The sequence below is a fragment of the Cavia porcellus genome, unplaced genomic scaffold, assembly GCF_034190915.1.
Source record: "Cavia porcellus strain 051 isolate PalLab524CR breed Dunkin Hartley unplaced genomic scaffold, mCavPor4.1 scaffold_21, whole genome shotgun sequence".
NCBI lineage: Eukaryota > Metazoa > Chordata > Mammalia > Rodentia > Caviidae > Cavia > Cavia porcellus.
Genome location: NW_026947504.1, coordinates 60,534,969 through 60,823,326, shown reverse-complemented (window position 1 = coordinate 60,823,326; position 288,358 = coordinate 60,534,969). Strand labels below are relative to the sequence as shown.

The following is a 288,358-nucleotide window of genomic DNA, read 5'->3' as shown; positions in this document are numbered from 1 at the left end:
ATAGCAGTGCCAACATTTGAAGTGGAGCCTTATATATTTCATCACCTACAATGGAAGTAGTTAACCATGGACGAGATTACCAAAAGAATAAAAAGACTTAACTCAGTTGGAAGTAAAGTATTGTCTGAGTTTATTTAATATAGATCAAGTAAAACCAGGTCTGGAATGGATGTCAGACCCTGGTTAATCAGAATGGGGGTTAGTAAACAGGCCTGTCTGCTGCCTCTGCAACAAAGGTGGTTATAGTTTAAAATGGCTGGGGAAGGGGATCAGAAGAGTGCTTGTGACATGCAATTTGAATTTGTTCAGTTTGTGGGAACATTACCATGTGCATTAACTATAATTTTACTGACTTTTTGCATTGCAAGAATGTGTGACAGGCCTACAAATCCTAAAACAACCTTGGAACCTTTTGTGCAGATTATCCGTGCTTTAAAAGATAAAGATGCAATGTAGGGTAGCTGTTAGAAGAAAAAAGTTTCATGTTATCAAAAAAGGCCATGCAAGTACTATGTAGAGTATACACTTGGCAGCCTGGAGCAGTTACCTGTTCAGGTGCTGTTAAGGTCTCCAGGTAGAAGAAAAGTGGCTGCCACTTCTGATTGTGGCAGCCAGGATTGAATAGAGGGATACATGTCTAGCAAATATGTATAGTACTGGGGCTTAAATCCAAGGCCTCATGTGTACCTGGCAAGTATATTACTGAATGAGCCACACTCATTTTTGTTTAGTTTGGATGTGTGATTGGCAGTCAAATTTGCCATGGTAGGGGCCAGGGATATAGCTTAGTGTCACAGCACCTTCCTGGCAGGTGCAAGGTCATGACCTTGGTCCCTAGTATCCAAAAACAATTTGCCCTGATGCCTTCAAAATGCATAGTAAGAGTTCAGGTAGCTGTTAGGTTAATAGCGCCCTCTGCTGAATAGTGAAAGAAAATAGGTAGAAATTTCTTAAACAACATTGTGATTTGTGACTGAAGGAAAGTGTAGCTTGATCTAGGAGGCAGCTTCATGGTTCAAACATGCCAGCATGTTTGTCAGTGTCATAACTGGAACAGCCTGATACTCGGGAAAGCCTTGAAATAATGTAAGTTGAAACCCAGACAATAAGCCACCCTTAAAGATTTTCAAATCTATAAATCCCTATTTTCCTGGCAGTATGCAGTGTTTTGTTTTCGAGACAGGCTTGCTATCTGTGTTGTGGTCTTGAACTGACGCTGCAGCTGTCCCATGTCATGGGGTTCCATGCATGTATCACCAGGGCTCTTTACACCCCATCCAGATCAGTGTAGGTTTGTACATTGCATTGTTTTGTGTGTAGTCTATTCCAAAAATGGCCATTATAATTTATGAAAAGAGCTTGAGAAATTCAGGTAGTTGCCTTAAAGACTGCCTGTGTTTTGGATCTTTTTCTGGTTACACCAGAGTCAGGTGATGCGTGTTTTATTGTACATAGCAGAATTACATGTCATTTTGACTTGGTAGAAAGTTTGATACCAGTGTGGGCTACAGTAGACTATGGGCCCTGGACTTGTAGCATGTGTGGAGAACAGAGTAGGAAAAAAAACCTTGGACAGTGTTGTCTGAGAAGGCTTCTGTGCATGCCATTTGGATACAAATGGGAAGGTAGGGAAGTAGACCATGTGATACCTTGTGCAGACCATTCCGGGCCAGGAGAAAACAGCTGGGAACAAGGTGGCCACTGTGCTGACCCAAGAATACAAAAGAGGCAGAGAAATATTGCACTGGGAAAAAGCTGAAGTTACATGATTGCATTTTTCAAAGGATCACTGGTTACTGTGTAGCAGTAAAAAGCATGGAGACATTATATACAAGTATGCATTGTATGTGTAATTACTTATAGATGAAAAGTAGTTGGAAATAAAGATGTACTCATGGGTTAGATGAAAGGGGAGACAATGGATTGAAGTGTCAAGCCAAGTATTTTGGCCCGAGCATCTAAAAAGGAGCTAATGTGGAGATGAAAAGACTGAAGATACTTTCAGTTGGATTTTAGGCTGTATCTGACATGCTGATCTTAGTGGCAAAATCTCAGTAGATGCTGTGTGAAGCCACAACACTGGGTAGCTTCACTGAGGAAAGACAAGAGTGCACATGACGAATCAACAAAAGTGATTTTAAGAGCCAAGGAAGGGCTGCTAAAGGTCAGAGGAGAGCATACTTTGGGCAGGCAGGAGCAGTCCAACAAGGTTACCTGATGCAAACTGGTTTCGCAGGAAGAGGGCTGAGTGGAAAACCAGATAACTCAAATTTCAGTAGAATCTTTCAGTGGGTAGAAAGCCTAATTAAAATGGACTCAACAGCACATTCATAGGCAGCAGTGGCCCTTGAAATGTACAAATACATGCTTTTCTGTTGTTACATTGTATCCGCTTAAGCAAAAGGTGTGTAAGTGATTCATATTTGAGTCATTAGGAATTTTTCTTAAAAGTTACATCACTAGGTTGGTGTTGCTGTAACTTCTATTATTCCAAACTCAAGTTAGGCAATAACTCACCATAAAGTAACTGTTGGTGATGGCAGTTACTGTAAAAATACAAAAAGGGTAACACAAACCTCAACCAACTTGAAAAAATGTAGCAAACCATCCTTTGCAGTTATGCTACAGATAATATCTAGATGTTCCCCAAAGCCTTATGTGCTAATAGGGAGGGCTTTTCAGAGGTGGCTGCCTCTAGGGGGTAGGAAGATGGATTAAAGGTGTGAAATAACTAAATTAGTCCACTAATTTGCTTCAGCATAGTTCTAGGGATGGATAATGGGAATCCCACCCTGGGTGTGAGTAGCACCAACCAATAGGCTCATTCCCTGAATAGAATAAAAGGGAAAGGGAGGCCGGACGCTGATGCTTGCTGCTTTTTGCCTGGCTTGTCATGAACTGTTTCTCCTCTGCTATGTCCTTTTACCATCCTGTCCTGCCTTGGAGGTGGCCACTATGGAATGGAACCTCTACAGGCTGTAAGCAGAAATAACCTTTTCTTCTTTAACTTATGAGGGCTGGGGTTTTTATACTCAGCAATGAAGAAAATAAGACAGGCTACATGAGTGCACCCACATATGGTGTGGAGCAACTTTAGTTGATAGAATACTCGGTAAAGTGGAACTAAACCCAGAAGAATTTGCATGATTGGATACCATTGTTAGTGATGGGTGTTATAATTAGTAGGTCACTACTACACACATAACTCTTGATCCTAAGGTAAGCAGCCCTGACTTTGTGGCAATTAGTGTATGTTTTTAGAGAGTTTGGCCATATGAACTGGGGGTGCAACTTGGTATTTTGGCAACATTCTATCATTAGAGTGAAAAATCTTTGAAGTGTCCACATATACAAGAAAAAAATGTGTTAGATTCTTTAAACTTGGAGTTTGCAAATATGTTAAAAAGCATAATGTTGATAGTTACTATTTAATCCATAGCCTTGGCAGCAATGATACACATTAACTGCAGTATACATTAGCAGCCGAAAATAGGTCTTCGCTGTTGTGGAATATATTTTTACCTACTAGAATAGTCACATTTATTTTTCAAGGGCCTGTGGGTTGTGAACTGCTATCATTTGTTTTTTTATATGACTGAGTTTAGAGATCAGCATCTATGATCCCTCCATACACGGGATCATAAAACCTTCTGGTATTGATACAGTTTTAGCTGGGGTCAGTATATTTTTGAGGCAAAAAAGTATGAGCCTAGGGGCTGGAGATTTAGCTCAGCAGCATAAGCGCCTGCCTTGCTAGCAGGCAGTCGTGAGTTTGATCCCTGGTACCGAAAAAGACAAAAAAAAAAAAAAAAAAAAAGCATGAGCCTAGTTGAGGATTCTCCTCAAAAGAACTTGTTCATTGATTATTTCCTCAATTACTGCCTTTTTTCCTCCTGGAATATACTTGGCTTCTCTTTTATCTATTCATTGTCCTCTTCTGAGCCTACATACAGCAGAGAGCACCAATGTACAGAGGGCACTATGTACAGTTTTCACTTAGGTGAGTCATAAATTACAAAAATGGAAATTGAGACATTGGGTGGCTCTCAGGAGGGGGTCCTCTTAGAGAGAGAAGACACATGGACCATAAGTGTTAGTCAACAGTGAAAGTTCAGGGGTTTTTGGTTTGCATTTCGATTTTTTTTTTTTTCTGTGCAGGGAATTGAACCCAGGGCCTCACACATGCTAAGCAAGTACCATTCTCACCCCTAAGCCCAGTATTTTTATAACAGTACTGTGGAGAGGCCTCATTCAGTCTTGTATTCCGAACTTTCATTTAGATTCTAGAAATCTAATCATGTACGTGGTGACTTTCTTCACGTGTAAAGGTGGCAGGTAACTTCTAATTCACTATCAAACGTGGCTTGCACGTGGCTTCATTTAAGTCCAGGGTTATAAAATTATTCTAACAGTTGCAAAGTCTCCCGTTGCCTAAGCAGTTCACAGAGATATGCCAAATTGTTTTCTGGACATTTACTCAAAACCAAGCTCTACATGTAACTAACATTTCTTTGAGTACATTAATTTGAGAGTTTTCCTTAAGAACAATCAATTCATCATGTAAGTGAAGGCCCAAATATTCAACCTGGGAATAAAAGTGGCCAGTGAAAGAGGAAAATCATTGTGCATGAAATTAACAAAAATGAATGACTTAACTATCTCACAGCGGGGGAATAATGTGCATCAACAGATGGTGAGTATAAAATGAGAAGCTAAGTCAGCCCCAGCCCTGGTATGCTGCATCTTAATCTTCTCCAGCGTGTTCCTAGCGCATCCCCTTCCTAAGCTACCTTCGTTGTACAAACAGGAGGGGAATTCACAGGGGTGGGTTTTGCCAGGTGGAACACAGGCTGGGTGACTGCCATAAAGTGGGCATGACTGTAACACCAATTGCCAGCGTCTATTAAAAGTGAAAGTGACTAAGCTCTGAAATGTGGTTAAGTAATGTGCAACCTGTTCTGCTCTGCCCCAGACATAAGCGGAGGGGAGGACGGGGCTCTGTGTGAGGGCAGCAGCGCCTGTGGTTCAGGCAGGAAAGGCGTCTTTCCACACCATCACCAGGTTTCGCCGTGGCCCCTCCATCAGAAGACGAATTAACAAGGAAAAAATGCACATTTGAAAAAGAAAACCTTTTTGTGACATGGGGCATGTCACGAGAATAACAAGGATCCAAAGAAACAGGTAAACTTGTGTATATTTTACTTAGAATTCCGCCCCCCCCCCAATATACTTCATGCTTCGGTTTGGTGAAGCACGTGCAGGAGTCTGACTGGACAAAACTGTGATCTTACAGGGGCAAACTGAGGGAATGCAGTAAGGTCTGTGTATTCAGATTCTGGTCATGGCTCCGTGTCTCAGAGATAAGGACGCTCCTCTCCTCTGTAAACAGAAGGTGCCTCTCATATCAAAGTATCATGAACTGTGTCAGAGGAGAAGAGTGAAAAAATAAGAATGGGCTTCCCGCTGTTTTTGCTTTCTCAAATGCCAACAACCTGACATCCTTTGGGGCCTGAATCCCCTCATTCACATCCCAAAAGCAATGTGGAGGCTTCTTTTTCCAAGGCATTCACAAAGTCCTATGTGGATAGTATGCAAAACTCCTTCCAGCTACTGCTTCCCACATCAAAGGCCTATGACAATTTTGCTGAATATTCTTCACTTCCAGTTGGCCTGTTCTGTCTCAAGCCATTTCCTTCTCCCCCTATTATTGTTTGTATCTGGATGTCCCCCCAAATCCTCATGCATTCATAGGGCAGGCTTCTAGAATTTGTGATTCTTTCCTGGTTCAATTCTGGGAGTATGGGTGTGGGCACTCTAAGGTGAGCAGCCTACATACATCATAAGGGACAGAAAAGTCTTCTCAGCACTCTCCTCCCATTGTACTCCTGCTGCTTTTGCTGTCTTCCACCACCATGACCTGTTGCCTCTGCCATGAGCCACCCTGCCTTGTACCCAGCACATTATGGACTGAAACCTCCACAAACTGTGATCGAAATAGACCTTTCCTTCCCTAATCTTGAATGTTGAATATTTTGTCTCACCGAGAGAAAAGTGATCAATACTCTCATACACACACAGCCTCTGACCTGTGTTCACTTGACCTTCTTCATCCATGTGCCCAAACAACTCACCCCTCCCCATGTTCCTGATTAACAGCATATGCAGGGCCACTTCCTAAGCATACAGTCTGCGTGGTTGCCCCCTCTCAGGCCTGTGCGATGGGTTTAATGCTCCACTTTCACTGTCCTGAATCTTATTTATTTATTTTTGAAATGGGGTTTTATGGTTTATGTCAGATGCACCTCCCACCCCCACCAAGTCTCATGCAACCATGGGTGTGGCTGAATCTAGCATTTGTGATTGGTTCGGGGTCTAACGCTCAGATTGATGGTGTGACACCTGCCCAGGGTTGGAGCCAACATACATTATAAGGATGGAAAGAAGGTGTGTCTTTCTCTTTTGCCTAGTTTGAGCTTTGCTGCAGGGGATGGGCATGAACTGCTGCCCCTCAACCATGTCAGTTTGTTTTGGAGCCAACCGAGTATGGACTGAAACCTCCAACCAGGAAGAAATAAACTTCTGGGGCTGGGGATTTAGCTCAGCGGCATAAGCACCTGCCTTGCAAGCAGGCAATCTTGAGTTTGATTCCTGATACCGATAAAAAAAAAAAAAAAACCAAAAAACCAAAACAAAAAAAACCTTCCCTTTCCTAACTTTGGGCATCAGGTATTTTGTCTCACCATGAGAGAGAAAAGTAACTAAGAAATGATGTTTTGCTAAATCTCTAGTTTGCCCTGGGAGGGGAAGGTTTGAATTTGTAACCCGCCCACATCAGCCTCTCAGAGTGCTGGGATTACAGGTGTGCAACACCACATCTGGCTGAATTTGTTCTCTTCATTGGATAACAAGAAATTGGCCAATATATAATTTGTTTTGGAGACAGGATCTGGCCTTGAACTCACTATGTAGCCCAGGCTGGCCTCCAACTTGAGGCATTCTCCTGCCTTAGCCTCCTGAATGCTGGGATTATAGGGGTGCACTGCCATACTAAAAATGAAGATAAAACTATGAACATATAGATTTTAATATTGAACTCTTCTCCAGGAGAGTAATAGAATAACTGAGCTCACTCTGGCAAGACTTTACCATCCTAGAGTTTTTTCTAAATCATAGCTAAGGCTCCTGAGCACGTGGCTCAGGGATGGTTCATTGGATGGAATGTCCATGGCAATAGGAGTGGTGTTATCTACTTTGTAGCTGTTATAGAACTTGGGGAGAGACAAATGGGAAGCTTTTTTTTTTTTTTTTTTTTTTAAGGAACTGTTTCCTTCCATATACATGCACAATGAACTCTACTCAGACCCTTTCATACCTGGGCTATTTGTCTCCTGTTCAGCTTTACGTGCTCTCTCTTCCTCTGTCCCACCCTATGCTACAAGGTATAACATAGATACCCTGACCCTGTCTCTGGAAAAGCCTCCACTAATCCTCCAACAATTTTTTCCCTTCTTCTTTTTGTGTGCTTGGTGGGAGTGCACAGTCTTGTTGAGTTGCTAAATTGCTTGGGTTGGGCTCAGATTTGCAGTATGCCTGCCTCAGCCTCCCAGAGGGCTAGGATTACAGGCCTGTGCCACTACACCTGACCTCTACTTCATTTTATCTTGGAGGAGTTTGCAGATTCCTCTAAGCATTCATATGTGAGTGAGGTAAGCCCTCTTCTCCATCACAGAAATATGAGTTTCCTGTTTTGGGCACTGTTATTCCAGAAACAAGGGACACCAATGCAGTCTAGCAGGTATTCAGCAAGGAATCTCCAGGGGGCAATGGTGAGCCTTCTGTGCTCCCTGAAATGCTTCAGGCCTGTCTTTCTTCCTAGGTTGCGCTTGTTCTGTTCAGTGGCAATCACTAAATGAGGAGAAAGGAGATAAGTATGCAGATGAGGAACCAAGTGCTGCGCCAGCCCTTGGTTCTGATGACACCAGCGGAGTTGGGTTAGGACTCTCCATCTCAGAGTGCTGCGAGCTGCTTCTCCTCTATCTTAATTACACATGAATTTTTTCAAAGTACTTAACGTCTGTGAATGTTTAGCTTTACTCTCAGCATCTAAAGTTAACTGTAAACTTTTCAACTATATATTATGATTTATTTGTTTGTTTGTTTTTGTCATACTCCACGTCCCAGAGTTAGGCTCAGTATGTGACTCTGTAGTGGGGACTCCATGAGGCGTTTTACTGAATCTGGAAAGACCTAGCACCCTGGTCTCATCTCCAGCCACACTTCAGAACTCACTGACATTTTCTAAAAAGGTACAGATGGAATTCTTTGTAATCCACATTACAGAACCTGAGGTGAGTCTAAGATTTTATGCTATTTGCAAGCCAGCCCGGGAAGCTGGAGTTGCAGGTTCCAGCCCTGAGGTTAGAGCTCCCAGTGGTAAAGGGCTTTCTCTCCCCCAGTGCCTTGCACTCCTGCTTGGCAGTGCGTTCTGCACCATCCCCGAAAGCCGTGGAGGAGGGCGGGCCAGGTAACAGCGAGGTGCACTGCTGGGCACAAAGCTGGGACTCCGCCACCTGCCCCACAGCGGAGTTCTCACGTGGTGACATTTCCTGCAGCATCTTGTTCCGTTAGACTCTGCTTTTCTTTTTTGGTTTCTTTAAAGCATTTTCCCTATGGATAATGATTGCTTACAAAATCTGGAAGTGGCTCTTGTTCTAGGTTACAGCAGGTTAGCAAAAGAAGAAAGCTTCAATCTTCCTTCCACTGCTCTGTCCCTCTTTATTTCAGGGCACTCTAGCTGCATGGGAATGTAGTGCGTGGTTCTGGAGCGAGGCAGGAGTCTGAACCCGTGGTGCTGCCATTACACCCTCACTGGACCAGGTCACTCCCCCAGGCTGCCAGCTCTTTCCACGTTTCCACCCTTGGACAAACCTCAAGGTTCTTAATAGTCAATGTTTCTTTCATGCACTGAGCTACATCCACAGCCCCTTTTTTTGTTTTGAGTCAGTCTCTCACTGAGCTGCACTATTTCCCACGTTCCTGTCTCAGCCTCCCTGAGTGCAGGGATTGTAAGCGCATGCCGCCAAGACCGACCTTAGACCTGAATTCCATGATTGATTATCTATTTCTAAGTGCTATCAATGATTAATAATACCGCAAAAAAGACAGACAACAAGGTATTCATCGCATACCTCCCGCTGTGGGGCACGGAGGCCATGATGGTCTTGCCAAAGAAAATATCTAACCTGAATCTGATCCTCATCCAAATGTCAATTTACAGCAGCCACTCTGATGACAGCATCACAGTTTTTTTTTTTTTTTTTTTATTGGTACCAGGGATTGAACTCATGACACGCAAGGCAGGCACTTATGCCGCTGAGCTAAATTCCTAGCCCCAGCATCACAGTTTTAAATCTGAGAATTGCAGAGGACAAACGACTTGGTTTTGTTTTTTAACAAATAAACAGAGAAAAAAGAAAGAGGAAAGGTACAGATTAAAAAAGACTTAACCAATTGGTTAACCAATTGCAATGTATGGGTTTTATTTAGATCCTGATTGAAACAAACTGTACAAAAGTTATGACACTGGTGATATTATGGAGGTTCTTTCTTTTTTAATAGTCTTGATCTTTCAGAGAACATCATTTTGGAGGTTTTTTGGGGGGATGGCTGGCAATTGGACTTAAGACCTTGTGCTTGCCAGGCAGACGCTGTGGCACTTAGCTATACCACCAGCCCAGAGAGTTGTTTTAAAACAATACAGGCTCCCCTCCCTGGTAAGTGGCGGCAGTGTGGCAGACTGCGGCCCTTCCAGGGGGAGAACCACCAGTTTCTCCTGAGATCCACACCATTTTGGAACTTAGGACCCTGGGAAACCAAGCAACCAGCCTGTCTGCTAAGCAATAGTGAACCTACTGGTGCAGGGCCTAGAGTCAAACATCCCACTTCCCTTACCCCGCTTCTCCTGTCCCCCCCCCCCCCCGTTAGCAAATGGGAACCAGAAATCTGGGCATCTTCTGGGAGGTTGACCATAGCAAATAAGGGGGACTTCCTTCTACCATCTCTTTGAAGATAAATATTTTTATTACTGTTTTGCTCTATTCTGATTAATGGTACTGCTCTATTCAATATTCTGTTTTGATAAGTTCTATAATGTTCTGTTTTTCATTTTATTTTGATATATGTGATTGAAAGAACAATTATTATAAAGATAGCAAAATATACTCTGATACCTATTACTGTTATCCCGGTAACCTGCTGTGAAGTTCTGTACCAATTTCACTACATGGTCTCAGTTGGCTTTATTCTGTCTTGTTCTGTTGTATTTTACTACTTTCAAAATAATTTAAAAAAATAAAAAAAAAAACAATACAGAAAAGGGGGAAGTGAATGGTGACATGGGTGAAGCCAGATTAGGTCTACACTGATAATTAGTAAGCTAGAGGAGGGGACATAAATACATTCTATTATTGAAATTGTCCATAGTTAGAAAGTAAAAGCGGTCAGATATTGTACTACATCCCTGGAGTCCCAACACTGTAGGAGGCTGAGGCAAGAAGATGCTAAATTTGAGCTCAGTGACTCAGTGAGATCCTCTTTCCAAATAAAAAATGAAAAGGGGCTGAGGCTGTGGCTCAGTGTGAAGACTCGGGGTTCAGCTGCCAGCACCACAAAACAGCAACTGCAAAACAAAACCAACCAACCAACCAAACAAACGGAAATGACCCAAGCCTGTGGCTGCGAACCTTAGCCTAAAAGTTCTGGGTTAAATCTCCAGTACCTCCCACCACACCCACAAAATACACGAACTAGAACAAAACAAAATAAATATAAAAGAGATGGCGGCTCTTCAGCTACATCCTCTGGCTCCAAAAGACATCTTAAAAAACGTTAGCGCTCCCAGCGGCTCACATACTAACAAATGATTAACCCTTAACACTCTGTTTCCTGCTGGTGTCCACGGGCAACCGTCCACCTTCCTGCGGTCACCACCTCGGACCCCCGGCCAGGGACGTTGCCAGGAGCCAGGGCTGCTGCACCACGGAGCCCCCGCAGTGCCAACCTTCACCTCGGCAAGGACTCAAAGATCCTCCTGCCTCAGCCCTCTGAGTTCTGGGATTAAAGGCATGTACCACATTGCCCAGCTTTGCCTAGCATTTGCGAGATCCTGAGTTTGAATCCCAAATCCCAAGCGTGCACGCGCTCACACACACACACACACACACACACACACTTCCAGCCAATTATTTGTTTTAATATTCAGATCTTTGATCCATTTTTAGTTTAGTACATGATAAGAGATAAAGGTATAGGTTCAATCTTCTGCAAGTGTTTCTCCCAGCACCATTTGTTAAAGAGGCTTGCTTTCCTCCAAAGTATGTTTTTGGCTTCTTTTTGTCAAAAATAAGATAGCTGAATGGGCCTGGGGTGGTTCCTGCATCTTCTGTTCTGTTGCAGTGATTCACATGTCTGTGTTTGTGCTATATATATATATATATATTTTTTTTTAAATCATTTTAGCTTTGTAATATAGCTTGAAACCCAAGATTCCCATCTCACGAGGGAACCAAACTGCCTCTTCTGTGATGATGGCTCTCCTTGCACCTTATCAACCAGCCCCCGACTTGCCAGGATTAAGCGCACCGACAGCCAGGCAAACCCCCAGCGCTTGCTGTGCTCTTCATAAAATCCCATCGCTTCTGTCAGCACCCGCAAAACACATCTTGGCGCCCTTTGTCTGTGCTTTCCAGCACGGCCGTGCTGACTCAAGCTCCTTCCGGCCCTTTACCTCTGCTCTTCTCCTTGAGTAGTGCTGGGGGTTGGTGGCTGGTCTGTTACGATCCACACCCCACCAACTCTGGCAACGCTATGTATCATTTTCCTTTTGTATCGGGTGGCACTAAAGTGCCTACAAGAATTGCTGGTGGCCGGCTACAAGTCAGTTAAACTGGGGTGCATTTCATTTGTGCTTACTGGGGTATGAGTGACTTCCGGAAGTCTGCCTCCACCAGAATGACTGCTTGTGACGTCAGAGGTCAGAGGTCAGAGGTCATGTCGTGCTACACCAGTGTCCTTCCAGTGCCCACGGCAGGAGGTTTCTAGGTGATGGAGGGGAAACAAGTGGAAGCCAGCGCACAGAGACGCTGACTACATTGTGCTATAATCGGATCACATGATACTGGGACGAGGCCCAGCACTGCCAGATCCTTTGGATTTTCCAGGGAAGCTGGAACCCCTCGTGCACAGCCCATATGTTTTTGTAAATATCTGTAGAATAAAGAGGTAGCCAAGCAGTTTGCAATGAAAAGCTACGGGAAAATATTGAGATGTGGCAGACAATTCATGAAAATATTTTGCTATTTTTCTGGATATCCGTCAGCTTTTTAAAATTTGGACTTTTTTGTGTGATTTATTCTCATTTAAATCGATGGGTTTTAACTCTTCTTTTGCTGTAGACCTTTTCGGCAGTCTGGTGAAAGCTGGAAATCTTTTCTCAAGAGAATGTTTCATGTTTTATTTTGTCTTGTTTGTAGTACTGGGGATGGAGCCCAGGGCCTGTGCTCAGGACTACATCCCCCCACTGTATTGTTATTTTTATTATTTTGAAACAGGGTCTTAGTAAGTTGCTGAGGTACAGCTCAAACTTACAATTCTCCTGGCTCAGCCTTCCGAATGGCTGGGGTTAGAGCTGAGCTCTATTATGTTTCTAAATGTTTCTAAAGGTATAAAGTAAAGTACATATGACTGCAAAAGATACCAGTTAAGTTAAAATATGGTTACCATAACATTAAAGACAGTTACAGGTCTGGGGATTTAATTCAGCGGCATAAGTGCCTGCCTTTCAAGTGCATGGTCTTGAGTTCGATTCCCGGTACTGATTTAAGAAAAAAAAAAAAAAAAAAAAAAAGACAGTTACGGCGTACAAGTGCCTTCGATTCTCAGTGCATTACATGGGAGGGTCCTCGACAGGCCCAACAAACCCGGGAGAGCTGAGGAGGTGAGGAGAGCTAATGATACCCTGAGATATTTGTACAGTTACATCGTATGTGACCCCCGCTGGGGACAAAGTCACAGGGACTGCTGCTGCTGTGGTGTGTTGCTTATGTTCATGTGGAAATTAATGCTCAGGGTCTGTTTGAGGAAATGAACATAAAGATGCACCTTCCTACTGAGGAGCCTCCTCCTGATTTTACCTGTAAGAGGTGGGAAGGGAGGCCAGGGGTCCCAGGTGAAGATTTCCTTGGATTCACAGTTTATACTACATTTGTATTAAACAGGGCTTCCCAGATTATATCCGATTGTGGCCCTATGAAACCTGCATCTGTCTTCAAAATAGGCCCTGGCGGCGACTGCCTGTTGTTACCTTCACTGCTGGTATGGTTTAGGTCTAAAGTGTCTCCCCAAAGTCTTGTGTTCAGGGGTGGGATTTGGGGAGGTGACTGGATTGTGGGTTCATGGGTGGACTCATCCACTAATGAGGTGACAGCGCGTGGACTGCGCCCTGTTAGAAGGCGGGGTGCAGGCACGGGCCCCGCAGGGCTGTATTCTTGTCTTGTTGCTTCCGAGCCACCCCAGGCTGGGCGGCCGTCCTCTGCCAGCCCTCCATCTCGCTAGTTTCTGCCTTGGAGCCAGGTCACTGTGGACTGAACCTCCGAAACCGAGAGCTAAAATAAAATTCTCTTTTGCGTCGTAGGTGCTGGGTGTCCTGTCCTGCCAGAGAGAAAGCCGACTGATGCAACTGCTAAGCCGTGGTCGTTTTTCACCTGGACCGAGTGCCTGCCTCGGTACTTGGGCTCGGTACCTGGGCTCGCTTCCCGGAGCTGTGCTCTGCGCTCTGCGCTCTGCGCTCTGCAGGCAGGGGGAGCCCCGTTCCGTCCTGCGCTCCTCCCGCTGTTTCCCAGCTCCCCTCCTGCCAGACCCAGCGCGCTCTGGTGCCCTCTTCTTCCCGCTCATTTCCTCTCATAGGCTCTTTCCTGGGCCAGAGTACGCAGGCTCTTTTGATTCTTCTTCGCGATGAGTCAGTTTCCACCCGGTCAGGCCTCCTTAGCCCAATTTGGGAAAAAGTCAATTGAGCCAGGACCCAACCCTCACCCACATATCTGATCAGTACTCCCCGAGACATCTGATGATCCTGCAGCCAGTTAGCAGAACACCCTGCTTTGCCCTCGCAGTGGTTTGGAAGCGCCCCCTACGGTGACGTTGTATTAAAGGCTGGATCTCCGCCCTTACACTACTGGCAGCTGTGGAAGCTTCAGGAGGTGGCGCTAGTGAAGATTATAGGGGGGTCTGCCCTGGGTCCCCATCATCTCCTCTCCTCTCTTTGCTTTCTGGCCACCATTTTGTTCCACCATGTGCTCCCACCACAATGAGCTGCCACACCCATGCCTGGCTGCAATGGGTTCACCAGCTATGGACTGAAGCCTCACAGCTGTGAGCCAAAAATAAACCTTCCTTCCTTTTTTGTGAATTTACCACTTAAGGTATTGTGTCACAGCAACAGGAAGCTCAAACGTCCCTGCCATTTCTTCTGTATCTTCTTTTATAGACTGACCCCCAACCAGCCCCTTGACCATGCACTCCGATATCTTTTTGTGTTTGGGCCTGAGTTCAGTTTTTCCCTGCAGCTGTAACAGGGCAGTCCCTGTTCTCATAACAGCTAGAATAGAGGTGGATATCGTTACAAATTTAACAGCGGAGAGACGGAAGTGTTATGGGTGATGACAAGGTCTGGCAGGCATCCATGCGCACAAAAGGAAAAAAGTCACAGGAACATAAGTTAAAAACTGTCATGCCAGGGTGATGGATGACCATGCACGGGAACCTCAAAGTCATCCTCAATGGTATCCCAATGAGGGCTAAATAATTTTTGCACAAATTTTCCATCTGCAACAAATGAGGAAATAGAGTGAATTTGACAAATGTGTTTGAAAATTCAGCAAATAGGCAAGAGTACAAAAATCATTTGTGTGACAGAAATAGAAGCAATGAAAAGAGAAAGGTGTGACATGTGAGCTCAGCAGCTGGGCCAAATTGAAATCAAGGGCTAAGTGGAGAAAAGAGGGAAAAATTAAAAAGTAAACAAAAATTAAAAAAAATATATAATATAAAGGGTGAGGGAAGACTTGAAACATCCAAAGAAACAATGTTTGACACTTCTGACTGAGAAGGCAGGCAGAGCTGAGCCCTAAGCTGAGCCCTGGCTCTGTTCCGTGCTTACCTGAGTGGTCTGAGATGTATTTATCTCACTGGAGCCTCATGCCAATTGGCACACCAGATTGTCACACATTAGTAACCGCAGTTCCTGAAGAAACTGAGGCCAGATGGGAAAGTGATTTTCCCGTGATCCCTAAATCACTCACTGAGGCTGAGCCAGGTGGAGACCTAGAACCCATGTGTCCTGGCTTAGCCCTGCATAAGTGCTGGGGCCACAGAGAGGAAAGCAGTGCAGAGCAGGGATGGCAGAGGCAGAGCTGAGCCCGAAGCAGCAGCACTCAGCCCCACACTAGGACCCACGTGCTAGACCAGCAGCTTTGCTCCATGGGGATGGGAGCGGGAGGGACTCCTCCCTCCCCATCCTCTTGGTCCCTTAATAGCCTAATTGCAAAATGACGTTGTTAATGCTGATTCCACAGCCTGGATGAGCCACTCAGTTAAGGGTCTTCCTGCCCCATAGCAGTCTCCCTCAGCAGCCTTTTTGGGCCAGGGAGTTGGAAAGCAACCTGCTTGTCAGTTGTCATGTCTGACACCTGTACTCAGGATCAATTCCAGAGAACAGAGGTCAGAAGATTGGGTACATAATGAGGGCCATGCATCCCTGGGTGACAGAAGGGAGCCCTAGGGGCCTTCTGAGAGGTGAGTTTTCTGGAAAGATGGAATAGATCAGAGGCAAACTTCAGCTTCTCTGCTTTGTGAGCAGAGGCTCTGTGTGGGGCCTTCCCTAGGCAGGCCGCTTGCTGATGTTTCCTTATCTCTGACAGCTAGTAACAGCCTGTCCTCTAAGTCTACTGAGCACGTGGCACTGCTGCCACCCTGTGCCTACCATCAGCCAGGGCTGTGGGGATGTTGATTTCTGATGAACACCACCTGAGTGCCAGAGCAAATCGGTTCTTGCTCTTATTTCTGCCCTGTGTATTCTGCCTGGGCTCCTCATCTGGTCTCATGGGAGTCATCACTGAGCCCATAGGAGGCCCCAGGTATCCCAGAGAAGACAGTAACTATGTGTGCCTCAGGTCTCTGAAGGCAAACGTTGAGGAGAAGGACAGTGACCAGGCCGGTATCTCTAAGTCAGGCCAGCATGTGCGGAGCCCAGAAGCAGCTTTGGCCTATGACAAGGCCTGAGATTAGTTGACACATGCTTCACACCCACTTGACACATGCTTTGCTACTCATGCTGTGTTTTGGCTCTGTACATCCTCAGAGTTCATTTTGCACTAGTAGCCCTTCCAGCAGTCTTTCCTGAGGACTCTAAGGTTGCACACAAGAGTGACTTCACAGGGTTCTTCCTATTCATAATTGGGCTCTTCACTGCTCTCTATTGTCTCAGCAAACAAGATGACCTAGCAAATTTGGGTACTACTCCTAATTCCCCATCTCATCCACAACTTCCCCTCCTCCCAGCCCATAGCTTCTGTGTTACCAAACATGGTTGCGTAGCTGGCTACATCCACACCATTATTGCTCAGGCCAGTCGGACTTGAGGACCCTCAATGCTTAACATCTCTTGCAGTGTCCTGGCTCCTAAAGGTACCCATCCTGGACAACCCGTATATGCAGTCACTGCTCCCTGATTGTACCGCGGCCCTCAAAATCCTAACTAATATGTGCCATGTTTTGGCCATTCCAGGTTTCACTGCCCCTACGGGAGTGGTGAATCTTCCATTTGATGGAAGTAGTAATCTTCCATTTTGAAACAATCATGATGATTACATTTACACAAACATAACCACCACAGGTGCAGGACATATTGGAAATGGGTCTGTCGTGTTTCCATAAAAAAGCAGAAATTTTCACACTACTTCCATGCCATTGAATTGGGGATTTCAAATATAGATTGTCTTCTCTCAAAAAAAAAAATCTGTAACACTTCACCAATCACTTCTCTCTACCATACGGCCTATCACAGACACTCTCTTATCTTGCTCCTCACCCACCAGACTCGCTTCTGTACCTCTAGCCAGGCCTCACCTCTCAACAACACTTACCAGTTTGTAAGATAAGCACTCCAGCTGTCGGAGAATGATGCTCATCTCTCTGATTGTTGGCTATGTCTTCCTTTACTACAAGATCTATATCGTTTTTACCTGCTCCCAATGGACCAATCCACATTTGAAACACATCCACTGGCTACAATTGCTGGACCCCTCCCAGTAGAACCTGGACAACTCTGGCCTACAAATCTGATCTGTGTACACCATGACAATGACTCCAAGGCCACTTCACATATAGGTACTTTATCTTCCTGCACTCACTCTCAAAATGTGTCTCATAAGTCATGAGCAATATGTTCAGATCCTGGACAATTCTTTGTCTGTGGGATTGGAGCATATACCTGCCTCCTGTCTGTCTGATAGGGTTTTTCTACAGTAGAAATAGTGGCTCCACAAGTAACACTCCATCAAAAACACAAATCATGCAGGGACAACAAACTTCTTCCTCAACATCCCTCATACACTAACATGCAGAGCTGCAATAGCTCCTATCTGAACAGGAATGGGCATCTTTTCAGCGATAGGAATGGGGGCAGGAGGAATTGGAATGAATGTCCATTGTTGTAGTCAGTTCTCATATGATGTAAGATTCTCTATTGATGCAGTCTCTAAATGTGTTGACTCTCAGCAGAAGCAAATGAGTTCCTTGGCTGCAGCTGTGCTCCAGCAGGGCCATGGGCTTGATGTATTTATAGCTGAAAAAAAGCTGGGTGGGGGGACTGTGCAATGTTTTTGGAAGAATGTCGTTGTTTTGTACACCAATCAGATATTATAAAAGGACAGGTAAAGAGACTCAGAGAACTTGCAGCAAAACTGGGAAAGAGATACACAGCCTCCAGTTCTACTCTGGTCTTCCTTGTGGCCCCAATTAGATTCATGGGGCACTATCCCACTTTCCATCTTAAGCCCCCCTCATCACTATTATCCTATTTTTGCTCATGGCAGCGTGTCTTTAAACATGATTTGACATTCATTTAATCTAAGATTCATGAATTTAATGCTCAAGATGCAGGCCCTAAGGGACATCTATGCCATGCAAGCTTGCTAGAGGCCTACTTGTCACCCTGTGAGCCATCCCAACCCCAAATATGATGCCTCTGTTGAGAAGGAAGTAGCTAGAGAGACATGTCATGCCCTAACATTCAAAAGTTGAGTCTGGCAGGTTTTTTATAAGCCAGCTCCCTTTGATCCTGGACAGCGCCCCCTTGTGTCCTTTTCACACAGATACAAGTCAAACCTGCTCTTGGCTCATGTGCACAGGCTCCTCTCAGCTGTCAATATGTCATGCACCAGCCCCTTCAGCTCAGTCCCTGGTAAATTCCAAATAAACAGACTGGGGGTTTTCCTGAAGCTTCGGAAGGGTGCCGGCCTCTCTTCAGCAGCCCTCCTGTGCCCTGAAGAAACACCTGTTTCTTTTTCTCCTGTTATCTCTGTCACTTTTCTCCCTCACACTAAGGAAAACAAACAATAATGGCAAAAATACAGAGAAGCTAGAGTAAGTGGAAGTTGTTTTCACCGCCTGCAATGCAACACGAGGGCCTGGGGCACAGGAGACTTCATCTCATAGCTTCTCTTCCTGTTCTCTGCTCCTCTCTCCACCCGGTCTGTTCCCACCCTTGGCCAAGCTACCCATGGCTCCAGTGTGCCTCTTTCCTGCTCTGAATAACAGAGAAAAGGAGGCATTGAAAAACAAATGGTGTGCATCCTGCCACCTAGAGGCCATAGTTGGGGTCTGCAGGCAGCTCCTGGGATCTTGAAGCCAAGGTGAAAACAAGCAATACAGATGTGTTCAGTGTTGCCTGGAGGACTTGACCAGATTATCTGCCAGTGCTGTGAGCACCCAGAGGGACAGAAATTGCTCTATGGTTGTAGTTAACAATCCCATGGCTACCATGTAGCCTCCTGTTTGGTGCAAAGGCCGTAGAGTCCCACTTCCCGAATTCAAATCCTGACTCTACCTGTGAGTTTAGTCAAACAATTGTATCTGTCAATTGTTTCCAACTTTTTCATCGAAAAAAAAAGAATGATCTTCAAATGGAAATTGAAATATTTCTACTGCAATTTAGGTTGTGTCTGAAGTTCTACAATTCTGGAAGGACATTGTCACTGCGAGAAACTAAGCAAACACTAACTGACGTAGAGCTCCTTGGTATTATCTATGTAATTTTTTAAAGGCCTCAAATTTCACAATAGACAGTTTAAAGTAAAAATCCACAAGAATACATGAAAGTACTCTCACATTAGTAGAGAAGATACTGCACGTTTCCTGAGCAGTAGAGCGTAGTGCTCTGCTGGAAGGCTCTAGCGTCCAGTACTGGCGTCTACGATCATCAACACTGTCAACACTTCTCTTTTTTGTATTTCACACTGGGGTTGCAGTGACAGCACTCATCACCCAGGGCTAGACCAGGCTATAAGCAGGTGCATGTGAAGTCTGGAAGGAATCCCATGATCTGGGAAGCCCTCAGTCGAATGAATGCTGTAGGACTCTACAGCCACACCACAAAGTAGGCAGTGAGCAAACTCTTCCCTCAATAAGACAGCACCCCAGAGGTTCAGCCAGAATGCTGGTTACCCCAGGGTGGGGTGTTCCTGGAAGGGCACAGCGGAGGCTTCAGGGAGGTTGAAGTTCCTGTAGCTTGATCTGGAGGGTAGTTACCCTGGTACCACATGGGGCTGTTCACAGTAAATCTCTGGGCTCCTTAATGGATTATACTGGAATCTTAAATAATCAAGTATAAGTGAATATTGAGATCGTTGATCATTTATATTTGTAAAAATTCTGGAAACTAAAGGAGTGGGTCTCTCACACCAAAATTAAATTTAATCATAACTAGGAAAACTATTGTTGGGTAGTTATCCATTGTGGGGCGGATATAGACAACATGAAGGGAAAACACTAATAATGAAACAACATCTGCTTGAACAAATACAAACAGCAAATAAATTTGGGAAAAATCTTCAGCATCACACTTCACTCAAGAAATGCAAATTACAGCAACAGTAAATTCCTCCTGACCCAAGGAAGAATGCCTAGTATCAAGAAATCAACCAACAATGAAAGTTGGAGAGACTGTGGGGAAAAAGGAGCCCTTCTCCCTGCTTTTGGGAATGCAGACTGGTGCAAGCACAGTGGAAATCAGTGTGGAGATTCCTCAAAAACTAGGACTGGGGTCCCATTCAGCCCAGATGTTCCCCTGGGTATCTTCCCAAAAGAATTAAGGACATCATGCCACAGTGATACATGTGCACTCATGTCTATAGCAGTACAGCTTATAGTAGTCAAATCTTGGAAATAATCTAAATTCCCATCAACTGAGGAATGGATAAAACAGATGCCGTATTTTATGCAAGAGAGCACTTCTCAGCCGTATAGAATGATAGGTAAATGGATGCACCTGGAGAACACCTTCATTAGGGAAATGAATAAGACACACTTCGGTTATCATCTTATTGTTTCATTAGTGTGACAAGCTGAAGGGAAAAAATTCTGTGTGTATATATATTTGTATAAAATACAATTAAGAGAGTTTTCCTACTGATTTTCTGTGTCTGCCAAAGAGAAAAGATTTGGACAATTGAATGCAGAGGTCTTGTACTCTGGGTGAATGATTTGTGGATGGCAATGCACGATGTCTGTAGCACTGGTGCTCCTGATTGACAAGCTTTGAAATTCTGTTGTAGCTTTTTCTCTACTTTTTTATTTTTGATTAAAATGGATTTTAAAAAAGGAACAACATCTGTGATAGCCAAGAAAAAGCATAAAAGCCAAAAGCGCTCTTCTTCTACCAAGGACTATGTGGCATAGTCAGCATATTTAGTCATATGCAGTAGTTCCCCTCTTATAGTGTCCCTCCTGGGCCTCCCTAACCTCTCTCTAGTGCTTGTAAAAAACTAGTTAGGAAGCTGTGCAGAGTGGCTCACTCCTCTAGTCCCAGCACTTGGGAGGTTGGGACAGGAGAATCCTTTGCAAGTTCCAGACCAGCCTGGGCTACAAAGTGAGCTCAAGGACAGCCTGAACTGCATAGCAAAACCCGGTCTCAAAAAGACAAAAAAATAGATGTAGTCAACTCCAAACTGTATGTCATGCATTTTCCTATGCACACCTAGAGGATAAAGTTTTATTTATAAATTAGGACAGTCAGATGTTTACAAAAGCAACTAGCAGTAGAACAACTAGAAGTAATATACTGTATTGTAATAAGGTTACATAATCTACCTCTCAATATCTTATTATATTTACTCCTCCTGCTTCCTGTGATAATGTGACATGAGCTGAAGTGAAACGTGACATAGCATTAGGCTACATCGTAACAGTTACCTGAACACAAGCCTTCTGATACAGGAGAACCATGGCACTACCACACGGCCACCACGTGACTAACAAGCAAGTAGCCCATACAGTGTAGCACTGCTGTACAAAAGGATGATTCCCAGAGCAGGCGGGATGAAGCAGGACTGCATGGGATCTCACCAGCTACACAGGATGGCACAGACTTTAACACTTAGGAACTGTTGATTTTTGGAATTCTCCACACAGTGTGTTAGAACTATCGTTGAACATGTGTAAGGAAAGGACAGGAAATGAAGTGGCAGACAACGAGAGACTTCTGTAAGGAGCCACTCTCCAAAACGTTGCCATTTATATAAAGTCATGCTTGTTTAAATGGGACATCACATAATTAAGTACAGGGAAATATAGCTCATGCTATACCTTCAGTGGATGGTGTAGGGAATAAAAGATGTAAAAAGCAATTAGTGTCATTTTGAATTTGAGAAAGAGATGGAAGCTGCACAGCACCAGATTTGCTCGCATGATTGCAGCTTCTGCCCAATGCAAACAGAGCCTAGGAAAAGATAACATGGACTTTCTGCCTCCTGCAATCCTAACACATCACTCTGCTCCGTAACATCTCTGGGTCTCTGAAATGAGCCTTGGAGGGCCCGGCAGAGGCCCCAAGTCCCACATACTCAGTAGGTTAAGATAAGAGGCTGACTTAAATCCAGAGTTCAAAAGCAGCCTATCATCTCCGAAATAAAGAAAAGGGGTGGAGGAATTAAACAGTTTTGGGAAAAGACAGGAATGTAATAAACAGTATGATTGTCATAATGTAAAAAACAGCAATTGGTAAGAGCACAAGCATGGTCCCAAAACAACAAACAAAAGAAAACAAAGTCTTAGAATTCGCTGTTCATTGCCTGCTGGAAAAAAAGGAAATTGAGATTATTTGATTTAACAGACTTAAGTTACCAACAAACCAGGATTCTAATTATTTACTGAATTAAAGTTAACTTTCCAGACATGATTCTATAATTGTCCCCAGATCACTACAAAATTTTAGAGATTAATTACAAAATACCTTACCCTCTGTGAAGAATTCAGATTGACCGTGTGAGTGAGGAAAAGCTCAAGTGTCAAGGATGGCTCATTCAGAAATCCAGGCGTAAGATCCATCCGTGAGTCACGATCTTGGTCTCAGATGATACTTTCCAATGAATCGGCTATAAGGTAAAGGGAAAAAAAATATCAATTATATTAACTGCTACTTCAAGGGCCCAGTATTTAGCTCAGTGGCATAAGCGCCTGCCTGGCAAGCCTGAAGTTGTGAGTTCAATCTGTGGTACCAAAAAACATCCCCCCCAAAAAAGCCAGAAAAAAACCCCAAAATAACTGCTTTGGATAAAAAGTTTAATTATGCTAATTTGGATAAGTCACTGCACTGATTTTGTAAACCTTCGGTAAAGAATCAGGTACCAATGTTTTAGATTTTGACAACCATATAGATCTCTGTTGCACATTATCTTTGTATTTTATTTATGATCCTTTAAACATTTTAAAGTCATTCTTGGCTGAATTGGGCAGGGATGTTATAGTTCGCTGGCCTCTTCTCCAGACAAAAACTAAAGTACCATCTGATCCCACACGAGGAATGTAATACGAGCCAGCTGTCAAAGTCTGAATTACCTTTGGTATATATTCCGTCATGGAACACTGTGCAAAGTGGATCTCAGGACACTCAAATCTATGGACAATGTAGCTTCTTAGAAGAAGGTATAATCTGGTTGGAGTCAAGCACACAGAATGAAAAACAAAACAGAAACCCAGGGGAGCACAAATACTGCACCAGCAAACAGGAGAAGATGCGAGGGAGTGGGGAACAGCAGGCACAGTGGAAGGGTCACAGCAGGACAGAAACCAAGAGCCAGCTGTAGGGAGTGCGGTGCAAGGTGCAGGCTCTGGCTCTGGGCAGCGTGCTCCTCACGGGAACTGCTGCAATCAGGCTGGGAAACCGCAGTGCTGACAGGAAGGCAAAGAGCTGCCGCTGACCCAGAGCACAGAACGGCAGAGAAGGGAAAGGTGAGGGTCTAAGCACAAAGGAGAGGAAGCTGTGAGGATTTCCAGCCTCGGCATGAAACAGCACAAGTGGAAAACAGCATCTCATCCTACAGTGACGGCAGGAAAGAAGGTGTTATTTTTGATCTACTGCCTGATAGGTGTAAAGGAACAGGCTTAATGTACAAAAAGGAAAGTTTTGATAAATAAACTGTAAGCTAAGAAGTCTGGCTCACTCCTGAGCCCTAGTCCTGGACGGCCCTCTTTTCCAGGTTACTCAAGGCTTTTACTCAGTGTCAGAACTTCAGCCATTCACCATCCTGAGATCCCTCTAGCTACAGGCTTCTGTAAGGCTCCTCATAAAGGCTCTCACATAGGAACAGGGAGGTCAATGTGGTCACTCAGAATGTGTGAAAGAAATAAAAGAAACGTGTAAACCAAGGTGTCTACACATGGCTCAAATTAGATGAAAGAAAGGCACAAACTGGGTTGCAGTGGGACTCTACTATTTAGATTACTGAGGATCCGTCGGTGTCCTTTGCAGCAGAAAGTTATGAGAAGGTAGTATCTTTTGCTTCTATTATCATGTAATAATTATAATGCTTTAGAAACTGGAGAGCACCTCGTAGAGGGCAACAATACCACACAAGCTTGTGAATACAGAAACAGGTCCTGTAGGGCACCATGGGAAAAATAAAGCCCAAACCTCTTACTCTAGGACTCCACAGGAGAAGGAAGCAAAAGACAATTTCTTCTTTTATCCACTTAAAACACCAGCCCCAGATCCTTCGGAGGATGCTCCTTCATCTAGGAACAAGAGACACTGAATGGTGCTTCCACCAGAGGGAAAACAGATGTTACTGCTCTGTGATATTCTATCTGGTAAATAAATACTAAATACTAAATAATATAAGAAAGGTTTCCAACAAGAACCAGTACATTTGAAAGAATTCAATGTTTACTAAATATTTATACTAACTTTAAATCATCAAACTCTTAATCCCATAGCTTCTGAAACTATAACAAACTACTTCCCTTGGCAGGGCCTGAAACTTACTAGTGTGAGGCCGAGGAAGGGAGCAGCCCTTCTGGAGCAGGTAAATCACAAACAGGAAGACCATCACGGTCCTGAAATAGATGGGCAGGGTATGGGGGGGAAACTGGGTGCAGGTTTTCTGTCCTTGGTGTCTCTCTGCTAATGCCCAGCTCTGCTTCTGCTCCACCTTCCCCATGGGGCAGTGATGTAATATGAAAACAGACAGGCAGGTCGAACGTGCACTCTAAGCTAGCAAGACTGAATTAAAAGAAGCAATCCCTGAGAGCCGGATAGTTCTCAACTGAAAGGTACACAATGGCCTCGCAATGATACACAAAGGCCAATAATTTTTTTTTCAGTACCTGGGATACACCTCATGACCATGTGCTTGCCAAGCAAGCGCTTATGCCGCTGAGCTAAATCCGATAAAGGCCAATAACTTGACAAAAGGCTGGACCCAAGTCATGAACAAAGAGTTCTCAGAAAAACAGGAAATGACCCTTGCTCTTCATCATAATTAAAAGAAAAATTTTCTACCTGATGATATTAGAAGATTCTTAGTGCTAGGAAAGTTACAGCAAACAAATTAGGACCACAGGTGAGCAAACTTTTTCTGTAAGGCCACATAGTAACCACTATGCTCTGTGGACCATCTACTCACTGCCACAACTACTTAACTCTGGAGGATGAACGCTGCCATAGTACATAAATGAGAGCATGGCTGAGTATTAATAACATTGTGCTTTTAAAAAAAGGAAGGGGATGAGGTACAGTTTATAGATTCTGGGCAAAGACTATCTTTGCAGTGGACACTACAGTTCCTGCACTGATACCCACTCTGCCTGCCCCTACTCTGGATCAGGCCTGCAGTGTCAGTGGGATTGATCCAAAATAGTAGCTCTTCCTTGTCTGCATCTCGCCAGCAATGTCTTTTCTGGGAAAGTACTGGAGAATTCTAACCACTGTGCAAACTGAGGAATTGGGAAGCAAAGGAATTCTGAAACTCAGCTAATCTCTAGTGTTCAGGCTATTGTGAGGTCTACATGAAAGCTCAGCTCAGTAGATGAAGAGAAGATGTCTAGAAAAATATACAAACTAGTAAGTGACGCACTACTGTGAGGACTGGCACTACATGAAGACTTTCTCTTTATATATCTTTGTTTGCTTTTTAAAACAACACTAACAGTTTTAGTACAAGGAGAAAAATTATGCGCAACAAAACCCACAGCCACTGTGAGGGTTCCCTTGCTCAGACCCTTACTGTCACTGCACCTGTTCATGGACCAACTGGTGGAAACTTGACCCATCCAACCAGGGTGTCTGCCAACATCTTCAGACCAACCTAGGGAGACGATATTTCTAGACAATGTGGCTGAACAGTTTTGGAAGGCTCCACAGCCTTCAAATTCTGAACTACAACCCAATCATTAGCTATTGTGAAAGAAATGCAAGGACATGCTCAAATAAATCTCCTTAAAAATCAGCTTACAGATCAAGTCCCAGGTTCAAAATAAATTTGGCACTGTAATGCAGATACACGTGGACTAGCAAGACCTTGGGCAGGTTCTTCACCTGTCACAGTTTCTTCCACTTGTGATGGGGTTAACTGGGATGCGTGTAATGATTAAATGAGATCATGTTAAGTAAAGCCCTGAGATCCCTTCTTATTTTACTCTTCCCTTCTTATTGAAAAAAAAAAAAGCATACTGAGCCAGACACACTTAAGAAATAACAAACAAAAGACACACTGTACATCCTTAAAAAGTTGATCCTGGCTAATGAGAAATATTGCCTACAAATGTGTTTTCTCAATTACAAATCTAGGCAAATGCTATTAAAGTGCAAAATCATTACAAGTGTAAAAAGAGGTCGTGATTGTTGTTTTATAAAAATAATAATAACTTCAAGTTTCATTTTTTTTTTTTGTTCTGAGTAATAGTACAGATAGGGAAAAAAGAAAAAAGAGGGTAAACAAATCTTTTACTTAGTCCACAGGAATGCAGCATTCCATGAAAAGTAAAATGACCAGAAGATCTTTAGTAAGTACCAAGTATAATGCCTGTGTTTTTTCTGGCATTAGAAAGGAGGGTCCCTCATTCTGATACAGTGGCTGGCATCTAGGGGTGAGTTTTCCCTCTAGGGAGTCTTCTGGCAATGTCTGGAGACATCTTTGGTTATAACTGGTGGAACAATCCTAGCATCTAGTAGTAGAGGCCAAAGCTGATGCCGAATGTTCTAAATTCCCCAGGACAGCACCCACAACAAAAAATTATCTTGCCCAAGACAGCAATAGTGCTGCTGTTGAAATACAAAATTTTCAAGGAAAAGAGGCCATTCCTGTTTAAAAAAAAATGCAAAAGGAGGTATCTATCAGAGACAACCAAAACCATCTGGGGAATTTCCTAAAGATAAGATTCCCTTGGCTTTTTCCAAACCTCTGTGAAAATCAGCAAAACCAAGATGATGACCTCATTATTTCTACCCCTCCCCCACTCAAGTGACTGTGATGCAGCCAGTTCCCAGAGCATCCAGCTAATACTAATGTACATCCATGACCACCCAGAGGCCAGTGAAAGTAAAAATATGTCGTTATACAGATTGCTCCTCCGTCTACTGAGCACCACTGCTAGGTTCACCTCTTTAACACAGAACTAGTCTTCTTAAAAGCCTACTTATTTGGTTCATCCATAGCGTATCACATGACACTGTAAAGAGAGTCAAGAAACTGATCTGAAAGCCAGTTTGGGTTTCTGCAGTTAGTTGTTCTATCTGGAAAGTGTTTTTTTGTTATTCTTTTTGGGCCTGGGGATTGAACTCATGACCTTGTGCTTGCCAGGCACACACTTGTGCTGCTGAGATAAGCCCTCAGGCCCTAGAAACTCTTAAATAGTTTCTGAAAAGTCAGTCAAAAAGTAGTGAGTCAAGTTCAACTTGCAAGCCACTGGCTGGCAACTACAAATTAATTCCCTGGAGAAGAGGCAAGGACTCATCCATTCTCAAGGAAGCCTCTAAGAATCCTAAGTTTCCTCATTATCCCCAGCCTTAGAAACCTGAGAAACTGAACTGATTTAGGAACTCGCCCAACAGTCTGCATCTTCCATGAGGAGTGAGAAAAATGGTCTGACTTCCATGTGACCAATGCATTATATTTCCTTCACAACAGATCTCAGCCCTTGTAATCACACCAGTTTAATTGATGTTCTTCTAAAAAACAAGCAGACAAAAAACTAGTGTGGGCCATGGATTTATCCCAGCAGCATAAGCATCTGCTTGGCAAGCATGACGTTGTAAGTTTGATTCCCCCTGCAAAACCAACCAATCAACCAACAAACGAACAAAAATCTAATCTTCTTGACGCTTCTGTGTTTCCTTTTAATTTGTCACCAGTCTACCTTCTCAATGTTCTCATGCAACTCTCTTATACCTCTGAAGAATTTACACATTATTTCTGAGGAACAGTCTGGTTGTGCCTTTTTTCACTGTGATCGATGCATACTTCAAATACTGCTTCATTGTCTTTTCTCCCAGAAAAATTCTTACAGTCAGGTCATGTTTTCCTGTTATGACCGTGATATGCCTTAATAACCCTGCTAGCATATTTTATAAGGGGTGCTCATTTAATGCTCTGTTTTCCTCTCCTGGTAGTAGTCCTAGATGGCTAGAAGCTTTGTGTATCTTGTTTGTCTCTGTAACCCTGGGAAAATTACTGAACCACTAACATCAAATGAGATTTTTTTTCAAAAAAGAAATACTTCTTTTTTAGCAGTTCACCAGTACATAATTTGAAATAGTACTTCTCAGGAAAACATTTTGTGCTAGCAAACCTCTAAAGGTGTGCTAATTTGATCAGTGAATGGTCTTGGGTTATTCCAAGGTCATACAGTCAGAGTACCCTACCATAGTTACAGGGCCCTAACCTAACATACCTGAATAGTATATTTTTACAAACCTGCCTTTGGTCCCTCCTAATCACAGCTGGTAACTGTCTATTCCACATTCAACTATTCATTTCCAGCAGAATCTTCTAAATCACCTCCTTCAGTCTTCCATTCTCACCTCTATTTTTCTTTATCCTACGGTGTCTTCTGTTACATACATCCAACTATGTTATACACTGTCGTCTGTTTTTCTCCTTAACTCAGGTATTATCTTCCCCGCTGCACACTGCGCATGCCTCACTGAAGCGCTGTGCTGGTGAGATGAATCCGTGCACAGGCAGCTCCTCAAGGGAAGCCTGTTGCTCCCTTGTGTATCCCAGCAGGCTCCTTCCCGGGAAGGACATTCAGGAGATGTTCACAGTGCTGTTCTGTTCTTCTTGAAAAATCAAGCCTAGCTTTCACTTTTGTGGTGAAGCTTCTGTATTGTTTTCCTTTGTTTGAATTCTGTATTTACTTTCATCTTATGAATATGAATTCCTTAAGGGAAAAAAAGACATATACCATAAATCTTCACTAAACCACACCCTTAAGAGTCAAGACTAGGACTCCTAAGTGTCATAATTTTAATTAATTTGCTGAGCTGTTTCTTTCAGAAAGTAAACATCAAGTGGAAAATATTCATTTCTTATGAAGAACAATACTTTTATGAACAATCTTGAAGACAAATACAGCAAAATCGTCCCCCCCCCCCAAAAAGCCCTTACTCTGGGTTTTTTTTTTAAGACCTGGGTTCATACAGAAAATAAAAACGGTCAAAAAGATGGAGATGCAGGAACGGAGAATGGAGGAAGTACTGAGAACTGAACCCAGGCCTTCACACACATCCCCAGGCCTTCATTCATTTTTATCTTTGATACAAGGTCTCACTAAACAGATTATGCACTTTAACTCCAAGGCTGGACATTGACTAGTGATCCTCCTGCCTTTCCTTCCCAGTTTATAACCTTGCACCACAGTGACCAGTCCTAAAAACATCTGAAATCATCTGGGACCTAATTTTAAGAGCTGTATCTGAAATTTCCACTCCAATCCTCAACTCCCTTCCTGTACTAGCTGAGCCTCTGCTTTACCATCACTGAAAGGCACTCAAGCCTCCTCCTACTTTTCCATGCCCTCAGTATCCTTCTGCTTCCCAACTAAGCTAAACCCACCCAAACCTACCATCTTAATGTCCTCTGCTTAGGCACATACAGTGGCTGTGTTGAGCTTTAAACTCCCAAATTCCTGACCCTGTCAAACTCTACACCACTCCAATTCTTTATTTATGCTCTCAGATGCCAGAGCCTTGAAGTGAGTACAGAGAGCTACGTAACCTGACCACACATATGCTGCTTGGCCTTGTCTGGGTGGCCTGGCAAGTTAGAACTATTGCTGATCCTTGTGTTTATTGTTAGAACTGAGCCCAAAATTTACACAAGGTTTTTCAGTTTCTTTTCTTTGCAATCAAATGTCTCTGAACCTTTACCTACTCTCTCAATGATATTGTCTTATCAGAAATATCTACTTTCTAGATAAAATCACTTTGACTCTTGATTCTGCTGCCTTTATTAGTGATAATTCCCTTAGTGTTAGCTGTTCTCTCTCCACTAGGGTCTTCTGTCCAACCTATAAGCATTTAATATTTGTTCCATCTTTGCATGTAAAAGAGAAAAGGAAATCTATGCTTGTCTTTCCTCAGTGAGCCTGTTTCCTAATGCTTTCTCTCTCTTGCCCTTCACAGCTAGTGGGGTACCTAGACACACTTCTCACTCACATACATCACTACCTAACCCCTGAGGCTCAGCCCCCCACTTTGCACTCCTTTGAACCTGCTCTCAAAGCTCAGCTGTCATTCATCTTCAGATCTAGAGCCCTTTCTTACTGCTCCTTATTCCAGATCTCTCCAGCATTTGAGAGTAGAGTTCTCCATTCCTGCCTTGTGCTCTCATAATCTGACCTACCTTGATCAAATTTCTCAAATTTCTCTCTCAGAGACAAATTTATTTATTCTAAACATCTAAATTAATCTAAAGCCAAATCAATTTTCCCATCTTCCCAAACCTGTGTCTTTCCTGGTAACTGTATGTCTACAAAGAGTCCCAACATTTCTTTGTTACTCAAGATCGAAATCTAAAATTTCTTAGCTGTTTTCTCCCTTGTCAACCCAGGACTACCCGGAACTACCTCTACAACACGCTGTATTCAACTTCATTTTCAGTGATGCAGTCATTCCTTTCTCCTGCTCAGCTGTCACATGCTCTCTGAATTTGTCTCCCTGCTAAATTTCTCCATCCTACAGTCTAATCGTGTCATCACACTACTGAGACCTACCATGCAAAACCCAGGCAGCCAGTGACCTTGTCTCTCAGCAGAGAGGCCCAGTTCCACAGTCAGTCACAATGTACACTCAGTTTGCTGCAAGTTCTTTCCATACATTGAAAGCAATGCCTTGAGCACAGACATCATTTAAGAATGTTTGTACTCATTTTCCTTAACAACAACTTAAAAAATTTATCTTACTTCTTCCGTGACAGTTTCATGCAAATCCGGAATGCTCAGATGTGCTTTCACAACAGGAATTCTGTCTCTCTCTTCTGAAATGGCCCGTGTTTCACAGTGTATTTAAATCCAAAAGCATTCTTAACATCCAACAACCTTGTCCAAAAGGACAAGGTTCAGGAACAAAAAGCTTTTAAAATAGTACAAATCACATTCTATTTATTACATAACGCTCAATGCCCAGTGGTAATGACATGTATTTCCCTAGTCTGCTTTGATGCCCATGTTTCCCTAACATTACATATAAAACTGAGTCAGAACCTACAGTGCTACTGCACATGTTAAGTCAGGCAGTCCGTATACTTGGGTGCTTAATTTTATCTTTAAAAAAGTATCCATTAACTTTTAGATTCCATGATTGATGAATGAGTTTAGGAACACTACTGCTCAGCCTGAATGTCCCTTATTCAGGGCTCATCTCATGGATGAGGCAATTCAGAGTTTTAAGAGTTAAACTTGTATTTCTTTGACAGGTCTGGAATCATTCCATACAATATAGCACAAGTTCAGATGTAGTCCTTAAAAAGTCAGTTCAATTTTGGAACCTTGGGTGGCTTAACTAACAAAGGCACAGGTACCAAACTAGGTCCTCATGATTCCAAAGCGCTACTTTCATGTGTATCTGGTGCAAACTAAATCATCCATAAGTTTTAGTTCCTTTCCTTTCCCTATGAGGAGTCAACAATAACTTGGAGTTTTCAGAGCTGTAAAAATGTGATAGAAAGCTGTGGTGGTAGCACAGTTCTGTAATCCCAGCACTCAGGAGGCTAAAGCAAGATGATTGTTGCAAGTCCAAGACCAGCCTTGGCTACAAAGTGAGCCCGAGGCCACCCTAAACTGCATAGCAAGAACCTGTCTCAAAAAGATTTAAAAAAAAAAATAATATAGGATATATATATAACAGATATCACACCACCAAAATACTCGTGTTACTGAAAGTTATTTTGAGTGGCATATGAGAGCATACACATGTAATCCCAGCCCTCCATCAAGCTGAGGCAGAAACATCACATGTTTGAGGCCAGCCTTGGCAAATTAACAACTTAATGAGACTCCGACACAAAAACAAAGACAGAGTGTGGAATACACATTCGACACGTATTATTCAACCATAAAAGCTAATGAAATTCTAACAAATCCTACAATAGAAATAAAACACAAACATTTTATTAGGTGAAACACTCAGCCACAAGAAATTTCAAGTACTGTATTACCCCATTTATGTAAAATGTCTAGAATGGGTAGCTGGATCTCTATAAAACGCAGGCTGTCAGTGGCTGAGATGGGAAGGAGGGGCAAAGAAGCACTGCTTAACGGGTACAGAGTTCTCATTTTGAGGTGGGGAAAACACTTTGGACTGACAGTTGATGTTTGCACAGAAATGCTGCCATGTTACTCATTTTCAAGTTATTGATTTTGAGCCAGGGAGAGTAGTGCATGCCTGTAATCCAGGCCATCAGATCACTGATGCAGAAGGATTGCAGCTTTGAGATCAGCCTTGACAACTTAGCAAGTTCAAGGCTACGCTGGACAACATGGTGAAACTCTGATTCAACATACATACATAAATAAACAAACAAACAAGGGATATCAAATGGTTAATTTTACATTATATGTGTCCAACTTGAAGGGAGGGATGGAGGCAAGAAATTCAAGAGATCGTTCAGCTCTAAGGTTGCACAGAAATGAAATGATACATGGGAAAGAAATCTGAACTGCCCATTTTCAATTATCTCAGGTAATGGAAGACAGTCATCACATGAAATCCCAACTAGCATGCTTGAGAACAACTATTCTATATAAAACCAACATCTTCAGGGAACACGGTGTGCAGTGCGGAATTAGGGGGCATCTCCTTCTGAAGGCGGTGGCCACTGCTACTTCCCTGTTATCTTGTTTTGGAGTCCTCCATCATTTATCATTACTTTGCTTGGTTCGTTCAGTAAAAACTTAAAACCAACATGTACCCTACTATGTTCAATTAAATAGCAAGAATTATGTTCTGTGTAATTACACAGCAAAAATATTCATACTCTTTGGACCTATTGTTACTTAATTTTTTAAACAATTGAGACAGAGTCGTACTATGTAACCGAGCCTGGCCTGTGCTCACAAGGTACTCTAGGATGGCCATAAGCTCATTATCCTGTTCTTTTTTTCTCTTTTATTGGTACCAGGGATTGAACTCACAACCACCAGCTTGCAAGGCAGGTGCTTATGCTGCTGAGCTAAATCTGTAGCCCTATTCTCTCCTCTTTCCAAGGGCTGATTGTTCTGTTCTCACCTGGGTTGTCATGTCCTCATTTATTTTAATCTTTATTTAAAATAAAAAAAAAAGTTTACAGCATTGGGTCAACACACTCAGTTGAATCTGTTTGCAAAAATAACAAACAAGTCACTTTGTATAATTTCACTTGGAAACTTAATGTTGCACAATTTGATATAAACTGAGAAACCCAACTCTGCAATTCCTAACCTAAGGAGTCAAAACATACAGAATGAACAGCCATGGTGCAAAGCTGTTGGGGTAAAATATAAGGGCCGCCCTCCTCACCAATGCCAGGCCAGAGAGAGCTCTAGAGCTGCCACTGATATGCTCAGGTCTTGCTGCCACACGGAGTTGAGTCTTGGGGTGACAAAATGAATGCTGCGAATCAGGAGCCCAGCAGCCGAATCTGCATTAAGAGCTAGGATAGAGCCCACATGCCACATCCCACAGGGAGGGAAGATAACTAAGCACTGGTCACAAGAGGCGCAGCATTCACGCACCCACGCACAGACCACAGCAGCCACAGTGAGCACACTGGGCACCCACACAGGGCCACGCTCCCTGCCACTGGCCTGAACCTCAGCCAGGACTGACTGCCAGAGTTCAGGGCGCCCTCTGCAGGCCAAGGCACCTTCTAGCTCCTGCCCACATGGTTTCCCACAGACAACCACAGGCCTGGGCAGCTTCAGCAGCATTCTTGTAATGCTGCACAACTTAAAGCCTCTAAATTAACAGCTCACACAGAGTTACATTTTAAACCTTAACTATAAAGAAAGGGTGCTACTGGGTCTCATTTGCCACTATTTAAAAAGCTCCAGCCCAGAACCTTTTGGGATTCTTTACCAGACTTCAATAGGTCCTTAAGAAAACACCCTTCTTACCAACTAAGAAGTTTCAGAATAGGACTATAACCTTAAAAGAAAACCACAACTTTCAAATGTAGTTATACACTAACACAAAACAAAATATGATGATTAATGTAAATTCTTAATTGACTAGAACTAATAAATTGGTTAAAAAATAATTTTGCTCATTTTTTCCACAGAGGTACCGTTTGTTATATTGCCACCAGTCAGTTATTGTTAGCTATCTTCTGGACACATATGTAGTTGCCTTATCAATACCCTAATTATTCATTCTATTTCTACTCAACACATCCTTTAATTAATTGCCCTATGCCCCAGCCTTTCTTCTAAGAATAAAAACACACATTTTGATGCAAAGCAAAGGGCATTGGATGTCTCTGGGAAGTTTTATCTATTTAGAAGCCTTAGTGTTTTGAGGGACATGAAAACCCTTTCATCTTAGGGGTTAGAAAGAGATCCTTGACCGTACAGGCATCATTAGAGATCCTCTGAGTTATGGAGTAAACGATTTGTTTAGATTATTCAAGTTAGTTCATCACCATAGCAAGACACATAGATGCTGTCTAAAAATAAAGACAGGCCTTAGCTGGAATTTCTGTCATGCAAAACCTCTCAGGGATCTGAGGCACAGCTAATAAGGCATTGATACATTAAATAAAATCTCAGAACAGGTATTGTTAAAAAGTGTCCTTCTCCTGAGTATTGTGGCACATGCCTGCTCTCTCAGCACTCAGAAAGCTGAGGCAAGACAATTGCCATGAGTCCAATGTCAGCCTGGGCTACAGCATGAGTTCAAGTCCAGCCTGCACTAGCCAGTCTTTAAAAAATGAAAAAAGAAAGGGAAAACAAAAGGTTGATTTGTATGAATAAGATGGGTTTTTAAAAAAGTCTTTAAAAGTCCCAAGGGCAGGGCCAGAGATTCAGCTCAGAAGCACCTGCCTGGCAAGTGCAAGCTATGAGCCTGGCTCTGGCACCACAAAAAATAAAATCATCTGGACAGCTACTAAAATGATTTAGACAAATCATAAGTTTACAGTCTCTGACAGATTACATATTAACATCTCCTTACCATCTCCATTTGGCAACCAATGGCTTCTAAAAGTGCAGAATCTTGAACAATGTTAACACTGGCCCCACAGCAGCAAAAAGGAAAAACAATGCAATCTAAAGATGGGCAGGTAGCTGGTAACAAACGCTGAATTCCGAGGATGGATCTAGGCTGGAGGACACATGGATCTATGATATTTCAAGTGATGGCACTGATGAGAATACCTAGAATAAGAGATCCAAGAAGAGCACTTAAAGCCTTCCAACATGTACCAGCTTGGTAGGACAAGAGAAGGGAGCAAAGGAGATCGAAGGGCAGCCAGTGAGATCAAATGAAAATCAGGTTAGCGCGGGACAATGCAGGACTCCAGCAAAATATGGTAAGGAGATGGGGCAGGCAGGCCAAGTGCTACAAGGCCAAGTGAGATGCTGACCACAGCTTGCTCAGTTCTGCACGAGGGAGACCACTGGATACCCTGATGTGAGTTCACCCGGTGGTATGATAGGGACAAAAATGGTATCCAAAAAGAGAATGAGAGGCAAAGAAAAGCAGTGGAAAATTGAAAGTGTGTTTATTTTCAGGGTAGAAGAGAATGGGGACCACAGCTAGAGAAGCTAAGGCCTCCCGAAAGTTGTATTCTGGAGCAGCAACTGGACATAGTTCTAGACGAGCATAAATAATCAGGTCAGGAAGGAGAAAGTGATCAGATAGGAAGGGAGGCCCTTGAGAAGGCAGTGAGAGCCGGCCAAGTGGGGCAGCCTGGGAACAAGCTGCGCTGCCTCTGTCTCCATCTCCTGCGGGCTCCACCTCTGCTCTCTGCATTTCGCCCACACTGACATCCTCCCCTTGCTCCAAAACACTGCTTCCGGTACTTTGCCACAGCTATTCCCTCTGGCACAGCCTTAACTCCAGGATCTGCACGGCTTCCTCCTTCACTTTCTCAGCATGATCTGACATGGTGCTCTCTTTAAAATTGAACGCTCCTGCCCTCTACTCCATTGCAGACCGCCCACCCCCATCTCCTTTGCTTGATCCATTGTCTCCCCCACAGAAAACACTCTTACGTACTCCTTGATCTACTTAGGTCTTCAAATAATAATTGGTGTCTTGACTAAATCCTGACAAAAAACAAAGTCAAAAGCAAATAGCGCCACTAAGCCAGTCTTGAATTCTTGACACACAGAAACTATCAAAGAGGATTTTAAGATATAGCTCAACGCCACAAAACCTGCCAGGTAAACTGCACGTTAGAAGTTCGATTTGCAATATTAAACAACAACCAGAAAAAAAATTATCAGAGTTAATACATGTTTATTGTTCTTTTCAGTTGCCATTTTGGCATAATTTTTAAAATAATTAAAGCGTTTCACTTCTATTGTATTAGATAGCCAGTGATTGCTTCATTATAAAGAAAAAGGTGGGTCACAGGGTTTTCTTAGCAGAGAAACGATTTTCTGCTAAGCAGGATTCCAGGTGTGGAATCCTGAGACCTGACCTCACTTCCTTGGCAACACATCCAAACGGAACTTGGGAGCCTGCCTCAAGGCTCCCACCGAAGTAAGAGCCTTGTCTTGATCTGCTGCTCCTGAGAAGGTAAAAAGCTAGCATGCTGAGCTGCATCCCCACTCGGCGAGGCCGAGGTCGAGACCATGACCGTGGACGAAGGAGCCTGGGCAGGGAGAGTCTGTGTGAAAGGCTCAGGAGGCGCTTGGCTCCAGCTAGTCGCTGCAGGCCGCTATGGGAGAGACACTGCTCCCTCTCAGACACCCCTGGGACGGTGGCCTCAGGACTACCTTCCCGAGAAACCTCAGGTTACCTGGCTGACATCTCCTCAAGCCAAAGTAGCAAGGGCAACATAAAGCCAGAAGTTCCAGTGCGAGTCTCACCTGGCCAAGAAAATCCCAGGAACTCTGGCCAGGACTCCCCACATCCAGGAACACAGCCCCCAGAGATGCTAACCGGTCTGAGGTGTGAGACCCCAGTCACAGCCACCGGGCCCAGAGCCACCCTGAAAGACCCAGTGTCCATCCACACTGGCCTGACCGATGCTGGAGACTACTTTCCAGGGGGCCGTGAAGAAATCAGGGTGCTTTCTTCAGGGCGGTTGCTCAGGCCACGCTTCCTCCCTGAGCCCTCCCTGCCCAACTTCCTGAACGGGGAACCCTACTTTGGGCCCATCTTCCCCAACACCTCCGTGACCCTCACCTCTCCCCAACAGGCTCTGAAGCTGGGGGAAAGGGTCACCACACCACCTTTGGGGACCTCAAGCCCCTTGCCGGCCTGCTGGGATGATTTCAGACAGGTGGGCTGTTTAAACAGTGAGCAGCTTTTCATCCCAAAAGCTGTACGGCAGGAAGGAGATCCCTGGACCACATCACCTTGGCAATCGGAAGACTCCACTGCCCCACCTGCGCTCCAGAAAGAGTCCCAGCTCTCCATCCACACATTGCCCTGTGCCACAGAGCAACCCGAGCTGGCCGGCCCAGGAGCTGCCTCCATCCAACATGGCGCTGCTTCCATCGGGGAAGAGCTGAGCTATGGTGCAGGCCACAGTTTCCGGGCCAAGCGCTTCATCAGGCGAGTTCCCTGTGCCGTGTGCAAGGACCTTGCAGGGGGATTTGGGCGCCGGGCGTACGTATGCACCCATTGTAGAATGCTGGTGCATAAGAGGTGCCGCACACTTCTTACCATCCAGTGTGGCCAGTGTTGCTCCTTTCCATCGCAGCCAGTGATGCCTGGGAACCCACCACCCCGGGTGTCGGAGCAGGCACATGCAGGGAGCTCATGTCACCCTCCCAGTGTGCATGGTTTAGAACAGGGCACCAAACACATAGAGTTCACCAATGCCCAGGAAAATGACCAGGCCTCACCTGCTTTGGCTTTGGAGGACTTTCATCTCCTCAGGGTGATTGGTAAAGGAAGCTACTCTAAAATAATGTTAGTCCAACTTCGAAACACAGAGAAGACGTTTGCCATGAAAGTAGTCAAGAAAGGCCGCGTCCACAGTCACCGGGCCGAGACCGAGAGGCGAGTGTTGCAGCAGGTGGGGCACCACCCTTTCCTCGTTGGCCTGCATGCTTACTTGGAGACCCAAAGTCGAATCATGCTTGTCCTGGACTATGTCAGTGGAGGAGACATCATGTTCCACCTACAGAGAAAGAGAGCCTTCCCAGAAGCACAGGCCCAGTTTTACTGTGGCGAGATCGCCTTAGCAGTCAACCATCTGCACCAGCAAGGCATCCTCTGCAGAAACCTCAAACTCGACAACATACTGCTGGATCCCCAAGGGCACATCAGAATCACAGATTTCTGTGTAAGTAAGGAAGGAATGGGGCCCAGAGACCAGACCAGCACCTTTTGTGGCACTGTGAATTACCTGGCTCCTGAGATAATCCGCGGAGAAGTGTATGGATTCCCTGTGGACTGGTGGGCCCTGGGAGTCATAGCCTTTGAGATGATGGTGGGAGAGTCCCCCTTTGTAGTTGCAGAGCTCCCTGAGGCCTCCGAGGCAAAGTCCATCTCGCACCTCCTACGCTTAATAGTAGAAAGCAACATTTCCATCCCTGCCTGGCTCTCTCTGGAGGCTGCAGGCATCCTGTATGCTTTTCTAAACAAAGACCCAAAGCAGCGACTGGGTTGTCGACCTCCAAATGGACTGCCCGATATTCAGAAGCATCCCTTCTTTCGCGAAGTGGACTGGGCCAGGATGGAGAGAAAGCAGGTGCCACCTCCATTTCCACCCAGCATATCTGCAGACTTGGGTTTGCACAATTTTGATTGTGTGTTCACGCAGGAGCCTGTCCAGTTAACTCCTGATGAAAACGGCTCCATAATTGAGGGATCTGAAGTTTCACACTCTGAGTACGTCTCTTGCCCATCCATGGATGAAGAAGAATGTTGGGATCATTTTCCAAAGGTGCCTCCTACTTAGCTTGACATTTCAGCCACGCAAAACTTGAACCGGCTTAAAGTCAACACAGCCTTTTCTAAGTGTTTGGAAGATAATAGAAAGTTATTGTTATAGTTACTTTTAGGTGTGATCCTTCATTCTTAGAGTATACTAGAAAATAGATAATTTTCAGTTACTGTTGTTACATTTACTGTTTATGATTGGACTTCACAAAGAGTGAGTCAATTGCTTGTGAACCAAACTTGTCTGCACATTGCATTTGTTGAGCAGAGATAGCATGCATGCTAGTTTCAATGTGTTTTAGGATTCAGGAAAATGATTTACCTTTTAAGTACAACATCACAACTATGCTTTTTTCTTTCCAAAACATATGTCCTATACTTTTGGTACCCAGTTTTCAGAGTCTTCAGGGAAAACCAAAAATAACAGTCATTTTGAATAGAACTGAGGAAAACACATGTATTTTACTCTTATCTCCTTAGGTAAGTTTATTTTGTAGAATAACACAGGAAATAAATAGTAGCAGTCATTTTGAAACAGAACTCTTCAAAGCCTTTGGGCTAGCATTTCATTACAGAATTTTCAGGTATAGAATTCCTGTATAAGTACCATGATTGACACAAAGGACATGAAATGTAGCCATCCTCATCTAAAGGAGGTACTACCTTACAATCTTAGTACAATTTAATTTTAGGTACACTACCTAGTTTTCAATGTAGGATGATTTAAAAGTTGTTTTTACTCCACTACATTTTTATCAACATACTTATCAAGAAAAAAAATATGTATGTTTATCTTTGTCAGAGTCCCCATTTCATGAGAAAAATAACTTTCCCAAAGTTTACACTCATATATTGTCTTTTCATCTAATAGTTAAGTTGAAAGTCCAGAAAGTATCTAAGGAAAATGTTTCCATTCAGTCACATGTTCATTTCCAAGGTGTGTGTTTCTCTCAAAACCTGGAACTTAGTGTCAAACAAAAAGTAGCACACACAACATACACTTACAGAGAATTCTGTTTTGTCACAAATACGCTTGCCATCTTGCTTTGAAAGGTTCCTCTTCCCTGTGGGGCAATTCAGAATGCAGGAGAATCACAGAAGGAGCTTGTATAAATTGTTTCTTACAGAGCCCACCTTACAGTCCTTTAAGGCATTTCGCCTTCATTTTGAGAAAAACTTTCTTCAAGTGATGGTTTTGTCCTGAAGTTCAATAGTAGAGAGTGGAACCATGCTATACAATCTTTAGATTGTACCCAGTGAAGAACAACCTTGTGAATGTTCTTTAACAAATTTTAAATAGATGACTGTGTTAGATATCTTCCTTGTCCACCCCCCCCCAAATATGTAAGAAACTTTTTAACCAAGCTCCTTGTGTGATTATCCTTTGTTCTGAATGCTCCATAAGGAATAGCAACAATTCAAAGCAAGATCACAAACGTTTTTCTGATGAGGCAGAATTCCATGTAAGTGTATGTAGTGAGTTCTATTTTTTGTTTTATAATAAGTTCCACGTATTAAGAGAAACTCATCAACCTTGCAAATGGACACATGATTGTAGAGAAACATTTTCCTTGGATATTTTCATGATTTTCAAACTTGGCTCTTTAGGAGAAAGGGATATATGACCATAAGTTTTAGGAATGTTCTCTTTCTCATGAAATGAGACACCCAACAAAGATAAAAACTTACTAGTTGTGTAACAAGGCTTTACAAACAAAGAGCATTTTCTTCGTTAAGTTTTTAACTCATTTTTAGGGTGCTCTTATGTCTTTAAAGGTTTTTACTAGTAAGAATTACTGGGTATATTTCAAGCAGAAAAACAGTACAAGTGTGTTTTGAACTGTGTCCAATTTGTGCCATCTTTAAGTGTCATGCAAGTACTTTTCATGCTATATAGAAGAACTCTCAAAGGATTATAAGGCAGTACCCAGCAACAATGGTTGCTAATTTGGGGTTCTAGGCTATAAATGATTTTGGCGATGCCTGTGATCAGCTTCTATTTGGTATGTGCAGCCTGCTTAAAATTCAAGTACCTCATTTTGTGCCTGTACATTTATTTCATAATCTGTCTTGTTATGATTATTGTCATGTAAAATACTGCCTTGATCATTACAATGTGATATCTGCTTCTGTGCCTTCTGTTTCAATTTTAAGATAATTTAAATAAAATACTTAATAAATACAGAAAAAATCAAATGTGTCTTTATTAGCAATTGACACCATAGTCTGAGGTTTATGATCAAGTCTGCAGAAATTTAAAGCTCTAGTGAGTAAATCAGGTTAGCATGCATTTTTGGAATTTAAACAGCAGTTTTATGGGAGGCTGAGAGAAGAGGATCCTGTGTGAGATCAGCCTGTGCGACTTAGCAAGAAACTGATGTCAGAAAGAAATCTGGAGAGAGAAAGCGTGAAAAAAAGTTAGGAAGGGCAAAGAGACTGGGATGTAAGGAGAACCATGCCTTTGATATTTCCTTTGAAAGTGACACATGCGTTTGCAAGTTGACCCAGTCACTCTGTTTCAAGGTGTTTCACCAGAGATAAGCAAGGAGGTTTATGGAAAGAAGTAGCCATGGATGCTGATGATTTTTTGTACCACTCCAAGTAAGTAAAGTCCTACTTTTCTTTCCCATAAGCAGTGTCTGAGCATTTCGGGTGTTCCGTATTCTCACCCACATTTGGCACCATAGTCACCTTTAATTTTAGTCATCTTAAATGGACGCAGCTGGAGACCATACTCACAAGTGAAGTAAATCAAACTCACAGGTACAAATGCCGAATAGTTTCCCTAGTGTAAGCAATGATAAGAATACATAAAAGTATGTAGTAATCATGATTCCCAATTATATTGGTTTGAAGCCATATAATGTTTTCACTCATTAATTGGAATGGCTGTAATCTGGGTTGTTCGATTTGATGGTCTGTGATAGTACAAATAGCTATTTTGAAGAAAACAAGACATCATAATAGCTAGTGCTGATTTAATATCATCTTGTTTTGAAGTCACATCAAGCTGTTGTTCATCTGTTTCCATTGGTTTTAACATGTTGTATCTTATTATATTTTAATATATGTGATAGTATAAACAAAATTTTTTATAGGCAAAAAGATAATAGAGAAACATTTGTTGATTCTCTGTTAGCTGATTCTAAATACCTTGTAATACTTTCATTCTCTTGAATGGTTTCATACTGTTTTGATATGTTTGATGGTAACATATCCAAGGTTATACTCAAATATTTCAAGGAAAGAGACACTATGGTAACTACTATTATGTCTGGTTATCTGGTGGTGAAACACTATGATGCTTAAATTGCTCTGTTCTGATCTGTGTTGTTCTGTTGTTATGTCCTCTTTTATCTCAATTTCCCCTTTTCTTCCTTTTTTTAAAAAAAAATGATTTTTCCTACTATTTTTTTAATTAAGGGAAAAGTAAATTTAAAAATAGTGGGATATAGTACCTTTTTTGTTTTCGTATTAACCTGATTTGAAGCCCTGTATTGCTCTCCCCATCTTGTTTTGACTGATTTTACTCTATTCTGTTTTGTTTGATAGTATCAAGTTTGAGGGTACAGGAAATCACTTTGAAGGCAATGAGATTTACTATGATGCCCATTATGGTTTGACTATTATCTTCTTTTGAAGTCCTGTACGGTCTCTAATGTTTAGGTTTGTTGGTTTTGTTCTGTATTGTTTGGTTCAGTTCTATCATAGCTGATGATATAGGCAACTCTTTTTAAGATAGCAAGAGGCATAGTGGTAACCATTGGTGATCACCTGGCATCTGTTTTTACATCATGTACTATGCCCAGCCTTCTCTTCTGACTGACTGTTTTGCTTTGTCACATTTGGATTTTTTCTCTTCAAAGAAAAGTAATAAAAACTGTGGGAGTAATAAAACCCAAAATGTGCAATTGTTATTATAAAAAAGAGAGGAAAAGAATGGGATCTAAAGGATATAACTGCATATATATTTAAGTATGTAAGATAGAAAACCATATTACAAGTTTTTGTTGGATCATTGGACAGAACTGTGTGCAATCTCACTGTTTGAATGTCAACTTTGCATGCTTTAATTTTGTAATTTGAACAACTATTTCTAAGTTGACAATATGTAATCTACTAACTAGTGATTTCTTACTGTATATTTTTTTCTTGAAATTCTGTATTACTTGTACCCTTTCACTGTTTTGTTTTCTTTTTTTCTCTTTCAATAAAAAAGGAAACCTTATTACCAAATTAAAAAAAAATTTAACCATCTACATCATTGCATAGTGTCATCACATTTCTTTCTTGATGTTATATTTTGCTAGTAGGAAATCATTTTTGGTGTTTTATTTTCAAATGCAATATAATAAACATGACTTTAAATTGTGGTAATAATCCAAATATGTGTGAACTGCTGAATGAAGCAACAAATTATGTTTTTTTTTAATCAATATACTGGAATGTCAACCATGAAAATGGAGAAACTTTGCTGTGCTGGAACACAAGGATAAATCTCAAATTGAGTGTGCTGAGTGAAGATAAGGCAGGAGGAGAGGCATAGTGTACACTTTCATTCATGTAAAATGCAAGCTAATAATCACGTGTCAGAAATCAGACGAGTGGTTGCCTGTGCACAGGAAGCAGAAAGCAACATATTTCTCGCCCTCACAGTTTCAGCGCTCATTAGGTATACCTCTCCAAGATATTAAGTTACAGAGAAAGGCCAGTCAAAGCACAGTTTGAAAATCAAAGAATAAAGTTTCTATATGCAGAAAATGGATGAAACACAATTGTGGGAAGGTCTCAGTGGTTTTCAAGATTCCAGGTATGACAATATCTCTATCAAGTAAGACAGTGAGACATGCGCAGACACCAGCATGTCTGTTAGGACACAGCTTCTTAGGTGTAAGGACTGAGATGCTTACTGAACTCCTTTTTTCATCCAAAGCTTAAGATCTGCACGGTAGTGATGCCACAACATGGGAGAGTTTATGAATGCGGTTTCCCAGTGTGATTTCAAGGCTCAGAAATATCCGTGGACTCCTCCAAAAACCGGTTCCAGTGTTTGACGTGCACCCTCCCCAGTTCTTGTACTGCGGGACAGAGTACTGGTCTTTCCAAAGCTGGTCTGTGCCCGTGTGCTCCTTCACATCCTTTGCCCCCATTCTCCACAGGGTGGGCGATAATACCTGACATCAGTCCTTGCTGGTGTTTTTTTTTTTTTCCACAGCCAATATTTTTTATTTCCACAGTCCAATATTTCTGTTTTAGTCCCAGCCACAGATAATATGCTCAACTTTTGCAGTCAGCACTTTTGGCAAGTGACTGATAGAAAAAATAATTTTATGTGATTATGCACATTGGACAAAAGGAACAAGGCCTGCACGTCATTAATCATTTCTCTCTTCCTTCAGTGCAGCCCTGGAATTCTGCCCCTTAAAATTTGCATTCTGATGCAGGAGAATATTGCTGTGTGAGCTGACAGTAACATTAGACCAGCCGTTCTGGGGGTGTAGCAAGTGAGTGGAAGAGCACTCGCCTAGCAAGTGTGAAGTTCTGGGTTCAATTCCCAGCACTGGGGGAAGCAAGCAGTGAGTGAATGAAACAGGGCAGCAGAAAGGCACGTGAGATGTTGGCAGGGAGACGTTTGCTGTGATGAATCAGGGATCTTGGCCAGGTGTGAAAAGAATCAAGCTAACAGGCAGCAAGTGAGTTGGAAAGACGGGGAAGTGGCCAGGGACTGGAGGGCTCAGTGGTTAAAGACAAGGCAAAGAGGGCTTAGAGAGTGGTCTGGCTGATGACAGTCTGTCTTACTGTTTTTTCCCCCCCTGGTACCAGGGATTGAACTCAGGACCTCGCACTTGCCAGGAGAGTGCTTATGCTGCTGAGCTAAATCCCAGGCCCCTGCCTTACTGTTTTAACAAGAGACATGAACACTTTTTACTTTTTTTTTTTTTGGTTCATTTATTTTAAAATGCGTATTATCCATGTTTGCAGCACATAATGATTGCATCCCCCTCCCTCAGATCCGAGGCTCCCCCCTCCTCAGCAGCCGCTAGCGTTCCTGCCACACTCCTGGCCTTATGCTTGCTTTGCCCTGGGTTTCCTCATGGCTTGCACTCTCAGATTTTTCAAGGAAGAGAACTCAGGGCCTCACACACACTACGTAAGCAGTCTACCGCTGAGCTACCCGCCTGACAGGAGGTCAGTTTACCAGAATCCTACCCACCCCCTGTCTAATTATCCTCGGTTCCTAAGCTCTCCTCTGTCCAATGGGCCTTTTCTAACCAGTCTTCTAAAAGGGCAGCTCCATCTGGCTCCTCCCTACTGTGCCTGACACATGATCACCTCCTCTGTGTGCCCATTAGAATGTAAGTCCTGAAAAGCTGGGGCTTTGTTGGAGGTTTCCCACCCCAACTACAGTGGTGGTGTAATCCCAGGTAGCAGGCAGCAGAGGGTGTCAAGGTTTTTGAGACAGGGTTTCACCATGCAGTTCAGACTGGCCTTGAACTCATTTTGTAGCCCAGGCTATAAAGGCTGGCCTCCAACTCACAACCTCTGCTTCTGCCTGTTAAGTGCTGGAATTATAGGTGTGTGTCCCCATGCCCGGCTCAAGAGGATGCAAGTTCAAGGACACGCTGGACAAATTAGTGAGATCCTGTCTTCAAAGAAAAAATAAAAGGGGTCCAGAATATAGTTGGGTTCAATCCCCAGTGCTGCAGCAAAGACAAAACACTGGTGGATACTTCACGAGGACACCTCATAAATGATGAATGAAGCAGAAAACAAAACTTAAGAAAGATATATGGGTTTAAAATCTAACAAGAACATGGGCAAACTTTTCTAAAAGATGTGCCAGGAAAAGGCCTCAGGCAGAAAACTCACAACTCTGGAGAGCAGGGCCCCGGCTACTCTCTTTCCTGGCCCCTGGGCACTGGCCAGCAGGAGACCGAATTTCAAGACTGTCACAAAACAGTATCACAGTGCTACTGCAGAGGTGTTTGCTCAGGCAGGGCTCCTCTTGGGGAGGCACGATGCTAAGCCAGCACTCTGGGTAGCTGAGGCAGGAAGATCGTAAATTAGTGAGATTGTCTTAACTTCAAAAAAGGATTAACTGTCGCTTTTGGCTGTTTAGTGCAGTGTCACAGAGTAAACGCATGCAGGGTTTGGGGAGTGGTTTGGATCCCAGCAGCTCTCACTAGAGAAAAATCAAAAGATCACTGTTGAGAGCCTCGCCCACAGAGCTGGGGCAGAAGGCAGATTTCTGTGTGAAGGTCCTGCGAGCCTTGGATGTGTCCCGTGGCCGTGGCCTCGGCGGTCCTGGCTCCTCCGAGAGGCCGGATGCGGCAGCAGGACCCCGAGAGACCGCGGCCCGGGGCGGAGCGCGCGCCCTGGTCAGGCACAGGGGGTGCTGCGCGGAGACCCCAGCTTTCCAGGTCCTCTCCGCTCGTTTTCCTAGTGAATTTACTGGTAAGAGTACAAATGGGGGAGAAAAAAAAAGGCAAGCAACTCATCGGCGTTATCCAGCTCCTCGTCCCCCTTCTCCACCCTGTTATCGGGGACCACGACAGGAAGCAGCGGCATTTCCTGATGACGGTGGAGGGCGCTGCAGTCGCAGCTATTGTAACATCCAAGCGGCCGCTCGCTTTGATCTGGTAGAATGATGAGCTCCCAGATGACTTGAGGTTCGTGGCAGCGCCTGCAGGGGACGCTGCTGCGCTCGGGCCGGGAGCTGGGTCAGCGGAGTCTGCGCGCCCTGGAGCGGCCCGAGCAGAGGCGGCGAGGGCGGAGGCCCGGGGAAGAGGCTGCACCCAGCGTCTCCGCGCACAGTCCAGTTCCTTTCCCCGCCTGGAGAGGCGGCAGACGCGGGCGCGCAGAGTCTGGGAGGAGCCCAGACCGCTGGTTGCTTAGCAACGTGCACGGGAGTGTTAATTAAAGCAGGTGAGAACTGCAGAGCCAGGCAGGTGGTGCAGCGGGGAGGCCGCGCCTCGGGGAGCTCCTGCGAGGGGTGGCCTCGTTCCCTCCATCTGTGCCTTTGCAGGACAGACAGCCAACGCTCCCTTGGGAATGGCGGTGGCGCCGTCGGGACCTCAGGCTCAGGCCGCGCGGGCCAGGCCGGCCTAGAGGTCAGCTGGGTGTAAGCAGGAGTCTGTTCCTTGGCGGAGAGTCAAGGACCCAACCGCACACCTTGCCACAAGGCCACCTCTACTTACTTACAGGAGAGCCCTCCTTTGGTATTTTGTTGTGACTACCCTGCTGTCTCTGCGGCTGCCCTTTCCCAAACCCTAAAGGCAAAAAGCAGGGAAAATGCTGACACGATGGGCACGACATTGGGAGTCACTACCTAAAATCAGGGCCCAAGAATTCCTGAAACCAGCAACATGAAAACGTAAGGGATGCGTCAGTTGTTGATATTCTAGCTCCCGAGCAAATCTAACGAACTTTGCAATCACTTCTCCCAGGCCTCCGAGAATAATTAAACTGGGTAATGAGATTGTCTTGATCTTATTAAATTTCGTACAGCTAACAACCGTGACTCAGCTGTGCTTCTTTAGGATGTAGAGAAACGTGATAAGGAATGAACAAAAAAATGTGACACTAGTTTAAAAAGCACTCAGCTAAAATGGTTTTTTTTTTTTTCTTTTTGGTCTGTTTGGACATCATACTCTCAGCTGCTGCGTGTACAAAAACAGATTTTATTTAACTCATTTGTGGCTTGGCTATTTAAAATACAGGGCGCCGGCAGTTTTGGTGCTGTAGTTTATGAAACGGCCACCAGAGGGAGCCCATTGTCTCCTGTTGAACTCCCCACTGGGGTCAATTGCAGTTCCCAGGACTCTGGGGCTTAGCTGGGCCCCTGTCACTGCCTGGAGGACCTGTTGCTGGCAAGTAGGAGCCGCGGCGGAAAACCGCAGGAGGACACCGCAGGACCACTGGCGTGACACGGAGGGCGGCTGGGCCAGTGCTCACTGCTGGATTTTAAGTTCTTGGTTTCGTTTTCAGGCACAGGTTGCTGCTGCTGATTAAGGACACCTCGCCTCCCCCCTTGACATTGCGCAGTGACAATCCCCCAAGTGTGTGGTTCCAGCCAGATGAACAGATCCGTGGGAAGGGGACATGCCTGCGCCTAGAGAACACTGGGTGAAATAAGCCCTCCATAATCAAAGGAGAAACGTGGAACCTGGCCCTGTGTGGGCAAGTTCAACGTTCTGTGCAGATAGATACTGGATTCCTTTTTTTCAAAATACATATCCTCTTGCTGACTGTGACTCACTGTAATAATTACTGCTGTGTCACAAAAGCCCCTGGAACGTAGTTTTAAAGCAACATTAAACATTTGTATCTCAAAGTTTTAGTAGGTCGAGAACCCAGGAGCAGTTCAGCCAGGTGGTTTTAGCCTGGCGGCCCCCTCACCAGATTGCTGTGAAGATGCCAGTTAGGTTCCCAGTCCTCGGAGAATCCCCTTCCAAGGTGCTCAGGGTCATGTTTGTTGGTAGGAGCCCTTGCCGTCACCCCTAGATCTCATCCTAGAGCTGCCCCTTGTCCCCGTACAGTACCCGGCCTCTCCCAGAATAAGATCTAGTGGAAGGCGAGGCAGGTGGGGCACGTGGGGCATGTCTGCAATCCCAGCTACTCAAGGCCGAGGCAGGAGGATCTCAAGTTCAAGCTGGTCTGGGCAACTTAGTAAAAGGCGCCTCAAACCTTTGGAAAGTGTTGAAGAGGGCTGGTGACATGTGAGGATGAGGCAGTGACACAGCACTCCCCTCGCATGTGTGAGGCCTCCATTCAAAACCTAGTTCTGAAAAAAAACACAAAGCTTTGGAAGTCACAGTTGGCTCAGCATCCCAGCAGTTCCGTGTCACACCTGCTGAATGTGAGAGAGATGCCAGGGACGGCAGGGCACCCTCTCTGACCACTCAGATTGCTTTTAATTTTTAAAATTTTATTTATTTATTTTTTTTAGGCTTCAAACCAATATAATGGGCAATCATGATTAACACGTACTTTTATGTATTCTTACCATTTCTTACACTAGGGAAACTATTTGGTATTTATACATGTGAGTTTGATTTATTTCGCTTATGAGTATGGTCTCAAGCTGCATCCATTTATTCATATTATTTTTATAATGCATACTTTTTTATTAAAAAATTAATATAAAGAAGGAAAGTAAGATAAAAGAGGACATAACAACATAGGGTCAGAACAGAACAATTTAAGCAACATAGTGTTTCCACCACAAGATAACCCGACATAACAGTAGCTACCATAGTGTCTCTTTCCTTGAAATATTTGAGTATAACTTCGTATACTATAGCATCAAAGACAACATGACAGTGTAAAACCATTCAAGAGAATGAAAGCATTACAGGGTATTTAGAACCAACTAACAGAAAACGAACAATGGTTTCTATATTAACTCCTTGTCTATAAAAATTTTTGTTTATACTATCACATATAATAACATCCAGTAAGATACAACATGAGAAACCGATGGAGACAGAAGAATAAAAGCTTCATGGGACTTCAAAACAAGATGATATTAAATCAGCACTAGCTGTTATATTGTCTTGTTTTCTTCAAAATAACTGTTGATACCATCACAGACAATAAAATCAAACAACCCAGAATAGAACCATTCCAATTAATGAAAACATTATAAGGCTTCTTTTTTTATTAAAAAAATTAATAGAAAGGAAATTAAGATAAAAGAGGTATAACGCATTCTTAAGTCTTCTTTCGAATGAACACTCTACTCCTGTGATGTGATTTTTCCTGTGGTAAGGGTGTGTACTTGAGGGGACCAAGAGATGGAGGCGGGCAGAGAGTGGGGGATTCAAAGAATTACGGTGTGCTATGTCCGGGCGACTCCTGTGATGACTGCAGTCATGTGTTGGTGAAAATAAAAATTAAAGAACAATGAGAACACAAAGAAGAATGTACACTTGAATCACTTTTTAAAAAACTTTATTGGTACATTTAGTTGTACAAAATGATCACATTCATTGTAGGGAATTTGTACCTGTACATGATATATTTTGCTGCTTCTTTTAATTTTTAAAATTACTTTTATTTTAAACAGACTAAAACCTAACAAAAGAAAACAATAAAACCAATCGAAACTAAGTGACACAGGATTTTTGAAACGGGATGATAGGAAATCTACAATGGCACCATAATATTTCTTGTTATCTTCACAATAGTTGTCTATACCATCAGACATAGTAAAATCAAACAGAATATAACAGAATAAAGCCAATCAAAACAGAACATTATGTAAAATAAAACATTAAATTTGAACAAAGCAAAACAGTGCAAACATATTGGATTTCACAAACAAGACAGAAGGAAATGCCCCTTACTGGTTATATTGCATACTGTCATCCTCCTAATAGATGCTCAGACTGCTGGCCTTAGTTAGGCCTGCAAAGTCAATCAAACAGTACAAACATTTCACTGTTTTTGAACCTCAGTTGCTATCAGCTCAGCCTGTCCTGTGAACCAGCCGGTGGCTTGTGTGGGTGGGGGCTTCTTTTACTCAGCCCAGAGGCCAGTCAGCTCCCAGGAGGGGTGAACTGGCTCCTCTTCCTGGGCCCCATGTGGCTTGTGCAGCTTATGGGAAGGGCGGGTTGGCTTCTCCTTGGACTCCTCCCAGACCCAGCATGGTTTCTGCTGACTCACCAGAGGGGCAGACTCTGAATCACTTTTAAAATGTGTACCAGAATTTAATCTTTTTTAAAGTACAGAGTCTTTTCTCTGTGGATCAGAAAATAATTTATGAAGAGGTGTGAGGAGGGAATGTCCTATTGTTAATAAAGTGTTTATCATTAAATGTGTGCATCTTCCACAACTGTCAGATTGATTTAAGAAGTTGCCCAACTTGTGGTTGGGGATATTTTCCTCATTTCTTTCTGCGTGCTGATTTTTTTCTAGCAAATGATGAATTATATTAAATAATAAAATCATTAAAAGTCAGCTATGGAGTCACTTTGATTTATAATTAATAGCCGCAAGCCTTGCCTCATATGATCTAACACTAGATGTCCCTGAAAGAAGCAGGAATGAGTCTAACAGTCTCTTTTTACAAGGACTCTGCTGCACAAAGGTCTCAAGCGATCTTGCACTCAGCGTTCTAACCGATCAGGTGAAGAGGAGAAGAGGGAGGCCCTGCCGGCTGAGCCGCAGAGACCTGGGCTCCTGGGGGCTGCAGAGGCAGCGCCGGGTACCACAGCTCTCCCTGAGCCCAGTGAGCACACAGCAGTGTTCCAAAGGCAAAGCGCTGGCTTTGAAAACAGGAGTGCGAGCCCCTCTGCAATGACCTTCATGGGAAGGAGCTCCAAAGGCCAAGGCCAAGCCCAGAGCATCTCTTTGTGCTAAGGAAGTCAAGACCATGTCCGCTCTGGCAGCGCGGATACTGAAATAGGAATCATACAGAGAAGACCATCGAGTCCCTGCACAGGGGTCACATAAAAACTCATTCAGCGTTTGCTGTATTTGTAAGGTTAAAATTAATAACTTTAGAGGGAATTTGGTTGATGAAGATGAAAGAGGAGCCTCCATAGTGGCAAAAAGGAAGTGACCCTCTGTATCTAATTGTTTCTGTATATGAGCATTAACAGAAACCCTCCCTTAGGGTGGGACATGGGAAGGCAAGTCCCAGCAAGCTGGCAGCCCCGTGTCCCAGGCACAGGAAATACAGGGCAGTTATTACAATGGCAAGGGGTGCGTGGCTGGTATTCAGAAGTTGGAGAGATTTGAGATTAAATTCTCCGTTCATTTCTCTTCAGCTGTGTGACCCTGGGTGTTGTACTGAAGCTTTCTAAGGCTCCGTGGACTCCTCCTGTGGATGCACAGGTACGTGGCCTCCCTGGGAAGCCAGGAGACCACCTATGCAAACATCAGTACAGCCGAGATGCTGCATGTAAAGGACTCACCAGTCCCAGGCTGGCGCTGGCTGGGTGAGGTGGCCGTGCACTGTGACTGTGACCACGAAAGCGGCAGAAAGGACTGCAGACCTGACCTACGTCAGGCCAAATGGTACAAATTGCTGTTTTTCTTTTTAAAAAGCAGAAGGAACTCTCTGAGGACAATCAGTGAGTGCAAATGCGTGACACCCACATTTAGTCCTGCACAGGCTGGCGTTTCAGGGTCCCCAGAGCCCAGCCAGGCCCCATCGTTCAGCTTAAAACAAAGTCTGCTGGTGCTTAGCCTCCCTCCCCCCAGCTCCTCATCAAACACCCCACCTCCGTGTTCAGAGAACGCGGGCTAACAGGCAAGAGTTACCCACGAAAGAGGAGGACCAGGATGGACACAGAAAACACGTTATTCAGGGGACACAGAGCAAAGCAACCTCTAATTAGTATCCTCAGATCCACAAAGGTTGGGTGCTTCAGAAGTAAGAAAAATGAAAGAACAAGAGCTCTCGGAAGTGAAAACATTCAATTAAATTTTTATGCTTAATGGAGAGGATTGAAAGGTAAAAGTAAATAAATTTCTTTTTTTTATCGGTACTGGGGATTGAACTCGTGACTCATGACCATGCACTTGCAAGGCAGGTGCTTATGCCTGCTGAGCTAAATCCCCAGCCCCAAAAGTAAATAAGTTTCTCAGAACAAATTTTTTAGAGGCAAAGGAAGGCATTGAAAGGAAAGGGCAGACACTGACAGAGTCAGTCTGGGCGCTAACCTCTGTCTAAGGGTAGCCTAGCGAGAAGGGGGCTGGAGAGCAGCTAATTTGTGTGTGCTTAGCACAGCTCAGCATGGCCCGGGGGGCGGGAGGTTACATATATGAAAAAACTGTCCCTGAAAATGAAGATACAGCTTCAAACTAAATGTGACATTGACTATCAGCCAGTAAATGTCTTTTAAAAGCATTTTGAATTTTACTTTATTAGTACATGTGTGTAGTGCCTAATGTGTACATTCCTTGTGTGGAGTTACACTGGTCCATGTGCGTAACATCCTAATTCCTTCTGTCACCCCTCCGTCCTCTGCTCCTCCCTCACCTCTTGATTCCTTTCTCCTGTGAGAACAATCTGTCTCCCTACTTCTGATCATCTGGCTTTTATTTGTTCTTTATTTTTACTTTGGGGTTCTCATCTAAGAGAAACCACGTGATATTTAGGCTCGTGTGTCTGGTGTATTTCCCTTTACATTATGGTTCAAGGTGCATCCATCTTCCTCACCGATGACTCAATCTCTCCTTCTTCACGGACAGAGGAGTTCTCCACTGTGTGCAAATACTGTATTTTCTTTATCCATTCATCTGCTAATGGACTATGGGCTTCTTCCAAGATTTAGGAATGAGCTGTGCGGCTGTGAACAATATCCTTGTAACATGATGTCTTCAACACTTTGGGAAGATACTTAGAAGGGGAACAGAGGGGTTCAGTGGGAGCTCTCATTTTAGTTTTCTGAGGACTCTGTACTGATTTCCATAGTGGTTGTTCCGCTTTACATTCCCACCAGCAGTGCAGGAGGGAATTCATGATTACTTGATTTATTGATGATGGCCGTTCTTTCTGGTATAAGAGAGAATTTCACTGTTATTTTAATCTGCAATTCTCTTTTTTTTTTTAATTGTCTTTTTGAGACAGGGTCTCTCTATGCAGTTCAGACTGGCCTTGAACTCACTTTGTAGCCCAGGCTGGTCTTGAACTTGCAACAATCCTCCTGCCTCAGCCTCCCGAGTGCTGGGATTACAGGTGTGAGCCACCATGCCAGCTTAAACTTGCAATTCTTAAATGGCCAATGATGCTGAGCACTACTTTAGGTATTTATTTCTGTATCTGTTCCTTTGACTTGCCCATTTTTGATCAGGTCTAACTTTTTTGAGTTTTTTACATATTCTAGTTATGAGTCCTTTGTCTGAGGAACGGCCCGATAAATGTCAAGGACTTATATTAAGACACATCAGGTATTTCAGCCTTGTGAAATATCAGATTACTAAAGAGAAAGAAAAATTAAAATGTACAAGGAAGAAAAATAATTGGACCCGGTAAATCTCCTAAGCACCCCAGTTACAGCCCTGCCCTTTTATTTATTTTTTTATTTTTAATTTGAAACAGAGTCTCATTAAATTTCCCAAACTGGCCTCAAATTTTTAATCCTCTGCTTCAGCGTCGTTAGGAGCTGGGATTACATAGGTTGGCCACCTCTCTAAACCTCAGTGCCTTAGTATTTCTGAGGAAAGAGGTTTTTCCTGAAGCCACATTAACAGTGCAGCCTGAGGACAATAAAGACCTTTTTGATTACTATTGAGAACATTTAAAGAACTGAAAAATCAGACCTCCTAATTCCAAGACTCAGACCAAAAATGAGGATCTGCAATGAATACACACTTCTCAGATGAAGTAGAAACAGCAGATAAATATATGAAAGAATGTTCAGCATCACTGGTCATTTGAGAGGTACAAATTAAAACAGGGCTGAGATTCCATCTCACCCCAGAGAGAACGGCTACTGTCAAGAAATCAATCAATAACAAACGCTGTGGGGAAAAAGGAACCTTCTCCACTGTTGGAGGGAACACAGACTGGTGCAACGCTGTGGAGATCAGGGTTTCTCCAGGACTAGAGATTCCACTGGACCCAGCCATTCCCTTCTGGGTATCTTGCTGAGATTCTAAAAGCATCATACCATAGTGATATATGCACACCCACGTTTATAGCAGCACAGTTTGTAACAGCCAAATCCTTGAAACAGCTGAAACACCATTAACTGGTGAATGGATGAGTGCACTGTGGGGTTTTATACACTGGAGTGTTACCCTGCCATAAAGGCTAAGCCTGGACAGTCCTACGCAGATGGATGCACCTTGGGACCAGACTCGTAAGTGAGATAAATTATTAATTATTTTATATTAAAGATAACAAAACCCACCAAAACAAAACAGAATAAAGCCAATCAAAACAAAGCAGCAAAACTGGTACAGAACTTGAAGCAGGACAATAGGAAATCAGCAATGGCTCCCACAGTGTATCTCGTTATCTTCACGGTAGTTGTACGTTCCTTTAGACACAGCAAAATCAAGTCAAAACAAAACAGGATACAACCAGACAAAACAGAACATTGAATAAAGCAAAACAATAAATTGGAACAAAACAAAACAGTGAGAACAATGCTGGATTTCAAAAAAACAAGACAGAAGGAAATTCCCCATATTTGCTATATTGCATACGGTCATCGTCCCAAGAGATGCTCAGACTGCTGGCCCCAGCCTGCAAAATCAACCAAACTATACAAGCATTCAGTTGCTTTTTGTACCTCAGTTGCTGTCAACTCACCCTCCGAACCAGCTGGCTGCCCGTGGGGAGGGGGTTGAGGCTCAGCCCGCCACCTGTGGGCTCACAGGAGGTGCTCGCTGGCTTCTCTTCCTGGGCCCTGCATGGCTGGCAGATATTTAAAACTTAACAGTCCTTACTTTCCATATGTCCTTTCTTAGGAACTTACTTGAGGCTGTGTCACTCACCAGTAACAACAAAAGGGTAAAGACACAGTGAAAAGAGAACTCCCAGGAAAAAATGTGCAGTTTATTATTTTTTTGCACAGTTCATCTTGGAGGAAAATGACTGAAGGTTTTAGAAAGAAAGACTCTATGGAATTACTAGCATTACTGAGAATTGGAAAAACCTGAAGGTCCAATAAAGATACACAGAAGAAGGGAAAAGCACTATTCAAATTCAGGAAAGGAAAAGGCCACAGAAGTCAGGGTGTGGGAGAGGGGACGCTGGGATGGTGTCAGGACTCTGCTGTCCTTCCTGAGCCCTCTGTGTGGCAGCTGACTCCTGAGTCACAGATGTGGTGCTCTGATGTCAGGATTTTGTCTGTTTCTAGGTTCGATTTTTTTCGGGGAGGGACACATTCATGGCTGGGTAGGTTGAAATAAGGGGAAGCCAACTCCTCCTGCAGAAGTTGGTCCCAGAGCAAGATTCAGAAGCAAAGCAAAGGAAAAAACATGAACAGGCAGGAAGAGGGAGACTTTGGGCATATTTAAATTTGGAGAGAGAAGCTTAAATATGCTCAAAGAAAATATTAAAAATCTATTTAAGGAGTAAAAGCCTGACCCTGGATAGGCAGAATTAAATTTATTAAGCTTTCAGAAAACTTTCTTTAAAGGCAAAGAAAGTTTACTACCTGCACATTAGAGGGAAAAATGGGGGCTGGAGGGCTGAGATGGTCCCTAGTGCTTGTGGCAACTCAGATGGCAATTTTTTTTCTGTCTTTTTGAGATAGGGTTTCACTATGCAGTTCGGGCTGGTCTTGAATTCTCACTTTGTAGCCCAGTCTAGCCTCAAACTCGCAGCAATCCTCCTGCCTCAGTCTCCTGGTTGCTGGGATTACAGGTGTGCACCACCACACCCACTCTGTCTGATATGTGTACAGAGAAAAGATTTGTAGAAGGAAGCTAGTGTTGCTAAAGGTGTTACTCAAATTAGTAAGTCATGATCAACAGTGTTAGACAAGCTAGAGAAGCTGTTATTAGTGTTGACAAATGAGAGGCAGATGCCAGGGCGTAGCCTATCCAAGTCTATACTTTGTGAAAAACCTAGGGCTCTAAGTGCAGATTCATAAAAGCTCTGCCCCATCGATGAGTGAAAATGGTGACACACTTCGTGCCAATTTTAAAGTGAGAACTGGGGTTCAGAGTGTCACTAGGCGTGGTGCAGGGGTCAGTGCTGCTGAAAATTACATACACCACTTTGAGATGATGCCACAGAGAAATGGCTTTTGTTTTAATCGTGTTTTCAATTGTGTTGAAACTGGGCTTTTCTGGAAGAAAATGCCCAGGAGAGCATACACTACTCCGGGAGGGAAGAAAATGCCAGGCCACAAGCCCTTGAAGGATGGCTAAGCTTATCGCTGTTTACCAATGCAAGTGGCGAACTCAAGAGAAAGCCGCTTTTGATTTATCACTCTGAGACCTCGAGAGTATTCAGCAAAATAAAGGCATGAAGAATAGAATAGGGGTCATGTGGAGATTTGATGCAAAAGCCTGGGCAACAAGAGAACTTTTTCTTGAGTGGACCAGGGAGGCTTTCTCTCCTACAGAGGACAAAGGTTGCCCATCAAGGCTCTCCTCCTCATGGACAGTGCTCCTACCCACCCATGAGATCGGGAAGAACTGGCTGAAGAATTCTCCCGGCTCTCCATCAAGCTCCTCCCACCGCATACATCTCCTCTATGCAGCCCAGGGACCTGGAGGTTATAGCTGAGTTTAAGAAGCTGTACACCAAGGAGCTGTTCCTGAAGTGCGTCCAGATGGCCTCAGATACAGTTAACCCTAAAGAGTTCTGGAAGGAACAAAACAACATCCTTTCCTGTGTGGAATTGAGAAACCCTGAGCCAACATCTCCCTGTACTTTCAGCTCATTTTATTTCTCAGGTAATGCTGCGGGGTAGATGCAAATATCCCTATCATGGAGAAGGGAGCCTCAGGCTTGGTGAGAGGTGCTAACTGCTCGAAGGTTGCACAGGTAAACAAGACAAGGAGCTCACAAAGAGGCAGGGTCCTGTTAACTTGCCTGAATTCCTGGGCTCAAAGGATTATTCACTGCACCTAGTCCAATTTTTTTTTGAGACAGGGTCTCAGGGTCTCAGTCTGTAATCAGTCTGGTCACTATGTAGCCCAGGCTGACCTCGAACTTTCAGTGATCCTCCTGTCTCAGCCTTCCAAGTACTAGGATTACAGGCAAGCAGCACCACGTCTGGCTTTGACATGTGTTCTTGATTGGAAGGATTCAGACATCCATTTAAGAATTATAGGTAGAGGGGCTGGGGATTTAGCTCAGTGGCATAAGCGCCTGCCTTGCGAGCAGGCAGTCGTGAGTTCGATCCCTGGTACCGATAAAAATGAAAAAGACAAAAAAAAAAAAAAAAAAAGAATTATAGATAGTGTCAGGCATGATAGCTGAATGGTACAGTGTGTCTGGATTTGATCCCCAGTACTGGGAAAAAGTATATGCAGTCAGTTTAAAGCAGGGGAGGTCCTGGGTAGGAAAGATGTCCATGTGGCTGAGCACAGGGCTACACGTGGTGCTGGAGACGCTGGAGAGCGCAAGGGGCACTAAGGCAGAGGAGAAGTAGGGCACAGATGGTGAAGGAGGAAGCTCTGAGGAGCCAGACACAGGCTCAGTGCAAGGAAGGGAGGAGGAAGGGTTTCCATCACGGCGCTGCTAGACGCCACCCATGATGGGCCTGGCCTCCCCCGGAGGGCCTTGGTTGCCTCCAAGAATTAACTTTATTTTTATTTATTTTTTATTTTTTTTAAGAATTAACTTGCTACAAGACCTGAGAATGAAACTGGATTTTAATACTTTAACCTGCTCAAGAAGCTTCAAACTCCTTTACCCAGGAAACATCACAGGCCCCAGCTCCCCAAGCTGTGCTAAAGGAGAAAAAGATTTGTTCCTCCTAGAAACACATCTTCCTGCATCTGAGGTTGAGGAGGATGTGGGGCACTGTCACGCCCATGCAAGCTCTGCTCCTGGGCTGAGCAGGCTGTGATCCTAGGGAAATCTTTCAAAGGGGTGCGGGGGCATTTCTGCTCTGCGCCCCCGGACAGCATCCCCCTCCTCCACCACCACCTGGCTCACGGCTGCTGGGCAGCGCCTCCCTCATTCCCCACCCTGGCTCTCCAGATCTCACTGTCACCAGTGCACAATCATTGTTGGCTCTGGGTCTCCGGTGCTCTGGCGGAACTGTACTCCTCACCTCCAAGGGGTGTGGTCAGTGCTTCCCTATGTCAGCATCAAATATGAATAAACAGCCCATTCAGGGTCAGCTCCTTTTTTTTTTTTTTTTTGTCTTTTTCTTTTTTATTGGTACCAGGGATCAAACTCAGGACTGCCTGCTTGCAAGGCAGGTGCTTATGCCACTGAGCTAAATCCCCAGGGTCAGCTCCTTCTGCTCCTCTCTCACATATGCACCACTCGCTCTGGTCATCCTTTGCTCATGAACATCTCTGTTCTACTCTTCCTGTCTGTTTCCACCTTTGTTATTTATCAGAGTGTTTGCTTAGCAACTATTTACCAAGCGTCTTTTGGGCATCAAGCACTGGGTTAAAGGGAATCAATACTAACCCCGATTCTGAGTAGGAGCAGCTTGGTTTACTCGGGGGTGACACACATCTGTGGGCTCCCCACGTGGCCGCACACTGTCTCCCGATACCTTCCCGGCTCCTGCACTGTGCGTATCTGCCAGGTCTTCTGAGCCTTGAGAACAAACAGTTCACATAAATTCTTCCTCAGGGCCTGTGATTGTGTGATGTCCCTGCTTCGTAATTCTCAATCTCCTGACAACGTGTTACTCCAGGGCCGTTTCTTATAGGAGGGAATTTAAATGTCAGTCAGAAGAATTCCCCTGAGCCTGCTTCCTGCAGAGCTGCTGCCTGCAGGAGCCTCACTGGGAAGGGCAGGTGGGCACAGGGCAGAGGGTGCGGATTGGAGGGGCGTGTGGGGGACCAGGCCTGGAGGCCGGGGCTTGATCAGATCTCTCAGGGTGCGCTGTTAGGAAAGCTCAGCTCCGTTCTTTACAGCAAGGTGCAGGACAGAGGAATGAAGGCGCAAACCTGTGGCTGGATCACTTCTCAGCACCGTTTACCCCTTATACATGGATCTGCTTTTCATTTAAGTGGCTGAATTTCTTCCATTTGCAGCTCAGAGGACCCACGCTAATATAGGTGACACTTGCATGATACTTTATGGCACTCTAGTTTGTATCCTTTATAAAAAGAAAAAACTGGGAGACAGAGGCTGCCCCAGACAGCTGCAGTGTGAGCCAGTGTTCTTCGGCCCTGCCCGGATTCCACTCTGACTCCCTTCTGTGAACAGAGTTGTTCGAGGTTGTTCTCCACCCCCTGCCCCCATCAAATTTTAGGTGTGTTCAGTTTTTTTCTGAGGATAGGTGTGCCTCACATTGCTTACCCATGATGCACTGAAGTACAGGTAGTGTTAGATTTAGGTGTCTAATAATCATTAAATTGATTACTTTCAATATAATTTAAGTCTTTCTAATTTCCTTCAAATGCTGGATCCTGGGGTCTGAACTGAACAGTAATTTTGTGAGGCCCTGAACTTTTCTTTACACAAATAGTCAAAATCCTTAGAGTAATCACGAAGTCTTGGCCCTGTGATTCCCTCCTCTGCTGCCTCCCACCCCACAAGGAGTGATTTCTTCACCTGTTATCAAGTCTCCCTGAAGACAAGCAAGGAGATGTGTCAAGTGCCAGGAACCCTAGGTGACTCCTGCAGGTCTGACCGACAGACACCTGAAGACAGTGCTTAGAGAGACAGCCATGGTGGCCCTGCCGCCTGTTCTCAACTGGATTATACTACTTACCACTCCAGCTCAGGGTTAGTTCAAGTGATTTTAGCTTACAGGCTAGAATTGCTATTCAACCCAATTTAAATCAGCAACTCAGTTTTCGTGAGTGGTGGCATTAACCACCCTCTCCCATGCCCAAAAGTAGATCCTGTGTAGGTGTAGCCTCTGCTTTGAAAAACAACAGAGTTGTGCATTCATGTTGGCTGAGGATAAAGACAGCAAATAGTTGCTTTCAAAATAAGTTATTTTCAAAATATTAATCATTTTAAAAAAGGAAGAAGTTCTTAAATAAAGCTCCTTTAAGAGAAACCAATTGATTCAGAGTGAATGTTTATTTGCTTTCAAACTCATGTTGAGCTCTTCACTTCCAAGGTGGGCTTTGGGAGACAAGGTCAGGTGGGTGGGGTCTTCATGAATGGGGTTGGTGGACCCCAGATGTATCTCCTGCCCTCTGCCCACCCTGGGAGGGCATAAAGAGAAGTATGCAGTCTGTGAGACAGAAGAACCTGACCAGAACCAACCGCAGTCAGACCCTTCCGGCCTCTAGATTGTAAGAAACACGTTCCTGTAGTTTATAAGCCTCACAGTCCACGGTGCTTTGTCATAGCAGCTGACTCCATTAGGGCATCAAGGGCTGCACCAAAACGAAATGTGCCCAGACTCCTTGGGACCCTATGAATGGAGGGTCGCACCAGCTCGGAGATATTTATTGTATGTCAAAGACGCAAAGGTACATTCTTGTGAGAACTCTGAGCCTAAAGTGCCTGCAACGTGCAGAGGACCTAATGGTGTGATTGGAAATTCCTGCCTTCTCAGGAGTGACCATGAAGAGGACTCTTCAGTCCTCCCCTTCCAGGGCTCTCATCTCCTCCCATGCAGAAGTCAGGCCTGGAAGAGCCACGGGATGGAGTAGACTCTTTAAGAGAAGGAACCCAAGGGCCTAGGGATTTAGCTCAGCGGCATAAGCGCCTGCCTTGTAAGTGTGCAGTCGTGAGTTCAATCCCTGGTACCGATCAAAACAAAAAAGACAAAAAAAAAAAAAAAAGAGAGAGAGAGAGAGAGAAGGAACCCAAGATCCCAAATGACCAGCCCAGGACTTTGGCCTCGTGTGTGAGGCAGAAGAGGCCTGTCCTTGGAGGACCTGGACCCACAGACATCTAAACAGCAAGCAAGGGCCCGGGGCCAGCCAATAGGAGCCTGTGTTTAGTCCGAACTGGAGGCAGTACTCTGTCTTTGATAATTACCATAAAGCAATATTTTTCCTTGGTTCTTGGCTTTTCATCTGTTAATGGTTTTTTGGCCATTTCTTATAAAGTGGCTAGAAATGAAACTCATGCACTGTAGCGACTGTTCATTATTCAGTGACAGAAAGTAAACCCTACAATAAACATTTACTGAGCACCTAGCACGGGCAGGCGCCCAGTGAACTTTACACTCACTCGCCCTCCTAGCCGCGGTGGGAACAGGCATGACACGGTCCCGATTCCTGATGCTTTGACTTCATGACTTTTTCACTTTATAAGGATGAGGGAGTGGTACACGGTCAGCAGAGGCTGTGCTTTAAGGTCCGGGATTCTCTGGGGCTAGAGCTGCACTGTGCCTGTGTCTCAGTGCTGGGCGGCAGTGGCAGCGAGCAGTGTCCAGGCAGCCACTGGACACTGAGGGAAACAACAGACACTGGCGTGTCCCTGAGCTGCCAAGCCAGGAAGGGTCACGGGTGTGGTGGTCCCTTCTGCTTGTGGTGGTTTATCAGGATGTGATGTTTCTCATCTCCCACCCTGGGAGTGGCCTGGATTCATCCTGCAGTCCTCGGGCAGGCTGTGGTGCCACGTGGACCAGGTGGGATGCCATTGAGTTTTTCCTCCGAGTCATTCATGCAACCATCAAGTAGCCCTTTTACTAGTTGTCTAGTTGGAAAGGTATGACAAGTTCAATTGTTTTCAGTCTTGGCTTATCATCAAAAATAACTAGAACTTGTACTGGTGTTTATTTATTGATTATTTTTGTACTAGAAATCAAACACAGCATCTCTCGCTTGCCAGGCAGGCACAGTGCCACACAGCTATATCTCCAGCCCGTGGTCCTCTCTTTTTCCTTAAGTCGCTTTTGCTGTTGTCTGCCACCATGAATGGTGGCCCCTCCGCCACATGCCACTCTGCCTTGGAGCCAGCTGAGTACGGACTGAAACCTCCACAAACTGTGAGCTAAATCAGCCTTTCCCTCTTTAATTATGGGAGTTGGGGATTTTGTCTCAGCAATGAGAGAAAAATAACTAAGACATCACCCCTATAAAGATACCCTTTTCTGTTTGCCAGCTTCTCTCCAACCACTTCTCCTAAACCAGCAAAAGTTTCTCCATCCTCTATCACAAGAGTTGGCTATGATAGACAGCACAAAAAAATGTCCTGGCTCCCTTTCCACCTCGTGATACCCTACCCTTGCACAACACATGTGCTTTTTTCTCCCTCAGGAGGAAATCAACCAGTTGGGCCCAAAAGAAGAGATTTGTTGTCTTCTTAAAATAATCCTGCATGCTGGACGCACAGCTCATGGCAGAGTGCATGCTTAGCATGTGGAGGGCTCTGTGTTCATTCCCTAGTACTACAAATTAATAACAAAAACCAAGCCAAACACACACACACACCCACACGCTCTTACACTCACACACAGTGCAGTGATGGCTTGTGCTTGGAGTCCCAGCCACTTGGGAGGCTGAAGTGGGAGATTTCTTAAAACCCAGGAGTGTAGGAATAGACTGGGCAACACAAGATCGTCTCAAAAAACAAACCAAGCCAAAAAAATCTGGATTTACTTTTCCGTCCTTTCTTGGTAGATTCTTTGGTATCATTTACAGTAGTATCAGTACGTATCACTTAAGAAGTCCATACAAGGGAGTGTTTATTTCAGTTTATGAGGCTTGCAGGCCAAGGCTTGTGGGGCTTCTCCACGTTGGTGCAGACGTGAGAGCAGGCTGTGTGAGGCTCTTAGGGTTCCACTTGCCAATGCGGTCCGCAGGCAACGAGGATTCTATTTTCAAAACAGATGGGAAGCGTGGAGAGTAATGACTTATCCCCCAAGCTACAGCTGGCCAGGGAAGCCCTCCTGCCGTTGCTCTTGGCCCTCCTTTAAGGCAGGATCAGCTTCCATGGCGGAGATGCTCTTGCAGGGGCTACGGTAAGCCTGGTCGATGCTAAGTGCGAGGCCTGGGAAAGAAACCAGCACCGCTTTGCTCTCAGATGCCTGGCTCCAGGAGGTCAGGCCGTCACTCAAAGGCTGGAGAAGTGACAGAGGGGATGCCCTGAGCTAGCAACTCGGCAGAAGCTGCACTGGCTTGAGTTCAAGCCTCAGCCTTTCATGGTTCTATCTCAAAATGGGAACTCGCCTTGGTATTTCTCTGCTGTAAATTCTGCCTCCACAACAGTAGCATAATTTGCTCCAGAACGTGTTCTCAAACGCTGGCAAATCAGCAGCTGAGCTGTGCCTCTCCTTCCTCAGTGACTCATGTCCCGATCTATCACGGGTAGACGATGCTGCCTCCACTGCTGGCCTTCCTCGAGCCTCGCCCAGTGACTGGACGTCATTTGAGGCTGCCGCTGCTGTGTGGGCCAGGCTCCCTCTGCCCTCAGTGAGGTAGAATCTGCCAGCATTAATCGTAGGAGAATTTGTCAAGGCAACGGAGCAGGCTGATTCAGAGCAGAAATACTGGAAACAGAGCTGCGTGCTTCTCTTGTCCTTCCCACACCATCTGAGACGCGGGGCCATGTGTGACTCACTGAATGTCTGATGAACCCTATGTCTGTCTTCACCCACTTTTAGTCCTCTGGGGCCTGCTTCTTCCCTGATCGCAGGGTTGCAGCTATATTTTAAGCTCAAAGCCCTGTGGGTCTCAGTCGGAGCAGAATACCCTGGAATATACTTAAGTAAATTTATCTCATTGCAGGAACGCTCCCATTTGGGGATTACCTAGCTGTCCCTCAGTCACTCTCCCCCTTTGTAAACTGTCTACAGTGTGTATGTACCCAAGTGATTAGTGTATTCTCATTGTGAACACACACACACACTTTCTACTCACGGCTCTTCTCCAGGTAACACTGCAGAGTCTGGGGCTTCCTCTCTCCTGGGTTTATATCCATACATGCGTGTGTAGAAATACCTTCAGATACTATAAAGAGGAGTTTACTATTGTTTTGAGCCAGCTGTGGTGCACCTATAATCCTAGTTCCGGAGGCTGAGACAGGATGATCACAGGGTTCAAGACCAGCCTGAACTACACAGCAAGACGCTGCTAAAAACATTGTTTTGAAGCTCTTATACATACATATGCAACTCCTTCATGTCTGTCTCCACTGATCTTATTTTTGATTGTTGCAGATGGCTATTTCACTACACAGACTTTTTTTTAGCTTTCCCTGTTAATTGACTTTTTTCCAGCTTCTAACTTACTTAATGTTTTAAAGCCAAGATTTCCACCCAAATTCCCTTGTCCTTCTCTGTGCACTCCAACCCAAAGTGATGACAGACTCAGCTGTCCTGGAGGCGACGTCACTGGTGGCTGGAGGGAATTCTGGGCGGCCAGCAGGGACTCAGGTATGACCCAGTTGGTAGCCTGTTACCACCCAATAATCTGCCTTATTCAAAGCCCATCTTTTCCATCTCACCAAGCTAATGAAAGTCTCCTGACAATGTGTCAGTCAGTGCCAACACAGATGCCAATCTCTTCCCCCTCCTGTGCTCCTGAAAGGGGTTCCCTCCCCACAGTGCTGTGCTGCCTCGGGGAAGTCCAGGTGCCCCAGGCTTTTTACTGCAAGTGTGGGCCAGCCAACCACTGGCGACCCTGGTGACACTGTCCACTTTAGCCTCAGCTCTTGGCTAGGTTTCCCAGTTCAGCTAGAAGTCACCGGGTCTCCATCCAACAGTGGACATTTGGCCCTTTATGGCTTGTGCCTAGATGTCCCCTCAAAGCTCATGTGGTCACGGTGTGGCCTTTTGTCCAGGCTGGATCTCGGTGTGTGACGATGTGATGCTGGGTGGATCATGGTGTGACAGCAGGATTAAGGGAGGGCTACATGCCTAAGGGTGGGAGCCCGGATGAAATGAGGGCTGCGTTTGTCACCGCTTGTCACACTGCTGCTGCTGCGTCTTCTGCCTGCTCTGAGATGCCCTGCTGCCATGCTACCCTGCCTTGGAGCCAGCTATTATGGACTGAAGCTGCCACAAACTGTGCGCTAAGTCAGCCTTGCCCCCTCTAACCTTGGGAACAGTAACTGAGACAGCCTCTTCCACTCCCGCTCCCTAGGTACTGACCAGGGCTTGTGGTGGTGAGGGGCCACGTGACTGGCCTCAGACCTCTAACACACAATTCTGAGGTGGCTTTTGACTACTCCTGCAAGGAATCATACTAAAGCAACGTGTTCAGAGACGAATCAAAGAGAAAAGTTCAGCTGCAAGTAAGCGAGTGATGGAGTTGTTTCTAGCAGTCTGAATCCAGTATGCACCTGAAGGCCAGCCCCGCCCAGCTTCTCATTCATTCCACTTGCCTCCGTGGTTGAACCAATCAGAGCCTTGAGCCCTTCATCAGACTGCAGCTGGACTCGACCTGTGTAGCCACAACCGTCACCGTCCTGCTGTGTGTGTTAGCACACTGACAGTGTGTGGGGGTCTCACCCCGTCCGCGTCATGAGGGAGGCTGTTCTGATGCCTTGGTAGATGAAAGGATTTTGCTCCCATTGGGACACTGTGGCTGGTGTAAAGCCTTGGAGGCGGAACCAGGGGCTCTATCTTCCCCACCCCTGGGAATTTACCTGTGGCTCCTAATGAATACCAATGGGCTACCTGCGCATCACTAATGCCCTCAGGCTCCACCCCAAACCTAAGCTACATGTATGCCCCCACTCCACGTGTCCCACAGAGAGAATGCCAGGCCCTGGAGACAATGCCAGACCCCGGAGGGGCACGGGGTCTCTCCCCAAATTCTTAAAATAAAGGTCATTTATATTTCATACTTCTTTTCAGCCATGCCACAATTCTATCATATGGTTCCCTGACCGGGAATCCAATTCTATCAGTAGACTTTTCTATTTCCTGCTGACTCCCTAGACTCCTGGAGGCAGGACCTGTTTTATTTATCTCTGTTATTTTTTATCTGTTTTATTTATCCCCATCTCTTGGAGAGCTTAAGCTGACAGACATCCTTTGTGCTCTCTAGGTCAGGGCAGAGATCCCCACTGTGACCAGCCACACCAGCCATTTTCTCATGAAGAACCACGGGGTGACCTGGGATGGAAGGAAATCAAATTCACTGGCCAGTGGTAGTCATTCCTGAGAAATATATTCTCTCCTAAGTCTAGAGAGAAAAAAGGGACATCATTCCCCAAGCAAGAAACCCCCCAACTAAGACCTGGACACCAAATCTCTAGAGGTGGAAGGATGGGGCAGCACCCAGAAGTAATTACTTTTTGCTAAGGAAAGAATTCTTGAGACTTTGGACCTGTGAGTGAGGAGAGAGCCAAGCTGAGAGCCTGCATAGGCAAACTGTGGCTGAGGGCAAAGGGCAGTGGGGTGCTGTCTACACAAGCCGGGAACCAGGCACCTGCACGAGGCTATCGGTTCTGGGCTGTGAATCCGGCCCCACCACTGGCTAGGCTGTGACCCCAGGCAGGTTCTTTAACCAGTTTCTCAGAGCCAGGGGATGCACATCTACAGAACAAGGATAATAAGAGAACCCGTTCTGGCCCTGAATCAAGGCCAGCAGCTTCCTGACGCTGTTGGGTTTCAAGCAGGAGCCTAAAGAGATGTCTTTCTATGGTCTCTTGGCCACTTCAGAACTTGGGCAGTGAAATGGTCAATTCATTAGAAAGAAACAGCTTGAAGCAACCCCCACCCCACCCCACCGTGAGCAACTGTGAGTGTGGCGGGCTGCAACAGCCCAGGACAGGAGCCCAGGGGTTTACTGGGACCTGTGCCATGCTGGGACCTGCAGTGCCAGGAATCAAGCAATCCCCCTCCCCTGCCTGTTTTGTTTTGTTGAACTTCAACATACATAGAAGTATGGACAGCTACTTGGAAGAGAACTAGAGACTCTATGACAGCCATTAGTGACTTCCCTATTGTCTGGTTTTGAAGACCCAAAATGCTTTCCTCATTCTGTTCGGATCAGTTTTACACTATGTTGTTTTGATGAATTCTCTATATTCGAAGACATGGACAACTATTTGGAAGAAAACAAGAGACAATATGATAGTGAAGATCTCAGGTCGTCTAGCGTTGAAATTTATCTCTTACATTGCTTTCTTATGTCCTATTTTGTTCTGTTTACTTTTACCCCCTTTAAAATAAAAATAAATGTCATTAAAAAAAATAAGAGAATCATGTTACAGGGCCGTGGTAAGGACAGAGTTCCCAGAGTCCGATGCTGACCAGCGCCTGGTGTGTGGCACAGGTCCAATACACACGCGATCTGCTCTTCCAGGTCACTCAGCAGGGCGGCAGACGGTGCCTGGATGTGAGGCACTTTAGCAGAAACACCTGTCCCCCCAGCCTCGGCGCTCAGCACACACGGGCGGCAGCAGCTTTCCCCTGACCGGCTGAAGGGCGCAGTGGCCATGAGCCGCGGCTGAAGGAGGCGATGCGGTGGTGATCAGACGTGAGGCTTAAATGTCAAGAGGACCAGCTCAGCAAACTCCTGACTCCAGCACCCGATTAGGGAAACTGTGGGATCGCAGACGCAGGCTGGGGGGTCATAGAAACCAGTCTGAGGCACTGTATGCATTCTTTCGTCAGTGTTTAAGTTATCTTCAACCAAACTTTAAAATTAAGTATACTAAGTATACTAACATACCAAGTATGTAAAATTACACAGATTACTGCACTCAAATGCTTCCAAAACTAGAAACCCACACACAGCGTAAGTGACACAATGACTTCACGGGCGTATTCTGACTGACAGCAGCAGTCTGCTCAGCCTCCTTCTCTTTCTCCATTTCCCTGTGGACTGTGAAGGTGCCCTGGGCCAGCACTGCCCAGATCACTCGTACTTAGTCAAACTTGCCAAAGTACTAAAGGCTACTGTGTTTCACGGCCACTCAACGACTACAGTCCTTGGCTTGGTGATATACTCTGTGAATTTATAAATCCACATGATAAAAATGTGTATCTTAAATGTAAATTTCCATAGTACCACTAATAATTTTTTCTAGTATGGGACCAGGGCTTTCACACTGAGTCACCTCCCCAGCTCCATTTTTGAGGTGGGATCTTGCTAAGTTGCTAAACTGCTGAGGTGGGCTTGAAGAGGTGATCTTCTTGCTTCAGCCTCCCAGAGTGCCAGGGTTATAGGCACATGCCAACACCCCCAGCGAAAAGATTCTTAGAAGTCTTAGAATTTAGGACTAAATGACTTAACAGAACCCAGTTTAAAATGGAAGCTAAAACATCTGAATGGTTCTTTCAATCAGACAAAAGTCTCAATTTGGCTTACAGCCTTGATAGTACCTGCTCAAAGGAAAGGGCAGGGAAAAAACCAGAAGAATGTGAGGAAAGTGAGGTTAAAAGTGGTCTCTGAGGCTGGTGTGCAATCCTCCTGCCTCAGCCTCCCAAGGGCTGGGATCACTGATGTGTGTCACTGTGCTCAGCCTCTGACACCTGAAGTCTATGAAAACACCTCCTACACTTGGGAGCCTGCTCTGAACTCACAGCAGAAAGAATGGAACAACAGAGAGCTGGTTTCTCACTTCTTGGACTCTTGCAGGCAATGAGGGGAAACAGCCAGCTTCCTGAGGAGCCGGTGCCTGACAGGGGCGGCAGCTCCCCACAGGCCAGGTTTGCTCACTCTGCGCAGGGCGCGTGGGCCTTCACTCAGGGCTGAGCCCTTGAGGGGCTGCTCCCAAGGCACACCTTCCCCAGAGACACATGACACAGAACAGCGATTGGAACTTTAGAAAAGGACTTGAATTTAAAGGTGGAAGTTTATTCTTCATCCTCTGGGAGGAGGGCTTGGGGTCCTGGATTCAAGTAAGCACACCAAAGACAAACTTCTTTTTTGAGAATCTGCCTGGGTTCAGCCCCACTTTCGTGGCTTGGAGGCAGGATGGGGTGGTAGCGAACAATTCTGTGAAAGCACACTGATTTTGCCCCATGGGTAGAATTCCCCCAGCGAGAGACAAGTTCCCCCAGCAGACAGCTCCAAAAAACGGCCATTACCTGCCCCTCAGCAGTGTTTCTGAGAATTAAATGATAGTATCCCTCCCCCTTAACATACTACTAGGCACAAAGGCCCTTGTAAGGTCCATCATTTCAACAATGAAAATAAGTTTCCAAAGAAATCGCAGACCTTTACAATAGCTGCCACTCACTGAAATGCGTAAGAGCTGCTCACAACATAATGCTGAATATCTGCCCTCTAAAAAAGATGTATCACTTTAGAGGCTTCTGTGGCAACACGCAATTTCAAAGCTCTCCAATGCGCGACCATCAACCTAGTACATTTTGTCAGCTTAGACATCTCCTGTGTGCGTACGAGCTGAATTTAATCATCTCATCTACTAAATACAACCTTCCTGCCCTCTTCTGAGTGACATGTTGCCAGAGCTGGTATCTCCTCATTTGTCTTCCTCTCCATCTAAGTGCTTTTTTATGGGTTTAGGATTCCTGGTTCTTGGTCCTGGCTGTCAAAGCGTGTTCATCAGAGCCCAAGAGTCTTGAAACTGAAGGATCAGGGGACCCAAGTGTTAGGAGGTGGTCTTCGTGACTGACAGCCAATGTCAGTAAGAACTCAGACAGCAAAAAGCAGTGTGGAATGGCACAGCTCTGCCACTGAGGATGTCTGAGCGGTGGGCCGAAGCTGCCTGAGCCACACAGAGTGAAGAGGAGCAGTCCAGAGCCGCAAATAAAACATACAGATATAGTTACTGCGTAGAAGGAACAAGATTTCCCGTATTTTTAATATGTAGTATTGTAACACAGGCGTATCTAGTCTGTGGGCTGCGGGCTGGATACGTCTGGCAGATGAACTATTCTACTTGAAAAGATAAATGATTAGGAGACTCAAGCAGGTGCTATCAGGTGTGATGAGAGTGAAGAAACCTGGTTTACAAAAATACCAAAGCACAGCTTCAAACAAGACATAGCTCTGCCTCGGAACGCTACCAGCAGAGCTACCAAGTTCACCTGCAGTCATTGTCACCACAAAAGCAAAATATGGGCAGAGGAAGCATTTTCATGTGTTTCAGCGCAGGCCCGCCTAGCAGAGATGACCAATTTGAGGGAAGACACACATGGTGACATACCAAGCACACGGGCGGGACCCGGAGCTCTCGGCTCAGCGGGCAGACATCGCACCATTATCTGCAGACTCGGGGGCTCCACGTCTGGTCCAACACTGGGATAAGATAGGACAAGCGCACTGAGGTGGGTGGTGAACGAGAGCACGTTCCTTGATCAGAACTGTATTGATAATGCAAAGGTAATTTTTTTAGTACAGTGGTACTTACCTCAGAATTCTGGTCTGTTGCTAAAACTAAAAATACCAGGAATTATTTTAGTGGATAGGTATTTCTTTGCTTTAATTATGTAATAAATTTGTGGCATTCCCTATTTCTTGGCTGCAAGCATTCAGAAATAGATGACAAAGTGTTTTGAACACCTTCTCACTGTGCTTAGCTTCTTTTGTTTCGGTGATCCTGGCGGTGGTGTGATTTTGAATAGCCTAATATATAATAACATTCTGTGCCAGAAAAGCTTTTAGCATGTACATGTAATGCTTTCATTTAAAAATTATCTACAGAGAAAGACAGAACGTATTTCCACATCCTAGAAGCTGAAATTAGTATCTTCTGTCTCAGCCGCGCCCCTCAGTCCCCTCTAGCTGGCAGTGCCATTTGTGCTGACCATCCACACAGGCCTGCGGAGTGGGCAGGAAAACTGGGGGCAAAGCTGGCTTTGACAAGCTCATAATCTGATTACGGGAGCTAGTTCTCGAAATCCTTGACAGCTATTTAATTTTCAATTCTTTCAAAAGCAAACAAAAGAAACATTAATCATGATTCTCTTCATTTCTCTTATCAGTTACCATTAGGGTAAAATAAGCTAACGATGAAAGCTGATCTCACTACAAACAACGATGTTCTCCTTTGCTAACAGGTAGGAATGTGCAGCGCGATCATCTGTTAAAGAAGACAGCTTCGTTCTTCAACGACGTCACACAAAGAACTTCAGCTGTTTATTTCTGTGACTGACCTTTTTTCCTGTCATATCATTCACTATGGATCTGTATTACCGCAGCTCCTCACAGATACAGTAAGGACAGAGTCTTCATTTAGGAAACATTCCTTTCTTTCTTTCTTTTTTTTTAAAGACTCTTATTGGCTTTTTTTTCCTTTTTTATCAGTACCGGGATCAAATTCATGACCACACACTTGTAAGGCAGGCGCTTACGCCACTGAGCTAAATCCCCAGCCCTAGGAAACATTTCTTAATGTGACATTTTAAAAGTTAACACTTAAAAAAGAGAAGCCCTTTTTATCCCTCACCCCCTATTTCTACTGTGAATAATATGGTTGACTACAAGTTAAGTCTATAAATAAATTTATCCTTTCTTCTCAAGAAAAGACACTTAAGATACTTGATAGAATTTTAGGCCAAAAAATTTTATTGAAGTTGGGCATGGTGGTGCATACCTGTTATCCCAGCATTTGGGAGGCTGAGGCAGGAGGATTGCTGTGAGTTCACGGTCAGCCTCGGCTAGGGACTGAACTGCATATTGAGACTCTGTCTCCAAAAACAATTTTTGTTTTTACAGAGGAAAATTAAAGTACCAGTCATTTTACTCCCATGTTAACAGGAGTGTTAACAGGGAGGCCAAGCATCCCGTAGACTGCTGTTTGCGCAGAGAGGCCTGTGGGGTGCTCCATCTGCGTGGGCTGCAACCTCTTTAATCATTCTTTTCTTCTCCTTGATAATGCCTGTATTCCGGCTTCAGCTCCCATGTGTTTTTGTGGATGCCTTTTACATTCTGAATACCAATTTCTTTCAAGATTTCCTTCAGGTATCCCTAAAAACAAAAATAAAAATTCAACAGATAAGATCATGAAGGCAGAAAACAAAATTTAAAATGAGACACACCAAAGCCCATTTAATAGCAATTATGATGCTAAAAGCTCATAATTGCTAAAGCTCATAGCCTAAATTGCTAAAAACTTCTAAGAAGTTCAGTAAACTACCTAAATTCTACATGGAAATATACAATCTCATTAAATAAATGATCATTTGCATCAAAGGGGTTGTGATGCCAACAATTTGAAAGTTAAAAAAAGGCCACAGGAAAAACAGAAATGACTGGTGCTCAATGTTTATTAACATGATCTAGCATACCAAGAGTAATTTGCTGTTGAGTTCCACAGGTTTAAGGACTCAGCTCACAATCAGACTGGAGCCAGAAATTTCAGCAGTGGTAGTGTGTATTTTTGGGGTGGGAAGGCAGCATTCACTGACGTAAGCACATGACAGGTACCTAGAAACCTCAGGTCTGAGATGTCTCACAGTTTTTTATCACACCATTCATTTTTCCTATAAGTTGTTATTTGTGTTTACTATTATTTGGACATTGCCTAAGCTTGCCATAGACAGGAATAAGCAGTGATAAGACATGCTAAGAACCTCCAGGTTGCAGCTTGTTTGCTCGGCTCCTGTTATGGTTTGTGTCTGGATGGCCCCTCAAAGCCTGATGCAGCCATGGCCGGGGGTGTTGTTCAGAGGTGGTTGAATCTAAGCTAGACTCTGTGATTGATTCATGGCCCAATGCTGGGATTAAGGGTGTGAGTGCTACACTCAGCCCAGGGTGGGTAGCCTGCATTACAATCAAAGGACAGAACAAGGTTTGTTCTCTTTCTTCTCTGTTGTTGCTTTTGGGGTCTTGCACCATGACCTGCCCCACTCTACCTTGGAACCAGATGATTATGGACTGAAACCTGTAAAAACTGTGAGCTAAATAAACCTCCCCTTCTACTTGGGTGTCAGGTATTTTGTAGCAGCAACAAGAAAAGTAACTAAGACAGCTCCCCAGAGAGGAGAGTCCGTATTATGGCATTTTTGATCTTGAAAATTCACTAAATGTGAAATCACTACTAGAGTTCTGGAAGGGATGGCTGTGTTAAATACAATACGAAGCTCTACCTCTGCTCGCCAGTACTCAAGGACTAAAGCATCCACTATAAACTGACCAATGCAAAGTACAGTGCAGGACTTCTTTCTTGGAGGAGAAAAGAGTTAATTCCTAAAAGTAGCACTTTTTCCCTACAGAACAAACTAATGAAACAATTTTTGAGTGTGTTACTCAAAAAACTAATTATAGTATTAAGATGACTAATCTCACTGATGGAAGATGTAATTTTTTAATTAACTGAAATGCACTAATTAGAAAAATGCTTAAAAAGCTCTTCCCTGGCAATATTTAAGGCAGTGCTTCATACGGGTGAATCAAGACTTCCTGTATCAGAACGTGATGTGATGCTACAATAAGCCTCACTTGGGGCCAGGAATCCTCATTGTGACAAGTCCTGACATGACTCATGTAACTAGTCCCACCACACCTCCTTTCAGGAATTCCAGGTTTACTACTTTAGATCCCAGCAGTGTGAGCCTCACGACTGTGGAACATTGTGTATTATCAGTATTACCTAATGGTGTCTCACTCTGATTGGGGTAATGCTGTATAACCCCAAAGTCCTTTTAGTTAGTCATCTAGAAATACAAAGTTTAAGGCTGGGCATCACAGTTCACTGGGACAGGGCTTGATTAGCATGTGCAAGGTCTAGGACTTGAACCATAGTATCACTACAAAAAGAAAAAAGGAGAAATATTACAGCTGATCAGCACCAGGACTACACAAAGGCTGTTTAGAAGGCCTCGGATGGCTTAGCTCTCTCTCGGGCAGCCTTCCCAGTCCAGCAGCCAGGCCCCAGCAGGTGGCAGCAATGAGTCAAGTGAGCCCTGGGCTTCCCAGGGGGCCGGCCGGCCTGCCTGCCTCCCACACCTTCTGCAGTGGGCTTCACTGAAGGATCCCTCGGAACCAGTGAGCATAACGGCTCAGGCATCCAGGTAATATGAATGTCTGCCATCTGTTACTTTAGATTACATTTAAAAGTTGGACACTGTACAGAAGCTACTTTCTAATTAAACTGAATTCACAAATGGAAAGCGGGTTTGGCACAAACAATTCTGTTTTAGGTGCCAACAATGACATCTTCGTAAAATTCCAAAGAATAGCTTATTGTGAAGCTGGCTAAGATCCTGTTGCACACACAGTCACACTATTGTGGATGCACTGCAAGGGGTCCAAAATGAAAAGAGCAATTGCTATGAGCATTTCGGTGCCCTGAGAGGAAAGACACTCTGACACCACCTCATGTGACTGTTTACAATCTGGATAGAGAAGATGAAAAGACCAAACAGGGTTAAAAACAAAATATTAAAGTCCCTCTTTTGTATTTTGATACAGCATCTCAGTAAGAGCCCAGGCTGTCTTGAACTTGGGACACTGAGTGTTAGGAATGCAGGCATGTCACAGTACACCTGGGCTAAGACAGTCTCAGTGTGTAACTGAGCTGCTGTCACATGCAGTCAGTCCACTGTCACCCTGGCAGTCTAGCACAGTATTTGTATACGAACATGCCACTCTGTTCCTTGTAACAGGAAGAAGGGGTGAGATAATCACAGCCTGTTGACTTGTCGGGTTAACAAAACAGGATTAGGAGCAACATCTAAACTACAGTACAGATTTGGTTCGGGGAGGTTTTCAAATGTCCTGGATTTTAGGATGCTTCAGATCAGAATCGCAGACCATTTTACTCTAACCAAACTAACTGGCTTGGTAGGGAAGTAGGCACAAAGCATTAGAAGAAAAACTAGGAGTGATGATAGGGAAACAAGGTAAAAAAAATCTCTGAAGACAATAAGATGTGGTCACATCTGTAAGAAGTTTCAGAGCTTCTCCGCTGGCCTACAACCGAGGCTCAAATCCCTTTAAAGGTACCCACTCTCTCCTGCTTTCTCCTCCGGCCCCTTACGGCACTCCCCTTTACACACACTTGCCAATTCTCTCTCTGCATGCTTCTAGGATTTTACACTCTTTCCCCAAATACAGTTCTCTTTCATTGTAATGTTTATCTCCTCCCCTCAGATCTGAACCTTAGTGGACACGGTGGCACATGTCATTAATCGAAGCAATTGGTGGTGACGGGGGACTAAAGCAGGAGCATCTTGAGTTCAAGAATAATGTGGGCTAGGCTCTGATGGATTCACAGCTGAATTCTATGAGAAATATAGAGAAGATTTAAAGCCAATACTCCTCAAACTCTTTAATGAAATTGAAAGGGAGGTAGTTCTCCCTAACTTATTCAGAGGCAAGAATTACATGGATACCAAAACCAGAGAAAGATCCAGCCAAAAAAGAACCACAAGCCAATCTCCCTAATAAAAACAGATGCAAAAATCCACAATAAAATACTAGCAAACAGAATGGAGCAAGTCATTAAGAAGATTGTATACCATGATGAATAGGGATTCATCGAGGAATGCAGGAATGGTTCAACATACACAAATCAATAAATGCAATGCACCGTATCAGTAGAGAAAGACAAAAATCACATATCATCTCAATAGATGCATAAAAAGCTCTTGATAAAGTCCGATACTCAATTGTGATAAAAACCCTACGGGAAATTGGATGGTCTTTACTTCAATCTGATAACAGCCATCTATGACAAACCAACTGCTTAACATCATTCTAAATGGACAAAAACTAAAAGCTTTCACTCTAAAATCAGGAACAAGACAATGATGTCCATTATTCCAATTCCTATTCAATATAGTTCTGGAAACACTAGCTCAAGTAATTAGAAGAGACAGAAATAAAAGGAATAAAAATAGGAAAGGAAGAAGTTAAATTATCATTATTTGCAGATGACACAATATTCTACATAGAAGATTCCAAACTCCACTTCAGGATTTAATAAGTAAAATTCAGGAGCGTAGCAGGATATAATACTAAAAAATCTACAGCATTTCTGTAGACAAACATCAAACTCACTGAGAAATTAAGAAAACAATACCCTTCACAATAGCACCCCCCCAAAAAAGAAATACTCAGGAATCAATCTAACAAAAAGAAGTAACAGATTTATACACTGGAAATTACAATGCTCTGAAAAAGGAGATTGAAGAGGGTTATCAGCAAAGACATCCCTTGCTCATGAATAGGAAAAATTAACATTGTGAAAATGGCCATACTCCCAAAACTGTTACACACATTTAATGCAATCTTGATCAAAATACCATTACCATAGCTCACAGATCTAAAGAAAACATTCCTAAAATTCACCTGGAAACAGAAGAGATCTAGAATAGCAAAGGCGGTCCTTGGCAAAAAAGGCAAGGCAGGGGGCATCACAATCCCTGACTTAGAATTTTACTACAAAGATACTGTGATAAAATTAGCATGGTACTGGCAAACCAAACCAAACCAAATCCAACCCAACCCAAGCTTCCCCCCAAAAACAGATACGAAGATCAGTGGAAGAGATCAGAAGATGAAGACACAACTATAAACATACTCAGCCATCTTATCTTTGACAAAGGGGTCAAACACGTTCACTGGAAGAAAGATAGCCTCTTTAATCAATGGTGCTAGAAAAACTGGCTTTCCATTTGCTGAAGACTAAAACAGACCCATACCTATCACCATGCAGTAAACTAAAATCAAAATACATTAAAGATATAAATGTTAAAACAGAAACACCAAATCTACCGGAAGACAAAGTACGTTGAAATCTTAAAGACAGGTTAGGCAAGAGTTCATGAGAAAAAATCCAAACTTCACAGGAAATACTTAAAAATCAGATCCCTCAAATTCAAAGACCTAATGCAAAAACGGACATTTGAGATGGATACACTGCTCAGATAAAGAAATACAAACAGCAAATAAATACATGAAAAAATGTTCAGCATCACTAGTCATTTGAGAGATGCAAATTAAAACACCAGTGAGATTTTACCTCACCCCAGAAAGAATGGCTGTCATCAAGAAGTCAACCAGTAACAAATGCTGGAGGGGCTGCGGGGAAAAAGGAACCCTTCTCCACTGTTGTTGGGAGTGTAGACTGATGCATCATTGTGGAAATCAGTGTGGAGATTCTTCAAAAAATGGATTCTACTCAGCTATTCCCCTTCTGGGTTTTTTCCCAGAAGAACTGGAAACATCACAACACAGCGATATATGTGTACTCATGTTTATAGCAACACAATTCATAATAGCTAAATCTTTTTTTTTTTTTGTATCAGAGATTGAACTCACAACCTTCCATTTGCCAGGCAGGTGCTTATAGTACTGAGCTAAATAATCCCCAGCCCCTCTTTTTTCTCTTTTCTTTCTTTTTTTCTTTCTAATAGCTAAATCTTAGAAACAGCTGAAATGCTCATCAACCAAGGAATGGATAAAAAGATGGGGCATTTTTATACAATGGAATACTACCCAGCTATTAAGAAGGATAAACTTGAGGCCTTTACAGGTAAATTGGTACAACATGAGACCATACTCATAAGTGAAATAAATCAGACTTGCATGTATAAATGCCATACTGTCTTTCTAGTATAAGATACTAAAGAGTAAATAAGATGCAAACTGTACAATAGATATTGTGAAAGGGGAAGAAACTGCTCACAGAGAAAGAAATGTGATGGGGAAAGGAGAAAAAGAAAGAAGGGAAAAGAAGAAATGAAATAAAAGAGTGCTACACTAATTCAGTAAATGGCAGTCCTGTAAGCAATATTAATATTAGGATAAGGCACACATGAAATTGCAACAGTTTAATAAGCACCTGGGCTACCTAAGGAGCGCAAGGACACACACACCTGGGCTGCACAGCACAGTAAGACCCTATTTCAAAGAACAAAACCCAAAACATGTCTGACCCTGTCATCCCTCATCCAGGCTGACGTGCTGCTTTCTCAGAGAAACTTCCCTGACAGGCTCAGCCCTCAGGCAGGTCATACCTGGTCACATTCCAGTGACAGCCCTCACACACTGTATTCTACCCCTTTATCTACCACCACTCTCTCGTCCCAAACCACAGGGTCTCAGTACAGTGCCTGCCGGCATATGACAGGGCCTGGCCGTACCTAGCTGGGCTAACAGGGTCTGCTTAAAAACGACCAGGCAAAAAAGAGGACCATGGGTGGCGGGGAGTGCACACAAGCTCCACAGGAATAAACTCTGAGAACACAGCTTAGGTGGTAACCTAGTTTTTGATACAAAAGTTGTCTGACAAACTATACCATCTGAATCTGCATGCCACTTATTACTAAAATCAGTATTACTGTGCTATCATAGTGCTGAAGACAAACCCAATTTAAACTGAAAATTTTAACGGCTCTACCAGGACTGAAAATTAACTGACAATCTCATTTTCATTTTGCTATTCATAGTGCTCACTCAAACACACATTTGCTCCAGCACCTCCAGTGTTCCAGGTGAGGGATGCATGGCTTTCTTTTCCCCCTCCCAGAGCTCACAGTTTGAGACTGTCTGGAGACGAAGACACATAAGCAGTAAGTATGATAATAAAGACATACGGACACAGTATCCGTGGGAGCACCAAAGAGGGGCCCTGACCCAGCTGTGCCAGGATGCTAGGCTCTTTGAGGATGGAAACTTCACCATCTGCACTGAACAGCAATTCTGTGCAGAGACCAAGAGAAACCAGTTCTATTTCTCTTTCATATTCTAAACATTGAATACTTTCCAATTTCATTTTTGTCTAACTACCTATAATTTAAACAAGGACTCCAGGCCCAGGCCGACCTTCATGCCATGTGGGATTTGGAGTATTTCTCATTACGGAGTATGTGCCATGCTGCAGCAAACAACCTGAATAAAATGGCCTGGGTCCAGCAATTCTTCGTCAAAGAGATGTGCAGGAAAGAATTTAAGCAAGTCTGAATGCAGAGAAAAAAGGAGATAAAACATTGACGCTTCTTGGAAGGAAATGGCAGTTTATAGAGCAGCTGGCCAAAAAGACCAACAGATGAGGGCACAGTTTGGATTTGTGGGCTGAAATAAAATTGTGGGGTGATTACAAAGCCAGAAACCAACAGATCGGATTTCTAACTTTTCTCCAAGACACAGGTGAACCGAGATAGCGCCTCGAGGCACCGCAGCCTGCAGTTTTGCTCTGCTTCCTTCCTTCCGTCCTCTGCCCATCACTTCTCCTATCTTTTTTCCACCACAGCTCTGCCAACCAAAGGGAAGATTTATCTGCGTCTCATTTCATCAGGCATTTCAGTGATAAGTATTACATGTATAATAACTCTCTGCATTTCTAGAACTTGATTTAAAACATATACCTTTACTAGGAACTAATCAAGTATTAATGGTTTATGTAACCTAACCAAGTGGGGCTAAGCTTTTATAGTCACAAAAATTTCTCCAAAAGGTTGGACCAAATATGCAATATGCAAATCTATACCAATGATGGCACAAAGATTCACCAAGAGAAATGCATTCTATGCTTTAAAAAAAAGTGGTCCAACAGCAAGGAGCACATTATTGTTTCTGTGCTAATCAAAGTGTTATTTCATCTCTGAGTGATTTTTGTGTGAATAAATGACTCCTTTGAGAGGTCAACATGACTGAGGACTTAATGATGAAGTGGAAGCTGTTAGTGCCTTCAACACACAAAATTCTTTAAATATTTGTTTTTTTGGTCTTTTTGAGACAGTCTCCCTCCACAGTTCAGGCTGGCCTTGAGCTCACTTTGTAGCCCAGGCTGGTTTTGAACTCACAGTGATCCTCTTGCCTCAGCCTCCCGAGTGCTGCGATTACAGGCGTGCACCACCACGCTTGGCTAACTAAATGTCAAGACTACACTGTGAATAAAGGAAACAGGCGTTTCACTACTTCAGACAGAGAAAAACATCAACGGGCGAGAGAGGATGACGCTAGGGACTTCTCTGGAACGTGGCCCGTGTCGCGCTGCTCTCCTTTCCTTCCGGTTTCACTCCCTCTCCCCACCAGGCTCGTGTGTCTCCCCCACCCCGACCCCTTTCAGAATCCATTGTTTCTTTTGCTTTGAAAGTTACACAGCAGAGAGACGGGTAATGACATGGGTCAAGGCATAAACCCTGTCTTAACCTACTTTACACTTAATTCAAATCCTGAAAAATCAACTAATCATTACATTAATATTTGTTTACTGGTAATCTGTCTCACCAACCACATTTCACTTGTATGGCATTGGGCCCAAACCTGCAACTCTGGTTTAAGATGTGCTTCTAAACCAGGTGTGGTGGTGCATGCCTGTAATCTCAGCACTTGAGAGGCTGAGGCAGGAGGATTGCCACAAGTCTGAGGCCAGCCTGAATTATATAGCAAGACTGTCTCCAAAAAACCAAACGAAAAAAAAATTCCCCAAAGAAACAAACAAACAGAAAATAGGCCATGCTTCTGAAGTATATTCAATTATTTGTATACTGAATCTCAACAGAACTTAACCTTGGAATATTGTAAGGTACTATAATTACAATTGGGAGCAATTGCTATATATATTTTTTATCTCCCAGTTAACAACTTCAACTATGCTTACAAATATGTATGTTATATGTAGCTGGGCACAACAGTGTGGAATCCTAGCACTCAGGAGGCTGAGGTTGGAGGAGTTAAGTTTGAGGTCAGCCTGCACTGTACTACACTACAATAGAGATCTTGTCTCAAAACATATAACTCCCAGGGCTGGGGCTATGGCTCAGTGGCACAGTGCTTGCCTGGCAAGCACAAGGTCCTGAGTTTGATTCCCAGGAAACACACACACAACATACAACTTCCTCCCAAAACAATCAATACCCCAAACTTCCAAAATACTCACATGTATTTATTATTTAAGCACATGAAAAAACAATTATGTTTATATTTAAATATAAATATTATATATTTATATACATTTGAAATTGTTAACTAGGAAAATACAGGGATATCCAAACCGACAGATTAAAAAACAGAATAATACTCCTTTTGAAATATAAATAAGGACAAGGTAGATAGTTCAGCAGCACAGTGCCTGCCTAGCAAGCGTGAGGTTGTGAGTTTGATACCCAGTACAGAAAAAAAAAAAAGAAAAGAAAAGAATTCTTACATTTAGGGTCATGGCAACTATTACTAAGTATGAAGCATATAGTTTAGAATGTATAAAACCAATAAAATATCAATATTGTAGTTATATTAGTCTAATTTTAAAATTTTAGCAAATTAGTTATTTTACAGTAAATCAGTTAATTCACAATGAAGAAGCATTATTCACCCTTAAAATATTTGAAAAAGAGAGTAATTTTACATTAGGGCAATGGTAGATAAAAATTTCTATTGTCTAATGGTAGAAACGGATTAATCACAATCTAGTTCCTCAGAATACCGGAGATACCATGTCACCCAGCAATTCTACTCCCCAAAGTAAACAGGTACACGTTTACTGAAACCTGAAGACACCTGTGTGTATGTTTGTAGCAGCCTCATTATTCACAGTAGCCCACCGTGACAACAGCCCAAAGGGCCGCTAACAGATGAAAGCGTGAACAAACCCGGAACGCTCATGCGGCGGGGCACACCTGGCGGGAAGGAAGGAGCGAAGTGCTTGTGCGTGCTGCGCGGATTGGCATGAAATGCTCCGCCTAGAAGGAAGGAGGCCGCCCTTCCTGTGGCTCCGTGTCTAGGAACTGTCTGCAACAGGAAAACGTGCAGAGGTAGAGGTGGGCCACCGGTAATGGGCACGGAGCTTCTTTCAGGGTAATGAAAATGTAAAATTGTGGCGATGGCTGCACAACATACACTTTAAATTAAGCTGACACTATTTTTATTTTCAAGTTACATAAAGAACCATATTCACTATTCACTAATCAGTATCTGGTTCTGTGTAGTGTTAATCCATAATTAAAACACCCACATCGAGACGTTCTAGAAAGGAAGGATGGCTCGCGGTGCTGCAATGCAGACCTAAGAAAGCCGGTGCTGGCACCGCCAGGCCCTGCGCCAGCAGGGTTCTCCTCTGGCATCTGCATCCACCGGCTGAGGGTCACAGGAGGCTCTGAACACTTACCCAATCCAGAGGAAGATTTGCTTGAATGCAGGGACAAACACAAAGAAAATTATGTGTTTCCCAAGGGAAATTAATTCCATCTGGATGGCAACACTGAAAATAAGTCTTTGCAGTTTGTTCAGGGACTAAAGACACCAGCAGGAGGGTGTTGATGAGCCCCTCCCCTTTTTAAAAACACTGAATGGGACCGGAAGGATGGAGCAGGGGACTTCATCAGTAGGGGCATTTTTCACATTGAATACAAATTTTGTGACAACCGAAAATTTTGTTAAAATTTGGTATATAAATGAAAGCAGAGTTTTATCTGAAATAAGGCAAAAACAAATTAAAAAGAAAAATGTTACAGCTCCATGAAAAATTTAGTAATGAATAGGTCTACCAGTTATTCTATTCAAAAGATAATAAAATTTCATAACTTTTTAAAATTTCAGCCACTTACACTCAATGCAGTTAATAATTTAATAACATCTTATATGCTACAACTTTTAATTAGGACAGCACTTCATAAGTTAGCAAATTGTTAGTTTTTAAAACAGACATCTCAAAAAAAGGCTACTAATTAATATGCTCTATTGGGAAATTGGTTGTCTTTTGAGTTAGAAGAATTCAAAATAAGAATTTCCACTTGCAGGAAAAATTGAGAGAGAACTAAGAAAGAATATATGAACAGAACGAAAATGCTATATAGCTTTCTAAAAAAGAAATTGAGTAAAAAGTGTAAGATTATTTCAGAACAGATCTTTATAATAAAAACAGCATTTGTTTGTTTGAGACAGGGTCTCACTATGCATTTTAGGCTGTCATTGGACTTACTATAGTTCACACTGGCCTTGAACTCGAGGCAGTCTTCCTGCCCCAGCCTCCTGAGTGCTCGGATTATAGATGTTGCACCACCATTTCCGGCTAAAACAGCACTTAGTAGGAAGTAGAAATATCCTCTGGCACCTGAATCAGGAACTAAATGAGCAAACACAAAGCCTTACTTCTAAGCCAGGCATGGCAGCACATAGCTGTGGTCTCAGCTACTTGGGAGACTGGATTATAAATTCAAGGCCAAGCTAAGCAATTCAGTGACCTCTGTCCCAAAATAAAAAATATGCGGGGGCAGGGGATTTAGCTCAGTGGCTTAAGTGCTTTCCTGGCAAGCATGAGGTCCAGAGTTCAATCCCCGGTACAAAAAAAAAAAAAAAAACAAAAACAAAAAAAAACAAAAAAACAAAAAAATCCACAAAAGTCAAGCATTCCTGCCAGGCATGTGGTATAAACCTGTAAGCTCAGCCCTGGAAACGCTGAAACAAGAATTCTGCGGTGAGTTTGAGGTGAGCCTGGACTGCATGGCAAGATTATGTCTCAAAAAACTAAAACAAAAAGCGAGCAAACAAAGCAAAATAAAATGGCATTCCTAGGCCCGGGCTGCAGAACACTTGCGTGGTGTGCACAGCCACACGCATGCACACAAACACACAGCATTCCTATTACAAAAAAGTGCTTTCATTATTAATCCACAGAGCTACATACATCTCTGAATACGACCAGGCATGTAACAAAAGATACTTTTGGACTAATGGCAGGACAAGCAGCCTTAAAAAGCCACTAACCAACTTCATTTCTGGATCCATAAATCAGAAAACTGTACTTGACAGTCTGTAAGAGACCTTTTTCCTTTAAGATTCTGAATGAGACATGACCACCAAAATAGCACTCTAAAATGTTCTGAAGGACACTCTAGAGACAATAAGGATGACAGTTCCATGAATGCCAACAGAAGGAACCCACCAGGGAAGGCAAACAATTGGAGGGGGATAAAAGGGGGAGAGACAACAACAGGAAACTAACACGACAAGGGAAAGTCAACACATATCAGTTGTAACTGTCAATGTTGAAGGTCTTGATTCACCAAGAAAAAGACACAGACTGGCAGAATGGATCAAGAAGCAAGATCCAACAATATGCTGCCTATGAGAAACACATTTAATTCAAAAAGAAATTAAATCAAAGGATGGAAAACAATACTCCATGTGATAGGAAATCAGAAAAAAGTAGAGGTAGCTATTCTATTTGCATACAACGTGACTTAGAGAAAGTCACTACATCCTTGTAAAGGGAACAATCCAAGAGGAAGAGAAACAATCATAAATATATATATGCAACAAATCTCAGTGCAACTATATAAAACAATTACTAATGAACATGGAAAATCAAGTAAGCCTTAATACAATTGCATTAAGAGACCTCAATACCCCATTGTCACAAAAAGACAGATCAACTAGACACAAAAAAAATCAATAATGAAATATTAGAGCTAAATCAAACTTTTGAACAAATGGACTTATTAGATGTCCATAGAGTGTCCCACTCCACAACAACAGAATATACATTCTCAGCTGCACATGGGACATTCTCCAAAACAGATCATATACTGGCTCATAGAGCAAGCTTAAGTAAATGCAAAGGAATTGAAATTATCCCATGCATCCTATTAGACCACACTGCAATGAAATTGGAAATCCATGGCAAAAGAAACCACAAGAACTTCGTGAACACATGGAAATTAAATAGCACCTTACTGAACAACCAATGGGTCACAGGTGAAACTGAAGAAGAAATTAGACAGTTTTTACAGAATGATAATGACAGTACAACATATCAGAACTTATGGGAAACAAAGTATTCGTAAGAGGGAAATTAGTAACATGTCCATATCAGGAAAACAGAGCAAGTGCATATAAAATAAAAATTTTTTTAGAAAAAGAAGAACATGCTAAGCCAAAAACTTGTCCAAGGGAGGAAATCATAAAGATCACAACAGAAATTAATGCACTGTAGTGTAAAAAACAAAAACAAAAACAAAGAATGCACTGTAGACTAAAAAAACAAAACCAAAAACAAAACCCAAAGAATTAATGAACCAAATAGTCTAAAAGATTAAGTAAACCTGACAAAGCTTTAGTCAACCTTAACAAAAAAAGGAAAGCAAGGACTCAAATTCACAAAATTAGGATGAATGGGTGAAATCACAACAGACCCGGCAGAAATCCAGATGATCTATATCTACTTTGAAAACTTGTATTCTAGTAAGATGGAAAACACAGAAGAAATAAACAGATTGCTAGATACATAAGAATTACCAAAGCTGAATCAAGAAGATATAAAAATTCTAGATAAATTAATATCTATCAATGAAATTGAAGATGTAATTAAAAACCTATCAACAAAGAAAAACCTAGGCCCTGATGAATTCACCACTGAATTCTATGAGAAATTTAGAGAAGACCTAGCATCACTACTTCTCAAACTCCTTAATGAAACTGAAAGGGAAGCAATACTCCCAAACTCATTCCTGGAAGCCAGCATTACCCTGATAGCAAAACCAGAGAAGGACTCAACTAAGAAAGAGAACTACAGGTCAATTTCCCTAATGAACACAGATACAAAAAGCCTCAATAAGATACTGGCAAACAGAAGGCAACAAATCATTAAGAAGATTATGTAGTGGGATTCATCCAGGCAATGCAGGGATGGTTCAACATATGTAAACCCATAAATATAATACACCATTTTAACAAAGCCAAGTACAAAGATCATATCATTATCTCAATAGATGCAGAAAATGCTTCTGACAAAGTCCAGCACGCAATCATGATAAAAATTCTAGGGAAAATTGGAATAGATGGTCTTTATTTCAATCTGATAAAAGCCATCTATGACAAACCAACATCCAACATCATACTAGATGGACAAAATCTGACAGCTTTCACTATACAATCAGAAACAAGACAAGGATGTCCACTATCTCTACTCTTATTCAGTGGAGTCCTGGAAACTTCAGCTGGAGCAATCAGATAAGAGAAAAAAGTAAAAGGATAAAGATGGAAAGGAAGAAGTCAAACTATTATTATTTGCAGATGACATGATACTCTACGTGGAAGATCCCAAAACTCCACCACAAAACTACTAGATTTAATAAGCAAAATTCAGTAACTTGATACAAAGTCAACACTCAAAAATCAATACCTTTCCTATACACAAATAAAAAAACTCACTGAGAGAAATCAGGGAGATAACGTCTTTTACACTAGCATCCAAAAACAAATGAAATATCTAAGAATCAATCTAACAAAGGATGTAAAAGATCCCTATATTGAAAACTATAGTACCCTGAAAAAGGAGATTGAAGAGAATATTAGAAAATGAAGAGACATCCGTGCTCTTGGGTTAGGAAGAACCAATATAGTGAAAATGGCTATACTTCCAACACTGTTATACAGACACAGTGCAATCTCAATCAAAATTCCAATAGTATATCTCACAGAACTAGAGAAAACAATCCTAAAATTCATCTGGAAACAGAAGAGACTAGAATAGCAAAGGCAATCCTGGGCAACAAAGACAAGACAGGAGGCATCTCAATTCATGACTTGAAATTATACTATAAAGCTACTGTGATAAAAACTGTGTGGTACTGGCAAAACAAAACAAAACGAAACAAACAAATAAACAAAAAAACCCCAAATAAATCCAAAGCTCAATGGAACAGATTAGAAGATGCAGAAACAACTCCAGACACACTAATCAACTTATCTTTGACAAAGGTGTCAAACACATTTACTGGAAGAAAGGTAGTCTCTGTAATAAATGGTGCTGAAAAGCTGGCTCTGCACATACTAAAGATAAAACTGGACCCATATCTTTCACCATACACTAAGTGAAAACTGGAATGGATCAAAGATGTTAATATTAAAACAGAAACATTAAATGTGCTGGAAGAGAGTAGGTACAATTCTTTTGTGGGGGGGTACCAGGGATTGAACTCACGACCTTGAGTTTGCTAAGCAGGCACTTATACTGCTGAGCTAAACCCCCAGACCCCACTTTTTGTAGTAGGCAAAACTCTTGAAGACACTGGCACAGGCAAGGACGTTATGAACAAAACCCCAATTGCACAAGAACTCTCACAAAGAATTAAATGGGATTCATCCTATTGAAAAGCTTTTGTACAGCAGGAGAAACCACCAACAGAGTGAAGAGACAGCCCACAATGTGGCAGAAAACGTTTGCCAGATGTACCTTAGACAAAAGATTACTATCAAGAACATATAAAGAACTGAAAAAAACATTCAGTCCTCTAGATTTAAAGACCCAATCCAAAAACGGGCATCTGAGATGAATACACGCTTCTCAGATGACGAAGTACAAACAGCAAATAAATACGTGAAAAAACGTTCACCATCACCGGTCATCCGAGAGATGAAAATTAAAACAGCATTGAGGTTCACCTCACTCCAGAAAGAATGGCTGCTACCAAGTAAACAGCCAACAACAAATGCTGTAGGCGCTGTGTGGAAAAGGAGCGCTTCTCCACCGTTGGTGGGAGTGCAGGACTGGTGCAACCACATGGAAATCACTGTGGAGATTCCTCAAAAAACTAGGACCAGAGGTCCCATTTGATTCAGCTATTCCTCTTTTGGGTATCTTTCCGAAAGAATTAAAAATCATACCACAGCAATACATGTGCACCCACTTTTTAAGTAGTACAATTTCTTTTTTTTTTTGGTCTTTTTCTTTTTTATCGGTACCAGGGATCGAACTCAGGACTGCCTGCTTGCAAGGCAGGTGCTTATGCCACTGAGCTAAATCCCCTGCCCCAAGTAGTACAATTTCTAATGGGACACAAAAAAGGTACAGTGTTTTTATACAATGGAATACCACTCGGCCATGAAGAAGGATAAACTGGAGACTTTGATAGATCAATGGACACAACTTGAGACCATGCTCCTAAGTGAAATAAATCAGACACGTATGTGTAAACATCATATTGTCTCACTAGTGGGACAAGCTGAAACAACATCTGTATGTGTATGTGTGTGTATATATATGTATATAAAAAATTAAGTATATGTCTGTCTGTCTGTCTTTCTTTCTGTCTTTTTAAAAAGGAAGAGCAGGACAATGTGCTGGAGGAAAGGGATGGGATCAGGCACAGCTCCTGAGCGACGGGAGGCCCAAGGGGCTGCCCTCATTTCTCATGTTGACTTGAACTTCCTTTACTAACAACATGCCATTTGTTCAACTACATTTTCTGAATTAAAAGGTGGTTGGTTCAACTGGGTTGATATGACTCGAACCAGACGTAGAAGGATCATCAATAGAGATAAATTTAAAAAAATATAGAGGTAAATTTCTTGAACTTTGCCTTGAAATTGGGAGGGCAGCATATAGAGAAACAAAGAGGTTCATTTATTGTCAGAGCTGATTTTCTGTGACACTTATTTTTCTGTGCTATTTTTAAAAGAAACATACAGTTAAAGAACACTGGTAAATGAATGCTATCTTAGGAAACAGTCTAGGGCTCTGAGTGTTCTTCGTGGTTTGATGTTTCGATAGGTACAATTAAGTACCTATTAAGTTTTTAATGGTCTCTTTATTTCTTTTGAGGCACAAGTGACTGAACTCAGGGATTTTGCACTGAGAAACACCCCTTTTTTATTTTGAGACAGGGTCTCAGTAAGCTGTTAAATTACATAAGCTGGGCTTGAATTTGTGCTCCCCTTCTCCTAGAGTGCAAGGATTACAGACAAGTGCCTCTCTGCCCAGCTGATCTGTATTTTTAGAAGAAATGTGTATCTATTTCATTGATATAACAAAATATGAAGATCAGATATGTTCAAGGTTAAAAGACCAGCAAGTGCCAGAGAGAAATAATAGGTTTCCTCTAATCTTTCAATTTAGGGGGAAGGGGAGGCAAAAATCAAACCATATAAACATATCTCTCTGTACACAGTTTTCTCAAATTGACTTATTTGCTCCTGATAAGAAACGTTCACTCTTTCTGCACTTGGGAGCCTGAGGCTAGAGGATCATCACAAATTGGAGGCCAGCCCAGGCTACAAAGTGAATTCAAGGCCAGCCTGAAATGCATAGTGACACTGTCTCAAAAAAGACAAAAAATAAACCCCCCAAAACACAAATAAAAAGCAAAAGAAAGAGTGATACATATAGAGGTTAAAAGTACTTAATAATAGTAGTAATGCAAGTAAAATATTTGCAGCTGACAAAGCACCTTTCACGATCATTTAATTATCACAAGAATTTTCTAAACTAAGTATTACTATTATTATTATTACTATTATTTTTTGTACCAGGGATCGAACTCACAACCTCATGCTTGCCAGGACTACACCGATTAGCTAAATCCCCAGCTATTAAGTATTATTTTGTAAATCTTTTAATATTATAAATATTGGTAAGTTTATATTAAGTATGTTATATGTGCAGTAAATTTTTTTTTTTAGTCTTTTTGAGACAGGGTCTCTATGCGGTTCAGGCTGGCCTTGAACTCACTTTGTAGCCCAGGCTGGTCTCAAACTCACAACGAACCTCCTGCTTCAGCCTCCCCAGTGCTGGGATTATACGCATGAGCCACCACACCCGGCATGTTAAGCAAATTAAATACACAAATAATGTATTAAATTTACTTAAGTAACTAGTCCAGGACTATGTGGCTAAATGGGAGGACTGGAACTTGAAATGAGATTTTATTACTCCAAATCCAGTACTCCTTTCCCCTTATACCAGAAAGTATCCTTGTCTGGAGCATGATCTTCATGAGAGACTGGACTCCTTAAATTCTCATGGCATTGTTCAGAGCAAAATTCAGTTAACAGCAGTCTACTGATGACCGTTAGTATATACTCACTTAAGTTCTAGGAATCTTTTTAACAGGTTATTTACCTACATACAAAAGACTGGGCTTTGTCAACTCAGTTCCAATGTGAGAGGGGAGGTGAAGTAAGAGAGGAACAGAATCCCAGACTGAGAATCGGAAGGGGTCATAAGGACTGGTCTCCTGCCTCAGTTTTAGGGATGAACCGCCTCCCCTGACGGGGTGAGCAGCAGGCCTTACAGCCGCTGTTCACTGCTCCCTAACTCTGCAGGTGGGGATGCCCGAGCTCTGGCCTATCTCCAGGCATTCTCTACAGTGTTCTCCTGACACTGGCTCTCTGTCCTCCAACCTCACTTTGCCTGTCAACTTCCCTGAGGAAAATATGATGGTCCTCGAAGACGAGGATTTTCCTTTTTTATTTTTTTTCTTTTAAGATAAATGCATTCTTTACTGAATTGCTACTAAATTTATTGGTAAGGTATAATCTGCTTGTCAAAGGAGTTTCTAAATAATTAAACTAATATAAAGCACACAGTTTCTAGATCAGTGATTCTCTAGAAAAGCTGATACATACTATGGGTTTGCTCCCAGAAAAATCCAAATATTTCTGCATAAACTCAGGCAGTTAATGGCTGCTCTGAAGCTAGTCCCCCCTCGATCATGAGTCAAGAGGCGCTATTATGAGAGATTCAATTAAGTACTGACATACAAAAAAAATTATCTGAAGAATCAAAACAGAGGCACTCTAATAATCTGGTCTCTGACGCAAAATGAAGAAGCCTTATATGGAAGGGCAAAGAAACTACTTTTCCTGGTATTATCGGGACGTCCCACGACAGCTGCCTGTTTTTCTGTATCTAATTTTGTGCATGTTTTATTACTTAAGAATGTTTTGTTTGCTTTCAAAATTTCTGGAATAGCTTTTTACATATACATTTATATATAAAATGCACAGATAAATGTCATTAAAACTAGAAGAAACACTGGTTAGCTAATGAATTATTCTTTTTCAATTTTTTAAGTCTAGCTTGGAATGTAGTTTCTAAGGCTTTGATGCCAAAGGGAGCGAAGTCATTAGGGTGAACTGATCATACTGCAGCATGAGCACTTTCTTCTTCTCTATTAAAATAACTACTTATATTCTTGGGAATTTAAACTAATATTTTAACAAAAAGTGGAATGCTGATGTATAACAAAGCCTTCAGATTTGTCAAGAATAAATCAAAAGAGTAATTTCTTCTCTTCACATGGAATTACTGATAGTAAATGTATTTGAAATCTAAAATAATGAAGCTCATGTTACAAAAAAGTAGCTGCACTAAGACACGTTTCTGAATGTCAATGTAAATTGTCATTGGTATAAATGACTATAAATTTAATCATACAGGAAGGTTACATTTCAGTCTGACGTGTTAACAAAGCAGGAGATACACAAGAGAGCAATGTGAACATGTACATACCACAGGCTGTTTCGTGATATCCACCAAGTCTTTAAGATTATAATATTGGTGTTTTTCAAAAGCTGAAAATAGCATGTCTAGAACATGCTGTTTGTCCGCCCGAGCTCTCTTTCCGTCTTCTTTCTTCTTCCTTTCATATTCAATCTACATGCAAAGAAAGCAAAAGAAAGGCATCAATCTAAATGCTCACTTGGACACACAAGCATCTCTGCTCATCTTCCTGACTGTTAAATCTGGTGTTTTGCGGGGCAGCCTAAACAGGGTCCGTGTTGCTCTGAGGATTCCCTGCACCTTTAAGGGTCTGTGATAGTAAAGATGCCGCTGTGAATTACTCTCAGTACTTAATGCAGATCTGCGCAATGTGCCATTAGCTCCCAAGCAGGCTTTTCTTCTAGGTTCCTTTCTTAAACAGAAAGGCTTAACTTGCAGTTCCTGTGTTTTCGAATAACCAAGATACAATAAAGTAAGTATGCTGGATGTAGTTTTGGTAGCTAACATCTTTCAAGTGTGGGGTTTTTAGGGGTAGGCAGATCATAGAACAGCTTCTCTAGGAAATGGGGAGTTTGGGAAGCACTGTAACCAACAAAGGCCACGGAGCAAGGCAGAAAGCATCTCTTCATCCTGACCTGTGCTGAAAATAGATCTTACTCATAATGAGACTTCAACTTAGTGGATAAAGGTGACTTTGTCAATAGTGTCTTATGAGTAAATAAATTTAGGTGCCAGAGAGCCAGACAAGGGAGAAGAGCTAACTTAATTATCATTATGATATGTTTATCCTGGGAGTAAAACTCAAAATCCATGTATCTTTTCAGCAGATTAAGCATGGACTATGTGCTGAGGACTGCAAATAAGAGTTTTCCTTTAAAAAGTATCCCTTTCTTAGGGTTCAAGTAAAAAAAAAGTCTATAAAGGACCTTTCATGTAATTCCAATATTGTAATCTCTTATCATATCATCATAATCTAACCACAGTGATCTCCTTCCTTGTCTGCCTTGCAGTATGGAAACTGTATTTGTAATCCTATGGAAAATTATTGGAATGTTGGTGAGTGAATTTTAATCTACCACCTACAGCACAACCCACAGCAAGAATAAAGACATTAAAACATATTTATAATTACAGACAGCCAAGGAGTCCTGAGTCCTGTTCAGGTGAAGATATATGAACAAAGGCCTTGACTCAAGGCCTCACCCAGAATTTATTATTTCATGAAGAAGGGAGCGGCTCGAGGATGAGTGACGGTGAGAATAGCAAATTATGCAGTATGAGCTGAGCTGGCCAGGTGGTGAGAAAGCAGCTCTGCAATATGCAGGGAGAAGGGGATACAGAAAGACCAATCTGTATAACTCAACTGGGTAGCATCTGAATGGTTTAGGAAGCTGTGCCTTCAGTTTCTGATATGGAAACTTTTGTACCCTGGGAAGTCAACCCAAGCCGGCTGGCTTCAAACATTACATATCAGAACCTCAGAGAGCCTTATTTACATTGCTTGGAGCCAGTTCAAGGGAAAAGAAATTTGCTTAACTAGCTCTGTACGTATCAGTACATGGAGACAGGGCTTGGTTTAACTGATGTGGAGGTGACTGTTCTGCATTTAAGAGCCGTCTGCATGGTACTGAACACTGTAAATGAAGTATCAGTAGACCACAGAACTAACTAGGGCAAGATCATGAAGCTAAACAACAAAAACGCATGGCATGTGTTGTTTGAGGGGAATAAAGTCCAGCCAGCTCCAAGATTTTCTGGGTGAGACGAGCATAAAACAAAACAAGAGGATTTGAATGAATACATGCTTTAGGATCAAAAGAAAGAAGAGAATGACCACACCAGGAAGAAAGCAAGCATAGTAGTCCAAGATAAAGTACTAGGGTCTTTGGATTAAAAAGCTGAGTATTGTGGAATAAGTCTGTTAAGCTGTTCTTTGCTAATCAATGACTATAACTATAACTTTTCTCTGTTAATTTTTTTTTTTTTTTTTTGGTATCAGGAATTGAACTCAGGACCTGGTGCAAACACTGCACTGCTGAGCTGTATCTTCACCCTCTGTTAACTTTTATAAAGTACTAAACAGGTTTATGCTTTGCACTGCACTTGACAGCCCAATAAAGAGACCTGGGGAAGAAGTAGGAAAAAACCAGGTCTTGGAGGACATATTATAATCTCTACTCTGGTCGAGCATGGGTCGAGAATCTTGATTTAGGATCTGGAAATCAGAGGAACCAGAGAACCAGAGGAGACAGGGACAACCTGAGGTTCTCTTCCAAAGAGTTAAATGCAGTGTAAGATTTGATTTATCACCAAAAGGCCACTGATCTCCAACAAAAAACAAAGCAAAGAAAGGGGGTATCCCGTAGAAGACCAAGGTCCGGCTTTTGTGTTTTCTGCATGAAGCTAGAACGGCATGACACTCTGAGTGTACTCTCACCCCAGCTTTACTTTATTCTGAAAGACAGAAAGAAACAGCGGAATTCAGAAAACGGAAGGAGTGATGGTATATTCAGGCTCTTCTGTGCGTCAAACAACTGAGAAGGCAAGGAAGACAACAGGAAAAAATGTTGTCCAGTAAGTGGCACACCTTAGGCAGGGTACACGCTGCAGCTGGCACTGATGAGAGAAACGTTTAACAGTTACCAAGTGGCAAACTCACATCCGACAGGGTCCGAATTAAAGGTAAAAATTTAATCTTAACAAATTAGAAAGAAACCAATACTTGGGATGAGATTAACAGAGTAAACTGTGATTCAGATGCTACCTAAATTATAGTATCTACATAGAAGGTTGGTGCTTTCCTATTTAAAGTAGAAGAAAAACAGACAAGAAATATACGATAATCTTTTGTGCTAACCATGTCCATCAGTGGCTCAACTCTGGCAGTCCATGTGGCCCAACTGTTAACTTTTACAAACAGTGAACAAAAACTCTTTAAAGTATAACCTGAAAACTCACATGTATAAAATAATAACAGCAATGACATATATGAAACTACTATTCCGCCAGGAATACAGCTCAGCAGCACAGCACCTATCTGGCAAGCATGAGGTTGTGAGTTTAATTCCCAGCATCAAAACAAACAAGCAACACAAGAAAATTCTATTGCACATCAGAGAAATTTCAATATTGGAAGTTTAATCCTACATTTATTTAAAAATGGCAAGAAAAACAGAACATGTACATATTATCTTTACAGCCTGTACAACTGAGTAGCTTACAGGAAAGACTTTTAAAACAAAATGGGATACAGTTCAGTAGCACATCACCTGCCTGGCAAGTGCAAGGTTGTGAGTTTGATTCCCGGTACAAAAAAAATAAATCAGATCACTAGAGTAACTTTCCTTTTTTATAATTTAACAATACAATACAGAAATAGTAATCTCAGTTTTCTCAAAATCTGGTACTACACATAAGATTGTTTACACAAACCACAAAATATATGAACTAGTAGTCGGCCACGGTGGCACACGCTTGTAACCCCAGCACCCAGCTGAGGCAGGGGATCATTGCGAGTTCGAGACCAGCCAGGGCTATGAAGTGAGCTCAAGGCCAGCCTGAATTGCACAGTGAGAGCTTGTCTCACAGAACAAACAAAACAGAACAGCTAGTTTACTTAGAAAAAGACCTTAGTTCTGAGATGTTATTTCTCTTTTAAATGGTTTTCTCTTTGGGCATTTTATCTCTTACTGATGTACAGGTATTTTAAGGAACTGATACTGAAAGCAGTTTATATCTAACTTTTTATCACATAGCCTAAAATATTACTACAATAGTTACTGGAACAAAACAATTTTCCCCTTCTTCAACAGTGGGCATTGGACCCAGGGCCTTTGCACTGATGGATCATCTGTCTTTTTTTTTTTTTTTTTTTTTTTTTTTTTTTGAGGCAGGCCCCACTAAATGGCCCAGCCTGGGATTGAACTTGGGATCCTTTTGCCTTAGTCTCCCACAGGGTAGTATTACAGGTGTGTACCTCCACATTCCTTTAGAAATAGTTTTTATGCTCTCTGAATTTTAATTACTGATCTTCTGTCTGCCTCCAACAATAACCAACATCATTGAAATAAATGTCCATTCAGAAAGTACATTAAACATCCAGTTATAAATTTTTTTTTTTATCGGTACCAGGGATCGAACTCACGACTGCCTACTTGCAAGCAGGTGCTTATGCCGCTGAGCTAAATCCCCAGCCCCCAGTTATAAATTTTTACAATACAAAAAAACCCTATCATATACAATTAATTTTGCTTTCACAATAGAAAACAAATTATTCATGGCTAAATCAACCAAATGTTGAAAATCTATTGTGGACGTGTACAGAGATGCTCAACTGTCATTACTGAAACCATAATCACTGACAAAAAATATAAATGCCGCCCACTACCAATTAAAATATTAAAATTCAGATGTCTGTAAATTTCTAGACAGTTGTTTGCAGAACTCCGTTGATTGCTTTGTCACGGCAGTCTTTGTGAAGGCGTTTTTTTAAAAACTTCTGAAGCAAGCACGACAGCCTTAACTATCATGGTTATGCATTTTAAATCCTTATGAAAGATTACTCCTCTTCCCCCTACCAGTGCTTCTATTTCTGCTTCCTGTGTCATCATCTCTTGAGGAAATTAATTCTTTAGAATTGGTCAGTCCTTGATGTGCATATTTATTCTGACATGGCATGTAGTGTTCTCATACTCAGCAGATATTAGCAAATGTTGCTGAAAAGTCTATATGATACAGTCCTGCTGGTATTTTAATCACAAAATTCATATTAATTTCTAAACATTTAATAAGACCCTCCCCCCAAACCCCTCAAGACTTAATAACCTTAGTTTTGGAGACTAATAGAGTTGACTGCCACAGTGAAGCATAGAGCATAAACATAAAACAAATTTTCCTTCTGATCTGGCAGTTTCCCTCAAGATGCAACAATTATTTCCATTATTTTTTAAAATTTAAGCTTTTCTAGCTTGCAATCATTTCCTGATCGAGATAAAAACACAATGCATCAAATTTAGGAGCAGGGACTATGGATGATGATAAGGACAAGATACCAACTATTCATTTTTTTAATCATTCTCTTCTCAAAGGAAACGGCAGACAGAACTGCAGAAAGTTCCTGTCTCTCTGGATCCGTGAGTAGCTTTGCACTAGAATTACTCAGGAAACTTAAAAAACCTTAAGACAGCTGGCCTCCACGTAAGAGCAAGTGTGAAGGTATTTTCCGTTTATAAAGTTTCGTGGGTGAGTATAGTACACAGTCCATGCTGAGAACCACTACCTAGACAACAGAGAATATGATTCCTTTCAGGGAAAGGTGTTACTAGACCACAGAACACATTTAAGAATGCCATGAATTTTTTTTTTGGTACCAGTGATCAAACTCCCGACCTCACACTTGCCAGGTAGGTACTTATGCCACTGAGCTAAATCCCCGGTGAATACCGTGAAATTTACAGAAGCCAGATAATGATGTTCTCAATGTCAATAGGAACACATACACGGACTGTAATTTAGAGACAGATTCAGAAACAGAGGGGTTGGAAGGAATCTTACACATTAGCTAACTATACTTTTTGGATGAATACTTTTACAGAAAAATTTTAAATTCTGTCTTTGTAAATTGTAAAAATACGAATATATTATAAACTATATGAATATAATGAAGCATATATAAAATAAAAACTTAAAAGGGGTGAAATTAGGGGGAAGATTTATGTGATCTGAAGAAAAACCAAAGTATAAAAGGAATGAAATAAGATACACTATTTTAAAAGGAAGCCTTAATGTGTCAAAATTACAAAACAACTTTTTGTTGGCTCTTGAAATACAATGCTCTGTCTTCATGCTCTCACCTCTGGTCTGTGAAAGTACTGCAAACTGAAAGCTTTGGACTAGCAGCTGCTAACATAACTCAAGGCACAACACAGCAAAGGCCCAGGCGCCTCGTGCCAGTCATTTCTGCACCAGGCCCCCAGGCCCAGGCCTTGGTCACTGGGCAGCAGCACTGTCAGACTACATCTCCAAGATCCCCAGATCAGCTGGGGCCCAGCTGGAGTCCTGCCAAGGGGAGGATGGAAGCAGGAGGAAGGTTCGGCACTGGCTGGGCACGTCCCAAGCTGCAGCTTTCTGGTTTTGCAACTCCAGCCTTTTCATTTTGTGTTCATAAACCATTTGTGACCAATTCCTTCTACATCTCTTTCTACTTGAAATAGCTAGAGTTGCTTCTGCTTCTAAGATAAGACACAGAGGAGTCATCATCAAATACAGTGAATGACAAGCCATATTTAAAGTGATACTGATAATTTTTGTTTCGGAAGAGCTAAGTTCTTGTCAGATCCGATTCCTTTATCACTGTCTCTACTTCACATAGAAAGATCACCTTAGAAGCAAGAGAAGGACCCACTTTCCTATTTTCTGGTTCACATATATTTGCTTTATTAGTATTATTTATAAACTACGATTTCTTTATGGGAAAGCTTTTTAAGTCGTTTGTTAATTTGTTAACACTGAGTTTAATTAATACTAGGTACTATGTAAATCTCTGAATTTAGCAACAAATCTAAAACTCTGAAAACAAATGAAAATGAGAAGCCGTGATCAATTCCTTCATGTTGCATAATTTCACTCTTTTTCTAAAAAACAACTAATATAGGGACTGCATAAGGGTGCTGGGTCAATCTACATGGCAAATATTTTTAAAAACTTTTTCCTTTTATTAGGTAAAAAACAAGATAAATTTAAGTTCTAATGTTTTCCCCTTTACCCAATGAAACCTCTTACAAACCTTAATTTTGAGGATGCTATTATTTCCTAAAGTTTGTTTTTACTACTTCAAAGGATAAGGAAAGAGGAATTTGAGGCCTTTGCTTTTTTTTTTTAAACAGTGCTGGAGATTAAGTCCAGGTTTTGCACATGCTAGGCAAAAGCTCCACTATTGAGCAACATTCCCAACGCTAAAGAGTCCCGGGTCCTCAAGGAAGCTCTTACAAATTCGTGTTTCACAAAACTTACCCTGGAAAATGCTGACCTACATAAACTGGTCCTTCAGAATCTTAATGAAGACAGAAGAAATGCCACTTAGGGAGAAAGCTAACAGGCATTAGTCTAGCAAGAGGAGAGTTTTCAGGGGAGAGCTCTCAAGGAAAAGATATTCTAAAAGATAATGATGATCATATAATACTGTTTGTCCAATGAGTGCCTTCTGAATGGCCAGTGCGGTGGGTAATACACCCTAGTTTGTGAATTATGTATAGAGATAAATTTCTTAGAAAAGCTTCAAGTACAGAGTAAAGTTTTAAGGGGTTTAAATATTTGGATATTCTGTCTATATAAAAAAATTTGCGGAGGTACATGAAAAGTGATTTTTTTGGCACTGAGGATAGAACTCATGACCTTGCACCTGCCAGGCAGGCACTTATGCCACTGAGCTAAATCCCCAGCCCTGAAAGATGTTTTTTTCTAATTAAATGTGTGGACAGGATCAGAGTATGGCTCACTGATGGGGTACTAGCATATATGAAGTACTAGATTAAAATCCCAACTTTGTCCCCTTCAAAAGTCTATATGCAATCCTTTACTCTCATTTTTATATAAATTTCCCCTTAATTTTATCTGAAAATTTCATTTGAAGGACCCCAACTATTAAAATCAAATCCTGAACTTCATGTTTATGTAGTGCTTGCTTACAAAACTTTGAAAACATTAACATTATAGTGAATTTTAAAATTTTTATTGGATCTTAATTATATAATGTCAAATCATTGTCACCAAACAATACTGAAGTCTCTCAATATTAAAAAAAAATCAATGTTCCCTTCTGATAAATAACAAAAGCTTTATAATTTTACAGTTGATGATATACTCTAATACTAAATATGATTTTTAAATCCATGCTGATGCCCCCCCAACTCATTCTGATAAACTCCCACAGAAAACAATCATTAAACACTCAAGTGCAACATAAGATGATAGCAATCTTTGTTGTATGTAAACAAAATCTTAACCAAAGATTACATAACTCATTACTGTTATGACTCATTTATGATAATTTTAACATTCCTTAACTGAAATATAACTTAATGTAAAGAAGAATTAAAATGGATGTTACAGCTTTATAACCTAAAAAGTTCAGGATACAATGTATTTGAATACACAGTGGTACCTTGGTTCACGAACTTAGTTTTACAATTGTGAGAAGATGACTGCGTTTGTGATTGTGGGGGAAGATGGCCACACTTGTGTTTGTTATCTAAGGTGGAGTTCGTGAGCGGAAGCAAAATTTTGTCAAAATACTTTTGCTTGAGAACTGAATTGTTTGCCAACAGAAGTACTGTGAATCACAGTATTACCGTAGTTTAGCAGTAAAAAAGAAAGCAATGTAAAAATATGCTAAATGTATGATATTTGGCCTCGATAACAGGACAGGGTCAATGGCACTGAGAATACAACTCAGGTCGAGGTCTGGCTATGAAGCTACCAAAGTGCCAGCACCGATCTACCTGGGAGAGGCTTGCCTTCTGCCTCAGAAATGATGGTCTACAGCAGCAAGTAACCTGTAGTATAAAAATGCATATGAACCACTTCAAAGGAAATACACATTGTATCCTATCTGGGGATCTAAAGAGGCATAAACGTAACTGAAGGAAAAGGTAGCTTCCTGAAGACATTTTATTGGTTTGGTTCACCAGGAGTCTGTACCTCAGGCACAAAGCAGGTTGCATTTGTGGCTGAGAGAAGAGAAATCATAGGCAATCAATATAAGAAGCTGTCATTACTACTAACATTCATATCTATCTACCTATAATTTTTTAAAAAAATTTTCAGCTTGAATGTCTTCTTTTTTTTTTTTTTGAGATAGGGTCTCCCTTTGCAGTTCAGGCTGGCCTTGAGCTCACTTTGTAGCCCAGGCTGGTCTGGAACCCACAACGATCCTCCTGCCTCAGCCTCCGGAGTGCTGGGATTACACACGTGAGCCACCACGCCCGGCTTTGAATGTCTTTAGAAGTGGCAGATGTATTCCACTTCTCACAGTCTCCAGTTAGTTCTGGCGGTACCTGCTGGCTCTCACACAAAATAACCATAAGATATTCAAATACCATACCATGGTGGTTTGGCAGATACCGTTCCGTGCCTCTTAGTAAGTCGAGATACTTAATACCAGTTTTCAAGATGTTTTAATTCTTGCTGAACTCAGTATCAAAGTAATTCTTAAGCAACAAAGTAGGACATGGGACTTCAACTGTTAGTTGCTGTTTGACTTAATGTTATATATATATATATATATATATTTTTTTTTTTTTGTTGTTGTTGTTGTTGTTGTTTTGCTACCGGGGATTGGACTCACAACCTTATGTGCTTGCCAGACAGGCGCTTATGCCGCTGAGCTAAATCCCCTACCCCTAATGTTCATTTTATATTTAGGAAATTATTACATTTATTCTTCCATTTAGGTATTTTAAAACCTAAAAACTCTTCACTTTTTAGTACCGCTAAGTATCCTATGGAAACATACACAGTGGTTAAAAGTGTGGCTTCTAAGCCAGACTTGCCTGGGTTGAGTATTTGGACCAGTTAGTTACTAACTAGATGAGTTCGTGTTTCAGGTAATCTAACCTCTAGACTGATGTGTAAACTGGAAATGACAGCATTATCTCATAGGATGACATGTTACTATCTATGAAGCACTCACAAGAGTAGCTGGCATATAATGTACAAGAATATATGCTAGCTGCAGATCAAAAATGACCCCCCGAAAAATACTCATGCACTCATAGGTAGGGCTTCTGGAAGGTGACTGGATTACGGGGGTGGCATTTGCTGTGAGGAGGTAGGGCCTGTTTGGAGGCCACTCACGAGAGTGTGATCTGGAAGGGCATATCTTCCTTCCTGGTTTCCCCTTTCTTTCTGCTTCCTGGCCACCATGATGTGAAAGCTCCTCCTCCTCTATGCCCCTCTGCCATCCTGTTTCAGCCAAGGAACCAGCTGACCAGGGGCTGCATCTGCAAGCCAAAATATACCTTTTCTCCTTGACATTGTGGTACTGCGCCCAATGACAAGAAACTAAGGCAACACACTAATAAGGAGACAATGTATGTGCATATCATATGTAAAATATGCTTCAATATAAAGCTCTAAAAAATGTATGAGGCAGTCTTCACTTTGCATAGTATTAAGGCGTTATAATAAATGCTTGTGGGAGCTGAAACCAGGCAAAGTGATCTTACTTATCAATGAAAACATTAGAACTGTTCCATGATCCTTAAAAATGTTAAATAATAACCGTATATTTTTAGTGCATGACCTATAAAAGTTGTCAATATATTACACATTCTTATGGTCAGCTTAATGGTACTGAAAAATAAAAAACGGTAAAAAGTGATTGCTTAGTATATTATAATTTAAAATATTAGAAACACAGAATTGAAGTGTTTCATTTCTTTGTAAAAATAGATCAAGAGTAGTTTGAACACTGGTTGGCTTCTTACTGTACAGCTTACAATGTAGAGTGAGCATGTTCTCTATGTTTGATATATCATATTCTTACTAAATCTAGGTCAGGTACTCACGCACCAGATGCAAGGTATAAGGCTGATGAAGTCCTTTCAAAATGTAAGAATCTATGATAGAGAAAGGAATAAAAATATAACTCTGAATAAAGAGAGATATGCACAAGACTTACATTGTATTGATGATTAGCAACAGGTTTGTAATTGGTTGTTACAACTTTGTCCAGTTGTTGTGACAGCCTTACAGGTTTGGAAGATTCTTCAATTTGCAATCTGAAAAACAGAAGATATTATTAATACACTTACTTGCTGAGCAGAGCTAAACTTGAAGGGTTATTTCTGTAACTCTTTAATAAGCATCAGTTAATATATAAACGGGAAACCTCAAAGTATTATAAAGCTTTAACAAACTACTGAGACAGAAGGACCCCAAGCCTCCAACAAGTACTTATTTTTTCTTTCTTCCATCTTTGGTGGTCCTGGCCACCCTAAATATATTGATGCTCCCTGAAAGAACACCAGATGCCCATCGACTGTCCTGAGAAATTCGGTTTGGCAGCAGCAAGGTTCTGTTGCAGGTCTGTTCCAGACTCTGACCACTCTGAAGTCAGATATCCCCACCCTAGTCAGTGAGGAACTCTTCCTTTACTGAAAGACTGAAAGCCATTTCCTTCCAGACAGTTTGGTAGGCTGAGGACACTGTGTACATTTTTCTTATTTCTTTAAAAACAATATTTCTTTAAAAACAAAAAAGAAAAAAACTACTTAAGTAGCCTCTCTTTACCCATTTTAGATCACTTTATATACTGCTTCCCCTTATGCTGCAACGTTAAGTCACAATACAACCTCTCTCACGTAGCTTTACTTTGCAGATTAGTGATTTTTATATTAAGAAGAATAAGCTAAGGTGGTTATATTAGGAGTTCAGTAGCTGGGGCTGGCAAAACAGTGGTAGGCAGCAGCATGAGAGTGACACGGAGCTATGCAGAGCTGCTGAAAGCTGGTGGCTCTCGGTTCTGGAAGAGTACAGAGATTCCTGGTAGCTACTGGCTCTGGCTGCTAAGGGAGCAATGCAAGGAGCTCCTGACGTCAGGATCAGAGAGCCCCAGACACTCAAGGCTCAGAACTCTGCCTATGTATCATAGATTCTTACATTTTATCTAAATTGAGCAAAAGAACCTTACCCAACTGGTAACAATACTTCAAAACACATTGAATATATGCAAAAATTGGCACTATAAGCTAAACATACAAACACCACAACTTCACTTCTAAGTCTACACTGTATAGGCAAAAGACATATACATTTCTGAAAAAAAAATCTGCAGGTAAAAATGAATTATCTTGTCGGGCGTGGTGGCTCATGCCTATAAGCCCAGTACTTGGGAAGCTTAGGCAGGAGGATCGTTGTGGGTTTGAGACCACACTGGGCTACAAAGTGAGCTCAAGGCCTGCCTCAACTGCACAGAGAGGCCCTGTCTCAAAAAGATTTAAAAAAAAGAAAGAAAGAAAAAGAAACAAAAAGAATTATCCTAAACTATGTGGTCTAAGACTAATCAAGCTATTAATTCAAAATGTCTACTCACTTGATAAGATACAAATGTAAACAAAGACAGCATCAGCACTCAAGGTCTAGCACAGGATGGTGAACCTTCTAGAGATCAAGTGTCAACCTGCAACCCCAAACCTATTTCCTTATCCAAAGCTCCAATACTGCAATTAAACCTCAGTATTGAGGTCTTAGTTCAAGAAAACAACTCATACATTAGCATCTTTTGTCTTGAAAGAAAGACATAATAGCACATGTGCCATAGGTTTGCCATCACTGGTCCAGTGACTAATGACCACCTTACTGGATGGTACAGATGTGAACAAGAACATTTCCATCAGTGCAGAACTTTCATTGGACCGCACTGGTCTAGAACCATTGTGGAACTCCAAATTAAAATATAATTTAAATTACTGACCCTGAAAAAGAGCCATAAAATAAACATGACACGTATAGCAACTATAAAATATAATACTTGACAAGTATACATATGTTTAAGTAGTGATCTTAGGATATTTTGTTTTGTACCAAATCTAACACAACACACAATTATCTACTTTTTACTTTAAAAATTAGATGAACTCATTTGGTATTTCAACACAATAAAAGTTAAAAAGGTGTAGCTTTCTAAAGTCACTATTTTTAAAGACACATGAAATACTATTGTACTTGTGTATTTTTCATCAGCAGGGTATCAGAATACAATAGTGTAAAACTGCCTGCCTAAATAAGCTTAATTTAAAATTAAGGAATAATAATAAGGGTGAAAGTATTTCTGGACAGAAAAATTTATTATTCAGATTCTCCCTGAATTATTCCAGGATTTATTTTAGTAAGAAGATAAATATGCCTAAAAGGAAGAAGTGGGATACAATAATTACAGCACAGAAACTGAGATATCAGAAAACTGCCTACTTATGAATCCAGAAAACAAGGTACTGTTTTAAAGGTGGAGCCAACAGGAAAGCTGTTTGGGAGAGGTCAGAATCAATGCGGGGCTGGGTGTGTGGTGCTCATCTGTAATCCCAGCACTTGGGACACTGAGACAGAGGATCAGAGAGAGTTCAAGGCCAGTGTGGGCTTCACAGTGAGCTCAAACCAGCCTGAAATACTTAGCGAGTCTGTCTTAAAAAGTAAAACAAGACAAAACAAAACATTAATGCAACTTGCAGTTCTGTACGTTTTCTATAGATGCTTATATAAGCATCTATAATACAAATTTGCCAGGCATGGTAGTGTCTGCTTGTAATTCCTGAGGGAGGAGGCAGGTAGCTTTAGGTGGTGGTGCTTGCCTAGCTTGTGCAAGGTCTTGGTGCAAATCCCTCAGTATGACTAAAAGGCAAAAACAAACATTTTCAATATTATATACTGACTGTTTGGCACTTTACCTTCTTTGACTCAATGGAATATGAACTGATTTTCCTTCAAAAAAAATAACTTAAAAAGATATTTGTTTTTATAACATTCTTACTAAATACAGGTGAAAGTAATTCTCTAATCCGCTTATTTTAGGCATATAACAGCAAAGCATTGAGAAGATACTAGGTATCTGCCAATATTTTAAAAATTCAAAATTTATATTTTTACTGTGATCTCCATATTCAATAAACTTGCTGCTGTAAAAAGTTGTAAATGTCTTATTATTAATTTTTCCAATTACTTACACATTCATATTCATCTTTTAAGTACACAAACGATTATTTCACAAGGTATAAAAAGATATTCTGGAAATGTCTTTAGGAATTTACTGGAAATGTAACCACATACATGTACAATGTTACTTTGCTTTCCAAGTGTCACATATACTTTCTATGAGGGTGCCTTTAATTCTTTAAAATGGAGACAGCATGAAGTAAAGGGAGATGGTCACCCAACGCTGGATTTGAACATAGGATCCGCTCATGATCCTCTTACTTTTTGGGGGATGCGGCACAAGTTCCTTCGAATGCGTGCAGGGCCCCAGGAGATCTAGATCCCCTTTACTTCTCCAGCTTTATTTGCTTCAGCCTGTAGGTGCGCCAAGACCTGACCCTGAAAGGGGCTTCCTCCTGACAATCAGTCCAGAAGCAGGGGATACAGCAGTAAACGCCTACTGCGGTGCTAGACAAATATAAAATAAATACTTGTAAGCAATGAACTGCAGCGCTGAGGATGGTAGGTAGTACTGAGACACATAACTGCCTGCTCATATGAAATAAAGATTAACCCCAAAGTATGCCTTTGAGGGCAACTGGAGCAAGTCTTCTTAGACTTCTAAGTGAGGCAAAAAGATAAGGTGGAAACGATTCCTCCAAGCTGAAATGTCTCAAAGCTATGAGGAGATAACCTACGTGTGCCTCCACATCCTGGTCTCAGTGTGGAGTCTCTGCTTGCCACTGCACACTGTCCAATCTTATTTTCTCCTCAGAGTGAGCAAAAATGAAGAGAAATTTGATCACCATTCTATGTGATCCCATGTAACATACAACGGGCCATATAACAGAAAACTCTCTTTAACTGAAATGTCATGGCACTTAGTTCAAAATAAGTAATTTCTTCTTGACAAGTCATCAGTCTGCCTATAACCTAATCTAAGTGCGCGTGTGCGCGCGCGCGCGCACACACACACACACACACACACACACACACACACACACACCCGCGTACAGGAGGGGGCTTGGGGGGAGGGCGCCCATTCTCCTTTACAACACTGAAGAAGTCATCAGGCTATACCCATGATTCATAATCACCCTTACCCAAATTACCGAAAGATTTTCATTACTACACTTTGTATATTACACTAGATGCTTGATTTTAAACTTAGATTATTTTGGAAACATAAAATTCATGTTTTAAAGAAAGAGGAATATACACATCCCTCAAATATTTTAAAGAATAAGCATTGTTCAAGACCTAACAAAATGAAAAATGCCGAACTATCACCCTGAACTACTCGCAGATTTGGAAAGAGACTTGGGAAGCTATAAATTTTAGCCACTGTCTTCCTTCTATTCACTGGTAAATAAACTGTTTTTCACATAATAGCAACTCAAATATTTGAGCAAATGAGTAATACCTTTACTAAAAAATTAGATTACAAAGAATTCCATCTTAATAAATACCACAATAATGTCTTGTTCTATACAGATAGACTATTTTCATGTCTAAGCCGAAATCCTTAACAATGGTGCCATGATAATCTGGTTAGCAACCACAGAATTAAGCACTGAAAATATGTTTCCTCTAGCAACTAACTATCAATGTAGGAATCAATCTTAAAGCACATATCACTTTAGCATCCACCTATCTTTTGTGTTATAGCTACATTTGTCTACAACTCATGTTATTCTTAAATAACAAGTTTTATAAATGAATGTTTTCTTTTTAAGGATTAGATTTCATTTTGGGGAAGGAGGCTAACATTTGCAGGGGAGAGAGAAGTCTCATGTCTGAGGAATGCACTGGAGCACTGGGACTGCCTGTGAGCAAGAACACACTCAATCTCCTCAAAGGCAGGGAACAGAAAAGAAAGCAGCCAGAGGCTGGGAGAAAAGAAAGGAGAAAAGAAAAGGAAACAAACAACCAGCATGAGTGCTGAGCTGACTTATGAAAAGATCCTAAAACAGCCGAGCTTTAAGCGCAATGTAGGGCGACCCAACCTCATAAAACAAAGAAACGGCCCTCCTCCAAAAAACAAAACCCAAAACAATCAAGATTCCTTGTCCAGGGCTTGTCATCTATATTGCAATCAAGTTTAATTAAGGAATTCAGATGCCTTTTTAAAAATCCCCCATTTAAAATATCTACAGTTTTTTAAAAGAAAATACATGATGTTTGAAGCACGTGTGTTACATTAGCTAGCAAGGTATTTAGAAGTGTCCTACCTCCAGCCTCTGGACTTTGTTTTTTCCTAGGTTTTTGTTAGAAACAGTAGCCACCCACAAGGTGTTGGTATGCGTTAAGGTAAAATAAATGACAATGTAATGGAGACTTTTAGTGAGTATCTTTAAAAACAAATTCACCACTGGCATCTGTTTTTCACTGAAACACTGTAAAACCAGCAATTTATTTACCTAATTTCACTTCTCCAGAAAAGAAAGTTACACCACCAGTAGTTTGGAGAATATCTCTATGTTTTCCTGTTAGTTAGACGGCAAAATCTCCCCTAAACAGTCCAAAATATAAATATCTTATAGTCTGGACATTTTTCCATTGTAATTATTTTTCTCCTACCTTGTTTCCTCATATCCTTCCATCATTTTGAACTTGAAGGTGTCTTCAGTGGACAGCCTTACCCAAAGCAGTAGCATTATGTCTAGGTTCCCACGCTCTGCATGCCCACATTGGGGAGGGGCAGAGAATGGCAGCACACCCCAAACTGGTTTTTAACACTCTGGGGCAACAAAATATCTAAGACTTATATTACCTGGAGATTTTGTTTAAATAATGGTAAATTTCGGTTATTCACTTTTCATTCGATTTATTCACTGCAACGTTTTCCCTCCTTTGGTTAAGACGAGTGCGATTCTCGTACTGTCTCATGAGAGCAAACTGCTTTCATCATGGGAAGTGCAGACCTTCAGGTAAACTGTTCGGAGGTCAGGAAGACGAAAGAGAAGGACTGGACAGCACTGGAAGGAGCAAATCCTTTACTGCTCATGTCTTCCTACTAACTGCACACTCTGGCCGTTATTTTAGTATGGGCAAAAGTAGACATTCATGGAAAAGAGGTTGACTTATCAGGGACTGTTTATTATTCCTCAATACAAGACCAAGGAGGTGTTCTTTCTTAGCTAGAAAGGTAATTATCCTAAATTTGGTGCATGAATGACAAAATATTTGAATATTAAGAGCTTTCCATTTTATGTCTCTTCTCCAAACTCCAACAAAAGTAAAATGTCTAAATAATTCTGTATGGTTCACAGACTTGGAAGTGAAAGCTTTTCTATCAAAGACCCACAAACACTCAGTATTAAAGGAAATGAAAAAGAATTGCTTTGGTATTCAGATTCATGCTGATAATTTGACATTTAAAAAAATTAAGAGGCGGGGGCATGAATATGATTAAAGTACATTATACACATGGAGCCTCTCCCCTCCCCCACTGCAGCTGAACGAGAGGGGGAGGGGAGGCCGAGCGAGTGACTGGGGATGATCACAGTGTCTTGTGTCAGACGCAAATCTGCCAAGATGAAACCCACTAATCAGTACACTGATAAAAATGTGCCAAGATGAAACCCACTAATCAGTACACTGATAAAAATGTGAGGAAAAATAACAGAGACTAAAGCAAATTTGTGGCACACAGAAGTCTTGAGTAATACTTTGAGTAAAATAACATCACATCATCATGTGGTGGGGACTCCCACCACACTCTGGCTGCAAGATTTAGTTCTACCATTATGTGTGACCTTGGTCAAATTGGATAATTTCTTTAATCTCTTGATGCTCTCAAGAAAAAAGATGAAAATAACGAAATAATCATTAATTACTCAGTGGATGCTTTCAGTATGCTTTTGCTATTATCGTACCTGTCATCACTTAAACACCCACTGAACAGCTATGCGTGGAGTTATCTGAATAAGCTGGCTTTTTAAATGGCATGGGGACTGAATCTAGGAGATTTTTACCTCTGGAATATACTTCTAGACTTTTCTTTTTTAATGCAATAAAACCTTGGATTGTGAATAACTTGTTCTGTGGATATTCTATATGACAAATGAACATTCTAATAAATTTAACTTTATAAACAAGTGATGTCATGAACAACAAGTTAAAGTACAGGATGCTGAATGGCACATAATCACAGCTGAGCTCATGCAATGGTTCTCTATCCCTTCTCACCCTCCTCCTCACTGTGGGTGATCTGTCTCCCAACAGCAAGAGTTTAAGATCTTGTCTGCAAAAGAGGAGGGTAAAAGGAAGATGACTCCCTCAATTCAAATGGGATTAGGGAGACATTTAAAATGAGGGAAACTAAGAAAAGCACCACCCAAATAAGGATGCAGTGATTTGAGTGATGGATCTGTTAATGACGATACAAGGTCACATTGCCACGAAATCCTCAAAGGAAGGCAAAAGCAAGTGTCATCAGATAGGTTCCTTAATGAAGGTTGCACAAAAAAGGAAAGAATGCATGAAGCCAATAGATAGCAGTGATTCTGTCAGTGATAGTGGAAGCTGTTATACACAGAAAGCTCCTTTGTCTTGTCTCCCTCACAGCAGCCACGAAGACTTTCAAAGGTATGGGGCCTGGGGATTTAGCTCAACGGCTTAAGTGCCTGCCTGGCAAGCCCGAGGTAGTCATGAGTCCATTCTCCCCAGTACCCCCCCCCCAAAAAAAAGTAAGTGCAGGTACTTTTCTTTACTTTTTGTATTTATTATTTTATATTACATTAATGTAATCATTTTTACATGAATATTTTTGGGTTGTGGAATCCATCACCTGAGTTTCCATTATGATTTATGGGTAAATTTGATATACAAGTGCTTTGGATTACAAGCATGTTTCTGGAATGAATTTTGTCACAAACTGAGGTTGTACAGTATTTTATTTTGAGTCAGGGTCTCATTCAGCTGTACAGACTAGGCCCAAACTGGCAGTGCTTCTGCCACAGCCTCTTAAGCTACTGGAATTATGTGCATTTGACACTGTGCCCACCAAGAATGGCTTTTAATAATGATCTGACACACTAGATTTTAAGAACCAAAACTCATGAAATCAGTGTCATCCTTTATTTGTTCTGATGGGAGAGATACTTGGCTCTATCAGATTAAAAACTACTTTGTCTCACTTGATATTTTCAAAGATAAGAAAATCCTAAATTTTATTTTTAAAAACTTACTTTCAGACAGTGTCTTACTTTTAGTTCCAGCTGGCCTTAAACTCACTAAATAATTCAGGCTGGCCTCAGACTCGTGGCAATCCTCCTGTCTCAGCCTCCTGAGGGCTGATATTATGGATGTATGCCATCACATTTGGTAAAAATGTCTTAAAATGCCATACAGGTACAGGTAAAACATGATGTTCAGGGAAGTGCTACATAGAGTATATTTAACCCAAAATACCAAAAGATGTAAAAATTATGTAGTTTACAGTTTTGACTAAACTATGCATCTGATTTTAAAAACATACTAGAGGCCAGATGTAAGCAAATTATCTTTGGATTTAGTCCTTTGGGACATTCAAGTCAATGTCTTACATATGACTTTGAACCAGTAGTGACTAGAATGCGTGCTCAAGTTAACACAAGTAAAAACATGCATGTGAGTGGCACAACTCTGAATCAGATTACCCCTTCTGAAACCAACCTCAAAAGTTATTTTCTCCACCAGTCTCACCATATTAAAATTCGATTTAAGAAGCTTACATAATTTTGTCCACAGAAGCCAGGATCATCTTCATATAAACTGCATGGGGTGCAACTGAATCAAATCACTTACTTTTTCCTGCCCTTTATCATGACTAACTCTATTACTTTGGTTAATGTCTGCATTTTTAAATTCCTTAATCCTTTTAGTTGGCTGTTCCCTAGATTTCCTGTACAGTCCTTGTTTTAGTTATTTTTCTCATTGCTGAGACAAAATACCTGACACCCAAAATTAAAGGAAGAAAGTGTATTTAGCTCGTAGTTAACAGGGGCTTCAGTTCATAGCTGGCTGCCTCCAAAGAAGGGTGGTATGGCGGGCAGAGGCAGCAAAAGGGAGCCAACAGCACAGTGAGCGCTGACAAGCCGCTTTCTGTCCCTCGTATCTTATCCAGCCTACCTGCCTTAGGGCAGGGAGCATTCACAGCCTTAATCCTAGTGCCTGTAACCCAGCATTACACCACGAATCATCCCCGTGTCACACACTAGATCCAGCCACCTCTGAAAAGCCCACCTGTGAGTGATGGCTTGAGCTCTGGGAGGACACCGATAATGAGCCATAGCAGTTCTTGATTATTTCATTTGCATTATTTTACCTCAATAACCAATCACGTTAATGTGCTCAGGGAATATTAAACAATATACACTTCCTTTCCTTCTATAAGCCCAAAAGATGAACCTAGATTTATATATCCCATGAATACTTGATCCTACACTTAATCTAAACTTCTAGATGTGGTACTGAGCAATCAATTTAGCACTTTTCTTGACACCAACATATTACTATATTCAACTCTTCTTCTCTCAGATTATTTTCATAAATATAGAGTAAATTTTGCCTAAATACTAAATCTAGGAGCTCTTACTACGATGTCTCCCATCTAGGGGAATTATTTAAATTCACTCTAGCCTTTTGTTTCTTTGCTGATTCCCCATCTGTAAGAGTCCACAGAGACCTACAGTGTCTTTCTTAGAAGCATGATTTTGCGAGCAAACTGCAAGTCACAGGTACAGTGGCAGTTCAGTGTGATGTGTGGCACCGCTACGCCTTTCACTATTGTCAAAATAACATCTTGACTAGAAATATTGTATTTGAAGGACCGGAGGTTTAGCTGAGTAGCATAAGTGCCTGCTTGGCAAGCACGAGGTCATGAGTTCAATCCCTGGTACCAAAGACAAACAAACAAAAGGTATTTGAGAAGTGGGTATTTTTCCAGATATAAATGAAATTTAGATAGTGGCATCAAGGACAAGATTACCACAATAAGATTCCTTCCAGTCTCATTTTTCTAATTCAGTGATTTTTAGTTTTTTATAGTAAATAATAAAGTATCATAACAAAGGCTATGAGGCTAATACAGAAATTAAAGTACATGGAAATTTTACTTCATAAAATTCCAACAAAACATTAGAACAATAATGATGGATGCCTTTTCTCCTCCTAAATTCATCATACGCCAAGAAGAAAATTCAAATTAAGACTTTCATTATGATAAAATGATGCACTCAGTGTTACTTGTAATATACACAAAATGCAAAAGCTTTTTCGTCTCATTAAACATCTCAATGCATTCACTAAAAATTTAAGATTGGAATTTGATTTTGAGAGTTTAGTTCCATAAATTTTATATTTTTGGAATCATTTCTTAAAAACTAAAAGAGAAACTTCTGGAAACTGCCAATAATACAATAAAATTAATTCAGTTTCATAGCCGAAACATTAATGCTTATAAGCTTACCTATGGAGAAAGTGCTAAGAATAATTACAACACTAAGATGTTCTCTTTTCACAATTTGATCAGTTCATATATTGCCAGCCTTCAAACAGTTAACTACGAGCACCTTTTTGTAACCTGCCTAGAGTGTTATTTACTGACTGATATATAAGCTTCCAGTTGGTATCTGATGAGAAATTATGCAATATCACATTAAGTCATTTGGCCAATATGTAAAATTTTCTCTTATGCAGGATCTAATGAGATATGAATACAGTATAATAAAATATTTTTCATGCTTTCAGTAGAAGCAATAGGGCATGACAGAATTTTTTTTTTTTTAATCGGTACCAGGGATCAAACTCACGACCGCCTGTTTGCAAGGCAGGTGCTTATGCCGCTGAGCTAAATCCCCAGCCCCTGCAGAAATATTTTGATAGTTTTTCCTAAATATATTTTCTAGTTTAATTAAAACATGTTTTTTATAACTACTCTTATAAAAAGGCAATTAAATTTAACAGATTGAAAAAGTATTTCTAACCAAGAGGTGAGCAAAAATAATCTTGAAGATTTATAGGTTTCTATTTACAAATAATTTCACATTTTAGTCACTTACTTAACGTGTACAGAATGTTAGAGGTATTAGGTTATGTACTTCTCATTGGTTATAGGATGACTAAGGTCCAAATATAAGGTTTTCTGCATCATCAATCTGCAGAGAGTAAAAATTACAATGTATAGGCATGCTGCATGTTTGAGAGTTAACAGGCAAAATCCATTTTATTTTTCTAAGCTACTGAAATGATATTCTAGGTTACTTATGTATGTACATCTTTGCAAATGTTGCTTTGGTAGACATCTTTATATTTGAAGACAATCAAGTTGATTCACCAGAGGAAAAAAATAAACCACTATACTGTTTTTCCAGCTTGTTTGTTTTTTTTTTTTTTTTTGATAGGGTCTCACTAAGCATTTCAGGGTGACCTCGAGCTCACGTTGTAGGCCAGGCTGGTCTCGAACTCCCAATGATCTTCCTGCCTCAGCCTTGAGTGATGGGATTACAGGAGTGCGCCACCACACCCAAGTTCTTTTTCCCAATTTTTATACCAAGTTATGCTCCCCTGTTTCCTCCTTGGCCAATCAGCTGTTCATTCACAGTTTTGCTAGCTGAAAGCAAAAGAAAAATTTGCATTCATGGAACAAGCCAGGGTCACATCCTCAAATGGCAACTGAAACAATGACCTTGGTCTCCTAGGAAAATCCATTCAACAACTTATGCAGGAACAAATGAAAACATAGGTATGTACATGAACATTTATATTTGTATCAATACATGGCCATGTTTCTTCTGGTTGATATTCAGAGCCAAGAAAGAAATTGGTAAGGATGTGAACTTGCTTCATTTTTAGACTGAAACGGGAATATGGATGACTACAGGGAAATGGGCTTTAAAGAGATTTAAAGCATGGAGACTGCCTGATAAAAGCAATTTATATATGAAGTGAACATGGAAGATTAAAGTAAGTCTTTCATGATTTTATAGCAGATGGTACAGTGATAATCGTCACATCATTTAAGATTAGAATGGATTCTTACAATTGTAAATGCTATTACCATGAACAGGATATCTTATGTTCTCCAAGTAAAACATATTAGAGAATGTGTATTTTCTATAAAGGACATGTTTATAATTATGACAAATGTGAAGGAGACACATTTAAAAAGTGGAAACAGATTTTTATAACTGTTAGTTGAAGTGGTAACTAAACAAAAAAGTGAATGTTTAGGAGGGAATGAAAGGAATATAGCTCAAGAAGGCTGACAACAGAAATTAAACAACAGAAGACTGGAGAAATTACTGTGATGAGAAGTGTTTTCAAATTTTCACATAATACCAAAAGAATGAAAATTTATAACCAGAATTATTGGAAATTGTTTAAAGCTAAGCCCTCAAGATTATTAAGCAGCCTCAATTTCTCAACCTCTGATCAACTTCCTTGACTCCTAAAAATCTTTAACAATAGGGATTAAATAAGATGGTTATGGTGATAAAAGCAATACTTGTCTAGCAAGGTACCTTAAATATATATGGTGAGTATGAATCATTTTTCAAGATTGCAATATCCATGACCCTATGACTATGTGATGAGTGCCGACAGGATAAACCAATGAGATCAAATAATTTCTATTAAGCAAATTAAAAATACCTTCCTACAAAATTCCAGCTGTCTCTAAGTAGAAATCAGAGTTATTAGCTTTGTATCATGTCAAACTGTAGGAGGCTACCCAGGTGTACACTAACCAAGACACTGTTGCTATGGTGACTAGATAAATATAGCAATTGGCTACTTCATTAGTGACTCCATGAAACTATAAATGCTGGAATAGATGGGCAACATCTGGGAATGCCTGACTACCAATGAAAGCTAGGATTCAGGGATCATTTCTTAAAATTGAAGGTAAATTTTAACATTCTGTTTTGAAAAATTAAGAAAGGTTTTTGTGCTATCTAAAACCATATCAAGCTAGGAAAAAATTAGAAAAGGAAGTAGTGCAGCTCTAAGGGAGAGAGCTCCACTTAGAAACAGCTGTGGCACTGCCATCGATTAAAGAGTGAAAGCTACTGAGACTGCCATTTAGGGCTGCAAAGGAGGAAAGGAGGACTCCCTAGCGACTCCCTGCGCTGAGGACGGAGTATCAGGCCATCCTGTTCCTTGCTCTCTGTTTATCAAAGGATGCTTAAGAGTGAGAAAGGATTTCTGCATATTTCTAAACTTTAAAGAATTTAAACTTTAAATTCAAGAAAATAAAAGCTTTGAAACAGGAGAATGCTAGATTGGCGTTATCTTAAAGAAGTTAAATTACTTAGCATTCCACAAACTTCTATGCCAGCTGTATAAAAACCAGAAGCTGCAAGCTAAGAAAGCCTGACCCAAATATTTTCCCCTCATAGATCTATTCTCCCTCCAAACAATTTAAATAGATCTCTTACAGCCTAAGATATACCGTATTTTAATCAGTGTTAGGTATTGCAACCTTTTGATGACACAGTGCTACAAATGAAAAATCCTGGTTCAAAGTGAAGTGCTGTTATCATTGCATGACATGTAGGTAGTAACAGATGCATAGCGTGTCTGTGAAAATAATTATGGGGCTGGGGGTGTTCCTTACTGGTAGAGTACTTGATAGCATGTATGAGGGTGTGGGTTCAATCCCTAATACCACTCAAAACAACAACCCCCAAAATACCTCCCCCTCCACAAGACCCCTAAATATATACCACAGAAAAGAATAATTATAGTACCAGTGTTTCACGTTGGACAAGTACATTAAATGTACAAGTTCTGGTCAGTACCACGCTACCCTGCACAAAAAACCCCCACCATTAGTATTAAGTATAAGAATTACCTCTTCAGAACTTCCGGGAGAACATGGCGGACAAATAACAGCAGCCACGGAGGCTCTCTGAGATTACCAGCTTAGAATCCAGGAGCGGTGTCCTGTGAGGAGTCCTATGCGAGGGGAAATGTACCCTGCCAACCCAGGAAAGAACTAAGCTGAGAGAAACCAACTGGAAATGCAACCCTGATGCTATAACAGGAACAGATAAAATCTCAGTGCGGAAGCTGGATCCCACGCCATGGGAAGGCATGATTTGAATTTCCTGCTGCCGCTACTGACTCCCAATCCACACGGCAGGGAGAGAAGCACACGAAAGCTCTGAGAGCTGGAATCAGCGAACCAAACGGCATTGAAAGCGGGACTGGCAGGGAGCCCTGCATCGACCTGCAGTGAGTGAGAAAAATGGGGACCTTTCATAGAGTAGGAGGCTCCAACAGAGGACATTCTGGGAACGAGCAGACTAGCTGGAACAGGGCCCTGCAGTGACTTTAGTCACATATTCCCTCTCAAGCAGGAGTGGTGGGGAGTGCTTGGCCTGGTGACGCCGTCGACTAAAATCCAGTAGGCTAGCCCAAATAAGGTCCCTGCGCCTGGTGGTGCACCCTAGCAGTGAAGCCTTCACTAGGTTGATCTGGAGGGACGGGCCCAGCAGAGGCTGCCCAGGAATGTGTCTCCCTAGTACACTGCAGTGGGTGGGAACACCTAGCTGGCGGATTCAAACAAACTGTAACAGACAAAGAGAAAAAAAAAAAAGAAAAAAAAAAAGAAAAAAAAAAATTGGGCCTCCTACATATGCTTGTATGGAAGGAACAAAAAGTATGGGAAAAGGGAGCAACAAGAAAGGGTCCTCAGTCCCCAATCCTGAGAACACTGATGCAGGAAAGGTAAATGCAAAAGAGAATGAAGACAGAAAACATGCAATATCATACACGGCACCTATAGATATAAAGTGCTATCTCCGGAGCCTCATAGATGAGTTCAAAAATGAAGTATTTAATGAAATAAAGCAAGAAATAAGTAGAATAGTTAGAGAAATGCTAAGCACCACCCAAGAAAAAACAGATGGTGGAATGGAAGAACAGAAAAAAAGGGGAGAATTGTTTGATGGAGAAAATAGAGAAAACATAGAATATGTGAAGCAGGTTCAAAGAGATTACCAGGAAACTAAAAACTCTATTGAAAGCTGGCAGAACAGCTTGAAAGAAACTAAGGATAGATTGTCAGAACTGGAGGCCAGATTTGTAAGGTGGGAGCATGAAATGAAAAACTTCTTAAAAGTAACAAGAAAACAAACAGCAATACTACAAAGACTAGAAGATGGTAAGAGGATCTGTAACTTAAGAATTAAGAACATAAAAGAAGAATTAGGGACTCAAACAAATGAACTACAAAAGATATTCACAGAAATAATCCAGGAGAATTTCCCTAATTTAGCAAAAGGTAAAGATACTCAGATGTATGAGGCATACAGGACCCCAGCCACCTACAACCCAAACAGAGCTATACCCAGGCATATAATAATCAAAATCCCAGAAATCCACCATAAGAACAGAATATTAAAAGCCGTCAAAGACAAGAAACAGATCACTTACAAGGGAACACCCATCAGAATTACAGCAGACTTCTCGGCACAAACCATCAAATCACGAAGAGCATGGGGGGAAATAATTCAAGCTTTGAAAGATAATAACCTCCAGCCAAGATTGATATATCCTGCACAACTGTCCCTAGAAATTGATGGAAAAACAAGGTGCTTCCAGGATAAAGAGGAACTAGGGGAATTTGCAACCACCAATTCAACTCTACAGAGATTACTGCAGGATATGCTAAAAATGAAAAATACCAAGATTCCAGAAACAGTGGCAGAGTGGCCACAACGGATGGAGCAGAAAGCGAAATGAAGAGGACAAACTGACAACTAATGACAGAAAAAGAGCTCAACAGAAATGAGGCAGAGTGTTGGGAGCCGCGTCTGTGATAGCTCGCCTTGCGCGGCGGACGTGCGGCCTGTGGTGAAGAGCGGAGCCTGGGGTAGATTACCCCTCCCATCAAATATGTTAGTTTCCTGCTTACCGCGTAAACAACCCGCTCAACAATATAGTCTGCCTGGCAACTGATGATGTTAGCCAATCAGCTTGCCTTGCTTATTTTAACATGATTGGACACTGTACCCGTATATATACCGGTGCCACCCCTGGGCGGAAGAAGAAGCCAGGTAAAAGCCCAAAAGTAAAAGCCCAAAAAGAGCCGCGGAGAGCGGACCGGTAGAGGCTTTGGGGCAGACTGAAGCACAAAAGGAGCCGCGGGGAGCGGACCAGAGGAGGCTTTAGCTGGGAGAACCCAGGACAGGCTGTACGGAGAAGGAAAATAAAAAAAAAAGGTTGTCCACTACCAGACTTTGTCGTGTGTCCTTCCTGCCGGCCGGGAGCGGACATCGACATTTGGTGGCCCGTACGGGGACTGATCACCCCCGAGACGTGAAAGTGGACAACGCTCCAGTACAGAGCTGCGAGACAGGTGAGTTGGGGATAAGCCTGGGCTCTGGGTGGCGCGCACCTACAGGGCTTTTAGACTCCCCTCAGGCTCACGCGTAAGTGGCGGATTCCTTGGGCCTCACGCGGTGAGTAACATATTAAAAGATGGGAAACATGTTAGGTAGCAACACTAAGAGCGAGGGTGGTTGTGGAGAAAGCTCTCAAGAGCTTACAAAAGTACGCAGGGTATCTGAGCAGGCCCAGTCAGGGAGCTCCCGAGAGGGGTCCGTCAAGGGGAACAAGGATGCTAAGGAGGAGGACGGGGCTCTAGCCTCGGAGTCGTCTGACTCCGAGGACGAGGGAAAGTTAAATGGCAAGGAGGCCAAAGAGACCAGCTGTCAGGAGCCTAAATCGCTCAATAAGGAGTCGCAGGGTTCTTTTCCAGCGTTGCCCCGCGAATTGCGCTCTGCTCAACCTGGTCTGCGGAGGAGTAGAGAGCTCCTGAGCGCTCCCTGGCGCGAGAGGGAGGCAAAGCCTTCCGCCCCACCTTGGGGGCCGTTTCCGGAGGCGATTCCTCGCCACGAGGCGGCCGCCTGGGAGCTCTCTCCCCTTTCGCCAGAACAGGAAGTGATACACGGGCCCCCATTTTCCGCCCAATCACGGCCGCTGTCTTATGCTCCGCCGCCGGCGGGTCGGTATTTTTACAGGCGGCTTTGGCAGGGGGGACGCTTGTCTCATGAGGTACATCCACCTGGGATAGATAGTGGCCCCTACGGGATATTTCCTATACAAGTAGCTATGGGCCAGGGACGCAATGTATGGGAGCCTTTTGAGATAAAACAGATTAGAAAACTTAAAAATGCAGTTACAACCTTTGGGCCGACTGCGCCTTACACCATTGCCATGCTGGAGAACCTGTCTTCTGGGCCCCTCACCCCCGCGGACTGGATTCAGCTGGCAAAGGCGTGTCTGCCCTCGGGTAGTTACCTGGATTGGCGAGCCTGGTACACAGAGTTCTCTGCCAAACAGGCTAAAAAAAACGCCGGTCGAGGAAATGGGAGCTGGGGATTTAGCTTAGCGGCATAAGCGCCTGCCTTGTAAGCAGGCAATCGCCAGTTCGATCCCTGGTACCAATAAAAAAAAAAAAAAAAAAAAAAAAAAAAAACAAAAAAGATAAAAATAAAAAATAAAAAATAAAAAACAAAAAGGGGGAGTAAGCCAAGGCCTGCCTCCAAAGGCGCGGTTATCTATGACAGGACAATGGATGGGCCCGGATCCAGTGGTCAGCTGGAACCGAGGCGCGGTTTGTGTTTTCCCACAGGAACCGGGACGAGAACCACTGTGGATACCGGAGAGACTGACACGGGCAACAAAGCCCTCGACTGAAGATCAGACCTGCCCTACTAGAGATCCATCACAGACCAACCAATAAGATGAATAAAAATAGCGGTAGCCCGAAATGGACAAAAAGATCCTCAGGCATATGCATGGCTTGCTCAATTGGCCCACGACCGAGTCTAGATATGGCGGGCATCCCTCATTCTCCTCCATAAGGTGACAATACACAGCAGGGTAGGTGAGTCAATGACGGGTAAGAGCGTGCCTCCCCAGCACGACTCGACCTAAGCCAGGCCCTACCCCATCCTGCACGTAAGCCGCTGGACTGTTAGATGCTGCCCAGGTCTAAATTTCTCTCCGAGGGGATTTCTTTACGGAGAAGAAATGAGTGCAAGCTTGTGTGCATCCAGGTTCCGTCCAGTTTGTGCCTGGCCCTAAAAAAAGGACGAGGGCCTCAGGGCCTTGGCAGACCATGGCATGGCCAACCAGGGTCTAAGCCAAGGACCTACGGTGGGCCTACACATAGGGCATAAGCCTCTGCACCCAGTCCAAGAAGGGCTACGATGCGCACATTCATAAAAAATAAAATAGGGGGAGATGTTGGGAGCCGCGTCTGTGATAGCTCGCCTTGCGCGGCGGACGTGCGGCCTGTGGTGAAGAGCGGAGCCTGGGGTAGATTACCCCTCCCATCAAATATGTTAGTTTCCTGCTTACCGCGTAAACAACCCGCTCAACAATATAGTCTGCCTGGCAACTGATGATGTTAGCCAATCAGCTTGCCTTGCTTACTTTAACATGATTGGACACTGTACCGGTATATATACCGGTGCCACCCCTGGGCGGAAGAAGAAGCCAGGTAAAAGCCCAAAAGTAAAAGCCCAAAAAGAGCCGCGGAGAGCGGACCGGTAGAGGCTTTGGGGCAGACTGAAGCACAAAAGGAGCCGCGGGGAGCGGACCAGAGGAGGCTTCAGCTGGGAGAACCCAGGACAGGCTGTACGGAGAAGGAAAATAAAAAAAAAAAAAAAAGGTTGTCCACTACCAGACTTTGTCGTGTGTCCTTCCTGCCGGCCGGGAGCGGACATCGACAGCAGAGAAGGTTGGATGATAGGAACAGCCATTTTGGAGAAAACAAGACATCATAATAGGTAGTGCTGATTTAATATCCTCTGGTTTTGAAGTCCCATCAAGCTTTTGTTCTTCTGTCTCCATCGGTTTTAACGTGTTGTATCTTATTGGATTTTATTATATGTGATAATATAAACAAAAACTTTTATAGACAAGGAGATTATACAGAAACCATTGTTCATTTTCTGTTAGTTGATTCTAAATACCCTGTAATACTGTCATTCTCTTGAACAACCGGTTTTACATTGTCTTGATACGTTTCATGCTACAGTATACGAAGTCATACCCAAAGATTTTAAGGGAAGAGACACTATGGTAACTACTATTATGCCGAGATTATCTTGTGATGAAACACTATTTTGCTTAAATGGCTATGTTTCGACCTGCGCTGTTTTGTTGTTATGCCCTCTTTTTTATCTCAATCTCCTATTATCTACTTTTTCATTTTTATCAAGAGAAAAATTAAAAATAGCAGTATATATTATAGTAATCCACTTTGATTTCCTATTAACTTGATTTGAAACTCTGTATTGCTCTCACCATCTTGTTTTAACTGATTTTCCTCTATTCTGTTATGCTTGATAGTACCAAGTTTAAAAGTATAGGTAACAACTATGAAGACAATAAGATCCATTGTGACGCCCATTCTGGTTGACTATTATCTTCTTTTGAAGTCCTCTAACGTCTCCAATGTTTTGGTTTTATTGGTCTTATTCTTTACTGTTTTGTTCAATTTTATTATAATTGATGACATAGGCAATTCTTTTTAAGATAACAAGAGGCATTATGGTAACTATTATTGATCACCTTGTATTTTGTTTTTACATTATGTATTATGTCCATCGTTTTTATTTGACTGACTCTGTCCTGGTATGTCACATTTGGTTTTACTTTCTTTAAAAAAAAAAAAAAAGTAGTAAGAACTGTGGGAGTAATAAAACCCAAAATGTGTAATTGTCATTGTACAAAAGAAAGGAAAAGAAAGTTCTCTAAAAGATATAACTGCATATATATTTAAGTGTATAAGAGAGATAACCATTTTACTGAGTTTTGTTGGATTACTGAACAAAACTGTTTGCAGTCTCACTGTTTGAAAGTCCCCTCTATATGCTTTAATTTTGTAACTTCAACAACTATTTCTAAGATGACAATATGTAATTAACTAGTGATTTCCTACTATTTATTTTTTCTGAAATTCTATATAACTTGTACCTTTTTTCTGTTTTTTTTTCTTTTTTCTCCTTAAATAAAATTTTTTTAAAAATTGGAAAAAAAAAAAAAAAGAATTACCTCTCATACCACATTCAAGCATCCTAACCACAGTACAGTTTCTGTTACTGATTTCTTTAACTGTTTATGTGCCTATTTACCTTGTTACATTTAAAGATTTGGGGAGGGATGTGTGTAATCTTTATCTTATCTCTTAACTCTTCTTTGTAGAGTTCAGACTACATTTAATTAGTATTATAAGTATCTCTAAAAAAAGAGGAGCAAAAAAGTTCCCCACATTACTGAATTTGTTCTTCTGACTAGGTTTCTTTTCTTTCAGCACTTTTTTAATACCAGGAATGAACTCACATCCTGCATCTGCATTTGCCAGCCGGGTACTTAGGCTGCTGAGCTACGGCCCTGGCCCTTTTTACATTCTCATTTTCATCATCCCAGCATCTTTCTTGTTTTATCTTTTTCCTTGACACTGTCTGCTCACCATCCACCTTCTCCACTAACAAAAATCCTTCATTTTCAAATTGACCTCACATCTCTACATTTTTCAATAGATTGTCAGAGGTAAGTAAAATCTTGAAAAAGATGAGGCAGCTGCCTGGAGGATTAAGGAACAGCTTTTCTGACAATTGATGACCTTGCTAGGACAGAAGATTGCTGTGCACAGGGGGACAGGGATAATGGGAAGAAAGGAGCGCTGAAACATCTGGGAATGGTGGGTATGTGGGCTGGTAACTGGCGGGCCACTTCTAATAATCCACACAGTGCAGAATATGGATGGTCTGCCTGAGGACTGCTGCGGAGATAAAAAGGAGAACTGGCACGGAACTGGCACGGTAGTGTTGTTGGTGCTCCTGGTTGTTGATTCTCCTAGGGCTGTTAGTACTCCTGGGGAAGCTTGTCAAGCTTCTTTCCTGACTGTTGGATGTTCCCATTGTTAGAGGAGCTTGGGACCTTGCTGCTGGGAATGGCTGTGGCTCACTTTGGGGAAGCTCTGGTCTTCCCTTTGAGCATCGCCTCCTGGCTCTCAAGGGGAAGATGCTGTGTTGTTCAATTTCCTGGAGAAGCTTGTCACACTGGCTTTCTGATATGAACTTAGCTGTTTTCATCACTGGAGGAGCTTGGGACTTTGCTGCAAAGGATGGCTGTGGCACTTTTCGGGGGGAGTTCTGGTCTCTACTTTAAGCACTGCTTCCTGGTTCCAGTGCAGAACCCTCAACTTACTGGCACAGATCCTTCATCCCCCTGGCACATACTTTGTAGCTTCCACTATTGACCTTTGAGCACTCCCAGTGCAGATTCATGAAACAGACTTGCACAAAACACTGTCATGGGATCTAGGCCCTTCGTTGGATTCTTTGGGGTCTTTAATGGTGTGGAAAGATTTCCTGCACTCTTTCTTTTGTATCTGACTCTTTAGGTGACTATTCCCTTGCAAACCCTAACTACAACAGTGGGGAATCTCGGATGTTCAAAAAGATAGTGTGAAAGAAAAAGAAAAAGACAGCAAGACAGTGAGAGGACAAGTGAGGAAAAGAGCAAGAGAAAGAAAGGGTCAAGGGCGAGAAGATAAATGAGACTGAGGTCAGGTTGAAGAAGTCCTGTATGCCAAGCTGTTACATTAGGAGTAAATTTTAAACAAGGGGTAGCAAAGGAAAGGACCCCTCCCTATTTTTTGTAGTACTGGGGATGGACTCCAGGGCCTCCCAAATGCTAGGTATGTGCTTACCACTCAGCTATATCTGCAACCTCAGGGGAAGGTTATTTTAAAAATGAAGGTTTATTTTGGCAACAGTAAGAATAAGCTAGGATAGGCAGAGATGGTTGTCACGGAGAATAATAAAACAAAGGAGGAAGAGGGGCTGCTTGGTACCGGAGGGTTAAAAGGAAGCACAGTGTGTGGATGCGGAAAGCAGACACGTGGCACTGACTTCCTGAGGTTTCTGGGGCCTAACACTATTCTGGCTAGGTGTCAAGTACTACTAGGGAAACTAGGGTCAAATAGCTACTACTGGGGAGAGGAGCAGGAAAGGCAAACCAGCACCTAAAGGAAAGGGCTTCTGGAACTGCTAGAGATCCTGGCAATTTGTCACTCTGATCCCTAATCCTCAGTCTCCCTTCTTGGCACAGCAAGCTCCAACGTGGGCCGCTGTCCTCCTAGGAAAGCCTTCCCTCTCTCTTTTCGTATGTGCTGTACTCTTGTTTTCATTACAGCTATCACCAGAAGAGTCAGTGCTCCAAAGTCACCTAAAAAGTGAGCACAAACATCATGCAAAGAAGGAAAGCTGGGTCAATGCTACTGTGGTCAGAGGATAATTACACACAGGTCACAGAATTTATAACATTATTTTACGATGGAAACCCATAGTTAAACACAAGAAAATACAAGAAATCTGTCCACAACACTAAAAACCTAGAAAAATCCAGCCGAGAGCCTGAATCCCACAGCAGTGTCCTATATGAATCCAGCTGAAGATTTAGAGCCCCTGACAAAGCCTCCCACGAGTCTAACTGGAGGCCTGGAGGCTTAGAGGCCACAACAATGACTCATGCAAGTCTGTTTTACACATCTATGCCCTGGGAAGGCCCAGAGTTCAGCAGTGGAAGCTAGAAAGTCTATGCCAATTTTATGGTTGCTACGTTGTGCCAACTTGAGAATTTTATAAGTTTAAATGAGAGACTCAGCAGGGAACCAGGATCTTTACTTTGTAAACATCCTCATCCTGCACAAGCAGAGGGCACAGAGATTTCTGTGAGTGCCATACCTGCCCTGGACAGAGGGTGGCCTGTGTACAATATAAGGGAGAAGAGGCTTGCACCTCGCTTTTTGCTCCAGTGCTGCCTTGAAGTGTTGCCCCAGTGCCATGCCTTCCTGCCTTGGAGCCAGCTGATTACGGACTGAAACCTCCACAAACATTGAGCTAAATAAACATTTCCTTCTTTCATTTTGGGTGTCCAGTGTTTTGTCCCAGCAAGGAGAGAAAAGTAACCAAGACACAGTGGGATAAAGGTTCTATGTCAATAGGTTAAGGGTTCTACAAAAACCAACACTCAAAATAAGGACCAGAACTTCCATGAAAAGTACCACAGCCATCCTCAGTGACAATGAGGTCTTGAGTTCCTCCGACACTAACAGTCGAGTTCATATTAGGAAGCCAGCGTGACAAGCTTCTCCTAGAGACTGAACAGCACACATCTTTCCCTCTGAAGCCAGGAAGTGATGCTCAAAGTTAAGGACCAAAGCTCCCCCAACGTGAACCACAGCCATTCTCAGCAACAAGGTCCCGAGCTCCTTCGATGATGATGGCTGAACTGTTATCAGGGTAGCCAGCCATGACAAGCTCCCACAGGAGAATCTAGGCTCCAAACAACAACAGTGCTTAGGAGAATCCATAAGGCTAGCTAACCTCTTCCTCTCCATGTCTCTTTTTTATGCTGGCTACTTTCCTTGGGTGGGCCATCTAACTCAGCACCAAGCTGACTTAATTCACTAGTTTTTAATCCATAACAAATGTGTTATTCAATCATGTCCCATTTAATAGATTCACTGCCTATTACCTGTCAGGCACTACAAGTTAGTGCTGTTGATCTAGAGTTCCTTCAAAGTTCATCAGCAAAAACTGTCAGAGAAATAGTTTGTGAAAGCAGATGAAGGCAAAAGTAACAGAGAGAAATCCTGGACCAAGCAAGAGTTTCGTGATGCATGGGGATTAAGGGGTTTACCGAGGTATAAAACCAACTACAGATGCTTGACTGTACAATATTGTAAGTTTTCACATGCATATATACTTATGAAATCATGTGCTATTTGCTTTAGGTAACTTGCTTAGCTTTATAATCCTCAGTGCTGAATTTTGCTTTCTCTGTAGAAAAATTGATAAGCTGAAGCTGAATTTTTTTTTTTATAAAGTTATTGTCCAGCCAGCTGTGGTATCAGAAGCCTCTATTCCCAGGATTCAGGGAGACTGAGGCAGAAGAATTACAAGTTCAAACCCAGCCCAGGAAGTTAGTGATCAAATGAGACCCTATCTCAAAAGTAAAAAAATACAAGAGGCTTAGAAGTATAGCTCAGTGCGAAGGCAGTGGGTTTGATTCCCCATACTGCTTACAAACAAGACAAAAAAGTTATTCTCTGTCTCAGATCAATGATCTCAGAAATTTCATGTTTTTAAATACTTTATAAAAATGTCAAAGAATAATTGTATACCTTAAAAATAAGAGACAACTGAAAAATGATAGCCTAGAAGTAGCATAAATATATCAAAGGGGCTTTCCTATATGACAGTTATAGTGTATTTACCAAAGGAAAAGCATTTGCAATAACTTCCAAAACGTAAGCACGTGTCATCCTTATCAAAAATGTCCAACCCTCTGAAGGAAACATTCTGGAAAGAAATAAAAGGCTTGAATAAACAGAGAGATAGCTGTGTTTCTAAGCAGTGGGAGCTCCCTGGAGGAAGTGAGCCACCAGGGCTGCGCCTCTGGTCAGACGGACAGACCTTGCCTTGGCCTCCTCCTCTCTGGCTCTCATCCCGCACTCCACCTGCCTGCAATGAGGTGAGCAGCCTCCCTCTCCCATGTCCTTCTGTCGTGATGTTTCTGCCTCGCTGTAGGCCTAGCAGCCACAAAGCTAAGTGACCTCGCGCTGAAACTTCTGAAACTGGGAGCCTAAGTAAATCTTTATTCTTTTAAATTGATTTTCTCAGGCAGTTATTGTGATTACGGGGGGAAAAAATTCTTCTAACACAAAGACCAAAAAGACAAAAAAATTAAGAAAAAAGTTTAAACAGAAGAATAGTATTGGAGACTCTAATATTCTAGGCATTATAATATGTTCTGGACATTAATATGTCTTAAGAGATGTAAAGTAGTATCTTTGATATGAGACTGGAATAAGAGTTGAGGAGATTGCTAAGAAACCAACCCAATTATGTGTAAGAATAAAACTCGTGAGAGAGATATCACAAACCTCTGAAGAGGGAAAGAGTACTTGCAAGAAAAAAGCTCTGCCTTCTGAAACATGCTCATAGGGGAAAGAATCAAAAAGAAAGGAAGGCGTAAGTGATCTGCTGTAATGAGAAAATAATTCATAGTAGAATTTTACATCTATTACCATAACACGTACAGTCTCAAATTTATTTTTGGTTAGGAGCCAGGTGTGGTGGCTTCTGGTGACTCATGTCTGTAATCCAGCACTCAGGAGGCTGAGGCAGGAGGCAAGCCTGCGCTACACAGTGAGTTTAAGGTAAGCCTGAACTACATGGTGAGATCTTGCCTCAAAAAACAAAAATAGAATAGAGCAGAACAGAACAGATCAGAACACAGCAGAGCAGAATAGAATAGAATATTTCTGGTAAGGCAATATAGTCACTTCATATAGAATTTGGAAGGAAAATAATTCATGATTAAAAACAAATCTAGCCACACAGAATCCTCTCTTGGAGGCAACAAGATACAAATCCTATTGCGTATTTCAAATATGTTCTGTAACATTTCATTTTAAAAGTCCTTAAATAGAAATGCTTCATATTTGCTGTAGCAAACATGTGTTTTTGGGTTTGAATGACAGCCTGTCATATATAGGTCAATGTTATTTTATGACAAAGATCACCTGTTCGTTAGTGGGGTATTTTAAACTATAGACTTCCGAGCTATAACCATGTGCTTCTTAACAATGGGACACATTCTCAAAAGTACATTGTTAGGTGACCTCATAGTTGTAAGAACAACAGAATGTACTACAGAAACTAAGACAGATAGCTACAGTGTCATTAGGTGATAGGATCACCACTGTATATGTGGTTCCTTATTGCCAGAATACTGTTATGTGGTACATCACTCTAGTTTCAATTATATTTGAAATAGCAACTGGGTTACACACAACATTATATTTAAAAGCTGCGGTCCTTATTGGGAATTTTTTATATGTCAGACTAGAATTTCTCAAAACATGCTCTGAAGATCACCTATATCATATTCACCGGTTTTCCTATAAACCATGTCTGTTTCTAGTTCCAACTCAGAACTCCTGAGTCCATAGATCTAGGAGCCTGGCTTTAGAATCTACTTTTTAAACAAAGTCTCCACATGATTTGTACATATACACAAATATCTGAGAAAGGCTGGGCACGATGTAAATAAGCCCCATTACCATAGAAATCCTGTCTTTCTTATGCTATGTAGGCACAGCATCTGACAATGCCAGACAACCAATGGTGTTCCTCAATGTATGTTGGAGGTTCCGTGAATGCACATTGGGGACTGACTACAAAAACTCTGATGTGCTGTCAATACTGAATGATTGTGAAGTTGTATGCTTCATCGATGATAGAGATATAAATTAAAGCAAAAAACAAGCTTTGGCAATCACGTTAAAGAGCCCAAAGGGAGGGTTTTTAAACGAAGTATTCTATGTATTTTCTGTTTTGTGACTTATTATATACAGTAACATCTGCTCCAACTAGAACCAAAGAAGAGGAGAAAGGGAAAGAAGGGGAAGGGTGTCTCAGCAGCAACTAAGACAGATGTCACCAGGCCAAAATGACAGCTCTGGGCACTTGATTCACAGGCAAGCCTGTCAAACGTTCGTTTGCAGTGTATTCAGTCTTCTTCTATGCACAGTTTTCATTCTAATGGAATTTAAAACTGAATTTTGAGTTCACAGGAAATTACAAACTAAATCAGAAGAAAGACAGAGACTGCAACAAATAGTAATGTAATCAGTATGCCAAATGATGGGTGACAGAAAGACTGAAGAATATATACAACAAGCAATGAATTTACAAACATTAATACTCTGCGGTTCATCCTGTGAAGGGGTTATAGCCCCATTCATTGTGACCATATGTAAAGGTATCACCACATAATTAAAAAATAGGTGTTCATGTGAAAAAAAAAGTTCAACTTCACATATCAGGTATGGCTATAGATATAAAATATAATATTGTGCATAAAGATTTTTATTCATTAACAAAATTTTATAGTTACAAACTTTTTAATGAAGAGTTTAGTAACAACTATTTGGAAAACTCAACAAACAACTAATTCCTCTGAAAGGAAAGTATTAATATACTAAACTGACAAATTTTTAAAAACAAACTTAAGTCCTTGGAAAAATCTATTATTTGTTAACAAGGCTAGTAATAGTTACTTTATGTATTTTACATATTTGAACAACAGTTTTACATACATAGTCTCATTTACTCACCATTCAGAGCTGCAATAGGGATTATATCTGGAAAAGTCATTGTACAGTATTTCACGAATTATCTTTATCTTAATGTTTTTATGAAAAAGGAGTACCCAAAGTTTGTGTTACAAAACACGGAGCTACTTAAATACATTAATGATAACACAAAGAGAAGTATAAACAGCTAGTAATTTAAGATGTTACAATAAAACACTATATGGCCTTCAATGTAATTATGTAACAAGAATTGAAAATTCTGTGAACATTAGAACATTTGTCCATCACTATACTCATCTTCTGCAAAAATGGCATATGCACCAGACAGTTCTGGTAAACAACAGATTTGCAAATTAATTTTCAACTTTTCTTGTTCGTGTTAGCCTGAGGGGTGCACATGTACGCATGTGCATGTCTCCTGCTCAACTGCATCATTTTAGATTATGCAAAGCTAAAAGGTCTAGTAATACTTTGTGGAGGTAGATTTAGGATTTGAATTTTGAAACTATACAGGCTATTGCTTACCAAAAAATTTTCCGATAGACCAGGCATGGTGGCACACACCTCTAATCTCAGCACTCAGGGTGCTGAGACAGGATTGTCTCAAGTGCCAGGCCAGCCCGGCTACACAGTGAGTTCAAGCCCAACTTAGACTCCACAGGGAGACCTTGTCTCAAAAAGACAAAAACAAACAAACAAACAAAAAACCCCAAAACTACAAGGAGCAACTCAAAGTCAAGAAAAAATATCTTAGCTCTTCATTTCTGAGTGATACAATGGGTACATAAATTTACATAAATTTGTTAAATTCTTGCAGTGAAATCTTTGATATTATGGTATACAATATTGGTTTTGAGGGGAAATTCTGTTCACCATATAGTATTAACTTTAGTTTCAACTGGAAATGACATCTTTAATTCTTTATCCAAACTATGTAATATTAGTCAACTTTCTTTTTCTATAAAAATACCTGACATAATTAACTTACAAAGAGGAACAAGTTACTTTGGCTCATAGAGTTAGAGATTTCAATGCATGGTTGGAGGCTCTAATGTTGTTAGGCCTGTGAGGAGTATGGGAAACAAAGCTGCTTACTTTAAGGCTGGAACAGAGAAAGGAAGGAGTCCTGTCATCCCCTATGAAAGCATACTCCTGAAGATCTAAGACCTTTCTTCTACCAGGTCCCACCTCTTACGTTGTGAGCAAAGGGCCCCACATTTTCACTAAATTCTGCATATCATGCAGTAATTCTTAAATATTCTATATTCAGGAGCAAAGATGAAAGCTCAACCTAGTGTTGTAGCAGGATTCAATGTGTATGGTGCTGACCCAGCTCACAAGACTTGGCAAGGGACTAGCTGTTTGTGGTGGAAGAAAAACCACGAATGGTTCTCATTTTTTTCTTTTCTCCCAGACTTACTGTGTGGGAATGGGGAAGATACGCAGGCATGGTAAGAGGCAACAGTTTAAGCTTCCTGGCCTTCATCATCTTTCCCATTTTTCTGACATCTCTACCATTTTTTTGTTTGAAAGTTTCTGTTCGAATATTTTTTCCTTTGGGATTTCCTCAAATCTCTAAGAAAAGGATTTCAGAAACTTGGAAGCCTGTGAAATCATAAAAAAAGTATATGGGCTATGACAATTGTAGTACCTTGGATACATTATACAGAATGAGATGCTTGAAATGGCACAGATACCATTCTAGATTTCACAGAAGCTTCATAAAAAGAAACAATAACCAAAAGAGACAGAATGATTCTAAATTTGAACCTAGCCTGGACAAGTTACCAACTTAGTGAAGCCTTGTGTCTAAGCCTTGTGTCTTAAAATTAAAAAATTAAAAATGTTTCTAATAGTTTATAGCGGTGGCTAGGAGCTAGGTGCATCTTTATCCAAGCACTCTGGGAGGCTAAGGCAGGAGGACCCAAGTCCAAGTAGAGGCTGGGTAACTCAGTAAGATACTGTCTCAAAATAGAAACACAGGGGTAGCTCAGTGTGAAGGTTCTGGGTTCAATCTCCAGTATTACAACAAACAAACAAAACAAAACTAACCAAAAAACTCATAGATATATAAAGTGATTTAATGCTCATGATTCTGCCTCTCTTCTACAGATACATCTTTGGAATTCAATGAATTTATGGTGTCAAAATTCACCTTTAGGATTCAGGATCTGAAATTAGATAAAATTTCAAACAAACAACAAAATAGGTAAGTATCTTATATACATCCTATAAATGTTATTGTATTTATGTTAAAATGTAATAAAGCCATCGTGTTATAGGCAGCTGAGTTAGTTAGAAATATTATAGGCAGTCAAACAAGACTAGGCCCTCGAGGGAGCTGGCACAGAGGACCAAATGTCTTGGAGCAGACAAACACACCTTGCTGTGGGCCAGATCTCAAGACAAAAGGCAAAGCAAATACATCCACATCCTAAAAATTGATACTCTATCTAAATAGCTCTGTCACCCTGAAGAATCCAGGAGCCAGCATCCCGAAGCCCTACAGGAAGAGTCACCGTACTGCAGGCATGGCTGCTTGCTGTGTGACTCACCTCCCATTTGTTCCTGATTTAAACAATTTTACCCAAGCAGTTAATCTTATTGTTTGACTACAGGCTTGTCCCACCTTGCGAGTTCCCATTTCTCCCCATCCTGGACCTGTCTCACCTCAGGATTTTATTCTATAAAAGTCTCTAGAAAAGACAGAGTCCCTGGCAACTGGCTTGGGACCCCCCTCTGTCTCTCTTAACATAGAAGCTTTCTTTCTCTCAAAAAATATATCCTGCTCTTAACCTCTGTTGTTCCTAAAATTCATTCTTCGATTTTAAAGAACACATTTCATCCCTCTATGTCAGGGTGAATTAAGATAAAGAATTGCTGCTCTTCTTTAGTCCTTAAACCTAAACTGCCTTTCCATAAGGAACCCTTCCATACTCAAGAACAGGGAAAAAGTCCTGCCCAGAAGAAATCCATGATTATGATGAATGACAAGCCAGGGAGCCAATCAGATTCCAGGAGCCTACCTGGGACAAGAATCACAATAAAATGAGCTGCATTCAAAAAAATCTGTGAATATTTCACTTTCGAGTACTCCCTACTGATCCACAGTAGCTGTCTGCCACCTCTCTCTTCCTTCTTTTTTTCACCTTCAAATAAATCATGTTTTTTAAACTCTCCAACTCTAGTTCTTTTACCTATGCTGGGCTAGGACCGCTGGGGTTGCGCACTGTGAAAGCAAGTGCCATGGCGCGTGCAGTGTACTCCTCCTCAGATGTTACAATGTGACTGAATTTTCTTACTTACGAAGGCAGAAATAAGGTTCCCACTCCAAACAAATATACTAAAAGAATTTAATTCATCTAATATGAAGCCAATTAAGAGTGAGTGATCCAGTCCAGCCTGGTAGTAGCACACATGCCTATAATCGCAGCACTCAGGAGGCTGAGGCAAGAGGATGGCTGTGAGTTTGAGGCCAGCCTGGTCTACACAGTGAGTCTAGGTAAGCCTGAACTGCATAAACCCTACCTCAAAAAAAAAAAAACCAACCAAAGAGTGAGGGATCCACCCACCACCCACCATACAGGTTGACTTTCAGTTTGAAAGCTATCTACTCTAAGCAGTCTTTCTGACATTTTAAAAATCTTCTCTTTGTCTCCTTTTAAACTGAAAGACTTTTAAAAAATGTAGATTTTCTTTACAATGTACTGTATATCCTATGACAACTGCATTACAGTTTCAAGCAATGCAAATACTATTTATGTATAAGTCATGTCTTCTTGTATCAAACTGCTAAGAATATTTAAATACAGCTCCTCTCAAAATCTAAGTTAATTCTCCCTAATAGCTAAAAAACTTGATTAACAGTGGGATGTGGTGGTACACACCCGCAATCCCAGTATTCTAGGAGGCTGAGGCAGGAGGGTCACAAACTCAAGCCTAGCCTGGGTTAATTCAGCAATTTAGTAAGCTCTCGTCACAAATTTTTTTTAGGAAGAGGAGGGTAGGAATGCAGCTTAATCCAGTACCAGAAAGAGAAAGACAGAGACAGAGAATGAAAGGCAGAGAGGGAGAGAGAGGGAGAGACAGGCAGACACAGACTTTAACATCACTTAACAATGCAAAGTTGTTTAGTAGCCTCCTGATTCAATGTACCGAGTAGAACCCTCTCTCTATAACAAAGGAACATTTCCTTATCTTGAAATACTTCAGGGACTTACAGACGAGAGCTGAGAATTTCAATGACTATAAGTCAGGAAAAACACACTGAATTTTAAGAAAACTTGTAAGAAAACAGGACACATAAACAGCGAGTGTAGCGCCTTCTCGGGTTTGCCCGTTTTGCAGTGCACGTTGGTGCACACTTGGGGCAAGAGATTAGGGCACGGCACAGCTGGTTGGGAAAGTAGGTATGGCCTGCTAATCATGAAATTCCAGGATACACGCACAGAGCGGTTCTCAAACACCTGCAGGTGGACTTCTCCTGAGAATTCTAGCAGGTTTCTGACAGGTCAGCCTAGACCTGGCCTCTGGCTGAGGCCCGGGTGGTACCAAAAGGACAGCGGTGGCCAGGCATTTAGCTCAGTGGCACAAGCAGCTGTCTGGCATGCGCAAGGTCGTGAGTTTGATTCCCTGGTACCAAAAATAACGGCAACAAAAAACAAAGCACAAACAAAAAACCCCAAACAAACAAACAAGGACAGTCACTACTGAGTTTTGTTTTCTCTCTTGTTTGGTGACCACCCTCAAGCTGCAGAGTGTCCTTTTCTTCCTTCTTCTTGACCCAAACTTAAGTCTGCAGGCCTGTTCCTTCTACCTTAAATCAAACTTTGCTACTGCCTGTGCCTGTCTTGATCAATTCTTTGCTTAGGAGAGACAGAACCTAGAAGCCACCTCCAGGAGATTCCAGACAACCGGGTAACATATTCACAAAGGGCAAAGATTCATAAAAGTAAAAACTCTTTAGGAAAGAGCAAATCATTCAATTTATACAATGTGGACTACGTAATAATGATTATAGCTCTATCCAAGGAAACGTGACCACTACTGTAGGTCTTCTTCAATGGTTAGTTTAAACTTTTCATAACAGATCTCTTAAACACACGTAGGCTAGATCTGCCCATCTGGCCCTAGCAAAAACAGCTGTCCTAGTGACAAATCCTCCAGCAAACTAAGACCACCACTTGATTTTGTATTTGGACCCAACCTGTAAGTGGTATAATTTCAGTAGCTTCTCCTCCTTTTCCACCTGCCTACTCAAGCACCTTGTACAAGTAATGTACAAGGAAGTAATGCCTGTATTTCACACTTAGTAATAAGAGGTTTAAAATCAATTGCCTAGTGGGACTTATGCTATGTACTATTACTACTAATGCTAGTACTCAGAATGAACAGAATAAATGTACTCAGGATGTACTCAGAATGTACACAATAAAAAGCATCTAAATAGGATAAAAAGTAGATGCCTAAAGACAGAGACTGCTAAGGGGAGAAACTGAAAAAAGGAGACGGCCAGATAACAAAGATGAACTCTCCATACTTTACAGTTTTGCCTCAGGTTAGCTCTTTTGATTTGCAACTGTGAGTGAACAAAGAGAAATGTGTTCTGCAGTATTTTTATCCTACAAAGCTGTAAGACTTTATACAAATGCCACCATATGCCAATACTGTTACCCTGGACTTAATAAATTTAATCTGAAAAAAAGCTAAGTGAGTTTTAAAAGTGGTTATCAATTATGGAGATTTATTAGTCAACATATAAATATATATCCTGTAAAAATATGATCTTTATTAGTGTTCATTGAACAGAAAGCTGTCAGAACCAAGAGGAAGATATGGTCCTAAACCTCAGTGAGCTCACAATTTACTAGAGATAGACAAAAGTAGTAATAAAATTAAAACAAACAGCAAAATAAAATTAGAGGCTTGCAAGGAAAAAGTGTATCAGAAGATGGTAGAGATGCTGCTTGTCCTGTGTGAAGAGAAACGGTTGAGGAGATGTGACATTTGAGTTCCATCTGAAGGAAGGAACAGGGGTTTGGCAACTAGAAAGCAAACAAAGAGCACCACCTAAAGCCAGACAGGAAAACAGGAATTAGGGGCAGAGTGAGAGAGACTGCTGTCGGGGCAGTGCACATCCGAGTTCAAACAGCAGCAGACTAAGCCAGAACCTGGAACATTTTTGGGCATCTCAGGAAAGCTACCAGACAAGGAACACAGAGAGTAGGCAGCAGACAGAGAATTCCAAAGACAAAAGATGTTCAGAATGCAGCACAACTCAGATTCAGAAAATACTCCTCCTGTCCTCCTAACCGAAAATGAAAGTATCACAGTACTTGGAAAAAAAGGATATAAATATACCTTTGTTGTTCATGCCAGTGCTTTAGTTCTTTATATAAACTTCCAATAGCTTTTATACTCCTTTGAAAATCCTTATTTTATCACAAAATTTTAGCTCTGCAGCAGCCTCCAGGACAAAGCCATGGGACGGGCATGCAGGAAAAAAGGCATGTCTCCTGTTGAGTCTGTCTCCCTAAGGAGTCTCCCTAACCCTAACAGAATTCCTTATGAGAACCTCTTAAAATATTTTGGGTAAAATATTCCGCCTATCTTTCTGTGGCAATTTTAGCCTAGCAGTACTTTTGCAATTTTGTTATAGCTACTTAAAATATATTTTGTATTATAAATTACTACATTTGAATGAACACACCCAGTTTTATTCACACCACCCTTTATTTATTTGTTAAGTGGTAATTAAAAAGGAGCAGTTTGAGGGGAAAGGATGTGAGAATAGGGGCAGCTTTACAACAAAGCCTTCTTTCTACATAGCTCCATATTAAAAAAATTATACCCTTGAGTATCTTAGGCAAGCCACCAGCCACAGTATCACTGCAGGAGAGGGTAGTAAGACTGTTTACAAACACCAGTTTACACCTTTTAGAAAGGTTCTAAACATCCAATAGATTTATAAACATTAGACACAAAGGAGCTTCTGATACACACACACAGCTAAGTAACAGCTTGAGGCCAGAGAACGGAGAAGACTGTTCACGGGTTGTGGGAAGACAGTTGAGCCAGTTCTCACATCTGAATCTGGAGAATATCCAGGTAGTGCTACTCCTTCAAAATTTTTGTTTTGAAGAGGATTATCATGGACTCTATAACAAAATATTCAAATTTCTTCTCAGATTTTTAGTTCTCTTTCTGGTCTACTTCCAATTTAAACTTGATTCAATTATCTACCTCATAAAAGTATGTAAAAATATCCTGTGCAAAACAGCTCCATTGTGAGAAATAGCGCTCACTGGATAGGGTTGGGAATGTTTCCAGAACAGGCTGCAGATCAGGAGTTCTCACACAGGCAACTGTGCTAAGACTAACAGTTAACATACACTGAGTACACACTTTGTGCCAAACACTCGCAATTGCAGAATATTATTTTATCACAGCCTGCGATAAATGTCTTTATTCCATTTTACAGATAAGGAAGTAAAGGCACATGCTTGCCACAGATCAGACATCCAAGAAGGTGGTCTTTGAATTTAAGCAGTCTGACTCCAAAGCCCAACCCCTTAGCGACCTGAACCCATTATCAAGGCATCTTTGTAGATCCAGAATTGCTTTCTAATAAAGGCAATTTCTTGACAGTTTACAAATAGAATGGTCTTTCCTAAAGAGAAGGAATCAAGGGTGTGACTGTTCCTGAAGAAGGCTTCCTCTACCCCTAAGGTGTTTTCTGGAAGAACAGGGTTGCAGGGATCTGATGAGGGCCTCCCCAGCATCCACTCCCCTCCTTCCCTGAGCAGCAGATGCCTGTTTCAGATGGGACTGGCCCTGCTGCCAGAACCTTTCCACAGGTGCATCCTTAACCACTCCATGTAATCCCCCCGTAATTAACATATTTACTTGTCCAGGAATGGACTCAGAATCCCCTGGCCCACAGAAGAAAGTGGAGAGTTCTGCTTATGGCTGGTTGGTGACAAGCAGACGCCCCCTCCTCCAGCGAGCTATATAAATGAAGAGGCAGGAGTGAGCAGACAGCCATCTTTTTTTTTTTTTTTTTTAATTGGTACCGGGGATAGAATTCACAACCGCCTGCTTGCAAGGCAGGTGCTTATGCTGCTGGGCTAAATCCCCAGCACCAGCAGACAGCTATCTTGCTACTAGGAGACAATTTAGCTGGAGATAGTCAAGCCATAGGAAGACACACCCCCCAAGAAAATTATAAACACAGATAGAGTGCTGATGGCCCTGTGAACTTCTAGACAAAAGCAAGGCTTAAGCCCACAACACTGGGTTTGTTATGTAAGGGAACAGATATATTTTTAAGCCAGTTGGCACTGGATTTTTTTGATAGTTACAAAGAAAAGCATACCAACTCATCATTCAAATACATTAACTCAGTATCCGCCATTTCAAGCATCACCAGAAAAAGGCTGTAATCCCATGCTGTATCAACCTGGAAGCCCAGAGTTCTCTGTGTACTGTCTCAGTTGGCATCTTTCCTGGTTAGTGTCTACTTTCATTCTCAAAAATATCCTGCTTGAACAATAAATTATTTGGTGACCTTATTTCTAATTTACCTTGCAACTCTTCTAAACACACAGACATAGATAAAAGGCAATCATTCCGATATAGAAGAAAAATTACTTGCAGCGAGAAAGGCACACAAAGGATCCAGACAGGCACAGCACGGTGACCCTGCTGCGGGAAAGAAGGTGAACCACACCCTGCTTCCACTGTCTACTGCCCAGCACAGCAAAGAGGCTCAGCCCGTCCTCTTGTCCATCCCTCCACAAGTTCTCACAGGGAAAAGGTTTTCTCAGCATTTTCTTTTTTTATTTTTGCAGAAAATCCACATACTGAAAGTATTAAAATTTTAAAAACCAGAATTTTTAAGGCATATTTTTAAATGAATTGATGACAAACATGCAGAATTTCAAGTCATGGATTTTCCTAGTGTTATGACTTTCCTGTAAGAAAATACATTAGGCTGATGCCCTTTTACAAGAATTAACAAAGTAAAATATGAACTGTAAATAGGGTGATCATAAAACTTAACATTCAAAGATTAAGGACAAATTCAAGAGACTGTTTTATACTTAATTAAAAACGCAAATGGATTAATTTTAGTTAACACATCAGATATAACTTGATACCAACTCATTAATTTTTTCTAATAAAACATTCAGATCAATTCAAGTTAATGCAAAATAATGATAGTGTAATGGAAGCAATGGAACATTTTAATCTCTATATTGAAAGTTGTGGAATTGCTAGAACTTTGAGACTAGCAAAAAAGTCATTTTTTTCCTCTTCCTATGGTTTTTGGATTTTCTTGATAGTAAAGTGAATTCTTGCAAGATTTTATATTATGTGATGAAAGAAAATTACAACATAACTATTTCTTTTTGGCCTGAATTTCATCAATTAAATGGTTTACATACTTCTTGAGTTTACTATAATACTAATTATATATTTAATTTCCACCTTTATCTAAATGAATGACAGAATCTTATATATTTAACATACAATTCTTATAATTGGATGATTATTAACTAAAATATAATACCAGAGGCTTGTAAGAATTTATCACTAGAATTAAATATCCACTAAAATAAGACTGATTGTTCTTAAAGAATTTATTTATAAAGATTATTCTTTGTAATGGAGTACTTTAAATATCTAAAAGAATACCTCAGATACCATTTGTCAACACAGTAAAACCTCTCTAATTAAAACCTCACTGATTTATGTCAGGGAAAAAAAGGTCTCCGATAAAAATGCTTTTCTCTTCTGTAAATAGAAGACTACATTAATTTTACAAAATACTAGGTTTTATGTTTTTGGCGAATGTTTCGACATTTGTTCGGCAATCAGACTCTCCTTGCTGAAGCAAGGTAGAGCACTTGGGTTCCGCATACGTACGAACATGCACATTATGTGCAAATCACGGTCCAGACTTCAAGTGCAGTTTTGAGTAAAAAAAAAAGCCATAGCAGCGGAACGCCAACAGCTCCCACGTTTCTGTATGTGATTGTGCCGATTCTTTTCTACTTCAACATTTCAACAAAACAAGTATTTTTGGATGTTTGTATTTATACTGTATTACATCACACACCAAGAACATAAAACAGAAAGGAGCGAGGGGAGTAGGAATGAAAGGAGGAATGCCTGCTCTCACGGGTTTACAATCTTACAGAAGATGTAACTGTGTGCTTCCTAATGACAGAAAACAAGACATTTTTATACACAATTAAAGAAGAATAAAAAAGGTTGCGGGAACGTAGAGAAGAGAAGCAGCAGATTCCACCTGGGATGGGGACAGGGGACTGAGGGACTCCTGGGCGGGTTTGAAGGTCAGGAGAATCTTGGCTGAAGGTAGTAAGAAAAGTGTGTCACAAAGACTTACGACAGGAAAGCACCTAGTTTATCCGGGTAAGAACTCGAAGTGTGACATAATTCCATGATACCTACACAAAGCAGAACTAGAAATGAAAACCACAAAGTGAGACGAGAGTCGGAACATCAACAACTTGAAAGGTATTAAGGAGAAGGCAGCCATGAGATCAGACTACCTGAAAAATCTGTGCATCTGTGAGAACATCTAGGCACAGGATACGTCCAGTACGGACTTGCCACTTCTGGTAGGTGTTGTTTTGAGACAGGGTCTCAGTGTGTAGTGCAAGTCAGCCTTACACTTGCTTGCACAACCCAGGCTGGCCTCGAACTCGGGGCTATCTTCATGCCTCAGCCTCTCAAGTGCAGGGGTGCAGGCACGTGCCACCCCGCCCGGCTAGACCTGCCAGTTCTGTTCGGGAATATTTCTACTTTAACCTCGCTCACATCTGGAAATACGCCTTTCCATTTACATTCAACAGCACCACGTTTCTACTCCTTTCCACACTACCATGTCAGGTCAGTAAACGGATTCTTCATACCATCCTTCCCCTGCATATATGTGTGTGTTTGTTTTCAGGCTCAAAGACTGTAAGCTCTCTGGAGGAAACTAGTCTGCTATGATGTTTTAAAGTTTTGAATTGTACCTTAGCAATCACAGTATTAAATTTAAAAATTGAGTAATTGTAGACAAAATAAATATATGAGATGACTTAGAATACTTTACTATTTTGGTAGTTCAACCATTGGTACTATTCTTGCAATTTTAAATACTTTCTGCTTCAAGTCTTGTAGGTCAACTGTCAACTAGAATTTAAATTAAAATGGACACAGCAACTAAAAAGTAGTTTATAGATACACGTTCAGCACAGGAAAATTATGACCTTGAAAGTAAAATGGTATAAAGCCTTACTACATGTGTGTAGAAAGTAAAAGTTCGTAAAGACAAATAGAAAAGGTAGTCTAAAAACTCTGATACAGAATACATTAACACAACAATAGCTTAAAGTACTTCAAATAAATAGCCTGGGTTCTAAAAATTCTCCAGCATCAGACACTCTTACTTATCAAATATCCTTTGTTTTCATTTCCTTTTTCGATTTTTATTAAAAATCAAAATGTATGTAATATATAATCATGTATATAACACAATTCAATTCTTTTTTCAGCCTCTTTCCCCATCTTTTCTCCCCATTCCCTCGAGCTCTTGGTCCTCCTGTTTGCAAAAGCTGTATCTTCCTTCCCCATCTGTCCTTTATGTTGCTCCTTATTTACATTTTAGGTTTCTCATATAAGAAAAATCAATATTTCTTGTATGATACTCATACAAGAAAAAGCAATATTAAAGCTTGTGTGTCTGATTTATTTCATTTAACATTATGGTCTTCAAGTTCATTTGTTATCCTATGAATGACCAAACATCCTTTGAAGTGAACACTTGTGACAATTACCATAGCTTTTCTAAGGTCGATGGCAATCTAAAATATGTATCACTCTCTAAAGAGAAACAACCAGTAGCACTTTAAAGATAGAAAACACCAACCTCTTTAATCTCATGTAGTTTTCACTGGCAGCAGGTCGGCATTCGGCTCTTTGAACCACTATTCCTTCCAATGAGAGTTTATCTTGAATCGAAGGAAAAAAAAAATCAAATATATTCAAAAGTAACGTTCATTAGTTCAAGACTGCAATTTTGGCACAACAACTACAGCAATATGATAATCAAATATAACTAATAGTAAAAATCAAGGAATCAACAGGAATACTATTAAGTTTATACCAACATCACTGGTTAGAATAGAGAGAAATCTTGGCTACTACCAAACTATACTCCTGTTGGATTTCTTTCTTTCTTTTTCTTTTTTGATGGGTACTGAGAATCAAATTTAGGACCTTGTGCTTGCGAGGCAGGTGCTGCACTGAACTATGTCCCCGTCATTTTTTTTTCCTTTTTGTACTGCTAGGCAGGCACCAAGCAACTGAGTTACATTCCGTATTTCTTAAGTTGCTGTATCCCCTTCCCAATTATAGCTTTTACACATTTAGTTCTTTATAAATAAAATGGCTTAAAAGGGCACACAACAGATATGGAGGCTAATATTGTTAGAGAGAAGTAACTTTCTATAGCATAGCTAATTTAAATCACTAAATCAAAGGAGTATGTAAATGTGCCTACAAATAAAATAAATCTGTAGAATTTCCTGTGACTGTAACAGCTTGCCTGATACGGAGTAAACCACTGTCTGGGTTATACTGTGTACTGGTTCAGCCTGCCAGTTGTTCTCACTTGTTTCCCAGAATAATAAACTTCAGTGCCCAAACTGAATCTGCTACGAATATTTGTCCAAACAATTTTCCCTACCATTAGTAATTCTTCTAGTGACTCTGACTTAAAACCTAGAGCACACATAGAGCAGAAATGAACGTAACTGAGATGAAGAAAACAATATAAAAAGTTAATGAATGGAAGATTGGTTCGTTGAAAGATAAAATAAAAATTGATAAACCCTTAGGCTAATCTTATCAAAGAAAAAACTCAAATTCATGCAATTAGGAATGAAAAGGTAGAATTACAATGGGCCCTGCTGAAATCCAGAAGATCATCGATACCTACTTTGAGAATCTGTACTCTAATAAGACAGAAAACACAGAAGGAACAGATCCCTAGGAACATATGAATTACCAATGTTGAATCAAGAAGACATAAAAGTTCTAAATAACCTAATAGCAGTCAATGAAATAAAAATGTAATTAAAAACTTACCAAGAAAGAAAAGCCCAGGTTGGGGCTGGGGATTTAGCGCAGCAGCGTAAGTGCCTGCCTTGCAAGCGCTTGGTCTTGAGTTTGATCCCCGGTACCGATTAAAAAAAAAAGAAAAGAAAAGCCCAATTCTTGATGGATTCACTGATAAATTCTACAAGAAATTTACAGAAGTTCTAATGCCATTACTCCTCAAACTCGTTAATGAAATTGAAAGGGAAGCAATTTTCCCAAAGTCATTCCTGGAAGCAATTATTACCTTGATATCAAAGCCAGAGAAGGACCCAATCAAAAAAAGGACTACAGGCCAATCTCCCTAAGGAACACAGAGGCAAAAATCCTCAATAGAATGTGACAAATTGTCAAGAAGATTATACACCAGAGGCAAGTAGAATTCATCCCAAGTATGAAGGAATGGTTCAACATATGCAAATCAATAAATGTAATACACCATATTAAGAGAGCCAAGGACAAAAACCACGTGATCATCTCAATAGACACAGAAAAAGCTTTTGACAAAATCCAACACCCATTAATAATTTTAGAAACCCTACAGAAAATTAGAATAGATGGTCTTTATCTCAATCTGGTGAAAGTCATCTATGACAAACCAACAACCAATATCATACTAATTGGCCCAGAGCTGAAAGCTTTCACTCTAAACTCAGTAACAAGAAAGACAGGATGTCCACTATCGTAACTCCAATACAGTTCTGGAAACACTAGCCAGCGCAACTAGACAAGAGAGAGAAATAAAAGGAATAAAGATAAGAAAGTAAGAAGTTAAATTATTTCTATGTGTAGATGACACGATACTCTACATAGAAGATCCCAAAACTCCACCAAAAGGCTTCTAGATTTAATAAACAAGTCCCTTCGCTGGTTACAAAATCAGTACCCCAAAATCAATAGCTTTCCTGTGCACAAATAACAAACTTACTGAGAGAGAAATTAGGGAAAGAACCCCCTTCACAATAGTACTGAAGAAAATGAAATACTTAGGAATTAATCTCAAAAAGAAAGTAAAAGATCTATATATTTAAAACTATAGTACTCTGAAAGAAAGGAGATTGAAGAGGGTATCAGAAAATGGAAAAAATATCCCTTGCTTTGGGGAGGAAAGAGCCAATATAGTGAAACTGACTATACTTTCAAAATTGTCATACAGATTTAATGCAATCTCAATCAAAATACCATTAGCATACCTCACAGAATTGGAGAAAATGTTCCTAAAATTCAATTGGAACTAGAATACACCTAGAAGAGCAAAAATAATTATAGGCAACAATGGCAAGGCAGGGGGCATCACAATTCCTGACTTGAAACTATACTGCAGAGCTACTATGATAAAAACAGTATGGTACTGACAAAACTAAACCAAACCCAAAAAGACTTAAGGATCAATGGAACAGAGTAAAAGACTCAGAAACAAATCCAAACACATTCAGCTTTCACAAAGGAGCTGTGTTGGTCACTTTTCTCTCATTTCTGGGACAAAATACTCAACACCTAAAACTAAGGAAGGAAATGTTTATTTAGTTTACAGTTTATAGATGTTTCAGTCTGTAATCAGCTGGTTGCAAAGGCAGGGTGGCATGGCACAGGGGCAACACTTGGAGGCAGCAGAAGACAGAGAAAGCAGCAAGAGCAAAAGAGGGGGAGAGCAACCCTCTTTGCCCTCCATGGTGGGGGCAGTGGGTACAGCACTCACACCACCTCAGTGTTCTCCTGCACAGGATGAGGATATCTACAAGGCGAGGGCTCTAGCCCCCTGCTGAGTCACTTCATTAAACTTCTACACCTCTCAAGGTGACACCATGTGCCAACCATCTCAGGAGCCAAACAAGTCCATTGGAAGAAAGACAGCTTCTTTAATTAATGGTTCTGAAAAACTGGTTTTCCACATGCCAAAGACTAAAACTACACCTGTGTCTATCACCATGCGCTAAATTAAAATTGAAATGGATTAAACATCTAAATATTAAAACAGAAACCCTAAATCTGCCGGGAGAGAGATAGGTAGATCTCTTGAAGACACTAGTGTAGGCAAAGACTTGATGCACAAAACCCAAACCACACTGGAAATACTTCAAAGAATCAATAACAGAGATCTCGTCAAGGTTTTTTTTTGTTTTGTTTTGTTTTGTTTTCTCGTCAAGGTTTTACATAGCAAAAGAAATCACCAATAGAGTGAATTGATGACACACAGGGTGGGAAAAATTTTCAGCCGATTGTCCTTCAGAGAAAGGATATCTAAAACATATAAAGAATTGAAAAAAATTATACCCCTCATATTTAAGACCCAATGCAAAAATGGGCACCTGAGATTAATACACACTTATCAGATGAAGTAGAAACAGCAAATAAATATGTGAAAAAATGTCCAACATCACTGGCTGTTTCACAGATGCAAATTAAAACAACAGTGAGATTCCATCTCACTCCAGAAAGAATGGTTACTATCAAGAAATCAAGCAAAACAAATTCTGGTGGAGATGTGGGGAAAACAGGAACCCTCATCCACTGTTTATGGGGATGTAAATAGGGGCAACCACTGTGGAAACCAGCATAGAAATTCCTGAAAAAACTAGGACTAGATGTTCCATTTGACCCACCTATTCCCCTCCTTGAAATCTTCCCAAGAGAATTAAAAACTTCGTACCACAGCAATCGAGGCACACCCATGTTTATAGCAGCACAGTTCTTAATAACAAACAACCCAATGTCCGTCACCTGGCGAAGGAATAAAGAAGATTGCTTTCAGTACTACTCAGCGATAAAGAAGGACAAACTTGAGACATTTTCAGCTACATGCATGGACCTTAAGACCATACTCTTAAGTAAAATAAACAGAATACACATATACAAATATTGCATTGTTTTTCTGATGTAAAAGTATAAATATGGACCACAGTGTAATAACAGAAATATGAAATAAGAAAATATACAGTTGGGAAGGGAAACGGGGGAGGGGGGAGTGAGGAAAGGAAAAGGAAAAAAAGACATATAAAGGATGAAATGGAAACAAAGCTTTGTAAATAAGGAGGGGAGAGGAACTGAAAGGAGGGAGAACAGGAAAAAAGAGGGATCGAGACGAACCATGGACAGGTACTAACCCTAACCCTATGATGAACGTGATCACTATGCATATTTAAATTGTACCAATAAACTTAATAATTAGTGCTCAACACCTAAAAAAGGAAATAAAAGTAACAATAGTATGTGCCCATTGGATATCAACCATCTGTGGCATAGTTGGGTGACAGACGTTTTTTTCTTTTTTGGTCTTTTTGAGACAGGGTCTCGCTATGCAGTTCAGGCTGGCCTTGAGCTCACTTTATAGCCCAGGCTGGTGTTGAACTCGCAACAATCCTCCTGCCTCAGCCTCCCAAGTGCTGGGATTACAGGCGTGAGCCACCACGCCCAGCTAGTTGGGTGACAGATCTTAATCATTATGTAATATATACAGGAATGTCTCATACTCACACCAGATTTACTACACTGCAGGAACATACTATCGCCATTAGAAACAGATGTGGTTCAATCATATATCCATGAGATGTACCTAAGTGTTAAGAGATTCAGAAGCTGCCTGGCTAATTTGGAATGCAGTTACGATTCATCTCTTCAGAGTGAATTAGTCCACTCATTCCATTAACATTAACTAATAAAGGCATCATCACGGCATTGTGGAATCAAAGATGATTATGAGGAGTTGCACATTTTGTATCCCAGAACTCTGGGAGGCTGAGGCAAAAGGATCAAAAACTGAGCCTGACATAGACAATTCAACAAGATCCTGCCTCTAAATAAATAAATAAATGAATGAATGAATAAATACCAGACAGGGAATATAGCTTACTCAGTGTGAAGTTCCTGACTTTAATCTCCAGTATCACACAAAGAAATTTTTAAGACATATTGTCTTCTAGAAGGACAAGTTTACTGGAAGAGACAGATATTCTAAACAAAATACGGAGCACAATTAGAACCAGTCTATGTGACCTATAGTAGAAAACCTTTCTTCTTAGGAACCTCTCCTGAGTTTGCCTCCAAAATCCAAGGGATTTCATATTCTAGCTCCTAAATACTAATTACAAATACACTGTGTGTATTCGGTATTTCCAGATCTCTCGATGCTCATGGATAACAAACCCCACTGAAAGGCTACCAGATGACTCAGAAGAGCAATGAGAGAAGCAGTGGACCTTGCACTGAAACATTCCCAGGAAGAAACAATAAAAAACAGCGATTGCTTTATATTAAGTTTAAAAATCTAAAAATAATTTCCTCTTATGAGTTTAATAATAGTAAAATATGAATGGTTTGAAAGCACAAACAAATCTTGTATTTGAGTCTGCCTCTCTGTTGAAGCTGAAAGTTCCAGCAGGAAAATGTATTCACTCATCACAGTAACAGCAAAAGCTGGGAAATTTTGATGTATAAAGTATCTTAAGTGTATGAAAAAAAGTTCAACCCTGGAACATTAATGTTTTTGAAAAACAAACTCAGAATAAGCGTTTACTGATATTTTAATACTAACAGAGCTTCCTTTTATATACCACTGGTGGATGCTTACCACTTAGTTAACAGTACCTACTCCAGGTGAACAATCTGAGTTTAATTTTTAAAGGTTTCTAAGATGGGCATGATGGCTCACACCTATAATTCCAGCACTCTGGTAGGCTATCGTAGGAGCATTCTAAGTTTGAGCCCAGCCCTGGCAACTTAGTGACTTAATAAGACCCTCAACGTGCTATCAATATCAGTATGGGGAAGAAGAAGAAGAAGAAGGGGGGAAGGAAGAAAGGAATAGGGAAAAAGGTTTCCTTCTGCCATCAACCTCCATATGACACGGGAAAGGGCAGAAAGAAAGTGGGCTCAAAGCACCTCCTCATTTCTACTAGACCATCACTTTCCTTATTATTTTTCAGTCAAGGTTACTCACACAAAGAATAAAACTCATTTTCTGAAACTGTCCCACACCTTCCCTTCAAACATAAAATAATTTTTAAATACTACTCAAGCAAAAATTCTCCCACCAACTAACTGACTTGAACTCTTTTTGTTTCCCTTGTCCCCTTCTCGTTTCAAATAAATTTTAAAAGTCAATTACTTATGATACTGATGCCTAAGCACAATTTTTAAACTTTTTAAAAGTTGATGTGTAATTGTTAAAATCTACAGGAACATATTTTAGTATTTTCCCACTAAACCTTTTCTTTCTCAAAACACTGCTTACATTTCAAGTGAAAGTTATTACAAACCCTATTAATACAAGAACCTTATTTAAAGCTACTTTGTTAGTTCAATTTGAAAAACCACAAATGTTTGAAAAACGATTATTTTTAATTCTATATACTTATGAAATATTTACTGCTTATTATGTAAAAGATCATGCAAAGCAATCAGGAATAACAAAAAGAAAATGAAACATGGCACTTGCCCTCAAGAAGCACAGAGTTGAGCAGAGATGTTTTCAAACAGTTGTTCTAAGGTACTTACTTTACTTTTTAAAGTACATACTGGTAACAGAGTACTAGATTTCACTTTGACGTTTTCATACATGTACGTCACACCCCCTGATCACACTCACTCCGCACAGCACTCCCCTCCTTCTCCCCCTAGCATCTTTTTCCTCCTCTCTACTAGTCTCTCTTCTACCTTCTTGTCCTCCCCAACCCCACCAACCCCACATCCGAGAGAAAACATGTGACAACTGTTTTGCTGAGTCTGACTTACTTTGCTCACCATGATGAGTTCCAGTCCCATGCATCTTCCTGGAAACGGCATGATTCTGGCCATTGTGGCTGAGTAAGTACTCCACTGTAGACATATAAATCACGCATCTGCTAACGGGCAGCTAGTCTGACTCCATGGCATGGCCACTGTGAAGCATGCCACAGTCAATACAGAAATATGGTTTCTATCTCGATGTCCTCCTCACAGAGCTTCATGCGCTTTAAAGGCCGAGCTTCTGACAAGCGTCTGGTTAAAGCGGGCTTATAACTGACTTGCTGTGAGGAGCTGGGGTCTGGTCAGAAGAGGTCGGTAATGGAGAGCAAGACCTGGAGGGTCCATCTCTCTCCAGCTTTTCCTTTTAATCTCTGCTTCCTGCCGGCTATGAGATGAGCACCTTTTCCTCCATTATGCCCCAAGCTACGCTGTCCTGCCTCCGAGCTGGTGGGTATGGTCTGAAACTACTATCAACTGTGAACCAAAATAAACCTCTCCTCCTTTAATTTGCAGCTGCTGAGTATTGTGTCTCAGTGATGAGGAAATGACTAAGACACGTGGGTATGCAGGCATCTCTATAGAATATTGACCTTAATTCCTGTGGATATATACTGAGGTGAGGTATGGCTGCATCATATGGCACTTCCTGCTGTGCATATTTTGGAGAACCTTCATGTAATTTCCATTATGGATTCAATAATTTAAATACCCATCCAACAGTAGCAGCCTGATTTAAGTATTCCATGTTATATACATACACTAAAACATGCTGTACACTACAAATGCATTATAAGCTTTGTAGACTTAAAATTTTTTTTACAAAAATATATGCATTTACATTTGCTTTTAAAAGAAAAAAAGTATAAAAATCCCCAAAGAGCTTTCACTTATGTGAGCATCAATTACTGATATATACATTAGAAAGTAAGAAATTTTTGAAGAACAAGATTTTAAAAAAAGGCATACTAGTAATAAAAAAATACATTTTGATTTCAGATCTCTTGAAAGAGTCTCAGAGATTCTTCTACCTAGAGGTCCCCAGATCACATTTTAAAAGGTACAGGTCTAGAAAAACGACAGCATCTGTATACATAAATCATTTAAATAAAACAGAAGCACTTTTTATACACCTCCGTTTAAGTCACTTCCAGATTAACAAAGGCTTTAATTTCACACCATCAAATGTAGTGACAGATGCCCACAAGTCTCTATGCAGAAGTGGGTAGCACACTAATCTCTAGCACTCCCACATACGTCTGCTCAAATTATTAGAGAACTTGTTGGTGCTAGTTTTAGTAATCATGCCATTTGATTATGTGTTATGTAAACTCACTAAATTATGAATATACAGGAGAAGGAGATGTCTCTAGAAAAACAAGGCTGAATGATTTGTTAAGCCTTGATATAAACACAAGTTGCTAAAAAACACTGTCAAGTTAGGTATGGGAGGAGATGATTGGAAGACAAGCATAAAAACCTAGAAGGATGTACATTTTTATTGTATCAGTGTCTTTATTAATCCTTTTCTGAAAGAAAACAAAACTGAAAATCTAAACTAAATTATGGGTTTAACTTCCATAAGAGAAAGTAGTCACTTAGCATCCTATACTCAAAGGCCTTACTTTACATGAACATCAGCAGTTAAATGTAAATTTATATAAATTTTAAGCAAAAGTGTTCAAGATAGTTAGAAATGCATACTGATATCACTTTAAAAATTATTTCCTACACTTTAATTTAACTGACCAATCACTAGTCATTCCATATGATCTATGGGATTCTATTATACAAAGTAGAGTATGTTAAAATTATATCTGTCATAAATCTAATTAAACACATGCACAGAGAAATTACGTTCATCTGGAGATGAGAAAGAGCTGTGATAGAGAAAGCAATATTTGTGTTACACTTGAAAAATGAGTAGGATTTAGGTAAGAAGGCACCGAAGGTATGTGAACAGCCTTAACAGAGGCTTTTAGTACGTGCCAGGTGATCCCTCCTACCTGAAATTTTAACTAAGGGACTCACACCACAAATCACGGAAAGAACTTGGCAAAGCTAGCAATATGAAGAGAAGCTATAAAGCTTCTAAATTGCATTGAAGGCTTTAGAGGGGTTTACCTCATACCTTTCTTTCTCTGTGCTTATTTGTTCATGCTCTTTTCTAAATCTTCCCATTTTGCCCCTTTTTGGCTAGGTTGGTTTGCTGATTGGTTTCTGTGATATACTTGCAGTCAAAAGAATTTTAGTAAATGTGAAGATGGTGAAAGTATCTTAATTATGCATGTCCTGCCACCTAGTTTCACAAAAACCAAAAACCAAAAAAATTTTACAAGGTTGGTACACAAAGCAGATCCCATAAAAAGGATTACAGGATTCTAGTAGGATTCTGTTACCAAATCACAGCGTTCCTTTGGAGAAATTACATCTCTGAGCTTCAGCGTCTCTATAATGAAGTTACTGGCATCTCTGAGATCTCTTCCATTTCTCTTTCACTAAATAAAAACATTGGCCTTCTGCTCCAATTGGGAACGTCTTATTATTTCATTAGGATTTATTTTGTTTGTTATACTCTCAAAAAGACCTAGATGCAATTAAATTTTTCCTGGGTATACATCAGAAAGTGTTTCTTGGAATAACAACAAAAGAGGCTGTTCAAAACTTGAAAATACTGCAACTTCTGCTCTAAACTGCAACTTCCTGCTCTATATCTGAACATTAGGATATATTCTATGTTCAAAAACTGAAAAGAAATGATCAAGTGGTGCTTCTTTCAAGGTAAGGGCATCTAATTTGAACAAGTTAAGGTAATGTGCAAGCAGGGAGGGGACTTACTAGCATTGGCATGCTAAGTAATGAGCTAACATACATTAGGAAGTCCTTAGGCACCCAGAAGTTTTAGTCATTACTCCACGTGGCCACTCAACCCATTCCAATGCGGAGGCCCTTCAGGGCACTTCTGCACTCAGTTAAAACAGACCAGTGGCCTAGACTTTGGACTGCTCCTCCAGAATGTGCAACGACTCTTCTCATTTACATCAGTCCTGCGATGCTGAAAAGGACAGAAGACACATTTCCAGAGAGGAAGTACACTTAAAAGGTAGATCATTTTTAACATTCTTGTACTCTGTCTTCTTATTTGAAATATTTTCCTGTTAGTTTTCTTGCCTGTGAATTTCAAATGCCACCTGGCATCTTAATAACCTATTAAGCAAACTTATTATTCTTAAATTGTTAAGAAGATAGAAAGGTAATCTTTATTCAAATTTGTGAATGCTGTTCTGATTTCTATGAATTCCAATAAAGTTCAAAGGAAATGAATTGAAGTCACATAAATATTCTCTAAAATTATCATGTTTTGTGTTTGTTTTCCATTAGTACTGACTGAACCTAGGGACAGCTAAGCTATATTCCAGCTCTTTTCATTCTTTGAGAAAAGATCTTGGTAAATTACCTGGCTGCCAGGCTGGCCTCAAGTTTTCAATCCTTCTGCCTCAATCTTCCGAATATAGTAATTAGGATTATAGGCATGTTACTTTCTGTCCTGATTTATACATATTTTCTTATAATAATATTCAAATTACAAGGTACATCTAATGTATTGGGAATTCCCAATTTAAAATAAAACAGTTTGAGGACTGGGCTCAGGATTTTAAAAATATTCAATTTCCTCACCTATAATATTCCTCTTCTCCCTATGACCTGGAAGAAAGGGATTGTAGTTATGTTTCTGAACAAAAAATGCTGTAACGCTACCCAAAGAGTATCTGTGAATGACAAGACTGGCTGTCAAGCAGTAGAAAGGAAGGAGTTAGCAAATGTGCAAAATGAATGTTTCAAATGTCTGCAGGAGTTTGGACGACTCCATCAGTTTACAGAAACTGACTTTCCATCAAAAAAAAAAAAAATGTAGTGAATGAGCATAAAAAGAAAACACATGTGTATGTTTCAGTATTTACAAAGCAAAGTTCACAAGTTGTCATCATACCTATACTTCCAATTAGTCTTTTTGCTCCTTACACCACATACATAATGAAATTAATATAAAAATACCTTAACTAGATACAAACATTAAGCTGTATAAAGAGGCATAATTTCCATTCTCAAGGTTGCTTTCAAGAAGCTTATAAAGCTCCCAAATAAATTCAGTTATAATACAGTAATACTAAATTGTATATAATAAGAAAAGAAAATAGGCAGAGAAATCATTGTGTTATAACATCGGTTGATTTTTCCAGTATTCAAAATGGTTGAGATCAGAAGTTTCCAATTGTCTTTTTTTTTAAAAATTTTTAAATTTTGGAATATTGTCACAGGCTTTACTGGTTGACATCCTTCACCCAGAAATTCAAACTCCAAACATTTAAAATGGAAAAAAAAGGGGCTGGGGATTTAGCTCAGCAGCATGAGCACCTGTCTTGCAAGCAGGCAGTCGTGAGTTCGATCCCCAGTACCGATAAAAAGCAAAAAGACAAGGAAAACAAGATAAAATAAATACAAACAAAAGTGAGTGAATAGAAAAATCCTTCTGGAAGATTAAGTGTTTTGGAGAATAGACTTACACCATGGAGCTATGCTTTGGCCAAACAGTGTGGTAGATATAATCAGGGGCACAAGGAAGCACTCTGTGCTTACAATCCGCTGTGCTTAGGAAGACTTTAACTGAAGGACACAATATTCACTTCATACTTACAGAAGATTCACTGCCAACATTTTTAAACCAACTAACTATAATTCAAGTTCCATAAAATTTTATCTTTAATAATTCTTACTTTACTATGTTTAATCAAGTAACAGCAGTAATACCATACATTACTAGTTTTGCTTCTGAAGATTTTCAAGATACTTTGAAGTCAAAAGAGCCTTCAACCTTACAAAGGTAGACGTTATGAACCCACCACTAAAGACTCCTTTCAGATAAGGTTCTTTTTCTGAGCTCACCAATTTCCTTAACATGGTGGTTCATCAACTCTGGCTGATCATAGAATCTCCTGGGGGAGCATTTTTTAAAAAAAAGTACTGTGCCTACCTGCAAAGAACCTGCTTCAACTGTATTGTGTGGGAAAGAGAGAGCAGCCACATTTTTATCTTTCTCTCTGGTATCTCTGTTGTCTGGTATCTCTCTTACTCTTCCCTCTATCTTTTCTCTCGGTCTGTTATTTTCTTAAGAGATGAAGGAAGTAAGAGCCGGGTACACAGCTCTGTGGCACAGGGTCTGCCTGGCAAGTATAAGGTCCTGAAGTTGATTGCCAGTACCAAAAAAAAAAAAAAAAAAAAGATATGAAGGAAAGTTTTCAGAGCTGCTCAAACATGCAGTCCACTGTAGTATTTATCATTTAATGTACCTTATAAAAGACAAAATACTGCCATTAAACTTAAACAGTGATTTTTAAGCCACATCTCAATTACAGAAATGTTAAAAATGTGAAAAATGTTAACGAGACTTCCGCACCCCACAATTACCCTGCTCCGTAAGAAACTCCATGTGCTCCTCTGAGCTACACCGTGTGTCCTCTTCTACACACTCTCATCAAAGAAGACCCAAAGGATGGAAAGCTAAGAGGGTAACAGGAACAATGCGGGGGGGGCATTTCAGAACAGAGACGCTCTTTGGTCACTGATTTCATGTCTGTAAGTTTTTACAACAGTCATCTCATTAATTTAGAGAGTATAGGTAATGATTATTAACCTAAAATAATCCAGAGACAGTAAAATTCCATTTTTCCAACTAGCACTACAAAATAAGTTTTATACAATATTATAACCTCAGTGTTGACTTGATGGCTCATAGAAATGTTTGTTCATTTAGTTACAATAAGATTCTAAGGTAGACAGTAACACAGAAGCCACACTTTAAAAAAAAAAAGCTTCGTTTAAAAAAATTTTGACTTCTGCTTACAAAATTACAAAAATACAAATTTTCCTAAACATGCATCTTCTAAAGTGCAATATGAATTAACATGACTTATAAATTGCTGTCAACACTGCCTCTATACTGAAAGCAAAGAAACACGGAATGGAATTTACCTGAACTTTCAACTGGCCTGTCAAATTTATTTGTGCTTTCTGCACACATAGTGATTTATTCTTTTCCTCACTCCTCAAATGAGACTAAAAAATTTCCCAATGTAGCCAAGTTTCCTAGCTTCTTTGAAGACTTAGTCCAACACCACAAAACATTCACAAGTACATTTATCATTCCAGTGGACTGGAGTGACACATCTACTTGATCTTCTGGCCAGAAGTCATGGCCGGTGAGCCTTATGAAGGTTCAACCACTGTACATAGTTTGTGAAATGCTGTGGTCAGTCATATAAGCTGACGCTGTGCTTGTGTTAGTATGATTCCAGGCCTAGAAAACACTTAATGCAGATGAATTTTATATTTCGAAATGAAAATACAGTTTTGACATTCAAGTAAAACTACAATAAAGAAAAAGCTTTAATTCTTAAAATATTAATACATAGTACTGCAGTTTATTTTACTTTTTAACACACAAAGGGTTAAGGTAACATACTCATAGAGATATCAAGATGAGTGTTTCTTACACCCAGTGCTATTAGTAAGAGGCTATGAAGAAAGCCCTGTGTAAAGAGAAACTCAGCTGGTGAAAAGCACAGGAAGGTCAAAGCACAGATCCATACAACAGAAACTACCAGCTGCTGCTCTAGTCAAAGTTGCTTTTACTGTCTAAGACAGTGGGAATTAATCACTTCAAAAGACATACAGAATAAGCATACAGGTGAAAACAACCAAAAAGATGTGGTAGCTGGGGATATAGCTTAATGTGAGTGCTTGCTTAGCATGCATTAGGTTCTAGATTTGATCACTAACATTGCAAAAATGTGTGTGTGTGTGTGTGTGCAGACATAAAAAAATGTGAAGATATATTTTCTTCCTATTAAAAGCAGTTCTGAAAAATATCTACTGTCTGAAAAGCAGTTTGATTTTCACGGCAGAATGATCTCTTGAATCTAGGGAATTATCAAATTTTGTATCTTCCAACCAGATGCAGGATTTTCCTGGTAGGGTTCCATTTACTTCTGTGGCATGGGAGTATCTCTGGCATATAAAGGGTACAATCATATATTACGAGGAGGTCCTATGTCAATCAATTATGGTGACGCCAAGGACCTCATTGCCCACTAGGGGCTGACAGAAAAGATGGGAATTCCTTTCATTACCCTGGAATAAATTCTACACAATGCAGATAGTAGAGCAGAGCTACCTCAAGGTAGAAGATTTTGTCAGAATTTGATTAGCCACTGGGCCCAATTAATTCAGACAAGGACCCATTTAAATTCACCAAATTAAAAAAAAATAAAATAAAAAAAAAAATAAATTCACCAAATTGGCTAAAGGGCTCTTTTGTGTACACAACTAAAAGTGTCTAAAACAAGCTGGGCATGGTGGCACACTCCTGTAATCCTGGCACTCAGGAGCCTGAGGCAGGAGGATCATTACAAGTTCAAGACCAGCCTGGGCTACAAAGTAAGTTTAAGGCCAGCCTGAACTGCATAGTGAAACCCTGTTTCAGAAAGAAAAAGAAAAAAGAAAGTCTAAAACATAGGGGATCTAATTCATGGATTAAAATTATGAAAAGAAAACAGGGCCCTTATCTTCTAATTTTTATCTCTTTTTGCCCAAAAAGGCAGATGAAATCCTCAAATCTAGCAGTCAAGTATACATAGGTAAGCTACTCTTTGATGTGTGGTTTAGGTCTTTCTGCAGAAACCACTGAATTAATTCTAGTTTATAGTTGCAGTGGAGTAGAGAAATACAGTCACATGAACCAGGAGTGCTTCCTTTAGTATGGGTACAGAACCAGTATTTTAGTTTTAGGGCTATGTGAACCTGACACTACCCTGGACAGCACTCCATATCCCAAATACATATGAATTTAGAGCAAACTAATAAGAAGCCAACCTGCATTTCTCTTAAGGGAGCATGTGTACCACAACAGGCAGCAATGATCAAAGACCCCTACATTGTATGAAGTGCAATCATTTTGCTCTAAAAGAAGCAATGTGCCTAAGGTTGGGTCTACTGGATGCTGTTTTGCTTTCTTAAGACTGTAAGATGGAGCAAAGAGAACACAAAAGAAAACTCCTATGAGTTCGTATCAGCTTGTAGTGAAGCGTAAAGACAAGGCTCCAGTTATACTACTGTTGCCAAGACAGAGGTGGCAAAGGACAGCAAACCAATTCCCCATGGCAGATCTGCAGGAGAAAAGACACTACAGTGAAGTCTGAAGTGAGAAAAAGTGTTCAAGGTAACTAACGCTGAAAACCTAACACTGTTCATAGAAAATAAACGACAGGTACTTTTAGAATTTGTTCTAATACTTATCAACACACAGTTAAATAACTGTAAAATAACTTTAATGCAATGGAAATATAAATCAATCTAATACATTATCTAAAGTCTAATTCCAAGTGTTCTTGGAGTCTATCAAGACAATCCTGCAGAAGCAAAGAGCATTCATCAGTGATTCTGAAAACCTGGCAGCAGAATCCACACGTGAGTTGGCAAGGGTGAAGAAGCTTTAAAGAGAAGATTGCTGAAGAGGTGGGCAGTCCAGCTAGCAACAGTCCTGCCTCACCTCCTCTGGCTTGTCATCACCATGAAAGCCCATTCTCTGAGAGTCAAGGCTTCTCCACAGAGGCCTCTGCACAGTGGCCAAACAGGGTATAAGGAAGCAGACCCAGGATGACACAGCAGCTAACTATATCACTTTTTTTTAAATACATAAGAAAATTCTATGCTGAAAATAGAGCTCAGTGGCATAAATACCTGCCCAGCAAGTACAAGGTCCTGAGTTTGAGTCCCAGAACAACAACAACAACAAATCTAACACAGTGTATATCACCAACTCTGGTATGATATACAGTTCATAAAAAGAGGACTATATCAATAAATGAAATTGTTATGATTTTGCTATTGCATGGTGCTACCCAGTGACCATTTATAATGGTAATACAGAATTCCATCAGCGTATTTCCAAAGGCTCCTCAATTCATAGGTGTCTCTAAAAAAGCAGAAACCATAGAAAAGATGTGATTCTTTAAAACAAGAATTCTTTCAAAATCAACACATATGAGACTGCTGGAATACAAGAGCAAACTCTTCTTAAATGCTGCATGTTAGTCCAAGCGGTGGCTGTGCTATTAAAAACAATAAAATCCTAGACAAAACACTAAAAATTCTCTGGAATGCAATTTTATCTTTGGTTAAAAAAAAAAAAAAAAAAAAAAGGAAGTTTAATTTCATTGTTCCTAAGCAAAAACTCAGCTCTGAAAATATTTTGCCTTAGTTTTTTAGTTCAATTTAAACGAGCTTTTGATACTTCAATGACAAATGTTAAATTCGATGCCTACTATAATTAAGGATCTTAAAGTAATTTTTAATGAAAATCTAACACTTTATATAGAAAAATAGATATTTTTAGAAGAATTTGTTCTAAAACTTATCAATACAGTTAAATTAACTGTAAAATAACTTTAATGCAACAGAAATATAAATAATCTAATGTTATCTAAAGTCTAATTCTAAGAATAATGTCATTCTTTAAAATAGCTTAGTAACAGGTCAAATAACAGTATTCCAGGTACAATGTTCACATTTCTTATCTATCACTGGACCTTTAAATACTAGAAAGGAAAGCTCAGAACCCTAAAAAGCTTTTGAAAGCAAGTTAAGGGGGAAAAGGCGGGTAAGGGGCTGGGGAGATACTACACAATGCCCTTTCACTCTCAGTGACACTGACAACAAACAAAAGCTAACTTGCCCTGACAATCCTTGTAGGACGCATTTTGAATCTTAATCTTTCCCCTATCTTCCCAACACATGAACACACACACATGGATATAGTATATTTTCTATAGTTCTTCAAATCTTTGAGTGGCACTGAAACAGGTTTAGTGTCAAACAAGCTCAGGAATTTTTCAATCGAAAAAAAATGCGTATTACAAAGCCTATTTGATTGTCTTACCTTTAGGGTAAAAAGTAATTTCCTTTCACTCAATGAACAGCCCCACATCAAAATCACATGCAAGACTAATTAAATTAATATCACAAATAACAGGTTTAAATACTCTTATTTGGGTCTTAAAAATGACTAACATAGTAAAATATGTGACTTTAAGGTGGGAAAATTCTATGTCTAGTACCTTTCACCTTAGGGTTCTATTTATCATTTATTTTTAAAATGATATTAATACAATATACACTGTCTTCTAAAAGATGATATTATTTAATATTAAGCCTTCCTAAGAAACAAGACATTTAGAAGTGGATAGAAATTCACATTAGGCTGGAGAATTAAATATGTGACTGCTTGACTGATTAGAGAAATTCAGTTTATCCTGAGTAACTCTTACAATTTGAAAGACTATACAGAAAAACACTCTGAAAACAAATCCCTTCCAGGATACAGTTAAATGCAAATTCTCTTTTCTGTCTTACTCCAGAAAGCTCCTGCACACATTGCTGAGACGCCACCTACTGCAAAGCTGAGCTCACAGCGCAGGCAGCGCTGCTGGCATTTCCATTCCATCGCCAGTCGGGACTGAATAAAGGCTGTGTGTGTGTGCGGTAGTTTTTCTTTTTTAAAAAAATCTCAAAGCCAAGAAGAACAAACTGAAATAACAGCTTCAAAAATGGAGCGTAAAATAATCAGAAGAGAAAAAGAAAAGGAGGACGAAGGGAAACACAACAGCCTGGAAGACGCTGAACAAGGACAGCACTGCAAATCCACACTTACGACCCTCAACGTGGGTGGATATCTATACATTACGCAAAAACAGACACTGACCAAGTACCCAGATACTTTCCTTGAAGGTATTGTAAACGGGAAAATCCTCTGCCCATTTGATGCTGATGGCCATTACTTCATAGACAGGGATGGGCTCCTCTTCAGGCATGTCCTAAACTTCCTACGAAATGGAGAACTTCTACTGCCCGAAGGGTTTCGAGAAAATCAACTTCTTGCACAAGAAGCAGAATTCTTTCAGCTCAAAGGACTGGCAGAAGAAGTGAAATCCAGGTGGGAAAAAGAACAGCTAACACCCAGAGAGACTACTTTCTTAGAAATAACAGATAACCATGATCGTTCTCAAGGACTGAGAATCTTCTGTAATGCTCCTGATTTCATTTCAAAAATAAAATCTCGAATTGTTCTGGTATCCAAAAGCAGGCTGGATGGATTTCCAGAGGAGTTTTCAATATCATCTAATATCATTCAATTTAAATACTTCATAAAGTCTGAAAATGGCACTCGACTTGTACTAAAGGAAGACAACACCTTTGTCTGTACCTTGGAAACTCTTAAGTTTGAGGCTATAATGATGGCTTTAAAGTGTGGTTTTAGACTGCTGACCAGCCTGGATTGTTCTAAAGGGTCAATTGTTCACAGCGATGCACTTCATTTTATCAAGTAATTACCTGTCTCATGAACAAAGGCAACAAGCATGCAGCCAGCAAGCTTCAGAAAATCACAGCATCAAAGGCATCCCAAATAACGTGCTAGCTCGCTCGGCTAGCTCTGTACTCCAGAGCCCTGCTGCTAATCAAGTACTGTGAGCTATCGGTATGTAAATTCTATCCTAAAGATGTCCTAATTTGGGGTGCTCCTGCTGATCAGACTCTGTCTCCTAAAATGAAAACAGTAATCATCTATATACTGTAAATAAAAACTGAGTGCTTTTGCTATTTGTTTATTTTTCCTTAAGCTGTCTCTCAATCACCATGTCTTGGGTATTTGTATAAAAAGCAAGCATGCATATTATCTATAGTTCATTTAAAAAACAGTAATAAAATATTTAAATCTAAGGTTTAGCATCTTTTCTATTTATGGCAAAAATCTGCAAAAAACCTGAACTGATACAATTAACTACTGAGCAAAACAGATGTGCAGCTCTACCTAAAACAGAGCTATAGTGAAACAAAATGATATGTAAAAAGGTATTGAAGCTATACTTTTAATTTTTAATAGCTAGCACCAAAAGCTTATTCACAGTTCTTGTATTTCATACTACAATTACAGCTGAATTGATATTTTATTGAAAATTCCTAGAAAACTGTTAATGACAATAAAAAATAAATACCATTGTCAGCTTCTCTGCTTGTATTAATAATTATAATAAAAAGTTACATGTGTTACTTTAAAAACAAACAGCACCACTTTGGTGATTTTGCACAATATTTATATAGTACATTGATGTAACCATTACAGCTCTGATAACCCTGGCTGGTCTTGCAAGTGACAAAAGTCAACAAATCATTTCTTTGCACAACTGAGCTCTAATACAGCATGGATAACTTAAGTTTCAACAGGGCACATGGCATTAGAATAAAGGAATCTACTTTCATAATCACCCTGTATATTTATTTCTTTATCGGGCTCAGAAAAATTAAGTATAACTAAAGATTCTTATGAAAGAACTTCATTGATTATTTTCAATATTTATCTAAATGTTAAATCTTAAGACTCACTGAGTTGTGTTGATTTCTTCATAGTGACTAACAAAATTTTTAAATCATTTTACATATGGCTGTTTCTAAGAAATAAATCTACAATACAAACTGAACTCTAAATGTGAGTCCATCCCATCCCGTGTGTGCCCCAATGAAGAACAATTAAATCATTTCTTCATACTCGTCCTTTGGTTAGAACTAATTATATCTTAAATTTGCTCCTTTGACATTAAATTAAAACTTGTAACTAGGGCCAGGGATTTAGCTCAGTGACATAAGCACCTGCCTGACAAGCACATGGTTGTGAGTTTGAACCTCAGTACCAAAAAAACCCCCAAAAACAAAAACAAAAAAACCTAATAACTAAATCTTAACAACCTTCAACAAAAGATATCTTTAAAATCTTGGCTGAAGTTACATAGACAAATTAGGATCCATTCCTAAACTTCCATTACTTATAAAAACTTAGAATGAGTAAAGCTAATCTCATGTCACTTCCCCTTACGACACTTAAGCTAGTATCAAAGCTGGCTATCCATACTAAACAGAGCCTTTTAAGAACTATTATACAGCTAAGCCCTTTAAGAAATTCTCCTTAAACAACAACAAACTCCACGTTAAATATGTACTTTTGTTATATATACTACGAAAAAAAGTTTCTACTAAAATATCAAATTATCTTAAGTACTTTAAATGGTTTAATCAAGACTCAAAGGAACCACAGAGAAATATATAACAGTCGCTATAGCTGAATTGTTTATATCCTCTCCATCCAGTCTGTAAGTTGACCTTTCCTTGGCGTCTGGTCTTCGGTAATGAAAAAAATGGTTGTGATTTAATGTCAAAGTTTCTCTAACAAGATTTCACTGTTGATAATAAAAACAGCCCTGACACATCTTTTTTTATAGGTGATGTAGCTGTCAAATCTCCTTAGATATCTTACAAGTACAGTTTTTGCATCAATTCACAAAAAATAGAACTTAATTTTTTATAACATTAATATTGTTAGAAACCACTAAAACTCAGATTCGTTTTTGTGCAATATCTCTAAACAAATCATATCTTGATACATTTAATTCCTTCTGAAAAATCACAGTATTGTAACATAACTTAATAAAGGAAATCCATCTAAGCTGGTTACTCTTGTAACCTTTTATAAATGTACTTATTTAAATTCAAAATTACTTGATTTTGGATTTATACATTCAAGTACCTAAATATTGTGCGGTAAATGTACAGGAAGTATCTAGTTTTGTTTGTTTTTTCGGACAGGGTTTTGCTATACAGTCTGGGCTGGCTTGAACTTACTACATGCCCAGGCTTCCACTTCCTTGACCTCCTGGAGATCCACCTGCCTCAGCCTCCTTAAAGGGGAGATTATAAATGTGCAAACCATGCTGGGCTGCTTTTTAAGTTTAATGTCTTTTTAAAAAATCTGAGATATCTTCTATTCAAGAAAACTCAAGAAGTCAAATAAAATGTGAACTAAGTATGAGTGAAGCCTTTGTAACACGGTTTCCAGTCTCAAGAATTTCTTTCTCAGGTCTTTTTGGATCACTTAACTCAAACACTTAGTTCTCGGCACAAAACACAAATTCACAAAGAGGTGTGAATATAAATATTAAAATACAGGATTATCTTACTTGATACTATCTCACAATGTAAGTATGCATAAAATGTTAAGCATAAAACTGAATTTTGCGAAAGTCAGTAATATTTTCCATGTCATGTCACGTCACGTCACGTCACGTCACGTCACGTCACGTCACGTCATTTAAAGAACATGTGATGAATCATGTTAGTCACTAGACTAACAAATATCCCGAATTTGTCTATTTGTGAATCTAGATTTTTATATATCAGGTTTGCTGAAAAGCAGGGTAACTTTTGAAGACTTGCACAATCCACAGAACTAATATCATTATGAGGGAAATATATGGTATGATGAAATTCACATGAGTTTTGGAATGTAACTTTAACTTGCTAATACAGGGGCATAAACTAGATCCTTAACTTTTAAAAATTTGCATATCCTTGTTATAAAATGGAGATAATAATTATTTGATAGAGCTTTTTATAAAGCTTAATGGCTGAGTAGTATGTAAAATGCCTCACCACCTCATAGAGTTTCAATCAAAGTACTGATTACCATATGTAGTTCACGCCATTTCCATGGACTAGGCTTAGACATGAGCAAAACAGAAAACTTTTAATACATCCGTACTACTGTAATGAAATGTTGTAAGACACAAAAACTATGCTTTAAATTGCTACAAGTAAACACAGATTTCATTTTACTAGTTTAAAAATATATATGAGCCTTAGGTATACGTCAGTGATAGGGTTTGCCTACAGCACAGAAGGCCGTGAGTTCAACCTCTAATACTGCCAAAAACAAAAAACAAAAACTAAAAAGACATATGGTAAGTTTTTTAGACTTATCTTCTAGCCTCATGTAAAAAGCTAGAAAACTAAAATAAACATCCTACCTATTTTATCAGCAATTTAAAATCAGTGGAAATAACATGTGTGATCGTATAATCTTAAGCGATATGCCCAACTGGTAAATTATGATAAACACCTTGAAATGCAATGATGTTAGCTGGGGTTAAAGATGTAGCACTTGGGCCTCGGGTCTGGCTCAGTGGTACTAATGCCTGCCTGGCAAGTGCAGTGTCATGAGTTCAATCATCAGTGCCAAAAAGAAAAAAAAAGCATCTGAATAGTAATTATCCTTGCTAGTAAAACACAGCTGCTATTAATACGGACTATCCAAATAGCATGCAAGTTAAAAACAAAAAACAAAAAACTTCTATATAGTTTTGGAATATATGACCTGTAGCAGATTTAGCTTCCTAATCATTATTTTTTAAATTATTAGCTTAAACAAAATAATGACTAAGCTGATAACATTAAAATTAATTTGCTTTATTAATAAACATCAAGAGAGTAACATTAAAGGAACACATGCTGGATAGAGAATACTCTAAAATGTACGTAATATAGGGTGACTATATTTGTTTTTCTTGACAAATATACACAATAGTTCAAGAATTTGTATTAAAAAATCATTGGTATGCATCTCATAAGCTGTTATAACTCATATTTACTTAAAAATTCTTACTTGTAAGAAAATACAATTTTAGCACTTTGTATGTAAAGTACTAAAACTACAGTTATTTCAACATTAGTTATTTTACTAAATTGGTTACTTAAAAAATGAGACAATTATACCTCTTGATTATGTCTTAAAATCCTGTTCCCTATCATTAAATGTAACACAGTTAACTAACAGCATAATAATTTTTCTAATCCAAGATTCCAGAAGATTCAGTACGATTTTAATTTGTTTTAATAATTAAAAGTATCTAGATAATTCCTAGAAATTCCTTTATAAAACCAGGCCCACTTTTGAAAACTAATTTTGATTACCGGCCTCCTGGATACATAGCACAAATTTTTCTATACTAATAAGGTATAGGATTGAGCAGGTCTAAAATCCATTCTTGTACCCACTGACTTTGATTGTTGTAATAGATGTTCATTAATTAATTTTTTAGAATTCTTAAGAAATATTGAATGATCGTACTTTTCACTCACTTAGTTGCTTGAATCTGATCATCTTCCATCACTTAATGCAGTTATACAAAGAATTAAGCCATTTGATGAAGATATTTGTATTTTTTTTAAAAAGTATTTAAAGTGTGAAGAAACTACAGTCATATGCTCTAATAAAACTATTTTGATTTTTAAACAATTTTTCTACATATGTAAGGATATTTTAGTTTTTGTTTTTGTACCAGGGATGGAACTCAGAACCTCACACTTGCCAAACAGGTGCTTGTGCCGCTGAGCTAGACCCCTGGCATATGTAAGGTTATTTTAAAAGAAATCCTTATAGAAAGACAAAAGGAAGACTGTACACAGCCACGTGTGAATGAAAATTATTAAGCCTGGATAATTACTACAAACAAAGAATCTTCAAGTTATAGGTAATTTTTAAAAATCAACAAGAGAGTATACACTCATGGTACAGAACATACTGTTTTTGAAATATTGGATGTATGCATCACAGAATGGCTAGTTCAGCTAATTAATGTACACCTTAACTCACAAATTTTTTTTGGCATAAGAACATGTTAAAGTATATGTTGTTATTAACTCTAAAGTCACCATGTACAACAGCTAAATCATACATGATTTATTTCTAAAACAAAAGCTAAAATACAACCTTAAGTACATACAATGTGCATATTGTATATCTAATTGTTAAATACAGTTGCCTTCCCCTCAAAAAAAAAAAAAAAAAAACCCACACTTGTGGGGCCACTTGTGGGGATTTGGATCAGTGGTGTAAGTGCCTGTCTGGTAAGCCGGAGGTCACGAGTTTGATCCCCTGTACCAAAAAAAGAAAGAAAGAAAGCAAACACACTGTGATACAACATTTAAAATACAGCTACCTTGAAAACTGGAAGCAGATTATGTTAAAACTCCGTTTTGGTTCCTGGTTATTTTCTCTTCCCTTTTCCTTTGTGCCTCAATGTCAATTTACATTAGCCAAGTATCAGATAGATAGTACTTAATGACAGAAAAGAAAAAGGAGGTTCAATTATACTGCACCATATGCTATTGCTGAACAAAACATAATTGCGTTTATCACATATAGTGTATAAAATTCATTAGATGAATATATAGAAACATGTTTGTATAAAATATATATAGAGGGCTGGGGGTTTAGCTCAGCGGCATAAGCGCCTGCCTTGCAAGCAGGCAGTCGTGAGTTCGATCCCTGGTACTGATAAAAAAGGAAAAAGGCAAAAAAAAAAAAAAAAAAATAATAAAATAAAATAAAATAAAATAAATACAAATTTGGCAGTTAACACTGAGATGTTCAGTGATGCAAATGGGTATGTAGGCATCAAGTAAAATCATTCCTAAGCTTTATTCTATATCAACTCTCCATTTAATTTTGATCACATATTTAAAATATGTAATCAAAAAATGTTAAAAGAATTACTTTCAGCTGATTTCAAATTTAGAATCAAACAGAAATTTGTTTCAAGGCAGGTTCAAGGTGGTAGAAAAGAAAAGCAGTCGAGGATTTCAAGCTCAAGGTAAAAAGAGACCTGTCGACTCTCCAATGTTACAAATTACTAGTAGAGTCAAAAGCTAAAATCTCAACAGAAATGATTTTACCTCTGGCAAAGTACGAATGAGTTAAAAAAAAAAAAGTGGGAAGTACTGGGAATCTGATCTTTTAAAAGAGGAGATAATGAAAATGTCTAGCATTTGCTGAGGTGTTACTCATTATCAGGTACAGTACTATATTTATTTATATGCATTACCTCATTCAAAGTGCCAAACACAAAATCTCATGAGGTCCTGGGTAGAGACTGCTAATTACCTCTTCAATGCTCATTCTCTCTTTTGTTAAAAATTAAATTTGATTCAGGTGGCAACTGTAACCAGAACGAATCTGTGTATTTCCCAGTGTTCTGTGGCTCGTATGTGGCCAAATTATCGATTTTTGACCATTTGGTATCTAAGCAGAGCATGACTTTTGAATATGCTCTTGGAAAGGTAACAAAGCTGCTTTAGCCCTTTGCCCTCTCTCTAACCCCATTTTGACAACTGAGATGTAGGTGGTTATGTGGATCACCATGGTTAGGTGGATCACCATGAAGATGGAAGCCTTAAGCTACTGATGGCAAGGATCTGCTTATGGCCACGGAACCAGCACTTTGCAATAATGCCTTCAGACTGGACCCAAAGAAATCAGTGACCTGAGGTTGAAAACGGGTAAAATGTTAAAAGAAGGCCATCATCCCTTAGTGTGAGGCTAACACCTAGCTTAAAACCTGAGTTTCTTATCCTGGAACTTCCTTTAGAAAGGAAAAAAAGAAAAATGTGGCTAAATCTCTGATATTCTGAAACATCTGCTAACATAGTTTATTCTAACAAACAAAAGTGGGTAGTATTAGAACTCTTCTTTTACAGGTGAAGAAATAGAGACCCAAAAAGTTAGGCAACTTCCCCACAGTAATGCAACTAGCAAGCAACCTTCAAAGTACTAAGCTCCTAATCACTGTGGAATACTGCCTTTAAATTGGACCTGAAGAACTCTCGGCGAGAAACTTTACACAGAGAATGAGGCTTGAAAATGGGCAAAATGTGGAAGAAAGGCCATCATCCTCACTCATTAAACAGAGCCTTAGCTTAACATAATGCAGGAAGCCACAATCAACCAAAAAGGAACTGAGCCCTGCCTTCTGGACATGCTGAAAGAAAAGACTGGGCAGAGACTCCATTCCGAAGATGTGTGGGGCCACAGCAACAAAGGGAAAAGGAGTGACTGAGAGGTAAGGCATAATGAATAATGAGTCCAGCTAGGAAGAATTTATGTAAACCAGACAGATTTTCCTCATTCATGCACAGAATCATTACTGAATCAAATCTGGAAGAAATAGCTACCAACAGGGAATAACTTGAAAATGATCTGTAAACAAATTCAGTACTGTAGCTGAATACAGTATCAACACTCAAAAAGCAGTAACATTCACACACACAACAAGCTCATTGAGAGAGAAATTAAGAAAACCACACCATTCACAATAGCATTCACAAAAATATTTAGGAATCAATCTAACAAAGGAAGTAAAAACTCTATACATTACAGCACTCTGAAATTACAGTACTCTGAAAAAGGTGATTAAAGAGGTTATCAGAAAATAGATATCTCTTGCAAATGGGTAGGAAGAATCAACAGAGTGAAAATGACCATAATTGTTAGACAGATTTAAAGCAATTCCAATCAAAGTAACATTAGTATACCTTATAGAACTAAAAAAACATTCCTAAAATTCATTTGGAACTGGAAGAGACCTGGAAGAGCAAAAACAATTCTCAATAAAGCAATAAAGGCATAGCAGGGGGTATTACAGGTCCTCACTTGGAAATACACTGTCAGGCTACTGTGATAAAAGCAGCAGAGCACCAGCCAGAAAAAGATTTGAGGGTTAACAGAATAGATTAGGACACGCAGAAACAACTTTCACCACACTTAGCCATCTTATCTTTGGCAAAAGAGCCAAACAAGTTCACTGGAAGAAAGACAGCTTCTTATAAACGGTGCTAGAAAAACTGGCTTTTCACATTCCAAAGGCTAAAACGATCTATTTCTATCACCAGGCACAAACCTGTTAAAAAGTTAAAATGGATTAAAGATCTAAATATTAAAACTTAAACATGAAAGCCAGTGGAAGAGAGAATAAGCAGAACTCTTGAAGACACAGATAAAAGCAAAATTTTCAGGAACAAAACCCTGATCACCTGGATACAAAAAATCAATCACTGGAGTCTCATCCTATTAAAAACCTTTTGCAGACAAGCATGGTGCTGCATGCCTGTAATCCCAGCACTATGGAGGCTGAGGCAGGAGGAACACAGCAAATTCAAGACCAGCCCGAGCTACAAAGTGAGTTCAAGGCCAGCTTGTATTGCATAGTGAAACTCTGCCTCAAAAAGATCCCCCCCCCAAAAAAAGCACTTACATAACAAAAGAAATCAGCAACAGAGTGAAGAGATGGTAGGAAAAACTTTTTCTCAGTTGTCCTTAAAAGGATTTGTATCCAGAACATAAAAAAATTGAAAAAAAGCATTCCTCCCAAATTTAAAGACTCACTTCAAAAATGGGCATCTAAGATTAATACACACACGTCTCAGATGAATATAAATGGCAAATAAATACATTAAAAAATGTTCAACATCTCTGGTTATTCGAGAATTGCAAATTAAAACAATATTGAGGTTCCACCTCACTCCAGAAAGAATGGCTGCCGTCAAGAAATCAACCAATAACGAACACTGGCTGTGGGAGAAAAGGAATGAACCCTTCTCTCCAGTGCTGCTGAGAGTGTAGGCTGATGCAGCGAGTGTAGAAATCAGGGTGCAGATTCCTCAATAAAACTAAGACTAGAGGTTTCACTTGACCCAGTCAGTTTCCTTTTTGGTATCTCCCCAGAAAAATAAACATACCACACCACAAAGATCTATGTGCGCCCATGTTTACAGCAGCACAGTTTAGAGTCACTAAATCTTGGAAACAATCCAAATGCCTACTGACCAAGGAATGGATAAGAAACGTGTTTTGTTTTGTTTTTAATTAAACGGAGTACTACTCTTCTCTTCCATAAAGAAAGACAAATGTAAGATATTTCTAGGTAAGTAGACACAATTTGCAACCATATTTCTAAGTGAAATAAATTGGATTCATGTGTGTAAATATCACACAGCCTCCTGGTATGAGAAACAGAGTAAAATAAGGACCAAAATGTGTAATAGATATTGTGAAATAGCAAGAAGTTGTTTAAAAAGAAAGATAATTTAGAGTGAGGGTAAGGAAAAGTAAAAAAAAAAAAAAAAAACCGATTAAAATAATGCATAAAAAAAACTTTTTAAGCCAGGTGTAGCGGTGCACACTTGTAATATCAGCACTCAAGAGGCTGAGGCAGGAGAGATCCTTGAGAGTTCAAGACCAGCCTGGGTTACAAAGTGAGCTCACAGCCAACCTGAACTGCACAGACTCTCTCAAAAAGACACACACACACACACACACACACACACACCTTCCTAAATAGGGAGGGGAAGAGAGACTGAAGGCAGGAGAAGGGATTGGGGAAAAAAGGAATCAAAATATATCATGTATCAATACAAATATGCTATGAGGAATATTATCATTATGTTAAACAATGATCTCTAACAATGGATTTAAAATTCTTCCAGGGAATATTTAAGATAACAAAGAATATTTTTAAGCAAATAGAAGGAAGGCATATATATGTCAAGTAAACAAAAGAATAACATTGTATATAGCAGATACAATGAGATACACTAGTTTTTGTGCTGTCCCTATTTTAGGGGTAAAGAAGAGTGTAATTCTGTTTCCCTATAGTACCATGAAACTTAGAAAAAACAGGATTATAAAGCATTTTGAATGCTTACTTTAGAGTCATATTAGAGACAATGAAGTAAGAACACTGGAGAAAAAAAGTGTGACCCAAAATGGGGAACTGACAGGAGAAGACAGATGTGGCCAATTTCTTAGAAATAGTGTTACCAACGAAAGAAAGGTAACAAGCACAAGCTCCAGGCAGAGGGAAGAACTTAAGGCTTTGACCAGTGTAGCAGCTCAAGTGGCACACATTGTTACCTCCAGTTTTCCAAATTAACAAGCTTGTGGTAAATGACTCAAGTAATTACACATTTTCCCCAATAATGTGTCAACACAAGCATCACGAAAAGCTACAGCTAGCTATGTACACAAAAGCTAAAAAACTGGTATACCAAAGCTGAAACTCACATATTGTTTTTAAAAAGTGGAGGAGTGACCCAAAGGTCAATGCTCAGAAGCAAAACCCATTCATCTACATATTAACATTTATTTTCTATATCCTTCAAATACTAATTGATTACTCTTGTATTGCACTGTTTTATAAGGTAAAATGTGAAGTTACTATTTAAAAGCCTTACTTTACACAGTCACTTGACAGGCACATGTCTATGAACCATTAAAAGACTTGAAGCATAAGAATACACACATAGAGTCTGCTAAAAACAAAAAGCATTTGAAAATTGGCAAATTAATAAATCAAGTATTAACTAAGACCAATACACCTAAATATTCCTGAATACTGCTTTGGAGCCCAGATGTGTTTTTGTTTCTAGTATTTTATATTGCATTGAATTACCAAAATAGAGTGGTTACAAAAATATTCTTATTTTAAAGGACTCTGAGAGAATGCTTAATAATCCAGATTATATTGACATTTTATAAAATCACATAGGATCTATGTTCACACTACAGGAAAAATTGGTAATGCTTGACTTGAACATACACCTAACTCAAGTTGCTAATAATACTAGTGGTAGATTTCTTTTAAATTTTATTGTAATATGACACAGGTCAATATGATTCACAAGACTTCAAGGAAGACGGTGGAGCAAAGAGCAGCAGAGAAAGAGGCTCTCCAGAGTTGCTGTCCAGACCCTGGAATACCGCGACGTGAGGAAGGGAAGGCGGAAGGAAGCGGATGCCCTGGACCCAAGAGGGCTCTGAAGCAAGAACTGAAGCCCACAGGAAGAGTGAAGAGAGAAACTGCAAGGAAAAAGAAGGTGGCAGGCAGTGACTGGGACTGCCTGTGTGCAGGGAGGCATGGCCCAGACCTGAGGCACAGGGTGACTGCTGGCAACACGGACGGAGAGACGCAGCAGTGCCACGGAACAGCGGGTGCCACAGACCGGCCTGGCTGGTGACGGGCATGTATTCAGCACTTCTACAGGAGAGGGGAAAGGGCCAAGAGCCATCCTGGAGTGGGGCCAAGGAGCTCGAAACTCAGAACTGCTGGCTCCATCCAGCAGCTCCCAGCAGAGTTTGAGCCCACACAAGGTGAGCTGACTCCTGCAGGCTGAGCAGGTCCCATTCTAGCCTCACGGCCAGAAACCAGCCTGAACTTCAGGGGAACTAAAGGTGCAGGCTGGATGAGATTAGCCACTACCCCGCCGTAAAGCTACTGCTGGCTTGTGAGGATAAATCAACATGGATTTGGACTCTGTACACATTGTCTACCAGTGACAGCACAGACAATATTGACTCATAAGTAAGGTAGTCTACCTAAAATTTTTTAATATAGAAAGAAATGTTCATTGTGAACTGATAAATCTGAAATATTCTTAGTTATTTTTTATTGAGAGAATCTGCAAAGGATCTCCCCCGACTGATTTTTTACTAATTTATTATTTTAATGTCCTGTACTAGAAATGATTTTTTAAGACTGCCATGAATAACCAAATAAATTTCAAACCACTAGTACCTAAAATGAATTCCTTACTATAGTAGTCAGTAAAAAAGGAGAGAGGTATGTGAAGAAAACAGATAGCATGATGATCTGAATTATCACTTTGGATTTTTGATGACTACATACGATAAGGACCATTTAAGACATTGATAATGTACCAATACAATCACCTCTCCTAAAGGAGAAATTCCTCAAAATATCTGCAAGGAAAACTGTCATAGATTTAAAAAATGAAACAAACAATACCTACTTTCAAATCACTTTAAGACATACATTAAAAAATTAAAGCAACAAAAAAGGTAATTTAAGTGACAGATGTTAGGTATAATAAACCCAAAGAGATAATTAACAGAAAAATAAGGCAAGTAACCATTTTTAAACACCAAATAGGCAATATGGACCAAATTAATCAGAGTTCATAACTAAGACACAAATGTGCACTTGTTAAAAATTGGATTTTGACATAATCTGAGCACTTGGGAGGCTGAGGTCGGAGGATCGTTGCAAGTTCAAGACCAGCCTGGGCTACAAAGTGAGCTCAAGGCCAGCCTGAACTGCATAGTAAGACCCTGTCTCAAAAAGACCAAAAAAGAAAAAAACATTCCCATATCCAAGAAAATGAAGGAAGGACTATGGAAAGTAAGAGAAAAGGAAGTATGGCCCAATAAGTAAGTTAACTCTTCAACTTAAGTGTTCAGGATGTGTAGCCAACTTGAAAAGTAAACATGTGCTACAGCTTCACTTTAAGAACTGTATCACACATACATACACATATAGGAGAAAACTGTAACTATGTATCTAAAATAGTGACAAATCTAATGTAAGACTAAAGTTCTACAATAGTCCTTTAAAAACAGCATTTTTTAAAACGTTTACTGACCTACCTGTTTTTCTAAACATGAGATTTAACACTGAAATCTAGACAATGAAGAATAATTTAAGAATAAGATAGCATGACCAAAAGAATAGAAAGTACGATTTATTTGTAACACTGAGGTTAAGTAGAAAGTGTACTAGCTATAGAATGCTAAGCTCCAACGCCTTGACATTCGGCAATGCTTTCAGTTCTTTTCTCTCCGTTAATTTCAAGTGAAGTAACTGTATTTGTACCTATTCTCTACAATGGTGGTTATCTACATCAAATCTCCTACTGAAAAGCTCAATAAAATATTAAAAGAAGAAAAAAAAGACAAACCCACAAAACTCTTAATCAGGTAAAATAAGAATCCCGAGGTCACAGGCCAATGTAGGGAAAATGAGAGCCTTTATTAATACAGCCTCCCAGGCTAAGGAGGACAAAAGCAAAGGCTAGATTCTACAAAGGCAGAAAATCTAACAGGAGTTCCTCATCACAAAAAATTTAAAACACAAAGGTCTATATTCTTGAGGTGACGATACACAGGAAATGGGAAAAGCCCCCCAAAGTGTAACTAGGGTAACTACAGTTTCCAGTTTGTCGCAAAAATCTTGGTTTTTTTGAGAGTACTAGCATATTTTTTTTTTAAAGTTCCTTTTTACTTTCAAAAATGTTTCAGCTAGGATGCTAAGTTACATCATAATGATCACCTAGTTCAATCTTCTAGGATATCCTACCAGAGAAATCATTTGAGTGATTTAAAATAATTGTAATAGACTCTAAAAATGACTGCCAACAATTCTTCCTACCCCTATATTTGCACAAAGCTAGTTCTATAAAAAGTAAATCCTATTTTATTTCTCCATCCTTGAATCTGGGATGGCCCTGTAATTTGAGGTGATCAATTGATTTGGAAAGTAAATATGCTTAGTTTGACCCTAACTGATGAAAGCACACTGGAGAGACCACACAGAGAGAAGAGAGTGCCCCAGCCCCACTGTACCAAGCCTCACACAATCCCTTCAGAAGTCTTGGATACTATACGGTTCCTAACCTCCATCGAATGAGTACATAATGAGTGCAGAAGCAGCCCAGGTTAACCCAGTCTACCCAGATTCATGGGCACACTATACCACTATTTTGAAGACTCAGTTTTGGAGCAGCTTGTTACATAGCAATAAATTACTGAACAGCGGATCTGAGTTAATAGTAGTCATAAGTGCCCAGAAAAGATATGTTTTCAAAGAGAACAAAGAACTTTCTCTGAAAGTCATACTTTATGTTTCTACATTATCCTACAAATGCTTAGCCAAGAAACTAGATTTACTGAGTACAAGTAAAAGCACCACCAAAAAAGCAATCTCAAAAGGCATCAGAGATTGAAATTAACAACTGAATTGTGGTTAATATAATTACAGCAACAATAACAAAACCGTAAAATATGTGCAGAGGAAACAATCACGCATTCAAAAGGGAACCAAGCAACATCTAGAAATAAAAAACAAAATAGACATGATTTAAAATTCACTGTGCTGGGTACAGTGACACATGCCTGTAATTCTAGCACTGGGGCAGATGGGGCTAAGGCAGGAGGAACATTGCAAGTTCAAAGCCAGACTGGGTTACAAAGTGAGTTCAAGGCCAGCCTAAACTTCAGAATGAGACTGCCTCAAAAAGACCAAACAAGGAAAAAAAAAAAACTGGCGGCTTCCTAGGAAGCTAGATAGAGAACCTCTCCGGGGAAAACAGCCCAGATGCTAGGATCTGACAGCAGGGAGAGGGCCAGAGGGTTAGAGAATGATCCTCACTAACCCAGGCGGAAACCGAAAGAAAAGTAAAATTAGGAAGAGGAAGGAAAAGCGTGGGTGGAGGCTGAAGCCCAGCGGCTCACTGAGACCTGTCCTGCGCTGTGCTGGACGCACCAGGGAGACCGACGAGTCCAGGTCGCACTGAAGCAGTGGCTGCCCATAATGGGAGCTGGTGAGCCCCCGGCCTTGGTGGGAGAACACGGCGGTGTGCAGTAGAGCCACGGCGGAGAGCTCTGTAGGCTCTCCATGAGCGCTGGAAATGGGATCCTGCAGCGTGGGAGGCATCCTGGAGTAGGGCACAGCCTGGCGCCGCAGTGGTGTCAGTCAACAACCCTTGGCTCAGACGAGCTTGGTGGGAGCAGCTTAGGCTGAACCACGCTGCTGATGGGGACCCAAGAGCCAGGGACGAAATTGTTCCGACCCTGTGGGGTCAGACGCAGACAGGGTAAAGTGCTGAAGGCACTTGCAGGTCGACTGCCTCAGAGGGCAGGAGCCATCTCAGATACCAGCAAACTGGAAAGAGCAGCAAGCCCCCAGCCAGCACGCTTTAGACAAACTGTAAGTAATACAGAGACGGCTGAGACCTCCTCCACACACCTGTCTGAAAGAAACCAGAAACGTGACAAAAGCAAAAGATACGACAAAACCTCCAGCCACTGACCCTGGGAAAATGAGCCCAGGGGACAGAAACCCAGAAGAGGACAGTCCAGCCATCATGCAGTGTTAGCCACAACATCAGCAGGCATAAAGAAATACATTCGTGACTTCATAGATGGACTTAAAACCGAAATTCTAACCAAAGTGAGACAAGAAATAAAAAGGTTAATTTAAAAAATGCTAAGCCCTTCTCAAGAAAACACAGAGGGAAAAGGGAGAAACCTTTGGTGAAGAATATAAACAAAATCTAGAATACATGAAACAGATCCAAAGAGACTACGAGAAAACTAAAAACTCCATTGAAAGCTGGCAAAATGCCTTGACAGAAACAAAAGTTAGCCTTTCAAAACTCTGAGATTTACAATGTGTGATTGTGAAAGAAAAGACCTATTAAAAATAACAAGGAACCAAGAAATAACAATTCAAAGGCTAGAAGACAACAAGAAGATTTATAACAAGAATAAAAAGCAACGAAGCAGAAGTAACCACAAACAAATTACAAGACTATTCACAGAAATAATTAAGGAAAACTTCCCAAGCATAGGAAAAAGAAATGATATCCAGATAAGTAAGGCATACAGCACTCCAGGCAACTACAACCAAAACAGATCTACACCCAGACATAATAATCAAGATTCCAGAAATCCACAAGAACAGAATGCTAAAAGTGGCCAGAGAAAAGAAGCAGGTCACCTACAAAGGACAAGTCATCAAAATAATGACAGACTTATCAACACAAACTATTAAATTGGGAAAAGCCTGGGGGGAATAGTCCAAGCACCGAAAGAAAATAACCTCCAACCAAGAGGGAGATACCCGGAAAAACTCTCTCTCAAAATTAACCGAGAAACAAGATGTTTCCAAGACAAAGAAGAACTGTGGGAGTTCACGGCCACCAACATAACCCTACAGAAAATACTGAAGGACATTCCAGAGAGAGGAAAAAAATACCAGGATTCCAGCAACCGTGGTAGAGACGCCTCAATGAACAAAGAAGACAGTGGAATGAAGGACAAAAATGGACAAAGAAAAGCAGAAAAATAGGATAGCAGAGTTGAGGCAGAGGAGATGGGCTATAATTTTTAACATAGATAGCCTAGATACACTAACAAAAAGAAACACAGGCAGAGTAGATCAAGAGGCAGGATCCATCGAGATACTCTGAACAGGAAATATACTCAACCTGAAAGAAGGTTAATAAATTGAAAGTCAAAGATGAGAAAACGAAGCTCTAAGTGACAAGGAACCAGAGAGAAACAGGGACAACTCATCCAGCAGCCGCAGATAAGTTGGAAAGTTATGACACTTTTGTGCAGTGTAGAACTACAAAGCTAGAAGGAAGGAAAACCTTGTGGCTTTAGTAAGTAAAAGAGTACAGCTCAAGATCAAGCTCTTGGGGCTGGGGCTTTAGCTCAGCGGCATAAGCGCCTGCCTTGCAAGCAGGCAGTCGTGAGTTCGATCCCTGGTACCGATAAAAACGAAAAAGACAAAAAAAAAAAGATCAAGCTCAGGGGTTCAGCAACACTCAGATAGATAACGGGTTGCCCCCTTAATCTAAAAACTAAAGGAGTTAGTGGGACCCAAAATATACAAAGCTTCCTGAGAAAGGAATTGCCTAAAAAAAGAAGGCAGAGGACACTGTTAATAATGTATCAGGATTTAAAAGCCACAGTAATCTTATCACTCTGCTTAGTCTGATTTTATTTTGTTCAGGTCAGTCTACTCATACTAGATTTGAGGGCATAGATAGCTATCCCCAAAATAGCAAGCTATACCACGGTAACTATCCTTAATTTCCTATTAACTTAAACTGAAGCCCTGTATTGCTTACATTGTCTTACTATGACTGATCTTATTTGAAGCTGGTTTGTTAGACCACTGTTTTGCCTTGACTGATCTTACTCCAATTTAGTACGCTTCATAATATTGAGTCTAAGAGTAGAGGCAACCACTCTGAAGATGACAAGATATAATAACATACCCATTCCGGTTTGATTATTAACTGCTTTTGAAGTCCTACAATGTCTCCAAACTTGTGTTTTTATTAAAATAGCTATGTAATGCTATGTTTAATTATTATATGTCTGATGATGTAGACAACTCTATTGAAAATAACAAGAGAAAGCATAGTAACTACTGTAGATCACCTAATAATGTGGTTCTATATGTCTTTTTCATGTTTTTCTAAGAATTTGTTTTTTTGTCTTGTTATGATCTGTTTTTCTCTATAATACAGAAAGGATAGATATACATGTAGAGAGTCACAGATGGGGAGAATTTCTAAACAGTTTACAGGAACAGATTATATAATGCATGATATAATGAACAGATATTCTGAAGAAGACACACTAAGAAACCCAGTGCTAATTCTGTAGCATTATGATATAAAATCTAGCAAAACTATTATTCACTGTTCAGAGTGATATTAGTCTAGTCTCTTATGTCCAATTTCAGCGTATGTAAAGATAAGGACAGCTACTATGAAGAGAATGAGGGACATTATGGTAGTCATTGTTGACTTCCCCAATGTCAGGTCTTAAAGATCTAAAAAGCTGGGGCTGGAGGTTTAGCTCAGCAGCATAAGCACCTGCCTTGCAAGCAGGCGGCCGTGAGTTTGATCCCCGGTACTGATAAAAATGAAAAAGACCAAAAAAAAAAAAAAATTAAAGATCTAAAAAGCCTTTATCATGATCAGATTAGTTCTATAATTCAGTATGTATTCACTGTGTGTGAAGATGGAGACAACTATTTGGAAGAAAACTAGAGACAGTAAGACAGTGAAGATCTCCAGTGGACTTGCTTTGAAACCAGTGTTTCTTATAATTGTTTCCTTATGATCTGTTTTGGCATGTTTAATCTTACTCTCTTTAAGATATGTGCAATTCTTTTGAAGATAGCAAGAGGCATTATAGTAGCCATTGTTGATCACCTTGTATTTTGTTTTTACATCATATACTATGTCTATTCTCATTTTAACTGACTCCATTTTTTTGTCACATTTGGTTTTATTGTCTTCAAACAAAGTAATAAGAACTGTAGGCGTAATAAAACCTAAAATCTGTAATTGTTATTATAAAAAAGAGGAAAAGAAGGTGCTCTAAAGGATATTACCGCATGTATGTTTAAATGTGTAAAACAGGTAACCATATTACCTGTCATTGAACAGAACTGTTTTCAGTCTCACTGTTTAAATGTTCACTTTGCATGCTTTAATTTTGTAATTTGAACAGTGACCTTCTAAGATGACAATATGTAATCTATCAACTAGTGATTTCTTACTGTTTTTTTGGAATTCTGTATTACTTCTACTTTTTTGTTTTGCTTTTTTCTCTTTAAATAAAATCCTTTATTTAAAAAAAGACTAAACAAAATAAAACAATAAACAAACAAAAACCCAAGATACAAGTGAAAAAACTGAGTTGGGATATAAGAAAATAAAATTTCCAGAGTATAGTATGAGAGAAAGAAGAAATAATCAGAACAAAGATACAGAAGACATAATAGAACAATTGAGCATATGTTCAAAATATAGTTTAGTCAGAATTTCAGGAGGGGAGAAAAAGGGATTGTATCTGAAAAGCTTCTGCAGCTGAAGAAAGACAGCAGTAACAGATCAGCTAAATGAATCCAGACAGCTTAAACAAGGAGAACGTCACTCACAGGCATACCACAGTACAAGTACAGAGTCAAAGATAACTCCCAATAGCCTTAGAAATAAAGAAACTTACTTCATGTTGAGAATTGTAAAGTCTGAAATTTTACCCTACTTAGAAGCTAGTTTACCCTGTTACAGTTTCACGGGTGCTGAAAAAGGGTACAGATTTCTGGAGCAGGGCAAAAAAAGATTTTGTTACTCTTAGCAATGCAGGTGGTATGAGCATGTTTGCATTAGCTCCTCTTGCTCCCCTAAAACCCTAAGGAGTGATGCAGAGGAGCGCAGGATGCCATGGACACAGTGGGGTACACCAAACTTAGGAAATCTCAAATCCTTTACAGGAGCTACTAGCAAACCTACTTAGTTTTGCCCTGTCGGATGACCTTATTTCTATCATTCAAAGCTTTTTGCTATACAACTATTCTTGGTAAGACAGTTTGAGACAAAAACTGACAGATGTGTAGGAATGCCATAAAGAATTATCCCCAACAAACCATAATAACTAGCCCACAAAGAAGATTCCATGCTCAGACTAATCAGTAAATTTTACTAAATATTTAAGGAAGACATAAAGTTACATTATACAAAAATTCTTACGGCTAATTCAAAACAGGAAACATTCTCCCAATTTATTTTTTGAGGCCAGGATAACCTCGCCACCAAAACAAGGATACATGAATCTACCAGCGAAACAAAGGGTGGGCCTGAAATAGACTTGTGTAGACAGATACCTGATTTATGCCAAACGCGTGACAATGAGAAAAACAGATTTTCAGAAAACACGATAATATATTTATTCATCCACATGGAAGAAAAATAAAATTTAATCCCTATCTCACACCATACAGAAAAACAATTCTGGGGCCAGGTATACAGCTTGCTGGCATAAGTACCTGCCTGGCAAGTGCAAGGTCCTAAGTTTGATTCTTGGTACAAAAAAAGAAAAACAATCCCAGGTAAACTGTAGATCTAAATGTGAAAACAGTGAGAACACATTTCTAGAAAATGTTATAGGAAAACGCCTTTTGATTCTTCAGAGGCTATAAGGTTTCTTAAATGAGAGACAAAATGCATGAGCCAGAAAATAACAAACTGACTACATTAAACATAACTCCTTTTTTTTTTAATTTAAAAAAAAAAAAAAAACAGAAAATGGGGCTGGGGATTTAGTTCTGTGGTATAAGCACCTGCCTGGCAAGTGTGAGGTTGTGAGTTCGATCCCTGGTACCAAAAAAAAAAAAAAAAAAAAAAAAAAAAAAAAAAAAAAGAAGAAGAAGAAGAAAAAAAAAACCAAAAATGAATAAAAAATAATAAAAATCATAAAACACAATCCTTTATCAAATGTTAACATCATTTTTCATATAGATTAACATTTTAATTCTTACATTGCTGTAAAAATAAGAAAGACTCAGAATAGTCTAAACAGCTTTGATAAAGGAACAAAATTAGAGTTCTAGCCCTCCCCAATCCCACAACTTACCAAAGTTACACCAATCAAGACAAAACAGCATTGATATCAAAATAGACAAACCACCAAAATACCAATATAAAGTCCCAAAGTAAATACCCACATAACAGACATTTGATTTCTGGCACAGATGCAAAAGCAATTAAGTGGAAAAAGGATTGTTCCTTCAATAAATATACTGGAACAACTGGATATTCACATGCAAAAAACCCAAACCTTATAGCACACCAAAAATTTCTTAAAACACCCAAAAGTCAACTCAAAATGGCTCACAGTGGGTTAAAGTAAAGGCAGGTGTGGCCTGAGTCACTGCTTGGCTGAAGCCATTCTCTCTGGGACAAAATACAGATTTTTTTCTTATCATACTAATGAAACAATGTGATGATTATGCATGCATGACATATTCATTTCACTAATAACTATGTTTTCAAGGCACATCCATTTACCTATAAAAACTGCAGTTTATTTATGGCTGAATAGTATTCCATTATATAGAAATACTACATATTTTTCATCCATTTCTTAAGTCAGTGGACATTTATGTTGTTTCTAAGATCGGCTTATAAACTGCTATAACTGCTGCCATAAACATGGGTGCATATATATCACTGTGGTATGATGTTTACCCCGGAGGGGAAAAGCTGGGTCGACTGGGACCTCCAATTCCAGTTCTTTGAGGACTCTCCACACTGATGTCCACGTGGCTGCGCCGCCCTGCATTCCCACCAGCAGTGGAGCAGGGTTCCTTTTCCCCCACAGTTCCTTTTTATTACTGGCTGATTTCTTAATACCAGCCATTCTTTCTGGGGTGAGGTGAAATCCCAGCGTTTTTTTAATTTGCATCTTTCAAATGGCCAGTGCTGTTGAGCATTTTTCACATATTTATTTGCTGTTTGTACTTCTTCATCTGAGCAGTGTGTGTTCATCTCAAAAACCCATTTTTGGGCTGGGTCTTTAAATCTGGGAGAACTCAGTTTTTTTAGTTCTTTATACGTTCTTGATAATAATCCTTTATCTGAGGAACAGGTGATAAACATTTTCTTCCACATAGTGGGTTAAAGATAATTCCTGTTCATCAGAAAACATCTTTAAAGGCCAGGAATATAAGGGCTAGGGATAAAGCTCAGTGGCAAAATGCTTGCCTGACAAGTGCAAGGTCATGAGTTTAATCTCCGGATTTAAAAAAAAAAAAAAAAAAAGGCCAGGAATATAGCTCAGTGACACAAGCACCTGCCTGGCAAGTATGAGATCATGAGTTCATTCTCTGGTACCAAATAATATAAAATAAAATACATGAGAAAACATCTTAAGATAGTGAAAAGGAAAGCCAAAGAACAAAGGATATAAGGAATATACTCAGAATATATAAAGTAGTACAACTCAAAGAAAAAAAGATGGTCCAATAAAAAATGGACAAATGATCTAAACAAGGATTTCATTAAACAAAAATCCAAATGAATACTCAGGGAAATGTCAGATCAAACTACAATGAGCCAGGCACTGCAGTGCACAACTGTAACCCCAACAATGCAGACGCTGGGGCAGGAGGACTGCAACTTTGAGGCTGACCTGGACTATATACTAAGTTTAGTGCCAACCTGCATTATACAGTACAGACGGTCTCAAAAGAACAAAAACCAAGTGAAAAAAAACACAATGAAAGTCATCATACCCTGGCACACACACTCTGTAACAGTTATCATTTAAGAAATATATGTAATGCCAATAGAGAGAACCGATAACAAAAGTATTTGAGGGATAGAAGACAAAGTGATTATCACTGCTATGGAAAACAGTTTGGCATTATGAATTAGAAGTGAAGACATACTCTGTGAACATACAAAGTCGACACTTGGGAATATACACACATTTACAAATGCGATAACGATATTCTCTCTAAGCCAAAAATTACAAACATATTCACTAAGAATAAAATTAAATAAACCTCCGTACTTTGGAATTTAGCAAAAAACAGAATGAACTAGTGCTGTAATAACTCAATCACAGAAAACAATTCTCTGCGGGAAAAAACTGCATCCCCCTCCAAAAACAAGGGCACACACTTTGTGATTCTATTTATGTAATACTCAAAAGTAGGAAAAGTAAAACAAATTGCAGAGGAGTGAAGGTTTAAATGTTAAAATAAGGGAAAATAAAGTGATTGCCATAAATGCCAATGACAACAGTTATCTCTGCAAGAAGGAGTGAGTTGTTTTCCAAGGGTGAGGCAGGTTTACTTTCAGCTACTTATCTTAATGTATCTTTTCTGCATGTTAGAAGTCACATTTTCAAACCTTTTTAAAAATTACCCATACGCTTATTTTAAAAACAATAGCCACTCTGGGAAACAGTTCCGCAGTTACTTATGAAGTTGAACTTGAAATTATCATAGAACCCAGGAAATGCACCTATAAAGATAAATGAAATTCTTATGTTCATGCAAAAATCTATACACATAAATGTTCAGAGCCAAAACTAGGTACAATTCCAATGTCCCTCTGAGTGATGTCCTTAATAAACTGTGATACACCACAGAACACTCAGCAACAGAAAATAATGAACTACTGATACACATAAAACCGGAGGTAAACCTTCAGAGCATATATGCCACGTGAAAAAAGCATTTACTCATTTATTTATATAACACTGATATCATGCACTTAAAAAGACAGTTACAGAAGTGGAGAACAGAACAGAGCTTTTCATGAAAATATGCTCAACATTACTGACCATCAGGGAGAATGGAAGTCAAAACCACAATGAGACATCACTTCACTTCTACAGGATGTCTATAATCAAGAGACAGATAACAACACGTGTTGATGAAGCTGTGGAGAACTAGAATCCTTCTAAAGTTGTTAGTGGGGATGAAAACAGTGCTGCTGCTATGAAAGTAATGTGTTTTGCAAAAGACTAAACATATGAATTAACTGCAAAAGGTTAAATATATGAACATATGAATGATCCAGCATTTCATTCTAAGTATATATTGAAAAGAATTAAAGACATAGGTTCACAAAGTACTTTTCCTACTTTTGAGTATTACATGAATGTACACAAACATTCATATCAGCATTAGTCATAAAAGCCAACAAAAGAAATAAACCAAATGTCTACCAAATGATAAACAGATAATCTATGGTATGTCTACAAACCATGGCATATCCACACAACAGAATATGATTTAGTAATAAAAAGGGATAAGATATTGATCATACTACAAAATGCATGAATCCTGGAAATATCATGCAAAGTAAAAAAAGTAATTGAAGAAGGTCAAATATTTTATAATTTCATTTACATGAACTGTCCAAAACATTCTTGTAGCTCTATAGCACCACAAAGTAGATTAGTGGTTGCCTACAGCTTCAGAGGTCAGCAGAAGAGTAACAAGTAACTGTTAATATGTATAAGCCTTTCTTTTCATAAGGTGATGTAAATCTTCTAAAATTGTAATGAACAGCATATGTACTGTAAATGTACTATAAGTGATAGTACACTTCAATAAATGAAATGTGAATATCACAATAAAGCTGTACTACAAAAAGGCATCAAGAGGCAAATACTTATAAGATCACTAAATAACAACAGATTTTCTTACAGAAATAGAGAAATTTGAAAAGTTCAGAAATTCAATGCCATGGCTAAGTAGCTAACATGTAGTTTTACTATTATGGTTCAAAATGGGAGGAAAAAAGAGCAGTGCCTATAGGCGGAGGCTCTGAGAACTACTTTTATTCAGAGCTGATGTTAGACACATGGGATTTGCTCTAATATTACAAGCAGTGGATAAAGCAAGTGTGAAAGGAAGATAAACTTTATGTGACTGGCCATTTGTTAATTTTTGAAGTCAACAACAGATATAGATAAATCTATTTCTCTTTACTACATATGAATTTTCTATTAAAAAGAAAAACTATAAATACCAAATTTCTAGGCAAAATTAATAGTACTGTAAAACTAGTTTTACAATGCTGCCTATTAGCATCAGTACCTGCTTTGCAAGCATGTGGTCGTGAGTTTGACCCCCGTACTGAGAGAGGGAAGGGAAGAGGAGGGAAGGGGAGGGGAGGGGAGGGGAGGGGAGGGGAGGGAAAGGCGGGGCGGGGCGGGGCGGGGCAGGGCGAGGTGGGGCGGGGCGGAGCGGGGAGGGGAGGGGAGGGGAGAAAGAGACAGTTCATACAGAATTCTAGTATCCTTCAAAATAAAGCACATTGTTTTATAATGAAAATTCTTACCAACCTGAGTCAACATCAGCTGAGATGTGTTACTTACTATCTGTAAAACATATATTCAAGTAACAATCTATATAGTCAAACAGACAAAGTAACAACCAAGCCAATTCAGTAATAACTGTAAACCGGGCAAGGTGGTGCAGGCCTGTAATTTTAGCACTCTGGGTAGTTTAAGCTCAGCCTGAGCAACTTAGTGAGACACTTTCTCAAATAAAAATAAACAGGGGTGGGTATGTAGCTTCGTGCAAAGGCCCTGGGCTCAACACCCAGAACAGAACAAGGGTGGGGTGGTGACCACAATGACAACAACAGCAAAAACAACTAGCTGGAGTTAGAGCTAATAATGCACATAAGCAAAAGGACCTAAACAGTATTAGACACACATAAAGCTAATCCTTTCCACGAAGAGCAACTGCATAAAACATGACCATAAAGTATGAAATTTACACAAGTATTCTGAGAATGACAAATATTCAAATGGTAAGGCAGCAGAAACACTGTGCATTATTTGAATAAAATGAGAGAAAATAAGTCAATGGAGCACTTACCTGATAGAATAAACAAAGCTAATAGCTGTCTTTTGAGCAATACACTTTGTCTAAAAACGTCAGAAATACTCATCGCTCAAACAAAAATTATAAATGTACATAAAATATTTATAGCTGTATGATAACTGCAGAGTGACAGTGAGTTAGCCTTTTTTTTTTTTTTTTTCTTTTTACCGGTACTGGGGATCAAACTCACAACCGCCTGCTTGCAAGGCAAGTGCTTATGCCGCTGAGCTAAATCCCCAGCCCTTGTAAATCCCCAGCCCAGAGTGAGCCTTTTTGAATGATAGTTTTGCTATGCAGTTCAGACTGGCCTTGAACTCATTTTGTAGCCTGGGTTGGCCTCGGACTCCAGGGCCTTCTGCCTGAGCCTCCTCAGTGCTGGAATTACATGTATGCAGCACAGGCCAGGCCTAATGAGTTAATCTTGTATAAGAACATGGCAAATCAAAATAAGGATGAGTGGCTCTGTAATCAAATTGTCTGACCAATAAATAAGACTTCATTCCTTTCTCTAAACCTTCATTCCAACAGCATTAGCATCTCAGGATTTCTGGACCTTAGTTCTACCTGCCTACTGTGATACTGCTGTCGATCTTCAACGGTCCTCACACATTTTCACCAAATTCATTACACCATTTCCTAAGCTCTCCTCCGCCTTCATTAAGGCAGGGGAAGCAGCAGTCTGGGGGTTCACAAACCTCTTGCCCCAAGTCTCATCCTGCTGTGACCTTAGCCTTTACCATGTGGCACGGTTCCAAGTCCACTATGCTCTCTCACCTTGCACACGTGCTATTTCAGCATGCAAGAAGCTTTCCTTGCTTGTGGTAAATGCCTAGCTCAAATGGCAGGTGTTCAAGGAGACTTCTCACTCATCCCGGATAAAGTGGCTGCTTCCTCTTCTGCTTTCACTGAATTTCTGGCTGTACTGTTCAATTTAATGAGAAGGGGACCAAAAGCTGAAGAAGGGGAAGGGAGAGGAGAAAGGGGGTGGGAAAATAATTAAGACTGCCAGGGATTTAGCTCAGCGGCAAAAGTGCCTGCCTGGCAAGGCCAGGTTGTGAGTTCTATCTCAGGCACCTCCTCCCAAAATAATAATAATAAATAATTAAAATTTGTTATGCCCATGTATCAACTTCCAACACTAAATGTAATCATTATGCACTACAGGCCAATACAGTTTAGTCACCAAGTTTGTGCGCCCGTACATTGTAAACAAGATTGTTCTTTCTCTCTGATTGGTGTCTATGTCTGTGGATGCGCAGGTGGACTGTCTGTTAACACTCCAATGCCACCAGTGTCTTCCTATTGTTTTTGTTTTTGCTACCCACCTAGTGGTGTGACTGATCATTGCTGCTGCCTTCACTAGACCCTCACCACAATCCCCCTCAGCTTAACAGGCTAGCACATCCTTTTCATCACCATCCGCCTCTTCATCAGGACTTCCAATCCCTCCATGAACTGTCACTCTCACCTTGGCATAGTTGTTTTTTTCTAACACCAGCCCAAATCTTTCATGTAATCTTCCATGTGTGCAGATTCTCTATACTTTCCAGCTTTCTGAAATAACAGCGTCAAACCAAAAGACCTTTCCACCAGAATATAATTCCCTCAGAAAGACAGTTGCAAGAGGAAAATATTTCATGTACAGCGTACCTCATTAGCTGAAAAAATGTCATTTGTTGGAAGCGATTTCATTTCAGAAATATAAAACTCATGAAAAGTAATTCAAATAAATTACCTGCACCACTGATTCAACTGACATTCATTTTCCACAAATGCTTTAACTAGCTTCTAAGTCATGTCAAGAAAAATATTAAAAGATGTTAAGTGAGGGGAAAAAAATTAATTGTAATGGTAAGTTTATAACACTATGTGTCTCAAAAAGATAACTACAGTCCATTATTTTAAAAAGAAAAGAAATTCTCAAAATAAAAGACGCAATAAAAAATTGGACAACTGAAATGAATAGACACATCTCAGAAGAAGTACAAACAGCCAACAAATATTTAAAAATGTCTTAGAGAAATGCAACTTAAAACAATACCGAGGTTCTGTCTTACTGTAGAAAGACTCCCTATCATCAAGAAATCAAATGATCTTGGTTAGGCTGTGGGGAAATGCCTTCTACATTGTTGGTAAGGGTATAAATGACCATTATGGAAATCAGGATGGTGGATCCTCAGAAAACTAAAAATAGAAATTCTATTCAACTTAGCTGTTCTGCCTGATGTAGGAAGGAATTACGAGGAGAATAATTAAAATGAGGACACGGAATTTATAATATCATTTTATGATGGTCACCCAGATTTTAACACAAGAAAGTGCAGGAAATCTGTCTACAACACCAATGACACAGAATATTCATCCAAGGGCCTAGATCCCACAGCAATGTCCTGCATGAGTCCAGATGAAAACCTAGAGCCCATAACAATGCCGGACACGAGTTCAACTGGAGGCCTAGAGCCCACAAAAGTAGGACTCATACCAGTTTGTTTTATGGATCCCTTTTGGAAAGGCCCAAAGGTCAGTGGTGGAAGCTAGAAAGTCTATGCCAGCGGGGTGAAGGAGCTGTGCTGGTAGGTTGAGGGTCCTATAATGGACCCGAGAAGTCATGCTCAAAATAAGGACCAGGGCTGCCCTGAAAAGTACCATTGCCATCCTCAGTGACACTGAGGTCCTTAGCTCCTCTGACTATAAGAACAGTAGAGTACATGCCAGAAAGCCAATATGACAAGTTTGTCCTGGAGATTAAGCAGCACACATCTTCTCCTTTAGAGCCAGGAAGCGATGCTCAATGTAAGGACCAGAGCTCCCCCAAAGTGAACCACAGCCACTCTCACCAACAAGGTCCCAAGTTCCTCTACTGACAATAGTCAAACTCACACTGGGGAAGCTAGTCATGAGGAGCTCCTCCAGGACAACCAATGGTCAACAGCAACACTTAGAGAAGCCCACAACGCCTGGCTTTTCTTCTCCGTGTCTCTCTTTATGCTGGCAACTTCCCTAGGTGGAACATCTACGCTTAGCACCATGTTGATTTAATTCACCTGGTGTTAAGTTGCCAACCAGTCTTGAATCCGTAACACCTCCTTTAATTATATTCCCCAAAAGGTTAAGACATCATGCTACAGTGACACCCACATACTGAAGCGTGTCTGTAGCAGCACTACTCACAGAAGCTACATCTTAATTTTTTTTAGATACCAGAAATCAAACACAGGATCTCATGCTTGCCAGGCAGGCACTGAGACAGTGAGATATATCCCTGGCCTAAATCTTAGAAGTAGTTTATATGCCCATCCACAATGAATAGGTAAAGGAAATGTGGTATTTACACACAACAGAGTACCACTCAGCCATAAAAGAGATAAATTTGAGTCATCTGCAGGATAAATGGACACATAATGTCCACTTGAAACCATAATGTCAAGTGAAATAAGTCAGATAGAGAACATTAACTATCATCTGGGTTCTCCTACATGAGAAACCCAATATATAAGTAAATTAAAGAGCAAAACACTGGCCCTGAATCAAAGCCGGCAGCTTCCTGATGCTGTTGGTTTCAAGCAGGAGCCTAAAGAGATGTCTTTCTACAGTCTTTTAGCCATTTCAGAACTTGGGCAGTGAAATGGTCAATTCATTAGAAAGACACAGCTTGAAGCAATCCCTCCCTCTCTGGTGAGCGGCTGTGAGCGTGGCAGGCTCCAGTGGCCCAGGACGGGAGCCATTGGTGTTTACTGGGACCCGAGCCAGGATCGGACCTGCAGCACCGAAAACCAAGCAACCGCTCCCCCTGCTCTCCCCTACCCCCTTCCTGTTTTGTTTTGTTGAACTTCAATATACATGAAAGTATGGACAGCTACTTTGAAGAGAATGAGAGACTCTACGACAGCCATTAGTGACTTCCCTATTGTCTGGTTTTGAAGCCCTAAAATGCCTTCCTCATTCTGTTCGGATCACTTTTATACTATGTTGTTTTGTATGAATTCTCTATATGCGAAGACATAGACAACTATTTGGAAGAAAACAAGAGACAATATGATAGACAGTGAAGCTCTCAGGTCATCTGGCTTTGAAATTTATATCTCTGATATTGCTTTCCTATGTCCTATTTTGTTCTGTTTTGTTGTGTTTAATTTTACCCTCTTTAAAATAAAAAAAATTTTTTAAAGAGCAAAATAAAAGACAGATAATAGAAAACTGGTAGATAGATCTTTTGCAAATTGGAAAAGGACCAAGGAATGGAGGTGGGGAAAGACAGGAAGATGCAAAAAGAATTAAGATGCATTATGTTCCTGTACCAGCTCTCCACAAGGAATATAATCATTATGTACTGTAAACATGTACTAATAAAAATATAAAATATACCCATATTATTTTATGAAAGAAAAAGAAAGAAAACCAAATAAATAAATGTTATAACCATAACTCTCTGGGTTGTTATAACACGTTCTTAAGCCGGGTGTGGTGTCTCACGCCTGTAGGATCTTTGCAAGTTCGAGACCAGCCTGGGCTACAAAGTGAGCTCAAGGCCACTCTGAACTGCATAGTGAGACCCTGTCGCAAAAAGACAAAAAAAAACTTAAATATTTCTAGTACTGTAACAATTTCCAATACTGGTTACATCCATGTAAAACCATGCTTAAAAACAATACTGGTTAAAAAACAAAACAAAACAAACAATACTCATTATATTCATGTAAAATCATGCTTAAAAATTTAAAAACAAACAACAATGTAATCAATAGTCAAGAATGGGTCTGTGAATTAATAAAAAATCACAATAGAGCTGATAATACTTTTTTACCATCTAAGTAGTGGTTACATTGACATACCCACTTTGTGAAAATTCATTCTAGCAATACTTATAATTTGTGCATTCTTCCTAAATGTAAGTTATGTTTTAATAAAAGTTTTATTAAAAAAGCAAAGCACAAGAAGAAAACACATTTTTCGAAACCATCAGGCAGACGTTCTGGTAGGTTCAAAAAATTCAGTCACAGGTATTAAATCATATTATATTAGTTTCTAAGGGCTTTCCTAATGGGCTGAGAGGCTTAAACAACAGAGATTCCTCACAATTTTCTAGCTAGAAGCCCAGGATCAAGAGGCGGGCAGGCTTGGTTTCTCTGAGACCCTTCTCCAAGGCTTGTAGATGACTCCGTCTGCCCCTTCACAAGGTCATTCCTCTATGCTTAAACTCCTGGTCTCTATGTGGGGGTCCACATTTTCTCTTCTTATAAAGACATCACTGAATTGGGTTAGTGCCCACAGGAATGGCCTCAATTTAACTTAATTACCTTAAAGGTCTTATCTCTAAATATAGTCACATTCTGGGGTACATGGGGTTTGGATTCAACTCACGAATTCTGAGAATACATGAATTATTAATGTACATATGAGTCCACTACAATATGATTTAGCCAGGTGTGGTGATGCACACTTCTAATCCCAGCAATCAGGAAGCTGAGGCAGGAGGATCATCTTGAGTTCGAGGCCAGCCTGAGCCACATATTGAGTTCCAGTCCAGCCTAACCTGCACAATGAGACTCTGTTTCAAAGAAAAAGAAAACATAATTTCTACTTATTTACATGCAGTCTCTCTAAATACGTTACAGTTTAAAACACTGGATGTACAGACACTCCAAGAGACAAAGCTGAGGATCAAAGAACACATGTGTGCTGTCAGAAATACACTAACTGAAGTGTGCCCGGTCAGTTGTGAAGTGTGGCACACAGTAATGTGATAAGGTTTAAAACACCACACTTGCTTCACTACTTCTTAAAAACAGTCTCTGTTTGTGCGTGCGTGTGAGTGCACACACATTTTATCCCTTATATTAAGCCATTATTTTTCCTTTCTTAAGTAAACGTGAGAGAGGTAGAGTCACAGTTTACTATCTCTGTCTTGGTTTATTTTCTCCTAGAAGCCAACTCTGGGACAAGGTTTAGTTTGTTTGAGGTGGTTCTCTGGAAATGTTGGTACAAAAGTAGGGAAGGAAGAAAAGAAAAAAAAAAAGAAGCCAATAAAGAGATTAGTCTAGAAAACCAGTACCAGCTGTACACCATTGTGGGGAACTGTTCCCTGATCCCGCTGCAGAGCTCTGGAAGACAGCGCAGGACACATGCTTCTGAGGCTCCCCAGCCAAGGGTAAAGGGAGCTGATGTCCATCTGCCAACTGCTATCAGACGCTGGCTGAAGGTCACCCCAGGGAGTTAGGACCCTGGCACTTCTGGCCTGCCTTCCAGGCGGGCCCGAGTGTCTGCTGCATTTATGCCACAGCCCCTAGTCCACGGGAATCCGATTCTAACTTGTACATATTAGACTTCACCTAGAAACAGAAGAAAACCCATGGAGGACTTCTCTGAAGTAATTTCCCCCCCTTTGTATATGCATTCCTCTCAAGAAATTGTCAAATTACGGTACATAACAAGTCATACAGTAAGAGGAAAAATCTGTTAAATCATCATAGTCATTAAGTTCTGCATCATTATATAAAAGAAACTGAAGCTGTAAACAACCCTAGGCAGAGAACTTGTTTTTCCTATGAACAGAGAAGGTTATACTTCCAAATATAAATATTCTCAAGAAAGACTCTTAGAGAGAAGGAGGAAAAATAAAAACAGTGCTCGTTTGTAGCGCACTGTGCCCCCCCTTTCCTTCTGGAATAATGACACATCAGTGTATGTGTCTAAAGGGGTTTCTTTTCCTCCTTTTTCTTTTGGGCATCACTAATGATACAGTCTGTTTAAGCAAGAAGCTGTGCACTGACACATACATAAAGTCCTTTTAAAACCAAATAAACAGAAAAGATTTCAGCAGAATTTCTTTTCAAACACTGAGTTCATTCAGACTGTGCTGGCTCACTACCAGTATTTCAGCTCTGGCCAGGCCACAGCTGCCAGATTTCTAGGTAAGAATGTGTAAGAATGAGGTCTCAAGCTAGGTGTGGTAGTTCTTGCCTGTAATTCCAGTTATCCACAAGGGTAAGACAGGAGGACTGCAAGTCTGAGGCCAGTCTGGGCAACTTAAAGAGACCCTGTCTCAAAATAAAATAATGGTTTGTGGATGCACCCCAATGAGCATGAGCCTAGCAAGAGCAAGGTCCTGGATTTAATTTTTCCAATACAGGAAAAAAGAAAAAAAGAATGAGGTTTCATTTTGGAATTTAAAATATTTAGGAAGTTGTTTTATTCTGTTCGTCTTCTATACCTCTCTCTCTCTTTTGCTGTTAACTTGGTTTTTCTCTGGTGGCGGTAATGGGGAATGAACCCAGAGCCTGGTGCCTGCTAGGGAAGCACTCTACCATTGAGCTACGTGCCAGCCTAATTTTTTCTTAAATTTGGTCATACTAGATTGAAAAGATTTTTTCTTTCCAAATGCATCATTTGTCAACCTGATAGAATCTGAAAACAAAATCCACCCAATGTGCAGCACACGGAGCTCCAGCAACTCCCCCACACTGCTGCAAGTGACACGAGTGCCGTGGAATTGCCCTAGAAATGATTTTCACTTTTATCAGCCAAATTTCAGAAACAGTCCTGCAGAACAACCGCTTCAGCCATCACTGCAATGTGAATTAGGTGAACTGGGTCTTTCCTGGTGGATACTGTAAGTTGCACAATACAAACCATGGTGACTTCAGACACACTTGGATCACAAAGCAGAATATATTTCAAGTGGGAAAACCAGAAAATGTTATTATTTAAGCATTAAGTAGTTTTCACTGACTACATTTATAATGAAAATTTTGAGCTTATTTTAGGTATTTTTAAAAAAGGAATTCTTAAGGAAACAAGTACTAAAGAATTTAAGGACAAAATGCTATGCTGAGATTTTCATTAACATTCTGTGAAATAGAAACGAAGTAGCTTAGGTATATTTGAAATAAGACTGACCATATATCAATCACTTAAAATTCAGTAACAGATATATAGCAGTTCATTATACTATTTCTCTATTTTTGTGTATGGTCAAAAACTTTCCATAATGTAAGCTTAAAATGTGAGATAGGTGAGGAAAAACTAAAGCTTACTTTCTTTCCTGGTAAATTTTTATTTATCATGTAAATTACTAGAAACATTCTTCTCTACTAACACATGAGTGAGAAATCAGCTACATTTTAACTTTATATTGTACTTTTTATTACACATGAGTCTTTTTTTTTTTGTCTTTTTTCATTTTTATCGGTACCAGGGATCGAACTCACGACCGCCTGCTTGCAAGGCAGGCACTTATGCCGCTGAGCTAAATCCTCAGCCCCCAAGATGTATCTTTGAAACAGAACAATTCTCCAAGAGCAATAAAGTCATGTTTAAAACTTACGTATTTTTCTAAGAATTTTTGTTAGGGCTGCTAAGAGTAAGAAAAATATGTTTTTGTGATCATAGTAAGTATCTCAAATTGTTTTAAAGGAATAATCTCACAAACAATACCTAGGGAAAAAATAGGCACTGAAGAGCAGATTAAAAGATAAAACTGCAAGGGTAGTCTCCTAAAAGCATACACATTTCTTCTTCTAAAAGAGAAGAAAAACAAAGAGGCAGTGGGAGGTTAGAGGAAAGAGGGGGAAAAAACAACTGGGCAGAGTTAAAAAGGTCTCTGGTCACTCCTATTGGCTCCTTTCCCCCAGATTATCCATTTTATAACTTTAATACCATCAGTAATCACACCAAATACAGTAGTCTGTCCCCTGAAAATAACAGTATCTCTTACTAAGTGGATTCTTTTATCTATTACTGACATTATAGGCTGGATGATACTTATAGGACTTTCTTGTACCCAGCAGTGTTTAATCACTACTTATTGACAGTATATACCCAGCTGTAACAATCAAAATTGTCTCTTCTAGACAGTGCCAGAAGTCACTGCTACACCTGAGTCAGCACATCGCATGGGCAACAGGGAGGAGCACAAGAAGGTAGCCACTTCTTATGAGTTGGCGCCATGTGTGGGCCAAGGGGAGGAGAACCAGATACCAGCCCCTTCCAGTCAGGGCTGGGAGACAAGAGGAGTCAAACCCCTCACCCTGTAAGCGACTGGCTGACTTAGATAAACACAGGTTGAGATGACAGCTACTGACGTAAAATACAATTTAATGCTTGCAGTTTCATTGATTTTGCAGGCCTAAAACCAGGAGTCTGCTCATGTTTAGAGGATAACAATACGCAATATTGCTTCTATGGGGGAATCTCCTTCTGAAGGTGGTAGCCACAGTTATTCCCCATTATCTTGTTTTAAAGTCCTGGATTGTTTTCATTGTTTGTTTAGTTAGGTTTTATTCTGTTTTGTCTTGTTTGCCCATCCGATGGCATGGGCAGCTATTTCAAAGCTAACAAGATATATAATAGTAACTACTGTGGCTTTACTATTAACTTGTTTTGAAGTCCTGTATGAGCTCATTGTTTGGTTTTTATTGGTCCTATTCTGCCCTGTTTTGTTCTATTTTACTATGTCTGATGGTATGGGAAGCCATTTGGAAGACAACAAGACGCACTATGGTAGCCATTGTTGATTTCCTATTGTCTCATTTTGAAATCCTGTTATCACACTGTTTGTTTTGACTGGTTTTGTTGTTTTTGCTTGGTTTTATTCCCTTTAAAATAAATTTTTTAAAAAGCCACCTACTACATTAATATTAATATAAATTTATATCTAAAAAGGTACAAGTTTATAACAACATTCATAATTTGCAGGTAACAATCACACAGGTTTTTGTTTCTGCAGGGTGAACCAAGGCAGTATAAAGGCAGTAAGATTTATAGTAAATGAAGAAACTGAGATATATAGCCTCACAGAATCTTTGGAATAAAAGTTACAAAAGCAATGATAGGGAAGAGGTACAAATGTATAAAGTGAATTGTGTCTCTTTATAAAAGTAATATGCTTTAATTGTAATAATCTATTACAAATCCCTAAAGCTGGGACAGTGCTACAAAGGGTTTGTCAAATTACTCCACGTCAATGTTCGTTTGAAATGTTCCAAAATAAAAAATTAAATGTTTTTCATCTCTTCTATCTTCTGAAAGGTTTCCTATTATTACAGACAGCTAAGTTGGGTGGAAATATTACTGGCAGAGAGACAGGGTAGGGCCTTGAAGGAGTCAGCAGAGGAGGAGACACATTACAACTGGGGGTGGAGGCGCATTCCTTGAAGGCCAGGCCTTCTTAATTACACAACTTCCCCAGGGATAAACAATGAGTGACATTCAAAATAGGCACTGACCACGGGGACCAAGACTTCCAACCCTTCCAGGAAAAGTCCTTGTTCCTTCCCATGCACACTTGCTGTATGACTTGCTTCCCTCCTCGATCAACATTACCCAAGGGACTACACTTGTAATCTTACTGGTTGATCCTAGTTTTGTCCCACCTTACACCCACCTCATGATTTGGCTCTACAAAACTTCCTTTGAGAAGTGGCCTGGAGCAACCCACCTTTCAGGTCCCCTTCTAACTTTTACATAGAAGCTGTCTTTCCCTGAATAAACATGTCCTACTCTAAATTTCTACTGTTCCTTAGAATTCATTCTTTAATTTAGAGGAACATAAACTCAAGAGTATTGGACATCTACCAGGCTGAGAGTTATAATATTTCCCTTATATCATATTTGGAGGTCTTATATCACCCCATACCACTATCACAAAACTGACTTAATACCCAGAGCCTAAACACTATCACTATAATGAGTAAGGGCACAAGCTTACAGGCTGCTGCAAGATATTGGTCAAATTATAGCTTAAGTAAACCTCATCTGTCATCAAGCAAATAATACTATCCAATACACAGGTATTGTTACAGGCAGTGGAGTTAGTCAGAACATTATAAGCAGTTAGTCAAGGCTGAGCCCTCAAAGGAGCCAGTGCAGAAATTTAGATACCTTGTAACCTCCGAGGAGATAGGCACCTCCTATTGTGGGTCAAATCTCAAGACAAAAGGCAAAGCACACACAACCGTATCCTAAGAACTGATAGGCCAAATAGTTACTCATCACCCTGAGGAAGCCAGGAGTCACCATCCCACTCCCCTACAGGAAGTTCCTGCCGTTAAGCATGCCTACTTGCTATGTGAATGACTCACTTCCCCATTTGTTCTTAATTTAATCAACTTTACCAGAGCAGTTAATCTTACTGGTTGACCACAAGTCTGTCCCACCTAATGCCCACCTTGCAAGTTACCATTTTTCGTCACGTCGGACCCATCTAACCCCATGATTTTACTCTATAAAAGTCCCTGAAAAAGACAGAGTCCCTGGCAACCCACTCGGGACCCCTTCTGTCACTCTCAAGACAGAAGCTTCCTTTTTCTCAATAAATATTTTTCACCCTTAACCTCCGTTGTTCCTAAATTCACTCTGATTTTAGAGAACACGAACTCATACTGGACATATAGTTGTTGTACTCTAAGAAAATAGCTTCGTTATATGTGTATTATAACAAAACCTGTAACATGGGCTTACTGTATGTGTTGATATGTTAACCATTGTTGCCCTCTACATAACACAAGTTGTGCTAAAACAAGCTAACAAGGGTTGTTAATCACTGTTAGGTGCCTCTATTCTCCGCTAAAGAGCTAAAGAAAACTAGGATGGCCTTCTAATTTACACTTCTTTGAAGTAACTTGCTTGTGTGCAGAGATCTGCTTATTAGCATAACCCTTTACCTGACCTTGATCCCCCTCCCCAGAAAGAAAGAAAAACATAACCGCCATTTTCTGTTCTGTTTGGGGCCTTATTGCCTCCCTCTCCCCTTACCTATCTATCTAGGCTAGGCCATAAAGATTTTGGGTTTCTGGTGGCCTCTTCCTGACCTGGTGGTGGTCTGCCATAAAATGTGCCTTAGCTTCAGAGAAATTACAGGAAAATGTTGTGGCTTAGCCCTAATGCACCAAAAGGGTTAAGTTCCAAATCCTTATGAAGGCTTAAGTTTCAGCTTCTTGTAACTTTCGCCCCCTTCCCACCTGTTAGTGCTAACCAGCTGTCCTGAGATAATTAGCTTTCTACTTTCTTCTCCAAATGCTATTGCAGATAGCAGATAATTCTTACCTGCAGGATGGGAGTAACTCAAAAGGCACCAAAGACTCCCGAGGTTGTCAGAACTAAGTGGAAACTATACAGTTTCCAGATTAGGGTCAACAAGTTTGATGGCTCTGCAGGTTTCTTTGTTTCTCCCCCCACCCCCCTTTTCCTCCAGCCTCTTTTTAAAGTCCTCCCTTCAAATTGGCTCCCGGAGACTTGTCACCAGGCCTGGAAATAAAGCCTTTGCTTCCCAAATTTCAGCCTCTTGCTTCCTTGGATTTTATACCGGGGTCCGAGTTATTACAATAGTAGGCTGAGAGTTTCATTCCCCTCTATTAGTATCACGACCGTGGTCACCATAGTAAACAAAATAAACACTTCATAGGCTACCTATGTCTTTTCCCTGAATAATAAGCTACTACTCATTAAAAACTAAAATCATTGCTTAATAAAAACGTAAATGGTGGTTCACACCTGTAATCCCAGCACTCAGGAGGCTGACAAGGATGGTCACAAGTTTGAGGCTATCCTGGGCTACATAGTGAGTCCGGGTCTGCCTGACCTACATAGTAAGACCCTGTTTCAAAAGGAAAAAAAAAAAAAAAAAAAAAAAAAAGAAATATCATATAGTTACATGCATTATAAAAAACATGCCTTCATCTGGGTGCAGAGCACAGGCCTGTCGTCCCAGCTAATCGGGAGACCAACTGGAAGCAAGAGTTTGAGGCCAGCCGAGACAACTTAGACCCAGATTCAATCACAAACAACAAAACCTCCTTCAGTTCGTCCAAATCAAAGACTTACAAGGAGATAAAATAGTATACAGCACTTTGTATCACAGCCACTACAATTTTAAAAAAAAGTATAAGTACAGGTTTTACAATCATTTTAGTAATCTTTCCCCCTGCTGTGATGAAATTTTTCATCTTGTCACCTTTTGTTCAGTGCTAGGTATCCCCAAAGTGACGCTGTTGTGGCTGGAGGAAATGACTACAACTTTTAAAGTTGAGACCACTACTTTTTACTTGAAAGCCTTCCACACTGTATGTGTTTTTAAAAACAAGAAGTATACATCTATCACTTTTAAAATAATAATCCAATTCTAAACTCTTGCTTTTCCCAAGGAAATTACTATACTTATCACCCAATCGACAGACTATATTGCTAAATGATAAATATACAAGGGAACAAGCAGTGTTTTCTATTTCTATAATATAAAGCTTTGTTTTGAGGGTGTGGGGGGTTAAGCCATAAGGTATTTTCTTTTTCAAATTCTGATATAAAAAGATATTTGTGCTTAAAGAACTACAGGCAAGACCATGCCTAGGCAACATAAATCTTGAATGAAGTTTTAAAAAAATAAAGTAACCACATTTCCCTGGGACCCGCAGGGATGAGAAATCCATAGGGAGAATGCTGGAAACCGCGAAGCCAAAATGCTGCAATTCCTGAGTCCTCTATGTTTCCAGAAGCAAAGTAATGAATTTGTGAGCTCTGTAATCTCCATGAGAATAAGCCCACATTAACTTCCTGGAGGATGAGATGTCACAGGGAAAAGAATCAAGTTGCTCTAGCTTACAACTAGTTCAGGCATTTAAAAGTGCCAATTCATAAACCACTAGGTGTGGCCAGGAAACAGAAGATCAGGCACAATTCCCAAGCTAACAATCACCCTTCACGTTCAGCACTCAGCAATTTCAGGACCTCCAGCAAATCTACTTTTTCCTAGACCACCAATGATATTTTTCCAAACCCGACAGAAACCTTTAAAATATGTCTGCCAGACCTCTCCACAACTACAACCAGCTCCCCTCCCCATCTCTTCTGGAAATCAGAAACAAAACATTAGTCAAATTTCCTATGAACCAGGCACTGTGGAAACTTCCATCTTTCAAGCCACTGGTGTCATTTAATATATTCAAATTGCTGCACTGTGCTTTATTTATCGAAAGGAAGAATGCTACAAATTATGACTTCAAATAAAATACTTGTTTCTTTTTACCTGCTGTAGTCAAGGAAAAAAAGTTTAAAAACTTGAAAAGACAGAAACAAATTGGTTTTAACCAACAAAGGCTATTATCTACTCAGGAAGACCTAACAGAATCAAACACAAACCATAAGCCTCAACACGAGACACTGAAATATTAAGAGTTGTTCAGTATAACAAGAACATCAAAGTCAAACGTGTCTCCAAAAAAATGGAAAAATTTTTTAAAGTATTAATTTATACAGCAACCAAAAATATAAGTTGCTGAAACAAACTTAAATAAAACCAATGCAGTTTTAAATAGATAAAATTAAACTTTATGACACTTAAAAACTGGAATGGGATATATTGAATTTTTACTTACTTTTTTTTATGTTGAGTACAACAACATTCAACCCCAAAAAATATACGACGGCAGTAAAAGTATTTATTGAAAAGCTGAAGAAAATGAAATTTAAACACATATAAATTTTTAAACAAAAAATATTTATTATATAATAATGAAGTACATATGTGTGTGTGTGTGTGTGTGTGTGTGTGTGTGTGTGTGTGTGTGTATGCATAAAATTTACTATTTTTAAAGATAAGATCTCACCACGGAGTACATAGTAGCCACTTCAGTTTCTGGGTTTAGCCGGCATGTACCACATATGTGGCTTAAAAATATAGTATTTTAAATTTAAGATTACGCACAAGTTACACTCTTTCCTCTACATCTCCGAAGGACTGAACTATTGCATTGTTATTAAAACTGAGTGCTGTTACTAAGTTTTTGTTGGATTGCTGAACAGAACTGTCTGCAGTCTCACTTTTGAGTCCTCACTTTGTATGCTTCACTTTTGTAACCTGAACAGCTATTTCTAAGAGGACAATATGTAATTATTAACTACTGATTTTTTATTTTTTTGAAATTATGTATTATTTCTATCTTTTTTCTGTTTTGTTTTTTTCTTTAAATAAAAAAAATTTAAAAAGTAAAAAAAAAACAGTACTGTAAGTCATGTTTTAATGAATTTAATTTGATTCTATAAATATTACTCCTTAATATCATCCTACATAATATCTTATTAATATTATCCTACTTTTGGGGGGCTGGGGATTTGGCTCAGTGGCTTAAGGGTCTGCCTAGCAAGCACAAGGTCATGAGTTCGATCCCCGGCACCAAAAAAAAAAAAAAAAAAGAAAACAAAACAACAAAAAAAATCACCAAAAGCAAAATATTATCCTACTTTTTACTTTTAATGCTTTTCACTCTTGACCTCAGGTTGTTAAAGCCACAGCATAAGGCAACCTAATATTTATGCATGCACACCAGAATGTTAAAGAGTACAAGTATTTCTTTTACTTTTTCCAGCTACTGAAGATAAGAACATTCTCTGTTATTAGGATAGCTTTTCAGAGAGAAAACACAGCTTGGGCAGTTTGCAATAAAATCCAAAACTGAACCTCTGCAGTCGATCACAAACCTTAAGTTATCAGGAATTATAACAGTAAAATCATACATACTTATTTCATTTTGTTCTTCCTCATGAATATATAGGATTGCCAGAGCTGGTATGATTCTAAATGTTCAGTAGAATGGGTGTAATTCAAAGAAGTACACAAAAATCAGAGATTTCTTCTTCCTGTCACCAGGAGAGCCCGGTGTGGTTGCTGGGGTAGGGGGTGGGAAGTGGTCCGGAGACCTGTGAAGCGCAGGGAGCAGAGGGAAAAGCCCTGGTTGCTGAACAGGAAGTTGTAGTGGCATTTCAATTTCTTCAAAAAGAGACAGTTTAATCAAGATGTTTAAATACGAGGAAACAGAAGGGAAAATCACCAAATCTCACAATTTTTGAACACTTTTCTGCATACTGGAGCTCTCAAAGATCCTCCCTCACAAGGCTGTGTGTATGAAGGCACCAATGTAAGTGTAATGAACCCTTCAAGAAAATTGTTCAACTGTGGTTCCAGTTTTAAAATACGCATTACACTCCTAAATACAGTGCCAACCTCAAACACTGCTATAAATGACGCTTTCCTAAGAATCCCTGGAGGGAGGAGGCTGCGTTTATTAATGCGACTTGGCAATCTTTGTTCATTCATTTGTAATTCCTCAGATTAGTCTACGGATCCCTGGGGGTTGTCAAGATGATGTGGCTATCCATAAGGTCAAAACTATTTTCATTAAAATATTTACTTGCCTTTTCACCGTGCGGATATTTACATGGCCAGGGCAACAGTAACGGAAAGTGAAACTGGTGGCATCCACACAAACCAAGGCGGTCATTACAAAATGCATCACAGTATTCTTTTACCACTTCACCTGTGCAGTTAAATAAAAGGTCTGCTTCACTCCCCTATATCCCTGATGAACAGTTACAACTGTTCGGTTAAATTTCAGCCTACAGTATACATTCTTCATGGGTCTGCAACATGAAATGGGAAGTACCACTGAGCTTCTGCAGAATACCAAGGTAGGACGGACAACTACCAAGATGGGTAAGTATTTAAAAAGTACTCGTATGCCTGAGATGGAAGCTGTGTTAGCTACTTTCTGCACGGAAGAACCCTGTTAACATGAAAGAATAACCAACAGAAAAGCTATAGTGACTCAAGCTTAGGTATCTGAAAGATAATTTTCTCAAAATTCAATGAAAAATGCCCATCCTTTCAAAGAAAATCATTAAACAGTATTTGTGCCATTAATAAAATTTTCACATGAAAATTAGAAGTTTGATTTACTTGTACCTATCACCAAACACCTCACAGCTTCCTAAATTAGACTTTCCTGATGAAATCAGCGATGTTGATAATGAATGTAGATTTCTCATTTCTCAACTGTTTCAACAGTTGAAAGAACTGCATAACTCAGTGCACAGTCTCCAGACAAAGTTACAAAATTATATATGAGTAAAAGATTCATTATAAGCGCAAGACAGACCAATGAATTTTAATGTATAAGTATAAAAGTTCAGTGATGGGTTTCGATTCTGTATTACAAATGAACTTTAAAAAGTACAACTTGTAGAATTACTCCTTTTCTTTCCAACCATGTAAGAGGTAAGATTTTCTTCAGATATTTAAACAAAAACAATATATCACAACATATTACAACAGGATTGAATACAGAAGGAGATGAAAATCCAGCTTGTCTTTTTAGCTGGACATGAGATAATGCAAAATGTTACTCTTACCATTAATATTGTTTTGGAAAATAGGTTTGTTTTTCATAAAAATAATATATGTTAACTTGTTTAAAGGGGTCCTGAGAAGTTGGGGATATAGCTCAGCAGCACAGCACCTGCTTGGCAAACACAAAGTCCTGAGTTTGATTTCTGGTACCCAAAAAAAAGCAGAGGGGAGGGGGCAGGTGTTGAGACCAAAAAGTTTTTAGAATCACTACATTAAAGTGATTCAAAATAATTAGAAGTATTGTAAATGGAGCTAATAAAATGTCAAGAGAACAATTAGTAATATGTAACCAGTGGTAATTTAAGGAATACAGTGCACTTAATGTTTAAAATCAGTACTAAAACAATTTAAGGAAGAAGCAGCTATATTTTAAACACTAACTCATACAGAAAGCTTGATTCCAATCTTTCAAAATTAAGAACCTGATATACATTTTCCAACAAACAGGGAAATTCAACAAATTAACATTCCCAATAGCCACTTGAAAATTCACTTAAAAATGAAAACACTGCCTTTATTCATGTTTCATTTACTATATCTGTAGGATAGTATGCGCAAGTCAAATTATAAATTCTTTGTCAGTTTAGTTGAAGACTAGTATTTAGCATTTTTAAAGAATATTTCCACAGCTATACATTTTTTCCAAACATAAACAAATGCATTTTAAGACATATGTGTGCTGGTACTAAATTAAAGCATGAAACTAAAGCAGGCCAGTGACAGTTATCTTGGCTGCTACTTTTCTGAGAAACATGTTTTATGGTAATGTAAAGAGTGGCTAATCAAGTGGTACCCGAGAGTGCTGAACTACTCAGACTAGCAAAGAAAAAGTTGGGGTGAGGTGAGGATTGTCTGTGCCAAAATACAAATACAATGAGTAAAAAACAAGTAGGGAACAAAGGGCTTTTATATTCAACTTTAAATCTTAAGTGTCTGAAGAAAAACAGATGCTTGCGAGAGAAAATAGCCATCCTGTGAGTCACTAACAAGCTATCTCCCTAAGCCTAAGCCCTCAGAGTACTAACAATTCTTAGGAGGAAATAAGTAACTTAATCCATCCACTTTGTGTCCAATCCCATTCTAGGTACCATAAAGGTAACCACAGGACCTGTCATCCACCCGCAAAGTTTAACTGAGGAATACAATGACTAATATAAACCAAACTACCCTATGAGTCTAGATGAAGAGATGACAAAGGCTGGATCAGTAAAGGGAAGGGTGATTTTAACTGCAAAACACAGACAATTCCCTGGCAAAGAAAATACAAAGAGAAAAGCAGAAGCCGCTGTGCAGGACACTACCATTAAGGCAGGCACTTCAGAGAACCATTTTGGATTAAATGGAATCCAGAAATACGCCTAGCTGATTTTTACTACAGAAATGAGCAAAGCAGGCAACTAATGGGAGCACAAAAGGATGCTAAAACTATTATGGTCAAGAGAAGGGAAGAATAATGCATCACTGACAGAAATATAAATATATATAGAATAAGGAGAGGAGAAATGAATTTGGTTTCTATCTTTTGGGTTTCAGATAATTAAAAATTCCAGTGGATTGTCTATCAAGATAACTAAAGATACTGGTCATCAGGTGAGGTTAGACTGTGTCACTGCTACTTCTGTGGTCCAGGCCTCTGGAAACCTCCCCTATAAGCAACGCCCTTCTCTTCCTAACCCATTCCCATGGCTTCCTATTTCACGAAGAGTAAAACCCCAAATCTTAAAGATTCTTTTACAAATCCCTTCATGACCCACTAGTGCCCTATCCCCTTCTCTCTGCCTAAAAGCCCCTGCTCCACCACCCTGCTCTCGCTGACCTTGCTATGCCCACAGGTGGGCTTCCTCCTGCCCTAGGGCACTTGTCCTGAAAACTCCTGGCGGGCTCACTAACCCCACGTAGCCACTGTATCTCCATATAGCCACTGTGCCACCTTTGCGATGGGCCCATCCTGCTCCCTTTGCTTACATCGGTGCACACCCCACCCTCACTTCAGTACTGTACTCTTGATCCCACTTGCCATCCTTCCCCAAGCGAACTTTTCACCTTTCAGGCAGGTGTGAATTTATTTCTGCTTTTTTTTTTTTGCTTCCATCTCCTCTACCAAAACTAAAGCAAGTGCTACAATGGCTGAGATTTTGCTCACTAAAGTGTTCCAAGCCCACAAATAGGAAATAATATCAATTTGTTTAATGAACTGCTATAAAGGATACAGAGACAAAACTAAAAGCAAAACATTCACTATGGCTCTGTCAGTTCTCATCCTGCCATTTCTCCCAGCACACCCTAACTTAAAACTGGTCTCATCAGTCACCCAGATGCTCCTGCTCAAACAGCCTGGAAACCGTCCTAAACTTCTCATTTCCAACAGATCATCAAAAGCTGGCAAAACTACACAATGTATCTGACACATGAGCATTTTTTCTATTCTCATTGCACCTGTTCAAATTTTCTTCATTTCTAGACTAGACTATGAAGTTCACAACAGATCTTTTTTGATTTGCTCTTGGTAGGACTATTTTTAGAAGGAGTGAAACTGGGAATTGAACTCAGGACCTTGGGCTTGCCAGGCAAGTGCTTTGCTGCTAAGCTATATCTCCACCCCTACGAAGGGCTATTTAATTTGTTTTAGATAGGTATGCAGGCAGGAAAAAGCAGGTTAAAAAATAAGTTACCTGAAGGTTAGAAGGAAAAAACCCAATTTGGCCAGGCATAGTGTCACATGCCTATAATCCCAGCATTCAGGAAGTTGAGGCAGGAGCACTGCCACAAGTTCAAGGCCAGCTTGGGCTACAAAGTGAGTTCAAGGCCATTGTGAACTACATGGTGAGAGCCTGTTTAAAAAAAAAAAAACTTCACTTTTTTTCCTCCTATTCATGCACACTTATTCATACACTTCAAGATCAGCTGCCAATATCTTCACTTTTGAAGCTCTTCCCAGTTACTTCAGGCAAAGTGCTCACTCTTTTCCTCTCTGTGCAAAATTCTGTCTGCATGCTCAACTGTAGCAATTACTTTTCCACATATAAGCTGCCCCCAGGACAGATTCTGGAACAGTGGTGGCAAACTTATGGCACATGTTACTGTAGTTTTTAAGACAAAAGAAGTTAAATGTACAGTTGGTTTTTTGTTGTTTGTTTTTTCTAAACTAAAACCTCTGTTTTCAGGTTTAATTACAGTGTTGGCAATAAATACAAAGGGTTTGCACTGCAGTCTGAAACTCAGTCTCCAAAAGGCTCACCATCACTGTTCCAATCCTATCCCAGCACAGGGCGATACAAAACTATGATGAACAGATGAATACTTTTATCAGCAATTGGTAATTATAAAGAAGAAAATCTAAGTTTGAATAAAAATTGAAATGCCAAAGACAGAAAAAATTGGAATTATATGGTTACCAACAAATAGCAGACAAAAATACTAACCACAACATCCAAGCCAGGGAGGGAAAATAAAGGAGAAAACACACAAGGCCTCTCTAGTCTCAGAGGTAACAGATTAACAGAGCTTCACAGAAAATATGTAACAGAGAAACAGACCTTCTGGATTTCACAGAGAAATACAGAAGTGGAAGAAGAGCTAACCCATAAAAATAAAACACGTTCTTTCAAATACGAATACTCAAGAGGGACGGGGATTTAGCTCAGGGGCATACACGCTGTGAGTTTGAGGCCAGCCTCAACTACATAGTGAAACACTGTCTCAAAAAAGAAAAACAAATGAAGTAAAACCAGACTGATTTATAAATGTTAATGATATGCAGACTGTTTTTGTTTAAAGGGAAATATTATAAAGCGTATGACTAGCGCCCTCTAATTCCATCCCCCTCAACTGCAAATATGCAGAATTCAACCATTATAAAAATGGGCTCAGAAAATGTCTTTCAAAAACCTCTAAAACTATATTAACCGAAGGAATAAATCTATTAAAAATAAAACTTTAAACATACTAAACTCCAATGAGGTTTTAATTTTTTTTATAAAATTCTTCATTTCATAATCCTGTGTACAATTAAAAAGAAAGAGCTTAGAAAAGTTATCTAATTTTGTCAGGCATGATGGCTCACGCCTGTAATCCCAGCACTCGCGGGAGGCTGAGGTGGGAGGATCCTTGTGAGTTCAGAGACCAGCCTGGGCTACAAAGTGAGCTCAAGGCCATCTGAACTGCATAGCGAGACCCCGTCTCCAAAAAAAAAAAAAAAAAAAAAGACAAAAATAAGTTATCTAATTTTAGTTATTTAATTATTTATTTATTTTTGTGCTGGGGATTGAACTCGACCTAATGCATGCCAGACAGGTGCTTATGCCACTAAGCTAAATCCCTGGCCCGGAAAAGTAATTTAGTACTAAGCAGGTACAGTTCTAAACCTAAAGGAAAATGTCCTGTTCAGAATAATGTTATTCATATTTAATGTTAAATAAACAGCTTAAAAAGTGTGCATATATACAACATACAAGTAGCATTTTAAAAGTTCCTGATATTTATGACATCCTACCAATCCAGGAAACTCATTCATAGAACTGCTGCTTTAATAACTAGAAATGGTAAATACATAAGACTTGACAGAGGCAGTGGCAAACTGTTAACCAACTCTGGAATTTTTGTCTTAGTTATCCAGGCAATCAAGAAACATTTAATATAAAGATCTCTTACTCACTAAATAATAAATAGTATACACCCAGATTGAGTCAAAATACATGCAAATGCCTTATGAAGTAAACTTGAAAGCGTATAAAAATAAGAGGTCATAATATAACAGCTTATATTTGTCATATACCATATACTAAGCATTGTCCTTAGTACTTTAAATACATTCATGTTTAATACAAATGTAAACAATTACTTTTTTATTTTACAAATGAGGAGTTGGACTAGTTTTTGTTTTCTGAGATACTGTCTTGCTAATTTGCCCACGCTGGTCTTGAACTTTCAATCCTTCTGTCTCAATGTCCTGAGAAGCTGGCATGACAGGTGTGCACCACAGTGACAGTGAGGAAATTAAAAAGCAGAAGCATACAAAGACAGCCAAGGAGCACTGACAGAAGACAGAAATAACTAATGAAGCTAAGAAGTAGAGACATTCCGATCTACAAAGTTTCTGTTCTATGAAAAATTCTTCAGTTGTGCAAAAACAAGAACCAACTGTCCACTCCAGACTAAGGATGATGATCTTGATCCTTTTCCATACTCTTCCAAGATAATCCTTAAAAGACTATCTTCATTCAGAGTACACCATAACCAGAAATGGGGACACAAAATGTTCAAAAAGTATACAACAATAAAAAATTTCAGTGATAAAAACTAAGATTAATCTTGAAGATAACATGTTAACCTTTTAAATCTGAAAGGCAGATTTCAAACTACTATTATATGCAGAACAATGTAGCATACAAAAAATAGTTGTTGAATGTTGGATTTTCTCCAGCATAAAATGTATATGTTGAAGATACTGTTACTGTTATTTTTACATTTTCTATCTCCCATAATAGGACACTATGAACTCCTACAGCAAAAAGTAATGCAGAGAAATCAATCCTTCCTCTTAGAACACATGACTAAAAAGTTATGTTCCTATTTTGTCAAATTCTACATTAACGAAAAAAACTAATGTTTTAGGTCAGTTTATGCAGTACTGACAACCCAGGATACCACAAAAATTTTATGAAGGATATTCCTTTTCTAAAACAGTGATGTTCATAATATTATAATCTAAAACAAGTGTTCTTTGAACTGCTTAAATCACAACAAAAATCAAAGATTTTTCTATATAACCAAATGATGTTTTAAATTAGATCTGAAAAATTGGTTTCATAAACTGAAGTGAGCTGTAGTTTTAATAACATTCTCAATTCAGTGAGAAAAACAATGAAAATACTTGAACATCTGAGAAAATTTCCCAACTAATTTACAAATTGAATCAGTTGCTCCTGATTTAAAGAACTGTTAGAACATGTACAATTTTAAAACTGTAGACAAAATTTCTGGTAAGCCAATATAAATTAAAAGTTAATTGGGCAGTGGTGGTAGAAGGGCATACTAGGGATCACAAGGACCGCGGAGCTACATTCCAAACCCTTTTTATTTATTTTCTAAATTCTGAGACAGTCTTGCTAGGTCACTCAGGCTGCCCTCAAACTTGTGGTCCTCCTGTCTCAACCTCCCAAGTAGCTGAGATGATAGGGGCAACATCACACCTGACTAAAAGTTCATCATCATGCAATACAAAGGCTCCGTAGTATCCAGCACAAAGCTCAAACTAAAATATCCCCTAATAAAAAATTTAACAAAACAAGCAACAATGATCTTATCTTGGCAAAATGCAAACTGTTGTTTTCTAACATCTTAGAAGGCAGCTTGATGCACCATTCTTCCACCTTCTTTGTCCTATATGTTCACCCCCCCAAGAAAAAATTAAACTTTCACAAGCAATGGCCAAAACTTCATTAATCACAACAAGCTATAAACCAGAGAAATAGCATGACACAAGAAATAGAATATTTGGAACACCTTTGGTAATGAACTTTGAAGCAAGTAAGAGTGTACCTTGAAAGAACAATCTACACAACACAGACAAGAATCCTATGAAATAATCCCACTCTCACTCACCTGATGAGCTCTCAGTAAACACTGTTAAGGTCTGTCCTCCAACACTTTGCAAGACAAATGGATGTTCTCTAGGAGCACTGACTGAAGCTGGCTTCCCACCAATATCATGAATATTCGCAAGATCTTCATTCAAAGTAAATGACACCTAAGAGACGCATAAACCAGAGCTTATTACAAAAGGCATTTATATTCAAAGTACCTGTACATGAATTCTGATTGTAAATCAAATAACTTTTTAAAATGCCAACCTTTTATTAGGCATTTTTTAAACCTCACAAAAATTCCTTAATATTTGTCTTTGTCAAATGAGTGGATATTTTAATAATATAAAAAACTGATTATACTTGTAAAGGGGTAAAAAATGATATTTACTCTGAAAGGCTTACTTTAATAAACAGAGGATATATTCTCTTTTTGTTCTTAATGACTACTGTATAAGTACATGGTTAGGTTTTATTTTTGATATTCTACTATTTATAAAGGTAACTCAATAAAAAGGCTTAGAATAAAAAACACTTTATTAAAAATGGCTTTTACCAGTCAACAGTTCGATCCCTGGTACTGATAAAAAAAAATAAAATAAATAAATGGCTTTTACTACATATACAGATCTCCCCAAAGGAACATCACATTTTATATTAAAGAAATTTATAAACATAAAATTATTCATTTCCCAACAATGTCAAATAATCATCATTTCTATGTTAATTAAATACTACTCTATTGAAAGGTACTGTACATTATAAATCAGACTCACTATTTTGAAATATAAAGGCCACAAAAAATTCAAATCAAATAAGTATCTTTGCATTACACTGACGTAATGCTAAAATATTACTGAAGTCACATACAGTTTTACAGCACTGAAAAAAGGGATATTCTGATTGCAGAAGAAAAATACTAAGAATAAACAACTAGAAAAGAATCTATTTCAATCACACGAGGGTGGTGTTTATAAAGTTATATGTTCCTGGCCATCAGCCATTCATTCGGTGTGGAGTTATCCAGAATGCAAACAATCCCTTCTCTTAACTATGAGTAATGAAAAGTAAAACAATCTCACATTTTAAATAAAATTTTCATATAAATAATCTTACCTCAGTCCTTCCTTGATTCCTAAAAGAAAGGAAATGTTTAAAATTTAGATTTCATATTGCTTTAAAGCATGAGTTAAGAACTAACACAAATGATGCTATTTCATCTTATGTAAAATTACATTTACAGAGACTACTATCATAAATATATTTTGATCAAATAATGATTTTATTACAATATTGATCTTTATCTCTAGCATTTTTAGCTATAAGCAGCAAGTGAATGCAAATTTAATACAGTAGTTACATTAACTGTACAATTTAGTATACCTGAAGAAGTTTCATTTAACTAATGCAAGCTTAAATGATCAAGCTTAATTTAAATTTTTTTTTTTTTTTGGTGTTTTTCTTTTTTATCGGTACCGGGGATCGAACTCACGACTGCCTGCTTGCAAGGCAGGCGCTTATGCCGCTGAGCTAAATCCCCAACCCCCTTAATTTAAATTATTAAATTTAATAATTTTCTCCACTAGAAAAAATAATATATGCCATTTATATACTTTTTAAACACAGCCAAAAATAGTTTTTAAATAGCCTGAATTTCACTGGTATTAGTAGAATCTTGTAATGGGTATCACACTATTTCCTGCATATGAGTTGTTTGAAATTAACTTTGTAATTATGAGATTCATTTAACTTTGTAATTAATGTACATCCTAAATGAATAGCCTTAATTTTTTTCAAAACCATGGATATACCCACTGTATGCAAAGTATTGAATATAAGTAAGGTCCTTGCTCCAGCCAACGAAAGACGCAAGCTTTAATGTTCACTTAAGAGAGACACTACCAGGACCAGACAGAAGAACACCATTTCCTCCATTTTAGGTCTTAAGAAATCATTCAACAAAGAGTTGGCTCTGAGTGAGCCTTGAAGAGTACTCAGATTAACAAGTGAGTGATCAGATTTGGCTAGAAGAGAAGCAAAACAAGGAAGAGTAAGGCTGGGAGCACAGCACAGTGACAGAACACGTGCACACCATAAGGGAGGCTCTCGGTTCAGTCCCCAGCACACAGACGATCACGGTGTGATGCGGGGACTTCAGGCAACTCAATCCACAGATACGGCTGGAACAAATAAATAACAAGTACAAAGACCCTCCAGTAAACCCCCACAGCACAATATATATAGAATGGATACAAAGTGACCAAAGAAATAAACATCAGCTAGAAAACTACTGCTTTTCCACAATACCCAGCCGAGTGCCAACCTGCCTTCGCTCAGCTGCTCAGTTACTAAGGACCTACTATTCACCCAGTGGCCCCTGGGCCAGAAGTCTGGTACAGCATGAGGTGAGGCCCTTTTTCTCTCAGAGGTGCCAGTCTCATGGAAATAGGTCCAATCCACAAAAAACTGTGAACATTCCTAATGCAGATTAAACAAGACAGCTGTATCTTGTAAAAATGACAAAACTTTATGATGAGGCAAAACATATCATTGTGGGAAATGCAAACTCGAAATAAAAGACGAGTTGAATGAAGGATAAGGCGAGGAATGTAGGAGGATTCCAGGTTACACCACAGCCCAAGTAAACATCTGAAATGAGACCATGTCCTGCACAGCCCTTGTGACACCAGAACGGCAGTCCGAGATTAAGGGTTTATTCAGGCCACACCAGCCTGGATTCTGGACTCCTGTCTACTAAAGGTTTTCTTTTCTTTCCCTACATGTTAAAATAGAATGTCAATCTCCTTTTTGTTGGGAAAGTATCTACACAAGAGATGAGACCATTTTTAAATGTCACATAAAAACATGAATTTCCAGTTTCCCTTACAAGAGTGAAGCATGTGGCACCAAATGGCCTCCAGTCCAACTTGACCTGTGTTTGGGGCAGGCACTGACTCACCATAATCCCCTCTCTCTCCTAAACTTAGCTTCTAGAGGCAATTAATATAGCTGCCTTTAGGTCAGAGGTGCCGTGGAAGAGGCAAAGCCAGAGTCACAGAGAGTCTCATAATACTGAACTGAATGAAGGTAAACACAAAAATCCACATAAAAAGGAATGAAGGCTTGAACCAGCCGTGGAATGCAAAGAGGAGGTGCATGGAAGGTCATTAAGTTGTCAAAAGTGACAGAAGACATGACTCAAGGTGGGCAGCAAAGGGAAAAAGATGAATTAAAGGTCACACTGACATTTCCAGTCTGGATACCTGGAAAACTGGGGATGATAACTTCATTTTGACATGTATAATTATGACAGCATCCTAGCTAGAATTGTAAAATACTGCTAAGCTCTGGGATGACTAAATTTTCTAGAAAAGAGAGTTAATCCTTAAAGACTTAAAACTTATTTTAATTTTTTAAAAAAAACTTATTTTAAAAGTACGACATCCTCTTGCCTTAGTGTATGAATGTAGGAAGTACATATGACCTTTTGTTGTTCTAAAACTTTAATACAACTTTTGTATGATCTGTGGTCAAAATGATAAACATCACCTACTATACTACACAGCAATACCTTCAGAAATTAATGAGGCAAACATCTAGCCTATGCTTCACTGAGTTCCTCAAAATGCTGTGCATTTTCTCCTTTATTAGTCTGAGTCCACTCAACACCGCACAGCTACTTCCTTAGACTTCAGCATCATTGCTTTTGCTTAAAAAAATATTAACCACGTCTTTTTTCCTTACTTTTAATCTGACATTAATAGTGCCATGAGTTTTTATTATTACTGATAGCTAATAAAGGGCCATCTTGTCCCACCCAGTTAAGAAAATCAGCCAAAGAATATTGTTTTCCACTATGCTTGAGGATTGTTATTGTACTGTTTGTTCATATCTTGATTTCATGGATAATTCACCTCAAAAGCCACAATGCAAGACCAAGCATGGTAGCTATCTGAAGAGCTGGTTGAGTAGGACAGTCACAGTTCAGCTGGGGTGTGGAGGATGTTCCTGGGGCTGAGGGACCAGCCTAGGGTACAGTGTAAGAGCCAAGTTAGAAAAGGAGGGTCATCTCCAAAAAGGGACTGGCTCACCAAGGAGTACGTCAGAGTCTAGCAAGTGACATCCACACAAAGACAACCTGAGGCAGGCTCTGCAGGGAGCATGAGAAGCAGGCATCCGACAGAGACAGAGACGAGCCTGAAGGGGAGCCCGAGTGAGTGAGGAGGGGATCCTGGCAGAGGCAGCTGAAGGAGGAGGCCAAGGTGGCAACTGCAGCCCAAGCAGGGAGATCAAAGCACTCACACACAGGGTGAACAAATCACAGCAGAGGCCTAAACAAGTAATGCATTAAGGACAAACTGAACTAGGCTTTTCACTTCCAGAAAAAAGGTACCAAAAAAAAAAAAGAAAGAAAGAAAGAAAAAGGTACAAATATGAAAAGCAAAAAAATTTGTAACATATCCTATGATATTGAATAGCAACTAGATAGTGATTTGACTTTATGATTTTCAACGCATAGACATGTAGATGTAAAAGTGTGTATGCGTGAATGTGTGTGTACACATACAAATAATATACTTCCTAACTGCTCCCTGAGAAAGCTTGAGAGTAGCAAGGACTGAGATATTCAGATCTTAGTTACTAAATATCATTCTCCTCTAAAAGGAAGAAGAGCTCCTTAGAGAAACAGCTGACCCAGGGCTCATACAGTAATGTATTATATCAGAAGAGGCTAAAATATCTCCTAATCTCAAAAAGTAAAAAATGGTGCTGGGTGTGGCGGCACACTCGGGAGTTCTGAGGAAGAAGGATCACCTCCAATTCAAGGCTGGTTTGGGCCACATACTGAATTCAAGTTCAGCCTGAACTCTACAGTAAGATCCTGCCTCAAAGCGAAAGAAATACTTCAAAGAATAACAACGGGCGGGGATTTAGCTCAGCGGTGCAAGTGCCTGCCTGGCAAGCGCTAGGTCGTGAGTTCAATCACCACTTACACCACTCTCAACTGTACACAAAAAGGGGCCTGGGAAATGGCTCGAAGGAGTGACACTTGCCTGGCATGCACAAGGCCTGGGTTCAATTGCCAGTATCACTAAAAAAGTTCAAATGGCAAAAACTATGAGTTTTTAAACTCATAATGAAAAATGCGACAACAGAACAAGCTAGGAGGAACTCTCACAAAGAATAAATGCTTTGAAAATGATCAGATTGCTGTTCAAAGGCATAAAATATTTTATTATTAATTTTTTAGCCTTATCATCATCCCAGTCCCGCTCTAAATATTGAACAATCTAAACATCAGAATAAATGATAAGGCAATGAATTGTGACCTGCTGAATGAAAACTCAAACTGAATCCATAAATTGGTACTCAAGTGAATACATTAAAATCTTTGGTAGTGAATAGAATATCTATATAATCCACCCCCAGAACATGTAATTATTACAAAGATAAAATAACAAATTTACAGAGAAGATTAAAAGACCCCTTAATCAAGTGGCCAAACAATACCACCAGTAAAAGCACATAAACCTTGCTAGAATGTTAGAGAAACAAGCTTCACCTTTATTACATTCCTGCCAAGGATGTGCTTCTAATCATCAAGAAGCATCAGACAAACTCAAATTTTGTAAAATAATTGCCTTGTAAATGTCAATAGTATTGACATTTATACAAAATAAAAGCCAAGGAAAGTCTTCAGAATGTCCTAGATTGAATAAAAGAAAATAAAAAGACCTGACAACAGAACGCAACCTAAGGTTCTAGACTGGACCACTGTTGTAAAACAGTATTGGGACAACTGGTAAACCCTGAACAACTGTACTACTTATGTACAGACATTCTGTGATTAGGCAGGAAAATATCTTCATAAATACACATTAGACCATTCAAAGATTAAGGGTATAATGTCAGCAACTTACTCAGGAAAAAGATAGTATAATTTCTGTTTGAGATTATTTTAAAATAAAAATCTCAAATAATTTTAAAGCATTCCCTATTCCTTCCTAAAGGTATGAAGCTGTTACTGATTTTTCTCTAAAATAAATAGCATCATAATTAACATCAATGTTTATCAATCTCTGTATTACTAACTCTGCATTGTTTCCATGGAATAAATTCTTTGAAAATGATCGGATTGCTATTTGAAGGCATGAAATATTTTATTATTAAATTTTTTTAGCCTTATCACCATCCCAGCCTCGCTCTAAAAACAAGTTCACCTATCTCTATTAGTAGCAGTGCCAGGAGCACAATCTTGAGCTGTGAGCGGTCAGAGCAAACAATGGGATTAAAATTCTACTTTATTTTGAGCAGCAATATTTTGTGTGTGTTACGTTATATGTATATATATATAATAATGTTGCCAAACTGCCTTTTAAAAAAGCTTATAGCAATTTAAATGGCTATCAACAATACAACACTGTTCTAAATCATTAAGAAATAGTTGCATCTCAGTGAATTTTTGTTTGCAGACTTTTTATTATTGGTGGGCCCCCACATGACTTAGAATATTAAATATTTTTAGAGACAAAGCTACAACGTAAGTGTGCCTGGGGAAAGTCATTTTAATATACAGGCTGCATGATTCATAATTATGACTTAGTTAAATACAACATGAATCAAACCCTTAAAAAGTTGAAGCATAACTGAGGCAAGGTGATGATAAAGAAAGAAGACTGAAATCAGACCCCCAAAATTCAAAGGCCCAATGGGCATCTGAGATGAATACACACTTCTCAGATGAAGAAATACAAACGGCAAATAAATACATGAAAAAATGTTCAGCATCATTGGTCATTAGAGAAATGCAAATTAAAATCACACTGAGATTCCATCTCACTCCTGAAAGAATGGCCAGGATCAAGAAAACCACCAGTAACAAATGCTGGAGAGGCTGTGGGGAAAAAGGAACTCTCCTGCACTGCTGGTGGGAGTGTAGACTGGTGCAACCATTGTGGAGGTCAGTCTGGAGATTTCTCAAAAAGCTGGGACTGGAAGCCCCATTTGACCCAGCTATTCCACTTCTAGACATATTCCCAGAAGATCTGAAAGCATCATACCACAGTGATATATGTGCACCCATGTTTATAGCAGTACAATTTGTAATAGCCAGATCTTGGAAACAACCCAAGTGTCCATCAACTGAGGAATGGATAAAAAAGTTGTGGTATTTTTATACAATGGAGTTCTACTCAGCTATAAAGAATGATCAAATTGAGATATTTATAAATAAATGGACGCAACTTCAGACCATACTCATAAGTGAAATAAATCAAACTCACATGTATAAATAACGAATAGTTTCCCTAGTATAAGAAATGATAAGAATACATAAAAGTATGTGGTAATCATGATTTCCAGTCATATTAATTTGAAGCCATATTATGTTTTCATTCATTAATTGGAATGGTTTTAATCTGGGATGTTCGATTTTATTGTCTGTGATAGTAGGAAGAGCTATTTTGAAGAAAACAAGACATCATAATTGCTAGTAATGATTTAATATCATCTTGTTTTAAAGTCCCATCAAGCTATTGTTCGTCTGTTTCCATTGGTTTTAACATGTTGTATCTTATTATATTTTACTATATGCGATATATAAACAAAATTTTTTATAGGCAAAGAGATAATATAGAAACCGTTGTTCGTTTTCTGTTAGCTGTTCTAAATACCCTGTAATGCTTCATTCTCTTGAATGGCTTCACAATGTCTTGATATGTTTGATGCTATAGTATACAAAGTTATACTCAAATTATTTCAAGGAAAGAGACACTATGATGACTACTATTATGTCAGGTTATTTGGTGGTGAAACACTATGATGCTTAAATTGTTCGGTTCTGACCTGTGTTGTTCTGTTGTTATGTCCTCTTTTATCTCAATCTTCCCTTTTTTTTCCTTTTTTTTTTTTTTTTTAAATTTTCCTTTTTTTTTAATTAAGGGAAAACTAAATTAAAAAATAGTGAGATATATTATAGTAATATTTTTGTTTTCCTATTAACCTGATTTGAACCCCTGTAATGCTCTTCTCATCTTGTTCTGACTGACTTTACTATATTCTGTTTTGCTTGATAGTATCAAGTTTGAGGGTATAGGCAACCACTTTGAAGGCAATAAGATTTACTATGATGCCCATTCTGGTTTGACTATTATCTTCGTTTGAAGTCCTATAAGGTCTCCAATGTAGGTTTTATTGGTCTTGTTTTGTACTGTTTTGTTCAATTCTACTATACCTGATGATATAGGCAACTCTTTTTAAGGTAGCAAGAGGCATAATGGTAACCATTGTTGATCACCTGGTATTCTGTTTTTTGTTTGTTTGTTTGTTTTTCTCTTTTTATTGGTACCAGAGATCGAACTCACAACCACCTGCTTGCAAGGCAGGTGCTTATGCCGCTGAGCTAAATCCCCAGCCCCTTGGTATTCTGTTTTTGTATCATGTACTATATCCATCCTTCTGTTCTAACTGACTCTGTTTTGTTTTGTCACATTTTTTTTTCTCTTCCAAAAAAAAAAAAAGTTATAAGAACTGTGGGAGTAATAAAACCCAAAAAGTATAATTGTTATTGTAAAAAAGAGAGGAAAAGTGATCTAAAGGACATAACTGCATGTATATTTAAGTGTGTAGGATAGGAAACCATATTAACGAGTTTTTGTTGGATCATTGAACAGAATTGTCTGCAATCTCACTGTATGAATGTCCACTTTGTATGCTTTAATTTGTAATTTGGATAACTTTCTACGATGACAATATGTAATCTATTAACTAGTGATTTCTTACTGTATATTTTTTTCTTGAAATTCTGTAATACTTGTACCCTTTTACTGCTTTGTTTTGTTTTTTTTCTCTCTTTAAATAATAAAAAAAAAAGAAAGAAGACTGGGTTTAAAATTAAGCTAAAGCAAAACTATAAACTAAAATGTAGTACATATTAAGGTATCCATAAAAATAATCCAAGTACAACAGTTTAAGAACATCACATAAGCTGCTTTATACAACAGCCCAAACGTTACCAACCATTAGAACAGGCTCTTATTTTCATCTTACCCACAGCTGGCTCTTTTGGGTCAGAACCACACTGGTGAAGAACTGTCAGCACCCAGTTCTTTCCTGCCTCTGCCTTTCCCCAGTCTCTCCACCCCCACCCTGTATCCTGGAATGAACCATCACCCTACGGAGCATGTCCTCACTCCAAGCAGAGTTTCCCAGCTTGTGGCCCATGCTGCTACTTTGCCTTGGGAGATGTGTGGGGAGGGGGTCCGCATCCACACATGAGACACAAGGCAGTGGGCTCTGGAGGACGTGCGGCATGAACACTGAAAGACTACTTCCCAGACATGTACGAAATCTGTGAAGTATTATCATCTCCTTTAACAGATGAGGAAACATTGTAAGGAACTTCCCCCCAAACACAGTGCTAATTAGTGGAAACATCAGAGGTAAACCTCAGGCCTTATTCCCAAGTCCAGACCCTTAATTAGTAAGCCACATTCTTTCTAAAGTCTTAACTATTTTCACTTTTTACCCCAAAGCACATTTTTTTTGGTCAAAAGATCTCATAAACTAGTCAATCTTCCGCTGGAAATCAATAGTTAGCCAGGCATGGTAGCACACACCTTTGCTATAATCCCAGCTCTCTGAGACTGAGGCAGGATTACAAATCCACGCCCAGCCTGGAAAAGTTAAGTGACTGAGTGAGACTTTCCCAAAACACAAAATAAAAATAAAGTTTTTGAAAAGCCTCAGCTCTAGCTCATTGTGGAGGTCCTAGGTTCAGTCTCCAATACAAAATCACTCCCTTCTAGTTTTAGAAATATTTGAAGACAGTTTACCTGGTTTGCCCTACATCTTCTCTTAAGGCCCTAATACCTTCCAACGTTCCATACTCCTCAGAGGACAATGACTAAAATAGATTACTTATCATTCCTGTTCTCATTTCATTGGATGAATTTACTTATCCACATCTTTGTCCAAGAGCAGCACTAAGAACTAAACATAATGCTGCACTATAAGCTAATTTACAAAGAGAAGAGTGAGCTTATCATTCCACTTCATTCTGAACAATAAACAGCTATTAATGGAGCCTGTTGTTTAAGCCACACAAGTCTGATGACTCATATTATGCTCTAAATCAACTATAGTCTTGATAATCTAGTCACATGTGCTGCTAAAACATTTCTCATCCATCCTACACTTGTACAATAGTGAATTTAGAAATTCGGCACTCGCAGTAAAAACTAAATTAGAAATATAAACAAGGGCATCTGGAGAATATAGCCGAAAGACCTCCTGGGGAAGGAGCTTTCATAAGCATTTCCATAGCAATCTTAGGCTATTTCTGTAAGTCTGTTCTCATCCCTAAAAGGTCTAGATCTTCTACAAGACTGATTGTCTGACGAGTGCAATGGCACATGTCTAGAATCCCAGCACCTGGAAGACTGAGGCAGGAGGACAGCCTGGGCTACGCACTAAGTTCAAGCACAGCCTGAATCACACAACAAGATCCCGGCGCAAGCAAACAAAGAAATAAATAAAAAAGACTGACTGCACACCATGTCAGGTGGCTAGATCTTTGATCTTCATATAAAATACACATGCACACAATCAGCTCTTATATGTCTCAAGTTAGAAATTCTTCTTTGGCTACAGAGTTGGTTTAATTTGATATAGTTTGGATTGGACCCAAGTCCTGGGTTTTGGCAGTACTGGGCATTTTACCAGTGAGTTATATTCCCTTTTTAGTTTTTTATTATGACACAGTATCCCACTAAATTGCCCGGGCTGACCTCAAACTTGCAATTTCTCTTAAGCTGCTGAAATCACAAGCATGTATTACCACACCAGATCACAAAATTCTCTTTTAAGAAATTATGTTGGCTTTCTTTTTTCTTCAATTATGATTGACAAAAGTGATTTAAACAGAAGGATTTCAAGTCACTTCAAAAGAATTTAGAGACTAGAACAGGAAAAAGAAGGAACAGGGGTATGGCCATATACCTAAGAAAAGGTAAAGGAAAAGTACAATAAACTTCATATAAAATTTACTGCGAGTGCTGAATCACATGGGCCACGGATTTACCTCAACAGTATAAGCACCTGCCTGGCAAGCACAAAGTCACGAGTTCGATCCCTGGTATCAAAACAAAACTGGAGTTCAGAGCTATGTATCGAAGTCAGCAAAATAGAGCAGAAACAGGCTTGAGAAATACTTAACTATGACGAGTGCAATAAATAAAGATGTTTTAAAATTTTGTCCGTATGTTAAGCATCCAAAATAATCTGTATGTAATCTAGAGGGTTATATGCCAAACTGTCATCACCTTTCAGGAGTGTGAATGGGGAAAACAGATGATATTTTATTTTGTGCAAAAGTAGTCTTAAAAAATAAAATAAAAATGTATTACTTTTACAACAAAAACACACAGTATTTCTGAGATTCTGGTTGGACCCTTGTAGGAATCAACAATACCAACACATGGAAGAATACACACAAACACAAATGTTTGTTAATATTTAGGGTAACCATATAGTTTACTGTAAAAACTAGGACACACTTTATTCAAGAGGCTAATGCAGGAGTAATGCCTTGAGCCAAGGCTAGCCTGGGCAACACAGTGAGTTCAAGCCCAGCATGTACTTCACAGTAGGACCTTGTCTCAAAAATATAAAAATTAGCCAGGCATAGCGGCTCATGGCTGTACTCCCATCACTCAGAAGTTGAAGCAGGAGGATCACTGTGCCCTCAAGGCCTGCCTGGGCTACGTAGGGAGACCTTGTCTCAAAACAAACAAAAAGTAAAAGTAAAATAATAAGAGGACACTCTGGAAAGTGGAAAAAGAGGAGGAGACTTCCTATTAAGCGAGGATGACACAGAAAACAGCAGTATGTCATTAAGACTTATTTAGCATGTCATCTTAAAAATCTTACTTTAGAGATAGAAGTATTTTGGGGGGCTTATGCAGTTTTCCTTGAACTTGGTTCTTTTTACTTAGATATTTTCTGAGTCTCCCTTTGTTCACACAAAAAGAATGATTTTTAGATTACTCAATCAGGTATTTTCTTTTTACAGAGATTTAAAGAAATATAATCTTCAGCCAGGCGTGGTGGCTCACACCTGTAATCCCAGCACTCGGGAGGCTGAGGTGGGAGGATCGTTGCGAGTTCGAGACCAGCCTGGGCTACAAAGTGAGCTCAAGGCCAGCCTGAACTGCACAGTGAGACCCTGTCTCAAAAAGACAAAAAAAAGAAATATAATATTCATGGTAGGGAAAGAGAACATCAGAGTTTATAAAGCATTTTAACAAACTACCCTCCTATGGGTAAAGAAAGCATTACCACCCACATTTTACAGACAAAAACACTAAGACTTACACTGGAGTAAGGCCCAAAGTCAAACAGTCATGCATAGCTATTTAGAACAAAAGGCCTCATTGTAAGCTTTAGCACAATCACCCCAGAAGCTGGGGTTTAACTCAGCAGCACAAGTGCCTGCCTGGCAAGTGCAAGGTCATGAGTTTGATTGCAGGTACCAAAAAAAAAGTACAATCACCCCAAAATACCACAAGGTGAAGCAGACTATTCTCCCTTAGCCTGTCCTTCAAAACATTTATTAAGTTTTATTTTTGTACCTCCCATTTCAAAATACCCTAATATAAAAAATTTTGTTCTCCTTAAGAGAAAAATAGTGACTCATCTGCAACACAAAGAATTCTACTTTAGAAAGGGAGAGCCATCATAGATTTACAACCAAAAATATGCATTCCTTTCCTCTTTCTAAAAAGGTTTTTTTTTTTTTTTAAGTTTCTTTTCTTTTTTCTTTTGTTTGAAACAGGGTCTCACACTCTACTGGAGGTTGGTCTTGAACTCACTATGCAGCCCAGGCTGACCCTCAAACTCACAGTAATCTAGAGTTCTTCCTATCTCAGTCTCCTGAATGCTGGGATTACAGGTATGCACCACCACTGCCAGTTTAAAGTTTCTATACTTTGAGACAGAGTCTCTCTATTTGAATGCAATATCTCCCAGGCTACCTATCCCCTTGGTAGCCCAGAATGGCAGAAAATTCACAAACCTCCAGACTGAACCTTCCAAGTGCTGGGATTACAGGTGAATGCTAGGATTACAGGCATGTGGCATCAAAACCAGCTTTCAATAAAAGTCTGACTAAAGCTGGTACTGTAGCTCAGTGGTAAAGGGCTTGTCAAATATGCATGAGGCCAAAGGTTTGCACCTCAGCACTAGAGACAAGATAAAGTACGACAACTCAAGAAAATGTAATTTATCTAGCATTCCACAAATACATTCATCTTACAAAATTAAATACACAAATAATTATTTTCATGTTATCTCACTGGATTCACATACAAGTCCTGCAAAATAGACAACTTTAGGGACAAGAAATCTAAATGCAAAAAAGTGCAATGGCCTACAAGTATCACTCATTGTTACAGCTAGTGTCTGGATGTCCCCCTAAAGCCTCATGCAGTGGGGTAAGAAAGTCCTCTGTATGTCTCCTGACAGCCACTTACTAACCCACTCCGAGAAGACTTCCTGATGCACTCTTATTTCTCAACTTCCATGTAAATTCTTTATCTGACCAATAACTGTACTCACATTCAAAAGTGCTTATAAAATTTTCAAAATGAGCTTATAAAAATGTCAGTAACACACAAATAACTTACTTGGCAATCCGAAGTTTCCCAACTTCACCTCTTCCAGGGGCTTTAGTCCATTGCTGTGACAAATACTTAGGAACCTAAAACAAAGTAAACATTTTCAGGTGATGACTTGAGGTACCCACGAGTTATATAAAAGGTCTAAGGGAAACATTTAAAATGTTAGATTATATAACTTATGTAATATAATCAGTAAATAATAGCGTCACAATTTAAACCCTGACAGTCTGGCTCCAGAGTCTACTTTCTTAATCATGGTATCTGTAATAGGATACATGCCATCAGATGAATTTTAATTCTAAAAAACAAAAATGGAATAACATATGTTGAATCTTCACTTTTTTTGAGAAGTAGTCTGGGTCCTATAATCAGTACATACCATTAAGGTTATACTATTATGAGGAATAAAAGTATAAAGCATACACTTCATGCAAAGCTAGTACTCAATGAATGTTAGTTGTCACTGTAATTTCTTCTAGTAATCCTGGAATAATAATATGAACATGAATGCCTGAGTTGGGAAGCAAAAAAAAAAAAAAAAAAAAATCTATGTAGCAAGATTTTTTATTTGGGAGGAAAAAAACCCTAGACTACTAATCAAATAAACTGCAGGATGTTGAACATAGCAAGAATTAAGAAACAGAAGGGTAAAAGACCCTGATTATCGAGTCCTGACCTAGATCCCCAATCTCCCAAACGAGTGAAAGTCAAAGGCCAAATAAAATGAGACAAGTATGATTTTAAGGCTCCAGGAGGGTCAAAACCCTTTAGCTGAGCTTGAGAGACTGAAGGCTAAGACAAAGACTTCTCTGGACCACCCATTTTTATTTTTTTTTAAGCTTTTTTTTGTTTTGTTTTGTTTTTTTGTTTTTTCTTTTTATCAGTACCAGGGATCGAACTCATGACCGCCTGCTTGCAAGGCAGGTGCTTATGCCACTGAGCTAAATCCCCAGCGACCACCCATTTTTATTAGGTCCAAAACAAAGGGCAGAGAAACTGAGGAAAGTGCAGGCAATGAGCAGGACCTTAGAAGTCACTTCCAGGAGGTCTCCAAATAATGAATCATGTCAATTTAGGAGAACCATCTTATCATGAAGATATGGTAAGAGTGAGACTGTAGGAGTAATTTCTGCAGCTGCAGTCTCTACTTAATTGATGTTTGAGCCAAGTATCCGCAGCTGTGGCCTTATCTTCCCCTTGAGGCATCTCTGGCCTCACAGACCACTGCAGGCCTCAGCCAGGCCCAGTGATTCATAGAGATTCATTTACTATGAAGAATCAGCTCCCATCACCAGGTAAGGGACGTAGGCCTAGGACAGACTCACAGATAAACACAGAAAGCCAATTAGTTAATTTTAAATTCTGCTCAGAGCCGCTTCATAGTTGTCTCCAACACTATTTGTTCAATTATGCATACATCTTTCACACTAAAATTTACTGAACTACTGCTAAGTTGCAGATCATATGCAAGAGGTTCACAAAGAGGAAGGGAAATGGAGCCATCAGTGTCAGATATCATGGTAACATTATATATCCATCATCCCATTTAACCGTTCCAATCACCCTGCAAAACTGTTATCATTCTCTTCATTCTCTACAGAAGAAAACTGAATCTAAGAGGGCTTTTGTTGTTGTTTTGTTTTTTTTTATTTTTGTTTTTGTTTTTGTGCCGGGGATCGAACTCACGACCTCGTGTTTGCCAGTCAGGCATTTACGCCACTGAGCTAAACCTCCAGCACATGTTTTGTTCTGTTTTGTTTTTGAAATAGGGTCTCTTACTCTGTAGCCCAGGCTGGCCTTGAATTCACAGCGATCCTGCATCAGCCTTAAATCTGAGAGGTCTGAAACAATATGTAGCTAATATCGGATACAAAATTTGACTCTAAGTCTGATGTTTGTATGCTTAAAAATTAGATTATGTAAAAGGTCTAAGAGAAAGATTTAAAATGTTAGTAAGATTTCAGCTATACTTTACTCACTCAAACAAGCTTAGAAAATCTGCAAAACTCCTAATGATAACTACTATCTACCTATTAGATCTCCTTTGATTATGAATGACAGAAAGTCCCCTTAAACATAAAGAAGTTTTATTGGCCCAAGTAACTAAACATTCCAGAGGTAGCTTTAAAGTAGCTTAAAGCTCAAATGATGTCCCCAAAGATTTTCACCATTTCCTATGTCTTTTGTCTCCCAAGCTGACTCAATTCTTAACAGCCTCCCCCTTGAAGAGCAACATGGCTACAGCAGCTCACATAGAGCAGGGGGTCCTTCTCAAAAGTCTCTAGTCCAAGTGTGCTTCTTGTGCCACTTATCTGGTCATTTGCCTATCACTGTACTCAGAGATGAGAGTCAATGACATCTTTGGGGAGGAGTAGTCAACACCCCTTAGAATTATATCAACTAAAAACAGTAAGTAAAAACTTACAGTTTCCATAAGTAAAATCAAAGTGCTGTTTCAATGTTAGAGCAGGCAGGTACCAATTAGTCAAAAAGTAATTAGTGGCGCTGGGTAAGTTGGGGTCTATACACAAAAAAATGAAGCTAGACATCTCTCGCATCAGTTACAAAAGGTACTTAAAACAGAAATTGAGAATAGTGTTTACTAGAGTCTGCAAATGTTAGGAAGAAAGGTTAAAAATGAGAAAGATTGATCAATGGCTACTAAATTGAAATTAGAAGTTGTAGTGTCCTATTGTACGATAGGGTGACTACAGATACTATATACCGCATACCACACATACACACACACACACACACACACACACACACTTGAAGGAAAGGATTTTGAATATTTTCACCATAAATAAGTAATAATGCCATATGGTTTCTCATTAATACATACAATTTTTATGTCTGAATCAGTTAAAATTAAAAAAAAAAAAAAGAAACAATCTTGCTAAGAAATTTTTAAAAAGCAACAGCAAATATTCATAAGATCTGTAGAAATACTATGGCAACATCAAATAAAGTTTCTGAATCCCTGGACCATATAAAAATATCATCTTATGATCTTAATCTTGAAATATTACCTAACAAGTTAGTCTTTGCTCCCTACTGTGTCTTTGATTTTTAACTCCAGGGAACTGACACCTCAATTACCCCAAACAAAAAACTACTTTGTACACATGGCAGTTTACTCTTCATCAATCACAAGTCCAATTCCCTAATAAAATGACTAAAAAAAGATGGCATCTTTTCTTCACTATGTTACAATTTAATGGTTCAAACAAACCTACTTCCAGATACTTTAAGACTTTCTCATTGTTGATAACAGTATCCCTCCTATCCGCTGCATTTCAAGCAACCATCCTGACCACAGCACAAAAATAATACATAAATAAATCCCAGCCCTCTCCTCAACACTTTCAGTCCCAGTAACGTCATCTGTCCTTTCAGTTCACTGCCTGACTAAGCATCTTCCCACTGTTCCATCTGCTGTCTTTGCTTTTTTATTTTCGGGACTGGAAATCGAACTCAGGACCTCGCACTTGCCAGGTGCTGCCAGAGCTACATCCCTGGCCCTTCAGTTCTTTCAATGGATCTAGATTTCATGGTCCACCATCATAGTCTTCCTCGCCCCTCTCTCACTGACCGGGCAGAACCTCAATCCTCACGAAAGCCTCATCTTCCTCCACTTTTGAGCCTGAGCAACTGGGGAAATACAATGTTGCTAATTAATTGGTCTCAGGAAGCAGTTACAAACCTCAGCCAAGCCCTGCCATGCCTCCCAGCCCTGAGGGATGCCTCCGGTAACCGGTCTCCCCAGTCAGTCACTCCCTCACTCCAGATGAGGCAAGCTTTCTTCACTTCTCAAACCTACCACCTCTTCCTCCTCACTGCCTCTGCGCTCCTGACCTAACTTCCTTTTCCACTGAGAAAAAAGAAACAGGCCTTCTAAATCTACCACCTACCCACCTGGTTCTTTTTAGTCTGCTTTTCCCCTTTTGAAACAATGAGCTACGGCCAATCCCTCCACTGTGCATATTCAGCTCCTTTCCCAGGTCCCTCAAACCAAGGGACATCCTCTCCTGCACCCTCTTCTAGGCTTCTCCACTGCCAGAACAACAGCCAGAATAACAGCAGGTAACAATTAGGGCGCACACTTCACGTAGCAGGAAGACTCTAAAAGGGACCCCAATAACCTCCATCTGCTGACATTGTATTCCTGTATAATCTCCTTTCCTTTTTTAAAAAATCGGTGTATGTCTGCACTGTGTAATAGCTACATCTGCTCTGAGGACTCTGTACATGTATGTCATACATCTTAATCACTGTTGATCCCTAACTTCTACCCGGCCCCATTTCTTTCCCATCCCCAGAGCCTATTTGGTGTCTCTTACTATTGCTCCTTTATTTCTCTCTCCCTTCCTTCAGTGTCAGCAGGCCCTGGAGTCATGGCAAAGGCGGACTGCCAATTCCCTCATCAGGTTCCGTAGACTGTGACTTCTGTCGTGCTCTTTTCATTGTGTCCTCCGTTTGCTTGCTGTGGCTGTCAGCGCAAGCTGCAGGTCCCAGCAGCCCATGTGGAAGCCCATGTGCACCGAGCAGGTGCAGTGAAGGGCCGGCTGGAACCACAAGACTCTCGTTCAGCAACTCCGGAGGCACTAAATTCCTCCGACTACTTCAGGAGCTTTGAAACAATCTTTCTTCAGGCAAGACTCCTGTGATGGAATACACTCTTGCTGATCCCTATGGCAGCTGCTATTGCCAGGACTCATGGCCCACAGAAACTGTAACAGAATTAATGTGTTGTTTAAAGCTATAAAGTCTATGGTAATAAGTTATGTAGCAGTAAATATGATACAGTACCCAATAAGCACTATTCTAAAGGCTTTAAGTATATTAAAATTTCAATCCCCACACAATGCTATTATTTTTTCCCATTTTACAAGGAAACTGAGACTTTTAAATGGAGAATGATAGGATTGTGTGAGGACTGAATTTTTAACATATTTAAAGTATTTAGAAGACTGCCTGTCACTTAATACATCAATATGGGGAGGTTAACTAATTTGCTGAAGATCACAAACCTACCAAGGGCAAACTCTACACCCTTCTACCCGCTGTCCCACTCTCCTGATTCTCTTTATAGCAAAACTTGAGAAAACTGCCTTTACTGACCATCTCTACCTGCTCCTCCAGACAGGTTTTCCTCCAAGTCTCCGTATCAGAACTCTCACTTCTCCCTCACACACATGCACCTCCACAATATTCCACATCCTAGTAAAAGGTAACTATTCTTCTAAGCACTTAAGTTGAAATCTCTTTTCTAATCTAATGGCATATCTTATTCTAATCTTTCAAATTACATCCACGCTCAAGCCCCTCCTAATTCCAATTACTGTCCAAGTCCAGGTCTCTTGTACAATTCCTAACGGTTTCCTGACTACTTCCTTGAAAATGAGCTTCCCGGAAGTCCCAGCCCCCAAGTCTAAAAAAAGGGAGGGAAAAAAAGCAGCGGCAATGCCACAAATGACTCCAAAGCACCAAGACACTCTTGTGGACAGTTCAGTTCTGAGTTACCTGTGCTGCTTTCACTGCCTCCACACTCATTCAAAACCAGACAGAGACAAGGTAATGGGCTCAACAGGGGATGCTTTCTCAGATTTTCCAAGACAAGAGAAAGTGACAGAAAATGACTCAAGCACGACCTCCACAGGGACACCTCCCCTGACCCTCTAGACCAGGTCATGTTTCTGTATTATTCACAGTCACAGAACATGCCTTACATCAGTGTCCTCCACTGTAAGTGTTTTTCCTAAGGACTCAGACTTGCATGACACCTGTATCTTGCACTAGACTGTAACCCCTCGTTTACAGAGCACACTGCTGTCTTCATCACAACATTCGCAGAGCCTAGCAATGACTGACAATCACTAAAAGCTCGTTCAGTGAATCCATCAAGTCACTCACCAAAGCTGGACAGAGGCCAACCCTGCCTCTGAAGAAAGGCGAGAAGGTGACACACATACACACCTTACTCCCGCTAAGCTTCTGCTTCATCAAACAGCCCTCCAACTGCTGGACTCCAGAGCCCTATTTCTCCTAGACTATGAGCAATTAAAGGGTGCTGTGATGTTTGTGACATCTGTATTTCCCCTTGTGATTAAGGGTCTTATTCTCTTAGCTGCTGGGAGTACAGTGAGGAGATAGCCCTCAGCTATGTAAGTCTTTAAAATTGGCCTCCCTCGAAGAGAGACCCCTTGCCCAAGGTCAGCCTTCCTCTGAGGTAAACCACATCCCATAACTGATGGGCACATTTCACTACAATCAGGACAGCTCCACAGAATCATCTTGGGCTTTCACTAAGGCTCCTCAGATCTTTCCTTTCACAAGTGCACAGCACAAAAGCATTCTAAAAAACACTCACATACAGATCTCTGTATCAGAATCAGATGCCCAGGAAACTTACCCTAGACCGTTTTCTTCTTCCTTCCTTCCTTCCTTCCTTCCTTCCTTCATTTATTGTGGTACTTAGGACTGAAGCCAGGGCCTCTGCACTGAGCTCCTTCACCAGTCCTTTTGTTCCCAAGATAGGGTCTCATTAAGTCACTAAATTGCCCTGGCGGGGCTCAAAGTTTCATTTCTCCTGCCTCTATCTCCCAGAGGTGCATCAACATGCATGACTTACTATATATTCTTAAAGTTCACAATATGGAGCTGACAAGACGATCAAGGAGACAGAAAAATTCCCAACTTCTTATTTGACTCTCCAAAGACAGAACCCAATAGAGATCAAAGGGAGAAAAAGACACTTCTTATTGCTGGCATAAGCTTTGTAGACCCAGACCTAAATTTAAACCAAGAAATTAACCTCCTTAGACCTTAATTCATCACATGAAAACCATACTTAGGACCTACTTCACTGGTTTGCTTTGTAATATACCTGGTCTATAAGACACATCCGTTCTCTTTTCACCTATTATCTGCAAGGCTTTGCTGTATCATCCCTGCCAGTTTCATCTTTCTATAGGACATAGCTTTCTCTTTGGCCACCAATGTCTATGTGCTTGCATATCTGGGAAGAAATAAAGGAGGCATTTCACCTGCTGAGTGAAGGCTACCACATTCACAGGAGACAATGTCCACCTCCAAAAAACATCAGTCAGAATACTTGCACAAGGAAAGCTGACTAGGATAGAATCACTTCCCTCTATCGACTTTAAAACTGTTGGTTAAACCTGTAGCAATCCCCAACCTTTCTAGTCTCAAGAAAAAAAAGACTGTATTTCTTAATCATTCAAGATATGACATTCATGACCTATAAACACTATTCCTAAAAAAACGGCTCTCAAGAATCGGCTGTGTGGATATGGGAGGAGCCGACCAAGTCAACTAGCCAGCCTTTCTGGTAAGCCACATAAGCCTCACTGGGCCCAGGAAGAGAAAAGTCAGTGCTCGGGCTGAGAATCACAAACTCCCCGTCCACCCTGTAAACAACTGACTGGTTTAAAGCACAGGCTGAATTGATAGCAACTGAGGTACAAAAAGCAACTGAATGCTTGAATTGTTTGGTTTACTTTACAAGCCTGTGGCCCACAACCTGGGCACCTATGCAATACTGCATCTACGCAATATAGCAAATATGGGGAATTTCTTTCTATCTTGTTTTTGAAATCCAATATTGTCTCACTGTTTTGTTGTTTGGCTTTATTCAATATTCTGTTTTGACTGGTTGTGCTCTGTTTTTTTGGGTTTTGTTTTTTTTTTTTTTTTTTGGTCTTTTTCCTTTTTTTTTTTTTTATCGGTACCGGGGATCGAACTCACGACTGCCTGCTTTCAAGGCAGGAGCTCATGCCGCTGAGCTAAATCCCCAGCCCGGTTGTGCTCTGTTTTGATTTTGCTATATCTATCTGATGGAATGGACAACTAATGTGAAGATAAGATATACTATGGTAGCCATGGTGGTTTTCCTATTATACTGCTTTGAAGTTCTGTACCAATTTCACTGCCTTTTTTTTTATTATTTATTCTGTTTTGTTTTGTTGAGTTTTATTGTCTTTAAAATTAAAAAAAAAAAACCCACCCCTACTAACTTTCCATCAACCATTACTAGAGAAGATGATTTTCCTAAAAGTCTAAATATTAAAAGCCACACAAAAGAAATACATTAAAATATTAACATCACCCAATATTTTAATCATGGTTTGGTAGAGGGTATGCAACAGGGCTGTACTCAGTTGGCAACCTATGGGTGGCATAGTGTGGGCAATACAACAAAGCAGTTCATACTACAAGGGACTAGTTCATCATGTTGTTAGATTTAAAATACACAAAACTCCAAAGATGGTACTTTATCAGGCCAGAAAAATACAAATTTTAAACCTTAAAAAACCTACTATTGGGCTGGGGATTTAGCTCAGCAGCGTATGTGCCTGCCTTACAAGTGCAAGGTTGTAAGTTCGATCCCCATTACCAAAAAAAAAGAATCTACTATTACATTTGTTTTTTACTGGGAAAACTATTTCTCCTCATCTTGCCAAGAAGTTCTTTTGTGACTAATCAGTTCCATAAGCTTTTTTTTTTTTTTTAAAGTGGTACTGAGGATTGAATTCAGGCCTTTGCACTGAGCTACACCACCAGCTCTTTTTTATTTTGAGATAGGTTCTTGCTAAGTCACTAGGTTACCAAGACTAGGCTATAATTTTTGATCCTCCTGCCACGGGCTCCCTGGGATTACAGGCATGTGCTACCACACCTGGTAAATATCCTTTTCTTAAATATCACCTTCTCTGTGAATAGTCCCTGTTTTTGCCAAACACTAAATTTTCCTGCTCATAACTTTCAGGGATCTTATATGTACAGATGCTACTGTACTTAACCTATTCTATACCTAGTGATGGAATTAATATTTTTCAATGACCCATAAACTTTGAATATTCTAGAAAGAAACTCACAGATGTTACAATAAAGATCAAACATAATTTGATAAGAATAAAGATACAATTTCTAAGCAACAAGTTATATTTTAATGTCACATATAGCTGAAAATGAAATAGGCCATTACAATTTGATGTACTACTTCATATAATATACTCCTGTAATTCAAAAATGAAAATCTATGCATGTTCACGATATGGGGGGAAAAAACCCAGAATGACTGCTAACTATCACAAATGAAGTACAATCCGAAAGGTGTAGAAATCAAACCTCACTGTCTACTGGGAATCCTTTAGTAGAACACAATCAAAAGTTATCAGATAAAGGGAGCGCATGGATGGATTTTAAAATAGCAAATATTTGCTAGCAATTCTCATCCTCTTTCAGAAATAAGATTACTGGGACATGAACTGACAAGAAAGCAGAAATATCTAACACCCCTTCATAGCCCAGAAAGATACATTTGCAACTCTGTTCATTTCTTTAATATGTAATATTAGAAAAAGTAACAGCATTCCAAGTTGATACCAGGAAGCAATGAGGCTACAAACCAAAAACAAAACACCACAACTACCTTTTTAAAACAAGAACAAGGGCTGGAGATATAGCTCAGAGTGGCACAAGCGCTAGCCTGGCAAGTGCAAGGTCTTGAGTTTGAGTCCTGATACCAAAAAAATAATAAAATGAAATAAAATAAAATAAATAAAATAACAAATCACTGACATGAGCTGGAGTCTTTTTCTATGAGTTAAGTTCTTTTCATTAAAAACTGTCATCATATTCTGACAATTTTTACTAAAAAAAGTTTCCCTCCTCAGGCATCACTAGTACATAGTTATGGCCCTAGGAGATTTTTCTAATTCTGATCCTGATCATCATTCCCTCTAAATTACAAGGACAAGCTTACTTTTTTTTCCCTGAAATATCTTTTACATCCCTGCCCCACTCAAAATCTTCCTTAAGATTCCTCACTTCTGGGGCTGGGGATTTAGCTCAGCGGCATAAGCACCTGCCTTGCAAGCAGGCGGTCATGAGTTCGATCTCCGGTACCAGAAAAAAGAAAAAAAAAAAAAAAGAAAGAAAAAGATTCCTCACTTCCTATAGGCTAAAATTAGGACATTCCCACTTCCTGATATTAATATATATAAATCCAACTTTTATGTACATCTTTCGCTCTAGAATCCCCTTTTTGTTTTCCAAGGCCCTCTACGGTAACATGCATTTTCAGTCTAGCATTTCTGTTCCATTTCCCATAGTATACATACAGTACTGTTTGCTCATCCTAATGTTACAAAGCAAACATCTTCCAAATATTAATTGTGCTCCAAGCACAAATGTATTGTTTCTAAGGCAGAAGGATCTTTGTGAGTTCGAGACTCACCTGGGCTACAAAGTGAGCTCAAGGCCAGCCTGAATGGCACAGTGAGACCCTTCTCAAAAAGACAGAAGGGGGGGGGGTGTACTGTTTCTTTTTTTTTTTCTTCTTTTTTTGTCTTTTTGAGACAGGGTCTCACTGTGCCATTCAAGCTGGCCTTGAGCTCATTTTGTAGCCCAGGCTGGTCTCGAACTCCCAAGGATCCTCCTGCCTCAGCTTCCTGAGTGCTGGGATTATAGGCGTGAGCCACCACGCCCGGCTAAAAGTACCATTTCAAATCCCACCATTTTTTCACACTTTTTCCTTCCATGTCAAGGCAGGTCTCTTTAATGACTCTTCTCCATTTAACAAGGAGTTGGAGACCAAAATGCACATGTAGCCCATCCTTTTAAAGTCATACTGCTACAGCTGTGAGATAAATCAAATGAGTACTACAGACCAAGATAGAATCCTCATAGAAAGTAATTTTCTGTGTGCACATTAGGGAGAAAGAAACCAACACCGAACAGCGAACACAGAATCACTTCACACTGTTTTGATGAGCAGAGGTTTGATATGCTACCATATTTTAGAAAGATGGACAGGAAAACCTTCTTAGATTTAACTGATGTGAACTCAGCCATGGGATAAACCACATATAAAGCACTAAGAAATCAAGGATCCTATATTTTATTTCCGGTTCAAAGACTGATCACACTTTAAAATGCCAAAGTTTAATGAAACCTCCCAAAAAGACATTTACATATATCAAGAATAAAGCACAAATAGTGTCATTAAGAACTAACCAAAATATGTCTTTATATAAAATATTAACGGTCAGTTTCCTTTTATTTGCTTGTTTTGTGTGTGGTATTTACTTATTTATTTTGGAGGCAAGGTCTCAATATGTAATAAACTTGCTTTTGCAGTTCACGCTGGCCTCCAACTCATGGCAATAATCCTGCCTCAGCCTCCTGATGCTGGGATTACAGGCGTGTACCACCACACATGGCTAAAGGTCAGTTTCTCAAAACTCAAAAACCTTTTCCAGTCCAATGGCCTCCCCTTGAATTCACAGCTCTCTCCACTCTTCGGGGAGTTTCATTAAGGACCATCAATCTAGGTAATACTTTAAAGGTAAACAGGGGCCAGTTCTACTTTCCAGACTAAAAACTACGGGAGCAGACACTCAAACTTAACTTTACAGAGACTGATGACTGCAGTAAGTTTCACTAAGGAAAAATGCAATCATTCTTTGGTCTAGTGTAAAATACAACGCTCAAATCGCGGGATACCAAGACAGGGCCCCAGGGAAAAAGGAGTACCAGGAGGTCTGTGCCTGGCAGATTTAGAACAGTCCAGTAATTAAACCCCAAACTAATTTACCCGTCCGTAAACGGTCAGGACATGACTTCCGACTCTCACAATGAGAAGCTCCACGGTGGCCTTAAACAGAACTTTAACGAATACACGGCCCACGACGGTCTCAAGTTAGTTAAACTACTTCTACGAAAAGCAGAGCAGACGGAAGAGGCTCGCGAACATTACCTTGACTAGCCACACTCCTGTGTTCTGTTTGGCGCCGGTCAGATCTAGTTCCCCACGCTCGGCCATGGGTCTGTCGCCAGTGGAGGCCTGAGGGTCGGGAGCAGCAGCCTTGAGAGCTGGAGGGCTGCGGTGCAAACGTATAAAGCAGAGTGCCAGACGGGGCGGAAGGCAGACTTTGAAAAGCTGAGTCTCACCGCCTACGATAGGAGCAGCCCGGGGAAAGAGGAACACGCCGCTGAGAGCTGGGAACTGCGCTTGCGCACTACTACTCTTAGTACGGCGCGCCGTTTTGGACAAACTTTCTGATTCCGCAACCCTTTAGGTGGGCGGGGCTGCTAGTGTTGTACAAGTGAGTGATTAAGACCAGAGAAAAGCCAAAATGGTCTGTATTCCCTAAGAAAAAGAGTGGTAAAATGGAAAAATAGGATTCAAAGCGACGAAAGCTCCCTAACCCAACAGGAAGAGACATTTGAAGGACAAGTCAGGATAATCAGTTGGCATTCTTGGCCAAACGTCATTAGCCAAGTGGACACCGAGGTCGGATTGAATAGTCCTGGATATATTGAAAGCATACCATTTCTAGGTCTGAAAATAAAGCGATGTCTCAACCCAGAGGCTGCCCCCGAGTTGTTCTATTAAGCAAGCAGAGTACATGACTTTCTGACTCCAAAATCGAGCCGGGTCAATAGCAATACATGCAAGAGATCAACTTGATTATTTAACTCAGCTGCTTAAACAGTTTTGTCCTTCTCACCTGTGGAATAAAACTGAACTAGGTCCTCTCGACATAATGCTTTGCACTACCCTCTTCTCACACCTAAACACCAAACCCATCCACCACCACCCCCGCTCTCCAGGAGCTTCCTGTCAGTCGGAGCGTAGTTTTTCAGGTGTCCTATTTTTCCGTTTCCTGCACTCTCACCTCTGCCCTTGGTTAGTAAACGTCTACTTATGTTTCAAGATTAATGGAAACATCACTCCTGTGAGACTTTTTATCACGTCCCCCAGAGAAAGTTCAATTTCTTCACATCGCAGTGTGTGACGGCACAGGGCACTATAATATACGCATGTTTTGAAATTTTGTGGTAGTTTTTTGTCTTCTTCTTCTTCTTCTTCTTCTTCTTCTTCTTCTTCTTCTTCTTCTTCTTCTTCTTCTAAAGAGATCAGAACAAAGCAGATTAGAAGAAAAGAAAGTAACACAGATTTCAAAGCAAGACAAAAGGAGATCATCACTGGTACCATAATGTCTATCGTTTTCTTCTAAATAGTTGTCCATATCTTCACACACAATGAATTGATACAACAAAATGGTATTAAACTGACCAAAACAGAATGATGAAGGCATTATAGACCTTCAAAACCAGACAATTGAGAAATCAAAAATGGCTGCCATAAAGTCTCTCCTCCTCAAAATAGCTGTCCATACCTTCATGTATGTTGAAATTAAACAATACAAAACAGACTAAAATCACTCTGAACAAAGAATGATGGTATTGCTACATTTCACAGCATGACGCTACGGGGAATCAGTACTGGATACCACAGTGTCTCTTTTTCTTCAAAGTAGCTGTTCATTTCATCATGCATTATATAATCGATTCTTATAAACTGTTTAGAAGTTCTACGCATGTATGAGTCTCCACATGTATATCTATCCTTTCTGTATTAGAGGGAAAAACAAAACAAATTCCTAGAAAAACATGAAACAAAAAAGACAAATAAATAACAATAGCAAAGAGCCCAAAACCCTAGCAATATAGACCTTCCAAACAAGGTGGTAGGAGCATAACTAGGATTGCTATTTTACATAATGATCTTCAAGAGGGGCTGGTGGGGATTTAGCTCAGCGGCATAAGCGCCTGCCTTGTAAGCAGGCAGTCCTGAGTTCGATCCCTGGTACCATAAAAAAACGAAAAAGACCAAAAAAAAAAAAAAAAATGATCTTCAAGAGTTCCTCAGATCACCATACAATAACGTGCACAATTGTTCCAATCCTATGAATGCTAACTTTTTGTTCCAAGAACTTACAGAATTTGTAGCATAATCATCTTAGCTATTACAAATATGTTTATACAGGGGCTGGGGATTTAGCTCAGCGGCATAAGCGCCTGCCTTGCAAGCAGGCAGTCGCGAGTTCGATCGCCGGTACCGATAAAAACGAAAAAGACAAAAAAAAAAAAAAAAAAAAAAAAAAAAAAAAAACAACAACAACAAATATGTTTATATATAATTTTAGATATTTTTCTTTTCCCTTCCTTTTTCGTTTTCCTCATTTTCCCTGAGATATAATTTTCCCCTTTAAGCAGATTCTTATCTTTTCATTCTTTATTGAATATTTTGTATCTTATGTACTCTTACCATTTCTTACACTAGGGAGACTGTAAGGTATTTACACACATGAATTTGATTTATTTCACTTCTTCTTCTTTACTTTTTCTCTTTGAAGTAAAGTGGACTTGGAAAAAACAAAAATAAATAAATATTCTTCACAGATTAAAAAGTATATATATCATATACATGTCTACTGTTATTTTCAAGACTATGAACTCTTCTTAGGCTGAACCACTGCTTCCTCTCCAAGCTTACTGAGGTACAATTGACAAGAAATAGTGCTTTATTCATTTTTTTTTGTCTTTTTCCTTTTTATCGGTATCGGGGATCGAATTCACGACTGCCTGCTTGCAAGACAGGCGCTTATGCCGCTGAGCTAAACCCCCAGCCCCACTTTATTCATTTTATATGTGCAGTATCCGGCACAGTGTTTGACACACTGTCAGATTTCAGTAATCTTTGATTGAATGAACATTCACTGAAGAGAAACAATAGGAAGGTGTTGTAAGAATGGCAAGTAATTTGTTGAATCATACATCAGGGCCACACACAAAATTAAAGAAATTCTATGTTTGTGGAGCACAAGGATAGGAAAAGCTGGCAGGTCTAAGACCAGCTAGCAAAACTAATAAGAAATGTGGGAGAGATCAGGCATGTGTTGAAAAGAAAGACTACATTCTTATGTAATAGCTTGGGAAAGGGCCCAAAATTTATAAAAGGCAAGCTGGGGAGGGGAATTGCTTTAAGATTCAATCAAGTAGAAGGAATAAATTAAAAGGAGGCCATGAGAGAAAAAAAGTAAAGTTGCCTGGAGCACTGAAGGCATGGATTTTGAAGTAAAAGATTAAGACCTTGTTCTTGATCTGTGGATCCTAGAAAGCCTTAAGACGGGAAGAGGGAGGAGTATGTGTCTATCTCTGAGTTTAAAGAGACTGAAAGAGAACAAACGGCTAAATAAAAGGCTAGAGTAAAAAGAAAAAAGTGAAGATTGAGAAATTCTTACATAGGATAAAAGGAAAAAAATTTATTCCAAAAAAAAATTTGTTCCACATACCTCTTCATTATACACTGCTAAACAAAGAACAGTCTTTGTTCTCTCTGTGCTTTCATGAGCCCCTTCGAGCTTGAGAAGGAATGTTTACAGAGCCATGAGAGAAAGGGAGTAATGACTTCTGTAAGTAAAATTCACAGATTTACTCTGGAGACTCACAAGATGAAAGATATTGCAGCAATATCCTTCACCTTGCTAAGGGTCATGATATCCCAGACACTTTGCTAGCTGCTTTACCCATAATCCTTTTCAACCCTTGTAAATATACCAAAACAGATACTATTATTCCAAAATATAATCATAAATAATCAGCTTTCAAGGCTATGTACAAATTTAGTGCCCAAAATTAAAACATTTGATATGAAGTTGACTAGTCAATCACATAGGGAAGTAAAGAATTTTGGAGTTACCTTTTTTTGGATACTGATCATTATATCTAATGCTGGGCACTAAAGGATCTTGCAATCCTATTTTATAAGCAAAAAAATAGTTCCAGAGGTGCTAACAGCTAGGCTAGTAACAGCTGTAACTTGAAAATATGACTTCAAAACTCACACTCTTCACACTAAACAATCTGGAAACTATTTTAGGAAGAAATAGAATTGACTATCACATCAGTGATATCATAGGTAGATAATTTTGCTTCTATATCACACCAAGACTATAAAGTTCCTTTACTGAATTCTCCTTATCTTTCTCTTCAACCCTAGTAGCTCTTTCTTTCACAAAATTCTCACATTCCTGGGATATGCCTTATTTCTCCAAGTATACACAAACAAAACAAAACAAAATACTATCTTGGTTGTAAAATAGGGTGGTTATATCCTATCCATAGAATCAGTATATAATTAAACGAGAAAATTTAACACTATGGACTAAAATCATTTGATAACTGAATTAATTATATTGGGTCAAATATATATATATATATATATATATATTTTCCCTTTTTATCGGTACCAGGGATCGAACTCACGACTGCCTGCTTGCAAGGCAGGTGCTTATGCTGCTGAGCTAAATCACCAGCCCCATGAGTCAAATATTTTAATGAAAGCACAAAACTACCATTATAGGCAATAGTTTGCTGGTAAATGTTTAATAACTTTTTGATAGAGGTGCCTTTTCTAGACCCCAGAACACACACACACACATACACAGTGTTGGCCAATTTCTGTGATGTAAATATTTCTACTATATCTGATTTTCAAGCTACCAATCAGACATCACAAAAAGCAGGATTGAAAGAGATGCATTATACTACATATGATATGTACATCATGTAGTACTGTATAGTATCATATGTTACATACAGTGTTTTCACCATATAAATACATTAATCATAACTTCAAAAATATAATGATAAAATATAGAAGAATAATTAGGGAGATATGAGTTTTTATTATATTTATGCTTACTAGGTTGTGAATGTCCTAGGGAAAATGATAACATCTGCAAACTCCAAGGTGGGAAGGCCCTTGCATGCTGGCTTGTGTGTGACAGAGAGGACACCAGTGACCAAGACACAAGCAACGGCGTGAGTGGGACGGTACTACTGGCTGGATGGGAAGAAGGTGGTCCAGGCATGACCTTGGAGGCCTTGTTCAAAACACATGTAAGCACAAAGAAGAATTTTAAGCCTGGCATAAAATAAACACATTTATACTTTTAAAAGATTCTATTAGTTGCTGTGAAAAAAATAAATGGACAGAAGAGGATTGGCATACAGGTAAAGATGGAGAAAAGTGGAGGAGTCCAAAACATAGCTAGACTTAAGAGAAAGACTCAATAAAATTATTTGATTCTTCTTCTTTTTTTTTCTTTGTTTTTGTTGTCTTTTTCATTTTTATCGGTACCAAGGATCAAATTCATGACTGCCTGCTTGCAAGGCAGGTGCTTATGCCGCTGAGCTAAATCCCCAGCCCCCTGATTCTTCTTTTTTCTTTTTCTTTCTTTTTATACCAGGGTTTGAACTCACAACGTCACACTTGCCACGCAGGCACTTGTGCCACTGAGCTAAATCCCCAGCCCTGCTCTTTGATTTTTAATTGTGTGCAAAATGGGACTGCTACCCAGTAATGATTCAGTACCAAAAAACACACATGCAACATTTCTCCTTCTGGGAGCTCAGAGAGGACTCTATGAATTTGCCCCATGAAGAATGATTCAGTTGAATTACTTCTGTTAAGTATTTTATGTCTGATGTAACATATGGCTACAGTGGCCTACAAGAAGCCTTTATACCCAGCAAGTCAGTTTAATTGTCCATTAGGGATTACAGTGGGAATACAGTGTTAAATAAAGCATGAGAAAATTTAATTTGTCAACACTGTAATAAAATCCAATAGGTTTTATAAATAACTATCAAAAAATTTATATCATACTTTATAAATGAATTACATTGTAGTTAGGAAACAGCACTGAAATTCTTGATCAAAGAATTGATTGATTCTTGACCAAAGTACTCAGATAAATCTCAAGTAACAGTAAATCCTACCACAGTAAACAGATGGATCTTCACTAGGGTTCAGATTTCAAAGCCAGCAAAGCCATGTGTGCTGAATATCAATAAAGAACTATGACCACTTTCCCCTAAGAGTAAAAGTGAAGGGCTCCATTTTGATAAATCAGAACTCCTGCTCAATAACAGAAAAACCAGGGGCAGGGTCGTTTCCACACTCAGAGCTGGGAGAGAACAGTAGATCAAGTTTAATGGAGATGTCAAGAAAAGTTCAAGGCCCTTTCTTAAATAGAGTTTCTTGGTCTTTCATCTTTCCATCCTGGTGTGTTTTCCTGCTTGCATGACAGACCACAATGTCAATAAAATAAAGCACAAAAAAGTTACTTCATGTGTGCATGTGTGTGTATGTTTATGATCTTTTTCAATTGGGGTCCACATACTTGGTGATTGGTTTTTATATCTCTTAGGTCTCTTCTCATCCCTTCTTCTCCATCACTGTGCCTTTTCTCTCCTTCTCCCCTTTCATGTCTTTCTCCTTTCTCCCACCTACCATGGTTGTTGAGAGTAAATTACTTGTCATGTATACTTTTCTGTATTCTGAATATTTGTGATCGTATCCACATGGTATCATGTTTTTCTATTTTTGTGGTAGAGGGAATCAAACCCATGGTCTTTTCAGATAAATATATCCCCACCTTCACCCCCACTTTTTTTTCTTTTGGAGACAGAAATTTTCTTTTTATCTTTTTGAGACAGGGTCTTGTTATGCAGTTCAGGTTGGCCTTGAGCTCACTTTGTAGCCCACACTTGTCTTGAACTCACAATGATCCTGACTCAGCCTCCCAACTACTGAGATTACAGGAGTGCACCACCATGCCCTGCTAGGGACAGGATCTTTTTAAACTGCTAATTAGCTTCGACTAGGCTTGAATTTTCTTCAGTCCTCCTGTCTCAGCCTCCCAGGGTACAGAAATTACAGATGAGCACCATAATGTCTGGCTCCTTCCTTGTATTTTCTGTAAATGGTAGATCTCCAGGCATGATCAAACTCAGGTTTTGTTAGGATTTCTTTCTGGATGTCCTCCCAAAACCTTGTGCTCATGATGGTGCTTTTGAAAAATGACTAGATCATTAATATGGATTAATCTACTGATGAGTTTATAGCTAAATATAATTTGGGAGGTGAAGCCTGTTTGGAGAAACTGTATTACTTGGGGGCATGGCCTAAAAGGGTCTATTTCCTTCTGTCCCCCCTTAGTCCCTCTCTCTCTGCTTCCTGACTGCCACACTATAAGCAAGCTTCTGCTGCCATGCTATCTCACCTTGGAGTCAGCTGACTATGAACTAAAACTTATATAAACTATGAGCCAAAATAACCTTTCCTCCTTTAACATATTCCTGCTGGCTTGAACCACCAGCAGGACTGGTTCCTGGTGACTGGTGACTGTTGCATCAGGTGGCTTGAACCAACAGTAGTTAGTTATTTAGCATTAGATAGTGGAATACAAATCAGAGCCACCCAGCAGTGAGACATACAAATTATGGCCCCATTATAAATATGTCAAGTTGTGAGGGTATCAGATACTATGTCTCCACAATGGGAAAGTAACTAAACCAGATTTTGGTACTGAGAGTGAGTCATCACTATAACAGTACTTGACCATGTAGTTCAAAAGCCTTACAAACTGGTTTGCAAGGGAAATTTAAAATGGTTTGTAGATACCAGCTGGATAAACAGTCCTAAAATGCCACAAGTTGATCTTGACAGGAAATGCTAATCAGAACTCAGACAACCAAAATGCTGATAAAAATGTAACCAAATAAAGATCAGGTTCAAGAAGTTTCCATTGGAAAAAGAATTGCATTGGCAATAGGACTACAGGCCTTGTACGTTATGCTCTGGCAAAAAAAAAAAAAAAAAAAAATCATCTAAACTTTGCTCCTGTCCTGAGACATTGTAAGAAACTGAGATTAAAGGCAGCAGATTAATTAATCTGGCAAAAAAATTTTTCAAAGTGGTCTAATGTTGAGGTAGTGGCTTGGCTTCTGTTGATGACTTTTAGCAAGCACTACATTAAAAATCAAGAGCAAGGCCATGTTGGAACTTAGGACACTGGGAAACCAAGCAAGCAGCTCCTCTCCCTGGTAAGCAGCTGTGGTACAGCAGGCTGTGGCCCCTCCAGGGGGAGAACCACCAGTGTCTCCTGAGATCCATGCCATGTTGGATTTTAGGGCACTAAGAAACCAAGCAACCAGCCTGCCTCCCTGCTAAGTGAACCTACTGGTGCACAGGCTCAGAGTCAAACATCCCACTACCCCTACCCCCTTTCCCCTGCCCCTGTTAGCAAATGGGAACCAGAGATCTGAGCATCTCTTGGGAGGCTGACCATAGCAAATAAGGGGAATTTCCTTCTACCATGTCTTTGAAGGTAAATATTTTTATTACTATTTTGCTTTATTCTGATTAATGGTACTGCTCTATTCAATATTCTGTTTTGATAAGTTCTATAATGTTCTGAATTTCCTTTTATTTTGATATACATGATTGAAAGAATAACTATTGTGAAGATAATGAGATATAGTGTGATACCTATTATTGTTATCCCAGTAACCTGCTGTGAAGTTCTGTACCAATTTCACTACACTGTCTCAGTAGGCTTTATTCTGTCTTGTTCTGTTGTATTTTACTACCTTCAAAAAAAAAAAAAAAATCAAGAGTAAGAGGCCCAGCTGAATGACTTAAAAACTTTGGAGTTTCACCAAAAAGAAAGCACTTGTAAAGTTTAGCCATGCAAAGATACAGAGGAGATCTCTTTGCTTAAAATATTAACACTAAAAAAGCCAAGGACATTTAAACAGGTCAAGTAAAACATGTCTGAGAAAATATAAAAGACTAGCAGGGCCCCACTGTTTGCTGGCTCAAAATTGCAAAGATGAAGGATTTTGCTTTAACAAGAGAGCCCCAGAACACAATGTTCCAAAATGGTAGCTGAAAGAATCTTGCCCTAGGCCAGACACTGTAGCTGGTAAAGCCTTGGAGGCAGAACCAAGGAGCTCTATCTTCCCCGCCCCTAGGAATTTGCCTCTGCCATGAAATGCATACCAGTGGGCTACCTGCACATCACTAATGCCCCTCAGGCTCCACCCCAAACCTAAGCTACATGTATGCCCCCATACCACATGTCTGACGGAGAGATCGCCAACCCCAGGAAGAGGTTGCCAGACCCTGGAGAGAATGCCAGCTCCCGGGGACTATGCCAGACCCTGGTAGGTTGGGGGATCTCCCTGCATTCTTAAAATAAAGGTCATTTATATTTCATACTTCTTTCCAGTTCTATCAGATGGTGCCGTGTGACTTGGATCGGCAGGCGAGTGACCTAGAATCCCCATTCTAAGTCCCCTGCTGATTCATGAACCGAACTGTGTACTGGATTAATTCGTCACTTCTCAACACTTGGGAGCTGCTAAACTTGTCGCTGCTGGTTTGCAAACACACTGATCTAATTCATTTACCACAGGTGAGCAACCCCCAGAGATCACTCGGGCCACTGGGCCAGGCCCCACCCGAGTTTTCTCTACCTTCCGTGGATTCACGTGATGCTCTCACATCCTTAGACATCCCAAGGCAGAGCCTTCCTCCGTGGGTCAGGCCCCACACTGGAAAACTCTCACGTCCTTTAGAGCTTTAAGCTCTCATGGGCAGAGCCATTACTAAAATCCACGGAAAATCCACTCGTGTGTTGGTGACGGCCAGTTATCATGAGCTTTGGAACTAAAATGGTGCTGCTCAGTCTAAAACAAGTACAGGTGACGACCTAAGCTTAGGAGACCACAGTCATTGCCTCACCTGACTGTGACTTCGTGGGCCAGGCCCCACACCAGATTTTATCTTGGGGACCACTTCCTGTCCCCCGTATTTATTTATAGCTTATCACACTGACAACAAGTTTACAAAACTCTCTATCTTTAAGCCTTTATTTTAAGAATGTGTCTTTCCTCCCCGTACCCCTCCCCTCCCCTCGCCCTATGCCGACCCAGTCCCCCCTGAGATGGAGGAGGTGCGCCCAAACAGTGTTGGGAGGTACACTGGGGCTGCTCTGGGCTTCATGCTGTGCTCCAGCTCCGCGCTGGTCCCGGCTCCCCACCGCTGTGCCCCATGAGCAGTCCTGGCTTCAGAGGTGCCCCAGTTCTGGCTCCACCCCAAGCACTGCACCCAATGTGCACCCCGCCCACTCCTGGGCGCTCCGCCTACCCTACGTGGGTGTCACCTGAGCGGTCCCAGTCCCCGCCCCAAGCACAAACCTGGCTCTGACTACAGGCGTGGCTCTGGCTGCCAGCGCAGCAGCAGACAATTCATTGTTGCTGATCTGATTGTGTATTTGTGCTTTCAAGTATAAAATTCATATTGTTTCTGCTGCCTTCTTCTTGTGTTCCAGCCATGACAAATGTTTTCTTTCAGATCCAAACATACTTAGAGATGTTTCACAAATTTCTTCGGCGTTCAAATGTTAAAATGCTCATGGTTAATAGCCATTTAATGTTTTATGTTAAGCTTACTGCCTATATTATACTGTACTGTTATCAATCTTCTAAAAAATGCTCATGGTTGATATTAAGCTTACTGCCTATATTTTAATGTACTGTTACCAATCTTCTAGATGTTTAACAACTAAAATTAAGAGGTAATTATAAATTTCTTTTGCTAAAAACCACTAGCTATGTTCTATGTTAAGCTTACTGCCTATATTATACTGTACTGTTACCAACTTCCTAAATGTTTAAAAACTAAAATTAAGAGATAATTATAAATTCCTTTTGCTGGGAACCACTAGACGTTAACCGAAGCTGATTTCCTCCTAAATAAAAAGAAAAAAATTAATATAATAGGCCATCCTCCAAAAATCAGATGGCATTAGACATTTTACTAACATAAAGAGATACTTATATATGACATAAATGACATGTCAGTTCCTAAAATTCCCTGGACTTTGTTCTCCTTATGAGAAGCCATTACTAAAGTCATAAATACCCTGTTGATTATATTTGACTCCTGCATATATAATTAAATTTTACAGGTACCTTCTACTGTAGACCAGATCCCAAAAACTAAAAGGCAAAACTTGACCCTCAAATCCATAGAGACCTCCTTAATATGGCTTTTCGTGTTTTCAACAACAGAGATAACAGTGACGCTTGGGGTTCTGAGACAGGTAAGCCAACACAAGGTGGAGCTGCCTGGGCCCCCCCATGGACTATGCCTCAAATGCAGCAGAAGGACCTTGGACAAGAGAGTGCCCCATCCTGGCGTTCCTTTGGGATCTTACCCCAGGGCTACTGGACTGTCCTAGCCACCAGAGAGTGGGTAAGCCATCCTAACTTCTAGTCCCCATAGGAAATGCCAATACTGCCAGATTCATTGCTGACAGATCTGCTTAAACTTGCTGCTGAAAACTGATGGGGCTCAGGGCCAACAGCAGCCCACTTTAAGGTGTCCATCTCAGAGTCCAAGTCCCACTAAAAGTCTCAGGTAAGACACTAAAAGTCTCAGGTAAGATACTTATATATGACATAAATGACATGTCAGTTCCTAAAATTCCCTGGACTTTGTTCTCCTTATCTGTATTTGTGGACATAGAGGCCATATATAGAGAGTTTTTCCTGAGTTTTCAGGCTGCTATATTAAGTCCTCAGTCTCTATAGGGGGTATTGATGGCCAACCTATGCCATTTACAAACAGGGCCTATTTCATGCAGGTCCCAGACTGCTTCTTCCCAATCCACCCAGTGGTGCCAAATCTTCCCTCCACCACTCACTCTACAGTCCTAAATCTTAAAAATGCTTTTTATTCCCTTGTGTTTATACAGGCTGACCCAGACACTGAGGCCTCAACAGTTTACACCTGTTATCGCTACTAAACCTCTCCTCAGTGATATATACCACTCCCTTCCTTTCTTAGTCACCAATTTCTCAGACACAACCCTAGTCAAAACTGACAGATAAAATTTTATCTTCTTACCTTTGTTTATACTTTTTCAGGATACATAAAAGCCTTTCCCACAGCCAGGGAGACTGCTAATATACTTACTAAAGTCCTGTTACAACAAATCATCCCAAGGACTACAACCAAGATGGAGCGGTCCATACCTGGTCTTCTCAGCAACCTCAACAGCGGTCAAAGTTGCTAGACTGCCATCCTGGTTTCACATCACTCAGGCTAAATGGTGCCCTTCCAGCCCTAGATCTAACCATCCTTTTGCCTACTTATCTCTACCTCACCAAGGCCTCACAGACACAACTCTCAGGCTGTCATGTTTTGTTATCTAATTTGGTTCCTAATTTCTTACATTCTATTAATTATCATTTTTACAGCAGGACTCTTGACAGTCTTTCCTAAAGACTCTCACATCATGCATAAGATCATCTTCATAATGTTCTATGTGACAACTGTCTTAGTTCTTTCTACCCTCAGCTGTTTGGTTAAACATGACATCCCGGAAGGTCTAGGCTCTTACCTTCCCTATACTGGTACAGCCACAGCCTTCCCCACTACCCCTATTTTTTCCAGTTCATCTCCTGGACCAGAGACAAGTCTTACCCACCTACCCTCTTAACTTTTACCCTTTCAGATGGGGGAACAATCACCTCTCATAACTTCACTCCTTTTAAATCTACACTTACTTTTCAGAATTCTACCGTACCGTGGCAATGATTCTATCTCAACATGGTCCTGATAAAATGACATATCTAAATCAAAGGCACCTTCCCTTCTACCTCACCTGGGTCCTTAAATATGATAGTACCATGCCTCCTCATAATACCTTGTCTGTTTATTTTTCCAGTCTAATATACGTGCATTCACCAGTGATAAAGTTGTCCTGGCTAAAACACCTGGCACCAGCTTATATGTGGGCATCAACTGTCATCCCATCGACTCCCCTAAACCCCAGTACAGTGCCCCCTTCCAGCAGGAAAGAGTAAAAGAAAGAAATCTCCGCCCTTTTTCCTAATAATCATAAGAATGAATGAAAGAATCTTGCCCTAGACCAGACCCTGTAGCCAGTAAAGCCTTGGAGGCAGAACCAAGGAGTCTATCTTCCCCGGCCCTAGGAATTTACCTGTGGCTCTATCTTCCCCACCCCTAGGAATTTGCCTCTGGCACGAAATGCATACTAGTGGGCTACCTGTGCATCACTAATGCCCCTTAGGCTCCACCCCAAACCTAAGCTACATGTATGCCCCCACACCAACCCTGGGGAGAGGTTGCCAGACCCCAGGGAGAATGCCAGCTCCCGGGGACTATGCCAGACCCCAGTGGGTCAGGGGGTCTCTCCCCACATTCTTAAAATAAAGGCCATTTATATTTCATACTTTTTTCCAATTCTATCAGTAGCCACCTAAAAAATTTGTTTCTCCCATTATAGTTTATAATGCTCAGGCATCCAGGCACTCAAAGACATCTACAGCCAAGATAGAAAAAGGTGGTTACTGCTGCAGCTGGTGGGAGACCATGGTGCCATGCATATGGTGCTGGTTTTACATGCATGCCAAATGCAGGAGTTGTGGGGTCAGAGAAGCTTCCATCCAGATTTCAAAAGAAGGCCTAACAGGCCAGGAAGTAAGCCCTTAAGAGGGCAGTTAAAAAAGTTGTGAGGGTAAAATTGAAAGTATAATTGAGCTCCCAGGATGGCAAAAAGCCAAAAGCATGAAACATCTGAAAAAAGCTCCAAGAAGCGAGTAAAGCCACCCCAGTAGAGTGGGGCTACAATCACCTGCAATGGAGTGAGCACCCAAGTCCACTAGTAGTCACAGATTGCTAGAGATGCTGGATATTAAGATTTAATGTTTGCTCTGTTGGATTTTGGTATTACTTTGGTCCCACTACTTATTTTTTTTAATTTTATTATTTATTTATTTTTTGGTACTAGGGATCAAACTCACAACCTCACATTTGCCAGGCAGGCACTTGTGCCACTGAGCTATATCCCCAATCCCTTGGTCCTATTACTTTCTATTCCTCCATTTCTACCTTATAAAATGAGAATGTTTATCCTGTACCATTATAGGGTGAAAGTGCTGGATTTCTTCTCATTTCTACAAAGGCTTACCTCTAAGAGTTTGCCTTAAATTAAAACAAAATGAAACTGTGGACTTAAGACTTTTCAACAAAGCTAAAACTATTAGGACTTGGCCAACTCTTAGACTAAATACATTTTGCATAAAGGACTCAAGGATGCATGTGATACGTAAAAATGCACACAATCTTTTGGGAGTCAGAATGTTATGGTTTATATCTAAATGTCCCCCCCAAAAAACCTCATATGCTCATAGATGGAGCTTCTGAGAAGTGATTGGATCCCGACTGCGTGTGACACTCATCAGTGGATTAGTGCACTGATGAGCTGACAGCTAAACGGGACTTGGGAGGTGAAACCTGGTTGGAGAAAGGAGGTCACTGAGGGTGGGTGAGGCCTGAGAAAGTCCGTCTCTTTTCCTCCCATAATCCCTCTCTGCTTCCTGACTGCCATGCCATAAGCAAGCCTTCTTGCCGTGTCTCTCTGCTCTGCCACCCTGCTTAAGAGCCAGTTCCATAAACAAAATCATCTATTAACTGTGAATCAAAACAAATCTTTCCTCGTTTAGATTGTGAGTTTCAAACATTACATTTCAGCGAGGGGAAAGTAACCAACACAGATTTGATTTTGGGAGCGAGGAGGACAATTTCCTTCAGATATAGGCTAATGTATTTCTGGCATGAGGTACATAATGTCTGGTCTTTTCTTTCTGTTAGCAGCTATTAGTGAGTGTTGACTAAACCCAGTGATTCGCTAGGGAACAAAATTATTCTGTTTGAATTCTATCATTCCTCTTTTGCAGAAACTTCTTCATTAGCATTTCTATGAAAAATAATATAAAAACTTGAGTGAAGTCCATGAGAGGGTTTAACCTTTTAAGCTAAAGTAGTTAGATTTAAAAAATGTATCCAGAGTGTTGGAAGACTACCCCAAGAAGATCAGCTCTCAATTCGCTGTGATTTCCAGGCTCAGGTATTCTTTGTGTGCCCCTCCACCACAGTCTTTGTTTTATTTTTCCTAGAGCATCCCTAGTCAAGAAAAGCCTCCCATTAAAACTCAAGATCTGAAATTTCCATTTAGTTGACTGCCTAATGGATTTTATTCCTAGATATAATGGATTTCAATAGCATTTGCCTACGAAGCATCCAGTCAGAAAGGTGCCATCTTTCTCCTGAGACTGCGTGCCAGGTAACTTCTCTGCCTGCATACCCTTCAACTCTGTAGACACAGACGTTTCCCTGGGTAGCCACTAAATGGTAGTAAACTGGGATGGGCTGTAAGTGTTTTTTTTTTTCTTCCCTGTAACTAGTTGCCCCATGTAAACATATCCCTGTGGTGATACTTGAAAGGACAGAACTAATCAGGATGGAATGACTACTGAGAGGAGATAGTAATTAGTAATATTTCTGCTCCATTGCTATTTATTTTTCTGGCTTCAAGGCTCAGGCTCAACTATAGCAGGAGAGAAAGCCGTTAGCACTTACCATCTTATAGCCTTTTGTTTCTATGCACCTCATTAATAAAACAATCAGAATCTGTGTATTTCCTAAATCTAGAGAGCAGTATGTAAATCTCACTTTAAAACTGATTTTGTTTTATTGACCTTTTACCATTACATCCAGTGTTTAGACTTTAAGCAATGAATGCGACGTTGTGCAAGGAATGCTAATTGCTTTTTCGGAGGTCAGACATCTTTGTAAACCGTGAACCCAATAGCCGCCAGGAGCCTAGATGAAGAGTTGACCGTTAGTGTTACTAGAGTTATAACTGAGCCTGTTTTCTTTTGAACTCTAATGCAAATTTATTTCTGATAGATTTTTCTCTCCTCCTAACATCTTCTAAATAAAATAATTACTGTGAATCTTTAGACCCAATTTATTCATTATCTTTGTTAACTTTATAGGCTTTCTGCCTATAATCTCTTCTTAGTGACTAAAACCTCTCTCTCTCTCTCTCTCTCTCTCTCTCTTAGATGATGTTCCAAAATGCATTTAACAATCCTGATTTTTTTTGTATTAGTTGTGATATTAGGGTTGGCAGGTGGAGAGACAAATGCTAGGATAAAAATTCCTTTCTATATCCAGACAGATTTAACCAATCTCCTCTTGTGTGAGGAAGCAGAATAGAGCAAATATGTTGCACCTGTTCAAGCAGTATTTGCATTTAGATGAACTCTCTATGTCTTATTTTAATTTCACCAAGCAAGAAAAATGAAGACTGTAGTACTGTGGTTATATTGAGAGAATTCTAGAACAAGCCACTATTAGTGTCACTGCTTATTATTCTGACCAATTCATGCTACCACTATTGCTATGAGTATTAAGTTGTTTTAAAATACTGTATATTTTCAGGGACCTGACCAAGATGCCTAACTGCCTGTATAAGGGTTATGGTGAATGATAAAATAAGAAACAGAGACAAAGTTAGTAATGCACGATGGGGAGCTGGGAGATCAACGCCTCAGGATGGGCAAAGACCCAGATACTCCAAATCAGCCGCTGTTAACTGGGTGTGTACAATGCAATGGGTGCACACAATGATAGGAGGGGCAAGCAGGAAACTGCAGGTCAGCAGAAGATTAAGGGTCAGAGATGCAGGCAATGGACAATCCTGGGATGCCTCAAGAGGTGGAGATGATTTCATGCTAAGAAGGAGAAGGATCTTGCTCTGGAGTGTTCTTTCTCATTTTAGTAGTTTTAGTTTAGTCTTAGTGGGTGGGAGAGGATGGCTCATCTCAAGAAGTAATGGGAAATCTCAAAAGAGACCCAAGCCTCCATTTATCCCCTTGGGAAGTATGCAAATTCACCATTGTGAATTCATGGTCCCCAATAATATATCGCAATTCTGATAAATCCTTTCAAAATTGGACAATTCCTCTTCCCTTGATGAGGGCCAGACCTCTTGATGATGACAGCGACATTATAGAACTTCCACAGCTAGGTCATAACAAGTCAGGCTCTCTCTCTGTCTTTCTCTCTGTCTTTCTCTCTGTCTTTCTCTCTCTCTCTCTCTCTCTCTCTCTCTCTCTCTCTCTCTGTGTGTGTGTGTTGTGTGGTTGTCTCCGTCTGCCTCTGTCTGTCTGTCTCCCTCTTAGAGGTGTTTTTACTTAGGCTACTACAATGAACATAGTACCTCAGATCAGAAGATCAGAATGACTGAATAGTGTGGTTTTACCTTGAATTTTTCCTTGATGAGGAAACTAGTTACAGGTGAGGAAGTCTGTAGTTTGGGTTTTTCTGCAAGCAAGAAAAGTCTCAGTTATCTAAACAGAAAAGTTTCTCTCTGGATTAGGTTGCCTTCAAGGGGACCAATAGTTCTAATCTTAGTCAATTAATCATGAGAGAAAGTCGGAAGTTGGAGGATTCTGTTGTGGAGTCTATCTCTCTCATGTGCCCATGTCAAGACTACAAAATTTTGTTTGTAGTTCCTCCAAGAATACAAAGTTACACATGTGAGCTCACAATCAGGGAGTGTTGCTGGACTCATTTTTAATCTTCTACCCAGTTAGGTACTTGGAACACTTCTTAGAAATTTAGCTTTTTATAAAGCTCATAAAGCTAATATAACAGGCTTTTTCTGCCAATGTGTCAATGTGCTGTTGGTAGAAATACCTTTCTGTACTCTTTCAAAATCTCTTCTTAACAGTCAAGAGGCAACAGTATCTAGGAAAATAAATATGCTTCTCTAGAGAGACCTGAATCAGCTGAAGTTTTGTTGCACATGAAATGATCATTTCATAAATGGTAGCCAATTGAGAACTGTCCATTTAACACTGCTTCTTAGCAACTAGATAAGTCAGTTCGTTTAGTATACCATCCTTAAATAGTCATTTATAATGTAACAAGGGCTAATTGTAACACAAAATTATTTGTACTGGAAACAGCAGGAAATAAGACAAACAAGGTTTTCAATTCTCTCCCAGCTTAAACTTTTTATTTATTTAGTCTGACTTTTCTGGTTTTTTTTTTTTTTTTTTTGTCTTTTTGTCAGTACCAGGGATCGAACTCACAACTGCTTGTTTGCAAGGCAGGCACTTCTGCCACTGAGCTAAATCCCCAGCCCCTCGTCTGACTTTTCAACAGGTAGACTTACCTTTCTTTGGCTTTTCCCCAGCTTCTCACAATAACAGCATTGTGCAACTTTGCATAGGAAGACAGATGCCAGGGAGAGTAGGGAAAACATTTCCTCAGGATCAGAATCTTGTTTACTTTAAAGTGGAATGAAAGACTATACACACAGCTCATCTCAAGAGTTAATGGCAAGTCTCAAAAGGGGATAAATGGGGATATAAGGGGATAAATCCACTACGGACCGCCAGCCGCCTACTAGAGGTCCCCCTCGCAAGGATTGAGGTTCTCTGACTTCACTTTCAAAGTTGCTCCACAAATCACTGAGACATTTCTCAGTGTTTTGAAAACAGTGAAATTCTGACAGCATGTAAAAAGCACTGGCAGTGTGTCCTCCAAGTTATGTTTCTAACAGTAACCTTGGGGTACGCTGAAAAGAGGAACACATACTTATCTACAGTTAAAAAGCCAAAACTTGTGGCTATTTGTCACCAGCCATGGCGCTAAAAAGCTTAAGTTTTATTAACGGGTCCTTTGGAAAAAAGAAAAGCGGAGGAGAATAAAAGAGGGACAATAAAGCAAGAAGAAAGAAGTGCAAACCGTTAGGACTAAGCTCCATCCCAGGCAGTGGCTTCAGGCATCTGAGAATCTGCCTTTGCTGCAGCGCCTTTGTTTAGCAGCCGGGACAGGAAAAGCAAGTGCTTTTATTTTAAAATGTCACTTCCTTTCCCCCAAAGGGCAGATTTCTAAAGCAGCACTTTCCAAAGGCTGAAGGAAAAACTGATTTACAAGACAAGACACTTTAACAATTTTATAGAATTGCTCCTTTATTGACCCTCAAATATAGTAGTCTTAGGGCAAGGAGTTGAGCTCAGTGGTGTAAGTGCTTGCTTGGCAAACAAGAGGTCATGAGTTCAACCCCTGGTACCAAAAAAAAAAAAGGTAGTCATTCATGCATGTGAGAAACAGAGTGCTGTTCTGCTAGTAACATCTCTGATCCTACAATTATACATAGATGTAACTAAACAATCTGCTGTGGCTGGTATGGGGATGTGGCCCTGTAATTCTAGCACTTGGGAGTCTCAGGTAGGAGGATCACAATGCGTTTGAGGGTAGCCTGGGATATGTAGTGAGATGCTGTATCAAAGAAAAATTTATAGGCAGACTGATAGACAGACAGACAGATAAATAGATAGATGGTTCAGATTATTTATTGGTAGAGAAATTTTATTAACTATAGCAGGGTCATGCTCTGAGTACTTCTTAGTCTTCATAAATGGCTGAAACATATGATTACCAAAAACATATCAATAAATATTTGTTAAATTAGTAAAGGAAATAGTGTTCAGAAAATATAATTTAGGCCCCCATCTGTTAACGATTCAGCAGTTGGCTGTCTGACCAGCCACCACCTGCGCCCTCAGCAAGTCTGTTTTAATGAAAAGGGATAGAGGTGATTTATACCCTCAGTTTTCAGTTGCTTCCAGCATTGCTCAGCGTAATTGTCTTTTAAAGGCAAAATTGTTTTTAAAAAAAGCAGTGTTGGCTGAAGCAAACATTGGTCAAATAGCTATGTGACTGAAAAATCCTCCCAAACAAACAAACATTCACGTAATGAGCTCTGTTGGTGAGTTTTGAATTATAATGAAGAGCAGGCAGCATCTGAAGCCTTGAAGATCCTGTGTGTGTGTGCGTGCGTGTGTGTGACTTCTGAAGCACACTACACAAAAATACATCCTTCCAAGAGGCTAGTTGAATATTTTATATTCGCTACATGCTCATTAGTGACTACTCTCATTTCTCCTGTATATTTCTTTTCCTTTTTTTCTTTTGCTCTTAAGGATGCAATTAAAATCCCAGTAGGCGACTGGTGGTTTCTGTTAGAGATAAACAGTACCTGACCCCGTGTGATCTGTACCATGAATAGAGATCAGGATTTCATCTTCCAGCAACTCGATTTTGGATGGTTGCTAAGGAGACTATTGGCATCTCTGTGTCCTATGTGCCCTATTACTTTGAAAGAATCACAGCAGCTTTGCCTGTTACTTTCCCAGAGAGAAAACCTGAAAACTCATTAGAGCAGCCAACATTTTAAGATTCTACTGGCCTCTTTAATGTTTTGATTGCTGCTGGCCTTGGAGTGTAACTTGTGAATATGTTGGCATCTAAATGAATTTGCTTTTAGAAGCAACAGTAAAGCTTTGTTATAAGAGATGAGAAACCTCAGTGGTCAGACTGTGGGACCAGAGTCTGTGATCTTGCATAGGAGCCAGGCCTATTTTTTTTTTTTATTTGCTTCTGTTTTTTTTTTTTTTTTCTTTAATTTGAAGAGTACCCCACCCGCTAAAGGTTAGTCAGAAAAACCAAGATCAATCTCAGCCTTGTTTTTAACAAGCTGTGTGGCACTGGGCGCACACTTTCTCTGACGCTCAGTTTTCCTATCCTAAAGACAAAAAATGAGAATGCTTCATGATGTAGTTTGTGAAGATTAAAAAAAGATAATGGAAACATGTTGTCAGATGGTACTTCTAAATTACAAAGCAGGCGTTAGGTCCTGTTCCAAACCAGGGTATAGACTTCGAAGAGTTCAATCACCAGTATGTTTAATTTTTTATGTCATTTTAAGTTTTTCATTTTAGGGTGCTGGGGATTTAGCTCAGTGGCATAAGCGCCTGCCTTGCAAGCAGGTGGTCATGAGTTCGATCTGCAGTACCAATAAAAAAAAAAAAAGTTTTTCATTTGAAAAAATTGTATTAGTACATGTTTGCAGTACCCGATGATTACATGTATCATGAAGAGTTTGTACCTGTACACGATGCATCTTTACTTTTTGTCCCCTTTTCCGCCCATCCGTCTCTGCTTCCTCAAAGTTTTGTTCCTCTTCTTTCCATTTGTATATCCACTTTTTCCTTCAATTCTCACATTTTTTCATCTCCCCTTCAAGGCAGAGCTCCAGTGACCCAACTTTCTTTCGCTAGGTCCCAACTTCTAAAGGTTCTCTCACACCCCAAAAGCACAATGGGCTTGGGACCAGTCTTCAGTATGTGGGCCTTTGGGAACGCTGGAGATTTAAGCTGCGAAAACTTTCAGATAAATCTCTCACCTACAATATGTCTCTGAGCCCAGCACTGTTGGATACCTACTATATCAAGTGTCTCCTTGTTTGCTCGCATGAAATTTTCTTTAAGGTAGCCTGTGGTGTTTGCAGCCACTAGAGACCACACATAGCTGCTTCTGACTTCGTACTGTTTGTTCAGGGCCAGTCACCATGATATTCCTGATGTAACAAGACTCTGACCAACTAGACACACTGGATGAGCTTCCCAGGTACCTTAGCCCTGAAGTGTCACCGGCCTGCCCGAATCCACAACCTTGGCCTGTCTGAAAACAAGTGCTTCTTTTTGGGCTTAAATAATTAAAACTGTTCCCCTGGGAAGAAATGAAAATAAAATAAATAGGCTGTAAATATAAAGAAGAATAAATACAGGTGGGTAAAATGTATTACAATTTAAAAGTATATTAAAATTCATAGTAATAATATTTTTCATCAGTTTAATATGAGTATTCTCATAAGTTTTATAATCAGTGAAGTATGTCAATATTTTGCTTGCTTTTAAAGTAACTTCTGCATTTAAAGGAATCTAAGGCATCTATTCTAACAAGGAATTTAATTGACTTGATTTGCAATTAGCATTTGAATGCTTGGAGAAAACACATTTGTAAAATTATGACTATTTTATTAGTCGAATGAGCAATTTGTGAATAAAGGAACATTAATTGTTTAAATAGTAGTAAATTTAGATTTAACAAAGTACAAGTGAGTATTTCTTGTCAGGAGGGAAAATTACAGGGACGTTTAACACAGGGAACCTCACTTGTGCAACACCCCATCAACCTTTACTTAATACCCTCACAGAAGTGTAAAGAATGAGCAAAACTTTGCACACATTTAAATCGTTCCATTTAGTTTTTGCCTTTTTATTCGCCTGTAAAAGCAATACCACAATTAAGATAACAACATTTCTGTCACCTTCCAGTGTTCCACTTGCTCCTTGATCCATTCTTCCCCCATCAACCCTAAGGCCCAGGCAAAACTAATCTATTTTCTGTCACTACAAATTAATTGCATTTCCCAGAATTTTCTATAAAGAAAATCACACAGTACACATTCTTTTATCTTGCTTCTTTTAACCGACAGTTTTAAAAAATTCATCCATGTTGTTGCATATGTCAGAAATTTGCTCTTTCATGTTGCTGAGCAGTGTTCCATTATATGGAGAGACTATAATTTATTTATCCATTCATGAATTAATAGACATTCGGTATATTAAAAGATTATCTACCTCTTCCAAATTGTTTTGACATTTTTTGTAAACAACAATTGACCTCTATTCTGATCCAGATATTGTACTATTTTTATACTATATTTTATTATAAGGCTTTAAATCATACTTGGTCTTAGCCATAGGCTGAGAAATGATAAGGTTTTAAATTGCATTATTTAAGCCTTCCAACTTTGTCCTCTTTTACAAAATGGCTTTTTATTAGGATTACGTGAATTTATAGACCAATTGTTTTGTTTTGTTTTTTGTTTCTTGAGATAGGGTCTTGTTATATCATTCAGACTGCCTTGATGATCCTCCTGCCTCAGCCTTCTGAGTGCTGAGACCACAGCCATAGGCCACTATGGCTTTATTGGTCAATTTTTAAAGAATTGTCTTCTTGATGCTATTGTTTTAAGCAATGAATATAAAATATCTCTCCCCATTTATTTATGTCTTTATTTTGCCAATATTTTTCAATATACAGTTCTTGCATATACTTTGGGGGTCAGGGCACAAGCGCCTGCTTAATAAGCACAAGGCTGTGAGTTTGATCCCTGGCATTGCCCTCCCCTCTGCCAAAATAAAAGAGTACTTGCCTGTACTGATGAGTTTGAGCTCCAGCACCAAAAAAATCCAAAAAATGAAATCCTCAGTATCTTGCATATACTTTGACAAGTATTGTTTGTCATACAACTATAAATGGTATTATATTTCAATTTTTAATTATGGTAAGTGATTTTTTAAAACTGACCATCTATTTGGAAACTTTGCTAAATCCAGTAAACTAGAATATTAAGTACTTTCCTCATTTGTTTTACTGTTCTCAAGGGTCACTGTCCGGTGCTACCCAATGCTAAATCCCTGAAAACTATTATTTTATATGCTTTACTGAGTTTTTGTTTATTTAATTTAGTGTAAAAATAAATCTGATCACTTTTATTCAATGACCATAAGAAGCAGAAGAATGCAGTGAGACTTTTGGTCAGGAAGCTAAGAGTGAAGAGCAGAACCACACAGGAAGATGCACGCTTCTTGATCACACCCCTAGCAACCCACCTCTTCTGACCAAGACCCACTTCCTACCAGCACATGATAAATGGATTAATCCACTGATGAGTGTAGCCTCCAAACCACGATCCAATCACCTTCCAAAAGTTCTGCCTCTGAAAACATAAGGTTCTGGAGGACATTCTAGATCTAAACCATAGCTGAAGACATGCTCCACAATTGTGGAGTGGCGCACAGTATGGGGAAGATGTGGAACTGCCTTAAAAGAGACGGTAGCAAGATATACTACGGTGACCATTGTGGATTTCCTAGTATCCTGCTTTGAAGTTCTGTACCACTTTCACTGCTTTGTTTTGTTTGGTTTTCCTCTGTTCTGTTTTGTTTGTTGGGTTTTATTGTCTTTAAAACAAAATAAAAAGAGATAGGATGATAAAAACCACACAATCACAACTGTACACATGGTTTGAGAGACGAGTCTATTTTGAAGCAGGATGGAAGACTTCCGGAGGGAAGAAAGACAAAGAAAACATTCTCTTGAGGACTTTGGTCTTGATTTTTCCTTGCTCGCACTCCTTGAAGACCTCCTACTCTCTACCAATCCCTTATGTACCAAGTAGTGTACCCAAGCCTCTGCGGCAGGGTCACACTATCCTACTGCAGGCCCTGTGGAAGACCACTCTAAGACTGCTACATGAATACTGATGAAAACACAGTAATCTCAACCTAAGATGAGGTAGGAAAGGCACTCAAGGCTCAAAATTGAGGGAGACACTGAGTCCCAACAGCAGTCTCTACACACAGCCGTGTTTCCAAGTCGTCTTCCTCTCTGGGCAAATGTCTGGGTGGAGCAATCTTGGGTCAGCCTTGCTGCCTTCCATACGCTCACTGTTTTTATTTCCTCTTCATCATATTCTTCTTCTATGGTGGACCAAACCATAATAGCAGGAACAAGTGTTTTCTTTTAGAATCTATATGATTTTAATATTCAATTAATTTAAATTTAAACTATGCATTTATTTATTTACTTATTATATGCAGCTGAGGCTCAAGCCCAGGGATCCATACATGCTAAGCACACAGTTTACACTGAATTATACCTGGATACCTATTTTTATCTTTCAAAGTTCTAGTTGAGGTTTCTTAACATTTTATGACACCAATTATGACATCAACTTTGCAACTTCAAAATTTCACAAGCACAATAAACTTCAAAATGACATAGACCATGACAGTCATGCATGACTCATGCATAATCAAAAATAGAAACTGTATGAGAAAGAGAAAAACATGGGGGAGAAAGCAGAAGTATTTAAAACACATTTTGCTCTTACCAGTCAAATGAATTATATTATCCTCTAAGAAATGTCTACTTCCAAAATTTAAGGACAAAACTTTCTCAGGTAGTTGGGTGAAACTGCAACTCAATGCTAAAATATTACAAATGGAAGCACATAAATCATCACTGTGTCATAAGTCTTCTGAAAATATGAAGAAAGAATTTTCAAGTAGTGCACAGAACTTTGATTTGTGAGTCTGCTTTGGTGAAATTATATTATTATGATCTACTGATTTTCAAGACCAGGAGCTGAAAATAAGTCTTTAGTGAATTATGGAAAGAGGAAGGAACACTTCAGTGGTGACATCTCCATCTGCCAGAGATTCTATAGGCAAAGCTAGGGAAAAAACCAAACTCTTGGTACTCTTCCAACTTCATTGGAAAGTGATAATTTAGTAACATTAAGGTACAGTATGGTGACAACAGGGACAATTCAGGGGCAGGAGCTATTCTGTACTATAAAAACTTTTAAATAGGACAATCAAATTTTATTGTCCTTTAGAAAAAAAGGAGAAAAAAATCACATATTAAAAAGCATCAGTCGAACATCAACCCTGGAATTTCATCAAGGAGAAATATTTGTCTAAGGTTCCATGGCCCCAGGGCATTGTCTTGCTAGGAACAAGAAATTTGGAACATGATAGGATTGCAGGTGATTCACAACCTGCCTTATCTGACGGATTTCCAGGGAGCTACATTATTCTCTGTTATGACTTGGGTCTAAAATAGCTCCCAAAAGTCTCATTATTTGGAAGTGATTTCATCTTGGGGAAAGGGGCCACCCTCGCCAGCACATTCATTCACCCATGAATTGAATGCGCTTTTAGGAGAAGGGGTCTGGCTAGAGGTGGGTCACTGTGGACGTGACCAGAAGGGCATATTCTTCTTCCCAATCTTCTCTTCTTTTTCTGTGCTTCTTGGCTGCCTTAAGTTGAACAGTTTTCAGATACATGTCCTTCTACTGTGTTATCTGGCCTACGAGCAGCTGACTGGACTGAACCACTAGGAAACCATGAATCAAATGAACTTCTTTTCATTTAAATTGTGGGTAGTGAGTATTTTGCTCCACTGACAGAAAAGTGCCTAAATACTCTCCATCCTTAGCCACTGCTCACCAGCTGTAGCCAAAGCACACCACTCATCTGATCTGTAGGATTCTCTTTCGTAATACAGGTAGGACTGTCCTGAGCAACCAAGAAGAAAAATGAAAACTGTAAGCCTCAAAAAATTAAATTATGACTATTTTGTTCATAAAAGGAAGAAAATATTTAGTCTAAAGATATGTATTCCTTTAATTTATTTTCAACTTTTTCTTCTGTCTTAATAACAAAGTAGTAATAGGTCAGTGTTCATTAGGCCAGGTACATTAATTGGAAGCAGAAGAATAACATTACATATAAAAATCTGAGTTCAGTGAGAGTGAACTTACAGCTATGACATGAGAACAACCTCTGAACAATATGACATTAACACTTGCTATGGGCTGAATGTTTGTTTCTTCCTAAAATTCTTACGTTGGACCCCAACTTCAGTGCAGTGCTATTGGGAGGAGAGGTCTTCTGGAAGTGATGAGATCATAAAAGTGGATCCCTCAAGAATGCAATTAAGGCCACTGTAAAACGGCCCCGAGGGAGCTGGGCTCACCTTCCCTGCCATAGAAAGATGCAACAAAAAGATGCCATCTTTGAGGCAAAGGACAGCCTTCACCAGACACTGAATCTGCTGGCAACTTGACCTTGAAGTTTGTAGACTCTGTTACTGTGAGCTCAATACATTTCTATTGCATATAAATTGCCCAGTCTAGGACATTTTGTTATATCAGCCTGAATGGATTGAGATAACTCTTTCATGTCAGCAAATGCTACTGGTATTGCTTCTAAAGAAAAAGTCAGTTTGTTTTGGTATCTGTGCTCTGCCTTTACCATGTCTTACTATTTCCCACATGCTCTGTCTCTTCTTTGGTCATAAATACATTAACAAACCTAAAAATTAGGTGTATTTAATTATGACAAATGTATATTTGTATTGGGTTGAACAATGTTCCTCCAAAATTCATATCAGCTGAAACCTCAAATGTGACCTTTTTGGAAATGGGGTTGTTATAGATTAATTAGTTAAGTGACAGTAAGGCCACATTGGGTAAGATGAGACCTAATCCAATGAGTGAGGTGGTTATAAGAAGGAAATTTAGGGGCTGGGGATTTAGCTCAGCGGCATAAGCGCCTGCCTTGCAAGCAGTTGTGTTTGATCCCTGGTACCGATAAAAACGAAAAACACCAAAAAAAAAAAAAAAAGGAAATTTAGACACAGACACATTGAGAATATGCCTGGTGGTGATGAAGGCAGAGATTGAAGTAATTTGGATTTGTTTTCAAGCCAAAGGACACCAAGGAATGCCAGCAACCAGAAGCAAGGAGAAGGCAAGGAAAGATCTTCCTTTAAAGGCTACAAGAGCATGATCCCACTGACACCTTGGCTTTAGATTCCTGACCTGAAAACCATAAAAGAATAAAATGTTAAGCTATTCAAGCTACAGCAATTTGTTATAGCAGCCCTGGGAACCTAAGACAGCACTGCAATGACATATGCAACTGAGCTCATTCTAACCCAAATGCCCCAGCTGCTTTATAAACTTGAATTTTAAATGATTAATCTACAATGGGAAATAACTGACAGAATAATAGGAAATGCTTCAGGGAGCACCAACCTGTTATACAGGACTAAATTATAAATCAGAAAAGAGAAAGAGAAACTAATATTTATCAAGCATCTGATATATTTCAGGTAACAGGTATGTCACGACACATACAAGGCTACGAATGTGGTAAGGGCTTTGAAGAGATTTATTATGGCATATCAACAGGTAAATCGAGGCTGTCAGGAAACAAAGGAGGAAGACCCTAGGGGAAGGGAATAGATGTGCAGGAAGAATGGGAATTAATAAAGGGTAGAATAAGTGATTGTGTGACAGGTACAAGAGCCTAGAACATTCAAAGACCTGAAAGAAAGACCATGTGCGTTGGGACACAGTGGGATTATACGAACTATGATAGGACAGGAAGTTAGACGTGACACACGCGAAGTCTCCTCAATGTTGAGCTTATCTCCTAGAGACCAAGAAGAGGTGTTCAAGTTTGCTACATAAAGTGAGCAACATGTTTAGATTTGCATTTTTTAGGAGCTCATCCCAGCTGAAATGTGGGGTGCAGACAACTGGAAAAGAAGGATTTGACGAGAGAAAGGGCCCAGAGGTTTGGAATGGGCACTGCGCGGCTGAGCAGACACTGGCCAGCCACCACAAGGCACGGCAGGAGGTCAAGCGCCACAGGTCCCCCAAACCACAGCCTAGACCCAAACCTGCTTTCGGAGAGAACAAAGGCTGAGGTTTGCTTGAGTAATCCAAGAAGAGAAAGTGTAACCATTATTGAGATCATTGGATTGGATTTAAATTGTGGTTTTGGAATAAATTTTACATTCAAATGATGGTAGTTCAGAAGATAGATCCACACTGGGATACAGTAGGGCAGTGCTAACCTTCTCTCCTTTCATGCAATACCACATTGGAAATAAGAGATTAACATTTTTTTTTCATGGTACCAAGGATGGAACTCATGACCTTGTGCTTGCCATGTAGGCACTTAAGCCACTGAGCTAAATCCCCAGCCCCTAGATTAACATTCTCTTAATCACATGAATATAGGGAGAGTACATTTGTAACACCGGTGACAAGCCTCAACAATGTGTGATAAGAAATTCTTCAGGTTGGGCTATCCACAGCTAAGGCACTCTTTGTGAAGGCCTCAGAGCTCTTTGTGTGGATGTGCTATAATTCAACTACTTTCTTATTTATCAGTGAATAACCAGTTTGTGGTATTTTCCTGTTACATCAGCACCTTGTATACATACACACACATTTCTAAGAGATTTTTCTAGGGACAGTCTTGACAGGAGGACTCCCTGGTCTAAAAGGAGGCATATTTAGACACTGATAAACCTTGACAAGCCAATTTCCTATAAGATTGTTCTAATGCATAATTCTATCAAGAGGGTGCCTCCTAGCAAAATTTTTTTCTGGCAGAGTATGGTGCATATCATACCATCATACATTACCTAATTTTTAAAAAGCTTTTTTATGCAAAGTCTGCCAAAAATATGTATATACACTTCAAAAAACAGTACTATTTTTTTTAAAGCAGATGGTGCTACCTTCATATGGGGTGCCCTAGAGGATGTCACATGTAACAAAACCTACGACACTGCCAGCCCTTAGGGAAAAAATTGAAATGCATATGCAGCGATGTCAATGACCAAGGTTACTCTAACAGCAGTTCACCATACCAATAAATGTCTGGAAGCTAAAGGCCACCACTTTGAGACATTTGTAATTGTAGAGACCAAAGGTAACTTGTATTAATCTCATGATGTCTCTAAATTTAGCATTAAAATGTTTATAGAAGTTTTTCTTTTCCTGACGCATATATACATCTTTTGGGCAGACTCTGTACATTTCAGGGAATGGAGACAATTTCTTTCCCTTGAACATAGCAAGGAAAACATTATAAATATTTGAGTAGAATGTGGGGGTAAGCTCTTCAGGGTGAGGAATGGTTGTAACTGGGAGATGGTTAGACATGTTAGTTTTCTGTTCTGATAACAAAATACCTGAGATAATTAACTTAAAAACTGGAAGGGGTTATTTTGAGTCACAGTTTTGAAAGTAACATCGCTGGGTTATATCGTTGCTTTGGGGGCCTGTAATGAGGCGACCCGTCATAGCGGGAGCATGTGAAGTGTAGGGAGGGAAGCTGCTCACTTTGTGACAGCCAGGAAGCAGAGAAGAGGAAGGGGCTAGGCTCTCGATATCCCCAGTCAAGGGTGCTCTCCGAGCTACCACTGTGAGAGCTTCCTTCCCCTCCAATAATGCCACGGGCTGGGGATCTTTGGGGGAACATTCGAGCTCCAAACTAGATGAATAGCCACGCAGGGAGGTTGGGCTTCCTGCCTGCACAGCTTGCATTTAGAATAAGTCCTGAGACAGAATAGAAATAGCAGGGAGCAGCAGCTGGAGTTGGCAGATGGGGTGGGCTCTCTGAAGGGAAAGCCTCAGAAGCCAGCGGCACTGAACCTGGCAAGGAAAGACACAGTGAATCTTAGACACTGCACAAATGGGGATATGGAAGCAAACACATCATTTCTTAGAGTTCATAAATTTCCATTCTTTTTGTGTCAATTTGCATCACATATATATTTAAACTCTTATTAGAGATATTGTGAGATGATTAGTTCTGGCCTTCCTCCCAGGAAGGCAACCGTACAAATTTCATGAGCTTACAGCATAGTGAAGAAAGCCAGAAGAGCCAATTTCTGACGACAAAGGTTGAAGGAGGCAGGGGGAGGTTGCCTCTGATGTGTAAAAAGGCACATTGGGCACATGGCTCTGGGTATCACTTTAGGTAAAAAACAAACACCTAAATTTTGCTTGGCAAGTGCAAGGTTGTGAGTTCGATTCCCAGTACCAAAACAAACAAACAACAACCCAAACCAAACCAAACTAACAAACAAACAAAATCCTAAATTTGTTTTTGTCCTCACTTTAAACTCATGTAAGAAAAATGCAAGAGTGTGGAAGAATCATTTAAATGTGAGACTGAGTTCCAAACTTTCTGTCTCATCTTTGCAAAGGGGTCTGGTGATCTTTGATAATAGTTCCTGAAAGGTTTAGGAATTGTGTGTACACATCGTTGTCCCCTGATGGATGTGTTTTGAAATTTTGTTGTAGTTTTTACCTCTCCCTCTTCTCCTCCCCTTCTCCCTTCTCCTCCTCCTCCTCTTTCTTCTTCTTCTTTCTTTGGATTTTGGGGGAAAAAAAGTTTAGGAATTGTGCAGAAGAGAAGACCAAAGACAGCTAGATGTCACCAGACGATGAAAGCAGACTAATGGTAGATGCTTCGAGATGAGATGGTGCTATGAAAAATGCTGTGAAAGCTGAGAATGGCAGGGGCCACAGTCTTCTTCCTGGGAGCGTCAGGGAATCTGCTCAGAGAGTCTCAGCTGAACTGGATGCAGAAGGTGAGCAGCAGAGCACCATGAAGGCCAGAGTGTGGAGTAGTGTGTTGATTTCTTAGGACTAGAGCAGCAAATGACACAAAGTGGGTGGCTTACAGCAACAGAAATTTATTCTCTTACTGTTCAGAAGGCCAAAATTCAGATATCAAGGTATCAACAGAGCCATGCTCCCTCTGGAGGAGACTCTGCCTTTCGCCTCTGCCCGCTTCCCTGGTTTGTGACTGCATCAGTCCAATCTCTGCCTCCATTTCCGCTTGAACTTGTGTCTGTGTCTTCTCTTCTGTCTCTTAGAAGGACATTTGCCATTGGATTTAGGATTTACTTAAATAATCCAAGATGATGTCATCTTAAGACCTCTAAGTTAATCACATTTGGGAAATCCTTCTTTCCAAATAAAGTCACATTCACAATTTAAGTTGCGGCCGTATCTTTCAGGCAAGTCTGCAGTGTTTTCTCTTCCATCCCCAGCCAATTTTTGTGACCTTAAGGTGTGACTGACTGCTTTCATTTCCATGAATGATGGCATTTTCTCCTATCTCCATGCCTTCATGGAGTTCTGTTTTTACTTTTTGTTTGTTTCTAGATCTTATTTTGTGTTGTCTTTTTTTTCTGTAGTCCTGGAGATTTCCTCTAAGGCCTCCTAGGTGCTCTCGGCAAGCGTTCTGCCACTCAGCTACGCCTCAGGCCCCATTTCCATTTTAATCAAATGGGGAGCTGGAAGGCAATCAATGGGATGAATGGTTATTGGGAGCAAGATTAGAGAATAAAAGCAGGCACTTTCACCTTCAATGTTCGTATTTTATCAATAAAAGCTTCTGTTGGGCAATTTAGCTATGCTTTAGAGAATTCTTTATTATTTTGCCTGACTATATAAGTAGCAGTTAGAGGGTTTATTTATAAGAAATGTCAGAAGTTCCTCTCTGAAATTTGCTTTCATGTTTACTCATGAATAGCAGCTGCTCTTAAAAGTTGTTCACTTTTGAGTAAATGATAAGTTTGCCTTTCTGCACATAAACATCCTAGTAGGTTATTTTGTTTTGTATCTCAGAAAAAGCATGTGGGACAGAACGAGCTGGATATGCATACAATTGCATAAAGTTGTTTTGGATGCTCTTGGTAGTCTGAGGAACAGCCGCTGATAAGCAGAAATGCCTGAATATCAATGAGGAACCCAACATGAAGGGAATGACAAAGATACGAGCCACAGATTAATGTATTCATATCTTTGTTTTATTGCTTTATTCTAATTAAAGTTAACATGGATTATGAAAATATACAAATAAATTTCATCTGCCTTGGATTTGTGCCTGGCATGCTGTGAGATTGTGGAGAGATATGATTGACATCATGCATATTATACTACAATGAGGGGAGACTTTACTTCATAATCTGGAGGTGATAAAAATGTAAATCTGTCAACACAAAGGCAGACAAAAAGAGTACTGTATATTAGAGATCATAAGCAGCCAGGAGAAATTAAAGGAAGGGAGATAACAAAGAAGATACATACAGGTCACAGACTATCTGATGCATAATCAAAGATACACATGAAAGAGTGATTGAAAGAAGACAAGTTACTTTTCTTTTGCTTTTGCTTTTAATATGTATAAAACACTAGCACCAAGGGCCAGATGTAATCTCAGCACTCTGTGAAGCTGAGTCGGGGACTGAAAGTTTGAGCCAGCCAGTGAAACTTAGAGACCTTGTCTCAAAGTAAACAGTAAAAAGTAAAAAGCTCAGTTTGAAATTCTAGATTCAATCTCTAGCACAAAACAAACAAACCTGACACACGTGTGCGCGTGCACACACACACACACACACACACACACACACACCACACCAACACCACCACTACCACATTATCATCACCACCAACTCACTGTTACTGCTGTCCAAACTAACCCAATAGCTTCTCCCTAGAATGTCCAGGATTCTTGCCTTTTGGTGTCTGGAGATCACTGTCTACATCTTATTCCCACCAGAACACAGAGCCCAACTTCCTAGGTTCCCTAAAGCGGACACGGGAGGGAAAAAAACCCAAATGGCTCCCTAGCTTCCCTCTGAATCTGGGAAGGAACCTGCAGGTGCCAGTCTCTCTAGAGGTTGGGCTGTAAGGCAAAGCCTCTGGGTAGGAGCAAGAAAATCCTTTTTCTCCTTCATGCCCAAAAGCCCTGGTGCCAAGGACTGGCCTTTGCATTCCGTGAGGGACTCAGTGCTTGGGAAGATGAAAAGTGGAGGCCTCCACAGGCCTGTCCTCTACCTCATTACTAGCTCTAGCCTGGGAGTGGGAGCAAAAGGGTTGAATCTGCTTGTATTAGCGCACTGGTCACACACAGCGTACCGTAGCTGAGGTTTGAGGGGAAGGATATTGTAAAGATAAATGGGATGCATATCTTACTTCTTTTTTTTTTTTAATTTATTCATTCAACAAAGCTTTGGGAGTACCATGGCAGGCAGAGTCTCAAGATGATTCCCTATGACTCACTCTTTGTGTATGTTCCTCCATTCCATTGTGGGCAGAATCTGTTAATAGGACAAGTGTTGTACTTGTGATTGGGTTGAATTTAACAGCAAAGGTTAAGAGCTTTGCAAATCAGTTGATTTTGAGCTAATCAAAGGCAAAATTACAGTGGATGAGGCTAAATCAAATGAAAGCTTTGAAAGTGAGAGAAAGAGCCTCTTGTTGTCTCGTAGCCAGCCTCTGTAGCTCTACAGTGCCAAGGAAATGGATTCTGTTAAAAACCATACAGGGACCTTGAGCCTCAGATGAGCTCTATCTCATGGTGGCTGACTTTGATTACAGCTTTGTGAGACCTAAGAGGATCCAGTTATGCCATGTCTCACCCCTAATCCACGGAAACTATGAGATAATAAATGTTTGTCTTTCCAAGACCTAGAAGGGACCCAAATGGGACACAGATGAATAAATATTTTCAGACAAATATGCCAATTGAAGGAGTTTGAATTACCTCCTTGTCAACGGGCCTAGTTCTTCGATTGCAGTCTTTCTGCCATAATGCTACAGAAAACGGAAACAGAGCATGCCATTTGAGAAAGGAAGAGGCTATGGTATTGGAGGGATCCTTCTTGGAAAAGCAGACAAAGCCTGTCTGAGTCAAAGAAGAGAAGCAGAGCAGGAAGAAGGTGGAGGAGGCCACCCATCTGGGCTTGTTTGTCACCCATCTCACAGTTGAGGGAGGAAGACAGATCTTCGATAACCAGAAAGTTCTGGGGAGATCTTGGTGTGGGGGATTTGCTCCTATCCTCTTTGGTGTAAATGCCAGGTAAACTCCAAGTGTCCTTTGAAAGGTGCTGAGAGAAAACATTCTTACTTAGACAGTGAGCTGCAAACAGATCTACATAGAGAGAGGACCAACAATAGTGTCCTCTCCCTGTTCCTGCCCCATTGCTTAGCCTTTGTAACTGCAAACTTGTGAGCATCCAGGTCATTCTGTCTCATTTCTTGAGACATAAAACCAAACAACCCTTTAGAGTATTTGTGTGTTGTCAGGCAAACTCATAATTACTCAGAGTGAACAACGTTTTTGTTCGTTTTTATGTAGTTCAGACTGGCCTTGAACTTGCTGTGATCCTCCTGCTTCAGTCTCCTGAGGGCTGGGATTATAGGCATGTGCCACCATGCCCAGCAAAAGGAAAAACTTTTGAGAGCATCTGCTGTTTATGAGCAAATTTCAGAGGGGAATGCTTCACTTTGCATGCAATAAAATGTTTGAAACCAGAAACCAGAAAAGAATGGGGTTCTTTTAATTAGCCAGATCAAATGTTTTCTCTCACCAGTGTGATGATGGTTTGGTATTGTCCTTGTCCTCTACTAACAAAACTGCAGTTTTATTTATGCATTCATTTTGTGAGCTAATGTTATTTTCTGTTGTAGTTAGTCTACGGCTGGTTCCAGTATAAGCTGTACCTTAGAGCAGTGGTTCTCAGCAATGCGGTTTTGCTTCAGGGGACAAGTACCAATGTTTGGAGACACTGAGGTTGTTAAAATGAGGGGCCTGTTATTGGCCTCTGGAGGACAGGGGCTATTGATGCTGCTAAACACTATACTGTGCCCTTCCAACCCTCCTCCATAAAAACAACCTGTCATGCCCACAATGCTGCAGATGGAAATTGTTGCCCGAGAGAAAGTGCACGTTTAGAAGTGGACATGGAGGAGGACTACCCACGAGCAAGTAAGGGATACAGAGGGATGAGAGTGAACGGAAGCTTGCCATGTATGTGGGGACACCAGAGGCAGCTGAGAGATAAGTGGTGTCTGAAGGTGTATGCTGACGTTAGGGAGGGTAACTGGGACGTGCACAGACTCTGGACTTCACCCCAAAGTCCTAGCTCTCCTAGGACTGCTGGATTTGAGGCAAGGCTGTCACAGAAGAAGGTTTTTTCTTTACAGTTTACAAGAGAATTTCAAATGCTCCTCAATAGAACTTCATAACTCCCAGCGAGGGATGCAGTGAAGCTGTTATTATTTCTATTTTAAAATTGCATTCTTTATTTCTTCACCTTTCTCACCATGTAAGGGAATAGAAATTACCTTTCTGCCTATGACAGGAAGAAATGCCAGGGGAAAGAAAGAAAGAGATGTGCTCCAGCTTTTACCGAAGGGGCAAAGTGTCTTAATTGCCTTATTCTTACACCCACCACTGATGCGTTATTCTTGCTCTGGTTATTTTTCCTTTTATGAACCTCGATTGTGCTTCAGCTACTTAGAATTGCATAATTAGGTGAAATTCTGCTCCAACAACTGTTTGCACATGTGATTATCACGGTAAGTGGAAATGGGCTATAAGAAGAGCTCACATATAGACAGGAAGTATTATCACTATGGGAGTATTACTAGTTGATGAAAGGAAAGGGAAAAAACAGTTAACAGACTGTGTGATCTTATTGAAGTCAAATATTATTAAATGATGTAAGTGTGGGAAGATGAGCACACAAGATGTTAATAAATGTACCAGTAAGAAATACTGTTATTCGTTTAGTATACCATGCTTACAGCATCTTACTTAAAGTATGGCTTGTTCATATCACTTAATTTCAGAGTGTTTCCTATTCACAGTCCATAAACAAACTGCACTGGATTTGTGGTGTGCTGACTTTTTTGTAAAGTGTGATAAACCTTTGTGGACTCTATTTACAAGACCTCTAAGTATGCTGCAGTGAAAGTACATCATTTGTCTTCTGTTCTGCAGGTGCTGAGGAGAACGATTCTGTGAATAAATAGCGTATTTACCAGCCAAGGGCAATGACTACTTACTAACTTTTCTGATTTATACAGAAAAGATTTGCCAACAAATCTAAATTAAGTTGAAAACTAGAATAAATTGAAGAAATGATTTTCATTATCAACAGTTACTGCCTTTAGTGTTTAACATTAGTGACAACATGAACTCTTTGTTTTCCACATTGCAGTAGTGTTATGGCTTGTGTTTAGATGACCCCCCCAAAGCTTCATGCAATCATAGGTGTCACTTTTTACAGAAGTGGCTGGATCTATCATGTGTGATGCTGGAATTAATTCATGGTGCAATGTTAGGATTGCAAGCATTAAGATAAAAGGTATGAGAGCTACCCACTCTAAGTAGCCTGGATAAGATACAAGGGATAGAAAGAGCTGGGGTCATCCTTTGTTACTTTTCGGCCTTCTGCTTGCCATGAACTCTTTCTCCTCTGCAGTGCTTGTCTGCTGTGCCACCCTGCCTTGGGGCCAGACAATTGTAGACTAAAACCTCTACAAACTGAGAGCTAAATAAACCTTTTCATTTTTAACTTTGGATGTTAGGTATTTTTTCTCAGCCATGAGAAAAGTAGGTAAGCCAGAATTTGGTACCAAAGAAGTAAGGTCATTGCTGTGACTGTATCTGACCATATATGGTTTAGGAGCTTCTAGAACTGGCTTGTGGCAACAGGAAGAGTTAGGAAGGTTTTGGAGCTGGAAAAAAAAAAAAACTGGAACACATTAGGCTTTAACTGATGGAAGATTCTGGTCAGAGCTCAGAAGACCAGAATGTTGACAAAAATTCTCGCAGTAAAGACTGGGCTTAGGAGATTTCTGCTGGAAAGAAGGATTGCACTGGTTGTTAGATGCCAGATGATGTATGTTATGGTCTGGCAAAAAGTTTGTCTGAATTTTGCAGAGACTTTGCTTGTGACTGAGACTAAGGGTGGCAGACTAATTAACTTAGAAGAAATTTCAAGGCAGTCTAATGTTAAAGTGGCGGCATAAAAACAACTGTTGGCCCTTGTTGCTTTGCTGCCTTCCACGTGCCATAAACGGCTTCTCCTCTGTGATGTCTGTCTCAACTTTTTCTACTGTTGGAGACTTTTAGCCAGATTTCTATTAAGAATCAAGAGCAAAGAGTCAGGGAAAGTGATTTCAAACCTTTTGAGTTTGGACAGAAAGGAAGCTCTAGCAAAGTTGTGACCTGCAAAGATGGAACAGAAGAGAAATTGGTTGCTGAAAAGACTAGCAAGACAAAGTCAAGTATTTCAGAAGAGGACTACAGAAAAGATGGGCTGAGGATGTCACAAGAACCAGGAGGGCTCCAGCCTCTGAAGTCTCAGAGTTACAAAGGTGAAGGACTTTGCTTTGAGAAGGGAGCTTCAGGGTAAGATGCTCCAGAATGGTGCTAGCCTCGGGAAGTTGCTCCTTGGAATTTGGTTAATAGACACTGGATCCCTACAGCCAAGAGAGAAGCCTGGCTATTGCTCTGTAGAGGCCACACTGACCCCATTTTGTCCTCAACATATCCCATTGACAGTGTTTTGGTAGAAAGTGCAGGCCTTGAAACATTCCCTGCCAAGGTAAAAGCATGAGGTCCCATACAGATAAGAAGTAAACAAGTTATACAGCCTAAGCATGTTAAATATGAGTTTCTTTGTTCTTTATCTCAATAAAAGCTGCTTGCTCATGCTGGCCAGGCAACAGCCATTTGGCTAACCCTTGGTGTGTGCATCCCTTTATTTTCCCTTTCCTTGTGGAACTCCTATATCTGGCACCCAAACAGGGACTTGACAGTGCAGACATCTGCTGTGGAGGGTGACTTGCCTTCACTGTGTTCCTGGGCTGGAACACAGCCTCCGATGCATCGACTTCATTTTCTTCAAATCCCTGGGTAAGTAATGGGGAATTCCCTGTATGAAGTACAACAGAAACATAAAGCACAACTGCTCTTTCTCCTTAAGAAAGTGAGCCATGTGCCTCTTGAGCATAATTTAGTACAACTTTTGTGAGAAATTCATGATTATTGTCCTTGGTATCCTGATGGAGGATAAATGCTCATTATGGAGGATTAAGAAAAGATAGGCAAAAGTGTTGCATGCAGAGCCTTGAGCTCCTGTCTCTGTCCTGCACACATGGCATCTCTGCTGGGATGCTGTTGCAACATTTGGCAGGTGAGCAGATGGAACAAAACATGGCCAGATTCCAGGTCTTCCTGAGTGTGCAGCTTCTGCTGCTTCTACACTGTTCGAGTTGGTGATAGGCCTTGGCATCATCCACATGGTGCTGGTTTTAGGTGCGTGCAGAATGCAAGAGTAGTGGGGTCAGGAAGGCTTCCACCCAGATTTGAGAAGATGGCCTGAGAGGCCAGGCAGTGTGCCCCTCAGAGGATAATGTATGAAGCTATTAGTGTGAAGTTAAAGGTGCTCTGGAGACCCTAGACTTTTGGAGAAGCCAGAGATATAGAGTGTCCGAGAAGGAAGAAAAGCCTGCCCCAGCAAGAAGCCATGGGAGTTACAACCTGTGGAAGTGCTGTAGGGGTGCAGCTGCCCAAGCCCTTTGGAGTTTACAACTTGCCACAGATTACTGGGGATGCTGGAAATGGAACTGTGGGATTTAATATTTGCGTTGCTGGCTTTTAATCTTTCATACCATCCCTTGCTATCCCTCTATTTATAACTTTTGGAATAGAAATGTCTATCTTGTGTCATTGAATGCTGGAAGTGCTTAACTTTCATTTCATTTGTACAGGAGCTGGCAGCTAAAAGTTTGCCTTGAATCTCAGAGGAGGCTTTGGATTTGGACCTTTTAGCAGTGCTGAAACTGTTAGGACTTTGGTAAGTCTTGGACATGGACTTAAATGCCTATTGCATCAAGAGATAGGCACAAATCTTTGGGGGTCATGAGCAGAATGTTATGGCTTGTGTTTGGACATCCCCTCAAAGCCTCATATAATCGTAGGTAGGGATTTACTGGGGACCTAGCCTAGATCCCCAAACTCCCAAATGAGTGTATGGTGAAGGCTTAAATAAATGAGACAAATGGTATAATTTTAGGGCTCCAGAAGGATCAAAACCCTCTTAAGAGTTTGAGACTCTGGAGGCTAAGACAAAGAATGTCTTTGGGTGGCTTATATTTATTTATTTTTCAAACAAGGAAGGAGTTACAGTGGAAAATTCAGAAAGTGAACAGATCTTGGAAGTGGCTCAGGGACTTTTCCAAGTAACAGATTATGTTTAATTGAGGAGAACTATCTTACATTAATTTAGCAGAACTATCTTAGGAGATCTCCATGTTGCATTTCACTACAGCAGTGAAATGCCTGCAGCTACAGTCTTTTTTAGTTAACTGGAGTTGGGGCCAGGTGTCCTCAGCTGTGATCTTATCTTGCCCTTTGAGGCATGTCTTTGTTCTTGGGTTCACCATGCCTCAGCCATGCTAGAGCCTTGCACGTGTGTTCAATTTCCAGTTTCAATGGCTCCCAACAGGGATTTTCAGAAGTGACTAGAGTGTGTGACCTTTCAGAGGTGGATCTAGAATGCATTACATTGAAATTCATTTATGGTGCAATGCTAGGATCAAGGGCACTAGAAATAAGGGTGTGAGTGCTTCTGAATTCAGTAGCCTGGAGAAGACATAAAGGATAGAAAGAGTTATGGCAGACCTTTGTTTCTTTGCTCTCTTCTGCCTGCCATGAACTGATTCTCTTCTATGATGTTTTTCTCCCATGCCATCCTGCCTTGGATAAACCAATTATGGGTTGATTCCTCTAGAAACTGAGCTAAGTAAACTTTTCCTTCCTTAGCTTTAGTTGTCAAGTATTTTGTCTCAGCAATGAGAAAAGTAACTAAGACAGGTAGGATCTGTTTTTCTAAACTGCATGATTTTGTGATACTCCCAGGTTTCAGAATTTTCGGTTTTCAAGTCTCCCTATTTTCAAAATCTGACCCTGTCAATTCTGTCCACTTTTCTTCCTCTCATTTGGGAGCCCAATATGAAATCTGTGTAGTGGCACACTAGGAGGATAGCTACTCCTCATTTAGGATGTTCATTTTTATTCTTTCTTTTTCTAACTCAGTTTCTTCTTATATACAGACTGTTGTACCACTCTATCTGGAAAACTCTTCTGAATCTTTGAAGAATTACTCCATATAATATGTTTATTGGGGATATGGACAAAATATACTTGGAAACACAGATTCAGAGAGTAAGAATCAAGACCTTTGTCCCTTGACCTATGTGCGAATGTAAGTTTGGCACTTGTACGAGTTATTTGTAAACCTCAGGAAGTCTTTAACTGTTGTCTGTTGTTTATGTAGCTAGAACTATGACTTACAAACATAAGCACTGTGCGCAGCCTTCTTCACTGTGAATCTGCAGAGGAAGAAGTTCATGGAGATAGGACAGGGCAACAAGTCCATGTGGAGGAGGGAGCGGAAAGCTGAAGAGCCTCAGAATCTTCCCAGACTTGCACTCTGGTTCTTTTGCTACTTTCCTTGTAATGAACCCTTACCTTTTCATTTCTACCCCGCTTGTTTCAATGTATAGTACTCGTTGTTACTCTGACTGCGAATTGCCTCTCTTGGTGGAATATGTCTTTTCTCATGTTTGGTCTTCATTTTCTTCCCCACGTCTCCACTGCTGAGCAACATTCCATTGTGTGATTATAATACGGATTATTTATCCATCTTCCTGTTGATGGATGTTTGGATTGCTTCCTTTTTCTTATTTCAAAGAAAGCTTCTAAGAATATGCTTACATATGTCTACAATTGCACATAAGTAAATAACGTTAGGGCATATAAATAGGAGTATAAATGCCAATTTAGAGGTGATATAAATGCTTAATAGATAATGTCAAGTTATTTTCTGAAGTTCTAACAGTTTATACTCAAATCACCATTAAAAATACATAATGATAACTAATACTGAACACTTATTCTCTGCCAAGCAGTTATTACCAGTAGAATTCTGTGTTTTCCCATCTAGCATTCTTAGATTAAAAACTATGTGATCCTAATCCTTTATTTGTAATATGTGGTTAGATTCAGAAGGTAAACATTTTATTCAGACAACCAGGCACAATAGTGCATGCCTGAAATCCCCGATACATGGGAAGCTGAGGCTGGAAGACCATAAACTCAAGGCCAGCCCGGGGCAGCTTAGCAAAGCCTATCTTAAAATAAATCTTAAAAACAGGGCTGAGAATGTAGCTCAGTGGTAGAGCACTTGCTTAGCACACATAGAGCCCTGGGTTCAATCTCCAAAGCAGAATAAAATTTTATTATTTTTAGTTCCTTGAAAAATGTTAAAACTAGGGCTGGGGATTTAGCTCAGCAGCATAAGCACTTGCCTTACAAGCAGGCGGTCATGAGTTCGATCCCCGATACCGATAAAAAAAACCAAACAACAACAACAAAAAAAACCCCTGAACATTGCTAAAACTGAATAGCAGGGGCTGGGGATTTAGCTCAGCGGCATAAGCGCCTGCCTTGCAAGCAGGCAGTCGTGAGACCAGTTACTTGTTTTCTGAAATCTTTTTTTTTTTTTTTTTTTTTTTAGAGGTACCAGGGATTGAACTCATGACCATACGTATGCAAGGCAGGCTTATGCCACTTTAATTACCATTGAATACAGCTTTTATTAATTGTTGTCCATCCCCCCTTTAGAATGTAAATTTTTTTAGTTTAGTAAACTTGTAGAACCGTTCAAACTTGATTCAGTATGTTCTCATCACCCAAAATCTTTTTTTTTTTTTTTTGGTACCAGGGATTGAACTCACAACCTCACACTTTGCCAGCCAGGCACTGTGCCACTAAGCTAAACCCCTACACCCCCCCCCAAACGCTTCTTGTGCCAGTTTCTACAGATGTGTTAAAAATCTCCAAAAATAGGCCTGGGGTGTATATTTAAGTGGCGGATTGCTTGAGCACCCCCCTCCACAGATCCAGAAATATTTGTTGTCTCATCTGTTTCTATTATTCTTCCTTTGATGTTTTCTATCTAGTCCTGTGCCACATGTCGCATATACTTTTTTTAAGCATATACTTATGAGACAATGTTTAATATTAAAGAGGAAGGTAACTGAGGTAGATGCTGCAATATGGATGAAATTTGAGCGCATTAGCCAAGTGAAACAGGCCAGTCACACATACACAAAAAACACTACTTCCACGAGATACCCAGAGTAGTCAAATTCACAGAGAGAAAGTAAAATGATGGATGGAGAAATTGGCAGTTATACTTTATTGAGTACAGAATTTCAGTTTTGTAAACTAAAAAGTCTGGGGATGCAGAGCTGGGTATTGGTGCTGGTTGCACAAGAGTGGGAATACACTGGATTCCACTGAGTTATACACTTAAAAATGGTTAGGTTGGTAAATGTCATGTCATGCATATTTTACTGCAATTAAAAAATATTATCAAGGAGTGGGGTTGTTTGTCAGCAGTAAAGCATGTGCTTAGCATGCTCAAAGTTCTAGGCACACGCACACACACACACACACACACACACACACACGAGTTCTAAGTCCACTCCTGAAAACAAACAAAAATATACAAACCCGTTGAATACTTAGATTCTTTAAAAATCTCATTTCCAGGGGCTGGGGATTTAGCTCAGTGGCATAAGCACCGGCCTTGCAAGCAGGCAGTCGTGAGTTTGATCCTTGGTACTGATAAAAAGGAAAAAGACAAAAAAAAAAAAAAATCTCATTTCCATCAGTTGAAAGATAAGCTCTGTGAGTGGGACTCTGTAGGTCTTAGTCATTATTCTCTGCCCACCAGGCAGTACAGTTCCCAGCACATGGCAGCAGTTCTGTAGATATCTGTCAAATGAATAAATAACCCACAGAGTGGGATTTGGGGGCAGAGTATGCCTCAAGAAAACAGTATCTCATATAATGAATTACCTAGGAAACATTGGCAAAGGTTGCACAATTTGCTACTGATAATATTCAGTTGCCATAGTGCTTGGGAATTTGTGAGCATATATCTTGCTTGATTAAATGAGGAAAGAAAAGAAAAATAAGTATTTTAGTATATACCTACAGTCACAGGCTTACTTTGGTCCCTGGTCCACAAGGACTTCCTATTATTGAGTTTCTTAAAACAATGTGGATTTCTTCATTTTAGAATATGTTTTATTTTCATAGATTATCAGAAATACTGTATAAGACTTGACCTAGAACAAAAGCTTCAGCCTTTTAACTGTAGACAATAGAACAGGGAAAGTATTTAGCAGGGAAGTGGAAAAGAGATTCGTAGGAAGCACGGAGGGAAAAGGGATGGCTTTAGGAAAAAAAAAAAGCAATCATGATCAAAGAGAATGTGAATCAAAATTAAAAATTCATATGTGTTTTGACTCTGCAAAATAATGCATAGGAATCTATTCCACTGAGATAAAACCACATATTCATGTAGATACATATACATGGATGCTATTGCAGCTGTATTCATTGTGACAAAAATCAGAAAACAAAGCACAGGGATGAGTAATTTATGGCATATCAACATTATGAATTATTATTTCTCCATTAACAAACGAGTTAAATCCAAACCAATTAACTTAGAGAGCTTTTCATGTGACATTAAGTAAGAAAAAAACATGGGAAAGCATACATAATATATTCTCACTTTTAGAAAACAAAACAAAAAAATGACAAAAACAAACAAATCCCCAATTCTTTGTACATGATATTCGTGAACATGGAGTAATGAGCACTTAGCTAGTGATCTGGATTTTGATGTTGGAGGGAGAAAGGGGAGGAAAGGAAGGAGGAAAAAACCTGAGAAGATCAAAGAAAAGCACCTCACCAAAATAACAACAGCATATATGCATATTTCTGTAAAGTTTCTATAATACAGAAAATAATCTTCCTTGTGATGGAGACTGAACCCAGGACCTCACATGTACTAGCATGTGTGTGCCACTGAGCTCTACTGACAGTCTTGAAAATAATTTAAATAAAATTTATCCAGAAAAAATCAACTGCTTGCTTACTATGGTCTGCTCTTTAGCTTTGATTTCATTATCTCTGTAACATACATGTGAATAGTAAAGGGATCACAGTCTTAAGCAATATTGACTTCCAAAAGACATGAAGACTATCAATCATGGTAATTTTCCTTTTTCCTTACTGTGATGGAGGTGGTACATTGGGGTTGGGGAATACGGGACAATTGACTTGCAGATTGGGAAACAAATTGCTTGATTATTAAAATAGAAATGAAGTTACTCCTGAGGATCTTACAAATGACTCTCAGAGGTAAAAACACAAGGTCCTTTTCTTCTAAGTATTATGCTCAGAGATTAAAAGAATCCCATTGGGCAGGCTCTAATCATATGACCCCCATGTAGCTGCAAGAGACGCTAGGATATGTGGTCTCTGGCTGATATAAACCCAGTTAAAACTTTCACTATTAGGGTCTGGAGATTTAGCTAAGTGGCATAAGCACCTGCCTTGGAAGCAGACAGTCGGGAGTTCAATCCCCGGTACTGATAAAAAACAAAACAAAAAAAACCCCTTTCATTATTAAAGAAGACAGACATTAACTCAAAAGATTGACATTAACTCAAAATTAACACGACTATATCATTATAAGCCTAAGAAGGAATGGTAAAGTGAACATCAAAGCATAAAACAGAAAGTCCTAATCAGTCATGGATTATATGGTGAGTCAGAAAGTCATGAATTGGGGGGGGGGGGTCAGAAAGTTAACTTTTTCCTAAGGAAATGGTTTTGAGCAGACATCTGAAGGAGTTAACTTTAACGAAGCAAGGAAAAAATTTTAGGAGGAGGAACAGGCATACAAAGATTCCAAAGCAGGAGGGTTAAGGCATGTCTGAGGACTTAAATAAATATTTAATTTAAAAATACACATAAATTTCCAGGCCTGTATTTCCAGGCGCTTGCTTGTAATCCCAGCACTCAGGAGGTGAGGCAGGAGGGTCATTACAAATTCTAGGCCTGCCTGGACTACACAGTGATTTTTTTTACTTTTTTTTTTTTTCCTTTTTATCGGTGCCAGGGATCGAACTCACGATCGCCTGCTCGCAAGCAGGTGCTTATGCCGCTGAGCTAAATCCCCAGCCCCTACACAGTGATTTTAAGGCAAGCCTGAACTACATAATGAGACTCAAGCAACCAAACGAGAAAGAAGAGAGAGAGAGGGAGAGAGAGAGAAATAGAGCAATAGAAATAGAATTAGAGAGAAATAGATTCTTCTAAAAATCCAAGGCTGACTAGTAAATGTACTCCAAAATGTGCACCAACTCTAAAAGACATCATTTATTTTTGTGGTTTGGACTGTGGTTTGTTTGGTAGTCCAGAGAAAACTGGCATTGGTTTGGGAAGGTCAAATTATTCCTCGTGTCAGACCTGGATAAACAGATCTTTGTGTGTGTTGCCTCTGAAGAATTTGCAAAGTTATGTACCTCATTTGTGCGATTTATGATTTTAGGTAACCTTACAAAATAACCCTATCATTCTGTCTATGTTATATGGACGTAGGGTGGTTTCGTTCATCATTTGCAGTTTTGCGCTAAGGGAGCAGACGCCCCCCGGGGTTAGGGGCCCACCCTGGGATGTGGGAGGCGAGAGTGACGGCGGTGTTGACTCATCCAGCCTCATTTCCATACAGCGCACATGAAATCAGTTTCATCGCTTGCTTTGTAGTTTCACCTCCTGTTGCATCGCTATTAAATGTGAGTCACAGCAAACTGAGGTCCTAGAATGTGATGCAACCCAATATAAAAAATTCATGAAATCTTTCTGCACTGCTCACTCTATTTTTTCCAATTGCAACCCAGTAATTGCGTTTTAAAATTTTAATGTGCTTCTTTACTTTGCTTTCCCGAGGATACAACTCTTGCCTTAATCTGCTCTAGGCATAGGCCGGGCAGAGATAAAAATCTGATATGAGAGGAAAGCAGAAAGGCTTTCAACTGTGGGCACTTAAAATCAGGATTAGACAGCTGGACTATTGTCTCGAATGCGAATTTTACACACGAGCATCTTTAGTATACCTAGAACCCAGGCACAGTGTATACTCATGTGGGGCACTAAAGAGACCCTGAAGGAGGATTACCAGAGAAGATACAGAATTCCCACTTACATTTGAATTTTAGGTAAACAATAGATAAATTTTTAGTGTAAGGATATTCCAAATATTGCGTGGAACACTGTTTATCTGATTCAAATGTGCTTGCCCCCCCCCTCGCCCCCGTCTCTGTCTGTTTCTGTCTGTCTGGTGTGTGTGTGTGTGTGTGTGTGTGTGTGTGTGTGTGTGTGTGTGAGTGTTACTGGTGATTTGGACCCAGGGACTCTTGAGTTACATCCCTAGTGCTTTTTAAATTTTTGAGATAAGGCCTTATTGAATTGCCCAGGCTGATTTGAACTTGAGACACTCCCAAGTAGTGGGATTGTAGGCATGTGTCACCACGCCCAAATGAATTTTTGTTTTTAAACCTGGTTTTCCTGTCCAAAAAGTAGGATGGCTAGACAAGTACAAGTGCGTACAACTGGCTGTCAACATACATGAGTTTTATACCTATAGATGAAACCTACCTCACATAGAAAATATCCAGAAAAAATTATGTTTGTACTGAATGTATAAATGTTTTCCTTGTCATTATTCCCTATCATTCATGTTGTGTTAGGCATTATAAGTTATCTAGAGATGATTCAAAGTATGTGGGTAGATACACATAGATTGTAGGCAAACACTATGCCAGTTTATATAACAGACTTTGTATTCACTGGGTGTCCAGGAGTCAGTCAGTGTCCCTAGATACAGAGAAAACAACTGTCAGACAACAAGGTATACTGGAGTGGGGGTATAGAGTATGCTAGTTACCTTGACTGTCAACCTTTGGACATTGTCTGAGCATAGCTTGGAGAATCAGAAAGTAGCAGATCCTTGCATTCCCAGCTTCCTTGAGCTAAGTGCATTGAGTGCCAATCAGATACACCTGCCCCAGCTGTCTAGAAAGCAGGTGTTTGGGAAGTAAGTACCAGGCACAGCTCGTTTTGGTGGCTGGGGACAGCATCAACCATGGTTGCATCCAGTGTGTAGCATCGTTGGTGGAACCTGTGGGGTCTAACACCCAGAAACAACAGCAGGGTTCCTGTAACCTAGGCAATCTTGGGCATCACTCCTGGCTGCAGAGCCTCAGTGGCTGGCTTTGGCCTTCACAGGAAGTGTCTAACAAGCCAGTGCATTTGATGAATTCCTTTGTATGTTTACTCCAACAGAATCAGTTCTGTTCTTTTCCTTTAAATATTGCAAATGAAATACGATAAATGAAATAAAATCTTACAGGCATGAGGAATTGTAGGAAGAATACGGAATGAGAACAAAGGAGGCAGGAATGTGCCTGGGGAGGAGGTGGCACATAAGAAGTTCGGGCAGGTGGGGAGGCTCTTGGGCCAGGCTGCTGATGGAGCTGTGGTGAGGGTAGTAAAAAGCTTCGACGGCCCCATAGGCTCCATAGGCCTCATTGCTACTTGGATTGCATGGCTCTTGTGTTCTACTGGCTTTTATTGGCAGGGGGAGGAATTGAGACAGGATTGCCCTGCATGGTAGAGGTTGGCCTTGAACTCACTATGCAGCCCGGGCTGAGCTTGAACTCAAAAGGATCCTCCTGTCGGCCTCCCAATGCTGGGACTGCAGGTATGGGCCATCATGCCTGGCTCCTACTTGCTTTTAAATTATGGTGAATCATTCACTGCTGGGTTCTTTCATTTCATCCTGGTTGGGCAGAGGGAGTCCTGAGTTTCAGGGATCCAAAGCCTCCTCTAGCTCCAGTGTGATACAGATAAACCTCGGAATTTAGCTGAAAAGCTTGATATGGTCAAGGAGCTGTAGCTACACAGCAGTGATCTTTGCGAGAAAGACCACTCAAACCAGATGATCAGGAGTGAAAGACTTCACAGAGTTAGGGGACCCGCTAAGGTCCAGGCAATGCACTGGGTCCAGTTGGCTGACTCTGGGGTGGTCCTGCCCTCTTCCCTGAATGATAATGGGGAGCAACCTGGCAAAGAGATGCTACTCCAGGATCTCAATCTTTCCTGGCCATGCGAAGGCCATGAAACTCATAATCCCCAATATTATTTTAGGAAGAAAAGCAAGGGCAAAGGAGGCTGCCTGAGGGGTGCACGTGGATGTAGGCTACTTACATGGCTGGCCAAATGATGGCAATAGACATTTAGTCACTTCTGTTCTTGGTAAAGGTATGTGTAGGGATGGAGGAGGAAGGCTAGATTGGTGACAGACTAAATATAAAAGTATTCTCCCTCCTTCCCATCTGAGTACCACGCAAGCTCACTTGTGTGATTCTGCAACATTTCTGCACTTCCCAAACTGCATCTGTGCCTCGGCTGCCAGGGCTGCTCCTTACTATCCAGCCCTCCCCAGCCCTCCGGCTGCGGCCAGGCAGGCACAGAACCCCACATTCACATGGCTTGGCTCTTCGGCTTGTGATTGGGAAAATCAAGGGGTGCCTCGGATTCCAACCCTGTGTGCTTCTGTGTATTCTGTTCCCTCTGTGTAGAACTCTCCCTTCTATGCTTGAAAAAAACCATTCGCCCCTTGAGAGCCAGATCAAACATGACGACTGGGGCATTTCTTGAGCACTGTCCTCCCATCTTCTCTCCCTCTCTAGGCAGAATTCGTCATCCCTAATCTTTGTGCTTCTGGGCTGCCTGCCTTTCTGGTGTAGGACACAACTGGTTGTCACTGTTATACTCCAGCTTCTGACATGGGCCCAGGCAGACATCTGGGCCCTGGCCACTGTTTCTGAGCTGAGTAAGTGTGCTCTGTCGTCTCCCCGTATCACATCTAAACAGTCTTCAGCTGTAATTGCCTTCAGTCTAAACACTGAGAAGTGCCCATCATCTGCTGAATGGATAAAGAAGAGGTGGTTCTTTTATACAATGGAGTACTGGTCTGCAATAAAGAAAGATAAGCTTAAAACATTTTAGCTAACTGAAGGCTCCTTGAGGTCATGCTCAAGTGAAATAAATCGGACACACTTGTTTAAATATCTCATGATTTCTCTGGTGTGAGAAACCAAAGGTGTAAATAGGGTCTGATAGGTATAATTGATATTGGGAAATGGGGAGACAATGTTTAAATGAAAAGGGGAGCAAGGGAGGGAGGAGGGGAAGGGAGAGAGGGGGCAACAAAGAACAGAAGGAAGAATGAAAACAAAGATTTTGTAAATAGAGGAAAAGAGGCTGAAGGAAGGGGAAGGAAATGGGAAAAAAAGAAGCAAGATTTAGTATTTACAGATACAAACTCCATAAAAAAAATGTTATCATTATGTATATCTAAAATACACCAATGAAATAAAAAACAAAATACTGGCTGGGGATTTGCTCAGTGGCATGAGCACCTGCCTTGTAAGAGCACGGTCGTGAGTTTGATCCCCGGTGCCCACCCCTCCAAAAAACACTGACAAGTGTCCACTCATCACAGCGGTGTGATGAACGCAATGGTGGGCCTTTCACATGACCGATTGGATTACCCGTCTTGGCTTTCCGCTCACAAGATGTGTGTTTGAAGAGATCGTAGAAGTCACGAGGGTGTGCAGAGGTGAGCTCTGCCCACTCATGGGTATGTGTCACACGGGTGGGATGCTGGTGGCCTAGCTCAGGTTCTCAGCTGCGACATGGTCAGGTCTTTGTTCAGTTACCACCGGCTTTTGATGGGTACTTTCTGTTGTTAATTGTAGCCATGAGGGTGGAAATTTCTAACCGTCAAGGCCATTTCTCAGCCATCCCCTTGATGACAACAATAATAGTAATATCTAGTGTTTAATAGATGTCTACTGCTGTCAAGGCATTTTGTTGGGCAACAAAGGGATAAAAATTGTAACACAACGGATGAATCACACTAGTTCTTAAGCAGTCACTCTAGGAAAGGAAATAGGCCAGACAGACAATTGCCGTCCAATGTGGGAGGTGCACAAAGCACCAGGTAAACTAGGAGGGAGGTAACAGAAAGCTGAGGACTTACTGGAGGAGTTTGCTGGTGAACAAACCATGTTCAGGTGGAGGGGGTGCGACGCCCTGCACAGGAATAATTGTTTGAGGAGATCACTGTTTGGAACCACTGAGCCTTTTAGAAAGGCAGTGGAGGGACCGGAGAGGAGATTAAAAAAAGAAGCAGGAGGCAGATCACAGAGGGCCCTTCTTGTTATGCAAAGGAATCAGTTTTCATTATGTTGCCATTCAGGATCTTTGGGGAATTGTATGCATTAGAATGATCGAGTTTTAGAAAGACTGTGTTGGTCTCATTAAGATTGGGGTTTAAAGAGGAGGAAGACTGGCAAGGATGTGATTTTAGTGTTTAAGGAGAGTAGGGATGAGGGCCTGGATTGGGAAGGCGAGGGTGCAGGTGCCTGCGGTGATAGGGCCAGAGGGACAGACTGCAGTAGTATCACCTCAGGTTCTGTGCCTCGGGCTCAAACTAAGTCATTATTTTTATCTTGTGCTTTGGAATCTCTTGGGAGGAGCGTTGGGTAGAGCTACTGACATGATCCTGACAGTCCTTGCCGAGAGGAAAGGCACGTGGAGGACCCCAAGGGACACAGAGGAGACAAGAGCAAAGGCAGGGAGTGGAGGAACAGGAGAAAGTCGTGCTGAGGAGGGAGACACTTTTGGGAAAGTGGCCCAGAGATCAATTGCCACAGAGAGGAGCAGGATGTGTTTTTAAAAGGTTATTTATTTCAGGGAGTGTGTCAGGAGGCTGAGACAGAAGGACCATGAATTTCAGAGCAGCCGGGCTGATAATGAGTTTGAGGCTAGCCTGGGCTACACAGAATGACTTTGTCTCAAGAAACTTAAAAACTTTTTTAAAGATCATCATTTTAGCCACTATGAGGGACTCTAGGAGAAGAATTGCAATAGAATCAGGAAAGCGGTGGGTCCAGAGCCAAAGAGAAAAGCACAAAGAACTCTTAATTTTAGTTTCTTTTCTCTCTCTCTTTGTCCTGCTAGAGATGACATCCAGGCCCTCACACAGGCCAGGCGAGTGCTGACCACCGAGCCACAGTGTCAGCTTCATGAGCATTGCTTTTGTTTTGAACTCATGACCTCACACTTGTCAGCCAGGCACTTGTGCCACCGAGCCAAATCCCCTGGCGCTGTGAGTACTGCTTCTAAGAGCTTGGTTGGAAAGGAGAGAGGATGAGAAGCAGACCTGAGTGGTCTTTGAAAGCACACAGTAGGTTGTGGGGGTGTGGCCGAGGGGGCACTTACCTCTCATGCCTGAAGGCCTGGTTCCATCCCAGCATGAGTTGGAATATAGGACCCACTAGTCCCCGCGTTCATGCTAAGGGAAGGTGCATATGAGAGGAAGGATGGCAGGGTTGTAATGCACACAGGGAAGAAGGAAAGAGGAGGAATGGAAATGGAATGTTCCACCTTACTGTTTCACCTTCAAAATGGCAAAGAGACTCATTCACATCTCACTGAGGTATAAGCCAGTAAGTGTAAACTCAAACCCTAACACAGTTTTGTAGGGAAGTCATTGGATAAATGAATCTTTTTTTTAAGGACCTGCCTCAGCATTAAAACTGGAGGGACCTATAATGTATTAGCGTGACATAGATGTGTGCCCAGCACAGCAGTGATTAGCATGTGTTTGCTGAATGAATGAGTGAGTCAGTGATGATTTCTGAGATGTGGAAAGAGGCAGGGCAGAAAGATTTAGAGAATCCTTTAAAACTGGTCTAACAGAGGAAGCCTATGAAAAGGTTTTTTTCCTAACATTTTAAAGTATCGGCACCCTGACATTAAATGTCTGTAAAACACTCTCTTTAGCAATTGATATCGCTTGGCTATATTAACTAGGGCTAACTTCTAACAGCCAGAGCCTACCAATTTCTAGATGGTAACAGCCCAGCTGGTTTAAATGGGTTTCCATGGTTACACTCATACTCGTTTCCATGGTTACATTTCCCTATCCCTCACAGGAGTCAGATATGTATTTGAAATTTTAAAAGATTTCTTTTTCCATTTGCCTACACAGAAATCTAGGGTTCCAAGGTATCGGAAAGTTTCAATGACCCCTTGGGAGGTAAAGAGGGAGATAGAAATAAAATCTGTGACAGATGCAATCTGTCCTGGAATGAGAGAGGACTCAGTGGGGAGACGCTGTTGTGGTGGGCTGAAGAGGCGAAGCGATGAGCCTGAGCGTTTTGCTGGGGTGAGGAAGTGGGGTGCTATTGTTCGGATGTGTGGCTCCTGTGGGCAGGGATGAGGTGCTGCTCAGAGGTGGAGGGGGATTCTGCGTCACGGTGCCTTTACAGGACCATTCGCCTCTTTACTGCATGCTGTAACCTGCCTGCAGCTGCTTCTCCCGCAGCTCTCATTCAAATCATCTTCCTGCGTGTGGCTCAGCCAGGCCTCTGTTCCCGGGAGCCAGCCCTGGTCAGGTCTCTCGGATCTGACTTTTCTTGGCAGAGGGAACCCATGTGGGATTCTAGCGCCGCCTTGCGATAGCTCTAGCATTTTCTGCTGTGTCTCGCTTTCTGGAAAGGAAGTGCTGTTTTTCACTGCTGGCATACAGAAGAAAACAAATAGTCTTTATATATTGATTTACTAGTCTCCTTCTCCTTACCACAAACATTACAGAGCAGCTGTTATATTTCAGCTAGAAGTAATATTAATTTTTAAAAAAAGGACACTGCTTTCCAAGAATTCACAATGCAGAGATGGGGGGAGGAGGGGAGAACAAGTTAAGAGCTCCTGCTAGTCCCAAGAGCCTAGGAGAGAATGACAGCTGTGATCCGCTGGCTGGGAAGGCTGTGTGAGCTTGTGCTCTGGGGGGCCTCTCTCTCTCTCTCTCTCTCTCTCCTTCTTTCCTATTTTTTCTTTTTGAGTCAGCATCTCACTATGCAGTTCAGGTTGGCCTTAAACTCATTTTGTACCCCAGGCTGGCCTCAGACTTGCTGTGATCCTCCTACCTCAAGCCTCCCGAGTGCTGGGATTACAGGCATGCACCACCCCTCTTGGCTGGGGGCCTTTCTTGAGATGAATGTCCAAAGATTCTGTTCCTCAAGATTGAAGGATGAAATAATTACACAATTTTATCAAGATTCTACCATTAAAGCAGAGGTTAAAAATGTGGTACTAGCTCCCTTTACCTGAGAGCATACACTAGGTGGTTTTAAAACTGATCAGCAGGGGCTGGGGATTTAGCTCAGCAGGCATAAATGCCTGCCTTGCAAGCAGGCAGTTGTGAGTTCGATCCCTGGTACTGATAAAAACGAAAAACACACACACACAAAAAAAAAAAAAAAAAAAAAAGAAAGAAAGAAAACCGATCAGCCGTCTGAATCAGTATAAATGTGTAGTACTGTTGAAAAATCTGGGTAGCTTTCAATAGGGACTAAGTATTTGAAAAATCTGGGTAGCTTTCAATAGGGACTAAGTATATAACAACATAGTAACTTTTGTGACATTTATGGACAGCCAGTGCAGAGATGGAGGCAGCCCCTCGGAGGAACAGGGGTGAGAGGTGAGAGGGGTGGCACAGAGGCTGGGCTGGCAGGGAGACAGACATCCTCCCCCCAGCACCGGGAGCTCTGCGAACCAGTCAGGCCCTTGAACCCAAGTGCCACAGAGTCACAGAGATTTCAAGAAGGGAAGTAACATGATCAGATTTGCATTTACAAAGGCCCTTTTCTTGGCCTCACACTCATAATGAAATTCAAGAATGACTCCTGAGCTTTGTTACTGGGTGATCCCACGGTGGGTGATTTCCATTCACAGGAAGAGAGAATACAGGTGGGAACGTGGCAGCTACCTTGACTGGATTCTTGTTTTCTCCCAGAGATAGTCTCCACTTCTATATGCATATTTTGATGTAAAGCAAATACTGTATTCTCTTTTGAACATCCTGATGGAGATTTGGATGCAGAAAAAGATTTGGAGGCAGAAAGGATGATTGTCTACAGATTTAGCTGGGGAGATCAGGGGGCGTTTGTAGAAAAGGCAGTCACATGTGAGGGAACAGGTGAGAAGAGAAGACAGCTTTGAAAAACCTCTAAATTTAAGGGGTGGGGACTTAAAACACTGTGAAGGCCTGCGGTGAAACATGGGACCAACCATTCAATATCACCCTTTTCTAGAACGGACTCCTAATCATGGTATTGATGCTTTATC

General features: G+C 40.3%; 3 protein-coding genes, 1 long non-coding RNA gene, 2 other non-coding genes and 1 pseudogene across 7 annotated transcripts in view; 5 read left to right on the top strand and 2 right to left on the bottom strand.

Moving 5' to 3' along the window:
- The window catches only part of Tpt1 (tumor protein, translationally-controlled 1), a 3,997-nt gene extending 3,880 nt beyond the window's left edge, over positions 1–117 (top strand). Inside the window, 1 exon segment of the mRNA NM_001173082.1 lies at positions 1–117. This exon segment is cut by the window's left edge and continues 411 nt beyond it. The gene's annotated coding sequence lies outside the window, so the exon portion shown is untranslated.
- A 46,187-nt stretch (positions 118–46,304) lies between these two features.
- Positions 46,305–47,660, top strand: LOC111753709 (uncharacterized). Its single transcript, XR_002788503.2, has 2 exons — positions 46,305–47,071; positions 47,172–47,660. It is a non-coding gene; the product is annotated as an uncharacterized LOC111753709 (long non-coding RNA).
- A 19,520-nt stretch (positions 47,661–67,180) lies between these two features.
- On the top strand, positions 67,181–67,318 carry LOC111753728 (small nucleolar RNA SNORA2/SNORA34 family). Its single transcript, XR_002788522.1, has one exon. It is a non-coding gene; the product is annotated as a small nucleolar RNA SNORA2/SNORA34 family (small nucleolar RNA).
- A 4,756-nt stretch (positions 67,319–72,074) lies between these two features.
- On the bottom strand, positions 72,075–234,495 carry Gtf2f2 (general transcription factor IIF subunit 2). Of its 2 annotated transcripts, XM_003477472.5 has the most exons (8): positions 234,234–234,495; positions 222,458–222,531; positions 209,892–209,910; positions 208,795–208,939; positions 141,506–141,587; positions 102,379–102,478; positions 91,710–91,853; positions 72,075–72,499 (listed from the first exon to the last, which is right to left on the bottom strand). In XM_003477472.5, the coding sequence occupies exons 1-8, from the start codon at positions 234,297–234,299 to the stop codon at positions 72,380–72,382; spliced, it is 750 nt and encodes a 249-aa protein (XP_003477520.1). In that variant the 5' UTR covers positions 234,300–234,495; the 3' UTR covers positions 72,075–72,379. The 2 variants fall into 2 exon arrangements, with proteins under 2 accessions (XP_003477520.1, XP_063088823.1); XM_063232753.1 differs by lacking the exons at positions 208,795–208,939; positions 209,892–209,910; positions 222,458–222,531; positions 234,234–234,495 and adding exons at positions 145,338–145,455; positions 148,465–148,854.
- Kctd4 (potassium channel tetramerization domain containing 4) lies at positions 151,414–160,287 on the top strand. The gene is made up of 2 exons (XM_023560484.2): positions 151,414–151,558; positions 158,928–160,287. The coding sequence occupies exon 2, from the start codon at positions 159,117–159,119 to the stop codon at positions 159,894–159,896; it is 780 nt and encodes a 259-aa protein (XP_023416252.1). The 5' UTR covers positions 151,414–151,558; positions 158,928–159,116; the 3' UTR covers positions 159,897–160,287.
- LOC111753731 (small nucleolar RNA SNORA2/SNORA34 family) lies at positions 188,535–188,671 on the top strand. The gene has a single exon (XR_002788525.1). It is a non-coding gene; the product is annotated as a small nucleolar RNA SNORA2/SNORA34 family (small nucleolar RNA).
- A 27,905-nt stretch (positions 234,496–262,400) lies between the features above and the next one.
- Positions 262,401–262,437, bottom strand: LOC111753756 (U6atac minor spliceosomal RNA; annotated as a pseudogene).
- Between the last annotated feature and the right edge of the window lie 25,921 nt (positions 262,438–288,358).

Coding starts and splice junctions, on each gene's coding strand:
- Gtf2f2 (XM_003477472.5), bottom strand. CDS start 234,299: ATGGCCGAGCGTGGGGAACTAGATCTGACCGGCGCCAAACAGAACACA. Junction 222,532..234,233: donor CAGGAGTGTGGCTAGTCAAG/GTAATGTTCGCG, acceptor ACTTTGTTTTAG/GTTCCTAAGTATTTGTCACA. Junction 91,854..102,378: donor TTGCTAATCATCAATACAAT/GTAAGTCTTGTG, acceptor CTTTGCATGTAG/ATTGAATATGAAAGGAAGAA.
- Kctd4 (XM_023560484.2), top strand. CDS start 159,117: ATGGAGCGTAAAATAATCAGAAGAGAAAAAGAAAAGGAGGACGAAGGG.